Source organism: Spermophilus citellus (assembly GCF_964194105.1).
Source record: "Spermophilus citellus genome assembly, chromosome: 14".
NCBI classification, from domain to species: Eukaryota; Metazoa; Chordata; class Mammalia; order Rodentia; family Sciuridae; genus Spermophilus; species Spermophilus citellus.
In genome coordinates this window covers 56824186-57112543 of record NC_138194.1, presented here as the reverse complement: position 1 = coordinate 57112543, position 288358 = coordinate 56824186, and the positions used below count along the sequence as shown (strand labels likewise).

General features: G+C 35.9%; 1 protein-coding gene across 1 annotated transcript; it reads left to right on the top strand.

The window, feature by feature from the left end:
• Positions 1–137220: 137220 nt before the first annotated feature.
• CNGB3 (cyclic nucleotide gated channel subunit beta 3) lies at positions 137221–287231 on the top strand (the record flags this gene model as incomplete). Its single annotated transcript, XM_081265730.1, is given in 19 exon segments — positions 137221–137331; positions 140623–140704; positions 151446–151572; positions 202186–202340; positions 203153–203305; positions 204187–204395; positions 210871–210921; positions 213372–213458; positions 216409–216473; positions 217228–217350; positions 234227–234368; positions 240533–240692; positions 242611–242708; positions 257447–257530; positions 265131–265249; positions 282310–282456; positions 283127–283293; positions 283296–283321; positions 286950–287231. Coding segments are annotated over 19 exon segments (2388 nt in total).
• Between the last annotated feature and the right edge of the window lie 1127 nt (positions 287232–288358).

Below are 288358 nucleotides of genomic sequence, written 5' to 3'. Positions count from 1 at the left end.
CTTCACCCAAGCTTTAATGCTGCCCAAGAATCTATTCTTAGTATCTCTATTTTTATCTTCCCAGTTTATATCCTCTTGTTCATGTACCCATATTTTCAAATACCACAAACCCACTCAAGATTCTCAAATCAAACTCTCTAGCCCAGATCTCTAACATTACTCCACTAATGTATGTGTAAATATCACCTAGAAAAATCAAATTCAAGATAACAAAAACTCCACCTAAAATTCTTCCCCCACTTCACAAAGAAGAAAGAAATGTGATCCTGTCTTGCAATTTTCTTATCTGGAATAAGAAAATCCCTATCATTTATAACTCTATCACCTATCTCAGTATCTTAGTCTACTCTTTCCTCTTCAGGAACAATGAGCTATGAATAAATTAGATTCTGCCCTTCTGAGATATGTCCTGAATATCTCCTAAATGTGTCCTCTCCAATCAGAGCCTTCGCCATGAAGGAGTACACAGATGGATATCAGGATCTTGTTTAACATCCTCCTAGAGTATTTGGTACAATTGTAATAACATCTGAACTAGCCTCCCAAACTCTAGCTTCATTTCTAACCCATACTCCATGTGATGATAACAGTATTTTCTAAAATTCCAATGTGGTTGCATAAATTTTTGTTCAAAATACTATTAATCCTGGAGGACAGAAGATGGCGGCGGGAAGTGAGTAAGCCGCTCTGTGCCCCGCGCCGCCGCGTCTGAAAAGATGAGGTAAAGATCATTAAAGGAGATCTGTCAACAAAAACCCAGCACCGTGTCAAGAAAGGGGCCTAGGTGGAGTGAACCCGCCACTAATCCAGCCAAGGTGAAGGGAGTCCAGCACGAATTCAGCGCGAGCAGTAAGGACGCAGCCCGAGCTGCCCGGCTCCCTCGGCCCCTTCTCCCTCTCATCTCCGCCTCTCCGCCTTGCTTCTTTCTCCCCAGCTGTCTCTACTCCCAAGCTCAGTCTCTAAATTTAGATCTCAATTTCTTTCCCCCACCCCGCCCGCTCTCCTGCGTGTCCGGTACCGGACCGCGCGGCCCTGAGGCGCCGCCTCCCCTCCCCCAACCCGAACCCCCTCCCCGGGGGTCCCGAAGGCCGCCGCCGCCGCCTCCCGCGGAGCACCATAGAGCAGACGCTTCACTGCGCAATTGAGCTGCCGAATTATATGAAACAGCTGATAAGATGAGTGACAATTTAAAATCCAAGTGATCCGAGAACACGCACTGAGCTCTGACCCGCTGAATTCAAACTCCCGGTCACCTGCTTCCCGCAAACAAACAGCTATGACTCGGCATTAATTCGTCCGTCTGAAACAACTGGTCAGCCCTTCTCATCATACAAAGGTAAATGCCTACTGAGCCTTCATAAGTAGTGGCCACAGGTTTGAAACGGGGCTTGGGAGAGAAGGACCCACCTGTTGAATTGGTCGCCCGGCAAAGGGAAACGACGTCATCAGACTGCTTCAGAGGAGATAACTTCTTTGAAACAGGGGTGTGATCCCATAGCCTTCCCTCTCCACACATCAGGAAAACTCAAGGGCCCCTCCCAGCTCTCCCGTGAGTGCTACAGCCAGCCCGAGGGAATCAGAGGTGGTGCAGGTCCCGTGGAGCTAAACTACCGCTCCCACCAGGGCTGACTTCTGAGGTCTCTTGCACCAGCTACGGGGAAGTGGATACTGGAGGGCAAGTAAAATCCGCTGAGGATTCTCAGCCCCAAACGCTACAAGCTTAGGGTCTGAGGGAATGGCAAACTGGAAGAGTGTGCCCAGTCGTTCATGAAAACAGGGCTCCCGGGAGCAGCAGACTTGGCGTGTAGCCAGTATTGTGGTGAGAGGGGCCTGGCTAGAGAAAAAGTGGGAAGTGAATAGACACATGAGGAGGCCCTAGACACCCAGGATTGGAGACTCGCCCAGTCTTGGAGGAGCTGCTGCACAGTGATTGGTTCCCGCATATGGACAGGAGAAACTTGACCTGGTGGGCACAGCGCCATCTACTGGAAGAGAAGCTAATCAAACTCTAAGACTGCATTTATTAGGGTTTTTTTTTTCTTTTTTTTCTGATTTGGGTTTTTCTTTCATTTTCATTTTTTTTTCTTTCTTGTTGTTTTATTAATTTTTTTTACCAAATATTTTTTTTTATTTTTTTCTACTAATTTCAATTTAAATTTTTTTAACTATTATTATTATTTTATTTTTTATTTTTTTTATTTTTTTAATTGTTCTCTTTTCTAGTTCCTATTCTTTTTCTTCTTTAGTCTTTTCATTTTTCTTATCCCCCCTTTTTCCTTGAATTCTACCTGCCTACTCTCATTCTCTTTAGAGACTTCTTCCCTTCCCTTCAAATACCTTTCCTCCCAAGCATCAAATTAATTTATAGGAGTAAACTGTAACTCAGCAGTCAAACAGAACAAGAAGCAACATGAGCAGCTTCAAAAAACAAGGAAGAAAAGGAGTACAAACAATGCAGGACAGCCTAAATATTCAGGAGGACCTAGAGTCATCAGAAAAAGGGTCATATAAAGAACTCAAGGAACACCTAAGACAGATGGAATGGAACCTTAAAGAGGATACAAGACAGCAAATTCAAGCAGCGAAAGAACACATTGAGAATGCATTCCATAAACAGATAAAAGAAGAAGTTAAGCATCTTTATCAGGAGATAGAGATTATAAAAAATAATCAAACAATAATTCTAGAAATTAAGGAAATGATAAACCAAATTAAAATCTCAATTGAGAGTATCACTAACAGAGTGGAGCAAGTAGAAACCAGCACGTCAGATAATGAAGACAAAATATAACATCTTGAAAAGAGTCTAGCCAACTCAGAAAGGCTGGTAAAAAATCACGAGAAAAACATCCAAGAGTTATGCGATAACATGAAGAAACCAAACATACGAGTCATCGGGATAGAAGAAGGTACAGAGATTCAAACCAAGGGAATGAGAAAACTGCTGGATGAAATAATTACAGAAAACTTTCCAGAAATAAAAAAGGAAACACATATACAAATTGAAGATGCATACAGGACACCGAGCACACAAAATCACAGTAGACCAACGCCAAGACACATTGTTATGAAGATATCCAATATACAGAACAAAGAGAAAATATTAAAAGCTACAAGAGAAAGGAGACAGATTACATTTAGGGGTAAACCAATACGGTTAACCATGGATTTTTCATCACAGACACTGAAAGCAAGAAGGTCATGGAACAATGTATTTCAAACACTGAAAGACAATGGATGCGAACCAAGAATTCTGTATCCAGCAAAATTAAGCTTCAGGTATGACAACAAAATAAAAATCTTTCATGATAAACAAAAATTAAAAGAATTTGCAGCCAGAAAACCAGCATTGCAAAGCATTTTGAGCAAAACACTACAAGAAGAAGAAATGAAAAACAACAACCAAAACCATCAGTGGGAAGTGCCTCAGTAAGACAGAGGGCGAGGGGAAAAACAATCATGGAGAAACAAACTAAATTTTTTTTTAAAAAAGGATAAACAATCAAACATGGATGGAAGTTCAAACCACATATCAATAGTAACTCTGAATGTTAATGGCTTAAACTCTCCAATAAAGCGACATAGGCTGGTATCATGGATTAAAAAAACAAATCCAACAATATGCTGCCTCCAGGAGACACATCTGATTGGAAAAGACATACACAGGCTGAAGGTGAAAGGATGGGAAAAAATATACCACGCACACGGTCCTCGCAAGCAAGCAGGGGTGGCCATCCTCATATCAAATAAAATCGACTTCAAGACTAAGTTAATCAAAAGGGAAAAAGAAGGTCATTATATACTGTTAAAAGGAACCATTCACCAACAAGACATAACAATTATCAATATTTACGCACCAAATAATGGTGCTGCGACATTCATAAAACAAATTCTCCTCAAATTCAAGAATCAAATAGACCACAACACAATAATTATGGGAGACTTCAACACACCTCTCTCACCACTGGACAGATCCTCCAAACAAAAGTTAAATAAAGAAACTATAGAACTCAATACCACAATCAATAACCTAGACTTAACTGACTTATATAGAATATATCAACCATCATCAAATGGATATACTTTCTTCTCAGCAGCACATGGATCCTTCTCAAAAATAGACCATATATTATGCCATAGGGCAACCCTCAGTAAATATAAAGGGGTGGAGATAATACCATGCATTTTATCTGATCATAATGGAATGAAACTGGAAATCAATGATAAAAGAAGGAAGAAAAAACCCTACATCACATGGAAAATGAACAATATGTTACTGAATGATCAATGGGTTACAGAAGACATAAAGGAGGAAATCAAAAAATTCTTAGAGATAAATGAAAATACTGACACAACATATCAGAATCTATGGGACACAATGAAAGCAGTTTTAAGAGGAAAGTTCATCGCCTGGGGGTCATTCCTCAAAAAAAGAAGAAACCAACAAATAAATGAGCTCACACTTCATCTCAAAGCCCTAGATAAGGAAGAACAAAACAACAGCAAATGTAGCAGAAGGCAAGAAATAATTAAAATCAGAGCGGAAATCAATGAAATTGAAACAAAAGAAACTATTGAAAAAATTAACAAAACTAAAAGTTGGTTCTTCGAAAAAATAAATAAGATTGACAGACCTTTAGCCATGCTAACGAAGAGAAGAAGAGAGAGAACTCAAATTACTAACATACGGGATGAAAAAGGCAATATCACAACAGATGCTACAGAAATACAGAAAACAATTAGAAATTATTTTGAAAACCTATATTCCAATAAAATAGAAGATAGTGAAGACATCGATAAATTTCTTAAGTCATATGATTTTCCTAAACTGAGTCAGGAGGATACACACAATCTGAACAGACCAATATCAATGGATGAAATTGAAGAAGCCATCAAAAGACTACCAACCAAGAAAAGCCCAGGACCGGATGGGTATACAGCGGAGTTTTACAAAACCTTTAAAGAAGAATTAATACCAATACTTTTCAAGTTATTTCAGGAAATAGAAAAAGAGGGAGCTCTTCCAAATTCATTCTATGAGGCCAACATCACCCTGATCCCGAAACCAGACAAAGACACCTCAAAGAAAGAAAACTACAGACCAATATCTCTAAGGAACCTAGATGCAAACATCCTCAATAAAATTCTGGCGAATCGAATACAAAAACACATCAAAAAAATAGTGTACCATGATCAAGTAGGATTCATCCCTGGGATGCAAGGATGGTTCAACATACGGAAATCAATAAATGTTATTCACCACATAAATAGACTTAAATATAAGAACCATATGATCATCTAGATAGATGCAGAGAAAGCATTCAATAAAGTACAGCATGCCTTTATGTTCAAAACATTAGAAAAACTAGGGATAACAGGATCTTACCTTGACATTGTAAAAGCTATCTATGCCAAGCCTCAGGCTAGCATCATTCTGAATGGACAAAAGTTGAAGGCATTCCCTCTAAAATCCGGAACAAGACAGGGATGCCCCCTATCTCCACTTCTATTCAATATAGTTCTCGAAACACTGGCCAGAGCAATTAGACAGATGAAAGAAATTAAAGGCATAAAAATAGGAAAAGAAGAACTTAAATTATCACTATTTGCAGATGACATGATTCTATACCTAGAAGACCCAAAAGGGTCTACAAAGAAACTACTAGAACTAATAAATGAATTCAGCAAAGTGGCAGGATATAAAATCAACACGCATAAATCAAAGGCATTTCTGTATATCAGCGACAAAACTTCTGAAATGGAAATGAGGAAAAACACCCCATTCACAATATCCTCAAAAAAAATAAAATACTTGGGAATCAACCTAACAAAAGAGGTGAAAGATCTATACAATGAAAACTACAGAACCCTAAAGAGAGAAGTAGAAGAAGATCTTAGAAGATGGAAAAATATACCCTGTTCATGGATAGGCAGAACTAACATCATCAAAATGGCGATATTACCAAAAGTTCTCTATAGATTTAATGCAATGCCAATCAAAATCCCAACGGCATTTCTTGTAGAAATAGATAAAGCAATCATGAAATTCATATGGAAAAATAAAAGACCCAGAATAGCAAAAGCAATTCTAAGCAGAAAGTGTGAATCAGGCGGTATAGCGATACCAGATTTCAAACTATATTACAGAGCAATAGTGACAAAAACAGCATGGTACTGGTACCAAAACAGGCGGGTGGATCAATGGTATAAAATAGAGGACACAGAGACTAATCCACAAAGCTACAACTATCTTATATTTGATAAAGGGGCTATAAGCATGCAATGGAGGAAGGATAGCATCTTCAACAAATGGTGTTGGGAAAACTGGAAATCCATATGCAACAAAATGAAACTGAATCCCTTTCTCTCGCCATGCACAAAAGTTAACTCAAAATGGATCAAGGAGCTTGATATCAAATCAGAAACTCTGCGCCTGATAGAAGATAAAGTTGGCTCCGATCTACAGATTGTGGGGTCGGGCTCCAAATTCCTTAATAGAACACCCATAGCACAAGAGTTAACAACTAGAATCAACAAATGGGACTTAATTAAACTTAAAAGTTTTTTCTCAGCAAAAGAAACAATAAGAGAGGTAAATAGGGAGCCTACATCCTGGGAACAAATTTTTACGCCTCACACTTCAGATAGAGCCCTAATATCCAGAGTATACAAAGAACTCAAAAAATTAGACAATAAGATAACAAATAACCCAATCAACAAATGGGCCAAGGACCTGAACAGACACTTCTCAGAGGAGGATATACAATCAATCAACAAGTACATGAAAAAATGCTCACCATCTCTAGCAGTCAGAGAAATGCAAATCAAAACCACCCTAAGATACCATCTCACTCCAGTAAGATTGGCAGCCACTATGAAGTCAAACAACAACAAGTGCTGGCGAGGATGTAGAGAAAAGGGTACACTTGTACATTGCTGGTGGGACTGCAAATTGGTGCGGCCAATTTGGAAAGCAGTTTGGAGATTCCTGGGAAAGCTGGGAATGGAACCACCATTTGAACCTGCTATTGCCCTTCTCGGACTATTCCCTGAAGACCTTAAAAGAGCATGCTACAGGGACACTGCCACATCGATGTTCATAGCAGCACAATTCACAATAGCTAGACTGTGGAACCAACCCAGATGCCCTTCAATAGATGAATGGATAAAAAAAATGTGGCATCTATACACAATGGAGTACTATGCAGCAATAAAAAATGACAAAATCATAGAATTTGCAGGGAAATGGATGGCACTAGAGCAGATTATGCTAAGTGAAGCTAGCCAATCCCTAAAAAACAAACACCAAATGTCTTCTTTGATATAATGAGAGCAACTATAAACAGAGCAGGGAGGAAGAGTAGGAAGAAAAGATTAACATTAAACAGAGACTTGAGATGGGAGGGAAAGGGAGAGAAAAGGGAAATTGCATGGAAATGAAGGGAGACCCTCATTGCTAAACAAAATTACATATAAGAGGTGTGAGGGGAATGGGAAAATAAACAAAGAGAGAAATGAATTACAATAGATGGGGTAGAGAGAGAAGTTGGGAGGGGAGGGAGGGGAGGGGGGATAGTAGGGGATAGGAAAGGTAGCAGAATACAAAAATTACTATTAGGGCACTATGTAAAATTGTGGATATGTAACTGACGTGATTCTGCAATCTGCATTTGGGGTAAAATTGGGGGTTCATAACCCACTTCAATCTAATGTATGAAATATAATATGTCAAGAGCTTTGTAATGTTGTGAACAACCAATAAAAAAAATAAAAATAAAAAAAAATAAATTGAACTCCTCAAAAAATAAAAAATAAAAATAAAAATAAATAAATTAAACAAAGGTGTTGTGTCCAACTACAACTAAAAAATAAATATTTTTTTAAAAAAGTAAAAAAAAAATACTATTAATCCTCTATTAACCTATATGTTAAAGTATAAATACCCTGTATGGAATACTCTAACTTTTATAATTACACCCAAATTAACTTCTATGGCCTCATTGGATACCACCATCTCTGCTGCTACCCTTTTCTCCCCATCTTTATTTTTTTTAATTATTTGTGCATAATAGTGAGTCACACTATGATATACTTGCTCATAATATAATCAGGTTCATTCACCAGTACCTCCCTTTGTCCTCCTCTCCTTCCCCTTGGTCTTTCCTCTGTTTTACTGGTTTCCCTTCCATTTTTGTGGGTTCCTTCTTTTCCCCTTTTCTCCCCAGCCTCTATGTATGAGACAAAACATATGACCCTTAACTTTCTGAGTCTGACTTATTTCACTTAACATGATCTACTCCACTTCCATCCATCTATTTTTCTGCAAATCAAATAATTTTATTCTTCATACATGAATAAAACTCCATTGTATAGATCTGTCATATTTTATCTATTCAAAGGTTGATAGACACTTGGGCTGGTTCCATAATTTGGCTATTATGAATTATGCCAGGATAAACATGGGTACACATGAATCATTATAGTATACTGATTTTAATTCTTTTTGGATTAATATCTAAGAGTGGTATAATTGAATCATACAGTGGTTCCATTTCTAGTATTTTGAGAAACCTCCATGCTAATTTCTACAGTGCTATACTAATTTACATTCACATCAACAGTGTATAAAAATTTCTTTTCCCACCACATCCTCATCACCATTTTGTTAATTGTGTTCTTGATGATGAGTGTCAGTCTAACATGAGTGAATAGAAATCTCAGTGTAGTTTTGACATACATATATACATATATGTGTATGTGTTCAATATGTATATATGTATATGTTCAATAAGTCCATGTTCAATATATATATGAATATGTTCAATATATATGCATATGTTTTATTTCTTTAGCCATCAGGGAAATGCAAATCAAAATTACACTGAGATTTATTTTATTTTATTTTATTTTTGGTTCTTTATATACTCTGGATATTAATTCCTTCAGAAGAGCAGCTAGCAAAGACTTTTTTCCCATTCTGTAGGTCTCTCTCTTTTTTAAAGATAGAGAGAATTTTTTAATATTTATTTTTCAGTTTTCAGTGGACACAACATCTTTATTTTATTTTTACGTGGTGCTGAGGATCAAACCCAGGGCCCTGCGCATGCCAGGCAAGCATGCTACCGTTTGAGCCACATCCCCAGCCCCTGTAGATCTCTCTTAATGGTACTGTTTCCTTTGCTGTGCAGAAGGTTTTTAGCTGGTGCCATCCCATTTATTAATTCTTTGTATTATTTCCTCCTATGTTTTCTTCCAGCAGCTGAAAAATTAATGGACTATTTCTAGATATTTGATCAATTTTGAGTTGACTTTTGTGACAAGTAAGAGAGGGATCTAGTTTCATATTAGATATCCAGCTTTCCTAGCACCATTTGTCAAAAAAAAGGCTGTCTTTTCTCCAATGTATGTTTTTGGCTCTTTCATCAAGGCTCAGATGATTGTATCTGTGTGGGTTTTTCTCTGTGTCTTCTATTTCACTGACCTACATGCCTGTTTTTATGTCAGTACAATGTTGTTTGGGTATCTCTGTAATATAATTTGATATCGTATTGTGATGCCTCCAGCATTGCTCTTTTTACACAGAATTGCTTTGCTTTTCTGGGTCTTTGGTTCTTTCATATGAATTTTAGGACTGTTTGGTTTTTGTTCTTTTTGTTTGTTTTTTGTTTTGTTTTTCTTCCTAGTTCTGTGAAGAATGCCTTTGGTATTTTGGTGGGGATTGCCTTGAATCTGTAGATCACTGTATGTAATATGGACATTTTAACAATATTAATTCTGCCTACACATGAACCATGGTAGGTCTTTCCATCTTCTAGTGCCTTCTTTTATTTCTTTTTTTTTTCTTTTTTGACTGTTCTATATTTTTCACTGTGGAAGTCTATCACAAACTCTTTGGTTAGATTTATTCCTAGGTATTATCTTATGGACTATTGTGAACAGAATTATTTTCCTGACTTCTATCTCAACAAATGCATTATTGGTGTATAGGAGCATTTTCAATTTTCATTTGTAGGTTTTGTATCCTGATATTTTGCTGAATTTATATGTCAGCTCTAAAAGTCTTCTGGCAGAGCTTTGAAGGATCTCTAAGTATATGATCATATTACCATCAAACAGTGACAATTTAACATTTTTTTTCTTTTCAAATTGTATCATTTTTATTTCATTATCTTGCTAATTGCACTGGTTAAAATGTCAAGTTCTATATTGAATAATATGGTGACAGTGAACATCCTGGTCTTTTTTGTGATTTTAGAGGGAAAGATTTAACTTCGCCCTCATTGGGCATGATTCTCCATCTTTCGACAGCATTTTCTGGCTGCTTCATGAACATACCTTGTTTTTAAAACATCATGAAAGATCCAGGCTTACTTGCCTTACTTAGAATGGCAAGTTCTTAGAATATTGACAGAACAAGGGTCACCCTTGAGTTGATGACATACCTGGATTGCACGCCCAATCAAGGATCCCACTTATAGCCGGGCTTTTCTAGAATCAAGTTGTTGTGATAAGATAGAGAACAATATTAACTATCAATCAATACAGAAGCAACCAATCTCAGTTATTGCAAAGAAACAAATAGATGCCAAATAACTGCCCCCAAACCTTTGAAATGGACATGACGAGAGCACTAATTAGAGGCTTATTGTTTAGAGATGAGTACATAACAGGGTTGATGAGAAAATGTTAAAAGTTAGCATACAAAAAAATTCAGTCAATTTGCAGTACCACCATACTCCCCACTGCTATTTTTTCCTAACAAAATTATCTTCAAAAACTAATCATCATTCAATAATCCTTGCACCCATGTGTAACATACTCTGAAGGATAATATGAATATGATGAACTTATCAAATAATATGTATCAGAACAATTATGGCGGAAAGGTAAAAATCCTATGCTGCTCCCCTCCCCCATGCACAACACACATTATAGCTTTGATTACACTAAAACAAAATTACAAGGCATTAAGTATGATTAGGACAACAGAAAAAAATTTACATATTAAAAGACTATATTCAATCAAGAATAGAAAGATAAAATTAAGACAGAAATAAAATCCACTTTAGAAACAATAAACATGGCAAAGATGTAAGAAAATATAATCACTGACACAGGGTTACATACCCAAATAAGTAGGAAAAAAAGATGAATGAATGTGATAAATGAAGATAGGAGATGTTATCTATGAAAATTAATCCAGAGTGCTCACTTTGGCAGCACATATACTAAAATTGAAACAATAGAAGATTAGCATGGCCCCTGCAAATTCAAGAAGTGTTCCATATTTTTTTAGACAAAATCTAGATAGAACAAAGGTGGGGGAGGACAAGGGAGGGACATGGGGGTAAAAAAGTTGGTGGAATGAGATGGACATCATTACTCTAAATACATGTATGAAGACACGAATGGTGTGAATATACTGCTAGGAGCCACAACCAAATAATATGATGCATGGCACTTTTTGGTTGTAAGGTGACGCCAGCTAGCCATTGAGATGATATGATTATGTTAAGATTTACATTCATATGGAAATTGGACTCCTGCTGTTCACCTTGGCCTACTATGGGACTCATGTTACGGGACTCCTGGAGAGTTCCCATTGGTTGGGGAAGGATAGTAGGAGGGAATTCCGGGGGAGGTCCGGGGCCCCTGGTTCTGGTAGAGGCGATCCGCGTGGGTGGACCGGCTTGCTTGCCGGGCGCATACGGAGTGTTGGCGGCATTTTCAAAAATAAAGTTTTGTTCCTGCTTGAGTGGCTCGTGATTCTGTGCCCAGCTAGACTGCGGCAGTTGGTGGCCCGGACGGGGAACGCCTGAAGCTTAGAGGTGAGTAAAATTGCTCGCCCCTGAGGGAAGGCGACAGAATGGGTGACCATTTCAAAAAACAATGTGTTCTTGTTTTGATTTATTTTGTTTTTATTTCAAGCTCCCTAGCCCTAGAATTTTCTCAGGTGAACTAGGAAAAATGGTTGGCTCAAGGTTTGAAGTTATTCGGCCCTGAGAAAGAGAAAATTGATACAACCATTCTCTGCTCCGTTTTTGTTTCATTCTGTTTCGGCTTTGTTTTATCCTATCTTATTGGGTTACGTTACCTTTATAGTAGATTAGAATCTAGTAAGAAACAAACCGAAAGACTGTTAAGTAAATTGTTAGAGGTCCAGACTATGGTAAAAAAAACGTTAGGTCAAGCAAAAGAGAAGGTCTCTCAAGCTAGTCAGAGGAAAATTTAAAGAAAGAAAGCTTAGAGGAAAAACAGCCATCAGGTGGAGAATTACAACAGGAGGTTGCTACTAACTCCGTTCTATCACCAGAGGGTGTAATTCAACCAACAGCTCCATCTACAGCTGAGCGGCCCTCAACTCCCGTAGTTGATGGACGGAATTCTGAGGCAGGACCCCAAAGATTAGCATGCCCTGTACTTGAGCAGGCAGGAGGGCAATGAATTCACCGTGCTTTAGATTTCAAAACAGTAAAGCAATTAAAGGAGGCTGTAACAACCTATGGCCCTCAAGCTCCCTTCACAATAAGCATGGTCGAACCTGTTACCAACTTGGACATGACACCAGCAGATTGGGCTAACATGTGTCGATCTGTGCTAAATGGAGGACAATATTTGTTATGGAAGGTTGCCAATGAGGAATTTTGCATGGAGACAACAGGCTTTAGATGCCAGGCCAAAAACATGCTATAATTGTAATCAAACAGGACATTTTAAAAGGAGTTGCCCCATAAGAGGAGGGTTTAACAAAGCTGGGTATCAAAGGAATAGAATACCGGGTATTTGCCCACGATGCCATAGAGGGAAACATTGGGCTAATGAATGCCATTCTCAAACCACCATAGAGGGTATTCCGTTATCAAAAAACGGACAAGGACCAAGTGTTTACCCACGATATCATGGAGAAAGGTATCAGGCTCCATTGCCAAAAAACGGACTAGAGGGCCCAATGCCCCGGGGCCCAAAACCACAAATATACGGGGCAATGGAGGAACCCAGCAGCACCATCAAGGTAGTGCCCAGGACGCATTATCCATTAAATCCCTCATCAGACAAACGAGAAGGAGTGCAGGGTTGGACATCTGCGCCTCTGCCAGAGCAGTACTAACTCCAGAGATGGGAGTTCAAATCATTCCCACAGGAGTAAAAGGACCTCTTCCCCAGGGAACAGTAGGCTTATTATTGGGACGCAGTTCTTCTACACTAAAAGGACTTATGATAAGTCCTGGGGTAATTGATCCCGATTATGAGGGTGAAATAAAAATTATAGCTAGTTCTCCAAGAGGTATATCAGTAATTTCACCAGGAGATAGAATAGCACAGTTATTAATACCCAGCCTGCATGATAAATTTTCCAGTTGTAATGTAGAAAGAGGTTCCAAGGGATTAGGCTCCACAGGTGTAGATTGGGCTATGCTATCTTTAAATTTAGATTCTCGCCCAATGCGAAAATTAAATATTCAAGGTCATGACTTTAATGGGCTGCTGGACACAGGTGCTGACCTCAGCATCATATCTCGTCAAGAATGGCCAAAACATTGGCCATTACAACAAGCCACTCAAACGCTTCAAGGCCTAGGAGTGGCAATAAATCCCCATAGAAGTGCTATGGTATTAGATTGGAGGGATCCTGAAGGATGTGAAGGAACTATACAGCCCTATGTATTGGATCATCTTTCCGTAAATTTATGGGGACGAGATGTCCTAGATCAATTAGGATTGACATTAACAAATAACATCAATCCTAACGCGCCCGCTACTAGGGCTAGACAAGGCTTTAGGAAAGAAAAAAGATTAAGAGAACAAGAACAAAGTATGACAGCACCAATTCAAATAGATCAAGAAATAAATAGACATGGATTGTGTTTTCAGAAAGGGCCACTGAGACAATCAAAATTACTTGGAAATCAGAAAGACCAGTGTGGGTTCCTCAGTGGCCCCTGACTAAAGAAAAGATACAAGTAGCCCATGACTTGGTCAGACAACAATTAGCGGAAGGACATATACAACCTTCCGTATCCCCCCATAATACTCCCATTTTTGTCATTAAAAAGAAATCTGGTAAATGGAGGTTTTTACAAGATTTAAGAGCCATTAATAATGAGATGGTTATTATGGGACCTGCTCAATCAGGGATTCCTCAATTGTCTGCTTTACCAAAAACCTGGCATGTTTTAGCTATAGATATTAAAGATTGTTTCTTTTCAATTCCAATTCATCCCGAGGATAGTCCACATTTTGCATTTACTATCCCTGCACTGAATCATGAAGGTCCTGATCAGAGATATGAATGGAAAGTACTCCCTCAAGGGATGGCTAACAGCCCAACTATGTGTCAAATTTATGTTAATAAAGCAATCCAGTCACTTAGAAATCAAAATCCTGAACTACAAATATTTCACTATATGGATGATGTGTTATTGGCACATAAAGATAAAAACACATTGCTAGAATGTTATGCCACACTTACAAACTTATTGAAAAATTATAATCTAGAGATAGCAATAGATAAAGTACAATTAAATCTTCCAATTAATTATTTAGGAGTTCTATTATCCTCAACCATGGTCCGTCCACCAAAAATTCAAATACGAGTAGATCAACTCAAATCACTTAATTACTTTCAAAAGTTATTGGGAGACATAAATTGGATAAGGCCTTATCTAGGCATACCAACAGGAGAGTTGGGACCTTTATTTGATATTCTAAAAGGTCCATCAGATCCAAATTCACCCCGCATGTTAACGCCTGAAGCAAGAAAAGCATTTAAAATCATTGAGACATATATGGAAAATATGCATTTGGATAGAATTGATATAAGTTTGCCTTTATTATTTATTGTACTACCAACAAGAAATATTCCTACAGGAGTATTTTGGCAAGAAGGTCCATTATTGTGGATACATTTATCTTATTCTCCTAACACTATTCTTACTAGATATCCTGAGGCTGTAGGACAGTTAATACTCAAAGGAATAAAAGCAGCAAAGGGAGTGTTTGGGAATTCTCCCAGTAAAATTATTACTCCATATACTATGGATCAAATTGATGAGTTAGCTAATGAGTTAAATACTTGGGCAATAATCATGTGTAAAACTAGTGTTTCATTTGATAATCACTTACCATCTAATCCTTTGTTGTCTTTTTGGTCTAAGCATCCTGTAGTTTTTCCAAAAATGACAAGAAAAACCCCTATCATAAATGCTCCAAATATATTCACTGATGGGTCAAACAATGGTACAGCAGCAGTAGTTACTCCTGATCAAACTTTTACATTTTTAGTACCCAAACAATCAGCTCAAAAGATAGAGCTTAATGCAGTATTACAAGCTTTTATGATGTTTAAAGATTCTGTATTTAATTTATTTTCTGATAGTCAGTATGTAGTTAATGCTATAGTATCCCTTGAAGATGCTGGTAGGATTTCACCTTCTTCTACTGTTTTCTCTTTGTTTTCCACTATACAAAGTCTAATCTGGGACAGAAAAGATCCATTCTTTATAGGACATATCAGGGCACATACAGGATTGCCTGGAGCCCTTAGTATGGGCAATGAACTAGCAGATAAATCTACACATGACATACATATTTTCTCCACAATAGAAGAAGCTATAAATTTTCATAAAAGGTTCCATGTCAATGCTAATACTTTACAAAAGCGTTTTAAAATAACTAAAGAACAATCCAGACATATAATAAAACAATGTCAAAATTGTGTGACATTTTTACCACAAGTTAATCTTGGAGTCAATCCTAGAGGACTGATACCTAACCATATTTGGCAGATGGACGTCACACACTTGCCAGAATTTGGAAAATTAAAATATTTACATGTTATAGTTGATACTTCTTCCAGATTTTTGATGGGCTCCCTTCATGCCGGAGAAAAAACTAAAGATGTTATAGCTCATTGCTTACAAAATTTTGCCACTGTGGGCGTTCCAAAACAGTTAAAGACGGACAATGGTCCTGGTTATACTTCTACCTCTTTTAAACAATTTTGCTCATCATTTGACATTACTCACATAACAGGAATTCCATACAATCCACAAGGACAAGGCATAGTTGAAAGAGCTCATCAAACTATTAAAATGTACTTATTAAAACAAAAGGAGGGAATTGGAAAGGGGTATATATCCCCCAAAGATAAACTTAAAATAACCCTTTTTACTCTAAACTTTTTAAATTCGGATTCATCGGGACTTAGTGCTGCGGAAAGACATTTGTATCCAAAAAATGTACATAAGCCTAAGGTACTTTGGAAAGATATTCTAACAGGACAATGGAAAGGTCCGGATCCACTGATAGTCTGGAGTCGGGGCTCTGTCTGTGTTTTTCCACAGGAGGAACAGCAGCTGATTTCGATTCCAGAGAGATTAACCAAAACAATTTCTACAGAAAAAGAAGATGATTTGACTCAAATCCGTAACAGCCGATATCCAGAGCTCCAGCTTGGCTATTCTTACATCTGCGACAGTGATCAACCAGGATGCTTTTTTTCAATATCTATTTTATTATTGCTTTTTCCCACATCATAAAGTTCCATTTTATTTTTGAGCTCATACAGACATAAATTAATGTTTTTCTGATCAGTTTTATTTTTTGACTATGGAGTTTTTAAACATTGCAATGGAGATTTCACCTAGGTAAATCTACAAGGCCTTTACTATTGTCTTATATGTTGTATGTTACGTGTGTACATTTCTGTTTTATGTTGTATGTCTGTATGTGCGTATGTCCATATATCATATATGAGGAGCGCTCATAAAAATATGGATCCCAAATTTTTTTTTATTATTCACGTGATTTTAATGGTTTAATTTAATTTGGGTAAACAGCTGTTAAAGACTGTTTTAATATGTGTACAAATAAGCAGGTTAACAGATCTGTTTGTTTACTTTCACCTTTCCATTATATTTAATATTTCTGTTCAGGATAATGTAAATTGTTCTAAAAATTGTTTTCTTAATACCTGTTGAAATGTTACATTTTTTTCTTTTCTTAACATCATTGTCAATCCCTATTTTCATCCCAGTGCCGGTGAAGACAAAGATGAAACCAAACTACAACTTCTTCAATAATTATCACAACAAACTGTATAAACTGATGCATCAATGAATAATAACTCAACAAGTAATGCTCAATCACTGAGTCGATTTATTTTGGGAGGAAATGGACATATTGATAGATTCCTCCACTTTGAACTGCTTACAAAACTTGCCTGGACTATGTATCACTTGTATGAATTGTGCTCTATTTGTTGATACAGCGAACTATGGCAGTGCTGGAGTATCTTTGCTGATGTGTCACCAGTGATGCAATTTTTCCTAAAGAGCCGTCTATTGACTTGATGTCGTGGCATTTCTGTATCCTCCTCCCTTCTACTAGTGATGGTCTAATTTTGGGGGCCAATTGAGGTGAGGCAAAGAACCTCACCCCCCCACTGGTGCATAGGCCTATCCACAGGTATGGCTATATACTGGACTGGTAGTAAGTGACGGGTATGATTCAGTTGCAGTGGTATCAACCTAAGACAGGAGGCTGACGCCTAGAGGTCAGTTTTCCGATGACGGGTAAGAACCATATGTTGAATTGGACATACCTAACAGGCACGGTCCCTAGCCACATTGCCTGTTGCTTAATTAAACAGAAGGGGGCAGATGCTAGGAGCCACAACCAAATAATATGATGCATGGCACTTTTTGGTTGTAAGGTGATGCCAGCTAGCCATTGAGATGATATGATTATGTTAAGATTTACATTCATATGGAAATTGGACTCCTGCTGTTCACCTTGGCCTGCTATGGGACTCATGTTACGGGACTCCTGGAGAGTTCCCATTGGTTGGGGAAGGATAGTAGGAGGGAATTCCGGGGCCCCCGGTTCTGGTAGAGGCGATCCGCGTGGGTGGACCGGCTTGCTTGCCGGGCGCATACGGAGTGTTGGCGGCATTTTCAAAAATAAAGTTTTGTTCCTGCTTGAGTGGCTCGTGATTCTGTGCCCAGCTAGACTGCGGCAATATACTATGTATACAACCAGAGATATAAAAAGTTGTGCTCTATATGTGTAATATGAGTTGTAATGTATTCTGTGGTCATATATAACAAAGTAGAATAAAAAATAAACAAATAAATGAAAAGATTTAAAACATCACGAAAGATCCAGGCTTTGGAATCTATTCTTTGCTTTTAAATCTAAAGTGGTGCTACATGGAACAAGTTACTAAATTTGTGTAAGTCTCAATATTCTTTTATTTTAAAATAAAATGATCTATTATTTTTTAAAAAAGAAAGAAAGAAAATTAATCCAGAATAAGCAAACCAAAATAAATAATGGCAAAGGGGAAAACTTTTCTCATGTAAATATTTGCTTATGAGTAATTAAATATGATTTCATGACCTGGAAAGGGGAAGACGAATCATGATACAGGATTTACAAAGAGACTAGATGTTCTAGATGCTATTAGATTAGTAAATATACATACGTTACTATACTTCAAAGATAATTATTTTGCATTTAGCAAAAAGAGAAAGCATCCTACTCTTGTCAAAGTTCTGGCAAATAGTAAAGTAAGGGAGGAGAAAGATGACTCATAAATTTTATTTTCCAGTATACATAAAGTTAAGAGCTAGATACAAGAACTCAGAGAACATATGGGACCATGAGCCTTCTTTGACTAACTCTGTTTGAATATCAAATTTGCTTAGATCACTGAATGAAGAAATCATATAAACATATAACCTACCCAACACTAAATAGTATGGAAATTTATACTAATAAACTATACTAATAAATTCTGTACACCCAAATATAAATGGTAAATTCTTCATAGATTATAGTGGAAATAATAAATAAATACTTAAAAGTTTCAACAAAGAAAGTACAAACCTCACATACTAGATAATCAATTGTTACTTTTTAAAAAATTTTTAAATAATGGAAACTTAATGAGAACATTTCAAGAATAAATGTAATTAGTCCAAGGATTAAACATTAATATGATTAGTAGTCAAGATGTGAAGAGGGTCAGTTTTTTTCATTTCATACTAGGTTATAAGGATGCATTTTCTAAAGTTAATGAATCAAGCAATAGAGGTTTATATTTTGTATTCTAAATTCTATACCATTATAATTCACAAAGGAAAAAAATGCAAGTACCAATGGAAACAGAATAAACTCCACAATAACTTCCCTTCCTTATCACCCAAAAGTGAAGTAGAAAATGAATCACTAAGGATGTAGAAACTTAAAATAATTAATGAGGAATTTATTAGCCATGTATCATATTTTATTCTTAAAGAAATTATCTGATTCCAAGGATAAGACAAAGTACAAAATGAGCCTGGAAAATCTTCTTTTGACAAACAAGGAAAAGCTCAAACTAACTTGAAGAGTCTCCTTGTGGCCAAAGTGTGAACAATGAACACCAACACATGTGGTGATGGCAGTCAATTAAAAATTGAATAAAATAAAAAACCCTGTGCTTATTTTTTTAATATGCTTGATAAATATGATATTATATGCTTACAAAACACATATTAACTGCAAACATTTATAGCAAAGAAATTCTCCATATATCACCTTAATCAATTCATTAAAGTAAATATCAGCAATAGTGAAACAGGATGAAATCATGTGCCCCATGATAAGATGGAAGGAGAAAAACACAGGATCACTCCTGGGATATTGCTGCCAAAGATGTCTACCTGAAATCTAATCATGAGGAAACGTCAGACAAACCAACTTGCCAGATAGTCTGCAAAACAACTGTTTTTAATCTCTCAGTATCAGGGTCATGAACGTCAAGGAAAACTGAGGAACCATTTCAGACTGAAGGAGACTCAAGAGACAAAACAGAGAAGTGAAACATGAGATTCTAATTGGATTCTTTTACTGGAAAGAACATTATCAGAACAATTAGCCAAATTTGAATGTGTCTAAAGATTAGATTACAGTTCTGTATCAGTGTTACAGTTATCCATCAGCTTGGTGAATGCTTCTTTTTATGTAATAGAATATCTTTCAGAAATTCAAAAAAAAATATTGGGGATGATGGATTGTCAAATGAATCAAGAAAAATAAGTTTATACTGAACTTCCAAGACTTTCAAGATTGTGATGGTCTTAAAATTTAAAAATTCAGTATCTTTCACACATACTACTTTTATGGTTCAAAAAATAAGAAGTATAACATATATAATAGAAAAGGAAAAGGATAAAATACCTCTGGATAAATTTTATTTAGGATATAAAGAAAGTTGCATAAATTGAAAGTAAAAAGATTAATATTGTAAAGATACCAATTTTTGAATAGGAAGATTCAAAATAATAAAGCTGTTAATTTCCCATGTATTAAATATTAAATTTAACACATTTCCAATTACAATATCAAGATGTTTATTTTTTAAAAAAAATAAATATCCCTAAAGAAAAATAAACATGAGAAAGGGGCACACAAAATCTCTTTAAAAGGAGTAATCAATTGAGGTTAATCTTACTAGATATTGAAATATAATGCCTCAATAATGATAACGATTCAACATTGATACATAAATAGATGGTAAGTGGAAAAAGTAAATAATAGATTTCAAAAATAGATGCAAAAAGGCATACATTCAACATGTAATAAAAAAGTGGCATTTCAAATTAGCAGAAAATATAGGTTGCCAACAAAGGGTGTTAGAATAGTTGGTTGGTCAGTTGAAAAAATACTAAATTGTATTTTACGGTCTACACCATTGGCGTCCTACAACAATCTAGATGCATCTAATATTTAATGAGTATAATATTTTTTTAAAACTATATAAATACTAATCATGAGGGAGTTATTTTTAAACCTTGGCATGAAGAATGACTAAATAAGGACTTAAAAACTACAAGTTCTAAAATATTTGTATGATGCAAAAATCATTATGACAATAGAAGAATACAAACAGAATGGGAGAAAATCTTTACCACTTGCACATCAGAAAGAGCATTAATCTCCAGAATGTATAAAGAACTAAAAAAACTTAACTCCAAAAAATCAAATAACCCAGTCAATAAATGGGCTAAGGAACTGAACAGACACTTCTCAAAAGAAGATATACAACCAATCAACAAATATACAAAAAATTTTAACATCTCTAGCAATTAGAGAAATGCAAATCAAAACTAAGATTTCATCGCACTCTAGTCAGAATGGCAATTGTTAAGAATACAAGCAACAATAAGTATTGGCAAGGTTTGGGGCAAACATACACTCACACATGCTGGTAAGACTGAAAATTGTGAAATTCTGGAAAGCAGTATGGAGATACCTTAGAAAACTTGGAATAGAATCACCATTTGACCCACCTATCCCATTCCTTGGTTTATAGCCAAAGGACTTAAAATCAGCATACTACAGTGATGCAGCCAGATGAATGTTGATAGCAGCTCAATTCACAATATCTAAACTATGGAACCAACCTAGATGCCCATCAACAGATGAATGGATAAGGAAAATGTGTTATATATACACAATTGAATATTATTCAGCCTTAGAGAAGAATGAAATTATGGCATTGCAGGTAAATGGATGGAGTTGGAGAATATCATCCTAAGTGAAATAAGCCAACCCAAAAAAAAATCCAAAGGCCAAATATTTTCTCTGATATGCAGATGCTGATCCATCATTTGGGGTGGGTCTAGGGAAGAATGGAGGAACTCTGGATTGGGCAGAGGGAAGGAAGGGGAGAGGACGGGAGGGGAGAAAGTGTGAGGGTAGGAAAGATGGTGGAATGAGACAGACATGTATGATTGCATGAATGGTGTGACTCTGAATCCTGTACAGCCAGAGAAATGAGAAATTGTGCTTCATTTCTGTACAATGAATTGAAATGCACTCTGCTGTCATGTATAACTAATTAGAAAAAAAATTTAAAAATTTTATAAAAAACATGTGAAAGGCTTATTTCTTTTGTACATAAAGAGTTCTTTTAAATAAAGAGGAAAGTAAATTATAATAAATGGGCAAGGGATGTAAACAGTTCACATAAATATAGATGACCACCAATGTGTGAAAAAAACTCTAAATAACATTCATAAAAAATTCAAATTAGGGCTGGGGTTGTGGCTCAGTGGTAGAGTGCTCATCTAGCATGGGCGAGGTCCTGGATTTGATCCTCAACACCACAGTAAAAAAAAAAAAAAAAAAAAAAAAAAAAAACCTAATTAAATAAACTAATTAAAGATATCGTGTCCAACTACAACTAAAAAATAAATATTAAAAAAAGAAATGCAAATTGAAATATCAATAAAACTATTTTCAGCTGATTGGAAAAAAATTTATACAACATGAGTGAAAATATTGTGAAATATATACTTAAATATACCATTGATGATATGATACTAGAAATTAATATAACCCTTGTGGAAGAAAATTTGTCAATATTTATTAAAATTTAAAATGTACACATACTTTGGCTTTGTGGTTCTCTTATTACACTTGCTTACCAATGCAAAACAGTTATGCACGGGATGCTTGATTGACTTTAATAGAAATAAATTTCCATTGTAGAAGCCAGAATCAAGTAGACAAGAGACAAACCACAGGAGTTGTTTTAATTAAGAAAACTGATACAATGTTCTGTTAAACAGATATTCGAGGACTGAAGAGACACAAAGGGAACACCAAGTATCACCCAGGAAGAAACTACTAACATGATTTTCTTGGATGGCCCAGAGGGAAGAGATTGACTAAAACTCCATACATTTGGAACAAAGATCTATGAAGCTGGGATCCAACCTGCGCATGCAGGGCCTCGGCAGCTAGCGCTGGCTGTTGAAGTAAATACATACAATGAGACTATTTCCTGGAAGAGTGAAAAAAACTGCAAAGGGATTCAATTGCTGTTGCTGCTTCTGGAGCAAACTCCACTTCTTGGATGAACAACTGAGAAGACAGTGGCCAGAGAAGACACTTGCCATGAATAGTCACATGTGTCTATATATGCACATGTGTATAATCTTATTTTTGTATTTCTTTATGACTTTAAAAATAATTTTCTGTTTTTATTCTTACTTCAAAAATATTAATTGTGTATATATTTGGTGGTACATTGTAGCATTTTGATATATTGGAAAACTTAACTCAAGCTAATTAACATATCTCCTACTTCACCCTACCTATTATTTCTCATAAGAATATTTAAAATCTGTTAACAATTTTTACATATGCAATACATTATTACCAACTGTGGTCACCATGCTGTATAACGGATCTCAAAACCTTATTTCTCCTGCTTAAATGGAGTGTTGTCGCCTTTGATCGGCGCCTCTCCTCTCTTCCTCCCCTATCCCTTGCCTAGCCTCTGCTTTTATGAATCTGATATTTTTAGACTCTACATGTAAGTGAATTATACAGTATTTTGTTCTCCTGCACCCAGCTTATTTCACTTAGCATAAACATCCTCCAGGTTTATCCCTGTTATGGAAAAAATGATAAAACACCCTTACTTTCTCAGGAGTAAGAATATATCTGCTATGGATTGAAAATATTAAGTACAATGGGAAGGGGTAAAAAGAAGAGTTCAAAGACACAAAAGACACTTACTTCATCCTGCAGAAGCTAGGAGAGTCTCTACAGAGACAAAATAGTAGATAACTTTCAAGAATTAGAAATGATAGGAACAAATAGAGGAAGATAGAAAGGAACCATAAAGACAAGAAATGGGACCTAAATCGAGAGTATGGTGAAGATTATAAGGTAGAATTCAAGGAGCAATTTTCCCTTCAGCATAAGTCTCCACTCTTTTTCCTAGAGACTAGATTAATGTAGGGCCAACTGTATTGTTGGGCAACACTCTGTATGATAATAATAATCTCTTATTGGTGATTGCATCTGGGGTAGGAGGAACTATGGTTGACCTACAAAGACCTGAGAGGGAGCCACCAAAATGGGCTTCCCTGAGTACCTTGACTCTATAACTGAGAAGTTCCTTGAAGGAAAATCTGAAAACAGAAAAAATTCTTTTTTTTTCTTTTTTTATTGTTGGTCGTTCAAAACATTACATAGTTCTTGATATATCATATTTCACACTTTGATTCAAGTGGGTTATGAACTCCCATTTTTACCCCGTATACAGATTGCAGAATCACATCAGTTACACTTCCATTGATTTACATATTGCCATTCTAGTGTCTGTTGTATTCTGCTGCCTTTCCTATCCTCTACTATCCCCCCTCCCCTCCCCTCCCCTCCCCTCTACTCTCTCTACCCCCTCTACTGTAAATCTTTTCTTCCACTTGTATTCTTAAAGAATTGTTATAAAAGATATTAGCTTATGAGGCTTTTGAGCTTGAGTAGCTCATCATCTGTACCTATGTACCTCTCATTACCTTGAACTTGAGCTACCACCTAGGAGATCAAAAAGGGCTCTGCAGGCTACTGTCTAGGCAGCCTTGGAGACCAACACAGGAGAAAAAATCCCAAACACTGCTGTGCTGAAAGGTTGCAATTCTATCCCACATTTCTGAGCATGTGTGCAAAGAGTGATGATCTCAATGTTTAATTAAACCTAGGAATTAATCCCCGGTCGATATTGACAGATTAAGGAAAGATAACCAAAATAGTTTAGCTATAGTGGACCATTATGTGGATAGAAGTGCAAGATCTAGGATACGAGTGATAGCTTTTAACTAAATTATGAAAAAGTTAAGTGCAGATTGTGGAAAATGAATTGTAATCTAAGTTTCAGAGGAGAGTAGGACCCTAATAGCTTTTGAGTGAAGCATTAATATGATATTTTTTAATCATCCTATTAGACAAATAATCTTGTTCACAATGTATGTTGGAAGAAAAAGCATAGAACTGTTCAGTAAAGGGGATGGAAGACCTATCTAGACGGTTGAAGGATTGATAATGCAGTAGCAATGACAATAATTGAGTTCTAATTTCTGAGACTGAAGACAGAGCAGTAGCTTGAGACTGGGGGAAACTTAGCCTGCCACCTAGTGGACAGATCTGATTTGCATTGCAATTTACTTCATTTCCTGCTTCCATCCTGAACCCTCAGGCATAACTGAGCTCAAGTTTTAATTCCCATAATTTATAAAAGCCACACAAGATTTCTGACAAGATTTTGTCATTTTTTATTGGAGCAATTTTCAGGGAAATGGATGGCACTAGAGCAGATTATGCTTAGTGAAGCTAGCCAATCCCTAAAAACAAATACCAAATGACTTCTTTGATATAATGAGAGCAACTATGAACAGAGCAGGGAGGAAGAGTAGGAAGAAAAGATTAACATTAAACAGAGACATGAGATGGGAGGGAAAGGGAGAGAAAAGGGAAATTGCATGGAAATGAAGGGAGACCCTCATTGTTATACAAAATTACATATAAGAGGCTGTGAGGGGAATGGGAAAATAAACAAGGAGAGAAATGAATTACAGTAGATGGGGTAGAGAGAGAAGTTGGGAGGGGAGGGGAGGGGGGATAGTAGGGGATAGGAAAGGTAGCAGAATACAACAATTACTAATAGGGCATTATGTAAAATTGTGGATGTGTAACTGACGTGATTCTGCAATCTGCATTTGGGGTAAAATTGGGGGTTCATAACCCACTTCAATCTAATGTATGAAATATGATATGTCAAGAGCTTTGTAATGTTGTGAACAACCAATAAAAAAAATAGAAAAAAAAAGATTTCTGACAAGAATACAGGTACACTGAGATAGTTATAACAGTGGTTAAAAAAAAAACAAGAAACGTTTGGAGATTTGGGTTTTGTTTAGGTTTTGCCAGTGGAACAACCATTTTTTCTCCTTGGTATTAAAAATAAAAAGTGACTGTTACATGAAATATAAAGTTAATAATCTTCTAATGCTTTCTTCCATAATTTATCTGATGGGCCTTTATATATATTAACTATTATTGATTATTTAAGTACAGAAACATACACAAATATTCAACCATCTTTCTCGCTGTGTATTCCTTCTGGAGATTTCCATTCTTGTTTAACCTTGTTTATACATTACAGTCTGTTGCTCTATTTTTCTTCTCTACTGACAAGCCTTACTTTTTTACCTGCATTCTAAGGCTGTGAATGGTTTAAAACTTTAAAAATGGATGCAACATTCACTTTTCCAAATAAACACATATTTAGAAACTCCTTTAATCTTTATCTACTAAAGAACTAAAAAACTCTCAAATTACAGGAAATGCCCTTGAAGACTGAGGAATGATGACACAGTATTTCTAAGCTTTCCGTAAATATGCACCATAAAATGGAAAAGAGCAAAGAAAAAACATTCAGTTAAGAGCAGTGTGTCTAGATTCTTTGGAGTGTCTCTGGTCTTGAACACTTTTTTTCTCTTCTAAATTCTCATATGTTGGAATAAAATATATTTATAAGTGCTTTGTGAACTTAAAACACTTTTATTACTGGAAAAGCACAGAAGTTCTTCCAGGATCAACCACTAGCCAAATGTAAACCATATTTTAAAACTGTCCCTGTCTCAGTAGGATAAGCCTGATAAGTATGAAGTAAATAGAGGTGCAGCATATTACTCCAAGCAAAGGAAGCTTACTGGACCATACTCCTAATTATAAGCCAAATGGTGCAGGACAGCTTCCAGCCTCCAACAATTTTTTAAAATTATACAAAAAGAAACATATGTTTTTTTCTTCTTTTGTCTCTTTAAGAAATCAACTTATAATATTTATAATAGTGGATCATGTGTATACTTTGATCAGATATTACTTCACCCAGAAAATAAAACCATTATATGCTTTGTTAACTCACCCAGAATAAAAAGTGGCACGACTCTAGCATTTGAGAACATGGGTCCCTTCCCCAGGGTTAGCAAGATGTGAAAAATCCTGAGGCAGAAGTCAAAGAGACTGTAGAAGGAGAAGACTTGAAAGTTGCAAAGATCAGGGTAGTGGGGGGTCAGGGGGGCTGCAAGCACTAAACTGCCTTAAGAAGCTTAACTATTTGAAATGCCCGAGTCTGAAAATTCAATGAGAAAAATGGAGTCATGTTTGAAGATGTGTGATGTGTTGCCTCCTTTGAATCAAGAGCATGTGAGGAGATAAAATAGCAAAGTGCAATTAATGTCTACGCATAATTTAACTGATTAAAAGGGCAAGGGATTTCAGGGTAGTGGGTCCTTACAGACACCGAAGCCTCATTACTCTGAAATGTAAAATGGACCTTTATCAGCCTTTGGTTGTTCCTGTTACAAATTACCACAAACCTAGTGGCTTTAAAAGAATATGAATATGCCAGGAATGGTAGTATGCACCTGTAATCCTAGGAATCTAGGAGACTGAGGCAGCAGGATGGCGAGTTTGAGGCTAGCACAGGCAATTTAGAGAAACCCTGTCTCAAAATAAAATATAAAAAGGGCTGGGGATATAGCTCAGGGGTAGAGCATCCTAAGTTCAATTCCCAGTACAGAAAAAAAAAAAGGAGGAGGAGGAGGAGGAGGAGGAGGAAGAGGAGGAGGAGAGGAAGGAAGGAAGGAAGGAAGGAAGGAAGGAAGGAAAGAAGAAGGAAGGAAGAAGGAAGGAAGAAGGAAAATATTTTCTTATCCTTCTGGAGGTGGAAAGTCTGAAATGGGTCACTGGCTCATTCTGAGTTGTCAGCAGGACTGAGTGCCTTCAGGAGGTTCTATGGGAGAACTCATCTCCTTGCCTTTTATAGCTTCTAGCTGCCTGGATGCCTTAGTGCTTCCTTGGCTCACATCTCACTCGGTCTTCAGAGCCAGAAATAGCCTCATCTTTCTGACTCTGACTCCCTTCCTCCCTCTTTTATCAATAATCACCTCATGATTACAGTGGGCACTGGGTTCTCTCCCCATCTCAAGATGATCAGATTTAGCCACCTCAGTTCCCTATGTGGAAGACCTCCCGCTTGCTATGGAACAGAGCCTATGCACAGGTTCTGCAGAGTAGCACCTGGACACAATTCACTGGGGGCCATTCTCCTGCCTACCACAGACTTCATGAGGTTCTTGTGAGAACTAAATAAACAAAGCGTGCAAAAGTCTTACATGCTGCCAGTAGAAAGCACTCAATAATGTTATTCACCTCCAAATATTTACAGAGAATGTGGGTATGTCTAACTGAACTGGCCGAATTCAAAGTAAACAAGGATATGCAGAATGGCTGGGTTTTGTTTTTGTGGTTTTAGATATATAAACAAACATTCCTATCTAACCTACTGCACCTTGAATCATTCCCGCTATGATCTCCTCTATAATTCAGGTACAGTCATTCTACAGATTGAAAGTGTGCGCCACACAGTCTTCCATAGACCACTGTTTGAGCAGGGATATCAGAGCCCACAAGGGGAAACTGTGCACTTGCTAGAGTTAGCACAAAGACACAGCCGTTAAGCAAGCAGGACACGTCTCCAAAGAGAAGTCACAGGCATAGAACACCAAGTAGGAACCACTAAGGCTCTCCTGCTTTCCATTATGCTCTATTCAGTTCTGAGATCTAAATTGCTGCTGATTTTTCATCTTTTAATCACTTCACAGAAGTTAAGTGTCCTTGGGAGACACTACAGAGGGTAGCACGTATCTCATCCCATGGATTCTAAATTAATTTGATCTCTTAACTCCCAGCTACTGAGCTTCCGGGGCTGCTGAAAAAAAAAAAAAAAAAAAAAACAAAGAAAAAAAGAAAGAAAGGAGAATAGAAAGGAAAAAAAGCATCTTAGGGTGACTTTTTTTTTTCTTTCTCACAATAAAACCTGACAAAAGCTATGGGTTTTGGCAAAATTGCATTTAATTTTGTTTCTACTAGAAGAGAAATAGAATACTTCAATCACATACGTCAACTTTTTTCAATAATAATATAAATGTATAAATTAACAAATGTTGCAACTAATTTTAAGAATTGGGTCTAACACAATTAAAGCAATATACCTCCCTTCAAAGGGGATCAATCATGTCTGTGATATTTCTTCCCTAAGATTATGAGTATTGGTTATTAGTATTAATTAATTGTTATTGGTACATTATATAATGATTCATACTACTAGAATTCATTGTGACATGGTTGTATCTGCGCATAATATAATTTGGTAGCTTTCACTCCTCAAAACCTCCCCCATTCCTTTCTCTTCTCCCTTCCTGGATCTCTTACTCTACTCTCAATTAGTCTCACTTCTATTTCATGAGATTACCTCTTATTTTCCTTTAGGAGTATTTTTAAAAAGTTATCTGGAAGTTAACTCTCACTTCAAATCAATACCATAGATCTACCCAGTGAATAATAAAATACTAGAGTTAATGCTTTAGTGAAATTGGAAAGGATCATGAGCATTACCTTTGTTATCTAAAATTTATTTTTAAATTTAGTAAGTCTAGACCTATTACATGTTACTAGGCAATATGCTGATGTTCAAAGAATAGAGCTATGAACTGGATGGTTATAACAATTGTTTACATCTGGAGAAAATGTCCCGAGTTTAGATGAACTACATAGAATAAACACTGTTGATTATACACACTTCACGATATTGAATTCTATTTCTAGAATTCTTATGACACTGTAAGTCAAAGACCAGAAAATTAAAGTTAAGTGAAATGGGAAAAAAATTCACATTCTGAATAATGGGAATTGTCTTTTTTCCCCCTTTTAAATTTAAAACAAGCATTCTCCTAGTGAAAATTAAAAATTAATTATCCTTTGAGAGGCAGTAAGATCAACTCTGTGATGGGACTAGATTTGCCACAAACTGATACCTACTGGGCCATGTGACCTCCCTGAGCCTTTGTTTTCTCTACCCCTTTTAATATTTTAATGAATCTGAAGTTCTAAGAGCTCAAAAAGATCCTCATTTTATAAATTTAAAAAAAAAAAAAACATTGAATTGAAATAACTTCAACTAGGCAAAGCAGGATTTATACACGTATGTTCTTTCTATCCCACAAGGCCATTGGTCAGGTTCTCAATGTTCCTACCAATTCCTAAAACCTCTGGGAAAAAAATGACAAATAAATGAGACCCCTCCAATTAGCCCCCACTCACTTGGTAACTTGCGAAGTGGGGGAGGAGGCACATTGTCAATGGCTATCATGTGAGACAAAATAGCTGCTGGAAGAGAAGACAAGGGCATCTTGATGGATCAAAGGCAGCTGATCTTGAGAGGTAAAGGCAGAGGCTACTTGAGAAGTAAAGGATCACTCTTTCCCTTGGGGTGTCATAAGGCAGAACCCTCAAGATACTCTCTGATAGGCTGAGTCCTGCGGAATCTTCTTGCTCATGGTTCTGACACAGTGTTGGTGTCCAAGGGTGAAATCCAGGTGAGGAAAACTACATACCAGTCCAGTGGAATTAGGGGGACTGTGTGAGCTACACAGAGTGGGAGGAATAAAGAAGGAATGTGCAATACCCAAGGCAGATACAGCAGAGCCTGAGACCAGGTTAGAGGAGAGAATTCAGTCTATGGCCTCCACAATTCAGAGCCCTTTTTTGCCCACCACATCTATATTGGGACAAACCCTTTTTGTAGCTGCAGCAACAGGAATAGGATATTTATATTGCTGCTCATGGCTAAACAAATAAATCTCCCTCTATTCATCACAGATTCAATAAACTCACCCAAGCTTTATTTAACCATATTCTGTTGGAGAGTAGTATATGTTTTAGTTACTTTTTGCTGCTTCCCAACAAATTAAAGCTAATGACCAAAGCTAGGGTTTAGAATCCTAAAGTATGTATCTTTTGATTCAGTGTATTTTCTTTAGAGGTCTTTAAAGATATGTTTCTAGTGTCATAACTGGCAATGGATTATATACAAAAGGGTTGTGACTCTCCAATAACTGAGCTGGACCAGTAAAATGCTAACCCTTTTTCCAACCAAGTTCATGTAGATAACATGAATAACTAGAATTGAAAATATTCACTGTATTACAAAAGTAACAAATTTTCTTGCAACAGTCCCTATTAAATCGAATCTGCAAGGTAAACTTATTCCAGTGTAACTTTTCAATTGAATGTTTTTTCCCTGAACCCAGTGCTACAAACTCTGGACTCTGTTGACTCAAATTTGTTGAATCTCATCATTGTGCTTTTTGTATTTCTTCCACACTCGCCAGCTACCTCCACCTGCATTGACACCCCTCAGGATGAAACCTCGCCATCCCAAACACACCCCTTTGATAATGCCTAATGCCTTAATTCAGCAGGGTATCCCAGAATCATTATTTTCCCACTCTCATATTTAAAACTCAAAGAACCTCTTTATAAAAATTATTATTAAGTCTTCCTGCATTTTTCCTAGATGTTAAAGCAGATAGGGCTATATAAAATGTGTGATTGTTTCTTTTTTTTTTTTTTTTTTTTTGGTTTTCATTGGTGTTTTGTTTTTGCCTTTGACAAGCAGTTCTGATCAAATGAAATGTAAGAAAGAAATTTTAAGACCCTAAGATTATACTAATCAATTTCATCTCTGATTTCAACCAACAGTTATTTTTACTTATTGTCTTGTTATTTTCCTTCTTTTCCATATGTTCTCATTTTCTTTTCTATATTCCATATAATATTAATTCCACGTTAAACTAGACCTTGCTTGGAAACAATTTTTTAAAAAAGAAATAATAGAGGTAAAAATGCAAGTCAACAAGAACATTAATAAGGAAACAAACAAAATAGTTTATTTTTTTTCTAATTCTGTAATCTTCATAATTTGTGTATCTGTTTATATCTCTATGCATATGTACAGAAAAAAAATCCATTAGTTCAAAAATTCAATATCCCTGAAATATTCTTGATTAGTCCTTCAAATGTATTCTGAATCTTTTAAAAATTCATTCTAATAACAATAACCTAATCATGATTTATCTTTGATAGACAGATAATACTAAATTGTTTGATTATCAATACCTAGATATTCCTCGTAAATCAAAGCCCTTCTCAAACACGTGTTCGTAAAATTATCTTAGGAAAGTCACTTCATCTCCCTTAATTTTAACAATCTACTCCATTTAAAAGGAGTAATAATAATACCTCATACAAATGTCATTAAGATTAAATAAAATGGTAGAAATAAAGGTTCCTATACATAGTGCCTAACATGAATCATTGATTCTCATTTTTATTTGTACTACTATTATTATTGCTAAAGTAAATCTTGAGAAATTCAAATGGACAAGAAAAGATCAGGGAGAGCCAGAGGAAAGGTGGGAAGTTATAAGAGACAGGAATTTAGAAAAAGTAGAAATTATTGAGAGAGAATTTTTAGAAATTTTTGCAATGTAAAATGTAACTACTCCCCTCCATTCCTTTACAAGTACAGATTCTTAAAAAAAAAAAAAAAAAAAAAAAAAAACATTTCAGTTAGATTTAAGTTTTAGAGGGCATGCAAAGTACGTGTTAAAGTTTGCTTCAGGGAAGTTCTGTTAAGCTAATGAACTTCACCTGAGGTTACAGAGTCACCATTCACATTCAGAAGGTGCTTGAAGAAAACATTTTCAGAGCATAATCACATCTCAGAGTAGTTTTTAAATTTTTGATATCCTTGCTTTTAATAAAACCATGAAATTTCACGTGGACTTAGCCATAAAAATACAAATATATACTTGATAAAAATCTGAGATATTAAAGCAGAAAGTCTTCATACTTTGAGAATGTGCTTTAGAGTATTTGTAGTACTTGCTACCTAGAGTGGAATACAGTATAGAATACAGTATAGATAAAGAAGACCAGGTTTGAAGCTATACGTACCTGGGCCCAAACTGTCTAGGACAGCTCCCAACTGTGGTCTCTTGGCTAAGTTATTTAAATTAATGATGTCTCTGTTTATTTATTTATACAATTAGAGGAGTGAGAATAATTTCACAGGGTTACTGAAAGGACTGTAAATAATATCAGTAAAGCAACTACTTCATTATGACTTATGAAAATCAAATTACATAAGACATGCAAAATATTTAAGACATGGTTGGCATATAATAAGCTTACTCCAAATATTCCAGTTGCTTTCCTTTCTCTCTAATTAGAATATCAAGCTATGATATAAGAAAGTGGCCACCCGACCAAGGACTAGCACACACCAGAATGAGATGACGACTAGCTTGGCACAATAGAATGGATCAGCACTTGGCTCAGAAACTAGGAGACAAGAACAAAAAAATGATAACCAGGTTGGAGAAAATATACTAGGCTAAGGACTTCACCAACAATTGATGTAAATGTATGTACCATTGTTTTAGTCAGCTTTTTTGCTGCTGTGACTAAAAGACCGGACCAAAACAACTGTAGAAGAGGAAAAGTTTATTTGGAGGCTCACGGTTTCAGAGATCTCAGTCCATAGACAGCAGGCTCCGGTTCTTGGGGCTTTAGGTGAGGCAGAACAACATTGTGGTGGTGTGTGGTGGTGTGTGGTGGAGTGTGGTGGAGTGTGGTGGAGTGTGGTGGAGTGTGGTGGAGTGTGGTGGAGTGTGGTGGAGTGTGGTGGAGGAAAGCACTCACCTGACCATCAGGAAGCAGAGAGAGATTCTACTCGCCAGATACAAAATATATACCCTATAGCCACTCCCCCCAGTGAACCACTTTCTCCAGCCACACCCTACCTGCCTCCAGTTAACACTCAGTTAATCCCAGCAGGGATTAATTAACTAATTAGTTTGGGGCTATACCCAATAATTTCTCCTCCAAACCTTCTCTCATTATCTCACACTTGAGCTTTTGGGGACACCACATCTAAACCATAACAATCAGTGATACCAAACTCAACTGTGTTTCACAAACATGTTATTATCATGTGAAGAATCCAGGAGACACAAATTCAGATGTCAGAAGTTCATCTGAGAACTTGCATATCCTGGTAGTACTTTCTGTTAACATTTGCTGAAATGCCAGGTCTGTTCATTAAGAATCCATGTTTGCTTCTACTAATAGTATGCAGTGTCAAATTTTCATATAATCTGGAAAGCACAATAATCTTGAAGGTAGATATTATGATCCTGTTTTGGAGGTAAAAAAAAAAATAGGCTCTGCAAAGGAAGATTACAGAGTTCAAATATTGTAAAACTAAACTGTGAGCCCAAGTTTGCCTTTTTCACACTGATTTCTTAATTTAAAATGTGCAATTGTCTTTAAAGGAAATGATGTGTCCTGCATTTTCGTGTGGAAATTCTCCTCTGAATGGAAATAACATTTAGATGATGGTAGTCTTCTAAATAAGAAGTCCATGAGGTAGATTTAGAGATACATTCATTCAGTTATCTGCATTTTTAAGATTCCAAGTTCAGCAAATTGGAGACAGATGCTTAAGTTTGGAGAGACTTCTACATGTGCAGGAAGTAGATGCCCTCCATCTGAGGAAGTGACCACCCAGTCTGTTTCAGAGCTGGATACTGAGTGGAGCATAGGTTAAAGAAAACAAAGTGAAAGAGGTGGATTAGTTCAGGGGATGAGTTGTTCAGGAGAGTGATGGTGAAGGTTGAAATTAGAGCAGGGTACTACAGAAGAAAAAGAAGGAATGGTTGATGAGTGATGGAGGACAGAAAAAAGATTGAGGATTCCCAGGATTCTGCATTCTGTGTTGCAGTAGAGGCAGCTACAATAAATACAGGTCAAAGATATGATGGTGATGATGATGGTGGTGGTGGTGGTGGTATGGCCAGTCTTTGGGAGGCATCCCTTTTGTGCAAAGCATAAATTTAGATATTCCACGTCAATTTATCTTTCCCAACTCTATGAGGTATGCACAATTTATTATTTTATAGATGAGAAAACTGAGGTATGTACAGGGAATTAACTTGAGAAGATCATACGGGCCGAGGACGTCTTACTTTTAACCTATAGCGAAAGCACCAGAAGAGCCAGACTGAAAGTAGACCCCTGGGGATTCATAAAAAAACTGAGTGGAGTAGGAAAAGATAAGATTTAGGAAGCCTGCTCATCTCCCATCCCTCAAGATGATTAAACTAGATTTTATTTATGAATCTCAAAAATTGTTTTCTCTATGTCCTTCAGAAAATACTTATAAAATTTTGAGATCTCACATATAAGTAAAAATATTGTTTTAATGTATAAATCTCCAGAAAGATGAAGCCAGATCCAATGTGATTTTTAAAACTTACAGTATTTCTCAAAAGATATAATAAGACCAGACAAATGTTTTCATAAAGCGTACAAATAAACTATCTCTGTTTCTTAAATATTTCTTTGTAGTTTCAACCAACAGGATGAAAATAATGCTGTATACCAGTTCTTTTTGTAACAAAACAAAACAATAACCAAAAAAAAAAAAAAAAAATATATATATATATATATATATATATATATATATATATATATATTCAGTAGGAAAAGCAGAGTATATTAATACCAGAGGATGGCTGTTTAAAATGATCAAGATGTTATCAGCTGTAGATGATTGTAAATGAAAAACAACATTCAAATGAAATCAACTATTCAAGGGAATAATTAAACATTATAACAACGATGTAGTCTGAAAAACTACTGAGATCAAAAACCCTTGTCAGACTGATGGCATTAGCAATTCCCAGGCTGGTTTTTCAGAGAAAATTATTTGAAGAACATTCAATATATCTAAAAACTTTTAAAATATCTTCTCCTACTGACTTTAAATTCCTTCCCTTTATAGGCACTCACAAACAGATGGAATCTCCTTATTGAAGCTGGTTTTTTTCCTAAACAAAATAAAGAGTACAAAATGTTTACATTACAAAGAATTTTAACCGGGGTAGCACTGTAAGCCATTTATTTTACTAGATTCTGAAGTATGCTAGTATTTTAATATCTGTTCAAAATCCACTATGGAAGTCACACACCCATTTGTACTCCACTTATAACCTACCTCCGAGTTTATTTGATTAAAATTGACCTCATAACATGGTGAGAGGAGGCTAATTCAAAGCTTTTCTGTTTGAATTTCTATTCTCACAAGAGTAATAATAGAATAGCCAATAACATCTGTGGGCCATATTCTACTTGCCAAGCTAAGTAATTTCCATGCATTATCTCCTATCTAATTCGATCCTTGCAAAGGTCTATGAGGCAGAAACCGATACTGTTCCCATTTTGTCAATTTGGAAGCAAAGTCTTAGTGATGTTAAATAATTTCCCAGATCTTCCAGCCATTGAAACATAGCTTCAGGATTCAAACTTGGGCTGACTCTGCAGCCTGTTGGTCCAGCATTGGTTCAGACAAAGGCAAATGTGTTCAGCAATCATTTTCTCAGACCTGTTTTAAATGGCATTGACTGTTGTTAAGCAAGTCAGTGTTCTTACCAAGAGGCATTGCCTGATTGTTCTTGCCTGCTCTGAATACTGGCTGGCATGCATTCCTTAGATTCACAATCTATTTTCCTTAGATTCACAATCTATTTCCTCCCTCAACATTTCTCCAGATACATTACTTTGAATTCACAACATTTTTGTCTGCAGGTGCTCAAAATTCATTTAAATTTAAGAGTACAATATCTATTCATTTATACCCAGGAGGATGTGAACCATGTCTTCCTGGCCTAAAGGGAAAAAATGAATGTCCCTTTCTCTCTCGCTTCTTCCTCTCTTGTATTTTCTTTATGACTTAGATATTCTCAAAGATTCATTTGACCCTATTCACAACTGCCTGGAGAAGTGCCTTAGAAATGTCACCCAAGTGTGTATGTCACACAAGTTCTTGTCTAATCCTGCCCACTCCATACCCACCCTTCCTTGGTAGCTTGAGGAAGTTTATGGCCAGAAAGGAAAGATACAGATGTGCCATCATGCATACAGCTAAAGAACCACATGGGGTGTTTCCTCCTTCTTGGAGTGAATCTACTGAGCACCTTCTGTTTACAGAACAGAATGTCTGCCTTTTCAACTGGGCAGCAGGCAAAACAGGACTCATCACTTCATCCAACCGAGTGGATGAAGGTCACATAATGAACTAGTCAAGGAGTCATACTGAAGCCCAAATCACAAAACTTTTTCTGGCCACATTCTGTCTCCTGGTTAGTGTCCCTTCCCTCACTTATTTCAAGAGTGAATATTGTTTTCACCTAATCACTTGCATGCTTCTCAGTGAGTAGAATAAATGACTTTTAAGATGGTATCATTCTCATGCCATCAACCAAGCCACTTGTCATCCAGATTTTTTTTCCTAATGTAATCTCGTTGTCATTTAGATTTGACATTTTAGAGACTTAAACTTCAATGTACTATACTATTCGAAGTTGCCTGGAGACATTGCTGAGCTGTGCTTTTCCCCCATGATTCAAGGAAGGACATTATTCTTCTTTCTTTATTGCTCCAGTCTTCCACTCTACACTTCCACAAATCACTATAATTTGCACCACATCGTACACTATCTGCACGAGGTGTCCTGTAGCAACTTCTGAAATGACCTATAATATTATAAATCATTGTGCTATTTTGGTATAAAATGTTGCTTAGGTAAATATCCATTGTTGTGCATTTTTTCTCCAGAGAACTATTAGTCACATTTTATTGTTCAGAAAGAAAATATGTTACCAGTCATATTTTCTGTTGGTTATTTTCTTTTTCTTTTTTCTTCTTTTGGCGACTGCTGTTGTTTAAAACTATATTTTTATATGTTATAGACACAATTTCTTGGAATAAAGCATTCATATGTATTTATATGTTAGCAAACTGCAGATCACATGCCCGTGATAAAAGGTAGCTGATGTTAATGATGATTTTATTATATGATTCCTGCAACAACCAGATTTATAGGCAGTGACAAATGGCTTAGTTGAAACAAAGCAGGGACTTTTATTAGGTCAAATATAAGAGAGGGAAACTACCCAGAAAAATAGAGCTGAAATACAGCTGTGGGTCATATCAATTCAGATGCTTTATCTATTTTCCACAACATATCAAATTGTCCCTCAAAAGCATACCTGGTCTTCAGAGTTTGAAATTGTTTCCTCTTTCAACTGTATCAGTCGGGCTCTGATCAGAGAAGCAAAACCACCAGAGGATACATGGAATAAGGGATTTAAGCTGACACAATACAATTCACTTCCTCAAATCATTGCTCATCTCTTAAATTATCCAATGTCCATTTGTTTTCCCTAAACAGATTCCCTGAACATATTAGAGGAAACTGCCAAATCATCATCCAAGTTAAACTCAAAAGAACAGAGCAACAGCACAGTTCAAAATAATATGTGGATATCAACTTCAGTACAGTTCTTCCAAGTTCTTAGTAAACTAATGATGTTTGGAAAGACAAATTGTATAATATCAAAATTCAAGAGCGGTAGAAAACCTAATACCAAAATCTGAGAAAGCCCTGTGCAAATTTCAAAGCAAACAGAATAGGACTGATGAGAATCTATCCATTATGAACTGAACTATGTCCTCCAAGAAAGGTATATTGAGTTCTAACCCCCCACTGCCTCTTTTTGGTAACTAGGGTCTTTATAGAAATATTCAAGTTAAAATGAGTGTGGACCATAATCTCTAGGGTGAACCATAATCCAGTACCACTAGTGTTTATATTAAAAAGGGGATCTTTTAGAAAACATGGAATGAAACCACCATTTGACCCAGTTATCCCCACTCCTCAGCTTATATCCAAAGGATGTAAAATCAGCATACAACAGTGACATAGCCACATCAATGTTTATAGCCAAGTAATGGAACCAACCTAGGTGCCCTTCAACAGATGAATGGATAAAGAAAATGTGGTATATATATTACTCAGCCATAAAGAAGAATAAAATAATAGCATTTGCTAGTAAATGGAGACTATCATGCTAAGTGAAATAAGTCAATCCCCCCCTCCCAAAAAAAGGCCAAATGTTCTCTCTGATATGTGAATGCTAACCCATAACAAAAGATGGTAGGAAGAGAAAGTACAGAAGTCCAGTGAATTACAAAAAGGGGAATGAAGTGAAAGTAAGGGGTATGGGAATAAGGAAGACAGCAGAATGAATCCAACATAACTTTCCTATGCTCGTATATGAATACACAACCAGTATAACTCCACTTCATGAACAAACACAAGAATGGAATTTAAATTGGAATGGGTTGCATTCCATGTATGTACAATATATGTCAAATATGCTCAACTGTCATGTATATCTAAAAACAACAATTAAAAAAAAAGAATCAGAGGAGCTGAAATTCTTATCCTCAGAGGGGAATGAAGCAGAAATCATAATGTATATGGAAATCAGTTTTTGTGATAAGCGGTTTAGCCCTATTTTTATTCTTCAAACTGTGTGCAAGAATAATACTTAAAAAACTTTAAATAAACTTTAAGAAAATAAAAAATTAAAAAGGGGAATCTGTTAGAAAACATGGAATGAAACCACCATTTGACCCAGTTATCCCACTCATCCGCTTTGGATTTAAATATTCACCAAAGGAGGACCACATGAAGAAACACAGGGAGAAGATGACCTGGGCCAGGAGTGATGAATCTCCATGCCAAAGGTGTATCAAGGATTGCCAGCAAAGACCAGAAACTAGAAGGGGTAAGGAAGCACTCTCCCTTAGGCTGGCCCTACGGACACCTCAATTGTAGACTTCCAGCTCCCACAACTGAAAACAATACATTCTTGTTTTTTTTTTTCTTTTTTTTAATTGGTTGTTCAAAATATTACATAGTTCTTGATATATCATATTTCACACTTTGATTCAAGTGGGTTATGAACTCCCATTTTTACCCCGTATACAGATTGCAGAGTCACATCAGTTACACTTCCACTGATTTACATATTCACATACTCATGTCTGTTGTATTCTGCTGCCTTTCCTATCCTCTACTATCCCCCCTCCCCTCCCCTCCCTTCCCCTCTTCTCTCTCTACCCCCTCTACTGTAATTCATTTCTCCCCCTTGTATTCTTTTTCCCTTTCCCCTCACTTCCTCTTGTATGTAATTTTGATTAACCCTAAGGGTCTCCTTCCATTTCCAAGCAATTTCCCTTCTCTCTCCCTGTCCCTCCCACCTCTCATCCCTGTTTAATGTTAGTCATCTTCTCATGCTCTTCTTCCCTACTCTGTTCTTAGTTACTCTCCTTATATCAAAGAAGACATTTGGCATTTGTTTTTTAGGGATTGGCTAGCTTCACTTAGCATAATCTGTTCTAATGCCATCCATTTCCCTCCAAATTCTATAATTTTGTCATTTTTTAATGCAGAGTAATACTCCATTGTGTATAAATGCCACATTTTTTTATCCATTCGTCTATTGAAGGGCATCTAGGTTGCTTCCACAGTCTTGCTATTGTGAATTGTGCTGCTATGAACATGGATGTAGCAGTGTCCCTGTAGCATGCTGTTTTTAGGTCTTTAGGGAATAGACCCAGAAGGGGAAGAGCTGGATCAAATGGTGGTTCCATTCCCAGCTTTCCAAGAAATCTCCATACTGCTTTCCAAATTGGTTGCACCAATTTGCAGTCCCACCAACAATGTACAAGTGTACCCTTTTCCCCACATCCTCGCCAGCACTTGTTGTTGTTTGACTTCATAATGGCTGCCAATCTTACTGGAGTGAGATGATATCTTAGGGTGGTTTTGATTTGCATTTCTCTGACTGCTAGCGATGGTGAGCATTTTTTCATGTACTTGTTGATTGATTGTATGTCCTCCTCTGAGAAGTGTCTGTTTAGGTCCTTGGCCCATTTGTTGATTGGGTTATTTGTTATCTTATTGTCTAATTTTTTGAGTTCTTTATATACTCTGGATATTAGGGCTCTATCTGAAGTGTGAGGAGTAAAGATTTGTTCCCATGATATAGGCTTCCTATTTACCTCTCTTATTGTTTCTTTTGCTGAGAAAAAACTTTTTAATTTGAGCAAGTCCCATTTGTTGATTCTAGATATTAATTCTTGTGCTATGGGTGTCCTATTGAGGAATTTGGAGCCCGACCCCACAGTATGTAGGTCGTAGCCAACTTTTTCTTCTATCAGATGCCTTGTCTCTGGTTTGATATCAAGCTCCTTGATCCATTTTGAGTTAACTTTTGTGCATGGTGAGAGAAAGGGATTCAGTTTCATTTTGTTGCATATGGATTTCCAGTTTTCCCAGCACCATTTGTTGAAGATGCTATCCTTCCTCCATTGCATGCTTTTAGCCCCTTTATCAAATATAAGAAAGTTGTAGTTTTGTGGGTTGGTTTCTGTGTCCTCTATTCTGTACCATTGGTCCACCCGCCTGTTTTGGTACCAGTACCATGCTGTTTTTGTTACTATTGCTCTGTAGTATAGTTTGAAGTCTGGTATCGCTATACCACCTGATTCACACTTCCTGCTTAGCATTGTTTTTGCTATTCTGGGTCTTTTATTTTTCCATATGAATTTCATGATTGCTTTCTCTATTTCTACAAGAAATGCCATTGGGATTTTGATTGGCATTGCATTAAACCTATAGAGAACTTTTGGTAAATCGCCATTTTGATGATGTTAGTTCTGCCTATCCATGAACAGGGTATATTTTTCCATCTTCTAAGATCTTCTTCAATTTCTCTCTTTAGGGTTCTGTAGTTTTCATTGCATAAGTCTTTTACCTCTTTTGTTAGGTTGATTCCCAAGTATTTTATTTTTTTTGAGGATATTGTGAATGGAGTGTTTTTCCTCATTTCCATTTCAGAGGGTTTGTCGCTGATATACAGGAATGCCTTTGATTTATGCATGTTGATTTTATATCCTGCCACTTTGCTGAATTCATTTATTAGCTCTAATAGTTTCTTTGTAGACCCTTTTGGGTCTGCTAGGTATAGAATCATGTCATCCGCAAAGAGTGATAATTTAAGTTCTTCTTTTCCTATTTTTATGCCTTTAATTTCTTTCGTCTGTCTAATTGCTCTGGCCAGTGTTTCGAGAACTATGTTGAACAGAAGTAGTGAGAGAGGGCATCCCTGTCTTGTTCCAGATTTTAGAGGGAATGCCTTCAATTTTTCTCCATTCAGAATGATGCTAGCCTGGGGCTTAGCGTAGATTGCTTTTACAATGTTGAGGTATGTTCCTGTTATCCCTATTTTTTCGAGAGTTTTGAACAAAAAGGGATGCTGTACTTTGTCGAATGCTTTTTCCGCATCTATCGAGATGATCATATGGTTCTTATTTTTAAGTCTATTGATGTGGTGGATAACATTTATTGATTTCCGTATATTGAACCAGCCTTGCATCCCAGGGATGAATCCTACTTGATCATGGTGTACAATTTTTTTGATATGTTTTTGTATCCGATTCGCCAGAATTTTATTGAGGATTTTTGCGTCTAGGTTCATTAGAGATATAGGTCTGTAGTTTTCTTTCTTTGAAGTGTCTTTGTCTGGTTTAGGAATCAGGGTGATGTTGGCCTCATAGAATGAATTTGGAAGTTCTCCCTCTTTTTCTATTTCCTGAAATAGCTTGAAAAGTATTGGTATTAGTTCCTCTTTAAAGGTTTTGTAAAACTCTGCTGTATACCCATCCGGTCCTGGGCTTTTCTTAGTTGGTAATCTTTTGATGGTTTCTTCTATTTCCTCAATTGATATTGGTCTGTTTAGGTTGTCTATATCCTCCTGTCTCAATCTGGGCAGATCATATGACTTAAGAAATTTATCGATGCCTTCAGTATCTTCTATTTTATTGGAGTATAAGGATTCAAAATAATTTCTGATTATCTTCTGTATTTCTGAAGTGTCTGTTGTGATATTGCCTTTTTCATCCCATATGCTAGTAATTTGAGTTCTCTCTCTTCTTCTCTTCGTTAGCATGGCTAAGGGTCTGTCGATCTTATTTATTTTTTCAAAGAACCAACTTTTAGTTTTATCAATTTTTTCAATTGTTTCTTTTGTTTCGATTTCATTAATTTCAGCTCTGATTTTAATTATTTCTTGCCTTCTATTTCTTTTGCTGTTATTTTGCTCTTCTTTTTCTAGGATTTTGAGATGAAGTATGAGATCATTTATTTGTTGGTTTTTTCTTTTTTTAAGGAATGAACTCCATGCAATGAATTTTCCTCTTAGAACTGCTTTCAATGTGTCCCATAGATTCTGATGTGTTGTGTCTGTGTTTTCATTTATCTCTAAGAATTTTTTAATTTCCTCCTTAATGTCTTCTATAACCCATTGATCATTCAGTAACCTATTGTTCATTCTCCAAGTGATGCATGATTTTTCCTTCCTTCTTTTATCGTTGATTTTCAGTTTCATTCCATTATGGTCAGATAAGATGCATGGTATTATCTCTACTCCTTTATATTGTCTAAGAATTGCCCTGTGACATAATATATGATCTATTTTTGAGAAGGATCCATGTGCTGCTGAGAAGAAAGTGTAACTGCTTGATGTTGGGTGGTATATTCTATATATGTCAATTAAGTCTAGGTTGTTAATTGTGTTATTGAGTTCTATAGTTTCCTTATTCAACTTTTGTTTGGAAGATCTGTCCAGTGGTGAGAGAGGTGTGTTGAAGTCTCCCATGATTATTGTATGGTGGTCTATTAGACTCTTGAACTTGAGAAGAGTTTGTTTGATGAACATAGCTGCACCATTGTTTGGGGCATATATATTTATGATTGTTATGTCTTGTTGGTGTATGGTTCCCTTGAGCAGTATGTAGTGTCCCTCTTTATCCCTTTTGATTAACTTTGGCTTGAAATCTATTTTATTTGATATGAGTATGGACACTCCTGCTTGTTTCCGAAGTCCATATGAGTGATATGATTTTCCCAACCTTTCACCTTCAGTCTATGTATGTCTTTTCCTATCAAATGCGTCTCCTGTAGGCAGCATATTGTTGGGTCATGTTTTGTGATCCATTCTACTAGCCTGTGTCTCTTTATTGGTGAGTTTAAGCCATTAACATTTAGGGTTATTATTGAGATATGGGTTATCCTTCCAGCCATATTTGTTTATTTATGTTACTGAATATGGTTTGTTTTCCTCTTTGATTATTTTCCCCCCTTTACTGTCCTTCCTCCCACTGTTGGTTTTCATTGTTATTTTCCATTTCCTCTTCCTGTAATGTTTTGCTGAGGATTTTTTGGAGAGATGGTTTTCTAGCTGCAAATTCTTTTAACTTTTGTTTATTGTGGAAGGTTTTAATTTCATCTTCCATCTTGAAGCTTAATTTTGCTGGATACACAATTCTTGGTTGGAACCCATTTTTTTTCAGTGTTTGAAATATGTTATTCCAGGATCTTCTAGCTTTCAAAGTCTGTGGTTGAGAGATCAGCTGTTATCCTGATTGGTTTACCCCTAAATGTAATCTGCTTCCTTTCTCTTGTAGCTTTTAAAATTCTCTCCTTATTCTGTATGTTGGGCATCTTCATTATAATATGTCTAGGTGTGGATCTCTTATGATTATGCACATTCGGCGTCCTGTAGGCTTCTAGGATTTGGGATTCTGTCTCGTTCTTCAAGTCTGGGAAGTTTTCTCAAATTATTTTCATTGAATAGATTTCTCATTCCTTTGGTTTGGAGCTCTGTGCCTTCCTGTATCCCAATGACTCTTAAGTTTGGTCTTTTAATGTTATCCCATATTTCTTGGATGTTCTGCTCATGGTTTCTTAACAGTCTTGCTGAGCTGTCTATGTTCTTTTCAAGTTGAAATACTTTGTCTTCATTGTCTGATGTTCTATCTTCTAAGTGTTCTACTCTGCTGGTAGTATTCTCAATTGAGTTTTTAAGTTGGTTTATTGCTTCCTGCCTTTCTAGGATTTCTGTTTCTTTGTTTTTTATAACCTCTATCTCCCTGTATAGTTGATCTTTTGCTTCCTGGATTTCTTTATGTATTTCATTGTTGAAGAGATCTTTCATTGTCTGATTTTGCTGTCTAATATCTTCCTTGAGACTCCAGATCATCTGAAGCATGTATCTCCTGAATTCTTTATCTGACATTCCATCTGCTGCAGATATTACCTCTTCTAACATTGAGTTGACCTGCATTGCTTGTGGTCTTTTCTTTCCTTGTCTCTTCATACTGTTCGCATTTCTTTCTGCTTACTGAGACTGTTGTGTTGTTGAATTTTCCCCCTATATATTTGTATTACTCTTGTATAGTTGCAAAGTCTCCTGCGCAGGCGTGGGCAGGGGCTCTGCTCCTCCTCCAATTGGGGCACTGTGCCTACCACATCGGCAGGCCGCTGGGCCTGTTCTGCTGGTTGGTAGCAGGTGCGCCTACCTTGCAGGCGCGTGGGGCGGCTCTGCCACTCCCAGGTTGCTGGGCCTGACCTGCTGGTGGGTTGCAGGTCCGGCTACCTTGCAGGCGCGGGGGGAGGGCGCACACCTATTTGTATTTAGACAGTTACGCGAACTGGAGGACGTAATGCTTGGGATGAAAGTTGGGGGGAAGGGGAAGGTAGGTGTTCTTGAAAAGAAAGAAGGAGAGGGAGATAGATAGCATAGAGGAGAATGGAAAGAGCAGTAAAACTTGGAAGGGGAGAGAGAGAGGGAAAAGGGAGAGAAAAAATTAAAATGAAATAGGAAATATAATTAGGTCTTAGAGATCCATTTTCTTCTCTTCCCGTAGGCAAAGCTGTGCCCTCCGGGCTGAGTTTTGCCCTCACTGTGTCAACAGCAATCCCTGTAAGGCGGTTCCTGGGAGTCTCTCAATCCTGTTGGTCCAGAGCCGTTGCACTTCTACGGCCCCTCCTCCCCTTCCTCCTGCCAGCCAGCCAGGTCCTGCTCACCGGAGGCAGTTCCCCAAGGATTTGGTTACACTTTCAGCCCCACTGAGTGCTCTATTTCCCTAACTACTGAGCACTCTCGCTGTCATTCATCTAAGCCCCAGTGCTGTGGAGCTGTGGTCTGGGAGTCAATTGTTTAATTTTTCCAGACCCCTTTGGTGGGCACACCTTCGGAATCTGGCAGCTAAGACCATTGGTGTCTGGTGTCGCTGCTGGTGGTAATAGGAGTTGGGGGTCGAGGATCCCCTCTACTTCCCTCAGCCCCTACAGTCACAACCACACTGCTGACGGTAGGAGGAGTTGGGGGTCTGGAGTGTCCTCTGTTTCCCTCCGCCCCTACCGTCACACCCTCTCAGTTCGCGGTTGGGGGATTTGGGGGTGGGGAGTCTTCTCTGCTTCCCTCTGCCCCAACAGTCACGCCCTCGTCAATGGCAGTAGGGGGAGTTGGGGGTCGAGAGTCCTTTGGCCCTTACAGTCACGCCCACGGAGAGATTTTGAAGTTTCCCGGTTGTTTGTATCTGGTGTGGGTGGGAGTCACACACCTGCTAAAGTAGATTCCACTGGGAAGGAATCTCTTTGGCCGAACTTTGGTGACTTCCCCTCTCTGCTGTGGCGGGCCCCTGGCTCCTTGCCAGAGTGTCCGAAGGGAGGGGTGGAACTGGCTTGTCTCTGGTCTGACACAATCTCTGGTTTTAGTTCCCAGTTTGCTATTTCGTAAAGGGTTGGTTAGATTCCCTTCACGCTGTCTGGGGGGGGGGGAGCCGTTCGCCAGGTGGGCGGGGCTGTTGGTAGAACTGGGAGGGCACAGGCTGTCTGCTGGGCCAGGCGGGGACACTTCTCACTGCGCCGGGCCGCCGGGGGCTGCCTATAGAGCTGGGCAGCTGCGGCCGCATGGCTAGGATCCAGGACAGCGAGATGGCGGGTGCCGTCTGCGGGTTCGGGCGGGCTGCGCCGCTCGGGGCCGCCGGCCGCTTTCTGAAGCGGCTGGTGGCCGCGGGATTGTACCTCTGCACCCGCCGGGGGGCCGCCTGTAGAGCCAGGCAGCTGCGGCCACGTGGCTACGAGCCTGGCAGGCATGGTGGCCGTTCGCAGAGCGAGAGCAGGGCCTCCCCGGGACGGTGGGATGGCGGGTGCCGTCTGCGGGTTCGGGCGGGCCGCGCCGCTCTGGGCCGCTGGCCGCTTGCAGAAGCGGCAGGTGGCTGCGGGACTGGACCTCCGCGCCCGCGTGGCCGGCCAAGATCCACTTGTCTGGGACAAACTGACACTTCTAATAAACCTACCAATTCCCGGCAGGTCCCCTCTTAACGGAATTTTGCTAGAAGTTCCTCAGTAGGTAGACTGCCGCTGTTCCAATGGGTCTTTCTGATCCCGTTAATGTGGAGACATTGGAATCGCTGCTTCCTCGCCGGCGGCCATGTTGGATCCTCTACATTCTTGTTTTAAGGCATCTGGTTTGGGAAACTTTGTTAAAGAAGCCCTAGGAAACTAATATGTCATCCATGCTTCCTTTCATAGCATAATTCTTAATACAATCTTACGCAAGCACTTTTTAATGTATTCTACATTTTATTCCAGATTGGTATAAAAACTGCATTAGAAATGCCTATGAAAACCTTTCCTCTGCCTTGCAAATTCCTTCAGGTTTCCCTGATAGGAGTTGGCTATGAAAATCGTTGTTCATAATTTCTCTCACTGTCTCTCTTTTCCACCAAGTTGACTCTCACCCTTAATTTTGTCCCTTTTGCAAATAGCTCACTTCTAGATTCTCCAGCTCTCTGTCTTTTCTGACCTTTGTAAGGACATGCCACAGGATGTTTATCCATTGATTCTGTGCACCACAACCTAGAACACCACCACTTTTTGCTGCCCTTCACCTGGTCCACACCTAGAACAGAAAACAGTAAGGATAAAAAAAATACCCCAATATGGAATTTATTTTTCTGGATACTTGAACTTATCCTTTAAAGCACCAAAACATTTTTAGACTTTCATCAATTTAGATAGAAGTTTTTCTAAAATATTAAGAGAAGTTGCTGAACATGTTTTTGGCTTCATAATTCAGGATTACTGCCAAGAACGTCAATTATTATACTACAGTTGTATAATAGTACTTTAGGAAGCTAATAAGCTATGTAACACTGTTAGAATCTATTAAATGGACTCATTCCATAATTTGAGAAAATTCTTTCTGATTTTAAGAGAGAAATTTCAGTCAATGATTTCTAGTATCTGTTAATATGACAATTCTTCTGATTTCTTCTCATTCTTATTGTTCAAGATTATGAGCTTAAACTAGTTTATTAACACTGTGTTTATGGCCATGCAGAAGCACTGACAGAAGCCTCCTTCTGTGTTGCTTCAGATCAGGCTTAGTTAGGCTCAGTGAAAGCTGATCGCCAAGGGCACACCCTTCTCAGTACAACCATTGTCCATGCAGATTGACATGTGTATGTGCATGGACATAGAAATGTCATGCATGTGTGTGAGATATGAAACATCACTCCAGGTTGTCAGTTGCAAGTTGAGCAGAGTATTTGCTAAATGTCCCCAAATTTTACCAGGACTTTGCTGTGTTTCATTACACTTAATAAAACCTATTTTTCAAAGCATTACTATTACAAGTTCTGAACATACCATACTGTTTTTCTAGACTTATTAAAGTACTACATACCAGATTTTATTTGTAAGTTTTTAGTTGTTAGGAATTTTCATTGTAATGTATACATTCATATAAATGTGTTGTTTCTTGATTAAGAGTTAAGTTTACTTTTGATTTAATTGATAATTTTATTAAAAGAATTTCATCCCAATATGACTTCTGTATTGGGTGCTTCTTAACAAACTCAACTGATTTAAATAATTATCTACTGTGTCTTTCTAGCTGGTAACTAGCATTATGAGATTTCAAGTTGTAAAAACCAGAGTTATGAGGTAACCTAATCTTCCTTGGACAGTTAAAATGAATCATGTCCTGAAAACATGCTGTCTTCCTTTTAAGCCATATTGGCTCACACAGAATCAGGGAGACCTTTGGCATTCTTCAATATTATCTCATTGCAGGGTTCAACCTCAGCACCAAAAGTAAAAATATATGATCTTCTTGCAATGCAAATGCATTAAACAACCTACAACAATATTTTTATTAGATTGTCATCTGCTAGAGAGAGAGAGAGAGAGAGAGAGAGAGAGAGAGAGAGAGATCACTTACTCTTAAAGTTTCTACATAAAATGATGAGCATGGTGGTGCATGTGTATAATCTTAGTGAGCATAGGCGGATCAAACATTCAAGGCCAACCTGGGAAACTTAATGATACCCCACCTCAAAATAAAAATAAAAGGGCTGGGGATGTGGCTCAGTGGTAGAAGAGCTCCTCTGAGATTAATCATAAATACTACAAAAAAAAATTTAATTCTGTATACAGTGACAAGTACTTAGACCTTAAAATTTCTTAGGCATGATGATATGATGAGAATGATGGTCATAGTATTTTGAGAGCACTACACAGCAAAGAGAAAATAAGTGAACTAGTATTAGCATCAGTTTTGCTAAGAATGTATTGAGTACATGAATCATTTGAAAATCTTACAGAGAATCTCAATATTATACTTATATTAAATTATTCTTATTGGACTGAAATCAAATCTAAAACATGTTTTAAGTCCCAAATTTAGAATGGCATGTATATTTTTAAGTTTTAAACGCAGGTGTTCTGGGGAAAATCTAAAAAAATAAAATGTTCTTCAAAGAAAAAAAAAATACTCCAGTACTGTCTTGACAAAATATTGAAAGAGACTGTCAAGCTGAACAGCTGACTGATGATGACCCTAGTTGAGATGTCTGTTCCTAGCTATATTTTCAAAAGCATCAAAGTCATTCTGCAGTCTCCTGGTAAATTGTCAAATCTGTCTGGAGTTTGCTGTTAGTTTCCAGCCATATCTTTCTATTCATGAAAACTTAAAAAACAAAAAGCTACTGATAAACTGCAGCCTTTGAATTTGAGTTCTCCTCAAAGAGAAGTCACATTGTATTATTTTCTTCTTTCCTAAGGGCATTTGCCCTTTTAGTGAATTGTCTGAATTGTACTCACTACAGTAACAGAATGAGTTGAAAACATCAGAAAGCTTATCTGAAGCAAGTAAGGATCCAACTAATATATACTTATAAGAGAAATTATTGTATAGGACTTAAAGGTTGTAGAATTACCACTGTATCCAACTGATATAAAAGGCACTGCAATGCTTTTCAACACTAGCATAGCTTCAGAATCAAGATGTACCTAGGAAGTGCCTAATTTCAAATTTAAGCTATCTATCTAAAGGAGAAAAATACCCTGACAAGTGAAAGTATCATAACCAAGTTTGCACTGGTCTCTATGTACTTACATCCCAGGCCAACTGAGGTAGGTTCACACATTGACATGATTCCTGAGCCTTTGTATAATAGAAAATTGAAAAAAAATAATAATTATATGATACTATTACTACCTGCAAAATAAAGTAAAAGATCCCAAGAAAGTGATGGCTCTAATTACTTCTGGGTACCAATTATACCCTTCACTTTAAATATTTGTGCACCCTTCTTTCTGTTGTGTCTTAAACAAGGTTTTCAAGGTCCAGTTCTGTTCCTGGAAGGTGAACCAACCTATCTCCTATTCTAAACAACATTTGTCATGCATTTCACTATTATTCTAGAATAAAGTTGCTGGATGAGCATGGTGGTGCACATGTATAATCCTAGTGAATATAGGAGGGTAAAGATAAGGTAAAAAAGTTGCAGGGATGGTTAGGCATGTCCCCTATTCTGATAGTGCAAGTATTTCTCATACCAATTATTATATGATTGTTTTCACAGGTTAATAAAAATATAGGAAACACAAATAAACACCTAAATTTTCAAAATAATACAAATGAATAAAAGTGATGTAGTGTAACTTTTTACCATGAATAATACTGTTTCCTGCTAATATCTCTTTGTTTTTAAGTTATAATATTTACCTACTGTATTAGGGTTCTCTAGAGGAACAGAATCAATAGGAAATATAATTATAAAAAGATGACTTATTAGGTTGGCTTATGTGACCAGAAGCTGGACAGTCCACAATGGCTGTCGGAAAACTGGAGAGCTGGAAGAACCAGTAGCTGCGCAGTCCAAGAGGCTGGAGCCCCAGAACAAGAGGAATCAACAGTGATACCCTAGTCTGAGACCAAAGGCTTCTAGAAACCCCCTGGAGAAATACTGGCAGGGTCCACTTTGGAAGAGTGAAGAAGTGAGAGTCCTATATCCTCAGACCATCACAGCTGCAATAAAGAACCCTTTCAAAAAGAATAGAGCTTGCATCTGCTGCTGCTTCCTTGTTCTTCCAACTTTTACTTTATCCAAGCCATTATCCATTGAATGGTGCTGTCCATTCTTAGGGAGTGTTTCTACTTCAGTTGGCTATTCCACATGCCAATCATTCCTAGACATACCCTCATTGACACACCCAGAAACCTCTCAATCATCAGCATCTCAATCAAAAGAAGTTGACAATTCCAATTAACCATTACACCTACTTTTTACACAGCAAAATGATTTTTAGTCATCTTTTCATTGTTGTGACCAAAATATCTGACAAGGTATTTTTCCTCCCTTAGGGGAGGAAAGGTTTAGTTTGATTCATGGTTTTAGAGATTCAGTCCATCTTCACCTGATTCTATTCTAGAAACATTGCAGAAGAAGTGATGTGGGAGAGATGTTCAGATTATAGGAGTCAGGAAACAGAGAAGGTTTAAGGAGCTGGGGACAAGATATGATCCCCAATGATAGAGTCCCAGTGACCTCCATCCTCCAGACATGCCCTACCTGTCTTCACTGTCACCCAGTAGCTCATTCATCTATCAATGGAATAGTCCAGGAAATAGCCTCTGTCTTAGGCTGGTTCTGTCTGCAGTCAGCAGCTTTCCTCAGCTGGTGTTCCACATTACTGGCATCTCTTAATCTTAGGAATCTCCACTGTAGCTTTGGCTTCACTCACACAGTTTTAGACATGATATCCCATCAGGGGCTAACCACAAGGATTCCAACCCTGCTGCACTTGGCCTGGCCTCCTAGACCTTTCTTGGAAATCTCAGAAGAATCCTTGGTGACTTCCTAATTCTAGCATCCTCCATTCCTGCAGAACCAGCACCAAATGGATGATGTCAAAGACAGCCAACAGCTCAAGCAGTCATAAGTCCCCCTTGAAACAATGTTGCTGCAGCCTTTGAGTGTCTGACCAATCATGAATGGTGAAATGAATACTAGGAAAACAACTTTCTAGGCAGTGCCCCCATGATCTTTTTTCAAAAAAGGTTTTCATTGTTACACTATTGAGCCTGAGATAAGTATGGTCTTACTGATTCCTCTTATGCCTTCAAGGTGTCTTTCCTACTATCTCTTTGCAAAGTACTTAGCTCCTCTTTAGTGTCAGTAATTTCTTCACCGTTTATACCTGCATGGCCTCAACTTTACCTATGCTTCTATGGCCAAACTGCAAATTTTTCATGTCTTTTCTTTCTGCTTTTTGTTCCTGATTTTCAAAGTAAATCTCCTAAAAGTTGCCCGAAATACCATGCCACCTCCCAAATGCTGTGCTGCCTAGAAATTTTCTTCCAGATTAATCAGTCTATCACTTTTAAATTCTGCCTCATAGAAAGTCTGAGGACATGAACAAAATGTAGATAAATTATTTAACAAAATGTAACATGAATGACCTATAGTCCAATTCCCAATAGAGTCCTCATCCCCCTCTAAAGCCTCATGATCACAGTCTTTACTATCTGCATTCCTATTGGCATTTCTGGTCCTCTGAGCTTCCACCAGAATTGCCATTAAGCTATGCTTACAACATTCTGAAGCTTCTCCAAACAAATCTTTCTGAATTCTTCCCACAAATTAATTCCAAAGGCTTCTGAACCACATAGTCATGTTAGTCATAGCAATGTTCTCACTTCTTGGTACTAATTTCTGTATTAATCAGCTTCACATTACTGTGACCAAACTATTTGACAATAACAACTTAGAAAAGGAAAAGTTTATTTTGGCTCATGATTTCAAAGGTTTAGTCCCTGGTCACCTGACTCCATTGCAGAAGCAGTGCGGAAGAAGGGTATGACAGAGGAAACCTACTCAGCTCATGACAGCTGGGAAATGGAGACAGAAAGAGTGCATGACTCAACAGGCAAGGAGCCAGGGATAAGATATAATCCTCAAGGGCATAGCCCCAATGACCTATGCCTTCCAACTACACCTGCCTACAGTTAACAACTCGTTAGTGTATTTAGCTATCCTTGGATTAGTAAAGCAAATTGATTAATCCACTGATGAGATCAGAACCCTAATTGCCTTAAAGCTCCACCTCTGATCTCTACTGTCTAGGGGGTCATTCTTCCAAAATGTGAGATTTGCAAGGGACACTTCAAACCCAAATGATAACAATTAGGAAAATCAAATTGTGATTAAGTATTCAATAAACCATTACTCACTCTTCCTAAATGCATGAATGTGTATTATCCCGCACTTTCAATTGTCCTGTGGGTGATCTGACACTTTAGGTCAAGAATAAAACTGCTGAATTAAGTACCCCTACAAAAAAAAATGATAGTAAATGTGCAACCCTCTCAAATACTTAAAGATTACTAGCAAGGGTCAATCCCCAGGGTGACTAGGGTAAGACATAGTTGTAAAAGTCAGTTGTGGCATAAGTAAGAAAAAAAATGACTTCGTTGTTAATTGAAGTCAATCAATGACCAGACAAAAACACTGAGTGGATGCCAGACAGAATTTAAAAAACATATAAAGCCTAGGGGGAAAGCTAGTATTGGAGTAAACAAAGAAAGAAACCAAACCGGCTGACTTAACACCCAAAGAACCTAGTCAGATACCAAAAATGGGCTAGAAGAAAGGGTAGAACATTAGGTTATTTTCTGGAAGAGTGTCTGCTCTGAAATGATGAGAACAGATTACAGTCTTTATCTTCAGAAACCTCAACCTAGTTGAACAGATCTACTCTTCTCTGAAGACCCCTATGGAGCAAGACAATCATGTCCAATCCTAAAATTCAGTTAGGATAGCCTCATCTTGGCTAAACTCTTGAAGAACATCTTATTCATTGTTATAATCTAAGTTCCTCAAACAATATCTAGGACACGGACAGTTAAGAAATATTTTTGCTTAATTCACCTATAGATCAGAAGCATCTATGTCTTTAAGTGTTCAAAATTGTCAATAAGCTTTTATTAAATAGTACAGCAATACTATTTCACATGTAGATAGCACAACATTTACAAGCACTTCGACCATTTTCCAAATCTTCCCAACCATTCTGAAGTAAATGTTATTTAAATGTTCATTCAATTGTTGCAATTTCTACTCAAACACAGTCCACGTCTTCGTGATAATATCAAAAGCAATGCAGAGCACAAAAAAAGTGCTGGCCTAGTAAAAATTCAGTAGGTGGATTAATAATAGAATAGGAATATATGCATTTATTAAAGAGAAGCTAGGTAGGTGGCACACACCTGTAATCCCAGCGGCTCAGGAAGCTGAGGCAGGAGGATCATGAGTTCAAAGCTAGCCTCAGAACAAGTGAGGTTCTAAGCACTTCAGTGAGATCCTGTCTCTAATAAAATACAAAATAGGGTTGGAGATGTGGCTCAGTGGTCAAGTATCCCTAAGTTCAATCCCCAGCACCACCACCCCCCAAAAAAAGATGCAGAGAAAAGGTATTTTAAAGAGGAAAAGAAAGATATGAATTTTAATATCAAAAACAAGGTACAATGGTGTACTAATTTTTATGGACTTGATGTGTCCATAATTTATACATGTCCAAGTTCATATATTGAATCCAGTGTAGATATTTGGAAAAATAAAAGAATGAAAGTTAAATAAGGTCATGAGTGTGCAGCCTAATCTAACAAGATTAATGTTTTTATAAGAAAAGACACTAAAGAGCTTGCATTCTCCCCCTCCCTCACCCACTACCATGTAAAAATATAGAGAGAACTCAAGAAGACCATCTTCACTGGAAACAGACCAGAAATGTGATGAAATAAATTTCTGTTGTTTAAGCCATCCAGTTTATATTACTTTGTTATGGTGGCCCCAGCAGACAAATGCAGCATGTTTTTCAGAAAAAAAAAATAAGTTAGAGGGAGAAGAAAACAAAAAGTAATTTGTTTGCTTACCCAAGGAGGAGAAAATTTTTAGCCAAAAAAATCTTTTAATTTCTTGCTATTATATTCTTTGTTACAATATAACAAAAACAGAAGAACATCAGAAATGCCTTACTTTGAAAGAAATGAATTGTAAATAAAATTTTAAAGAGTATTTTGACCTGAAATTATTAAAATCCTAGATTCTCTCTTTTCTGATGTCAAGTTCAAAAAGAAGATAGCAGCAAAATACTATAAAGTTCCCAGAGAAGCATTTTAACAATCTATTTTAGAGTTACTTTTGTCTAATTAACCCTATAATACAGTTGGTGAAAATGTATTCTATTCCTCCATAAGTTAAAAAAGGAGGGGGGGATGTCTTTAGTCAAAACGGTAAAGTTCTAAACATCACTGCTCATCCACAAATGTAGGTTCAGTCCAGACCAATTCTCCCCTCTTGACATCTCCTCTATGTCATTGGTTGAAGTAGCACACTTAAACTATACATTGATCCATATTGCATCTGCTCAAGAGTTCGGTTTCTGCACAACTAAAATTCCAACTGGGGCACACTCACAGAACAGCAACCTTGAGTTAAACATTGCACCCATGAAACTCCCCATGGAAGTGAATGTGAAAACTAAGAGATACATCTCAGACAGTTTGTCCCAGAAGAACCCACTTCTCACAAAAGTGCCTTTTCCACTACTCCTATCCACAACGAGAGACTAATAATCTTTTCCTGGGTCTAGTGGCACTAGTACTTTTCTAACTTTTAGGCAAAGTAACAGCCTAATCTAAGAGTGCTAAACTCAAACAAAACTGATGAGTCTGGCCAAGCTAAAATTGCTTCTTATATTAGCAATAAATCACAGAGTGACCATTCATTGATGTATTTTTCTCTCCTTTAGACACCAAATCTTGATGTAAATTATTCCACACCATCCTCAGGGATGAGGTTTATTGCTTAGTAGCCATGTTATATGCATGCAACAGACTCTACAAGAGCAAAAGTAACAGTCAATACAACAATAACCACAAGGCTCATGTCCAAGGGTTTAATCCAATGTTTTCCATCATTAAGAATTTAGTTGTGTTCCTAGAGTACAAATGCAAGTAATCTGAAAACTTTTAGCATAACCCTTTTACCACTACCTCATCTAATTCCCTAGTTCTGAAGATGAGCAGCCAAACTCAATATGGTTATTATAACCAAAACCTTCAACTCTTAGTGGCAAACATCTGACTCTCTATATATCATTTATACTTATTTTATGTGCCTGTTTAAATGGGACTGAAAGTAATAAGTGCTTTGGTTAGACAAAACTCTCACATCTCAAAAGACAGAAAGTAAGCTTTTGCCGTATGTATTTATTAATAGTACCATTAGGATGAAGATAAGATTTATACTAGGGTGAAGCACAAGATTAATCCAGAAAAATTAACTAAGGGGAAAGACAGGCATTTAAGGAGAGAGACTTTTTCTGATTGCTTAGGAACATACTTAATTGGATCATTAGCCACATCATAATGACAACATGAAAACATCATCAATCAGTGCTTGCTAGATTCTACCCTTATGATCCAAAATAAGATATGTTGAAGACAGTGCAGAGAAATTAACCACACTTCATTCTGAGATATACCTCTGTGGCTCAAGTTTGCTGAAGACAGATGTAGAAAGGCTGGACATATGGAAGAAGTGTGTCCTCTTTATTTAAAAATAAAAAGCCTGGTGTGCTTAGTGTTTAAATTCTGTATTGCTCATAACAAATAATTCCGTTTACAGGTTGGGTAAGGTTCTGAGTTCTTACAGAAATCTGCAGAAATATCAGGATTTATTTACATTGCACAGAAGTTTCATTTTTCTCATGTAATATAGCCAAGGGAATATCCCAATTTGAATTCATAATTCAACTATGGATGAATAATATGGAGGGTAGGAATTCTTAAACACCAGTTAACTCAATATTTCAGTGTAAATTTCACACTGTTACTTATCAAACCATCTGTCCATTTAAAAACACTTATTACTGTAAGTATTTATCACTAAACTTTATATTGATGATATGCCTATTATTGGTGATATACCCATTATGATTATTCAACTTTATTCTCTAACCCCCTTGTACTTTTTTTTTTCAAGATGAAACCTAAGGGTCACCTCCCCTGCTTCAACATACTTATTTCCCTCCTTTTCATATTAGGTTATCTTCCATTACACTGTCCAAAACCCCAACACAAAGCTTCTTCTAGTTCATTCTTATATTTCTCTCCTTATTGCCAGACCGATTACTCCTTCAGGCAAATATGCTGCTGTCATCATTTATTGTTTACATAAACTTGTATCTAAATAGACTACCTGGTACATATTAAGTACTCACTAAATCTATACTGGAGGATTGATCAATTGAGTATTAGGAAGTAGGAATAAAATTAATTCAGCTGTTTTGAATTATATGTAATATTTTCATTGTCCATTTTCAGCTGATTTAAATAAATAATGGAGAAGAGACTGCCACAAAAATGCTGAAGAAAAAAGTCAGATCAAAGTAGTTAGATTTTTCTGCAAGGATTGTTTTACAGTGAAATTTGCTACTTTTCACTTTTCATAGAACCTGATTTATTTACTTATTCCTATTTACTCATTCCTCGACTCATATTCATGATATGACTCTTGTTCATGACTCATATTCTAAAAGCTTTTGGCGTAAACCATCCCTCTTACCACTACCTCATCTGGTTCACTATTTCTAAATAGGAGCAGCCATACTCAACATGGTTATTGTAATCAAAACCTTCAACTCATAAGTATGAGTCAATGAATAATACAACATTATATTGGCAATGTTTTTGGTTATATGCAACAGAATAAATCCTAATTTACAGAAAGGTAGCTTAAGGTCAGTGCATTAGGAGACACACAGAGTTGGCTAGAGGCTGGAAGATCACACTGAGGAGAGGGCAGAAGTCCAAAGCAGCAGAAGAGGAGGAAGACATCAAAGAATAAGCTAGAACATTTTTTTAAAAAGTAGGCAGAGTACTCAATTGCTGATCACATACCCTCACCATTCTAGCATTACTCACTTGGGTTTTAAAGTTTCCAGGTGTTCATTTAACTTGGCTTAGGTTCATGGGTCCATTAATGGGAGAAGAACAGCAGGTTCTCAATACTTTGGCTTTCCTGGTGGCAGGTCGTTGCCAGTAGTATCTCCCACCATGACTTAATATGGACAGAGGCAATTTTCCCTTCCTTCCTCAGGGGGAAGGGAAACTAGCATTATCCAAACAAAAAGTTTATGAATATCCTCTACAAATAGGTGCCATAACAAAGAAATTGTGTCAAAGATGAATTGGATGTAAATTCTGCTGGTAAGAAAACTTATAGTCTCACAGTAATTAGTTGCTTGAGAATCACATTACATCAATATATCCTGAAAAAAAATCAAGACAGTATAAGGTTGAGGTGTGTGTAATCCCTAAGAGTCAATCATTTTTCCTTATAAAAAGGCAATTTCACATGGCTCCATCTAAAATTTAGGCTAAGCAGGTAATAGACCATTAAATTATCAAGCCATGAGGGTTAATAGGCAGCTTATTGTCTGCTTTTCTTCACTCTGCAACTCTTCCCCAATTTATAATAGTTATGATAAACTAAAATGAATATGCAATGAGTATTTGTTAGCATCGACCTCTATTTACCCAAACTTCAAATTTATTTCTGCTTCCTCCGTAATAGAATTTCATTGATACCTACAGATTCAAAACAAAATAATTTAGTGGTGTGTTTCACATCTAATATTAAAATAATTACAATGTAAAAATAAACTTGAAGAATAAAGAATATGTTATTTGGCCAATGTTAGTAAACTCTGGATAAAAGCTTTTCAAAATCACTATATAAGTAAGTTGGATGACATCAATGGCAATTCTTATGGAAAGTGATTGTGCTGGATGCTCAAGTTAGAGTAATAACCAGAATGGTAACCAGGGCACTTTTCTTTTCACAAAAGAGAATATAATTATAAATAGGAGAGTAAATAAGAACCCAAAACAACAACAACAACAAAAAAAGTCTTGAGGTAGATCAGGGATCAGCAGGCTTCCAAAATATGTGCCAAAATTTCAAGCCCTACCCTTCTGGTTCTTCAGGATCATGGAGAGGGTGGTTACCATGCCAACTTATTGAAGCGATGTTTCCATGCCAACTCTAATTATCAATAGTAAAAAGATGTTATTTTTCAAATTCTCCCTTTAGGTAACTCTCTCAAGTGGTGAACACTGGACCTTATCAAGTGTGGCAAAGTAGAGTATTTAGTTCATTTCATGCTGTTAACACAGAATACCACAGACTGAGACATTTGTAATGAACAGAAATTTATTGGCTCACAGTTGTGGAGGCTGGGAAGTCTAAGATGGAGGAAGGGACTTCTTGCTGCATGCATCATCCTATTGCAAGAGGGAAAAAAGAGCTGAACTCAACCTTCCATAAGGAACCTGCCGCAGTCTTGGCTGGGCACAGAATCACGAGCCACCACACAGCTTTGTAGATTCAAACAGCAATTCTTTATTCCCGAACTCACACCGGCCTCCACACACGCTCTGGGGCAATTCCAGTTCTCCTCCGCCTAATTCACCTACTCCACGAGGCTTTCTTCCCAAAATGCTCTCTGAATCTCACGAGAGTTCAACGGGAGCTCAGGTAGCAGGAACGCCCTATTTCCAGCAGCAATAATCCTCAACATCGAACTTCCCTAAAATCCAAGGTCTTAAACTGGGAACGCCCTTAACCCAAGGAGCGGGATACTCCTCAAACTGCAGGACACACCCTAATCCTGGATCCACCCTCGTCCTTGAGTAGGGTCATCTTTCTCAAACACACATGCAAGGTCACAGCAAATTTAACATGGGGTACGCTGGCAAGGAAATCGATGCGTCATTCCTACTTGGTAATGGCCCTCAGCATCTCCCCCCTTCTGATTAATTAAACAACACTTTAGAGACAACAAACTTTAGAGACAACAAACCCACTTGAATAATAACAGCATTAATCCACTCACTGCATCCTCCTGTCCACACTCCACCTCTCCTGAAGCCCTGCTCCCCAAAACTGTTGCATTGGGGGTTCAGTTTCCAGCATGTGTTGGAATGCATCCCCTGCCTTCAGGAAAACATTCAAACCACAGCACAGTGCTTGACAGTGCCAATCCCAAAACTTCAGTCGCTAAGGCCTGATCAGTTTGACTCTAAATGAGCCAAATGGGTATATTTGATGTTGTAAAATAATCTGATGGGACTCAATGACAGATTCACTGACTGACTGAGTATCCTTTTGTCTTGAAAGAGTTAAGGCAACTTTCCCATATACTCAAATGTATTCTCAGAAACTTCCAAATATTAAAAAAAAAAAACAAAGGGAGAAAGGACTTCTTTCTGAATTTTTTATGTATTTATGCATTGGATTATAAGCATTTTAAAGTAATTGATTTCTTCTTTTCAATATTTAAAGGATGAATTTGGGGTCTGCATCAGGATTCCCCTAGCAAATTTATACCAATTAAAATTCAGCAAAGGGAAAAAGGATAAGGGGGAAAAACAAACACAAGCTTACAAGGGTCTTCTCTCAATGGAGTTGTATAGATGCACTTGATTCTCTCAGAAATCTTTGACAACTTGGGCTCAATGTTGGCAAAGATGGAAGCTCACCCAAGCCTTGGTGTCCAGAGGTTTTTGTTTGTTTGTTTTGTTTTGGTACCAGGGATTGAACCCAGGGGTGCTTTACCACTGAGTCACAGCCCTAGTCTTTTTTATTTTTTATTTTGAAACAGAGTTTTCTAAATTTCTGAGAGAATCGTTAAGTTGCTGAGGCTGGTTTTGAACTTGTGATGTTCCTATCTCAACATTCTGAACCACTGGGATTACAGGCATGTGCCACTGCACTTGACTGCCCAGAGATTTTATAGGGATCAGTAACATAAGGACTCAGGGCTTGCATAACTATCCTCAGCTACTCAGACTCTAGACCCCCACAAAGAAAATTAATATGTCTTGCATCAAATTGGTATCTCATGGCTGAAGGCCTCAAGCACACAAAAATACACAGTTAGTTGAATATTCAAGGGCTTAGAGCTCATCTCCTAAAATCTAACCAGGTATCTATCTTAAAGACAAGCCCTTCTCAGAATGTACAAAATTTGAGCCATTCTGTCCTGCTGAGGTAACCTTTGCCTGTTCTGAGTCTGTCTCTATATAGTCATTTTAAAAAAAAAAAAAACTAATTTTTTGCAACTAGAGTTTATTAGCTCCTTTATCTTGTGAAGTAACCATCACTTAATATATAAAGAACTTCTGAAACTCAACAAGAATGAGTCAGGTACCTCAGAAGAAAAAGTGTTTGCAAATTGCTAATTCTTCTATAAAATCTATCTCCTCTTCTCATATGGTAAATTTTAGCTGAGCACATAGCAAGATGATTAGAAACATTTCCTATCCTCCTTAAAGCTAATTGTGACTTTGTGACTCAGTTCTCTGAGAAATGAGTGAGAGATGTATAAAAATTCCACTGCACTGCTTAAAAAGAAATTGTTCTCCCTGAAATTTTTTTTCCTCCTTCTAGTAGGAATGAAGATGCACTGGCAAACCAGCTTCAACCATTTGTCAGGGACATATCCTATTTTATGCCTGAACACTAAGATGAAATGAAAATATATTCCTGAACAGCCCTGTAGGGCAGAGCCACCACACCGCGTTGACCAGTAAGACTTATAGTTGAGAGAGAAATAAACTCACATCCTCACTAGTAACACATAGAGTTCCTTCGTCCTTACATTTCCATAATAATTGACATTCTTGCATAAAATTAAGGATAGGAATAACCAACACTCAGAAATTATATATCTGATAATTTATGCCAAGAAAATCTTACCCAGGTCCTGAAGAGACAGATGCAAAAATGTTCAGCAAGAACTGTTTGAAGTAGCAGGGAGTTGTAGCCAATCTAGTTGTCTGTTGCTGGAACAACAGATACTCAAAATGTGGTGGATTTCTAGGAGCCAGGGGTGATACACAACACATGGAACAAATTTTATGATATGGTCCCCAAGCAATCAAAATGAACACCAGCCTTGGCATGGGAGTAGGGTTCGAGACACCACCCATCTATCCTCCAACAAAAGAAAAAAGTGGCATGGGTATTGCTGGCAATTTTTAGTTGAGTTTATTGTGATAATCAAGAACAGAAAGAAAAGCAGAAAGATTTGAGAAAATTGCAGTTTGACCAGAAAACTGAGTAAAACTGGGGCCAAGAAGACATTGCAGCCACTAAAGAAACACTCATGACTTTGCTCAGTGACAATAGAAAAGATGGCTTGAGGGGATCTCAGGAACTGTCAAGATCACACCCATCTCAGGCTGAAAGAAGTAAAAGTAAAACTTCCTTGGAAGGGAGACCAGTAGGGCACTCTGCTTGCATAAGAGGACCTAGGAAGTTGTTTTACCATGCTCGGCCACCCAGACACTCAGAGGCTACTGCAGTCATGGTCTGTGGAGGCTTGACTATTGCTCAAGATAACAGCAGACCTTGATGGCAATCGCTTGGTGCTGAGTCTGCAGTCTGCAGGAATGCAGGATGCTGGAGCTAGGGGGTCATGGAGGGCTTCCACTGATATTTCAAAGGAAGGCCTGGGAGGCCAGACAAAGGGCAGCAGGGTCAGAGTTCCTGTGGGCAGCCCCTGAGTGGATAATGCATGAAGAGGTGAGGAGGAAGCTAAAGCTGCAGTGGAGACCCCAAGATTAAGAAATGCCAGTACCCTGGGATGTCTGCTGAGGAAAGCTGCAGGAAGGGAGCACAGAAAAGCAAAGGGGCTACATGGGCTGCAATCAGCAAAGCCACTGGGGTGGAGCTACTCAAGCCCTCTGGAGATAATGTCATGATACCGTGTGCTCCAGATACTGGACATGGAGCACAGGACTTGTTTGCCCAGCTGGATTTCAGTCTTGCTTTTTGCTCCCATCCCTTCTTTCTGTGTCCCTATTCCTTCACATGGAAATATTTACAATGTGCCTTTATATATTGGACTTATGTAACTTGATTTTAATTTTTAGGGGAGCTCAGACTGAGAGTTTGCCTTGAGTCTCAGAGGAGATGTTGGACTTGGACTTTTGAACAATGCTTGAATTATAAGACTATGAGAACTTGAAATGAACTGAATGTACTTTGCATTGTGAGATAAACATGAGCTTCCAGGGGCCAAGGACAGAATATTATGGTTTAGGTATGTGGTATTCCCCTATAGCTCATGTGGGAGACAATGAAAGAAAGTTTAGAGATGAAATGGTTGGGTTATGAGAGTCTTTACCAAATCAGTGTGTTAATCCCCTGATAGGGATTAACTGGGTGGTAACTGTAGGCAAGTAGGTTGTGTACATCCCTTTGGGATAGATATATATATATATATATATATATATATATATATATATATATATCACCTTAAAAGTGGAGCTGTCTCTGCTTCTTGGTGGCACATCCCCAGCTGCTTTCCTCTACCACACTATTCCACCATGATGTCCTGCCTCGCTTGGAGCCCCAAGGAATGGAACTGGCTGTCTATGGGCTGAGATCTCTGAAACCATGAGTTCCAAAATAAATTTTGGTTTTCTAAAATTGTAAAATTGTTCATCAGGTCTTTTGGTCACAGCACTATAAAAGTTGACTAGAACACCATGTGAAGTCAATTCTATATGTGAATGGCTATTTGTATACATATATGTCAACTGCAAAACAGCCCTTTGTTGAGTACTAGGCATTGGCAAGAATAACTGAACTAAATGTTCACATGACAGCGTGGAAGAAAATATAGGAAATATCCTAAGAAGTAAAGAAGAAATCTATTTAGCTTAAATAGATCTGCACATGAGCACCAATACACATTTTAGAAGAACACATAACTAAAGGATATACTCTATTTGCACTCATTATTTGAGAAGAGGAAAATGGTGAAAAGGAATGGGAATGAAAGGGAGTAAACAAGAGAGGGCCTTGTGTAGATCAATGATGATAATGTGTTCCAAAAAAAATTCCATTTACAATCAATTTTTTCTTAGTTCTGCCAAGTGTAGTCAGCCTTTCTCTACAATTTTTTTTGTGTTAATGGACTTCTACAGAAGAAAATAACTAGATCACAAGCAAACTTTTGCCCAGATAGCTTGTCTCTGCAAAGAAAAACACTTTTCAAACTCAGTTCATAGGAGAGAGATGATTTATCAGGGAATTAGGAAAGGCATTATAGAGAAGATGAGATTTAGGCTGAGCCCTCAATAATACATAGGATTTCTGCTGGCAAAGATAGGAGCAGATAGGCTTCCTGATAAAGAAAGGTACATACACACAAGCATAGAGCTGGTGGCAAAGAATGAATAGTATGAGAAGCTGGCACAGGGAAGCATGGAGAAGAAAAGTCAGGGATATGACCTAAGAATAGTTTGAGGTTAGAATTTGAAGAGATGTGAATGTTAAATAAAGAAATGCAGAAGAAAATAAGAAGCAAGTGGATTTTGTTATTGTTATTATTATTATTAACCTAGAGACTACACATTCAAGCTGTGTTTTAGGAGGATTGATCCCGCAGCTCTGTTTAGAAGGGATTTAAGGGATATGTTCTAAAAAGAAAACAGTGAGGAGGCAATTGCAATAATCCAGATAAGAGGCAATGAAAGTTTCCTCTTGGGCAGCAAGATTAAAAATATGAGGATAAGTATGGAAAAAATTATAGACAAAGATCTATAGACTATGTGAGTGAGTGGAAGTGAACCTTGAAGGTGAAGAAAGAATTTAAATGACTCAGTTTTAATATCTCAGTGATAGAAAACTTGTTTCCCCAAGAAATAAGAAATCAGAGGAAACAGCAATTCTGGTAGCAAAGGAAGAGAGAGGAAGATGGGGGATTTTAATTGTTGATAGTAGAAGAAAAATCCTTACGGGAAGAAATTTTGAGATATGTATTGCATGAGAAATATTTATAGTAGGTCAGGTACAAGGGAATAACTAATGAAGAAAATTCAAGAAGGCAACATTTTAGTATAAGATCCTAAAGGAAAAGTGACAGGAAATCATAAACTTCGTAAGTAGTGAAATGGCTCCCAGTCTTGTTAGATGACTATATAAAGAAACACTTTCATTATTTTGTTTTGGAAATATCTCTGGCTTCTTAGAAGAAATTTTTTTTTAATCTGCCTGCAACCTGGAAACAAGGTCATAGCCTAAACCCACCATTATTTGCAAATTGTGAATTGTTAGAATTTAGAGGTGAATTTGGGGAGGACTGAGTCAGGAATTATTTTTTAATTTTTTAATGCTATTTGCATTTATTTGTTTATTTTCTGAATAGAGCTAGGGATTGAACCCAATATTTCAGGCATACTAGCAGGTACTCTATCACAGAGCTATGTCCCCCAACCAGGAATATTGCAGTTTCTATTATACATCAGTTACATGCAATCCTAAGAGCTTCTTTTACCCTTTGTTGAATGACTGCTCAGCTTGAGTCCAGAGGGAGTCAGGTATTCCTTGCAAGCAATGATAATTCGCAACATTATTTGAATCCGGATAACAGTTAGTGAACTTTATTATCTTTTAATGGTTGTTTACTCACTAAAAATGCCTGCAATATTTTCTTGCAATATTTTCCTGATAAACAGCAATATAGTAATGGACATGCAGACATTTGCAAGTGAGAAATGAAATTGTATTTGCCATTGTAATTCAGAGGCATTTTTCACTTTTAAAACAAATAAATTATTCGACATAGCTGGGGGATACATTGTGAAGGCATAAGTAGTACCACATGAAGATTTGCAACTAAGATTCCGAGACATGTTAAATCTTTTATTTCTCTCAGGTCCAAAAGTGATTTTATAATAGAAAACAGTATTTCCCAAAGTGGTTCACAATAAAAGGTGATTTACTCAAAAGCTACTTTCAAAGGGAATTTTCTACAAACAATTCACAAAATGATTATTTTAAGTTCCTTTCCATTCCTTCCTATTAGGCACCTATACTTTAGTGACATTTGGAAAATCCAAAACAATATATTTGTTTGTTATTTTGTTTTGTTTCAACCTGATATCATACTCTTCAGGAATAAGTAATAAAGATTGTTTAATGTGCTCAGGTTCCCTCTGTGCCCTAAAATCATTCTAAAATTCATTCAACTGAACAATTATTTTTTTTCCTTCTAATTGCCCCAAAGTCATAATTCTGAGTCAAACTGAGCATTTATTATTTTTCAGGCATTATGCTTCATTAATGATTGTAGTTTTGTAGGTAAGAAATTATCTCATGTTTTTTTTTTTTTTTTTTTTTGCAGAGGGCGTGTTAGGAAGAGAATATCAATTTATTTTCATACTTGATGGATATTGCTTCTATCTGTTACCTCCTTTCTAGGCCACATTTCCACATGACTCCCATAATTCAAGTTCATCCTTTATATATCAATCCTATTCCTGAAATATAAATTTAATTATTCTTTTTTTCCTAGCTTGATGCTCATCAGAGCTTCTTTTCATCATAAGGAATGAGGTTCAAATTATGGTTTTCTTTACAAGTTTATCTTTCATTCTTTTCTAACTTTTAAAACAACCAGTTTCCAGGTTTTACAGTTGCTCTAACCTTCAGTGCTCTTTATGCCTCTATATCTTCTGATCCAGTTCCTCTGCTCAGAATCTTGACCCTAGACCTGTCTGGATCCCTGGCCAGCATTGCCTCTCATTCCATCCATCCTCTACCTTCAGTTGGTCTGGGAATGATCTATTTACCTTTAAAAATTCATTCCAAGCTTCTATCACCTGAATATTTTTATTTCAGAAAATATCAGTCTCCTCTCCAAATATTATCCCTTATATTCTTATACATATGAACACCTAAAGTCTTTGTCTTTTTATTCTGAATAAATCTCTTACAGCATCTATGATATTCAATCACACTCATTTGTTTTAATGTCTCTCTATCAGACTACAACCTCTTTGAAAAGAGTGATATCTTGTGCAGAGGTCCTGGGATATATTTATGTTTAGTAAATGTTAATTAAATGAATATTCAGTATTAACTCTTATCTTCAGGGGCCTGCCCTTTTTAGGGTCTAATCTTTATGCTTAAAAATAGAATGAGTTGACCTTTTTGTCCTGGTTTAATAAGATCTGGATTAGTGATATACTTATTACACAAAAAGAAACTATTGAAAGAGCAGTAAGTTTAGTGATTTGGAGCTAGAATTCTATAGTCTTATGAACTTACCTTTGAATCCCAGCTCACTCATTTTCTGGCTATAAAACATTGACCAGTTTCTATAATCTGAAAGTGTTTTTCAACATTCATCTGTTTAAATTTAATCACAAGTGCAATAATAGTAAGAGGTAGAACCTTTAGAAAGTAACTCAGTCACAAAAGTGGAACTTTTGTGAGTGGGATTAGCATCCTTATAAAAGAAGTTAAAGGAAACACCCTTAGCTATTTTTTGCCCTTCTGCCATGTGAAGATACAGCATCCACGGTGCCATCTTTAAAGCTGATACTAGGTCTTCTCAGATAGAATTTGCCAATTGGACCTTGAACTTCCTACTTCCAGAACTGTGAGAAATAAATTATTATTGTATATAAATTATCCAGCTTATGGTTTTGTCATATATTTGTCATATATTTGTCATATATTTTCCTTTAAGTGATAATTATAAAATCACCATCCTCAAAGATTTGCCATAAGGATTAAATAAGTGGATACACCTAAAGGTGGACATTGAAGCTTCAACAGAGAATGAACTAGCCAGTTTTAGCTATAATCACATATTATCACTACTATAAAAATGTCATGGTCCATTTTCTGTTGCAATAACAAAATACCTAAAACCAGGTGATTTATAAAGAATAGATATTTATTTGATTCTTACTCTGGGGGGCTGGAAGTTCAAGGTCATGGTGCCAGCATCTACTCAGCATCTGGGCCTTCTTGCTGTGTCATAACATGACAGAGGACATCACATGGCAAGACAAAGTAAGCTGCCAGTTCAGGTTTCTCTCTTCCTTATAAAGCTGCTAATGCCATCTTAGAGAATCCACCATCATGACCTTGTCTAATTCCAATTACTTCTCAAAGGCCTCATTTCCAAATATTATTAACATATAATGTGGGAATTAAGTTTCCAATACATGAACTTTTGGAGGACCATTTAAAACATAGCAGAGAGAGATATGCAATGGGATCTAATTTGAACTTTCCAATTTTTAGCCTATTCATATGATTTATTAATCTAGTATGACTATAGACTCCCTCCTTTCTACCACCTTTAGTTGCTTTCAAATAGTTGCCCACAGTGTCTAGAATACTTTGATATATTGTTCAGTAAGAACATAACAACAACTACTGTGTTATGGACAAGGCACAAAAATCATTTCATCAATCTTCCTCAAAAAGTAGTAATTCTAGAACCAGTCACTACATTCCGTGACAATGCTCTCTATAATATAGGTTACAAGACTGAAAGGACTCCAACTTTCTATGTTGAGCCATACACCTGATTATAACTGACCTACCTCCACATAATCCCCCCCACAAAAAATATGTTTGCCTGGAAATTAAAGAGAAAAAGTGGATTTAATTTCTATTTTATTACAATCATTTTCCAATAACCCTGCATTAGAGTTGATAATAGACTTGATTAAAATTATTTTTAATCAAAATATATTCAATTCAAAAATAGTTTTTCATGAAATTAAGAAAGTCAAAGTGTGATTAGAGCTTCTCATTTCATTAAGACTATTTCTATTTCTGTGTACCTGGATGTGATGCTTTTTTAGGACTGGTCTTGGTTATAGGAAAGTTGTCAAAGTAATAAATGAAAGTAGTCAATGTAATAAATATAAGGTTAAAACCCTCATATGTGCCAACTGAATGTCTAAAGTAAAACTTAATGAAGCTCCAAAGTCTCAAAAGTATTTCATGTTCAGTAGCACTACAAAACTCTACAAAGTATAAAGGTGACATGTATACCGTCAGTACATTTTTTATTCCATAATTCAATATACAAGTAGAGTGGTTTAAAAGATTAATTATTTCTGTGCCATTTTATATGTGCAATTTCTCTCTTTATGATTATGTTCAATTATTTTGTGGCAGCAAGTCCATATACAATTGGTTCAAAAGACCATCAAAAAGATGTCAAAATTAGATGTTTTTAATATGAACAATTGTATTTTTCATTCTATCCCTGACTACTAAACTATATAACTTCAAAATTTTATTACAGTACATAAAAGCATTCTTTCAACTTCAGTGAAGGTATAAAGCAGCATGGGGCCTAGTTTGTAACAGATGTTCAACAAGGGTGTATTAAATTGGACCTAAGTTTTCAAATATTTAGTTTTGAATGAAAATAACTAAATCAGATGTGAGTTAACTCTCCTAATGCCAAGTTTAAAAAAAAAACACAACCCCAGACAAGTTGCTCTGCTTTAAATTTCTCTACTGTATGATTGCCTTATCGCATGCTAGAGGAAAAATCAGTAGAATTATTCAAGCTCCCTTTTGCCTCCTGATTAAAAATATATATATGGGGGCTGGGGTTGTAGCTCAGTGGGTTCAATCCTCAGCACCACATAAAATAAATAAATAAATAAAGGTATTGTGTCCATCTACAACTAAAAATAAACAAACAGATGGATAGATTTTAAAAATGGAAGGACTTTCTGACTTCAATGGTACATTGGTCAGCATTTCATTACTATGACCAAAATACCCAATAAGAACAATTTAGATGGGCTGGGGATGTGGCTCAAGCGGTAGCGAGCTCGCCTGGCATGCGTGCGGCCTGGGTTTGATCCTTAGCACCACATACCAACAAAGATGTTGTGTCCGCCGAGAACTAAAAAATAAATATTAAAAATTCTCTCTCTCTCTCTCTCTCTCTCTCTTTAAAAAAAAAAGAACAACTTAGAGAAGGAAACATTTGTTTTGACTCACAGTTTGAGAGGTTCAGTACATGATCACCTGACTCCATTGCTCTGGGGCCAAGGTGGCACAAAACATCACAGCAGAAGGGCATAACAGAGAAGTGCTGTTCCATTCAGTGCAGCCAGGTATCAGAGAAAGAAGGGAAGGAGCCACAGGGAAGATAAGCCTCTCCAGGACATACCCCCAGTGACCTATCTTCTCCAGCCACACCCCACCTGCCTAAAGTAGCCACCCAGTTAATTCATTCAAGGTAGGGAGGACTGATTAGGTTACAACTCTCATAATTTAATCATTTCAGTTCTGATTATTTCTGTACTTACAAAGTAGCTTTAAGGGGATATCTCCTATTCAAATCATAACCAATGGTGTAGCAAAAAATTCCACTTTCCTCATTAGCTATGTAGGTAACCCCTATTCCCAAGAAATAACACATGAAACTCAGTAACAAATACAAAGAAAAAATTAATGGAGGCTGAGGTAGAACTCCAAGCAGTCAAAAATCTTTTAACACCTTACTAAATTTTGTTATTTCCACACATTTTTCATCCAACTTTTCACATTTTCAAACTCTGTGCCCCTCAGGCATAAGCATGTGGCCTAAGGTTTGCCAATTCACATGGAGTTGAATTCCCAATTGAGCAATGTAAGACTGGGGCTTGGCCCTGGGGAACTGATTTACTGGCAAGTGAGACAGGAAAGGCATTTTGTTCCTGGGAGCAACAGTAGCATATACTCCTGTGTCTGTTCCCAATTGCCACCTACAATGAGCAGCAGCAGCAGAAACAGAGTTTTATTGTAGAAGCCTGTGGGAGTGACAGGGCAGTCATGACCACTGAACTTCCAGGCTCTTTGCGACCATCCTAGAGATTCTGTGAGCTACATAAGCTCCATTAATAAACTCCTTTCCTACTTAATCCACTCAAAATTGATTTTGTCTCTTTCCACTTTTATTCAAAATAGCAGATCCAACATATCTAAAATCTTTGTTCCAGTCTTGGCACTGACACTTACTGGTTATGTGATTAAAGATAGTAATTACCTTCTCTGGGCTTTGTTTTCCTCATCAATGAATTAGTGGTGGGAAACAAATTTAAGATGTAACAAAGATTTAAACTTCAAAAACTGTTAATGTTTTATAGAAGATGTGTGAGTGCATTATTTAGTTTTGATGAGTAATAACTTCTAAGCCTAAGACATAACCCATAAACAAAAATGCATATGACAAATCATTCCAATTATAGAAAATTTAAAAGATTTTATGGCAAATAAATACCTTAACCAGTGACAAAATGGATGAAAGTGTAAAATATACATGATGGACCAAAGAGCCAGTTTCTAATTTCAAAAAGGCTCCTATTAATAAAAAGAAAAAATAATACAAATGGATATTCACCACCCCTCCACCAACGAAATGAAATTTTTAAATGTCAATAAGCTCATGGTACAATGCTCAACCTGACTCAAATATCAAGAAATTGAAATCAAAAAAACAATAAGTTGGATGTTACCAAATACAGATGAAAGTGAGAGAAACAAGGCGCTCTCATTTTCTACCAATGAACATGTGAGTTAGCACAGCCTTTGGGAAGGCAATTTTGGATTTGAGATGAAATTTCTGCTTCTGTTGATGGGAGGAGTCTGTGTAAACTTCAGGCCTCTGCAGCCCAGAAAGCTCCTGTTAGTGTTAGTGGCTAATCACAGCAGGGGATGCCTACCTGGTGTCAGCTCCAAGATTAGAGCCAGCAAAGCCCAATTCTTTTCCACTACCTTTAAGTGGCACATGGCAGCGCTCAGAGTTGCAGCTCTAAATGGCAGGTTATGCCCTCCAGGATTGCAAAAGATTCCAACAGCTCACCACCAACTTCTTTCTGGATTTCTGTGTCACAAATCCAAAGAATGAAGTCCATGGGACAACAGAAGGCAAGAGTGAAAGGAGGAGGATTTATTCAAGTGTGAAAAATAGAAGTAGAATTTTCTAGGAGCAAGAGGGCACTCACAGGGATGAGCCAGTCTAGGAGGTTATATAACCCTTGGGTCAAAGCTATTGCTCCAAATTTTTGCTAATCAGGGTTTAAAAAAGTACTGATGCTATTGGTTAGATAGCCTTTGACTCTAAACTTCTGTTTTCTCTAGTCAGTAGCTGGAGGTTGAAGTGGGTGGATCCCGGATGTTGGAACAGTAGGGGTTTTCAGGGCTGCAGCACTGTGTGGAGCCAACATCTGCACCAGGCCAGATGGGCTGTCACGGCAGTACAGGTTGGCATTCCCAGTTTTCCTCTGGTGTGGCTCTTCTCACCTTAGGCCTGACATCAGGCCAGTGACACCTCAGCCTACTCAGGTCATCTCTCTGCAGCTCCAGGACAAGGGCTTGGCTTCACCAACACAAATTGACTCATCAATTACTTTTCTAAGGACCTACTCCAAGGATAATCTTGTAAGTCTGCAAAAATATCTAAAAAGATCACAATGTTGTCTCTAATAGCAAAAAAAAAAAAAAAAAAAATTGCAAAAAACTAAATATCCATCAGAATGAATGTAATTTAAAATAATGATAGATTTATGCAATTCAATGCCCTGAAAGAATTCAGGAAAAAAAAAAATGAAGCTTTCATTTCTCATTTTATACCTTTTGTACTAACTGAAATATCTAGCAAAATTCACCAATTGATTGTTTGTTTGTTTTCCATATCAACACGGGTCACCAAAGTGGTGAGATGGGATTTTTTTAATACCCAACCACCCCCATATAATCCATAAGTCATTCCTTCTTAAATGTAAAGTTTATTGAGTACTTTCATTCTGAGTTATTTCATACTTACTATTTTTCTTCTAATTCTCACATAAAGTCCGGTAATTAGTAAATATCATCCCCATGTTATACAGTAGAAAAATGAAGCTGACTACTGTTAAGAAATTTGCCAATATGAGCCCTAAAATCCGCTATTGCATTTAACCCTCAAGACAATCTTATGAAGCTGGTATTGTTGCCCCCACTTTGCAGAGGAGGAGACTCAGGCTAATGATGTTTAAGTGACTTGTCTAAGGTTATGTACAAGCACCTAGACTGACAGAAAATTATTTATTCCAAGTAACATAGAGTGAACTGAACTCCAGTGTGATTATACCAGACTTTTTGTTCTAATAGTTGGTAGCCCTTACTGACTGCTGACAATGTTGCAAACCCTGTTCTGAGTGCTTTATGCATATTAACTCATTTAATCTCCAAACTACCACGTGAGGTAGGAAATGGTTATTCCTTCCCTCATTTTAAGATGGTAGAACTAAATTCCAGAGAGGTTATGTACCTTGGTCTCACATACTGATGACTGGCCATGTAAAGGTTTGGACTAAGGCAATCTGGCCCTCAAATCCATTCTATTCAAGTCCTGTCCAACCAGGCAGTAGAGTCTGCAGGAAGATGTGTTGCCAATGTGCGGTGGTGACTCTGATGAGGTAATGGACTACTTTCTCTCTTAAATAAATGCTTGCTTTAAATGTAAAAGAAAAAGAAAAGAAAAAAGAAAAGAGAGAAAGAAAGAGAAGAACAAGAAAAAGAAAATTGTCAAAAGCCAAAACAAGTAAGTGTCATGGTTGGTTTTCAAGTTGAAGTCTGTCCAATATGGAAGTCCATGCTCATAACTGCCTACCACCAATAAACCAAGTAGTTGTCCAACTTACACTTGAGTATTCTACCTAGAATAAGGATAAACCTTCCAGCCCTTCTTTGTATTGAACCAAAAAAAAAAAAAAGAAAGAAAGAAAATTGGTTCTATAAATTCATCCTATTGAGAAAAATTACTTTCTTTCTGACTTGGCTGAATAAGCAAATTCCTCACCCAGCTACTAGTTTTTGAAATATTTGAAGACAGGTATCCTGGCCACTTCCATGAGCCTTCTCCATCATCACCATAGCCATGATCATAGGTAAACACATACAAACACAATCTTTCCCTGGACCAATCCTTCTCCAGTGTCTTTCCATCCAATGGAATCAAGTCCACCAAGCTTTCCTTAAAGCCTCATTATTTCCATTTCCTCACCATCATGATCCCATTATCCTGTACCTTCTCGCTCTCTTAAAAAGTGTAAATGTTCAGACACAACGCTGCCAACTAGTTGAGTGCAGGAAGTCTGACCACCTCTTTTCTTTTCTTCTCTCTCTCTCTTTTTTTATTTTTGGTACCTGGGATTGAACTCAGGGGCACTCTACCACTGAGCCACATCCCCAGCCCATTTTTCTCTTTTTTAGAAACAGGGCCTCACTGAGTTGCTTAGTGCCTTGCCATTGCTGAGTCTGGCTTTGAACTCTGCCTCAGCCTCCTGAGCTGCTGGGATTACAGGTATGTACCAATGCACCAAGCTGACCACCACTTTTTTGTGAGTCAATATTCTTCATCAGACACACACAATAACTTACAGTGATATTTTTGTGTGTTTATTCAAGTACAAATGAATGGACAGGTAGATAGATAAAATGGATAAGGACTTGTATAGCCTACTAATATAATATTAATAGCTTTGGATAAGGCATCTACTATGGAAAACTAAATGGAATATTTCCATCCAGAGACTAAAAACTCAGCACGCTTATAAACGTGATAGAATAAATAACAACTGAGATATTCTAAGTGTTGTGACAGACACTCAAAGAAACAGTTTATCTAAATCAGTCTGTACTTGGTGGTGAGTTGGAAACAATTCATGGCTAAGTGACATATGCCCAGTTTAGAATTATGCTTTTCTCTTCCAGGAAGAAGAAAATAACAACATTTAGCCAAACATTGGCATGACTATACAAGAAGACATGGTAAGCATTGCACAGAAATTTTTTACCATGCCCATTATCAGAGTCAATGTAAAAATGGGAAAACTGAACAAATGTCAATAGAAGCAACAACATACTGGCTCTGGATTGAGAAAGGATTGGTGTGGGAAAGAGTATTTATCAGATAACATCCACCATAGTTCTCATTCACCTGAGACACAGATAATAGAGCCCCACAGGACCCTTCCTCTGACCTCCACCCCTTTCTCCAAAAACGCACTCATTTCCCACATACACTCCATACTCTCTTATAGACTCACATTATATATGGCATGAGAATTTTACCTATTAATCTACAACCATTCATGTAATTCCTAAATAGAGTCTTCTTTCTATTTAATAATAATAATGGCTACAATTTGTATTGTGCCCTGGGAGAAAATTAGTCAATGAAGGAACCAGGTGGCCCCACTGAATTTTTACTTCTTTCTCTACTTATCTTTCATTCATTGTCTATGGTCTGGGGTCACATCCAATCCATAATATCCAGAATGTTTTCTTAAAACTTCCTCCTTTAAACAGGATTCTATTTGGAGATTCTGTCCTCCAGCACCCCTCAATTGTCCCCCTACCAGACCATAAGTCCTCATTAAGTCCAACATCATTTTCATTTCTTCCTTGATCATATTCTAAGCATCCTTGCCAAAACGTTGTTATTCTACTTTAGTTTGTGATGCATTGGTTATAATAAAAAAATTATTTAAAAATAGTTTATTAGTGTGTGCCATAAAGAGTAATGTTCCTACTCTAATTGATACTGCAGGGATTTTTCACTTCTATTAATTTAAAATATGACTTTTTAAACTGAAATATTCTGTGACTGTAGGCAGAAAAACTGTGTTCCTTTATCTCCTGAAAAGTGTCCAAAGCATACCTCATTTCCTAGCCAAGTTCTTGAAAGAGTTGTGTTTCATGAAAACATTTTCCTGTAGTTGGTGATAATTAATAGCTTCCTTACGTAAAGCACTGTGAGTTTTTGCACATTATCCTGGAGTTACACAAGCTTCATAAAAGCTCAGACCATATGTGAAACTGACTTGCACACACTGACTCATTTACTTGGTCTTATTCTGACTCACCACATGTCATTGTTTGCGTCAAAGTTCATAAATCTTGCACCATTTTGGAAAAAATGATTCATACAGGACACTCAACTGATTGAATTAAAAATAAGTTTGTATACAATATAGTGGAGAACAAAAATTCATGTTATCTTGAAATATATGTCTTTCTTGCTAGTAATAAACTACTACAAACAGCTTTTTATGTTTTGACCTAATAAATTCCAGTAATTCATTATTGTGTAAATTAAGAGAAGGCCACTGTGAAATAGCTATTAAAATGACACTATGAAACAGTCACATGCTTCCTTTTTTATGTTAATAAAGATACAGTCTAATAATACCTGCTAAGAAATAAATTTATTTCTTAAATGGAATATTTGAAATGTAAAACATTTAAAATGTGAAAAATTATTTCTTGGTGGAATATACTGTCACATAAAATATACAGAAACTGTGTCTACTAACCATGTTAGTCAGTTAAATATACTGATTAGAAAGAATAATTAACCTATATTTTAAAATTTTATAGTTGCATATAACAATACAATTTTTTGATATAATTACACAAGCATGAAATGTGTCTTATTCTAATAAATATCCATTCTTATGGATGTACACAATGATGGAATTCACCATTATATATTCATATAAGAACAAGAAAAATTATTTCAGATTCATTCTACTATCTTTTCTTTTTCTATCCCTATTCCCTTCCCTTTATTCCCCTTTGCCTAGTCCACTGAATAACTATTTTCCCCTTTCTCCCCTTATTATGGGTTAGCTTTCACATATCAGCAAAAACATTCAACAGTCACGTATATATGAAACCCCATTGGATGCGTTGAGTTAATATTTAAAAGACTAATGTTAGCCCACCCTTAACCTTAAAATCAGAACTGGATTTTAGCTGTTTTCAGTAAGATGTCCAATAAATAAGAAAAACAAAATCAATTAATATATATTGAGCATGTGCTATGAAAAAGACACTCATGCAGAACTTCTAATTATGATCTAATCAAGCTGTTTAGATGAACCAGAAAATTTTTGTCTCATGAACAATTAGTATTACACACTTTGGCTATGATTTCAGTTTCATCTGTTTGACACCATGAAGTTTCCATTTCTACAGAACTCTCAGTAAATGAAATACAGATGATCCCTGAGTTATAATGGTTCAGTTTAGGATTCCTTGATGACCATGTTGCAAAACCCAGACACATTCACTGGCACTTTTATTTTGAATTTTGAATGTCGATCTTTTCCTGAGCTAACAATATGCTGTATGATATTCTCTCATCATGCTGGGCAAGCAACTGCTCCCATATGACCATGAAGTGAAACAAACAACAGTCCACAATGGACTACGCAGTAAGCTATGATGTTTGGTGGGTTCGGTGTATTAAATACATTTTCAACTCATATGTTCAACTTATATTGAGTTTATGAGGACATAACACCATTGTAAGTCTAGAAACATCTATAATGTTGATAACAGAATACCATAAATTAGATTGACTTTTCCAATTTGAGGAGTACATAATCAGTGTCAACTATACAAAATTCTGTATTGAATTTGTGGAAAAAATTTTTAAAAAATGAAGAAGAAGAAATTTAACTCCATTACAGTGAGGGCACAGAATTAAGGAAAACAGGAAGTTTCAGTACAGATGAAAACATATGTGACAATACTGGACAGATGTTTGAATATTACCCTGCTTCCTTGAGCAGATGCATTACATAATTCACTGTTCTATTTCAGTAAGCAGGCAACATCATAATGAAATAAACAGACACATTTGGCAACAGGAGCTCATCATTTTTATGAATTAAATTTTTGAAGATGAAACATTTCAAAGGATTTTGCTAGAGTATATCATTGTGTACCTGGTGTAGATTTATTATATGCCTTTTTCCCCAAAAATTGACTAAATCAAATCAAATTTCAATGAGATGAAGTGAACTGATGAAAAGCTGTTTCTGAATCTTTGAAGTGATTTGGGTTTTTTTTTTTTGATCAAGTCAAATCTGTCTTGTAGCATGTTAATGTAAATTATAGTAGTGAATGTCATATCTCCATCTGCTCCAACAATCTGTTAAAACATGCAACTCTTTTCTAGGGAAAAGAGTTCATAATCTTTTAAAATATTATTGGTACCCTTCTTTTCAATAAACAATGTCTTAGCAAAATTCATTCTCCACCAATAACCTAATTCCCTTCCCTGGCAGGGTGACATCCCCAAATGCTTTTAAATGTCTTTTCTATTCCTGGGAAGGGCTTCATCAGCTCTTGAGAACATCCTCTGTCCTGTGTGCATCCAGCCACATCAGTGCAGCAGACACTGCATTTAGAAATCACCATGGGAGCCAGAAGTTATTCACCACAGCATATTCACTTTGGAAAAGAGAAAAAAGAAGTCAGAGGGAAAATGAAGCTTTCAATCACAGCTAGGGAAAATCTACAGTACCCTCAGGGCTTAGTTTCCAAAGCTTCATCCTTGGTTTGATGGAAAGAACCCATCTGCTTTCCACAGAGGAAGCTTGTACAAGTTACTTAACATTCAAAGCCCCACTTAATAATAACATCCACATTGATGAGCAAATGAAATCATTTTTGTGAAAGTAACTCATGAAGCACTATAAAGCAGTTAATTATTTAACATGACACAACAATGCTTCTCTTTTTTATAAACATTAGCAAATACAAATTTGTATATTGTTTTCACATTCATTCTTTTTAATTTATTTGCATTTTAATCCCCAATTTAAATTTAACAAAATATACAAAAGCAGTAACTAGAATCCTAGAGTATTAAACTGGAAGACATTTTATAGATTATTTAGATCACCTCATATTAGTGGGCTTTTAAAATGTGACAACTGATCATAGTGCATGTTGATGTGACTTCATTCAAGTATCTTGAATAAATGGTGCAGTGACACCATTTGCATCAGTAATTATTTAAAACTGAGCTAAAAGTGGCTTATTATAAGCCCATATCAAGGTCAGAATGTAAGTATTTCTTGAGACAATGTGTTAGGGGCTACTCAGTGCAGTAGTGAAAAGATGACATTGGAGTTTCTGTTCTCAAGGAGCTGCCATCTATCAGGGAAAGAAAACAAACAGAACTATAAGCCATGAGCACTGGCAAGCACAATAATAAATACATAAAATATCACAAAGTTTACACAAAGAGAAACATGTCACATCCTAATCTATTGCTTTGCACTTATTGTTAGTAACTGTTGCCGACACATTTCCTTGTCAATTCATGAAGATTTTCTGTCTCCTCTCTCATGGACACAAGTAGCATTTTATTAGATTTTAAATTATTATAACTACATAACTAAGGAACAATTCTTCCTATCAAGCTCCTTGTAACTCTTCCAGGTAGAGATTACTTGTACCATGCTGCTATTATAACACTTGTGAATTGCAGTCTATGACAACCATTGCTTTATGCTCGTCTCCCCTCTATGCTCTGAAATGCATAAAAAAGGACAAAAATTGCCTTTTCAACTTGGAATTTGCTTATGCTATCATTCCCTTCCTTGCTCCTTTCTTGTATAGATGGAGTTTTTAACATGGAAAGACTCAAAAAAAATTTTTTTTTGTACAACCAACATGAATGCTTTAAAGTAACAGTGAAACAAAGTGGTTTAGGTATTGTTGACTATAAAAAGCAAAGTTTAGTCATGCAACTGGTCAAAGATGCTTTTGTGGGAAAACAGTTTTGACTACACTGATCAATGTCTATAGTAACCCCCAAGATTTGAATGCCCTCCAACATTTCTAGGAACAATGCCATGAGCAGAACACAACATAAGTAAAAACGAAGCCAAGAAACCCAACAATGCAAATTTAGGGTGAGGGATGAGGGTTTGTCTTGTTTGGAGCAATGAAGTAGGTAGTTTTTTCTTTCCATGGTGACTTAACTTAATAAGCCCACAGTGCCACTCTCTATTTTAGGTTGCACATCTGTTCATTCTTTGTTGCATGCCAAAAGAAACCTTAACTTACTTCTCTATTTAGACTTATTCCATGATCATTTTTTAAAATAATAAACAATTATTCAAAGGTACTTTATTCTATCACTTCTCTTAATATAAATTTTAAACATACTGTAATTCCAAGCTTTGAAAATATGCATTTTGGGGAACGTGCTTACTATTCATTCAAAGGAAATTTTAAAGTCTATTTGCCCACAAATGTGCATTATGCTTCAAGAGTAAGAGCTAACTTGTAACATAAATATTGAAGATTCAAAAAAAATGCATTCTACAAGAAAAATTACAACCATTAGACATAAGCCACTGTGAGCTGTCAGGAAGACATATATATGGTTTTAGATGCATTATGAAAGCAAGGTTTCACTCAGAAAACATGATAGATACTCCTGGGCTACTGAGAACTGGTATGTCAATGAGCATTAGAAGACACTCTTAGAGATTTGCTGCACAACAAAGCACGTAAGTGCACATTCAGGAGAAAAAAGATGACTGGCAAGGCATTATAAATCCTTTCTGAGAGTTTTGATGTTTTCAAAAAAGTAATGCTTTTTGATCTTTATCCAAAAAAAACATTTTGAATCTTATGCCCCCAAACCCACCAGACCTACATAAGAAGACTCCACCAATTGGTAGAAAGCAAAAGGAAACGCATTCTTGGAGCTTAGAAAAGCTACAACACTCTTTTTCCTAGTTATTTTGTGTTATATATTTTCATGTAAAAATTAAATTTACTCATCCAAATCTGATATTGAGGATTTTTCTTAAAATGTTCATCAAGGCCTTTGGTTAAACTGAATGCAAACTTCATTTTATTCATTCACTGATAAAAGCTCAAGAAAAATCAAAAATTAAAATAGTGAAGTTGAAATCCCAGATTAGTAACACATTTTTAATCTCCCTCACTGAATCACAATGTAAATAGATAGATGGTACATAGATGACTAATAGATATATAGAAGTAGACATAGTGTTTTCTTTCATGTTCAGAAGGTCATTGAGGGATATTTTATCTGATGTAAGAGAACATTTGAAAGCTGTGGCCCAACCACAGAAAACCTGTCTTTATGCTTCCTAAAATGTCAATCTTAGCTATTAACTACATGGATCCTGATCATTGCTGTTTTTATCCGTGTGGAGGAAAAGAGGAATGACACTTTGAGCAGACCACATCAGCATAGTTAAAACATGAAGTTAGGGTTTGTGTTGTTAGTGGTAACTAATATTTAGGAGTTCAAGCTATGCTCACCATACATAACTCAGACCCCAAATTCTTTACATCACATATATATATACAAATTTACAGAATCAAAATGATGTAAGGGAGGGCTGGGGATGTGGCTCAAGCGGTAGCACGCTCGCCTGGCATGCGTGCGGCCCGGGTTCGATCCTCAGCACCACATACAAACAAAGATGTTGTGTCCGCCAAAAACCAAAATAAATAAATATTTTTAAAAAAATGATGTAAGGGAATCTGAACAGACTGTATTCCTTAAAAAAAAAGATAGATAGATAGATACATGTTTCATTACAGTGGTGTAGAAGTGACCCAAATTATTTTGTATGGCCTTTGGGAAAAGTTGGTAACAATTGGATCACCTGTGTAAAAATGTTCTAAATGTGCTCCCTAAGGTATATTCCTATTCCAAAATTCTCAACATGCCTGATTAACAGAAGCTAAAAATGTCAGTCAAAATATACTAAAATTTTCTTTCCAAAAATATGAACAGTGAACTGTTTTCTTGTTGAATGATCAAAACATAAGCACTAAAAGACAATAGTTTAGATAGGCGACAGAGATTGATAGATAAATAGATATATACAGCATTCATTAATTTTTTTAATATTTAAACATCAATAAACAAATTCAATATATTGACATTCAGCTTGTTTTAATATGAAAGCTTAATCATTTTAGTTTTTCTTCGGTTTTCTACCTTGCAATAATAGAGTATAATTATATTCCCTTAACTCCTGATAGGTCTGAAAGATTTTTGTTATTCTTGACCTCTAGTTTTTTTCATTTACTAATAACTTGAGCTTGCTGGATCTTCAGTATCTACTACAGGTGGGAAGAGGACTGGAAGGGTTGGTTGGACAAGGAATGGGGTAATAATAGTGATCAAAAGGATGCAGGGCATAGAATCTGAAGGGTGAATCATCAAGAACTGGGTTTACCAAATGGAGGCCTGTAAGCCAGAGAACTCATTCCAGAGAAGATATCCAAAGAAAGAAAACTGCCAAATACCAGGAAGATTCTAATTAGAACCATAAAAAATTAAAAAAAAAAAAACACCCTATTTCAGTGGCTCAGTCCTTACTGGTTACGTGCTTGGAGTTCACTCATTTGAAACCTCTCCTACATCCTGCACACAGAGAATCTAGACCATGTTATCCAATTACCAGTGCTAGCAAGGACTTCTCTGTATCCACAGGCAGCTCCAGACTTCTTGGTTGCCCACTGGGGTGACACTGCTCATGACAAACTTTACTTGGGTCTGGTCTAATCATGCCCTATAGCCAGCCTCTACATTGCCCTGAAGCAATTAAAGGTTGCAAAGGTTCTGGAAATTCAAACAAGTCTCTACACGGGTATCAGAAGGTGCTCAACTCATAAAACCCAGTTTACACTGGGATGTAGTTAAAGTTGCTACCTTTACGTGTATTGGAGTGATAACTAAATTGAGTGTCCTTTAAACATTCCTTGATGAGTTAAATAACACTTCGAACCTTCCTGTGTCAGAGATCAAACAAAACTTCCACAAATGTATTCTGACCATTTAGGTCAGTGTATTGTGCTCTGTAGCACAAAATGCTTCCCTGGAATGATGAAAGAGAACAAACACACTTGAGGATGTTATGTAACACAAGACAGTTTACCAAGAGTTAAATGACCAACCCAGAAAAGGGATATCAAATTTGGAGAGTTTGGCAGACGAGGGACTCTTGAGAAAATGATGAAATTTGAACTGTGCTTTTGAGAATAGACAGTGTCTGAGGAGGTCAGGAGAAAAGTAGACATTACTAGAAGAGGTTAGGGAAATGGCAAGAATAAAGTTGATTGCTGATGAATCTGGATTGCACACTATGGAAAATAATCTCTAATAAAGGCTTCAGGTTGACCATCATATGGCTTCAAATGACAATCATGAATGAATTATAATAGTCATGACCATCTACGGTGGGTAGAAATTCAATGAGGACCCTGATTTTTGCTAAGTACTGTGCTTACACCAGGATACAACTGTGAACAAAAATAGCCATGTTTCCACCATTGGCAATATTAAGGGCAGCAGATTTTAATCAAAGATACCTACAGATTCATGTGAGACTGAGAAAAATTAATAACCTGTCACATCACCAACGAACAGAACAGAAAGCATATTAATTCTGGACTAGGTGACCCAAAGCTCATGTTCACTGCTCAGGAATGTCTCATGTGGCAGAGGAAAAGTAACTGCACTTAATTTGACAAAGGAGGAAAATATCAGTTCCAAAGATTTAAGAAATAAGGGCACAAATTTTAGTCCAGTTAATTTCCATGACAATTATAAATGCCCCAAATTAGACTGGCCTCCTTTACAGAAGAAAACTTAAACAAACAATGAACTACAGCCTTCTTGGAGTATTGTAAGGAGAATTCTTGCCCTGGATGGCCTTTAAAGTTACTTTCAAATTTTAATCAGTTAATACATGATTTTATTCTATAGGTATTAATATTCCTGAACTAACAATAAACATTGATGATCCTTGCACAAGGAGAACTACAGTAAGATCATCTCAAAAACACCCTGTACTTGCTGGGATGTTCATCTGTATCATTTTTTCCCATTGATTATTTTATTTCTAAAGTCTTCTTAACCAATCTTACCTGAAAGCTCTTTTGTTTATTATTTCACATCTATGTTATAAAATCAAGGGGAAATCTGAAACGTTTGGTTTTTGTAAGCATCTTTTAAATATTCAACATATTCTATATCAAATTAGTATTCAACATAATTTCTTCAAAGTCTTAAATTAAGACTTGATTTTAATTACCTCTCAATTATATCTTATACCACTCCTGTGAGCCTGCTAATTTAAAGGAAGTATAGTTGCTAGGAAGAATTAGATTTTAAAATGCAATATGACAACTTTAGATTTAACTTCTGCTGCAATTATGAAATAGTTCTCCCAAACAAGCCACTTTTATATAATTTGTTTTCTTTTTTCTTTCTTTTTTCTTATTACTTCTCACTTGTTGCCTCAAATTTCCACATGTACAATGTCATTTCAAAACTAATATAGAAAACAATAAGGAAGCATTGATTGTCAGATACAAGCACAAGTAGAACTAGAATAAACTGAAATACAAAGACCTCCGAATATGTTTATGTGTGGTTGCAAAAGTCTTAAATAGCTTGAAAAAGATTTATTGATGTTACCCATTTCTAATTTGATGGAGTTATATATTTTTTGATATATAACTTCTGGACTGGTTTCCAGAGTTTTCACAGTGCACAGAGGTTCCTTTTAGTATTTAAATTCATTCATAATGAAGCAAACATAGAAAAGTGAAAATGGTGATGATGGTGGTGGTAATAACAGCTACAGTTATTAATTATCTAGTATGTTGCAGGCACAGTTATAGACATTCTATATGTATTAGTTAATTAAATTTCAACAACACCACTAGGAGAAAGGTTCTATTGTTTTTTGTTGGTTGGTTGGTTGGTTAGTCTTGGTTGATCTGTTTTGTTTTGTCATATAGATGAGGAAACAAAGGCACATAGATCACATAGTTAGTGAGAAATAAGGCTTCAGTTTCCAATTCTGATGCTGGGGCCTCAAAACCTTTATTTTCAGCTAGTATTCTATCGCTAATATCATTTATTTCTGCTTCTGTCTTAGAAATAAACAGATGGGGAAAAAAGAAATAAAAAAAGATGACTCCCTTATTCCACTTCTCCAACTTTGAATAAAAAGGATTAATGACTTTAAAATACAACACTGTGCACACATGGATGGATTAATACATGCAGACAACTAATCAAGGCACCATATGTATAAAAAATAAAGCAAGAGATGTAGATGAGAATGACCCAGCGTGGACATGGAACTTCTGATTTTGAAACAGTGCCAATCTCTTCTAGTCCCAATTACTCAAATACAAGGAGGAAAAAAAACCTGAAAGACAACCTCTTCTGTCTGAAAGTAGGAAATATCAAGGGGCTAACAAGAACAGAACACAGAGGACAGCTGTGGAGGCATCTCCAAAATGGCTTGTCATTAAAGAGAAGCCAGAAGCAGAGGCAGGTGAGGAATCACAGAGACAGACCAGCCGTATTTTCAGAAGTCTGTTGGTGAGACAGGTTTAAGGAGACAATTATGGATAGCCCTGGAGCTGCCAATCTGAGATGGCTGGGTAGAAGTAGAGCATAAAATGCCTCGCTCACATTCACCTAATGTTATAACCAGTCTCTATCAGCCTAAAAGACTTCCTTGGCTCCCCTGATAGGAATCCCTGTAAAATATGTAGTCCAGTTAGTATTCCCCTCTTTAAACAAGATGAGTAATGATTTGCAAGGGTTTTTGTACCAAAAGAAAACAAAAGGAGTAGAAGAAAAAGAAAAATGAATAACTCCTTAGAAAACTATTAAGAAGGTGAAAGTGAAAAGTATGGCAATAAATATCTCCATAAATTTTATAAATGTAGTAAATAAATACTTCAAAATATAAAAATTCAAAACAGAGAGATATGAACTCTAGGGAGAAATAGTGAGAAAATAGAAAAATGGAAAATACGCATGGCAGAGCTTAGAAAAGTGAGTTGCGGGGGGGCGGGGGGAGGAGGGCAGGGAGAAGCAATGTCATTGTAGGACTGAGGTCCATGTGGGAAGCAATCAAAAATAGTAAATACTGTCACAAACACGGTAAAGGACTTAGATGGCAGGATTGGGAATAGGAAGCAAAATGATATGAAAATCAACAGAGTTAAAACAATTAGAGAAAATTATCTATGTGGAAGAGAAATGAGATTCCAATATGTACAAAATCATTAGTGATGAAAACAAAATCTAATAGAGAAAAATTAAAATATTTAATTTAGGAAATTATAAGGAAATTTTAAAAGACTTAAAATTATGGATTCATAGATTATGGATATCTCAGGGGTGGAAAGTATATACAAAATGTCCAATGCCAAGCCTTTCTGAATTAATCTTATTTTCATAACTTTTTAGCTATGAATAGGGGATTAAAAGTCATTTAAAATTGATAAGCCTAGTATTTATACTTGAAGTCTGAAAGTAATGAAAGGGATATACTTAAAAACTAAGACAATATTGTTAGATAGAAAATCAGTGTAGAAAGAAAGAGCTAAGGTAGGAAAATGTAGAAATATAATTATTTATCATTTATTACAGTAAGAAGGCAGTAGACACTCTGAAGAGAGAATTAAGTGTATTATATAAATTCACAGTTAGTAATAAAACCATTAGGAAAAAATCACAATAATTGCAAATAAATAATTAAAGATTAATGATAAATGATACAAAAATAAGAATGCAGTAAAATAAATTCAAGTCATATCAAGTTTTAGAAAGAAAATTTACAATAATATAATAAAAATAACAACAAAATATATTTCGTATCAGTAATCATTAGAAAAGCAAACATAAAAAGATGAAGAAATGCTAGGCATGGTGGCACACACCTGTAATCTCAGTGACTTGGGAGGCTGAACCAGGAGGATAACAAGTTAGAGACCAATCTCAGCAACTTAGCGAGACCCTAAGGACTTAGTAGGACCCTGTCTCAAAATGAAACATAAAAAAGTTGTGTGTGGGGGGGGGGGCGTTTTCTGGGGATGTGGCTCAGTGGTTAATCAGCCTTGGGATCAATCCTTGGTATAACAACATAAAAGATGAAGAAATATATAAAAGGTAAATGCAAACAAAAAGAAAAATAGATGATGTGGTCATTCTTATTTGAAATACAAACATAAAAAAGCATACATGATACAAAAAACATCCTGGATAACAACATTTATACAATATACAATGTAAAATTATAGTTAGGATTAAATAGCATAGCAACAATAGTCACAAAATAAGGAACACAAGATTTATAAGGAGAAATATTCAAATGCATTAGTAGTAAGGAATATGAGTTTACCTCTCATTCTTGATATATCTAGTTAAAAAATATTAAATGAAAATACAGGAATCCAAAATATTATTATTAATAATGTAGCATTGGTGTAGGGGGTGTTGCTCATGGTAGAGTGCTTGCTTGGCAAGTAGGAGGCCCTGTGTTTGATTCCTAGTATTACAAAGAATATAATAATACACATATACACACATGTATACATATAGATAAGTAAAAATGAAATAAGGTAGCATGAAATCACTGTGTTTTCAGCCCTTGTATCATGAAAAGAGAGATTATACCTACTTTTATGTATCCATAAAACAATAAAATAATACTTGCATTTATTGAGCAAGAAAAACTCAAATTCTGAAGAGTGAAATGGAAAAGACAGTGTGCTTTAGATCATAAAACTAGAAATAAATAACAAGGAAAAGACAAACATATCATTTGAATAAAAAAAAACTCTCAAGTCAAAATGGAAATAAAAAAGTAAACTACAAGACATCTAGAAAATAACACTAAAGATAACTTATACTATTAACTAATGAGAAAGATAAAGTAGTGCCTTCTTCACTTTTTAAAGTAAGAATGAATCTTCTCCCCAGAAGCATGGAGAAGTGTATAATTATCCAAGTGCTATCATAATACCCTATAACTAATGCTATTCTACTTTGCACCTTATATTTACAACTGTATCTGTCTGCCCTCCTAAACTCATCATCGGGAACAGGAGTCATATCTTAACTGATTCACCAGTTCCTGGGTCATCAGAAATACATTCTAAATATTTTAAATGATTGTACAAATTAATGAGAACTTTTGAAAATGACATGTATTTGGTGGCTAGTTTAGCAGTAAATCTCATTCAACTTTAATGTTTATGTATATACAATTTCTTATGAAGATTATTATAGAATTATTTTTCTTCTGTCTCTGAAGAATAGAAAACCAAAACTAATCTTTAGAAGATGTAGCAACAGACCAAAACAAAGAAAAATATTGCACTATAATGCAAAAAAGTAAGAAAATGCACACTCTTTAAATTATTTTTACACAAAAAAATAAAAACAATAATTATTCATGTTAATGGATTTTCATGGGATGTTTTGGTATATGTATTTGTTGTGCAATGTTTAAATCAGGTTAACTGTATCAGTATCTTCAAACATTTAATCTCTTTATGGTTAAAATTTCAAAATCCTTTCTTCCAGCTTTTTGAAATACATAGTACATTATTAACTATGTCAACCTAATGTGCCATAGGTAGCACATCAGAACTTGGTACTCATTGATCAATCATTCCCCCATTCCCCTTCCACAATACTCTCCCTGGCCTCTAGTAAAACACCATTCTACTATTAACTTTATTTATTTATTTATTTATTTATTTATTTATTTATTTATTTATTTATTTATTTATTTTTATGACACCAGAATGCATTACAATTCTTATTACACATATGGAACACAATTTTTCATATATCTGACTGAATACACAGTATATTCACACCAATTCTTGTCTTCATACATGTACTTTGGATAATAATGGTCATCACATTCCACCATCATTTCTAACTTCATGCCCCCTCCTTTCCCCTCCAATCCCTCTGCCCTCTCTAGAGTTTGTCTATTCCTCCCATGCTCCCATCCCTTCTTATATCAAGCCTTCTTATATCAAGGAAAACATTCAGCATTTGGTTTTTTGGGATTGGCTAACTTCACTTAGCATCTACTATTAACTTCTATGAGATCAAAATTTTGGATACCACATATGAGTGAGATGATGCAGTGCTTATCTTTTTGTGCCTAGCTTATTTCACTTAATGTCATGACCTCCAGTTTCATCCATGTTGGTGCAAATGATAGGCTTTTATTATTTCTATGGCTGAATAGTATTCCATTGTATATATGTACCACATTATCTTTATTCATACCTCAGTTGATGGACACAGATTGTTTCCATTTCTTGCTATTTTGAATACTGCAACAAAAAGATATGAGCATACAGGTGTCTCTTTTGTCTCTTTGCTAGATCACAGGGGTATTCTATTTTTAATTTTTTTGAGAAACCTCCATACTCTTCTCCATAATGGCTATACTAATTTTCATTTTCACCACAATATTCAAGGATTCCTATTTTTATACATTTTTACTAATACATGGTGTCTTTAATAATTTTTTATAATAGCCATTCTAATTAGGGGTGAAGTGATGCCTTGTAGTTTTGATTCGCATTGCTCTGTTGATTAGCAATGTTAAACATTTTCTCATGTACCTGTTGGTCATTTGTATGTCTTTTTTTTTTTTGAGAAATGTCTATTTAGATTTATTACCAATTTTTGATCAGGTTATTTAGTTTTATTTTGCTATTGACTTTTTATAGGTTCTGTAGATATTTTGTATATTCACCCCTTATTAGATGTATAGTTTGCAAATATTTTCTTTTATTCTGTGGGTGATCTTTTCATTCTGATAATTGTTTCCTTTACTGAGAAGCTTTTTAGTTTGATGTAATCCTGTTTGTCTGTTTTTGCTTCATTTCCTGTACTTTTGTGTGTTGGCCAAAAAAATCTTGCCCATTCCAATGTTCTCATAAGAATACACAATTATTCTTAATGCTTACCATTGGCAAAATAGAGCATTTTGCTATTTAAAATGGATAATGGGAAATAGCAAATTTATCTCTTAATTCCAAATTAACCAAAGAGGGGAGGGGAAAGGAACTCATTTCATCTCTTAGATGAGCCATTACTTAATATGTTCACATATATTGTACAATTTTTTGGCTTCAAATTTCACCACACCATCGAGGGACTGGAAGAAAAAAAATTCAAAAAATATCTCACTATAATCAGTTTTCAAAAAAAATATTTAGAAATTATTGAAGATTTATTTTTAAACCTTACAGAAATTTAGCATTCACTGCTTAAGAATGATCATAATTGTTGATGACCATAGATATTTCTTTAACTTGTTTTTCCATCACTCAAGAAAATGTTCTTCTCTCCAGTGAAGAGAACTCAGGAGAAAATCAACATTGGTACCTGTGTAACTATTTTCTACCTATATAGTTTAAGTTTTTAATAGGATATAGGATCTTCCTATTATGTCTTTAGTGCCATATTGTATAGTAGATTCCACCAGTACTTGGTGATGAACTCTGCTTCCTTGAATGTTGAAGTATAACATTAGAGAAGCCTGAGGAGGCAAACATATAAAGCAGGTTTTATTTAAAATATTAATAACACAGGCTTCTCCCAGAAGGGAGAAGGAGGTCATAGCTGCTATCATGGTATCCCAAGAAGTGACAGCATTCTGCCTCTTTTGTACATTTTAGACTTTCTTTGTTCTCCTGCCTTCTTCCCACTTCTCTCTCTCCTTCCTGCTGAATAGGCCCAGGGGATGTTGGGGTGGCCAAAAGATGAGAAATGAGTGGGCAGGAGGGGCCAAGGTGGAGTGATCCAGGTAGGAAGGAAGCAGCAGCCTAGGGGACATTAATTAGTAGCTTGCTGTCTGTTGTGGGGTGCCTTATTAACAACCTCTGGGAGGGGCAGGTAATCATGGTAATCAAAACGCTCTGGAGACATGAACATTTTGGTTTTCCAACAGTAGTCTCCAACTTCTGGGAGCCAAATTGGCCTCCACTTTCTCTATCCGACCTGATTACCTATCCACACTGACTGACTGTCTTTATTCTTGGTTCATAGTTACAGCTCATTATTTAATAGGTTATTGACCCTAATTTCATTCTTTGATTTATTGTCTTTGATTACTTCCAGGTTTATTCCAAATAAATTATTTGATTTATTCCAGGTTTATTGTTTTTGATTACTTTGATGGGCTCATATTTGAGTTCAATTTTAATGTTTTGTAGAAAATCCTCAGAGGCAAAATAAAAATAGTTAATCATCATGCTAGCTATAGGGATAGTTTACATATAGAAATTATAAATTTTATTCAAAAATACGACAACATGGAGTCTAATTAAAATCTTCAATTGTTCCATAGTGAGTTTGGTGATGAATTAATTTTCATGTACCTTATCAGAATTGATTTGCCTTTTTATTTTTATTTTTGCTTTTGTTTTTGATCTTGGATTTGGCTTTTTTCAATGAAGCTTTAGCCTTGAGCACAATCTCACTGAAATCATCAACATTAGAATGCTTGCTCTTTAATTTTAGTGGGTTTGGAAAATGTATGATTTTTATTATTTAAAAAGTAGAAAGAGGGCTGGGGATGTGGCTCAAGTGGTAGCGCGCTTGCCTGGCATGCGTGCGGCCCGGGTTCGATTCTCAGCACCACATACAAAGATGTTGTGCCCGCCGAAAACTAAAAAATAAAGATTAAAAAATTCTCTCTCTCTCTCTCTCTCTCTCTCTCTCTCTCTCTCTCTCTCTCTCTCTCTGTCTCTCACTCTCTCTTTAAAAAAAATAGAAAGAAAGAAATGTCCTGCTGAATATTTGTCCTCATCTGCTTTCTAAGAACTTACACCAAAAAAAGAAAAAATTACTTTCACTTGCATAATGGTATACAAATAATATACCATTATTGTGTCCTTACTTTAAGAACATCAAATGTCTCAAAACAAAAATGTCCATAATTTCCTTGCTAATCATAATAAAGGTCTTAAAAAGACCTTTGTAAAAATTACATAAGCTTTTTTGAAATGAGTCTGTTTAATTATGGGTACATCAAACCAAGGCTGAAACACTTAGTTTGCAGAATTGTCATTGTAATAAGATGCAAGGGGAACATGGAAAATCAAAAAAGCCATGTGCTTTCTTGTGCCTAGTTATGCCCATTTACCTCAAAAAGCTAGATCTTACCAACAGCTTTAGCATTTTCTTTAAAATAATTGTTTAGTTAAATAATCATTTTTCAGGTGCTATCAGCTTTTTATTCTCTATTTTCTCCAGTATTCTTATTTCCATTACCTATATTGATTTTGCATTTTTTAAAAAAGTTACAAAATAAATAAAGTTAATGTTCCTTAGTCATCCAAGATGAATTGAAACATAACAGAGATTATTAAATAGAACTAAACATAAAACTACATAAAGTAACTTTAAAATTATAATTTCATGTGCAATACAATGAAGAAAGAATAAACAGATGTTTCATACAGCAGCTATGTTCTTCTCAAACAATTTTTTAGAAGTTAAAATTTCTTCCTTAAAGGATGTAATAAAACAATTCATTTTTAAAGTGCCTATAAAGTTGGTTTGCAATTCTTCAAGATGTGGCCTTTGTAACTATCATAAATTTGAAGAAATGCTCACATTGTTTGAAGTACCTCAAACTGTAAAAACAAGCTAACATTCCCATGGGCAAAACAAGTAATGAAGCAAAAGTTTATAAAAAATTTTTGCACACATAAACTGATTTATATCCAAATAAGAAAAAAAAAATACCTTACAAGATAGGCTCTGAAAATCAGCTCTTATAATCCTTTTTTAAAATACATGTGAAGAAAATATTCTCATAACTTCTTTTTGTAGTATTGTATATATATATATATATATATATATATATATATATATATAACAGAAAGTCTTAGACAAAAAACAAAATTTTTAAAACAATCTATGTTTACAAAACCTGAAGAAATGTGTAAAAGAATTTTTTAAGCAATCTAATTAGAAATAAACTGTTTTGAGAAATTCTTCAAATGTGTTCATGTTAGTTGTAGAAACAGACTTTGATTATACTTGCAATATAGCATTACCATCCAAAATAAATCAATGTTATATGGTTAAAAATACATGCTGCTTTCAAAATGATATATTTAGAGATAAATAAGGATATTGCCATCTTTGGGTAGATTATAATATGAAATATATAATATTGAACCACAGAAGTTTTCAATATATTAAAACTACATTCAAGAAATAACATCCAGTTAATATATGATTTAAAAAAATATGTAAATATTCTTCCAATCAGAAGAAATCAACCATTCTGAATGTAAGCTTTCAAAAACTCTAACAACCAGGGCTGGGGTTGTGGCTCAGTGTCAGAGCACTTACCTCGAACATGTGAGGCACTGGGTTCAATCCTCAGCACCACATAAAAAATAAACAAATGAAATAAAGATATTTTTTAAAACTTTAACAATTAAAAATAAATATATAATCACACTGATAACGCTAAGTAACTATACTAGAGAGGGGCCACGGTGAAGTGATCCAGGTAGGAAGGTTCACCCTTTGATGAGTGTAAAGATAACAAGCACAACCAGTAGATAAAATAGTAAAGTAAGTTTTATTACCTGCAGCAAGTGAGGAGAACATGATGGCTACATTCAAAGAAGTGTCTTCCCAAACAGAAACAAGGGCTTTTATTGTGGAAACTTATATATATATATACTCATAAAATGTTATAGTTCAAATATGAGGTGTCCCCAAAATGTTCATGTGTGAGACAATGCAATGATGCTCAGAAGTGAAATGATTAGATTATAAGAGCTGTAACCTAATGAGTGGTTACTGCACTGGGTAGTGACTATATGCAGGTGGGATGTGGATGGAGAAAGAAGGGTCACTGGGGACATGCCCTTAAGGTTTATATTTCATTCCTGGCAAATGTAGCTCTGTCTACTTCCTGGCTGTCATGAATTGAGCAGTTTCCCTTCACCAGCCCTTCCACCATGATATTCTGCCTTACTTGGGCCCAGAGCAATGGAGTCAGCAGACCATGAACTAAACCTCTGAGACTGTTAACCCAAACAAACTTTTCCTCCCCTTAAGTTGTTCTTGTTGGGTATGTTGGTCACAGCAACATAAAGGTGACCACCACATATTGGAAAGACATCATAATGTGCAGAGATGCATATATTCTTGATATATTTCATATCCAAAAAACGGTGGAGAGAAAAACTGGGTAGAGAATTTAGTATTATAATGAGCAAACTTTACTCTAAGTCACCCAAAAAGAGTGAGACAAAATGACTCAGCAATCTTGGCTTGTTCCTCATAAGTTTCTCCAGAAGGCCTTATCTGAAACAAACAAAATCTTTCAAGAAATGTTAACAGTTATTTAAAGGGGCAGCAGCTTCACCTCCTCTCTTCCTCCCACAAGCATAGGTAAATATCCCTGAAAGTATCTGCCTAGTAGCTAACATAACTGCAGTGTTGGTAAAGTGGATAAAGAGAAGATCTACTAAGATTTTCAAGTGAATGATAAAAATCACCCTATATAATTTATGTTTTGTTTTTAAAAACTGAGTACTTTCAATTTAGACTAATGATAGCCAAAAAGGGTGTGATCTGTGTCTACAAAATCATAACGGGGAGAGTTAGGGTGATTGTGAACTTTCTTATCAAATTCTTACCTACTCCAACTCTGGCAACCACTCCTTTCAACTCCCAACCTCCACCCCAAGACTAGAAGAGCTTTGTGAAAAAACAAGTGTCACATTGAAGAATCCGTTTCTAACAAAATTTGATAGAAGCTCAATTTGTTCAATAAGAATTCAGAGGTTAAATCTTTGTGGATTATTAAGAATGAGCTAGAAGTGTTTGAAGTGACATTTTTTACCTTCATATTGATTTTAAAAAGAAAGAAAAAGATCCTCTGCAACAGTCTAGTAACAAATATCTCTCTCCTTTTAATATCTTTTCTCCTTCTCTAAATCAGCCTTCATAAAAGATCAAACCAACTCAGGCATGGTGGCACACAGTTGCAATTCCAGCTACTTGGAAAATGAGGCAAGAGAATATCAAGTTTGGGGCTGACCTAGGCAATTTAATACCTAGGTTAAAAAATGAAAAAAGGTGGAGTGCGGTGGGATGTAGCTTAGTGGTCGAGCGCCCCTGGATTCAATTTCTAATACCAAAAATTAAAAAAAAGATTAAATCAAAACACAATCACTCGTCACTACATAGTTTTACCAGGATTGTTAAGTAAGGTTTACAATTTAGAAAATGTCACTTAAAATAAACATTTCAAATGAAAGTATTTAAAGGTTAGGGATCATTTACTTGGCACCAGAGAAAGAGCTGAAATCTGATTATTAAAGATTTGACAAAACGACAGTCCCATTTCCCCACACCAAACATCTAGACTTTAGAAAAAATAAATTCTGTACAGAATTTATAAACTCTATACTGAGTCTATTTTCTAAAATATCTTTATATTCTGGAATAAAAATATTTTATGTAAATCAATCTTCTTTTATAGTATGCTAAAAGAAGAAAATTGGATTCTGTTCACATAATTTTTTTTCAGAATGTTCTTCCAAGAAGGGTATCCCCAGAATATACCCTTTCCCTCATCAGTTGTGATGTAGTCAGACAAGAGAGTATTACGGTTACCTCATTTGGGTTTATATTTTCCTTTCTGTTTTTGTAATCCATCTTTGGTAACAGTGTATGGACTTACTGCATTACAGAATATTTTTGTTTCCATGATTCTTTTAACAGAAAATCTACTATTTAGAAACCACTTATTAATTGAATCTCAGTCATCTAAATTAATATATTTCTAATGGCCTGAAGATTTACATCTAGATTTTTCCTGCTGTTTATCTGTCTCTCCCTCACTCTCCCTCCCTCTCCACCCCCATCTTTCTCATTCCTTCACTGAGATCCTTTGCAATGTGACATATTGACAAAAGCAATCATCCTTTTCCTCCATGCAGTGCACACACACACACACACACACACACACACACACACACACACACACACAAACACTGTTATCAGTCAAGGTCTTGGCAGAAAACACAAGACATGTTTAGAGAATGTAAATACTAAGGGACTATTTCACAATGTAGATGCAGACTTAAGGGAACCCATGCACCCATAACAGAAGAAAGCCATTAACTTCCCTAATCCTTTAGGGCAAAATGAGAACTGATTTTATGTGAATTCCATGAGATCTGTTACTATAGAAATGAGACCAACAGGAGCTCTGTTCCTAAATAAAGGAAGGCATCCACAGCCCACACAGTGTCCTTGCAGGAAGAGAGGGATAGGGAGGATGTCAATATTCCATCCTCACTCCTCCCTGTCTTCCATCTCCAGCAATGGGAGGCCATTTTAACTAAACAAATAAAATCTAGAAGGTAAAGGACCTAATGCAGCAGACTGGAGAATCACTAGGGGAAAAAGGGGAGGATCAAATGGAGAAACACTGTTGCCTACAGAAACACAAGTCAACTCACATGTCCCCATCCAGCTCCCAGAGTTCATACAGTGCAGGAATGCATGGATGACCCACTTTGGTGGAGTCACCGAAATGGCTAAGTATTTAAGAAAGAGAAGGTAAGGAGAGTTCCAGTTGTAGTTTCAATAGGGTGTTTTCATCAAGTTCCATTTCCATGGATTTTGTTCATAATCCAGAAATGTGACATATTACTTCTCACACAGAGATGATTTATGCTGCAAAAAAGGATTTTGTTTAATGATTTAAAAAACATCATTCCACATCAATGTTTTAACTCATTATACCTCATTGTCCTATAGATAAGACACCTATAAAACTTAAATTGAGCAATTTTACAAGTGTCCTATGAATTTTTATAGATTTTTGAAGATGCCCTATATGTAGGATGATGGGACAAAATGAGTTAATATCCCCATATCCCAGAAAATGTCAAATTTTAACTGGTTATTCTTCCTATCAGTGCTGTTGCTGTGGTAATCACTAGAGCTTATTGAATCCCCTCTTGCCCAAGGAGCATATTTGTGAATTTGCATGTGTTATATAATACTTAAAATAGTTCTGTGAAGAAATGAGTAGGAAGTTTTAGGAGATCTTTTGTAGGAAAAAAAAAAATCTTCAGGAAAGAATCGACATTCAGAAGTTAAGAATTCCTCCAAGGACGTTGTGCTAATAATGGTGGAACCGGGGATTTGAATTCCAACCCTCTCTTTCCCAATGTCTGTTTCTTACCATGCTGTATTGCCTCGCTTTGGATCCCAGCCCACACAGTGTCCAAGTTATCTTCTCAGTTTATGTCTCTATAAGAGGCCTACCACCCATCTAAATAACTCTACGGGGACATGTCCTTAACATTGATGCCTTTAGTCAGAAAAGTAATTTTTAATAATAATAAACAATTTTACATATAGACTTACACAGAAAATCATTCATTCCATATCCCTCACTTAGCATGTTAGTATAACATATTTGACTTATTTTACTATAGCATTCTTTCCCACAAGTCATAGTTATTCTTGGCAACTCATTATTAATGCTACTTATTTTACTTTTGCAAGTCCTATTAGCAGTTATGATAATAAGATCCACTTATATTAATGCTAAGTGGCAAATGATTATACCACAAAGAAAAAGAAAAAACCTGGTATGGAAGGCAACTGTAAAAGCCTTAGTAAGAGGGATACTGGGAATTACAACAGAAGGGAAAAAGTGGACCCGTGCAGTATTAGTGTGCCCAGTGCAAAGAGCAGGAAAAAGAAAAGTGTCATTGAAGATACTAAAATATTAGAATGTTTGCTTCCATAGTTTCTCTCCGCGATGGTAGTGGTGTTTTGTGTTTGCTATATGCCATATCACATGCATTTAATCCTTATAATATTTCTGCAAGTTAGATAAACTCTGATTATTCCAAATTTATAGATGATAAGGCTGGGGCCTTTGCCTTTGTCAAAAGACTGAAGCTTGGTCAGATGAAGTCAATGCTTCTAATAGCCATTAAGTGAATCTTGCCTCTCTTCAGGAACATTCTCTTTTAAACATGTTTGCCCTACATGGTACCACTTAATATCACTCTCTTCAGGAGAATCATAACTTATTCAGGAGAAGCTGACTTATTCAAAGTAAAGGATAAAGATATTGAAAGTAGTATATGTAGGTAAGGCAGGCGATGCATATGTAATTTTAGTATAAGCTTGGTACATTTTTGTTTTCTTACAAAGCAGTTCTTAATAATAAAGAAATGGGTCTCACAAGCAGAATACTTCACAGTTGAAAAAACCCCAGCTTATCTAACCACACACTCAAATGAAGCTTATTTGAAAAGGGAGTTGTTTTTGAAGTTAATGAAAATATTCAGGTCAGCATGACAAGTATAAGTCTATCCTAAAGTTCAGTGACTACAGTCTAAACTATCAGATTAAAAACACTGCCAATTAATTACTTAAATTAATTAATGCTAAATTAACAGGGAACTTCTACGTTTTCTGCATCAATGGTTACAAATCTTGAACTCCATTACCCAACCCATTGATAGAGAGCAATTTGTTCCTTCATGGCAGATGGATTGGATAGCAGGAGGATTGAGATAAAAGTGTCTCCCTCTTAGGCAGCCATTTCTAAAATCACTTCAAAGAGTACAGTAACAGCAGTGAACAGAGACTGTCCTAGCCAACAGGTATAACATTGTGTCCATGATGTTTTCCTAGTTCCATAGCTGTAACATCATTCCACTGTAACCTAAGCCATTCTAAAAGCTGGATAAAAAATCCAAAAGGCATAAACAAAACTCTGGAAACTTTTCATCCCTTTTACTTTATGTTTTTATTTTCTTAATAACAATGATGATGATGATGTTAAGAGTGAGAATTTACCAAACACCTATTAGATTTTAGATACTGTGTATTTCATTATCTCATATAATTTATATAACAATATCATATGTATATATAATTATTTTGCTGTGAAGATTGGGAACTGAGTCTTAGAGAGGGTAGGTAAAGTTTTCCAAAGTAGTGGAATAAAAGAGAATGAAGGCAGAGTTGACAAAGTAGATCTTTTTAAGCTAGGAACCATCCTAGCAAATTTGAATTCTCACACCTCAGTCTCCAGAATTTAGTACTGCTGTTCTCTCTGCCTAAATGCTTTCCAGCCAGATTTTCCCCAAAATTAGTCTTTCTCATTGTTTGTAAATGTCTTTCCAGAAATGTATTTCCTGACCTATGATGACCCCTTCTGTTTATCTAATCATCTAGTTTATTGTGTACAGTATAAGGACAGACATCAATTTATTACAGTTCAGCTTCAATTTTCACATCATGATGATACAAAATCCAGACACATTGATTGAAAATTACACCTCAAATTTTAAATTTTGGCCTTTTCCCAGGCTAGCAACTTACAGTGGGATAGTCTTAGGATGCTATCCAGGGGCAGCAAGCCACAGCTCCCACTCAGCCATGTGATCATGAAAGACCAATAAGCTAGAATACTTGGTAGTCTAGGTGTATTCAATGTATTTTGGACTTACAATATTTTCAACATACATTGGGTTTTATTAAGATGTAACTCATAGCAAACGGACAAAAGCTGTATTTATCAGTCTGTGACTATCTTATTTAGTTTTTGTGTTTTTATTAAATATCTATCTCTTCTCCTTGAATAAATTCTTCATGAAGACAAGACCTTTCCCTTTTGTTTTTTCCCCTCTGTTGTAATCCTAGAAGTATATTTGTGTGTGTGTGTGTGTGTGTGTGTGTGTACACACACATATATATGATATGTTCAGTAGGTATTCATTAAGTATTGAATACTGAAGCTAAAGAAAAATACCTGCAAGTTCGTGGCTATAAGAACAAGATAAGAAGCACTCAACCTAGGATGTCCAATTCTTGGGTTACTCACACAAGTTCAAACACACAGAATGAAGAGTTGGGTTTTGTTAGGCTCCCTAATAAAGTAATTTAACTTATAGAAGCCCATCTCCTGAAATCTAGACAATCAGATAAAAAAAATAAGCCGTTAATTATTTTTGATTAATTAATTATAAACTTACAGAGTCCTGCTAAATTTTTTTCTACCCATTGTGGCAAGTCTTGAGCCCATAGTAGAATGCACTAGCCATGTGAACATGAAAAGTGAGGAGCCTCAGAGATCTCCTGGCAGAAGGAAGATTTGTTCCTTGCATGAATATATTTTCCTAAATGCAGCTCCCACATCCAGACACTTAGCTGTTGGACAGGCAAGTAGATGATAGGTAGTAAGTAGAAATTCTCCTGCTCCCCAAAAGCTCGAGTTACCCATATTTGGTCTCCTAGTCACAAGCCTCATTAAACCTATTTGAGCAATTTCCCAGGTAGTTCAATTCAGGAGCAGTATTATATTAAAACTACAATCTAAGCAGGCAGATATTAATTAATAAAGCAAAGTCTCAGTCTTTATTCATGTCTCTCAAAAGTCATTAGGGAATACAGGTCAAATACCTAATACTTTTTGTTTCCCTTTTTTGTGTTTAGTACTGGGGATTAAACCCTGGGCACTTAACCACTAAGCCATATCCACAGCACTTTTTAGGGTCTCATTTAAGTTTCTTAGGGCCTCGATAAGTTGCTGAGGCTGACTTTGAACTGGGATCTTCCTGCCTTAGCCTCCCAAGTTTCTGGGATTGCAGGTAAGCACCACTACCCCCACACACACATTTTTTTAACCCTTTGTCATCTACCTAGACTTCTTCAGTGTTTCCAAATACCATGTCCCCCACCTGTTACTGACAATGCAAGCAAGCCAAGGCCATATACTGTGATCAAATACAACAATAAATTTTATTCTGTTGTACCAATAAATGTCCAATTTTTCCTATAAAAACAAAAATAGAAGGATATTATTTTTATTTTCTTTACCATTTATAGATAACTATTATTCATAAGGGTACTCTATTATCATTTTTGTGACTCATTTGCTAAATCCTTTAGGAAATTATATTTTCTCTGGGAAATAAATCCATATTTAGCTTTCATATGTTGATAGCATTGAAATGAGTATATCTGTAAATATTTGCAAAGAGGTGTAATGATCAGTGGCAGGAAAACATCATCATTATTTCCACTAAAGACACTTTATTTTCCCTCAAGTAACTGTTGTTTTTTATTTGTTACCATAAAGATTTTTGAGGTGTGTGTCATATTTAGGTAACTATCACTGATACAAGCAAAGAAAAATCATATACCTGCAAGGAAGACTGATAAATTATTTTAAGCTCTGATTCCAAAGTTCTATAGTCTCTCCCAAAAGCAAATAGAAGCATTTAAAAAATGATTTGCATTCCTCACACTTTCCTTTCAAAAATGAAACTCTCTTAAGCAGAAATATCTCCCTAAGGTGGATTTTTGTCAGCATATAGCCAGATCATTTTTTATTTGAAGAATTTTTTTTCAATGGCCCAAATACCATGTTCACTCCTCTAGGATATTCTGATGAATAATTCCTCAAATTGTACTTCTTCAGAAAATCAGAATGACTTTATGCATATAAGAGTTACATACCAAAATCGTCAGACTAATAAATAAATAAAGGATCCAGCAGGATTTTTATTATTGGAATAAAAAATAATTGGTGAAAACAAAGAAATTTAAAATTGTGAAAATTGTTTTGTATTGGATTGTCTCTGCTTGTGAACAAATTTTATCAGCTGGAGATAAATTAATGGACATGTATCCTTTGCTTCATGATTTTCTCAGGCCACAGAATGTGATCGAGTTTATTTGTGTCAAAGTTATGTCTTCTGCCTGGAGGTTCTACTCAATCAAAATGCATTTATACTTACTACAGTGTTCTTTACTGCCAAATAAACAGGAAGAAATGCCATGATACTTTCTCTTCAGCTGCATAAAATCTAGCAGAGGAAATAATAGTAATATGTATAAAAATATTAAGCAAAATAAGGCTGTGAAAGGATGAGTCGCTCCCTCTTTCTCACCCACCTGTCTCTTATTAGGCAATGAAGTAAGTAGCAATCTCTCTGGAAGATTGTGGTAGTGGCAAGTTTTTCCCAGGGAAAGAGGAATAAACCCACACAGAGTGTGGGTAGCAGGGGAGGGGTTTGGAAAAAAAGATCACCAGAATGGTTTCTGTGAGCAGAGACACCCCCTCACAGTTGATAAAACCTTGCATGGGGAAAAGCTAGGATTAATATGGCTGAGTCACTGTATATTCTGATTTTAAATCCTCAGGATATATATCAAGGAATAGAATAGTTGGGTCAAATGGTAGTTCTATTCCTAGTTTTCTAAGGAATTTCCCTACCACTTTCCAGAGTGGTTACACCAGTTTGCAGTATCACTGGCAATGGATGAGTGTACCTTTTTCCTCACATCCTTTGCCAACATTTATTGTTACTTGTTCATAGCAGCTCAATTCACAATAGCTATGCTACAAAACCAACCTAGGTGCCCTTCAACAGATGAATGGATAAAGAAAATGTGGTATACCTACACAATGAAGTATTACTCAGACATAAAGAAGATCAAGTAAATGCATAGATTTGGAGACTATCATTCTAAGTGAAATAAGCCAATCTCCAAAAGTCAAAAGTCAAGTGATTTTGCTATTATGTGGAAGCTAATCCTCTATAAGGGGGGTAGAGGAAAAGAATGATATTCAGTAGATTAGCCAAAGGGGAATGAAGGGCAGGGAGAGGGGACAGGAAAATGAAGCAGTGAAATGAATCCAAAATAATTCACCTGTGTTCTTACATGCATACACCATAGTGAATCCCACCTTCATGTGCATTCATAAGAATGGGGTCCTAATAGAATATGATATATTCTATGTTTGTATAATTATATCACAAAGAGATTCACTGTCATATATAACTAAAAAGAACCAATAATTAGAAAAAAAGCTAGGCATGAAAATTGAAACATGTCTAAAGTCTGAGAAAGTCCAATGATTGCAAAATATTAGAAATGACTTCAATTAGGACTTAGGAAGCCTAGCTTTAGATTCATTTCTGCTACCAATCTGGTTTTTGTTTTTTTGTTGTTGTTGTTGTTATCACACACCATTTCACTCCACTGAACCTCCAAATTATTACTTATAAAATTATGGCCTGGGTTTGATTATCCCTAGAATCCAGTCCAGCTCTCACATTTAGGCATTGGAACAAAAATCAATCAAGGGAATTAAGGTAGGGAACATATTTTTGCCTTTCTTTCCAATATTTTCTAGACATTCCAATAATTTTCCTAGGCATCTAGCAATGTTGCAATTTCCTCTATGTGGAGATTTTTAAAGCCTAAATAGATGTTTCAATTTTCATACATTATATTTTCAATATTTGAAGTGTCATATGTAATCCAGGGGAATAGAGAATGAATTATTTCCATGCATCCAAGGCAAAATCATCATGAGCCACTTCATTTGAATTGGAGTGAAACTCTCTCACTGCTACACCTTTTAAATGCACAGAAATCAACAAAGGCATCTTCCACAGCTCTCCAAGAGCTCTACGAGGGGATAAGGATTAACTCTATCTTCTTATAAGAAATATAAACATACCCTTATCTTTGCATATACAGCCATCTAAATTTGGACTCTCTCATGAATATTTAAGTAATCAGTAAGTAGTAGTAATCATTCCCATTTTATAATTAAAGTGGATGTCTTATTTTTAATTTAGGGCAAGATGATTTTTTTTTCTTCTCTGTTAGGTAATCACAGCAATTCTTGATGAATGTATGATTTATGTGGTAAGAAACATCTACCAAAATAAAAAGTCACTCTCCTTTGGGAAAAAAAATTAGTGGATTAAATCAGGCAAAATTTTTTGGCTGGTATAATTAAAATGATATTTAATTTTTTAAAATTCCTAAACTACAGATATACAAGGCAAAATATATAATAGTAACATACACACCTGCATGAATTAAATGCAGTACAAAATAGAAATATGAAATTGCTTTGCATTCATGAAGGAACACTATTCCTAAATCCAAGTTCACCTTTAGCCATATTTACCACTCATTCCAGTGCCTATTCTTGGATACTATCCTACACATCATACATTCAAATAAAAATGTATATTTTTATGTGCATCCATTTTTACCTATAATAAGAAAGACAAAAAGACTTACATTTATTTACCTTTACTTTAAGAAATAGTTGGGCAGATTAATTTAATAACAAATTTTTCTGTGCTTGGAACAGGATGAGCCAACTCTAATAGCAATGACGCAATGACCTCTGGAGCAAGCTGCGCTTTACTTTTGGAAGAAGGCAATTGGTAGAAGGAACCCAAGTCCTTCCTTTTCCTCAATTCTGTTCCTGTTAGGTTGGTGTCAAGGGAATCGTTTTCCAACACCATCCTAGGATGAAGAGCATCCTAGGACCAAGTTCCATCATTTGCTGATTCTGGAATTCAACAGTTCTTGTAACCTAGGCCTGACTGTTCCACAGGGTAATAATTCCCTGAGGATAGAAGCCATGCTAACACATGTTTGTCTCCTCAATCCTAGTGTAGCTCATTTTTCATAGTAGTGTTCCAGAATGAATAACTCTTCTTCATCAACGCAAAATTGCTTAAAATTTGGCTCAAAATAAACCACCCCATCTGCCACTGCTTTTTCTCTGCTTCTCTGAATTTCTCACACAAACCATTTAAAACGGCATTTGTCAAGTTCCCGAGGCACATAACATAAATTAGTTTTTGTTTTTTATTTCCACATGATTAATAGTTGTTGGATGCTGTGGAACATTGATGTTCGAGAGTTAAGATAGGTAGGGATGAAAAGGTATATTGGGGTTAATACAAGTTAAAAATTTTAAAGAAGACTACCCTATCCCTTTATTGGTTATGCAAGTGGCTGACTTAAAATACGTTGTGGGATTTATTTGTTTTGGTCAATTATTTCACCCATTCTTCCAGTATCATAACTATATTTTAAATGAGAAATGACATAATAAAATATCAAGGGTTTCAGAGTCCCAAATGCCTTAAAGCAACTTCATTTCAGCCATTTACATCCATCCATTAAATACATCTTTCTGACCATCTGGTAGGAGTTTGGCCCTAGGATAGTCATCAGGCAAACAGTGATTGTTAGGACATGATTACTGTTTTCAAAAAGTTTAAAATCTTGAGGTAGTGAAATAAGTACAAAAATGTAGCACATAAATGCTACAATAAGGTAAAACATAGGATATTATAGAAAACATATAAGAATTGAGCTTAAATCTTGAGACATCCAATGATGAGTTTTGGATATCAAGGTATACAACATGCTTTGTGAATTGAAAGCTCATACAAAGATAAGTTGTTTTAGTTAACAAAGAACAGAAAGTGGGGTCGCCAGATGAATACGAGGATGATACAGGTGTCCTCCTTTGAAGAAGTGATTATTTGTATCCAAGTAATTCTGAAGAGTATTTTTCTACTTCTTTGTGTTGAAGCATTGTCTGCCAATGCTTCTTTGACAAGGAAATCTCCCTCAACTTTATTTTGGAAACTAACAACAGAGTATTAACTGACAACTATTAATATCGAGTATTAATTATTAAATAATTGATTTGATTTACCCATTTTAAAAACCCAAATGATATACTTTTAAGTTCTATTTGATACTCATTTCTTTGTTCATTTTCTGAAAAAAAAAATTTAAATATCTTGTGGAAGAAAACATCACAAAACACATATCAAATAAAATATTCTTCCTGAGAAAATGTGTGTGTGGCAATCAGAATTCAGTTCAGGAAACAGCAGCCAGTCTAGATGGTTCACATAGAAAAAAATTAATAAAGTTTGATAATGGCTTAGAAAAACAGTTGCAGGGTGGGCCAGCAGAGGTCAAGGAAAGCCCTACCTGTATTCAAGACATGAGGGCATACAGGCTGTCAGGCCTCTGCCATCATTGAGCTCAGCTGCCTGAAGCCTCCAAGTGGTTGATGCCCAGAGGATGCTGGGAAACTCCTGGCAGGCTTTCACATATGCCCATCTGTCGAAGCCTATGAACCTGCTTGCAGGAGCAATAATGGCTTCTGTTGCTCTTCTGCCTTCCAAATCTTGCACAAGAGCCTCTCATGGGTGGAATCTAATCCAGAACCCTGCTGGCACAGATTTGGGGAAAATATTATTATCAAGAATTCAGGAGAAACCTCAGAGAGGGAAAATGGTGCTGAGTTTCCATCAGACCATCTGCCACATACCTCTTTAAATTCAACACTCTCCGTTATTAAGAAAAACCTCATCTCATATTTGTAGGGATTTATAAAATTAGCCTTTGTCATATTTCTCATCCTGTGACACTTATGAAGTTGACACTCACAGGTGGCTCCGTACTTTTATCTCTCTCTGGACTTATTGGGGAAAAGTAGTCACACTGAAAGTACATTTCTAGTGAATATACCTGAACAAAAAAAAAATATTTAGCAACATGACCTCCACAGATTAATAAATGCTCAGTAAATTTTCTCTCCTCCATAATTTTACCCAGGAACTCCTAATAAAACTTTCAAAGATGTTAAGTTCATAAAAATAAATAATTTGTTACCCTGTCTAGAGAAGCTGCCAAATTTTAAAAATTAATCACATACTGTAGTGAATTCATTTTTAACATCCTACAGTAATAATAATAAAAAATAAAGTTGCAATCTGAGATTACACATGGAAAAGTGTTGGCTCCAAGAGTCACATTTTCTGCCTAACTTACTGATTGTGTGAGTTTGGCAAGTTACTTGGCCTTTCCATTCTTCCATCTTATCTGCAGACACTGTAAGGTTGAAACAAGTTAATATATAGTTACAGTTGTTAAAACAGTGCCAGGCTCATGGAAAATGCTTGAAAAATATTTCTATTGTAATTCATACAAATTTGGCATGTCTTTACTTTCATCTAATAAATATTTAGTGAGCATCTTCTATATACCAGACACAGTTCTAGACCCTTGTAATAAAATAGTATTAAATTCAAAGACCTTGAATTCATGTGCTTTCATTCTACTAGAAAAAAAGAAAACAAATAGATGTAATAGCATGGCAAGAGCAATAAGCCCTGAGAGGAAAAAAAAAATCCAACAGGGTAAAAATATAAAATTTGATCAAGGTTGCTACTTCAAATAGAATCATCAGGAAGGCTTGAGAGAAAGTGAAATTTGACATAGATTTAAATGAAATAAGGAATTACATCACGCAGATATCTAGGGGACGATGTCCCAGTGCCCTGAAGCAATAAGAATTTCAAAATCAGGAGTGTGCTGGGTATGCCTGGCTGCTTGGTAATCAACATGCTGGCCACGGTGGATAGAACAGAGTGAACTCACGGGAAGGAGTAGAAAATGAGATCAGGAACAGTCTCACAGGGCTGGATCTGGGATAGGGAGGGGAATCTGCTGTCCAACCCTAAGAGTAATGGCTCCTTAAACTTTTCCTGCCAGATGCCTCCCTCAACTTATCCCAGGGAGGCCAGATCATGCAGAACCTTCTAGATCATCATTAAAGTTTTTGAAGTTTATAAGCCTTGAGGGGGAAGCAATACAATCTGAATTACATTTTAAAGAATTAATGGCATAGGCAGAATATGGTCACCAAAGATGCCCGTGCCCTAATCCAGTGAATATGTCTTCCTCCATGATAAAATTGTTAGTTTATTTTAAAATCAGTAGATTATCCTTGATTATGCAGTTATGTCTAATATAACAATTAAAATTGGAAGAGGAGGCAGAAGAGGAGATCAAAGTGACTTGATATAAGGATTCCACCCACCACTGCTAGTCTTGAAGATAAAAGAAGGGGGCCATGAGCCAAGGAATGCAGAGAGCCGCTAGAATCTAGAAGATGCAAACAAATTTATTCTTCTCCCTTAGAACCACCAGAGAAAAACACAACCCTGCTATCATTATCTTGATTTTAGTCCAATAAGATCTACTTCTAAACTGTGAAGCTATAAGATAATAAACTTGTGTTTTCTAAGCTACTAAGTTTGTAGTGACTTGTTAGAGCAGGAAGAGAAAACTCATAACATTAATATGGCTGCTTTGTGGAGAGTAGGCTGGGTGGTTGTGAGGCCATAGAATTGGCAAGAACGGAGCAGGATGACCAGCTGCAGTCCAACTGGCTGAGACATATGGTGGCTTAACCCCTCCCTGCTGTACTCATGGAGATGGTGACAAAGGTGTTCAACAAATGCTGTGCTAAGTGGGAACTGAAAAATAAGGGAGCTGAAAAGAAAGCAGAAGGTCAGAGAAGAGTTGTTTGTTCAAGTGGAAGATATCTGTATGTCAACAGCAATCATCCATTAGAGAGGGAAAACTGGTATGACTGGTATGTTGAAAGACTCAAAGCTGTTACCTGACCTGGCATTCACTCCTGACCTGGCCCCTGTTTTTCTTATACCACTGTTCTTTGCTTATTCCATCACAGTCACCTGGCTTTCTTGCAGATCCTCAGATACACCGAGCACCCTCTCAACTGCAGTTGCCATTTCTCCTCTATGAAGAGAGCCACAGAGTTCACTCCTTCTCTTTGCTCAGGTCTTGGTTCAAGTGTTACCTGAAGAGAAGTCTTCAGGCCATAACATCTATGCTGCAGTAGACATTGCCCAATTACACTCTCTCTTCCTCTCTCAGCTCTATTTTCCCCATACCACTTACCATCATCTAATAATACATCATATTTTTAATTTATCATCTGACTTTCCCTTAAGCCCCAGCGTTAATTCCTTAAATGGTGAAACTTGATCTGATTTGTCCCCTGTGATTTCCACAGCGCCCAGTATTTCCCTGTCATTTAGCAAGAGCATGTTGTTGAATGAGTTCGTTAATGAGAGAAAGAAGAGCTAATTGACTATGTTGAAGTATAAGATAACTAATCTGGCTGGAATCACTAATAAATATTTTTTAGAATTAACAAGCACAGACAACAATTTGTTGCATCACCCAATCTATTAGATTGATTGAATATTAAAGATTTCAGGTAAGATGTAATCTTAGACTTTTAGATTGAGGTTAGAAAATGGTCCCTTACAAAACTAAAGTCAATAATGAACTATATACATGTGATAATATTAGACATACAAAAAGTAATTAGTCTTTCTTACTCCATCCTCACCCACTCCCCAAAAGACATGTGCAGACCTGCAGATCTTGTTATTTGGACTGGAAAACAAATAGCATGCTGGAGAGAGCAATCTTTGCAGTTGGAAGATCTAGAATTGAACTTGAACTCTGCCTTTTCCTACCTCTGTGATATGCTTTTCCTCTTTCTCCATTTTCTTTTTTTTTCTTTCCTTCCTTCACTCGACTCATATGTGCTTATTTTAATATATTTTTATTTTTAATTGACACAGTAATTTAACATAATTATGTGATACAGTATGACATTTGAATACATGTATATAGTATATAATGACTAAATAAAGGGTATTAGCGTATCTATCATCTAAAACAGATTATTCTGAGGTGAGAAATAAGCCAGTTCTATGACACATATGATATGTGTTGGGAATATTCAAACCCCCAATTATGTATTTATAACACATTTTCTTTTATCCATTCATTCACCTGTAGATTCCTAGTTGATTCCATAGGCTATTCTGAGTACTGCTGCAAGAAGCATGAAAATGCAGATGTCTCTTTGACATTTGGATTTCAATTTCTTTAATACATACCCAGTAGTGAGATACGAAATGGGGGAAAATATTTGAAAACCACATGTGTTAGAAGGAGTTTACATACAGACCATATTTTTTTAAACTCCAACAAATCAATAGCAAAAATAAAAATAATGATGCCCCCCAAAAGGTAAAGGCTTTCATATATATGTATATCCCAAATGAAAATAGCCAATAAAGACATTAAAATATGATCATCACTAATGAACAGGGAAATACAAGTCAAACCACAATGGGATATTACATAGCAACTGTTAGAAAAGATGTTATCAAAAAATAACAATAACAAAAGTTACAAAGGTATAGAGAAATTTAAACTCTTGTGAACTGTTGGTAGTAAAGTGAAATGGTATAGTGATATGGAAAACAGTACAGTGGTTCCTGAAAAAAATTAAAAATAGAAGCATAATATGGCTGAACATTCTTATTTCTTAATATTTCTTCAAAAGAATTGAAATCAACATCTGACAAAGATAGTTTAATTCCAGGGTTTATTGCAGCATTATTTCTCAATAACCAAGAGGTAGAAATAGCCTGAATGCCTATCAACAGGCAAATGGGTAAAGAAATGTCATACATAGAGTGGAATGCTATGCACCCTTAAAAAGGGAAATCTTATAATGTGTATAACATAGATGAACTTTGAGCTCATTAAAATAAGTTAAGTAAGTCAGTGATAGAAAGACAAAGACTACTTGACCCACTGATATAAAGTGTCAGAAGCAATTGAATTCAGAATCAGAGTAGAATGGTAGCTGACAGGGACTAGGTGAAAGGAGGAGAAGAGTTGCTAGTCAATGAATCTAGAAATTCAGTTTTGCAAGATGAAACATTTCTAAACATCTGTATGTAATACAACAATGCATATCAGTGAACATTACTATATACTATACACTTAAATATGGTTAAAATATTAATTTTTATGTTGTGTGTTTCTGGTCATAATGAAAAATGAAGTATCTTGTGGGTTATCTAAAAAGGCTATGTTTTAGCAGTATGGAGATTTCTTAGAAAACTTGGAATGAAACCACCATTTGACCTAGTTATCCCACTCCTCTGAATACACCCAAAAGACTTAAAATCAGCATCAATATTCACAGCAGCTCAATTCACAACAGCTAAGCTATGGAACCAACCTAGGTGCCCTTCAATAGATGAATGGATAAAGAAATTGTGGTATATATACACAATGGAATATTATTCAGCCATAAAGAAGAATGAAATTTTGGCATTTGCTGGTAAATGTATGGAACTGGAGACAATCATGCTAAGTGAAATAAACCAATTCCCAAAAACCAAAGGCCAAATGTTCTCTCTGATATGCAAATTGCTGATTCACAATAGGCAGGCAGAAGCTGGGTAGAGAGGATTGGAGTTTCACTGGATTGAATGGGGTTGGGGAATGAGAGGAAGGGAGTGGGTATGGGAATTAATTGGACATAACTTTCCCTTATTCATATATGAATACATGACCAGTGTAACAACACATCATGTGTAACCACAAAAATGGGAAGTTGTACTCCATGTATGTGTGATAGGTCAAAATACATTCTATTGTCATGTATAGCTAAAAAGAACAAATAAAAAATAAAAAAGTCTACATTTTGTCTTTCTTTTTTCCAATTCATTATTTTTATCCCTGTTAGCTTTTTGTTTATATATATTTTCATAATTGTCTTGAAATCTCCACTTTTTTGTATTATTTCTTATACAACATTACAATCATTTATGACTAGGAATCTTAATACAAACTTAGCTTTGGCCATTATAGCATTAGAGCTAATATGATTTTTTGGAATTGTACTTAGTAACTACTTTGTCTGTCAAAGCACATTGCAAAAATGTCAAAACAGTTGTCTTTTTGCTTAACTTTTTAAAAATTAATTTCTAGTTGACTCAATTGTAATCTGTAACAATGATCAACATAAGATGTCCCTTTGGAATTTATTGATATTATTAGTGAAAACAAGGTCATACTGGATTGAGGTGGGCCCTAAATCTAATGACTTGCATTCTTATAAGAAGGCCAAAAAAAAAAAAAAAACAGTGATGAAGAAATAGCTTCTGTGATAATGAAGGCAGAGATGGGAATGATGTGTCTGTCAGCCAAGGAATGGGGAGGACGTCGGCAGTCACCTAAAGCTCGGAAAGTATGGAAAAGGTCCTCCCTTGAGGCCTCCTATAGAAGCCCAACCTGCTAACACCTTGATCTGGGACAATGGTTTGGACATTGATCTCATGGGCTATGATAGCATCAATGCCTATTGTTTTAAGTCACACAGTTTGTGGTAATTAGTTAGGCCATACCTAGAAAGCTAATATAGCACCTAATCACAGGATCTGCAAATAATGACACATACATCCCTTTCCTGCTAATCCTTATAACTCTTTATTTTTTTTAATTAATGGCATTTTCAGAATATCAAGTATTGCCAAAACAGTGACAGAGAGAGTAGCAATTCCTGTTTTATCCCATATCTTAAAAAGAATGTCTGGTGGGTTTTTTTTTTCATTAATTATGTATGACTGCTAAAAACCTAGAATAAATGGATACATTTCTAGACAAATATGCTCTGCCAAAACTGAAATCAAAAGGACACAGAAAACCTCAACAGATCAATTACTTGTAATGATATACAAGTAGTAATAAAAAGCCTTCCAACAAAGAAAAGCCCAGGACCAGATGGATTCTCAGTTGAATTCTATCAAATTTTCAAAGAACTATTGCCAATACCCTTCAAATCATTCCATTAAATAGAAAGGGATGCATAGTTCGAAATTCATTTTATGAAGTCAGTATCATAGTCATAGCAAAACCAGACAATGATACATCAAGGAAAGAAAACTGCAGACCAATAGCCCAAACTTAGATGCAAAAATACTTAATAAAATAAAATTTAAATTTAAAAAACACATAATATTCAACAACATATTAAGAAGAGGTTGCAAGGATAGTTAATATACACAAATCAATAAATGTGATTCATTGCATTAACAGAATTAAGGACAAAAATCACTTAGTAATCTTAGTACATGCAGAGAAGGCCTTTGATAAAATTCAACACCCATTCATGATTTTTTAAAAAACTGAAGAAACTAGAGATAGAAGGAATCTAGACCATCATAAATGCTACATATGAGATCTCAAAGCCAACCTCATAGTATATAAAAAGAGAAAACAATGAAAGCGTTTCCTTTAAAATATGAGACAAGACAAGGATATCCACTCTTACCACACCTATTTAATATAGTGCTAGAAATTCTAGCCACAGAAATTAGGCAAGAGAAGGAAATAAAAAGGATAAAAATAAAAAAGGAAGAAGTCAAAGTATCAGTGTTTTCAAATGTTATGATTATATACTGAGAAAATCAAAAAATCTTCACCAAAAGATTGTTAGAGCTAATAAGTTTGATAAAGTAGCAGGTTACAAATAAACATATAAAAATCAATCGCTTTCTTATATATCAACAACAAATCTTCTGAGAAAGAAATCAGGAAAATAATCCCATTCACAATAGCCTCAAAAAAATTTATGAATAAATCTAACAAAGGAGGTACAATACCTCTACAATGATATCTATAAAACATTGAAGAAAAAAAAAACTGAATGGAAATGTCTCCCACATTCATGGGTAGGCAGAACTAATATTGTTAAAATGGCCATACTCTCAAAAGTGATGTATAGATTCAATGCAATCCCCATCAATATACCAATGACATTCTTCACAGAACTAGAAAAAAACAGTCCTAAAATTCATTTGGAAAAATAAAAGACCCAGAAGAGCCAAAGCAATTTTAAGTCAAAAAAAAAAAAAAAAAAGCAATGCTGGAGGTATCACAATACCTGGCTTCAAATTATACTACAGAACTATAGTTTTAAAAAATACTGCATGGTACTGTCATAAAAACAGACATATAGACTAATGTACAGAATAAAAGACATAGGGACAAACCCACACAGATAACAGACATCTGATCCTTGACAAAGGTGCCAAAAACATGCATTGAAGAAAAGACAGACAACCTTTGAACAAATGGTGCTGGGATCACTGGTTATACAGATGCAAAAGAATGAGAATAGATCCTTCTCTCTCATCTTTCTCAAAAATCAACTCAAAATGAGTCAAAGACCTAGAAATTAGACCAGAAACTATGCAATTCACAGAAGAAAACACAGGGTCAACACTCCAACATATTGACACAGGCAGTGACTTTCTCAATAGGATCCCTAAAGCTCAGGAAATAATGCCAAGAATTAATTAATGAGACAGCATCAAATTAAAAACCTCGTGTACAGCAAAGGAAACAATTATAAATGTGAAGAGAGACCCCGCAGAATGAGAGAAACTTGCCAGCTACTCTTCTGACAGAGGATTAATAACCTAGAATATATAAAAAGAGCTCAAAGAATTTTACACCAAAAAATCAAATAACCCAATCAATAAATAGGCAAATGAACTAATGACACTTCTCAAAAGAAGAAATACAGATGGCCAACGAATAGATGAAAAAAAATGTTCAACATCATTAGCAATTAGGGAAATGCAAATCAAAATTACTCTGAGATTTCATCTCACACCAGTTAGAATGGCAGTCATCAAAAATACAAATAATAATAAATGCTAGAGAGGATGTGGAGAAACAGAAACTCTTTTCCCCTGTTGTTGAGACTGTAAATTAGTACAGCCACTATGGAAATCAGTATGGAGTCTCCCAAAAGACAAGGCATGGAACCACCATAGAACCCAGCTTCACCATTTCTCAGTATTTTTACCCAAAGAATTAAAGGCATCTTACTACAGTGATATATGAATACCCACGTTTATAGCAGCATAGTTCACAATAGCCAAAGTATGGAACAATATATATATGGATTTTTAGTCAACCATAAAGAAAAATTAAATGATGGTATTTGTGGGAAAATGGTGGAACTAGAGACCATCATGTTAAGTGAAATATGTCCAACTGAGAAGGTTAAGGATCATATGTTTTCTCTCATATGCAGAAACTAGAAAGTAAAAAAGAAAACAAAGGTGGGGGTGGATCTTCTAAAAAATCAAAGGGAGATCAATAGAGGAAAGGGACCAAGGGGTGGGACACAGGGAGGGAAGGAGAAAATGCTGGAGAGCCGTATTAGCCAAATTATATTGCTACATTGTGTGCATGAACGAATATATAGCAACAAATCCCATCACTATACACAACGATACTGCACCAATAAAAACATTACAAATAAAAAATGTGTTTGCTAATAAAATTCAGCATATAGCATCTTAAAATTTTTATAAGTTTGTGTCATGTGGGCATAATAATATAATTTATCAATTTTTTTGCAACTAAAATTACTATGGTTTATTTAACTTTAGTCAATTAATGGGCAAATTCAGTTCTTACAGTTTTAATATTTTAAAAGATGTGCATGCATACATAAAGTATTTTTCACAATAAATTATTTTTGATACACTTGAATTTTGTTGGCTGATATTTTTTATTAAGGACTTTCACATCCATGTTTGTAAGTAATGTGGGCATCTTTTCTTGTGTTATCTTTACCTAGTTTAAAAATCAAGCTTAATCCAACTACATAAAATATCTTGGCAGGATTTTCATTTTCTGGAAGGATTTTTACAAGTCTGGAATAACAACTTCTTGGAACTGGGCTAGAATTTTGGCTCAGGACTTTCAGAAAAGGGGAGTCTTTATGGCCTCAATATATGTGTCCCTTTATTATTTTCTTCAGTTTTTCATTTCCTTCAATTTTGTGAATTTTTATCTATTTAATATATGTATGAAAGTATGTCCATATTTCATGGGAGATGTTAAATGGATGAGTTTTCTTAATATTTTATTTTTAATCTCTACTGCGATTATAATTTTTCACTTTTTCATTCTGTATCTAACCTGTTTGCGTGTCATTTTCTTTATGATTTTTCTCTTTTAGCAATGTTGCCAGAGGTCTCTATATCTCATTAATCATCTCAAAAACTTTGTTTGGGGTTTAGTTAATCTTCTCCACTCTTGTTGTTGGTGTTACTTTTGCAATGTATTTCATACATCTCTGCCCTTTATTGTTTCTTGCTTGCTTGCTTATTCAGGTTTTCTCAATGCACTATTTCTAACTTTGTACATTTGAACATTTAGCTGACTTGTTTTTAATCTTTCTCATTCCCTGATTAAATTTTTAAACCTATAAATCACCACCATCACCTGCTTCCTAGCATCTCTGTAGCTCTTTTGTAGAGAGAGGAAAAAGAACGTTGTAATGCATCTTCATATCCATCTTGCCTCTAGGCAGAGAATGAGCCAGTCCGTGTCTGAGGTTATGCAAGCTATTTCCCAACCTCATCATGAACAGTCAAATACCATTAATGCAAGGTGAGAAAAAAACGTGTAGTAGAGAATGGGAAAGGAAGAAATGACTACTTTCACCCATCTATGCTGACAGGTAAAAGGAGAAAAAGGCTGGAGGTGACACAGACACTGGCCTGACTTTTAGATCATAGAAATGTGGTCAGTAGGGCCCCTCACTTGGTGGGATAGGTCCTCTTGTTACTATACCCCAGTGAAAATGTTTCACTGCTCTGCCTACTTTCTTTTTCTCCCATTCTTTGGTCACCAAACATCTGCTGAGTCCCAATCAGATTCATCAAGTCTGTACTATGTGCCAGACACTGTGCTATGCCTAGGAAATCACGTGAAAGATAATAAGCAGAGCTCCTGCCTCAAAGTATGAAATGTATAAATTCTCACCTAGAATACCAGCTTTATCTAAACTTATTTCTAAGAAAACATTTGGATTCTTGCTATTTTTCCTGTATTAAAAAAGACTTCATCTGTGCTTAATAGGCACCATAGGCTTCATAGCTACATTGAGTAGGATTTGGTAACTTGCAACTTAAGAGAACTGTTGGAAGTTTGCTCAGAATGAGAAGTAGAAATTTCTAATTTTTTCACTTGGGTAGTAGGTGGATCAGGGTGCCAGTCACTGACATAAAAAATATATAAAGGGGAGTGATTTGAAGAAAGAAAACTAGTTCAGGCTTTTACACGTGAGTTTAGGTTTTCTTTTTGAAATCCAAGTGGACATGTATAGTTATAAATCATCGGTTATATTGGCTTAGACTTTTGGAGAAAGATTTGGCCCAGAAAACAACATTTGAAAATCATACTCCAATAGATGTGCATTAAAGATATGGGAATGGATGATATCATCCAGAAAAAGTACCCAGAGAAGAGCACAGGAATCTGCATTCCCCTAAGCTAATATAAAGTTCTCATTTTATATCTCTACAGATCTGATGCATAAGTAACCACTACTTATTTATTCTGTTTCATCTCTTACTGTGCTGTCCTCCACATCAGGCTGAATAAACTAATGTGCAGAAGCATCATCTATGTTCTATTTATCCCCAATTCCATTGACTATACTGTCCAACCTCTTTTGAGTATCCAGACTAAGTATCCCCTGTTGGATTCCCCCAAACCACAATGCACTGGTTATTGTTATTTATCTTTACAATGAACATTTATTGAGTAAATACTATGTGCTTAGCACTGTCCTAGGTATTGGGAATACAGCATCAAAAGAAAGTCACTTTCCTAGCAGAATTTACATGTCCTAATTTTCTGATCTATCCTCCATTTAGTCTCTGAGTTTGCTTCTTTATCTAAATTGAGGTATAACCACATACATTTTTTCTAATAATTCCTATTGCCAAGCCAATTATCTCCACATATTCTGAAATTTTCCTATGTCTTAACCTTGTTTCAATCTCTGGACTAAAATCAAGGAGGAGTAATTAATTCTTCATAGCATTTCACTCCTTATAAGACAATGAATATTATTATCTTAGTTTGAGCTTCTCTGACAAAGAATCACAAAATGGGAGGTTTATAAATAACAGGAGTACACTTCTCACAGATTTGGAGATGTGGAAGTCCAAGAGAAGAATACCAACATGGACAGGTTCTCTCATAAGAGTCCTCATCCAGGTTGCAGACTGCTCAGTTTTTGTATCCTCACATGACAGAAAATAAATGAGGTCATTCTTCAGACTCTTCTTATTAGGGCATTAATCCCATTCATGAAAGCTCCACCCATATTACCTAGATTCCTACCATAGGTCCTACCTCAAATACCATCACGCTGAGGATTAGAGATCAGAAAAAAAATTTTGAGAGGCAAAAAAAACATAAAGTTCATGACCATTATACTCCCTATTTTAGAAATTAAGAAAATGAGGCTTAAAGGGGTATAGGAATTTTCCTGAGTTAACACATGGTACAAGGAAAAGTCAATATGAAGCAAGATAATTCTGGCTCCAATATCAGCATTCATATGATTCTTCCATGGTAAATAAACTTCCTCTACAAGATATCAAATTTGGAACACCTAAACAGAAAGCATTAACTCCTCCCTTTGAAAATATTCTCCTATGAATATCAGTCATTCTCATACCTTCCCCTTCTACACACTATATCAATATAATCATAACATTTAAAAATATTCTACAGACTTGTATCTGTTTCCTCTTTCTGATTCCACTGACACTGACCTATCTCATGCCTTCATAATCCCGCTCAATGCCACATTCGCCTGGTCAACACCATCATTGTTCTCTGTGGGCAATGATACAAATTTTGTTACCCTTTCCCTAGCTATAATGTGTGTGTGTGTGTGTGTGTGTGTGTGTGTGTGTTTAATCCAAAGATGTATTTCTAACATAACTCACTTTAAGAAATATTTGTTGACCAATATCCCAGGTGCTGGGACTTACATGCTATCATTGAAATTTATTAAATGTTTATTTTGACACAAATCTTATCCCACTAATAGCCCTCAAAAACCTCTAAGATAATATAATGTAGTATTTTTCTATTTAGATGAAGAAACTTAAGGAGTTAACATGTTCAAAACAGAGAAAAACATAAACTTAAATCTAGACTATCTGAACCCAATGTCCTCATGTTTAATCATATTGTATTAGGGTTCTCCAGAAAAATAGAACCAATAGTGTGAGCATTTATGTATAACACATAATATGTATGATTTATTATGAAAAGTTACCTTATAAAAGTATGGAGACTGAGAAGTCCCATAATCTGCCATGAAAGGTGATAGTATAGGTCAAGTCCATATCCAAAAACCTAAGAATCAACGTTAGTTGATCAGGTTAAGTCCCAGTGCTAATCCAAAGGATCAGAACCATGAGTGCTAAATTCTGAGGATTGTAGAAAATGGATGTCCTGGTTCAAGTAAAAAAAAAAATTCACTTTTCCTCTACCTTCATGTTCTGTCCAAGCCCTCAAATGGATTGGATGATGCCCACCTAAATTGTGAAGGTGGATCTTCTTTATTTAACCTAGTGATTCAAATACTAATCTCTTTCAGAAATGCCCTCACAGGCATACCCAGAAATAATGTTTTATCAGCTATGTGGGCATCTCTTAGCCAAAACAAGTGGACATACAAAATTAATCATAAGTTCACCCCTTGAAAACTCAGCATTTTATAAATATACAAGGTCCAACTGCTTAAAGTTTTTGGGTTTGGTTTTGGCTTTTAATTATTCCAGTTCTGCTTTCTCAAGTATTTGATTGAAGTTCCATTTGGAACTAACTAATGTGATTTTCACAGTGGTAAGCTTTCAACATTCATGGGAAAATAGAATAGAAACCTTAGTATCGATGTATAATAAGGAAGTACTGGGGAAGTGCATCAGGCAGGAGGGATTTAAGGAATTCATCTCTTTGATATTGTGTCACATTAAGAGTTCCAAGGAGTTTGGGGCTACTAAAGGTAAATGCAGGCAACCAGTACCTTATTTTTACTCTCTACTAAAAAAGAATAAATTCTTTTTCTTTCTTTGATGTGTGAGAGCTTTGAGGTTCAGAGACTTCTGTCCACAAAATGGATGTGTTTCTCTCCCACTGATTCCCCCAGTAATTGCTTATTCTAAGTATAAAAATATCTGAAGACAAAAACAAAGTATCAAGGATTATACATTCAATTTAGTAAAACATTAAAAATTAAATCTAGTATACATTACATGGCTTGCCTTTCAGCATGAATATTATCCTAAAGATTTTTAAAGACATACTAAAGTTCAAAAGGATACATTTCCCATCAATGCATAACCTCAGGTCAAATTTTCCCAGAAATACTTCAGAATTTCAATGAACAAGACATATGGGAACACAGAAGAAAAAAAATGACTGTATGAAAATTAAATGTGGAGGCATTTAAGATCTGCAAGTTTTCATGTGGATGAACTTGGACTGTCTTATGTCGAATATTCCAACTTTTCATGCTTCAACTACATGACAGCCCAAAATCACTTGAGAATTTATTGAGAAAACAAGGTAGAATGAGCAAACCAGCAATTCTGGACTAGACTGGATGCACATCCCTATTTTACACAAATACAGTTAATTTGACCAGATTTTTACATCTGTCCTTACACTCTGAGCCATGCTATGGGAGACTAGTGACTATACCTGAGTGAATTCATGGCAATGCAAATGTAAGAAATGTAAGAAAGCCAATTAAATATATGTTCCCACAAGAGAGAAGTTGGCAATGGGGTTGAGAATATATTCCTAAACTTTAAATCAGAAATACAAATCTCAACCCCATTGCCTTAGCCTTTCTTGCAGGACAAAAGTGAAGCAGCAAAGAGTAGGGAAAATACTACTATCTAAGAACATAATTACCATATATTTTATTCATTCTTATAGCATATACTTTTCATGATCAATTAAATATCTCAGAATCTGAGATACATCATTTTACAGTCACTATTGTCTGAGGATTGTGACCAATGGTATTCATATTGTTCATGTTGTGTTGCTTCAACTGAATCATGTTCAATATTGATACTAGGAGTAATTATCATTTAAAACATCTTCAAAAAAGATATTACCATTCCTCATTGGAACTAAATTATTATATAGGCCAAAAGATATAAAAAAAATAGAAGAAGGAGGGAAATGACTAAGTAAATGATTAGTCATTGTTGGAGAAATTATCACAAATCCAAATTTCCTTGCAAAGAAGTTACCTAGAACATTATAGTAATTAATAAAGGAAAAGCCAGGCTTGGTGGCACATGCCTGTAATCCCAGTGGCTAGGGAGGCTGAGCCAGGAGTATCTCGAGTTCAAAGCCAAGATAAGCGAGGCACTAAGCAACTCAGTGAGACCCTGTCTCTAAATAAAATGTAAAATAGGGCTGGGGATGGGGCTCAGTGGTCGAGTGCCCCTGAATACAATCCCTGGTCCCCCCCCAAAAATAAATTAAAGAAAGAAAGAGTCACACAAGCAGAAAGGGCTGTGATGCTTCAGGAACATGCCTCTAATTTAAATCACCTGGAAGTTTTCTTAAACATGCAGATTCTGATTCAGTAAATCTGGGGTGAGGCCAGAGATTCTGCGTTCAAAGGAGCTTCTAATGATGTAGGTCATGCCAATGTTACAAGGTGGTGAAGAATTTCCACTCCATGTCAAGCATTGCCACTGAAGATGCAACTGACTCCAAATATATGGGGGAAAAAAATCGAAGCACTGAGAGGCTGGTGTGATCCAGTCATAAGGTGGGTAGGGCTACAGTTAGCCAGAAACTTCCCACTGTCATGGAAGAGAAGTCTTACCTTCCAGCCTCCTGTGATTCAGTAAAGGAAATGAAGCATAAGCGTTAGTAGTCAAATAGAAATGTACCAGCATCAGAATTTGTAAAATGCTCATAGGTTGAGCACCTTTCAGATAAGCACAACCTCATCAATGCTTTTGATGGTGCTGATGGAGATATTGTGTTGGAAACACACCTGCCTATGTCTCTAGGTTAAAAAATGATGCAGAAGAATAGAACATTGTATGTGCAGACATCGAAGAAAAACTTTAGTCAATTTATGCTTCTTATTTGTATGTACAGACAAAAAAAGATATATGGCTTTTTAAAATCTGTGTCTGAGAGTCAAAGAGTGCTCTTTCTATAAAGCAAAATAGAAAACCTATGCCAAAATACTGTGTCATAACAGGTAGAGGGTTTTGTTTTCTCTTAACATTATAGTACTTTTTTTCTCATAAATAATGTTTTCCTAGCTTTGATCAAACACCAAGGAATGACAGCCAAATGTCTTACCTCCTCTCCTACAAGGAATCCCACACCACACTTTGAAAATAAAATGAAAGCATGAAAAGTATGCATGTAATAACCAAGAATGGTTTTCTCTACAATAAATAAATAAATAAATAAGTTGTCTCCCCTTAAAACAATACCCTAGGCTGGGCTCGGTGGCACACGCCTGTAATCTCAGAGACTCAGGAGGCTGAGGCAGGAAGATTGGGAATTCAAAGCCAGCGTCAGCAATTTAGCATGGCACTTAGCATCTCAGCGAGACCCTTTCTCTAAATAAAATACAAAACAGGACAGGGGGACTGCGGGTTGTGGCACAATGGTAGAGCACTTGCCTAGCATGTGTGAGGCACTGGGTTCAATTCTCAGCACCACATAAAAATATATAAAATAAAGGTCCATTGACAACCAAAAAAGAAACTAAAAAAAAAAAAAAAAAAAAAAACAGGACTGGGGATGTTTCTCAGTGGTTAAGCACCCCTGGGTTCAATCCCCAGTACCAAAAATAAGCAAATAATATATATGTGTTTATATGTATGTGTGATCCAGGGAAGGGCATGTTCTGATCCCAGAAATAAGTATCCAATTCCTCTTACATGTACACCCCAGGTGAACACAGATATGACACATGATCATCCAGCTTATTCTGCCTGGGCCAACTCCATGCTCACCATGCAATAATCTTCTGATTATAACTTGTCATTTTTGTAGTTTTGCTGAAGGAACGAGAATTCACTCATACCAAGAAAAATATTCTACTTTACCTGAAAGCTCAATATTTAACATGGTGAATTAATAAGTTAGAGCTCTGGACAACACACCAGTCTCTTAGGGATTTGGTTTGGTAAGATTGCCCAGAGGATGTCACTTCAGGGCAAGCTTGAAAAATTAATTTCTGGACCTGCAGAGCTGAAAACCAGACCCAGAATCATGATGACCTTATCAAATAATGATTCTGACCTTGTCTAAACCACCAGCTGGCTTCCCAAGAGTGTATTCCCTTAACAGCAACAATTACTACAATTCACACAACCAAAAATAAAAAAATCAGAAAAGTAACAGACTAGATGTTCGATACCACTTTTTCACTTCTAACTTGTTCCCCCAGGAGGTATAGCTTTCTTAATCAAAAAGCTATTTTGTTTTCCTGCATTTTGTGTTCATTAATCTAAATATTATGAGGTCATTGGTGGATGAGAAATTATTCACAATCCCCATTTGAGTCTCATTGAGGAAAAATGCAGCATAAATTTTACTATGCAGTCCTACCTATATGAAACCCATCAGTATAGGCTTCGAGGGACATAGTGAAAACTTATCTAATAATGTGGCACATTAGATGAGAAAAATAGAGAAATAAATTAAAAGGCAAACACACTAGCTTTCTAAAGGAGAAAAATAAGATTTTTAGAAAATCTGGTATTTAACATCAGTGACTTCAAAATAATACTTTCTTATACATGTGAGTCATGGTAATAGTCAGACAAGAGGTCCTCATTTTGGCATGCATTAGAATTAGATAGAGGGCATATCAAAATACAAGATTGCTGGACTCCATTCCAGAGCTGCAATTTAAGGGCCTGGAGTAGGGCCAGAGAATTTATATCAGATGCTGCTCATCTTGAATGTCCATACTTTAGGAGCCACTATTTTTAACCAAGGGAATTTTAAGTTTATATGTTATAAAAAAAGTTTTAAGACAATATTAACACTAACTGCACTTTGGAATTACCTGGGAGTTTAGAAAACCAGATTTCCTAGGATGTGCCCAAAACTAATTAAATGAGGTGACATACTTTTGAAACTTTATTAATAAAAGTCAGTGTATATTTTGAGTGAAAGTGATGGGCCTCCCTCAACGTGACCATATAATGCATCATTGAACACCGCTTTGATAAATGACTTTGAGGCTCTTGGCTTCCTGATGTGGATGCATGAATCTCACTTATTATATCATGGTGGTGAGAAAGATGGACTCTGAAGCCACCTTCAGATGCCACTTCAACCTCTCTGGGCCATGGGTGTGTCTCATATGTAAAATAGAAATAATAATAGCATCTATCCCCTAAAGCAGGGTGGATGGGTCCCTGACATGTGGAATATACAAAGTAAACATGTGTTGTTATTATCATTTCAATCATATAACATTCAAGAAGCCCAAGACTTCAGCCCCCATCCAAGTACCTTCCACTGATCTCTGAATGTCCCTAATATGGTATGTCATAAGCAAGCTGTCAGCAGAAGTCATTCACCCTACTTTCTCCTTATAGTTATCCTTTACTATGGATCCCCCTCGTCTATGCACACTGTCCACAAGAGGTGTTTATAAAAGCCTCCTCCCTCTGAGGCTTTTACATCACAATTCATAGCTTCATTGTCCTCACCTCAGATATAAATGGACTTTGGATTCTCAGGGTGAGAGAATTCACGTGTGAACTCATGCTGACTTTTTCCCAGTGCCCCAGCATAGCCCCATTTGGGATAGAGTCTAGCAGATCCTCTTGCACAGAATACATTCTGTCCAATAGTTGAATGGTTGCAGGAGCCAACTACAAGGGATGGGATGTATGGATTCAGCTTGACATGACTACAGGCCATCTTGACTCATAATCATCACAATTGCCACAGGGTAATCCTACTTGTTTCTTCCTGCATATTTCCCGGCAAACTATAAATAGACAAAACCAACAGAGTAATATGTAGAGCTTTACAATTAGACCCTGGCACCAGAAAAGTGCCTGATTCTTAAAATAGCTTAAAATTAAACCAGGTACAATCTGGCTTGGATGAAGTCATTTTTGTACTGACCAGTATATATTCCCTCCTTCTAACCTAAATTTGGGTCTTATTGCCGTCTAAGACCACACCTCTGTCAGTCCCCCATCAATTGCATTCTCTGCAATCCTCAATCTGCCTAGTTTCTTTGGTCTCACAACACCTTGGGGCTGGGTTCTTTTGAAACATTTATTATTTATAGTTACCATTTAGCCTTCTATTTTCAAGCATTTTTGAAATTATAGTATTCTAACACAAATATATTGCTTAACCTAGTATCAAGAGATTTAACTTTGGAAGGAGCATACAATACAGAAGGCATGTTTATCACCTTCATGCAGAGGATGAAACCATGGCTCATATGAGTTGTGAGTTGCTGATTTGCACATAGTTATTTCATTCTGGTACTGGCCCTTCAATCCACATATTCTACTATCCAAATGCTACATTTTCCCCACTAAGTCAAGTTGCCTGTTTCTAATGACTCATGACGATGCCTTGATTATAAATAAAAATATATCAAAATGCTGAGAAGAGAAAGTAAATTTGTTAGATTTTCAAAATCATACAAACAGCTTTCCTCTGGAATTCTGCCTATAGACAAAGAAATGGACTAGTTGGCATTCATGAACACTTTAGTTACAGTAATTATGTGAAATCAAAACTAGAGCCAGGCTGGTTGCTCACACCTGGAATCCCAGCAACTCAGGAGGCTAACACAGGAGGATTGCAAGTTTGAGGCCAGCCTGAGCAACTTAGGGAGGCCCTATGCCACTTAGTGAAACCCCTCAAAATAAAAAACAAAAAGACTGGGGTTGTGACTCAGCGGTTAAGCATCCCTGAGTTCTATCCCCAGTGCTAAAAATTTTTAAAATGGACCTAATAAAAACTTTAACCTAACTAAAATTAAAAACTGATAGTGCTCTACAGAAAGAATGAGGAGGGAGAATTTAGAAAACATCTTATAAATTAAAAGTAGCAATTTATCTTAGGTAATGTAGGCCTCATGAGAAGATTAATTTAATAATTTATTTTACACATTTACTACTAGCCATCAAATTTTTTTGCATTTATATGCCTATGCAAATTGAGTCTGCAACACCAATAAAAGTCTCAATTGTGTTAAAAATACTTAAAGTGTCAAATATAGACTACTTTCACTAAATATTCAAATGAAAATGTACTTCATGTTGAAATGAATTTGCAAAAGTTAAGTATGATTAAGTAACTGATTAGGACTTTTTAACCTCTTTTCATCAATACGTTTATTTATTAAATAGGACTAATGTGGCGCTTATGTACAAAAAGGCACTATATGGGCTCAAAATGGTTGAGCTTTATTCCCTGCATCTAGATGGTCACACTCTTCATCTGCATGCCTGTGTCCTTCACTAAGGTGTGAGTTTTTGAAGAACAGTAAGTCCCAATTTCTATATTTCTGGTGCTCAAAATACACATTCTCAAAAGAAATATATTGGAAGGATCCCAAGATAGAGAAATAGAGGGAGGCTGTATTCCTTGAGGCTCCATGACTTGGAATTCAAGCAGAGGAAATACTGTTTTTCTGTAAGACAGTCCTCACTGTCCACCGATCCCCTGCTCTTTGCCCCCCCAATTTGTCCCCCATGATCACTAGCCCTTTTTCTGATATTATGTCATTGAAAAGATTTTTCATTCCTTCAGTTTGTATCTCCATGCCTTCATCTATTCTGATAAATATTAAATTTGGTCTTTTTGTGTTATCTCTTTTTCTTGGATGTTCTGTTTCTTATCATCTTCTCTGTATGGTCAACTTTATTTTCAAGAGTTTGTATTTTGTTTTTATAGCCTGAGCATCTGTCTTCCAAGTGGTCTAGTCTGTTGGTGATACTCGCCATTGAATCTTATTGTTTCTTTCATTTCTAGGATTTCTGTTTGATTCCTTTTTATAATCTCTGCCTGTTTATTGAAGTGATCTTTCACTTCCTGTATTTTCTCTCTGATACCATCTTTTGTTTCAAAGATCAGTCTAACGCTGTACCTTCTAAACTCCTTCCTGACATTCAACAAATGGTTGAAAAACTGGAAACCCATATGTAACAATATTAAACCTCTATCCCTCATGCTACACAAAAATCAATTCAAAATGTATAAAAGTAGGCACTAAAACAGAGACCCTGTGCATAATAAAAGAAAAAGTAGGACCAAATCTCCACCATGTCAGCTTAGGAACTGACTTCCTTAACAAGACTCCTAAAGTTCAAGAAGTAAAACCAAGAATCAAGAAATGAAATGGAGGTTGTGAGGGGGATGGGAAAATTAACAAGGAGAGAAATGAATTACAGTAGATGGGGTAGAGAGAGAAGATGTCAGGGAAGGGGAGGGGGGATAGTAGGGGATAGGAAAGGTAGCAGAATACAACAATTACTAATAGGGCATTATGTAAAATTGTGGATGTGTAACCGACATGATTCTGCAATCTGCATTTGGGGTAAAATTGGGAGTTCATAACCTACTTCAATCTAATGTATGAAATATGATATGTCAAGAGCTTTGTAATGTTGTGAACAACCAATAAAAAAATAAAAATAAATAAATAAAAATAAAAAATAAATGAAATCATATCAAACTAAAAAGCTTCTTCTCAGCAAAGGAAACAATCGAGAATGTGTAGAGAGAGCCTATAGAATGAGAGATAACCTTTACCACAGGCACCTCAAATAAAGTTCTAATCTTCAGCATACGTAAAGAACTCCAAAAACTTAACACCAAAGAAAACAAATAACCCAATCAATAAATGAGCAAAAGAACTAAACAGACACTTCACAGAAGAAGAAATAAAAATCAATCAACAAACATGAAAAAATGTTCATCATCTCTAGCAATTAGAGAAATGCAAATCAAAACTATTCTAAGATTTCATCTAACTCCAGTCAGAATGACAGCTATTAAGAACAAAAAAAAAAACAATAAGTGTTGTCGAGGATGTGGGAAAAAAGGCACACTCATATATTATTGGTGGGACTGTAAATTGTGCAACCACTCTGGAAAGCAGTATGGAGATTCCTCAGAAAACTTGGAATGGAACCATCATTTGACTCACTTAGGTTTATACCCAAAGGACTTAAAAATCAGCAAAATACAGTGATGGAGCCAAATCAATGTTTATAGCAGCTCAATTCAAAATAACTAAACTACAGAATCAAACCTAGATACCCTTCAGCAGATGAATGCATAAAGAAAATGTGGTATATATACACAATAGAATATTACTCCACATTAAAAAAGAATGAAATTATGGCATTTGCTGGTAAATGAATGGAGCTAGAGAATATCATGCTAAGTGAAATAAGCCAATTCCATAAAACCAAAGGCCGAATGTTTTCTCTGATAAGCAGATGCTAATCCATAATGCTGGGGTGGGGGAAAGATGAAGGAACTTTGGATTGTGCAGAGGTGAGTGAGGGGAGGGGAGGAGGTGTGTAGATGCAAAGGATTATGGAATGAGACAGACATTATTACCCTACATACATGTATTACACTACAGGTGCAACTCTGCACCATGTTCAGCCAGAGGAAGAAGTTGTGCTCCATTTGTGTACAATGTGTCAAAATTCATTCTGCTATCATCTATAACTAATTAGAACAAATTTAAAAATTAAATTTAAAAAAATTTTAAAGGAGTACAGATTTGGTGCCAGAGTCCTAGCTTCACTGTTTATTAGCTATATAACTTTGGGAAAAATTACTTAATCCTTCAAATTTCATTTTTCGTACCTGAATACCGAGAGTTATAATAAAAATCTCTCTGATAACGTATTGTGAACATTGAGTAAATAATACATGTAATATGGCCAGGCTTCAATGCTTTTGACTGGTATGCTTATTGAATCATATAATTACTGAATAGATGAATCCATGAATTACAAATGGGTGAACATAAAAAACGATGTGTAGTATATGATAATAACACATAAGTAACAAAAGCAGTATTTGAAAATGACCTACCAACCAATGGAGCATTAGAAAGACAATGTAGAACCTGACACTCTGGAAAACTTAATTATAATTTTTAGAAATATTAATTTGAGAATAAAATAGTTGGTGTCATCCTATAGAAAGAAAGGCTGCTTGTCTTTAGAAACTGTCAAGGTCAAGAAATACAGGGAAAGACAAAGAATCCAGTCCAGATGGAAAGAGACTGGAGATCCATGGAAATTAAATGCAATACATGATCTTGTATTAGATACTGCACCAGAAAGAAAAGCTGTAAATTTTTTAAGACAGTTGGTAAAATTTAAAATCTGTGGATTGATTGGTAGTGTTATATTAATTTCCTGGCTTTGAAGTTTAAAGTGTGATCAATGGGCCACTGTCCTTCCTTAGGGAAACACACATGTGAATACTTAACAGTACAGCAATGTTGTTGCAACTTGCTCTCAAATCATTCAGGAAAAGACTAATGATAATTAGTACATACATACTAATATGGAGAAAGAGAGAGCAAAAATATAATGATGAAAAATGTTATTCAACTGGAAAATCATCATGAAGCAGATACTGATTTCTTTGTTGTGTTCTGGTACCTTTTCAGTAAATTTGAAATTACTTTAAAATAAATTATTTTAAAATTTCTAACAAGTGCATTGAGAGATTCAACATGAGATATTTATGTCAGCTTCAGATCTTGTATCAACCAAACCAGTGGCTTCTTTGGTATTGCAGAAAATTATGGACAACATTGCTGAAATAAAAGCTCTGCTGGGCTCATTGACTCCGGGGGGTGGGTTTGCTCCTCTTCTCACACACAGGCTAGCCATCTAGGCTTCAGAAAAATTGTTTTTTACTTCATCTGACCAACCTAAAAGTTATTACAGAATAAAATAATTTCTAAATGCTTAGATGTGGTGGTGAAAAGAAGGATAAAGGAGAAGGAATAAGGAGAAGTTTTATTAAGAATGAAACAAAGAAATTGCAATTTTTATGTAATAAAGATAAGGAAAGAAATTAAATGAACTATAGTGCCATTAAAAATGAGGAATAAGGAAAAAAATGCTACATTCAAATAAAGAAGACAAATGTGTTTTTAAGCGGGTTGATAATAAAGTGATTAGGAAATATTTCACATTAAACATTCTGCATACTGAAGGAACCATAAACTGGAAACTCAAGGATGAAGTGGATTCTAGAATTTATTTATTTATTTATTTATTTATTTATTTATTTATTTATTTATTTATTTATTTATTTTAGTGAGACATAGCAGTAGAATGCATTTTGACATATTATACATACATGGGATATAAATTATTCTAATTAGGATCCCATTCTTGTGATTGTACATGATTCGGAGATATGGAGTTACACTGGTCGAATATTCATATATGAACATAGGAAAGTTATGTCTGATTCATTTTACTCTTTCCTACTCCCATCCTTCCTTCCTTCCTTCCCTTCATCCCCCTTTGTCTAATCCAATGAACTTGTCTTCTTCCCTCCCCAGCCCTTATTTTGTGTTAGCATCTGCTTATCACAGAGAATATTTGGCCTTTGTTTTTTTTTTTTTTTTTGAGATTGGCTTATTTCACTTAGCATGAGAGTCTCCAGATACATCCATTTACTGGCAAATGAAATAATTTCATTCTTCTTTAAGTCTGAGTAATATTTCCATTGGGTGTATATACCATATTTTCCTTATCCATTCATCTGTCGAAGGGCGCCTAGGTTGGTTCCACAATTTAGCTAATGTAAATTGAGCTGCTGTAAACATTGATGTGGCTGTGTCACTGTAGTAGGCTAATTTTAAATCCTTTGGGTATAAGCTGAGTAGTGGGATAATTGGGTCAAATGGTGGTTCCATTCCAAGTTTTCTGAAGAATTTCTATACTGCTTTCCAGAATGGTTGCAATAATTTGCATTCCCACCAGAAATGTATGAGTACACCTTTTTTCCCACATCCTTGCCAGCATTTGTTGTTACCTGTATTCTTGATAATTGCCATTCTGACTGGAGATGAAATCTCAGTGTATTCTTAATTTGCATTTCTCTAATTGCTAGAGATGTTGAACATTTTTTCATATATTTGTTGACTGATCATATTGCTTCTTCTGTGAAGAGCCTATTCAGTTCCTTTGCCCATTTATTGATTGGGTTATTTGGGTTTTTGGTTTGTTTGCTTGTTTGTTTGTTTGTTTTGGTGCTAAGTTTTTTGAGTTCTTTATATATCCTGGAGATAAATGCTCGGAGGTGCAAATGGCAAATATCTTCTCCCATTCCGTAAACTATCTAGGTTCTTGATTGTTTCCTTTTCTGTAAAGAACCTTTTTAGTTTGATACAATCTTGTTTGTTGATTCTTGATTTTACTTCTTGCACTTCAGGAGTCTTTTTGAGGAATTTAGTTCCTAAGCTGACATGACGGAGATTTGAGCCTACTTTTTCTTCTAGTAGGCACAGGGTCTCTGGTCTAGGTCCTTGATCCTTGAATTGAGTTTTGTGCAGAGTGAGATATAGGGGTCTAATTTCATTTTATTACACATGGATTTCCAATTTTCCCAGCACCATTTGTTGAAGAGGCTTTCTTTTCTCCAATGGATGTTTATGGCACCTTTGTCTAGTATGAGATAACTGTATTTATTTGGGTTTGTGTCTGTGTCCTCTATTCTATACCATTGGTCTTCACGTTTGTTTTGGTGCCTATACCATGCTGTTTAGGGCTCTGTAGTAATAATTTAAGGTCTGTTATTGTGATGCCTCCTGCTTCACTTTTCTCACTGAAGATTGCTTTGGGTATTCTAGGCCTCTTATTTTTTCAAATGAATTTCATGACCCATTTTTCTATTTCTATGAAGAATGTCATTAGAATTTCGCTGGATTCTAAGAAATAAGAGTCATTCTTAGAAAATTTTCAAATCACTACATATTATATCCATCTCTCAGTTTTAAAAATTTAATAAAGTTTTACCATTGATAAATTTGAGTATTGAAAAGTGATATTCTCACGGATTAACACCTTATGCTTTATAAATAATAGCTTTTATCATTAAAATAACCAACAGCTATTATTAATAAACTAACATCCACTTTCATGAGCAGTTGGATATGTATTTTATTAGAATAAACAATGTCCTGATTTTACTCAGAAATTCCTAAGACATTAGAGTCAGATTATTGATAAATTTAGAACATAGAAAACAAAAGACGAAGTTGAAAGCAGCTTAGTCAGGAAGCTAATTGTGGGGAGACAATCTTCTTTGGGAATTGTAATATTAATCTTCTTATAACATTAGATCATGATGTTCAATTAACTGAAATGCTTTCAGTGAGCTCACTAGATGATAAAAAATAAATAAATGAGCAATATTAGTCCATAATTGGAACCCAATATTGAAGCAAGCTAATCAGCTTTGTAAAAAAAAAAAAAGAGAGAGAGAGAAAACTTTGCAGATACTCATCCATACTCAGAACAAATCCATCACAACCTGATTAATGTTTATAAAATACTAACATAAGGATTTTTTTTCAAAAAATTTATTCTATTAGTCACAGTCTAAACCAATATAGCATTCATTAGTCACAGATGCCACTAGTTATTAACAATTTCCTGCAGGCATTTTTACCCTTAATATCTGTTACATTTGCTGCTCATGCATTTTAATTATAAATTAAAAGCAATGCAAATATTATAATCAAAGAAACTTGATGAATTACTGTATTTAAAATCACTTTCGCTTTAGAAACTCTTCATATCAGCTGAGTTGCTACATATAGTCACTACATCTCCAGGTAACCAAAGAAAAAAATCTAAATATTGTAAATTTGTCATCACACAAAATCACCCTGGCAAATATTTCTAAATAGTGTTATACATATTTTGTGATGGAAAACTTCCTTTAAGGATCAGTTGCTAAAAATCCACTTTCTAAGATCATTAAATATTTGATGTCATCAATTTAAGAAAAATAAACACATTCATAAGTTTTCTTTGAATATGTATTTTGAATTTAAAGTTAGAATTTTGCTAATTCTACAAAAACTTCAAAAATAAAAAAGAACATGAAATTGGTGTCTTCTGTCCCTTTTGAAAATGGTGTAGTCTATAGCTTTTCTTTACATAATGCAAAGAGCATTATGTATGCATTTCATATTTATTATTAATATTCACAGTAGTTTAACAAATCTTTGGGTCACTGAGAAAGATGTGCAGGCCATAGAAACTGCTACTTACTGTAATACCTTAATTAACTGGATGCTCTTTCTAACATCTGTAATCCCCTACCTTTCCCCATATGCTCAGAGAATTCCTCAGCCTTCCAAAACCTATCACGAGCAATAAATCCTCAGCACAGCTTTATTCTCCATTTTAAAGTCCACTCACACAGAGACACCCTGGGTCACCTGCTCTTCTATACTAATAATAGGACTGCTCACGGTCTTCCTTGTGGTTGTATTGTGATTGTTTATTTCCTCTTTCTCTCCTTCTCCCTCAACCCCTTCCCTCCCTCTCTTTCTCTCTCTCCTGTGCCCAATCCAGGCATCGTGTTCCAGTCATCTCTATATATCCCATAGAAATCAACATTCAGTCAAGCACCTGAATTCAACTCAGGAAGAACTCAAATGTTGACAGCTGAGTAAAATCACATGCTTTAGTAAATACAGTATCTTAAACTTTAGAAACACATTCTATTTCACTCAATTAATTAACAAGTGTTTGTTGAGCACTGAATTTATACCAGATAATGTTTCTGTGTCATCTTATTCATTAACTTGTCCAAACCCTTCAGAGCTTATTATTCTAGCTTCCATTTTACAGATAAGGGTTAAAACCTGGTTCACAGGAGATCTGACAACAGAAGTAAGTGCTTTTACTTCTAGAGTCTTAGAATTTAAAAAAACTTATAATTTAGTCATATATATTCCTGCCTTAGTAAGTATAACGTATTCAGTGGAGTGAATTTTTCAGGAATATTATTAGTTTATTATCTTCTCCTAAAAATAGACAACCACAACAGTCAAGGGCTGGCTATGCAGGGGGGTGGTTCTGGTATTTCCCTTCAAGTTCATGCTTGGGGTCATCCATTGGCAACCCAGTTGTTCCCTTTGGACTCAGTGGTTTCTCTTCTCATTGAAATAATATTTATATTATTTGAACTTAGTCCAGAGGGATCTCATAGAATTGCTTGTTGCTTTCTAGGATATAGAGGGAAATATAATTTTAGTTAGTTTCATTACTTTAGTTTGTTTCCAATAGTCTACCAAAAAAAAAAAAAGAAGAAGAAGAAGAAGAAGAAGAAATATTCCACTCATGCCCACTCCCAGAAGCAGTCCTCCTGTGACTTTAGGAAGTAAAGTTCTTCTCACCCCAAATCACCCTGCAAGGGGAACGTCTAAAATCCCATCAGTAAAAAATTCCTTCAAAAAACAGCATTTGTCAAACCTGACTCCATTTAAATAAATACTTTATTATTATTCCTCTGGCATTGATTTCATAGGAATGGTATTTAAGTATGTTGAAACCTGGAACATATATAGAAACCTCGTTTGATTACAATTTTATAGCACTATAAAGCTGACACCTATTTATAAATTTAATATAAAACTTCAAAATAAATAATATTAATACAATATAAATATAATGCATAGTTCTGTGCTGAAACTAAATAACTTGTCAGAATAAAAATATAGTATTCTTCACTAAAGGTTGTAATTCTTTTTATTTTATCATAGCTTTAGTACCTTCTGATTTGTATTTTCTATATCATATGACTATGTGCTATTTTTGTATCATTTAATGGTATCTAATACACCATTTCTTGTGAAACACAGCAATATTTGAAGTAAGCTTCTCTCAGCCTACCCCAAACTTAGCCCAAGACAAAGTCTTTCCAGCAATGACTACTAAAAAAAGACAATGAGGACATAGCACCTGTGTTCCTTCTACATTTTCTCTAGTTCTTACACCCTGCATCTGTCATAGAGAACTCTATTCTTGATCCATAGTTGAGAGATACTCTAAACCAGCATCCTCTGATCATTCACTCAACAAACATTCCAGAGTATCCAGAATAAGCGGATTTGGGCCAAGCACAAGGGATCTGAAGGTGAACAGAGCACAGCCTCCCCCTGAAGAAGCTTACACTCTGGGAGGAAAAAGAGGTCTGCAAATGGTTGTCAAATGAGAAATGAGGAAATAGAGGTCTCTGTGTGGCACAATGATAATAAGGAAAACAAGGAAAGGATGGTACATCCGCTTGTCAATGGTAAAGGAGACAGGAGAAGGAAACACCTAGCTTGATCCAGACAGACACGAACAAAATTTTAAGCAAGGGAATTGTACATATGAGCCAAGACACAGATAGAAGTAAGCAAAAGCAGTGTAGGTCAAGTTGCCTTACGGTAGATGCCCAGAGTTCAAGATAGGGATCACATATGAATCCAGAGAGTTGGGCAAGAGTCAATGGTAACAGCCCAGAATGTCCTTACAAACTGTTTAGACATTATGCCCTAGGGCATGAGGAAAGGCTAGGGTTTTGTTTGTTTGTTTGTTTGTTTGTTTGTTTTTGTTTTAAGGTATGTGGTCAATTTTGCTTTGAAAATAACCGCATTTATTCATGTTGGCATACACTACTTCTCCAATGGAGCAACTTGTACAAAAATGTAGATTGCTGGGCTGGGGCGGTAGCTCAGTGGCAGAGTGGTTACCTTGCACAAGTGAGGCACTGGGTTCGATCCTCAGCACCACATAAAAATGAACAAATAAAATAGAGGCACGCTGTCCATCTACAACTGCAATAAAATGGTTTTTTAAAAAAAGTAGATTGCTATGGTTGAAAATCCAGAAAGCCACTTCACCCAGATCAAGCATCCCCTCTTCCTCTCCCTTGTGTCCTTGCTGGATGGTGAACTCCTCTGCAGAACAAAAGCGCAGCATTCCCAGAAGAAACTTAAATATTATTTTGTCATTTCCAGATTAAAGCAAGACTCCTGCCTCAGTTCACACATCTACTACAGCGAACAGGAATGACCAAAATGCATGTCCTTCATTTTAGGATTCTTTACAATCACCTATTTTCTGAGCTTTGAGAAACCTTACCTAAATAAAGTGAAAGTACTCATCTATAATTCTAATGCCAATATTAGTACACTCTGCTGACAAAAAAAAAAAATCAGGTTGTTGGTGGCATTGAAAGTCATTTCAAGAGATGCTTAAATAAATATCTTCATCACTTTTATTCTGACCTGTGATAATTCTAAGGGTTGAATTATCAAAACAGACTCCCGAATCATAGGTCTGCCTTAGCACCAAACTTCATTAACGATTCCATGAATACAGGTCACCATCAGGCAAAGACAAAACATCCTCATTAGGAAAAAACCCAAAACTCTCAGACACCGCATCCAAAACCATTCATTTTCTCCTGTATTCGGGCATATGTTTAGTTTCAGATTTACGTAGAGTTTTCAAGTATTTCTCAAAAAAAAGTTCTGTTTGGGGATATCTCCATTTCATAACCCTTACAAAGCTTACCTACTATATTCTCCAGCCAGTCACAGCCAGATAAATCCACACACAGAGACTTACTTATAATAAACAATCTAGACAGACCAGAACTGTCCTGGTAAATGCATCTTATAGATAGGGACTCCCTGGTGTATTTCTACCCGGTAAGTACAATGAGAAGGTTTATAAGAGGGTCTGGTGAGGTCATTTCTTCTATTGGGAGTCCCAGACACAGAGAGAATTAGCCAGAAGCCTGACGTTAACAGCTTCCTTTCTCATAACTTGGCTTTGATGTTTACTTCTTAAATTCAAAATGCAATCAACTTGAGGATTAGGGGATTATCCGACAAGTTCCTAAAACGATCTCATATGTATTTGATATTTTATTCAGAATTCCTTTCAAAGGAATAATAAAACTAAAAAGAAATTTCTGGCTTTTGAAACAAAGAGAACTCTCTAAAAAAAAAAAAAAAAAAAAGATAAACAAGGGCTGGGGTTGTGGTTCAGTGTTAGAGCACTTGCCTAGCATGTGTGAGGCACTGGGTTCAATTCTCAGCACCGCATATAAATAAATTAATAAATAAAATAAAGGTCCATCAACAATCTAAAAAATATTTTTTTAAAAAAAGGTAAGCAAAAGTAAGTAGTGTTGTGTTTCCAGGACATATAAATTAAACCCCATAGTCAATCAAGTTAATTATTAGATAAAATGGCTACATCTAAAATCAAAACTTTTAATATGTTTTTAAAATCGATAAGGGACATGTGATTTTATTAATTTTGAAAACCAAATGAAAATTATTCCTTCACAAGTACCTCATTTTTCTGAGGTATGAACTGTAACAAGTTTGCAATGCATAACTGTTATCTAAAACAAAACACCATATGGCAAAATACAGAGGGCAAGAAGCATCTGAATTGTCGCAGGCTGCCCTGGATGTGGGGGATGTGGAGAGTGGTCTTATTGCTTAAAGGTTTTGTTTTAATTTAAAAGTGCACAAGAGAAGTGATTTCATTAAGGGTGGGGGGGAGTTCATCTTGATAGACTATAAAACAAAAAAGAGTCAAAGAGCACAGAACATCAATAAATTTTGGGGCTCTAAGTAGAAAGAAAAGATTCTCTTAATAATTCCTGATCCTGTTCCTGTGCCTCTCAGAGTTTTAAGGTCCAAATTGGTACACACATACACAAGAGTAGAATGAGCAGGGTTGTCAGCAACATGAAAACCACCAGAATAGGGGGGAAAAATGTTTAAGACAGTTACCTCGTGGTGCAGGACTAGAGGTGAGCTCTAGGGAAGTGGTCCGTATTAGAACCTCATGCACGGCCTGTTTTTGAATCATTTGCATGCATTACTTTGTTTAAAATTAGATGGAGCTAGCTAGGTGAGTAATAAGAAAGAAAGAAAACAAACCAATGGGCAACATGATCACATTTAAACAACTCAAATCAACTATGAAGTTTTGTTTAATCCTCCACTTATAAATTATTCACAGGGGCATTTTGATTCTAGAAAGTTCATAAACAGAGTGCAAATCACCCAAGCAGAAGTAATTTGCTGCTTTTAAGCCGAAGCTCTGAGAAGCGAGGGAGTTGCCTATAGGAATTAACCAGAACAAAATCCTGATTAAACAACTAATTGGCTTGTCTACTAATGAAAAGAAAAACAAAGTACATTTCTCTACCTCAAGACACAGGGTCATAAAAACAGAGGGTTTTCCAGTACCACTTCAGAGAAGATGTTTAAGTCACTGAGAATAAAATTCAACAAGGTACAGCCCACCGAAGAGAACCATGAGAAAGGGCATGGTTCTCATCCGAGCCATCAGGCCCAGCAATCCCCAGGACAGGTATGTTCTTTACATTCCTGAGTTTGTCTTGATTCTCCCCACTTCTTGTCTGGTAACAGAAGTTAACAAATGCTGTGATAGATAAGATTATTAACAGTTTTACTTGTACTGTCCAAGTTGTTGGCTATTTGGAGCATGTACTCAGTAATTTATGGATTCCATAAATATTGGCTTAAAATAGAATAATAAACACTTAAGAGATCATATTAGGATTTGGGAAAGCCAAGTATGACTTCCCATTAACAAGTTTCACTTCTACCATTATCATAGTAAATCATTTCTCAAATATTGAAATATGGCTGTATGATTTAGTTTCAACAAAGAATGTCTAGCATGTGATCTTAAAAAAATAAACTCATTTTATGAATAAATTCTCCAGAACATTTGTTCTCAATAAGGAACAATGTTGCTACTCAGAGGACTTTTGATAGTGTCTTGGGATATTTTCGGTTGTCACATTTTAGGAGTGGGAATGTTACTAGCATCCAGCAGATAAAGTCCAGAAGTGCTACTAAACACCCCAGGATGTACAGAACAGCCCCCCACAACATGGAATTCTCTGGTGCAAAATTTCCATCCTTCTATAGACTATTTTTTTTAATTCTAAGACTATCTGTAAATAGAGATAATAATAACTGCTTATTAGCCTCCTTAGAAGAAACAGAGACGGTATACACAAAATATACAGTAGGTATTTTCTGAGGTGTAATTATAATTATCATTATTAATAATTTGAGGTTTGATGACAGTTTTAAATTCAAAGTGACAACTATAAGAGCAATGTTTGCTCAAAACTATCTCTGGAATCAATTTCCTGATTTACTTTAAAGTTACCTAAGATCTTTATACCAATAATTTACCATCTCAAAAAGCTGGATCAGAGATGTCAAGCACAAGCAGGGGTGTACCTCAGGGAATGAATGTGGAGCAGGGACAACATTGTGTTACTTAACATTGGCCTTGAATAGTTGCCTTCCTTAGCTGATTACCTTGACTCTCCTTGCAGTGGAGAGAAGTGTTAGCATTGCTTCATGAGAGTGCCCGGGCTTCTTTCTAATTCTTATGTCAAAAAAAATAATCCTACAATGCAAAATTACTTGCATGTTTATAGACTCATGGAGTGTTGCAAATATTGAGCTGGGTATATATTTCTTCGGGTAGTCTTGCTGTGTTTTGCTCTAGGATATTCACTGTATTCATGTTTAATCCTTGCCTATCACAATTATTTCCCCACAGAGCATGCAGAAATAATGAATATATTATTCTCTTAGACAACATGACAGCTAAAAGCAATTACTATGTGCCAAGTGATGTGCTAAGCCCTTTCCAAGCATGATTGTATGTAGTCCTCACAAAAGCCTTGGGTCCATTTTGATTCACTGCTTATAAAAAGCTGAAAAATGGCAGAGCCTGGCCAGGAGTCCTGTTCTTCCTGACATTAGTACTTGAAAGCTAAATCACCAGGCTACTGCCTCAGAACAGAGGATGTCAGAGGAGCCTTTCCAGATACTCTGACTACAGGAGCAAGAGGTGTTAGAGAGAAGGTAAAATGAGCAGAAACTTTCTAAAGAGTGGTCCTTCCTTTAGGAACAGTAATGCTGAAGTTCTTAAACGAGGCTCAGGTAGAACAATTCTTAAGTAGATATATCCCCTGCCATCCTGACTGCCATAATTTCAGGGTGTTAATCATAAAGACTACTGGCATCACATTTTATCCGAAGCCATATTTGGAAATTATGTGCATCAGTTCTTTCAAAGACCATGTGGGTATAGGAAAAATAGGTTTTTTTCCATTTTAAGTATGCTAAATGTTACAAATGACAGAAAGTTAGAACCCTATTTTTTTCCCATAAAATATAACCTTTTAAAATGGCATTTAAACAATAAGTCTCAAATAAATAGATTATTTGACTCATTTAAGGAGATATCTAAGAATAAATAAATCAATTATACTGTTTTTAAAGTGTCAGGTAAAAAGTTCATTCATAAACCAAAAGATCATAAGTAATTCCTACTTACCAATAACCAATAATAAAAGAACTGCAAATGAGAGACTAATACAAACTCTCTTACTTAATAAAAAGCCAATTTTCACATAAATCTACATTTATACAACATATAAAAACTATGACAGAATTGTTTTTGAATAACATCCTAACATGGTGCAAAAGTACTTGATTGAAGTCAAAAGGTTTTGTCATTATTCATAAGTTCTCCTGGATTCTTGCCTTCTAGCCACATTCATATGAACTAGCCATTCAGTTTTCTATTGAAAACCATCATAATAACAATGGCTGTCTTGACTACTACATATGGTTACTGTGAGACTTAAATCATTTGATTAATTTACTTTTCAGCTTAAAATATTTTTTATGACAAGTATCCATAAATAATATCAAGAACTACATATCAGCATACAAGAATATCAGGATCCTTGTCCCTGCTGACTTTCTAACCCCAAACTCTCACACTTTTCCTAGTTGAAGCACTTCCACTATAATATCTCTCCACCCTCTACATTAACAACACATCTACCTAAAATATGTGTGTTCCATGTCTTGTCCACCTGAAAAAAAAAACTCATCTTCATAAAATCAGTGACTACTTAACTTTCTGCTTCCTTACCCTTTTACTCCATTAGAATTGACCACTCTATTTTTTTATGCATTTCTGTCCTCATCGGATATCATCTTATCACCTACATTTTATTGCACTTTCCTGTTTTTGTTTTCCCCTACCAGGCAACACATAGTTTGAGATATCTAACCTTTCTGTGCTTTGAGTTGATATTTCACTCTGTTCCTCAGACAAATATGACCATATTCAGTGTGACCTAACAACAGTTCAAAGAAAAATCTTAGATGCTCAGACAAATGTTGAGGTAGAGGCAAAATGAAGTAATAAAGGGAAGACAGAGAGTTATAAATGAAGGGATGAAACCAGCTTCTTCTCTCCACCATTTTAAACTCTACCACTAAAGACCTTAACTGGGACCAACACTAGGGTTGTGTGAAGTGAAGACCAGGATTGGGAGGAACATGAGCCAGGTTGACACTGACAAAAATCAGAGTTTCCAAGCCAAAAACACTGTGGGGGTCAAAGTTGATTACTCAAAACTCAGGCCAAGCATGTCCATTTAAGTGCAAGAAACATTACTTTTAGTATGTTATAAGCAAATGCTAAATTTTAAAGAGTGAATTGATAATCGAGAGAAGAAAGTGTTACATCTTACATTCAACTTCATTTTTATGTAAATTATTCACATTATAATCTCTATTTTGTTTCTTAAAGGAAGAAAACAAAAGTGAAGAAATGTCTCTGAAAACTAAGAGGACTCCAATCACATCTGAAGAGCCACACACCAAAACACAAGGTCAGAATGCAATCTATAGGGGAAAAAAAAAAACAGTGAAATGCATATTTTCCTGAAACGAGTTGTGATGAAACATTTGTCCTTGACCAGGTGAATTATCTAGGGTTGAAGAGCTAAATAGTCACAAAATTGTTATTTCTTCATTCAGTCACTCATCCATGCATTCACTGGATGCTTTTTTATGGCCTAGCGAGAAAAGGTGCCATTCCATTCACTGGTGATGTGGTGGTGTATAATATAGATCAAGTCTGTGCTAACATGGAACTTGTATTCTAGAGAAAATGAAATTGATCATAGACAAGCAAGCACATCATAAACAATGTAATTTCAGGCAATGATAAGGGTTATAAAGACATTAAAGCAGATGTGGGTTGTGCATGTTGAAAGGTTCAGTGCTCACACTTCTGCTCCTATCACTCATCAGTTCTCTATGTTAGAAATCTCATCTCTACGTGAATAATTCTGAATTCATATCAGAGCAATTTTTTTTAAAACCTAGTCCAATATTTTCCATAAATACCTCTATGGTCCTAAAGAAAGCATATTTAAAATTGAATTCCTTATCTTCTCATTCAAATAAGCTCCCTCTCCTGGTTTACTTCCTTTTCTGGTACTAATATTTTTAAAATCTTCCACTCTCACTCATGTTCCATTCTTCTACCTAGGAGTCTTGTAAGGGGAATAGTCACCAAATCGCCTTTCATAATGACCGTCAAATCCACTTGCTTCCTTAGCAATCCCATCCTGGTTTAGGCCTTACACGCCTACACCACTCCTAGGCTAACTGGTCATTTCTACTTAGGACTTTATTTCACCCAATGTCTCCCCTTTTTATCCAGCCCAGTACTGGATAAATAGTATACATTATTTATATATTACTTCCCATTAGCCAGGAGTTTGACCCCATACCTCCACTCGAGAACCTTAAGTGCCTCCATGCTGTATATAAGACAAAGTCTAAATCCTTTTACCTGACTATATAAGTCCTAATGCAAACTAATCTCAGCACTTCTTTCTAGCCCTTTCTCCTCCTCTCACATGTAAATATTGTACATTCTAACTAAGAAAACCCCAAAATGATAGAATCACTAGAACAGAAAATGCCATTGAGAAATGTGAAGACATAAAACTATTGCCATAAAACTAGAACAAATGTTTTGTTTTTCATCCACTAGACAACTCCTGTGTATAGTGGTTTTTAATGACTTTCTATTTGTGCTTAAAACAAATATTTGAACTAAAGCATAATTCAGTTTTTATTAGTCAAAACTTCTCATCTCTAAGAAGGAAAAAATAAGAAATACATAAAATTACAAGCAAGATTGTAAATAAAGAAATGAATCACAAGACAGGGGCTGTAGCTCTGTGGTAGAGCACTTGCCTGGCATGAACAATGCCCTGGGTTCAACCTCCAGCACCACTAAATAAGTAGATAAACATAGAAATACATTTTAAAAGAAAAAAAGGAACAAATCACAAGAAAGGTTGTAAATAAGTTAATTCCTGCCAAGGAATATCCCCTCAATCCAAAGCAGTACTCTGAAAAAAAACGGCCCCACTAAATTAAATGTAACTGTTCCTATTTCAGAGAAAATAATGTATATGAAGAAAACAACCAAATTTGACAGATAAATGGTAAACTTAAATCATTGAAAGGAAATAAGATATTCCCAGTAGGAACATCTTTATAACATTATAAAGATATTGATTTTTTTTTCAAATTAATTTTTACAACTCATCTTTGTCTACATTTAGCAATATACTTTTTAAACAAAATAACGAAGGAAAAAAAGTTCACTTTAGTTTCCTTGAGTTTATTTATTTATATACTTCTTTTGATGTTCTGTATTATTATGCAGATTAGAATATAAAGAATACTTTCTTGTTCCTCTACAGATTAGATATTTTTATACTAACTTTCTTCTATACTTTCATCTCAGCCAAAAAAAAAAACAGGAAGGCAGTATCTCATAATAATAGTTAGCATTCATTTACCTGAGAAGGAAATTTAAGTTTAAAAAATGAAATGCTGTATTATGCTTTTCAATATGAATGCAATGTCAAATTACTTCCTTATTGATGGCTTAACTGTGGCTGTTGAATTGTTAGATGATCTGATTTAAAATATTTAGTATGTAGTGTCAATGAAAGAGGAAAGCATGTAAGAATCATAAGCTCCATCTCTGTTAAAAAAAAAAAAAACACATAAAGTAACTCCTCAAATAGTAAGAGGGTAGAGTGAACGTGTGGATTTGCTTTTCTTTATCAACAACGAAAGACAATGCATTCTTCAATTCTCAAAATATTTTCAAAGGGGATGAAGACCCTTCTGTAGATCACACAACATTCTTCATTACATACACTGAAATGCGATTGACAAACAGAAATATTGAGGAAAAAACACTACAGATCTGAGTCAAGGGAAGCAAAAAAAAAAAAAAAACACACATACACACAGAATTATTGAGATAATTAAACTACAATTCTGGTTTATTGTGAGTTAATAAAAGTGATGCTTTCAAAATTACAGTTCTTCACACAGAAAAATACAAAATGGCTTAAGACTAAGGATCACATCTCTGGGATGACAAGTTTATTCTGATCCTTGTTACACTTTTTCAAAGTGTGTTTGTAAGCTTAAATTTTTCATAGCTGGTAATAAAATCTCTTTTGTGAAAGTTTCATTTGACAGAGGAGCTATTTGAGTGAGAAGGGAAAAATCATTTTTTTTTCTTTTTAATCTGCAGACTTAGCATATCCTGAAAGACTGTAAGAGGAATAAGTTATATTTAAGATATTTTGTCTTGAAAAAGCAAAATTATTAGTGTTTAAAGATAGCTTCTGATATATTTCTTGGTATTTTTATGTTCTTCACTTCAAAACATGCAGGTGCAATGTCACAAAATCTGCAGATGTGGATTTCTGATTATAGAACTCTTATCTTCTTCAGAGCATGGTTAATTTATATCTGCCATGGAAATGAAGAACGCAACACATTTTGGATTCAAATACAGATAACTTACTAATGTCCTCTTTGGATTGCAATTATCTTTCTTAGGCTTCTACTTCATGTATATTACCTTAAATGCTTCTTTAAACAAACATTTTGGTACCCTTTAAGAATATATAAATGATTTACCTAATAAAGATCTATAATGTGTTAAAGTGAACTTATTCATGTGAAAAGGGGGCAAAGTTGAGAGCTTATACAAGTGTGCTGTGGTAGACTTACTAATAGCCACCCAAAAACCACATTCTAATCCCCCAAACCTATTAATCTGTTACTTTGGATGGAAATTTTTTCTTATGTTATTAAGGTTCCTGAGATGGGAAGATTATCCTGGGTTTTCAAGGTATCCCAGTGTAATCAAGTCTCCTTATGAAAGAAAAACAAGAGGGCCAGAGGCAGAAGAAAGAGATGGAACAATGAAAGCATGGGTTGGATCCATGCATTCTAGGGGTGAAAGAAAGGGCTACAAATGGAGCAAGACAAGTAACCTCTAGAAGCCAGAAAAGATAGAGAAATGGAATCTCTCCTGAAGTTTCTAGAAGGAACACAGGGTGCATTTTGGACTTCTGACTTTCAGAGCTAAAAGAAAAGAAAGTTGTGTTATTTTAAGCCATTAAATGTGTGGAAATTTGTTACAGCAGCAGTAGAAGTCTAATACATACAGCTTTAGAATAGCCCAATTTTAAATATAAAAAGAAAAAAATTAAAAAGCAAAATTGAGATTTACTACAAGCAATTATGAAAATTTATAGTAAAGGATATACATATATATATATATATATATGTATATCCTTTATAGATTATATATACCAGATATAGATATAGATATATAAACCAGAAAGAGCATTTGAGAGTTTGCCATCCTGAATTCAAATCCTAATTCTGCTACTTCCTAACTTTCTAGTCAAGGTATTTAATATATCTTGAGTCTCAGTTTGCTCATGCATAAAATAAGAATGATATCACCATCACTAGGTTATGAATGAGAGTTAAATTAGGTAATATATTAAAAGCACTTAGCATTGAAGTAAGTAAATTCCAATGTTGACACAGGACAGATAAAGAACATAAATGAGCATCATCCATGCTCTGTCTAAACAGGTCACTCAGCACCTATCACTACCACGTGGGGATGATGGTCAAGGGCTGCTTGATGTCCAGAGATACTATAAATACAAACTGTAATTTGAATTTCTCAGTTTTTGAATGTTCATTTTTTAATGTTTAGACATTACTATTTTTTTAATCATTAAGAAAAAAAACCTGAATTCTAGTCCAATGTAGTTCAAAAGATCATTTTGTGACCTCTAACGAACCACCTAATAGATATTCAATGTTTTTATGCACATGAACATTAACTTCCCTGAACAAAATTCCAAGTCTGGCATTGTTTTTAGTAATACTCTTTCTCTTCCTCTCCTCATTTCTCATGGTATCCTCCCTACACTTTGTTTTGCAAACAGATTGAGAGTGGGTAAACATTGCTGGGCCTCCTGTGTCAAACAGTTCTCCATAGCCAAAACCTCTGGGCTCCAAGTGTAGTTCATTCCCAGGCTTACAGAGGTATCCCAGGGCTCCCCCAGTTCCTGACCTCTGATCCAAACTGACTTAACTTGTGTCTCAGCCAGTTCTCAGTTTAAATAGCAATCTTCAATGTTCAATGCTCTAGAGCTAAAACAACTATATATATTTAATATTTATATAATATTTATAATATATATATATTTAATATTTATATTATGATATTTTATTTTAAAAAGCAAATAGTAGGTCAGAAAAAGGGAAGAAATTCTGTTCAGTCCCTGGCAGTAACAATTAGAAAATACAATCTAATTTGTCTATGTAGACTTGGAAAATGTCTATACTGAAATTTAATTACAAGAATCTATACAAGTTTCCCTAAGACCAACCAACTTGATTGATGTACATGGGAGGTGCTACTATGGCTAATTTTAGTAGTATAGTCCACCCCCCGCCTAACTATCAGTTCTATTCATCAGCCAAAAGATAAGATGAGAATATATTTTTTAAATATGAAATTTTTTAATCAAAACTACTTAGGAATTTCTCTGCTTCATTCAAATAGAAATAGTCTTACATAGTAAACAATTAGATTTGTAAAACTTAACAAGAAGTGTACTTGCAAAATGATGACCAACATAATGATAATAAAAGAATTGAGAAATGAATAAACTTGGATGTGAAATCTTAGTTGGGAAAAAAAGATGAATAAAAATGTGTTTTCTAGTTTGAAACGATGAGGAAAATTCCTGTGATGGTTTGGCAAGGGACAGAGACATAATCAGGGCACCTTCAATGAGTGGCAGGAGCTTCTTGTAGGAAATTTGTGAATAAATGAAACTGAAAAGACATTCAGGGGACAGAGGCAGCTCTAAGAGCTAATTACATTCTCTGCCTCTCACTCCCAGCGAACATGGCTTCATTTCCCATGACCTCTGTGTTTCTCTGCATATCTACCCTGCACTGCTCTCATTTCCACTACTTATTTCCTAGTCCAAATTCCAGAGAAAGCAGTCTGACCGACTTAGATAATAGTTACTGTTCCCATTGGGCAGAGCCCTTCATAGCATCATCAGGGTCACCAGCCAGCTATGGACAAGCCACACTCTCTAGGTCAGGTGCCTGCAGTGTGCACCATCAGCAGCCATCCCTGAATGTAGCACAGAGAGAGCAGCCTCACAGATGAGGGAGAAGCAGAGAAGAGCTTCACCAGCTAAAAGGAGAAGCTAGACGTAGAAAACCTATCCCAGTTTATATACCTAATAGAAGACCAGATTGACTGATGAAATTACTATTATTACTGTGTTTTTCTTTACATATTTTTAGTTGTAGATGGACACAATACCTTTATTCTGTTTATTTTTAGTGTGATGCTGAGGATCAAACCCAGTGTCTCACACATGCTAGACAAGCACTCTACCACTGAGCCACAACCCCAGCCCCCTATTATTACCTTTTTATACACTAAAACCTTAGGAGAGAGAGTCTAATAAACATGAATGGGCTATGGGCTTTTTCTTTTTAAAAAGAAAACATAAGTGCTATGTTTTTGTAGTTTGCAAGATTTAAATATATTTGCATAATTCAATTAAACTGTGCTTTTAGGCTTCTTTCTGATAAGAATAACACTGATTTGTGGGAAATTACATATGTTTTCCTGGTCCCTGGAACTCTCTTAAGTAAATGGAAGCTCTTGCATGCCCCTCATACAATAGTACTTTGCATCCCTGAAAGAGTTAATATATTCTTTAAAAAGAAGAGAGGGGACAATTTACCCAGTCTGCCAGTCTGGCTGGTGGAACACTTTGTGTTTATATTGCATTTTTCTCGAATGGAGTCTTTATCTAATCCTCACAGAAATCCCCATGACAAAAGTGTTTCTCATTTTATGGATGAGGAAACTGCTATAAAAAAGCGACTTGCCCAGAGTCACCCAGAGAATTAGTGATGTAAGGATTAGAGCTCCCTATTCAGTATCCAGCATTGGTAACTCCCCACATTCCTTAACATCTGTACATAAAATGTGTTTTCTATATGAACTAATCTCAATTTAAAACGTCCCTGAAACCAAGCATGACATTGACAAAGGACAGGATCCCTTGATCCTCCCATGGTACCCAGGCTACCTATTCTTTTTTTGTTTATTGATTTGTTCATTTCTTTACTTTGAAATGATGTGTCCTAAAATCCAAAACCATCCTAAATATCCCTTTGAGACTTTATAGTACTTTAAAGGCCACCTAAGCTCTGATCCCATTCTGCCTCTCTCAGTGCAGGTTCTAGCTTCTTTCTGAATAGCTCCAGTCAACAAAGCAATGTGTTTTGTTGTCAGACAGGTTGTTACAATGTTTTGAAGGATTATTGTTTGTTTTATAAATTCCACTGATAGGTCTTCCTTCTGCCTACTACAATGTAAAAAATAAATCTATTGTCTTTTCTATGTTACAGCCTTCAAAGAATTTGAAATGACTCTTATGTCACTAGCACATCTTCAGTACCTTAACTAAAGAACTTATGTGCCTTAAGCCATTCCTCAGATGGGTTGGTTTCCAGAAATCTCATCTACTCTGAGTACCTCCTCTGGATTTTTAATAGATTACACATTTCTTTATATAAAATACTCCTTTTTCTTTTCCTTGTGAATGACATTTTAGGGCACTCTTCACATTCCATTTCATGTGCGTTGTTGTGTTGCTAACTTCCTCCATGACAGTTGACAATCTACAGATATATAATTTTAAGTGTGATCAAGGTATTAAAAGTAAAATTATTCTAAGGACATTATACATCTAGCAATTCTGAAGTTAACCACAAGCCGAATAAAAACTACAGTCTTGGTACCTGAAAATAATTACTAGTTATCTAGTTGTTAAAACTGTGTTATTCATTACATTAACTCCCAATATTCATTCATTAAGATACAAATGATATTATCATTTATGTATCTAATAAAAGTGTTAAGACTCAGTCTCTATTAATTCATCCAACATTTAATTACTCAAGCACTGATGGTTCTTAATGAAAGAAGATTTATTTTTGAGACGGGGAACTACAATGCATTTGATGATTGAGGGATTAGAAATGATACCATCTCCCAGAACACACATTCCAACCAATGAAAGTCTTTTGAGTTTTCTCCTTTTCACATGCATCCAAAAAAAAAAAAAAAAAAAAAAAGCCAGTTAAGCACTTTTCTCATTCACAGCCTTATTCCAAATTAGGTTCTTTCCTTGATCAACCCTTTTCCAGCATTTATTTAATGCCCCTGATAAAACGTGGAAGGTCAATGTGTTTCCACATCACTTATTTCCTCTCTTGAAGAGGGAAGCAGATGTTTCACACCTGATGCAGTCGCCATGATGTGTTGCTTCCAGGGGCCAAACAGACTGGAAGTGTATTACACAGGCCCAGTGTGATGTGCTGCCAGACTGGAGACAGACTTGGCCAGGTGTGTGAAGGGCAAACTCAATTGAATTCATTTCTGCACATTCAGTCAAAGCAACCATCTCAGGACCCTTTGATCCCAGTTTTCACTGTCTGCCATGGGCACACGTTCCAGGGCAGAATTGGACCAAAGGTACTGATGAGATCTGGCAATTGCTATACAACATGCAAAGAACACGACTGGCAGAAAGAAACTATTCATTGGGTGGCTACAAAAGAGGGAATCCTGCTGTCCATGTGTGAAGCTAGGAAGTACAATGTGTGGTTGACAAAACTTCACCCAAATGCCAAAGCAAGATTTTGCCTCGTATTTTAGATTTCTCTTTCATGAGGATGATGCAAACACTCTGACCATCTGTTCCCTCAAATAACATGCTGTGTGGATAAAAAGACACCCACACTGAACTACAGTTGATAGGGATCCTTTTATTTTAAAGTCCTCTTGGGTTTTTTGAAGTTTTGGTTCTACTGTGATCCCAAGAATAAGCCATAACTAGTTCCTCATCTTAATCAACGAGGTATTAAGTACTCATTTTGGAATTAACACCTAATCCACAAGTCAAAATAGACTGTGATTAATTCCTAAATACCCAAGACCTGTCACCATAGAGGAAGTGTCATTTTAGCAGGGCTTAGAATGTCTCTGCAAAACTGAGTAAGGGCTTGGATCTACATAGAGTTAATTCAATCCAAATATATGATGATAAACTAAAATTTATCATAAATATGGAAGAAAAGAACTTTTTGCAGAATAGTCAGTTATTTCACTGGTACTGCAGAAAAATATATTGCAAATGTAATGCACATCCTGTAGTTTGAATGAACAATGAAGGAATGGGATGCAGCTTTTCTCATGTGGTTTTATAAGAAAGTCAATAAAACCTTATAAGAAACATTGTTTTATAGATTCTCCTTATTTTAAATTCAATATTTTTCTGATTTTTTAACTCATATGTAATGATCTATTTTAATCACAAATTTCTTTTAGGGCTGGTTGCTTCTACAAAAATATATGAACACAATAGTCCATCATGAGTTTTTGGTTCAGACTTCTTTGAGGCATCCATGTTAACTCTAGATCTTTATGTTTAAAGAAAATGTGTATGCAATATACAGTCTCCAGGGTTCCAGTCCATAAATGCACTAAACATCTGTATCCAGACATTAAGAATTCTGCTTTGAAATATCTAACAGTAATTGTCTTAGTATTTGTGGATACTGAGAAAGGAGAGGATGCCACTTTCTTCATTAGCAGTATAGCATGGTATCACATCACAGATATGAAAAATGACTTTTTTTTTCCCTGTTGGGAAAAGAAAAACAAAAAAAATAATAATGCAAAACCCAAACACATAGGGAACATAGACTCTTTCTCATGTTTCTGTTAAATACCTCTTTTCTACCAAACAACATAGTGAAGGTGTTAGTTTTTTACTCTGAAAGCTACTGCATACTGATAATACTCATTATTGCACCTCATGTCTATATAGAAAGAACTCTATCTTATGATTTTCATACACATGGAAGCATTTCACCTGAAATGTGGTCCTTACACACAAACTTTAAAGAGGTGATTATGGTGAGGCTCTTTGGTCCCTCAAAAGATTTGGGAGTTTGGAGAGTTTTTCTCTAACAATAATGAAACATATTTAGTGATGTTTTCTATCTTCTAGCCCGAAATATTATAATTTCAAAATAAAAATAGAGTATCCCTAAGATATCCGGGGGTTTGTGCTCTCCTATTCATAAGGTGTTTAAAATTATAAGTAGTGACTAAATTTTACGATTCCTTTTATCCCTGAAACATATTCCTGGAATAGCACATTGAAATATTTAGATGGATCACTGAAAATTTTATACTAAAGGGTTTTTATGATGAAAACTTGTAAAGTGATCATGTACTGATTGAACATTTTTCGCAAGTCCAAATTGTCAATATTGCATTTGCTTAAATTTTAAAACTGTAATATTATAATACAATAAGATTGATGATTCATGCCTTGGTTTCAATTTTCTAAGTACAGTACATCCAATTAAAAATAAATTAGAAACTGGCTAATGAGTAATCATTTAATTGTATTCTTTTTCCCTTTTACCTTCTATATTTTCTTTTAATCTTAAGTAATTTACTTTTATTAAAGACTTCTCTCTAATCCAAATATTTACCAGTGACTTGATTCTTCTCTGGGTAAATTACAATTTAAGCTATATTAATTGAAAATGGTATTTTTAGATTTGATAGGAAAAATTTAATTTCTGAATGAAAATAAATCTAGTATGTGCTAGTCTGTGTTACTTCTTCAGAAAGGGTGTCATAGCTAAAGATGATCAAATCAAAATCAAAGATTTGATCTCATAAAAATTAGAATGCAAGTTCTAAAATAATGATATCATTTCTGCCCATTTTGCTTTGCAGATTTTATGATGCATCAACTTTAGTGATAAATTATGAATATTTAGCAAAACCAAAAATACCTTCTGGATGATGAATGCTCATGTTCAGCTTTGCTAATATCAAAAAGAAATATATAACATGTAAAATTTCTATTACATGACATACCAATTTTAAGTGTATTTTTTATTGGTCTGAAGGTCTACAGGTTAACTCCTTCTGCACAAGGTCCTGGCTTAGCAGGAATCCTTGGGGAGGCCTTCCTTGAAGACTATTCCAGAAGACAAACAGAATCTCCATAGTTTTTGTGTCAAATATAACTGTGACAAGAGTGGTGTGTATTCTCCTATCTATATACTACTTCTTTGCCATAGATAAAGACTCCGAGAAAAATTCCCCCAGAGATTTGACCACAAAGCCTGACCCTCAAAGTTCAATGGAACCAACCAGAACAAAATCAGAGCAGAAGGAAATGGGGACTGAGAATGAAGAAGCAATCAGGTGAGAATTTAATAAAACATATGATGCATGTTGGAGATAGTGCTGGGTCCTGCACACACACAAAAATAATTCTAACACCTAATTCCTCTTTAGCTGAACAAAAGAGCAAGAAAACCACAACAGTCACATAAGGCAAAGCAATGGGCAAGAACTAAAAGATAGGTTCAGGTCCAGTTCATTTCGCCTTAACAGCCAGGCATGGCCACTAACCAAGAGCTCCACACAGGCGCACGGCTGTAGGCCAAATCACCCCCACAGAAACATTGCAGTAACACGTGTGAGTCACTGTATCAATATAGAAACAGCCCACATATTTATTAGGCATAAATTTTAAAAGGAAATAATTAAAGAAAAATTTCCCCAAGTTCACAAAGAAATGGCTATTTCAATTCTGTAAATATTTTATTGTTCCAGAAGATTATGATTTCTTCCCATCAACCAAAGAAAGTGTGGCATAAAAACCAAAGGTTACTACAGAAGTGGGCAATTTTTTATGCCACTGAAAGAACAAAGTTTTATAAATACTTCCCATAAAATTATTGGGAATATCACAGAAGAGGTGCCAATTTAAATGTGAATCCACAATAAAATCCAAGTAGGAGTCCCTTTATCTTCTTGGCATGACGTTATGGGCCTGCTGATCCAATTTGAATTGCTTCATTATATTTGATATAATTACAATGGACTTATGAAATAATAAGGAAATATTCTTCATCTTTAGCAGGCAAGAGGAGTTAGCCTTTCAAAAAACAGGTAAAAATAACTATTCTTCCACTCCACCCCACTCTACCCCTCCTTCTCTCTCGGCAGCTCTTTACTCTTTTAAACCATCTGCTGTCAGTACGAATTAATGTGATTACCTAGGATCCAGGGTATTGCTGATTGAACAATAGGCATCAGTAAGAGGGAGCGCATTTTCAATGAACACAAATTTGGCTATATATGAAAATAAACACAAGCTCTCTCTTAACACATACATACACAATGCTATCGTGCTATCTGACAAAAATAAAACCTGATGTATCATTTAGGCAAAGAGAAGATGTTTAAACTCTGAGGTGAGGACTAGAATGTTACAACAGGATAAGTAATTATTTATGTTATTTATATAATTATTGGTGCTTGCAGAATGCTTTGCACTCCTATTAGTAGGTCATCATTATCTTCCCTCCACAGATAAGCAACCAAGGCACAGAGAGGTTAATTAGTTTGCCTATAGTAATAGGGTTAGCTCAGATAAGATTAGACTGCAGAAGACTAGAATTCCTGAGTGGAACTTTTTCCTCTCTCTTGCCAATATACTCCCCTTTAACCAATAGCTTAACCTTCTGAATTAATCTCTCTTTCTAGCATTTATTTTAACACATATAAGTTTTTGCAATAAGTAGTAGTAATAGGCTTTGAAGGAACTGAAGTTGAATCCATAACTAATATTTTGGGAGATATATTCCTCTTAACCCATATTTATTCCTACTAGAGTACTTTCGCTTTTCTGAAAATGTAAAAAATATTGAAAGTTTTCAATTGCCCAGAAAGTAGGTCAAACAGTACAGTTCAATACTATGAAACTCCTTAATATGTCCTCTGAGAATCTGCCTGGTCTATCTCCTCCCTGTTTTTCCTTTGCCATCTCCCAACACATCTCCTTACTACCCACTTTCCTTTTGCAGCCACACCTCTCCTGCACATATTTCAGTCTCTTGTACTCATCACATTCCCTGCTGACATCAACTCTTCAGATTGCATTCTGACCATTCCCTCCTTTGAAAGGCCTTTCATGCTCTTTGTAACTAGGTCATATGCCCCTGTAATAAGAGCTTTTGCATGGTGTATATTCCTGTTGCAATTCATATGATTCTCTGATTAAAGTCCGTAGGTCTCACCTCTTGGTTGTGTGCTTCTTTATGACAGGGGTCATGGTATCTGTATTATTGATGACTGGTATCCCCATTGCCTAGCTCTGTACCTGGTACATGATAAACTTAAAAAAAAAACTACTGATCAAATGAACTAATGGGTGAATCTCAACCTACTGGATTTATCTCTCTGGAACTTCTAAATTTTCAAAATTGTATAGTGTCTACAAGAGGAGATAGCAAAACATGAGTGGTACCCAAGCCTTTCCATTCCAGCTTGGAATCCTTGGTAAGAGCAAGGGTGGCAGGTGGCACATTATAAAGAGAATGAGGAAACAACCTTAGGCTCTAAAGTCTCTGTTTGGGATAGGGATGTAGCTTAGTGGTGGAGCATTTGCCTGGCATGTGTGAGGCCCTTGGTTCCATCCCCAACACCACAAAAATAAATTAATTAATTAAGAATAAGTCTTAATTCCTTATTCTCTTCTTGGCTTTGCATCACTCTCATTTTCCTGAGCTGGCAAAATTGTTTGCATCCAGATCATTTTTTTTGATATTTTCCTGACAACACTTTCTGCAACATAGATAGTCGTGCCGCTAGAGAATCATTGATGAGCTAAGTAGGCCCAAGTTAGCTGAAAGCTCTTGCTTTGCTACAGGAAGAATTTCTGCATCTTTTCTGAGGACCAATGAAAACCACAAGCATTGAAAGAACAGCTTAAAACGAGCTAGTTCTAGTGTCACCTTTGACTAAAGTTAATGGAAATCTTAATCTTCCAGGACCACATAAGACTTATCAAAACTTTCTGTTTTAACCACATGGGCAACAATGCTACCACACCTAGAATCCTAAACAGCATGATTTTATATGTGATTACATAAGATCAATGATAAAATAATTGTCTATTGAAAATACCATTTCATAGTGCCCTCAATGAGTAAAGCTCATTTTGGTACATTTAGTTATTAAAAATCAGCATCTTCAACTTTAAGCAAGGTTAAGTTTTAAAAAGCTTTTTCTCCTAGAAAAAGCATTAAGGATTTGATTGATTATAGGCACTAAATATAGATATGTGACTGACTAGTCCTCACCTCAATTATTTTAAATTTGGAAAAAGTTAGGTTATTAATAAACAAAATTTAAAAGTAGGTTTCTTATTCTAAGTGCATTTACCTTATCCTGTGGCCTAAGCCCTGGACTGAATAGGGATTAATGTGTCTGGGCTGATCAACAAGTAGTGGGGAGAATGCAGATTGGGAATTTTGCTGTCTCTGTGTGAAAACTGCAGTGTGATATTGTTGATTACATCTATAGTTTCTGTTATGCTCAGAAAATGCACAGGGGTAGAGACCATGAGGAATATAAGCATAAAGGTTACCATTTATATCAGTCAAGGTTCTCCCGAGAAGCAGAACTGATAGGATATACACATATACAAATTCTTATCATTAAGAAATGGCTAAGGACATTATGGAGGCTGAAAATTCCTAAAATCTATAATCACCACGCTGTAGACTCAAGAGAACCAATAGTGTTTTTCCAACTCCAGTCTGAGAACCAAAGGAGCCAAAGGTATAAGTTCCAGTCCAGAAGCTGGCAGACCCAGGACTCAAAACGAATCAGTGGTTCAGTTTTCTGTCTGAAGACAAGAAAAAGCAAGTATCCAAGCTTAAAAAGAGCAGAAGGACTCTCCTCTTACTCTCAGGAGATCAGCCTCCTTGTTCAATACAGGTCTCCAACTGACTAAATGAGATGCACATTAAGAAAGACACCCTGCTTTACTCGTGCTACTGATTTAAATGTTCATCCTATCCAAAATGCTTTCACATCTAGTATAATGTTTGCCCAAAGATCAGAGCACCCTGTGGCCCAATCAAGTTGACACATAAAGTTAATTATCACACCATCTCCATTATGCACATAAAGGAATTAAAACCGTATGGATTCTGTTTTTTCTGTGGCTAAAGTACAGTGTCTTCTTACCATTTCACCCTGTTCTTGCCTTATTGAACCCAGGCTTACTCAAAACTTGTTAACTTAGAGCCTCCGTACTCTTGAGCATACAGAGCAAAGATCTTCAGCTTGCCAAAAAACAAAGTCTAATGTTAGCTGTTTATAAAATTGAGCATCCAGTTGATAAAATGTTCCTTTTACCCTTGTCTCAAATATTGTTCTGTAATAATAAAAGAATATTGGTATGTATTATCAATTTGACTTTTTATATAAACAGAAAGAAGTGAGTTTTACATTATTACAAAGAAAGTTTACATTATTATAAAGATGTGATTTTTTTCATAAAACAAAAATCACTCTGACATTTTTTATCCAACCCTCAACAAGATTCTAAATACTGTCTAAAACTAATTTCCTCACCAAAGTAATACCACTTATCTCAAATACATGTCAGCCAAGGAAGAGATCTTCTTTGAAAATATTCCAGTATTATATGTCCACGTTTCTGACTGGAATTCACTTGAATTAAACTAGATTTCTTTCTTTCCTTCTTTTTTATATCCTTTCACAACATTTTCTAAATTCTCCATCTGAGAAAAAGAAATTCTCTGCTGATCTTCCCCCCCAAAAAACCAATCAATTTGTTATCTTGTCAGATGAATCATTTGTCTTTTAAAAGACACGAGGTTCACCTCTGGAAAGACCCATTGATATCATTTGTCAATTACCAAGGAAAACAGCCTGTTTCTGGCATTCTATGCAGCACATCCTTAATTTTTTTTAATATAAAAATATATATTTTGATGGACACTAATGAATAGCAAGCGAAAGAAGATGTGTTTTGCCTGGAAACATCAAATAGCTACTTCTGGAAAAAGAGACAGAGTTGAATGGCTGATAGGTTAAGTGGTTAAATGATGAACAAGCAAGGGAGTAAAACATTCAGTGCCTGTGACTGGGGTGTGCTTCCAGACTGACTTACAGTATAGTACATGACTTTCCATCACCGTTGCTACCCATGACGCTGAAAAGGAAGGTTATTTCTATGAATAGTCTTTGTTCATAATAGCAATCAGTCTCTATTTGGGTGGTTTTAAAATAGGCAATCATTTCGCAGCAGGAACAATGAGAGCAGAATAGAATTCAGAATCTTATCAGCCCTCATAAACACTGACATTTATTGTCTTGTAACTAGAAAAAGCAAGAATCACTGCAGGAAAGATGCTTAAAAATCCATATGTGCCTTTAGAGTTGGAATAGAAAAGGAATGTCACCTATCAAGTTTACAAAAATAAAATGCAATTTATACTTCAATAATTTACAAGCTTTTAATAAGAAACAAAAAGGAAATCAGCTATATGTTTACCAAATTTCTGGGGTACTTAGTGAAAATTATGCACTATTACTTTTAGCCCAAAATTGAAAATTTTCCTCTATGATAAGAATACTTGTAGAATTAAGCATTATGAATGCTTTGAACAACAGATTGTCCATTTACTTCTAATAATGACTGCTAACTTCTATTTTTAACAATATAGCAGATTTAAATGTTTTTAGAAAATTCTTTGGGGATAATATAATATAAAATACTGGATAAAAATATAAAATCATACCTTTTCATGCATGACTGAATTTCTGGAAAGCAAATGCAGAATGTAATTAAAATAAAAAATTAGGAAGTTTAAAAATTGTAATAAGAGGTAGAAGAGCAAAGTTAAGCAGTGGAGATTGTAACCAGATATGAAGAAAGTAAAAAAAAGTAGCTACCCCTTAACTCCTAATGTACATTATGGAATTTGGATGACAATGATGTGTCAATGTATGTTTAATTGTCAAAAATGTACAACTCTGTTGGAGGATATTGCAAATAGGGGAGGTTATGTATGGTGGGAGCAGAGGAGTATAGGAAATCTACTTCTTTAGTTTAATTTTGCTATGAACCTAAAACTGCTGAAATAGCAAGCAAACTGCTATTTCTTAAATAAGATAAAATTAAAATATTTCCTATAAAGAGGGACAATTGAGAACTAAAAGACATAAGTCTGATTAATTTTAAAATATCTTAATTGAACATGCATATTAAAATATCTTTGAAATGTGATATTAATTAAAACAGAATTTTTAACTTCCATATACTAAATTTATGGTCTTATAAGATGACAAGTAAGAGGCAGTGCATGCAATTGTTTCAATTATTAAATGAAACTGGTGAACCCACTCTCCTAGTGTGGGTAACTGTAAAATAATTCTCTTTGTTTTTGAATAGACAAGTATTTAAAGTTATCAAAGATAGTGCACATTGGTATGCCACAATTAGCAAATTGGATCCAAAGAACACTGAAAAAACTCATGTCTAGTACCTGCTCAAGCTTAATTAGAACAAATACAAAAATCAACCTTATACTATGCTTTAGACCTTGTAACATCTGCTCAAGAGCTCTTCAAAAACACAAATATTTGCATTTTACCCTCCAGCACTACTGATTTATTTGGTCTGTAGTGGGTAAGAAACATGACTAATTCTAAAAATCTTCTTAGAAAAGTCTAGTGTACATGTAGGAAGGAGAACCATTTCTCTAGAACATAAAGTAGATCTAAGAAAGTTTTAAAGATTTTATGTCATATAGAATATATTCTCTAACCACTTTGCCATAAAATTTCATGTTAATTTTTTAAAGCTAAACTTTTCAGAAATCTCACACAATTAAGAACACACTTTTAAGTAGTCCTGAGGTCAAAAGAATAAATCATAAGGAAAAATACTTAGAAAGAATCACCAGTGAATATGCTGCACTTCAAACTTGGAGAATAATTTTAAAAATCTACCAGTTATTTGTTTTTGCTCTTCTCTCTTTATTTTTATTTTTTGTTTTTCTTATATTAACTAGTTGATTTTAAATACAAGTTGAATATAAAATTCATTTGGAAGAACAAAAAAACAAAAATAGGAAAAGGATGAGAAATAAGACTAATGAATGTGGTTTTAGTCCTACAAAATATTAAAACCTACTTAGTCTTCTACAATTCAAAAAGTGTGATATTGGCATATGAATAGAAAAATCAATAATATATATATAATGTGTGTATATATATATATACAGAAATAAATCTAACTACATATAGAAATATAGTATATTATAAGGATGGCATCTAAAATCAGTAGGGAAAGATAGACTTAAATAAGCAGTATTAAAGAAACTAGATAGACATTAATAAAAAAAAAAACTAAAATTGGATTTATTCTTCATGCCACACACTATATAATTTCCCAATAGGCCAAAGATTTAAATATAAAAATAGTAAAAACATATAAGTACTAGGGAAATATAAACAAATTCCTTTATTTGTAGAAACACATACTAAGTCCTAACATTCAAAATTCAGAAGCAATACAAGAAATGCTAGATAAATTTTACTACAAAAAAGATTTAGTATTACTGAAAAAAATATTATAAGCAAAATAAAAAAGAATCAGCAAAAATATACATATGAAAACTCTCATTACTACTTTCTCTGGAGACTCAGCATTTTATTTTTGAGACTGATAATACATTTAAGCTTTGTTTTGCATTAAGATACTTTAAAATTGTTAATGATTTAATCAACCTGATGTCTTTGTGATATGTTGCCACCACTATTTCATTTTTCCTTTTCTTAAGATTAAATAGCAGAAATTCAGTGTACTTTATTAATTAATTTTGGCTATTAATTAGCCAAAAGTAAACCAATATATCATGTAATCCCAGGAGTAAAACAGTGATCCTAGCATTCAATATAGTATAGTCAGATTATCCACTCTAACTTCAACAAAGTAATTTTATTAGTAGTATATAACTAAGTGTATATTAGGTATAAAATAATATTCATATACTATGATATACATATATATATATATATATATATAAAATATGGTAGTGAATATCCTCTAGAGTGTCTGTTCCTGCTTTCTGTACTCTTAAAAGTCATTAGTAATGTTGTGAGAAATTGGATACGATGTACCAAGATAAAGCAGGCTAGTATCGGAAATAGCAATAGTGTTGTACTGGTAGGTGGTTGACATGAGTCAGCAGACAAAAGATAAAAATGTTATGAGTATGTGTAGTGGCCCTGAGAGAGGACCAGCCTACAGACACAGTTTGTGGTCCTATCTTAAATAGCTTCACTCTTTATCATGGAGAGATGACAGCTCGGTTGCTTGTTGCCATAGAAAACCAGAGCACACAGAAATTCTGTGTCTGTTTTCTTCCTCTTGGCATAAAAAAAAAGGAAATTAGACAATTTTTATATTGTTTTATAGTGATTAAATTATGACTTTCAGAATATGGTCTTCTTGTGTATTATGATTGACTGATGTATATTGACTGGAAATTTTGAAAATTATACAAGAGAATAAATTCAGATTACTATGAGGCAGGCAAATAATACTCCTGAATAAAGCCTCCAGAGGAGATGGAAAACAACAGAGCAATCCTGATGACACAATAGACCGTAGGTAGGAGGGAATGCTGAATGTTTCCTACGTTGAGTTCAAGAAAAGGTCTCCTTCCTTTCATGAAGTCAACCCAGCTGAGAGTGATTCACATCATCTGATTTTTTCTAAATTCTTTTTTTTTAAATCTAGAAGTCCATACTTTTGAATTCTCTGAAAAGAAAATTGAAGTTCTTTTAAACAATAGGCCAAATACAACTACAAGTCATCAGTTTACCATCTCTGCCTTGAAAGAAGAGATGAATTCTAAATAAGTTTACTGTCAAAAAAATATAATTCCATTATACACTTAGAGATGTGGTCTATCAGAAAAAAAATATTCATGAATGTTGTTCCTCATAAATCATTTCTAGGACACAGAGTCAAAACTATAGGAATTGTTTGTATGTTTTAATTAACATTATCACATTTCCTTCCAATTTAATTTTATTTTTGCTTTTAAGGTTTTAGCTTATATGGTAATTTTTAGACATATTTGCAGTTTGAGATAAATTTTGTCTGACAGTATTTAATAAGAAGTCTTGTATGATAAATAAGAGATTTTTATAATCGGCTTCTTTAATGGTATTCTTTTGTTTAATATTTTTTTAGTTGTCAGTGGACCTTAATTTCATTTATTTATATGCAGCGCCGAGAATCGAACCCAGTGCTTCACACATACTAGACAAGCACTGTACCAATTAGCCACAGCCACAGCCCCTTTAATGGCATTCCTAATAGTCCAAATATATATTAGTAACAAGAGCCTAGAAAAGAGGCTTGGTTGATTCTATTTTAAAGTTAATTGATTCATGGAAGCAGGAAGATCTGGTCAAAATAGGTGAAATGGAAACTCTCCATTCTGAAAAAAAAAATAATAAATGTATGGCTCACTGTGTTTCTTACAGTCCTTGTCCCCTTGGGAGGAGGACTTGATGAGTTTACCAAGGACTGGCTTCAGCAGGAGAGGGGAGTAGAGATGTGGAGGGTGAGGGGATACCTCCCTACCTGGAATAGCAGACTGGAGTCAGATAAGAAAGAAAACGGATTTCCACCCAGTGAGAGGTAATTTCTGGCACAGGAAATGGCAGACCTAATATACTGCTTTAAAGCACATAGATTTTGAGGAAGCAGCAAACATGCCACACAGATTATCTAAGAGAAGCAACCTAGGAATAAGCTGGCCACGGGATTCAGTGCAAAGATGGCAGCCTTTTAAGACATCTCCATCTTCTGCTCTCCCTTCTGAGCTAGGAAGGCACCTGAACACTCCAGCAGGTGAGCAAGCAAAGTCATGGGGAATAACTCAGCTGATAATGTGAGGCAAGTACCAGTTAGAGTGACCCTTCCATCTCAGATGTTTAGCACAGGATCTGACATTTAGAACATATAGTAGAAGTTCTCCAGTTCATGAATAAAATGTGTGTTTTACTCTGCTAGATTGCTAGAAGGGGAATTACACAGTGAAAGAATATATATATACACATATATGTATATGTGTGTGTGTGTGTATATATATATATATATATATATATATACACACACATATATGTATATGTGTGTGTATATATATATATATATTAAGAATATATAATATATATGTTTTTAAGTTTCTGATAAGAACTTTTATAAGTATAGTTTTAGATTTAAATATTGTTCTCATTTTAAACATAGAAATGTTTTCATATATGGTTGTTTTCACTGCTCATGAAATGTCTTGGCTGCTTTTCCTCATATGGAAGGCAATGTTTTTATTTGTTTTTACATTTTTACATGATTTCAGCATCCCATAATACCTGGACAGTTTGTTATATAATGTGGTAAAACATAAAACTAAGAGCTCAAATGTCTAATTATTCTATATCAATAGAAATTCACTCTAACTTGCTGAGACAGTAATATTCCAGCATGCAGCCTATGTCCCAACCATCATCTAGGTAAACTGCCTGCTAGGTAAACTGGCCTAATGATTCATTTCATTGCAACTGTAGCTCATATGCAGACATTCAACAGTGCCCTGATGTGGGCACCAACTCACAGAACTTGTTATTGTAAAACACTGACAGACAATGGAATAACAGCTATGCTACTCTGTGGTATAAGAAAAAGCAGTAAATGGACAATTGGAGCAATCAGAGGAAAAGTTCTGCATGCTCCCATCACCAATTTGTGTCTGTGCCAGGGCCCATTTCATCAGTTTTTCTTCCTATTACGCAGGAAAACTGCGTCTAAGCTCTCTTCAGTGAACTAATCCCCTCTCTCTGACTCACAGACATCACTCTGGTAATTTTTCCCTTCTCTCCAACAACGCCTAATTATTTTTCTCTCTGATGGATAGTATCTACAAGCATATAGACATGTTATAGCATTTCCCATACTAAAAAAAAAGGTAACAAAACACCTCTCTTCCTCTCTTAGTTCCAAGTGAGCTACAGTTATTGCCTACTTTTCCTCTCGCCTATCACAGCAAATTGACTCAAACCAGCTACCTATATTCACTTTTACTACTACCTCTCTGCCCATGCTCTCTGGAACCTGTTACAATCAGGATCTTATTCCTTCATTTGACCTTGTATGAAAGCTTTTATTGGATTTATTCCAGTTTTATCAACATCAATAATGCCTCAAACCTGTCAGAGTTGATGGCCAATCCCGGGTTCTGTGGTTTTTGTTTTTGTTTTTGTTTTTGTTTTACCTATCAGCACCTATTTATAGTTAATCCTTCATGTCCTCCTTGAAGCACTATCTTTATTTGGCTCCCCAGATACCACTGTATTGGGCTATTGATTTACCTGACTGGCCTCTCTTCCTCACTGCTCATGGATGGTTCCTCCTCTTCCCAACCTCTAAACCTTAAGGGCTCAAGCACCATTCTCACTCCTTCTTTATTCTCCCTACATTCTAAAAATAGATGATTTTTCAGCTCCATGGCCTTAAGAGACATTAACACCTGCTGACTCCCAAATTTGTATTTTCTTTCTGGATCTGTACCAATCGCCTATGCAGTATCTATCCTTCCAAGTCTGTTAGACATATCAAAATGTGCATATCCAGAACCAGTTTTTCTCACCTCTTCCAAATTTGCCCCTCTCAAGTCTTTCTCTGATGTACAAAGGTACCTTCATTCCTCTCTTTGATCAGGCCCAAAATTCACCCTTCTCTTTCTCTCATACTCTATATTCAAAGCAATAGTGAATTCTTTTGGTTATTCCTTTGGGATACATCCAGAATTTTATCACATGCTACTTAAGTCTTATCCCTACCCATCTTCTCCCATAGGGCTATTGCAGTAATCTCCTAAGTGGTCACCTGTCTTTCCCTCTTTGTCCTCTCTGGGTCCTCTCAATGGAGTGGACTGGATGATCCTTTGACATGCAAATTATCCAATTCTCCTCCAGATTCTCCTGTGGCTTCTCATCTAATGCTGAGAAAACCTGAAGTCTTTATGACAAAGACCCATATTATCTGCCTCCAAGCCCCCAATCCTGCTGCTTTCTTGACTTAAACTCCCATATTTTAACCCTCTAATACTGGAACAATCTTCCCCTCAGATACCTATAAAACTTCCTCATTTGCTTCTTTCAAAATCTGCTCAAATTTCATCCTATTGGAAGGGCATTCACTGACCACTCTATAAAAAATAGCAGTAAGTTTCAGTCTCCATCTTCCTTACCTTGATTGGCCTTTCGTCTTTGCATTTTATCATTGCCTGACATATTCTGTGTTTTTTCAATGTCTGTATTGTCCCTTTCTCCCTACTTTAAAGTAAAGTGTTTGAGGATAGAATTTTGTTATGTTTGCCTCTATATTCTCAACTCCCAAAGACTCTGGCATATAGTAGGCCCTATGGTAAGTAAATGCTGAATGACTGTATGGATGAGGAAATGAGATCCCCAAATTATATAATTTTGAAGGGAAGAAAATATTTTCCTCATAAAACTGTGACTATTTTTTAATCCTTAAATTTAAAATATTATCAAGTTAATTTCTCTTAAGTAACTCTGCACATATTCCATGAATATATTTGATCAAGCCCCATGTCTGATTTAATAGCATTTTTATCACGAATGCTACCAAGTCTTTTCTAATGGCTCCTAGCAAATTAACATCTTAAATGTACTTTTAAGCTATTTGGGGTCAAGAATAAAATTGAGCCCTCATGCTTTAACTGATTCCACAAGTACAAGAAGTAGAAGTTATGCATTCGATTTCCTCTCTACAATTGTTGGTTTCAACTGCAATTATTCTAATGACTCATGTGATAACCAGGTTTGGAAAAAGCACTGTAATCAGAGGGTGATTGCACTAGGTGTTCACCTCCAGAGTCTAGGACATGATTCAAGACTTAAATGAAAGAAAAGTGATGGTTTAAATCTGGAGTTCGGTAGGCATCAGTCCATGTAACTAAAGCATCGGGCTCTGGGACACAGTAAGCCTTCTATTGAGGGCAGAGCTAATTGAAGAAGGCTTTGCTTCCCCCCAGGATTAAGATACAAGTGGTAGCCACATGAAAGAGTCCTCAAGGCTTCTGCACTTTTACCTACTTGGAACTCAATGAAGTGTTTTTCTCACACTAATGAGCAATGCATTTACTCACATGCATTTAAAATTAGAAGCAGAAGGTATTTTTTAGAGTAATGAATGCTTTGCTTAAACCATACCAACATGTGTTTTGAAAGGAACTGAAAATGTAGCATATGGTTCACGTAGACTTAAATAGGCCTTGTTCAGACATTAATCCGAGGGGAAAGGGGGCTACTCGCCTCATCCACCTCCTTAGGCAAAGCGATCTTTACTGAATCATCAATCTGTTCCTTTTAGGTCAGAGATTTTGTTTTAGCAGGACATAAAAAAGAATTTCATTCCCAACTTTAAAGACATTTTTAAAAAAATATTCACTGAAGTATAAACCACAATTTAAAAAAAGCAACTGTGTTCTGTTTATCAACAAGTTATTTATTTAAGTAAATACAATTAACTTGTCATACTTAGCTCACTGTCAGTGTGGGGCCTCATAAAGAAAATGATGAAGCTAACAAGTGTACATCATCAATGACTTGGTGAAAATCCAACCAAGTATAACAAGAGCAACAAAACCTTTTTCTTTCTGCCAGTATCGGGTTCCACATCACCCGCCATTCCTGTTCTTTGTCTGACTGTGATCCACATCGTTTGGATCAACTCTATGTTTTTGAGGAAAATACAAATTCAGCAGGCCTATCAACTCACCATCTCACCTCTCACCTAACACTTCTGGTGCCATATATAAACCATTTGCAACTCCACCCCAAAAGGATGTAATAGTAGATGCAACTCCTCTCTGAACCCTCATACTCCTGCAAACTGTATCCCTAAAATACAACCTGTCATTGGTAGTCAGCTTTGACAGTTTTTCATACAACATCTTTTCTGCTGGCAGGTTTTCTGCTTTTTAAGGATTTGCATCCTTAGATTGGACCCAGCCAGATCATCCAGGATAATCTATTGATTTTAAACTCTGTAACCCACAGATTCCTTTTGCTATGTAAATATTCACAGGTTGCAGAGCTGAGAACATGAACATTTTGAAGGGGACCATTCTGCCAGCACCTTTTATTTTTCCTCACACCTGAGATGTATCTGCTCTGCAGAATTCAGTTTACTGCCCATAGTATAATTTGGCTGGTAAACATGATGAAAGACTGAACAAAACTTAAACAATGAAAATAAGAAATTTCCAAGACCGTAGGTTTAATTGGCCAAGGAAGAAAGCTGCCTCCTTGCTAACAGTTATACATAGGAGAATTCCACTCAAAGTGAAATATTGGCAAAGGATTTCAGTAGATAATTAGAAATCCTAGACAATTTGCTTCTTCCAAGATGCTTTTGGGGAGGTGTGGAGAGGAGTTTATTGCCTGTGGACAGCTTTAATACTTGGACATGAGCTAGTTTACACTAATTTCAAATCTTTACTTGAAGTGGCTAATACCACATTTCTAGTTCCTGTGTTGTGACTCCTACTGAAGGTGACCTACCACCTCTTGGTCATTTGCTCATACAAGTAATACCTTAAAAATGAAAACAAACAAACATAAAATATGGTGTTTTGAAAGTCACTGGTTCTTTGAAACCTCCAGTGCATTTTTCCATGGTAACAATGTTAAAATTGACAGTCAGATGCCAAGGTAGGCCTACAAAATTCAATTTAGATTATGGTTTTCTTAAGACTAGAGAGGCACAGAATGAACTCTAAAACTAATCGCTGAATAACTGTATTCTGAGTTCCAGTTCAGAGCACATCACGCTAGAATGCCCCTGACATAGAGAGCCCTGTCTCACTTAGCTCCTCTCACTGGAGGGGGGTGCCAGCCTGCTAGAGAGAGTCCCTGGTGTGGCTCCTGCAGCCGAGGCCCAGAGTCTTTCAGAGCAATTCCACTGGGGAAGTAGCAAGAGCTACAGAGCTTTCAGGGGTGTGGAGCCACAGGAGGCAGAACTTACACCCAGCCAGCCTCAAGGAAGCCTAGTTTCTATGGATTTGTTTTCCTTTTCGACCCAACTAACACTTGCCAGAGACTTCATTTCCATTACAACTAAGTCTTCACCGTATCTGGTTAACAGTATAGAAAAATACAACCTAACTGATTTTTTTCCTTCCCTTCTTTCCCTATCAGAAGTACAAATCTTTAATAATTTGCAATTAATAATCTTACTTCTAGACACAATAAGAATTTTAATATAGCATTTATTTTTCTTTCTCATAGTGTAATTTGCATGTGCCCACTGTAGAAAATTTGAAAAATAGCATAAAATAAAAGCAAAAATGGTTTATAATGCCAGTGCTCAAATATAGCACCATAGCTACTCATTCTTTGATGAAAAATACAAATGAATGAATGAATATGTTCAGAGCATTAAGACTCAACAAGGCTGTCCTTGGTGGTACAAGCTTTCTGGCAATAGTCAATCGTCTTCCGGGCACCGGCTCCTACTGAGCAGTGGGCTGCTGAACCAAAGCATGGATTAAGTTAAAAGAGGCACAGTAGCAATCAGTCACCACAAAGCTGGAGCTCTGTTCAGAACTGTCTGAACAGCATGGAGTTTGCACCCATTAACATGCACTTCCACTGCCCTCTAGTGCCCATCCACCTGAGCTCATGCAGCTGCTCACAATCAGAATAATTGGAAAGCTGAGATCAAAGAAAACGGCGACTAAGGGGTAGAAGGAAAAGATTAGAAAAGGAATTAGATTGTGTGCACTCAGAGAATTCCTATTCTGGGAAAAATAATTTATCATAAATCTTCCATTTTCCTTTCTTTCTCTCCACTTCCCCCTCTCCTAATCAGCACAACACCAAAGTCTTTTTTCTTCTTCTTTTTCATTCCAACCATGCCCATAAGTATAAGGGAAAGGATCCCTACAATAAAGCTGTGAATAAAGAATAATGTGTTATTTATAAACATATGGGAGAGAAGGGTTAATCTTTATAAAACAGGAATCTAAAAGAAAAAATAAACACATTAAAGGAAAATGAAAATCACACCTTAAGTCTGGAGAAAATGAAAGATTATTAAAAATATCTTGTTAGGTGGTAAACCATATGGAAGAGGAGGAATATCTAGCACCTCACATCATACCAAAGAGCCAAATAGATTTCAGATGGAGGAAGTTAAAAGCAAAATCAATTTGTTTTAATTACATGAAAATTAAAGTGAATCTTCATCAAATATATGATGAACTTTCTAAACTGGAATAAAAAATGACAAAAACAAATGTGGATAATTAGATGGCCTCAAAATAAAAACTTCTCAATGTTAAAAAACAGAGCAGGGAAATAATAAACAGATAAAATGTTTAACACCTATGAAATGTGTATCACAAAGAGAAGAGAAAAAAGAATGACTTCAAAACCAGCAATTAACAAGTGAGAAAAGAATGACTTATAAGTAAATGTACAGGCTTTCACCTCTAGAGTAACCAAGAATTGCTCAACCAAATTACAAGCCAGAAAGTCCTTATGAGCCCATCCCCTCACACTAGTCTGTTGTGGGAGACTGCTTGCACAATTCAAGGTTTTCAGGGGTGGAGTTCAGAAAGGGAGGTGCAGCCTTTTACCATCGCAGTTCATCTAAGTGGATCTTCAAGACTAGAACCCAGCTTTTTGCAATGAACCAATAAACACCACCTCCTGCTGAGAATATCTGAACAAATACTGACAAGACTGAAGAGTAAACAAAATAGGATCAGGGGAAGTTGGGGTTCTGTTAAGTAAGGTGATCTAATGGAGGTTGAAGCACTTCAGGGACATTCAGGGAGCAGTATGAATTGACATAAGGCAGATAAGTAACAATGGTGTGGATGCTTGGGAACCCACTGGCTCCAACTGTTCAGAAATTCAGCATGTCCAGAAAAAAAGAACAATTCTGGAAGATTCTGGGATGAAGAGACTAGAGAGGGACAGTAGCTTATAGGGCAAGGGGCTCTTGAGAGTGCAGCCAACATCAGTTATAAGAGAAAAAGAGCTGTTGGAACAGATCTTGCATCTTGCAAAGAAAGCTGATATGAAAGAAATAGTTTTAAGGGAGTGTGGATAACTGAATCTCTGACTAGTTGTGGAGAAGACAGATGAATATTATGTGAAGAGCTGGAACTTCAAATCCAGGAAACACCATGACTGTTATGTAAGTTATCTGCATCTGTAGAGTTGGTGTGATCTTGATGGTCTTGGAGTTTTGTCTTGAGGTTTCAGGAAGCAGATAAAGGTTTCTATAAATTGTAGAGTATTATGCAAATGTTACTTTTTATTCTAACAAGGGCGGAATAATGAAAAGACTCCTTCAGGAATTCCTTGGGATTTTGTCTGTTTTTCTGCCCTTTTTTTTTTTTTTTTTTGATACTACAGGCAGTGTGGGTAACAAGATGGCAGATGGTTTCTATTTCCACAGGTACCTAGTACAGATATGCAAATGAGATACTGTGGCCAAGGCAGCCAATGAAATGCTGAACATAGTAGGGAAAGAATTTTGTAAACAAAATACATACTCCCAGACTATGAATTATCACCAGAATGCTGCATATGATTCTGGTCTCAAGGAAAAAGCAGAGCTAAAGTTTTAAGGAGGGAAATGAAAAACTATTAAGGAGTAACAACAGACTTTGTGTGGATTCTAAACATTAATTGATCAGTCTATAACTATTAATCCTGTGGTACTAGAACTATGTTTCACAAAGTCTCTCTTGAAGGAGAGAATTTTATAATTAATAATATAGCACCACTTTAAACAGAAATAAATGTACAAAGCTATAAATATGTGTAAAATACTTGGGAATATTTCTAACAATGTCCATCTGGGTAAGATTTTCCCCTGATCACTCATCAACAAAACCAAAAACAAAGTAATCCTGTGACTGTAGAAAAAAAATACTGTCCATATTATTTGTATTTCTCAGTATTTGTTTATGAAATCCATTTTGAAATTAAACATTGAATATTTATAGTGACCCATACTATTAATTATAACAGCAAAAGACTTAAAACAGTAGTAGCATATTTAAGTAAATAATGATATAGCCAAAATTTAAAAACATTATATAATTTTAAAACTTAATCTATGTTTATTGACCAGGAAAAACAGTATTGGTAGAGGGAAGTCAACAAATCTAGAACACATTTTGGAAATAAAGGAGATAAATTTTGTGATAGATTAGCAATGGAAAAAAAATATGTGCTCAGAATCAAGTACTTATAAATATCTTTTCATGCCCAACTAAGCATCATTATAATTAATGTAATAATATAATGAATGTTACATATGCATCTTTCTATATTTATCCTTTAAAATTTGTGCTTTTATTTCCATAAAAATTGATTTTTTACTTGCAGCGGCTTAGTCAAAGAATTCACACATTTAAAGTTTCAAGATGTACTGTCAGACTATTATCTTTAAAAATCAAAATAATTTGTATTCAGCTATATATGTTTCTGCATACTCAACACAGGATATAATTGATTTTCACAGTTTTTGCCAATCTGATAAGTTAAAATGGATCTGTCCATGTGAAATTTACCATTCATTTCCAGGAATTTGGGAGCTCATCAAATTTCAGTGTCTTCATATAAAATTCTCCTTTGAAACCATGTTACCTTCTTTTATGTCATTTGTTCTCACCTAGCCATATCAACTGAATTTCTGCTTCCATTTTCACATTCCTTTCTGTCACTTTTCTTCTCCCTTATAAGGATCCTTGTAATGAATTATTCCAGGCCCACTCAGATAATCCAGGATATTCTCCCCGGACCCCCAAGATCCTCAATTAAATCACATTTGCAAAAATCCCTTTATTTTTAAAAAGAAGGTAACATTGACAGGAGATTCGAATATAGATATCTTCAGGGACCCTTATTCAGAGTAACCCAATATTTGCACGTTCATTAAGTGGAGATCAATGTTCCCTAAACCCCAAGAACTGGCTGAACTTAGTGATTAACTTACAACAAGAATAAAGAGGTGATCTTACAGGGAAGAAACTAGCAAATGCTGCCTTAGCCAGGTGGTCCTGGTTAGTATCATCAGTTGTGAGACATTACATCCCCAGCATGATGTGATGATAGGAACAGTTTACCTCCATGGTATTTCTCCCCCAAATCTTCATCCCAATCTAGTCTAATCATGGAAAAAAAACAGCAAAACCAAAATTAAAAGATGTTCTATAAATTATCTAATCTGTATAACTCAAAACTGTCGAGACCATGAAAAACATAGAAAGACTGAAATACTGTTACAAGCTAGAGGAAAGGGAGGAGACTTAGTTGATGACAAAAAGCAATGTTCTGACAAATTGGATTCAGGAATGGAGAATAGACATTAGTGGAAAAACCACTGAAATCTGAATAGTCTCAAATTTAATTAATAATGATGTACCACTGTTACTTCCTCATCTTGGACAAATGCACTATGGCTATGCATGCTCTACCAGCTTGAGAAAATAAATGGGAGAGGGTGGCCTTCTCTGTGTTATCCTTGTACCTTTACACTAAATCTAAAATTATTTCAAAAATTTAGGTTGACTTAACTTATCAAAATAAAATAGTACATGCCTATTTTGGTCTAGCAAATTAGCAGAAATGCTTTTAAAAGAATACCCAATGTTGGAAAGAGATAGATAAAATAAACCCTCTCAAATGTTATGGTACTTCTTTAGAAGAATCACGGGCAGTTACCAGGATACTTAGAAATGTTCAAACCCAAAAATATTCAATGCTACCATTTTAGAGAATACAGTCTAAGAAAATATTCTGAATGTATAAAATCTTCATGGTCAAAGAGACAACAAATGCTGCAAAATATATAACAATATAATATTTGTATCTATAATACAAAATGTGTATGCATCTTAAAGGCCCAACAATAGAATAATGTAGTGAAGACTTAAGAAGAATAGCCCCCCCCGGGGGGGGGGGACTTCGCCACATACAGAATCTCGTCCTCTTAGTCTTCAAAGGTGACAACAGGGTCTGTTTGAGCAGCCAGAGCCCCAGGAACATTGCCTCTGGCCTCAGTACTTTTATCTGTTCACCTCAGAGTGCATTAAAAATAGTTACTCTCCAGTGTTCCTAATATGAAAAAAGTGAAGAAATATTTTATGGTGTATGCATTAAATATGGTTATTACACAGTCATTAAAATGTTGACAAAGAAATTCTCATAACAAAACTGTCAGAGTGTTTATAATAAAAAGGAGAATACAGAGAGTTCTATATAATATCTAACTCAAATGTTTTCAAAGCTATTTATACAACAAAGATTTAAAGAATATGTACCAAAATGTTAATAGTATTTTCTTTGAATAATGGACCTAAAATATATTTTCTGTATTTTCCAAGTCCTCAGTCATTACTATGAATTTTCAAAAATTAAAGATAAATTTTAAAATCTTTAATGGTAAAACCCATATTATGGTTTGAATATAAGGAGTGCCCCACAAAGTTTCTATGTTAATGCAGCAAGGTTCAGGGGTGAAATGATTAGATTATGAGAGTTGTAACTTGATCAGTCCATCCCAGTTTGAAAGGACTGACTGGGTGGTAACTGTAGGCAGGAGGTGCATAGTTGGAAAAGGTGGGTCACTGGAAGGGTTCTGTTTTCCTGTGGTCCCTTCACCACTCCCCACACACACACTTCTCCCCCACCATCAACACCCCCCACCCCTTCCTGGCTGCCATGAGGGGATCAGCTTCCCACCTCCATGAGTTTTCCCCATGATGTCCTGCCTCATCTCAGACCAGAGCAATGGAGTCAGCTGCCTATGAACTGCTATCTCTGATACAGTGAATCAAAATAAACTGTTCACCCTCTGTGTTGTTCTTGTCAGGTACTTTGGTCACAATGGCCCAAAAGCTAGCTAAAACAACCCATCAAAAAAAGAGAGAGAGAGAACAAAAATACTACAGGGGCATGATCATTTCCAAGTGGTTATCTATTGAATGATTGTTTAAAGTAAATCTGCCATGACAAGATAGAATAGTGATTGTCAAGTACATTATTACACTGTGATCTGCCTACTTTACTAATCTTTTAAACTTCTTCATCAGTCTACAGAGGGCTCATCTTCAAAGACTGGGTGGTTATCTCACTAAATATGATTAAACAAGATTCCTACAAAAGAAGAATTGAATTAGAAGACTTCTGAGATGTCCCTCAAAACTTATCTTCTGTGCTCCAATATAAAAATTATGGATTATTGTTACTATTATAGCTCCATCTGTATTTCAGGAAATAATTCAACACCAAAAGTAATTATGTCCCATTAATTCTGCAGTATTACCAATGTTTACCTATTTTGCCATTTTAGACTTAAAAATTTGAAGTTCCATTCTATATTTTCTATCCTTCTGTTGGCCAAAGAGATTTTGCTATAATCAAGGAACAGCTGAATCTAAAAGAAGAGAGGGATAGGTGCTACATTCAAAAATTTCAATTTAGATAATGATGAGCTCATACCTATCAAAATAGAAAAAGTTTCTTTTTATACATTTCAAAGTATTTTAAAATGAAGCATTTACTCTGGGCTGGGAATACAAAGATTTTAGTGAAACTAGAATTCAATAATTGCAATACTTTTTGTATTTTAAGCTTTATTTAGCAAAATCATCCAGAACTAATGAACAGGATTGAGAATTATTCAAACATTCTGGTTTAGTTACCTTTTCACCATGTGACCCAAATAACTGACAAGAAGAAGTTAGAGAAGGAAAAACTTATTTGGGCTCTGTCTATGGTGGGCCAACTCCATTGATCTAGGCCAGAGGTGAAACAGAACATCATGGCAGAAGGGTGTGTCGGAGGAAAGCTGCTCAGCTCATGACAGCTAGTGAGTAGAGTGAAGGAGTGAGATGGGATGGGGCCAGGGACAGATGTAGTCCCCAACAGCACTTCCCCAGGGACCTACTTTCTCAGGTCACATTCCACCTGCCTTTAGTCACAATCTAGTAGTTCACTCAATTTATTAATCCATCAAATGGATTGATCTCTTGATGAGGCTACAGTCCTTACGATCCAGTCATTTCACCTCTGAACATTACTGCATTGCCTACCACGTAAGCTTCTCGGGGGAATCAAATCTTAACACACTCCTTCCCTCTAGTCTACCAGTTTACTTAGTGCCTCTGTTTTTGATTCACTCCATAACCTGATGGTATTGGAGATAAGGGGAGAAAAGAAGTTAGAATTTAAATACTTTAATCATAACTGAGAGATTTTTGTAGAGAAATAAAGCCTACTCTAAGAAAACCTTGAAGAGTTTTTACTATAACTTCTATGTAAATACAACTAGCTAAAAATAGTCATTATGGAAATAGCAATTTCCAAGTATTTAAAAAGTACTGAGCATGTAAGTGTTTAAAAATAAAAGGCAATATATTTTAATAATTTCTGAGATGTATAAATGCCTCAGAGTAGCATTTATTGCCAACAAACAGAAACAACAACAAAGATATATGTATTAGTTAAATGAAATAAACCAATAAAAAATATTGCTTCTCTTAGGATGTTGCTCTTAGGCTGAAGTAATTCACTTTGGAAGTGCCAGGACCTCCTTTTTGTGAAGGTGTAATGAAACATTTATAGCAATTTCGTGTCTTCATACTACTGAAACAAGAAACTGAACATTGAAAATTTTGTAGGAGTTTTGCCACTTTACTTGGCTTGACTTGACTGAAAGAGAAGAGTGAGGGAAGAGAGAGGCTGAGAGATAGAGAGGGTAGAGCACAGAAGGGAGGGCAGGAGATGAAGAATAAAAGTCAGAAAAGAGATAAACTATATTTTTGGTTCCAATTGATATTCCTCCTAGGAAACCTATGAGGAAAGATTAAAGGATTCACCACCTGATGAGACTGGAAGATTATGAGCATTGTTCAAGAAAAATATTCTGACAACCCCATAAATTTAGAAAAAGGATTGAAAATATAGGAAATTAAATTTCTATCCAAACTAACTGCAGCTTTCAGACAATGAAAGACTTGATAGTGCTTAGCAGTTTTTCCTTTTATTGGTTATAGTTAGTAGCAGGACTTTGTCCTAGGCCAGCATCATATATAATATTCACTAATAATACATAAGTATTAACAAATGGTTCTTTGAAAATGGCATGTGTGTAAAATATGTTAACATCCAATAGAATTAATTTTAGTGTTTATATGTTAAAAAATAAGTTAAATCATCTATATTTTAATTATGAATCATTACAGCAATATAAGAAAATAATGAAGACGCTTTTAAAATTGTTATAATTCTCAATATGTAAGGTACAATAGGGCAGGTAAGAAAAATGGTTAAGATTTTAGGGGACTTAAGGCTTAATTTTTCAGAAGAAAAAAATCAAATGGTAGGTGTATTTCATTTTACTAACCTTCAAAATGCAAAGATGAACTCAAATGATCACTCCCTCTGTCATTGATTACTCACTGTAAGAAAACTGTAATTAGCTAAGAAAAGTGAATACAGCACCCAGAATAGTAAATTATACACCTAAGTAGGTGGAGGGCCTCAGACTCACCATCTGCCTTTCAGGATCTTTTTATACTAATGCTCACAATAAATAAGAGGGGTAAGTGGATGGAAGCACCCCAAACATAAAAGTACAATAAATGAAGTAAAGTAAGAAAGAAAAAAAATATTTTCCCACATACAGGCTATCTTCATTACCTTAACTGTAAATTTGATGTGGCTTAAAATAATCCAGTGTTCCACTGAAAAGGAGTCAAAATTTATTTCCATGGACCTCAGAGTCCCTTGATTTCATCATCTAAAAATGTTTTTTCCTTATTTTCAACACCTTCATTTCTCTCAGACTGAAAATCCCAACTTCATACTCCAATATCCTACCCCTTTCCTACTGCCTCCCTCCACTCCATCATCTAAATCTGCTTCAGGAAAGAAAACAACCTTGCTAATTTTCATCTTAATATACGTTATATGATAACTCTCCAAAAACCAAGTTAAGCCTAATTCTACTTGTGAATTAAAAGCATTCCCCTATGAAGAAATTTTAAATGTCATCAAATATATGGGAGATGCTCATAGGGAATGGAACAAGGAATCAAACTCCAAAGGCAACTGTTCAAAATATTTGATCACTTGACTGAAGATTGAAAGTGAGCCACAAGGAAAAGACTCAGTTGAGAAGAGTGACTCTATATGAGACAACATCAAGATTCCATCTAAAATACAAACAGTAATAATCATGCAATTGCAGAATATATAATGCCACCGTTAGCTGTGTTACTCAAACTTACCTGTAGTATTCTGTTTGCTTCTTAGCATCACTTCCTAAAAGAAACTCTGACAAATGGGAGTGTTCCAAAGAAAGGCACCAGTGATGATGGTGTAAGGGATAATGGGCGTGTGAAAGCATCCTTGGAAACCTAAGGCTCATCATGGGAAAGAAATGATTGTCTTTGGATAATTTCTGCTCATTATATGGAAGGGAGGCTAGACTTGTGCTGTGTAGTAGTTTCACAAATTGAAGATCAATACCAAATTTTAGAGTGTCTTACTTTAGGTTCAAAAGACTTTCCAATTAAGAAGATGAAGAAAAATACATCACCCAAAACATTTCTCTCCTGATCCTCCTGAGAGATCCTATCTCCAGGCCTGTTTGAATCTCCAGACTGCTGTTCACTCTCGCCCTCATAGCACATGCCCTAAGTGAACCCACCTACCTTCCACAGCAATCTCAGGCCTCTTTGTCTTTTTGAAGTAAATCACTCCCAATTCCACAACTATGTTACCATACATAGGGATTGCTTTCATTTTGATAATTACTTAAAAACAGGTAATGTAACTTATCTTCTTAGCATATTCAGATACTTATTTCACCTTGGAATTTAAGATACTATAGTGTGATGTCCTGTGATATGGCAAGCTTCTTGGGGGCAAGGTCTTCTGTCATTTTATATCTACCTCCTGGTCAAAAGCCTGATATACATCAATGAATGTACATTAAGTGAGTGGATGATAGTGGATTTTTAAAAACATTTGAGAAGAAATTCATATCACAAAAAAATCATTCATTTTTAAGGTGAACAATTTAGTAGATTTTAGTGGGCTCACAATGTAGTGTAAACACCACCTCTATTTCCAAAATATTTATATCACTCTAAAGTACAAGGCTTTTTTTAATCAATTTAGTGGTTTCTCCCCATTATCTGCCCTTCACAATTCCTGGTTTTCACCAATATACATTCTATTTCCATGGATTTACCTATTCTGTATATTCATATAAATGGAATCATATGGCATGTGACCTTTTGTGTCTATCTCATCAGTTAGCATAATGTACTCAAGGTTCAACCACTTTATAGCCTATATCAGTGCTTCATCCTTTTTTATGGCTGAATGATATCTCATTGTCTGTACATACTACAGTCTGCTTATCCATTTATTCATCAGTGGACATTTGAGGAGTTTCCAACTTCTGGCTATTGTGAATAGTGCTATTATGTATGTAGACGTATTTAAGTATCTGTTTTCTAATTTTCTGCATATATACCTAAGAGTAGAATTTCAGATCATATAATAATTTAATAGTTAACTTTTTGAGAAACTGCCAAAATATTTTCCATAGTGAGTGAACTATCTTATATCCCAACAATGAATTAGGAAGGACAAGGCTTCCAATTTCTCCACATCCTTGCCAACTCTTCTTTTCCCTCTTTTTTTATTTTTTTTATTATAGCCATCCTAATGAGTGCAAAGTGGTACCTCTCAATGATGGAATTTTAAATATTGACCCATTTTTAACACATCTTTAACACCTACAGAAGCAACTTTACTGCAAGCTAATAAAGCTCAAGTTTCAGAGTTCCTGGCAGAAGACCTTGCATTCATTAATTTTCTAACCTTTTTTTAAAAAGAAGTATCTAAAAGTTATATAAATTTCTAGCACTTCAAACTTGAATTACCCCCCCACACACAAGCAAATAAATGTATCTACTGTTCGTGAGTATAATAGCAAGATACCTGCATCAGCTACAATGCTGTGATCTTTGGCCTCCAGTCTCACCATGCTCACACTTAAAGCCTTTCTGACCACCAATATTTTACCACCTAAGTAAGATGTGTAAGAACCTGCTACTGCAAGAAACATGGAAAGAACCAATTAATCCCAGTCTCTTATCAATTGCAGAACCCCCTGTGTTATGTTTTTGCTGGAATGCCAAGTGTAAACTTTGATTTCCAAAAGGATTCATGTACAATTCTGCTGACGATTACCTCTTCTTCTGAAATATCAAATTAAAAAGAACAGAGCCATAGGGTGTCTGCAATACTCTAAGGATATAATCTCTTTTACATTGCTTTTGCAGTTTGCTTGTGGCCAATAGAATGATTCTGTCATATTTCTGTCACATTCACTAAGAGGAATCAAGTTGCAGATGCAAATTTATATGACTATAGATGTCCCCGATTTACATAAAAATCTGCAGTGCACATCCAAGATCTGCACTGACTACAAATAGATCAAATGGTGAGCTCCCTCAACCATGCCCAAATGATTTATGAGTAAGTTTTACAGCTATGTGCCATTATGCCCTTCAGAAACTAGAGTATTTGAATTGAATATTCAGTGTAATACAGTATGTGACAGACTATACAAATTATTTGCACAAGACATGGTAAGTAATTTTGACTATAAAATTTGATGATAATGTTCATCAGGAGAGTGGTCTGCCTCTCTGAAAAAATCTTCAAAATTTTTGTTACAGTCTCATATGATGTTCTTAGGTTCCCTATTTTCCTCTTAAAGATTCAAAAGTATTTCCCTATAGTTTATCATATAATTCTCCTCAGCAAAATATCAGCTTTGCCTTACATAAAAGAAAAATACAATGAAGTTAGTGTCATTCACCTTAAATATTCAACTCACCTTCGAGCGTGTATTACTAAAATAGAACCTGAATAATTAACTATATTCTCATTTACTTGTGTTCCATATATTTTGAATGTTCTCTACTTTATTAAATTTTTAGTTATAGGTGGACACAACATCTTTATTTTATTTTTATGTGGTGCTGAGGATTGAATCCAGTGCCTCATGCATGCTAGGTGAGCACTCTCTGAGCCACAACTCCAGCCCAACTTTTTCTTTTTTTCCCCAGTACTGAGGATTGGACTCAGGAAGCTTTACCATTGAGCTATATCCCCAGGACTTTTTTACTTTTTATTTTGAGACAGAACTTCGCTAGGTGAGGCTGGCCTCAAATTTGTGATTCTCCTGCCTCAGCCTTCTAAGTCTGTGGGATTCCAGACATGAGCCATTGTACCCAGCTTTTCTCTACTTCTTAAGAGAAAATAATTGTTATAAACTATTTTGACAACTGAGTATCCAAATATTCACCTTCAAATGTGAGCAAACATTAAAGTCTAGTTCTTTTCATTTCTTTTCTAGCTTTGTTAAAATTTGTTTTTTATCTTTTTATCAACTATTTGTATGTCTAGCCTTTCAATCATGTAGACTGGACATCAGTTTCTCTGAAAAGTACATAATAAAGCCCATCTCACTGAGTTTTGTAAGAACTATGTGTCATATTGACATAGCTAATATTTCAGAAAAATCAGGATTTTTTCTACCATTCCCTTAAGAAAGAGAAACAGTGCTTAAGCTTAGAAAAAAAAGTAGAGCTCCTGTCGGCACTTTAGGTATTTAAACTTACAAGACTACTCCTGTCAACAATATTTCTCAAACTTTAATGTGCACACAAATCATCTGAGGAGCTTCTAACATGTAGATTCTGATTCAATAGGTCTGGGTTGGTGGCCTAACAAGCTCCCGGAGGATGCCAGTGCTACATGTCCATGGACCACTTTGAGTTTCAGACATAGAACTCCATATTTTTACCTAAGGATGTTAGACATAACTAAGTCAGTAGCCTGCCATTGGGTTAGTGATGCCTTTTTTTCAGTTAAACATTTAAATTGTATATAATTATAGATTGACATGCCCTCATAGGAAATAATATGAAAAGATTCCATATATCCTTTATCTGATTCCCCCTACCATGGTAACATCTTGAAAACTATAGTATTAGATATTGACATTGAGAATCTACCAATCTTATTCAAGTTTCCCCAGTTATACTCATTTATAGGCATGTAATTGTGTGTGTGAATAGTTATATGCAAGTTCTCAAATTCACTGCCACGATCAAGATACATAACAGTTCCATCACTGCAATGTTCCCTTATATTGCCCTCTGATATTCAAACCCATCTCCCTCCCTACCTCTACACTGTACCCCAACCCTAATCCCAGACAATCACTAATCTATTTTCCATCTCCGACAATTTTGTCATTTCAAAATGGTATATGAATAAAATCACATCAAATGTAACCCTTTGAGATTAGCTTTTAACCAGAATAATTCCCCAAAGATTCAGCAAAGTTGTGTGTGCATCTATAGTTCATTCATTTCATTCATTCATTCATTCATTTTAATTTGTTCTAATAAATTATACATAATTGCAGAATGCTCTTCAATTCGTTGTACACTAATGGAGCACAATTTTTCACTTCTCTGATTGTACACAAAATAGGGTCACACCATTCATGCAATCATACATGTACCTAAGGTAATGTTGACTGTCTCATTCTATCATCTTTCCTACCCCCATTCTCCCTCCCTACCCCTCCCTCCCCTTTGTCCAACCCAAAATTCCTCCACTTGTCCCATGCCCTCCACAACACTTCATTTCTTTTGCTTGTTTTGTGGTACATGTCATGAATGTACCATAGTTTGTTTAACTATTCACCTGTTGAAAGACATCTGGGTTGTTTCAGTTTAGGGTTATTACAAATAAAGCACTTGTGAATATTTGTGCATGGTTTTTTGTGCAAACATGGGTTTTTATTTCTCTGGGACAAATGCCTAAGAGTGCAATTGTAGTCATGTGATAATTGGATGTTTGGTTTTGTAATAAACTGCCAAAGAAAAAATCTAAGTGATCCAACATGGCGGCGGACGCGGAGAGATCAAGTCTCTAACCCCTTCAGCTGCGCGAGCATAGGGAGAAGTAAACTGTCAAAATACTGTTCGCTCAGGACCATTAGGCACTATTGAGCTGAAGGGGATCCCGGGCGAACAGTCTGCCCCTCTCAGAACACACCGAGCCCGGATTGGCTGCATTCTTCGCCTGCTTCTCGTGACTCAGCACTAATGATCCTGCTGAAATAACTAGTCAGCCCACCTGAACTCACAGAGGTAAAAGCCAACTGAGCACGATAGTCAGACCCAGGGAATCAGAAGTGACGTGGGACTAGCAGCGAAGAACTCCCAGCTATCACTCCCACCAGTGCGGACAACAGAGGTCCCTTGCACCAGCTACCAGGGGAGTTGCTACCTGAGGGCAAACAAATTCGCTGGGGGTCCTCGGCCCCAAGCCCTACAAACTTAGGGTCTGAGGGAGGCAAACAGAAAGGGTGTGCACAGGCATCCATAAAAACAGGGCTCCCAGGAGCAGCAGACCTGGCGTGTAGCCACTATTGTGGTGAGCATCACAGGTGAGCGGGGCCCGGCTTGAGGAACCACAAGAGAAGGCCCTAGGCACTCAGGATTGGACACCCGCACAGTCTGGGAAGAAGAGCTGCTGCACAGTGATTGGATCCCACCTATCAAGAAGAGAAGCCTGGCCCAGTGGGCATAGCTCCACCTACTGAAAGAGAAGTTAATCGAGCTCTATGACTGCATTTATTATTATTTTTTAATGATTATTATTAGTATTTTTTTAATATTATTTTCACTTTTTGTTGTTGATGTTGTTGTTCTTTAACTTTCGTATTACTGGTTTCAATTTTCTTTTTTTAAAATTATTTTTATTCTATTATTATTACTATTATTTTTTAAACTTTAATTTCCATTTTTTATTATCATTATGATTTTGGGGGGGGTTAAATTTTTATTTTTTCGTTTTTTCTTTCTTTCTTTTCACTTTTTTTATTTTGTCTTTTCATTTCTTTTCAATTTTCTTATTCCCCCTTTCTTGAATTCTACCTGCCTACACTCATTCTCTTTAGTGACTTCTTCCCTTCCCTTCTAATATGTCTCCTCCCAAGCATCAAATAAATTTACAAGAGTAAACAGTAACTCATCAGTCAAACACAACAAGAAGTAACATGAGCATAAAAAAGCAAGGAAGAAAAGGAGTACAAACAATGAAGGACAGCCTAAATATTCAGGAGGACCTAGAGTCATCAGAAAAATGGCCATATAAAGAACTCAAGGAATACCTTAGACAGATGGAAAGGAACCTTAAAGATCACATTGAAAATGAATTACATAAACAGATAAAAGAAGAAGTTAAGCATCTTTATCAGGAGATAGAGATTATAAAAAAAAATCAAACAATAATTCTAGAAATGAAGGAAACGATAAACCAAATTAAAAACTCAATCGAGAGTATCACTAACAGAGTGGAGCAAGTAGAAGCCAGAACGTCAGATAAAGAAGACAAAATATATCATCTTGAAAAGAGTCTAGCCAACTCAGATAGGCTGGTAAAAAATCACGAGAAAAACATCCAAGAGATTTGGGATAACATAAAAAAACCAAACTTAGGAGTCATCGGGATAGAGGAAGGTACAGAGATTCATACCAAGGGAATGAGTAACCTGCTGAATGAAATAATTACAGAAAACTTTCCAGAAATAAAAAAGGAAACAGATATACAAATTGTAGATGCATACAGGACACCGAGCACACAAAATCACAGTAGACCAACGCCAAGACACATTGTTATGAAGATATCCAATATACAGAACAAAGAGAAAATATTAAAAGCTACAAGAGAAAGGAGGCAGATTACATTTAGGGGTAAACCAATACGGTTAACAATGGACTTTTCATCACAGACGCTGAAAGCGAGAAGATCCTGGAACAAATGTATTTCAAACACTGAAAGACAATGGATGCCAACCAAGAATACTGTATCCAGCAAAATTAAGCTTCAGGTATGACAACGAAATAAAAATCTTTCATGATAAACAAAAGCTAAAAGAATTTGTAGCCAGAAAACCAGCATTGCAAAGCGTCTTGAGCAAAACACTACACGAGGAAGAAATCAAAAACAATAACCAAAACCATCAGTGGGAAGTGCCTCAGTAAAGACAGAGGATGGGGGGAAAGCTAATCATGGAGAAACAACTAAATTAGAAAAAAAGAAAGAAAAATAATCAAACATGGCAGGAAGTACAAACCATATATCAATAGTAACTCTAAACGTTAATGGCTTAAACTCTCCAATAAAGCGACATAGGCTGGTAACATGGATTAAAAAAACAAATCCAACAATATGCTGCCTCCAGGAGACACATCTGATTGGAAAAGACATACACAGGCTGAAGGTGAAAGGTTGGGAAAAAATATACCACGCACACGGTCCTCATAAGCAAGCAGGGGTGGCCATTCTCATATCGAATAAAATCGACTTCGAGACTAAGTTAATCAAAAGGGATAAGAAAGGACATTATATACTGTTAAAAGGAACCATTCACCAACAAGACATAACAATTATCAATATTTATGCACCAAATAATGGTGCTGCGACGTTCATAAAACAAACTCTCCTCAAGTTCAAGAATCAAATAGACCACAACACAATAATTATGGGTGACTTTAACACACCTCTCTCACCATTGGACAGATCCTCCAAACAAAAGTTGAATAAAGAAACTATAGAACTCAATATCACAATCAATAACCTAGACTTAACTGACATATATAGAATATATCAGCCATCATCAAGTGGATATACTTTTTTCTCAGCAGCACATGGATCCTTCTCAAAAATAGACCATATATTATGCCATAGGGCAACCCTCAGTAAATATAAAGGGGTGGAGATAATACCATGCATTTTATCTGATCATAATGGAATGAAACTGGAAATCCATGATAAAAGAAGGAAGGAAAAATCCTACATCATATGGAAAATGAACAATATGTTACTGAATGATCAATGGGTTACAGAAGACATAAAGGAGGAAATCAAAAAATTCTTAGAGATAAATGAAAATACAGACACAACATATCGGAATCTATGGGACACAATGAAAGCAGTTTTAAGAGGGAAATTCATCGCCTGGAGGTCATTCCTCAAAAAAAGGAAAAACCAACCAATAAATGAGCTCACACTTCATCTCAAAGCCCTAGAAAAGGAAGAGCAAAACAACAGCAAATGTAGCAGAAGGCAAGAAATAATTAAAATCAGAGCAGAAATCAATGAAATTGAAACAAAAGAAACTATTGAAAAAATTAACAAAACTAAAAGTTGGTTCTTTGAAAAAATAAATAAGATCGACAGACCTTTAGCCATGCTAACGAAGAGAAGAAGAGAGAGAACTCAAATTACTAACATACGGGATGAAAAAGGCAATATCACAACAGATGCTACAGAAATACAGAAGACAATTAGAAATTATTTTGAAAACCTATATTCCAATAAAATAGAAGATAGTGAAGACATTGATAAATTTCTTAGGTCATATGATTTGCCCAGACTGAGTCAGGAGGATACACACAACTTAAACAGACCAATATCAGTGGATGAAACAGAAGAAGCAATCAAAAGACTACCAACCAAGAAAAGCCCAGGACCGGATGGGTACACAGCGGAGTTTTACAAAACCTTTAAAGAAGAATTAATACCAATACTTTTCAAGTTATTTCAGGAAATAGAAAAAGAGGGAGCTCCGCCAAATTCATTCTATGAGGCCAACATCACCCTGATTCTGAAACCAGACAAAGACACCTCAAAGAAAGAAAACTACAGACCAATATCTCTGATGAACCTAGATGCAAAAATCCTCAATAAAATTCTGGCGAATCGGATACAAAGGCACATTAAAAAAATTGTGCACCATGATCAAGTAGGATTCATCCCTGGGATGCAAGGATGGTTCAATATACGGAAATCAATAAATGTTATTCACCACATCAATAGACTTAAAGAGAAGAACCATATGATCATCTCGATAGACGCAGAGAAAGCATTCGACAAAGTACAGCATCCCTTTATGTTCAAAACATTAGAAAAACTAGGGATAACAGGAACTTACCTTGACATTGTAAAAGCTATCTATGCTAAGCCTCTGGCTAGCATCATTCTGAATGGAGAAAAATTGAAGGCAGTCCCTCTAAAATCCGGAACAAGACAGCGATGCCCCCTATCACCACTTCTATTCAATATAGTTCTCGAAACACTGGCCAGAGCAATTAGACAGACGAAAGAAATTAAAGGCATAAAAATAGGAAAAGAAGAACTTAAATTATCACTATTTGCGGATGACATGATTCTATACCTAGAAGACCCAAAAGGGTCTACAAAAAAACTACTAGAACTAATAAATGAATTCAGCAAAGTGGCAGGATATAAAATCAACACACATAAATCAAAGGCATTTCTGTATATCAGCGACAAAACTTCTGAAACAGAAATGAGGAAAAACACTCCATTCACAATATCCTCAAAAAAATAAAATAAAATACTTGAGAATCAACCTAACAAAAGAGGTGAAAGACTTATACAATGAAAACTACAGAACCCTAAAGAGAGAAATAGAAGAAGATCTTAGAACATGGAAAAATATACCCTGTTCATGGATACGCAGAACTAACATTACCAAAATGGCGATATTACCAAAAGTTCTCTATAGGTTTAATGCAATACCTATCAAAATCCCAATGGCATTTCTTGTAGAAATAGATAAAGCAATCATGAAATTCATATGGAAAAATAAAAGACCCAGAATAGCAAAAACAATTCTAATCAGGAAGTGTGAATCAGGTGGTATAGCGATACCAGATTTCAAACTATATTACAGAGCGATAGTAACAAAAACAGCATGGTACTGGTACCAAAACAGGCGGGTGGACCAATGGTACAGAATAGAGGACACAGAGACTAATCCACAAAGCTACAACTATCTTATATTTGATAAAGGAGCTAAAAACATGCAATGCAGGAAGGATAGCATCTTCAACAAATGGTGTTGGGAAAACTGGAAATCCATATGCAACAAAATGAAACTGAATCCCCTCCTCTCGCCATGCACAAAAGTTAACTCAAAATGGATCAAGGAGCTAGATATCAAATCAGAGACTCTGCGTCTGATAGAAGAAAAAGTTGGCTCAGATCTACATATTGTGGGGTCGGGCTCCAAATTCCTTAATAGGACACCCATAGCACAAGAGTTAATAACAAGAATCAACAAATGGGACTTACTCAAACTAAAAAGTTTTTTCTCAGCAAGAGAAACAATAAGAGAGGTAAATAGGGAGCCTACATCATGGGAACAAATTTTTACTCCTCACACTTCAGATAGAGCCCTAATATCCAGAGTATACAAAGAACTCAAAAAATTAGACAATAAGAAAACAAATAACCCAATCAACAAATGGGCCAAGGACATGAACAAACACTTCACAGAGGAGGATATACAATCAATCAACAAGTACATGAAAAAATGTTCACCATCTCTAGCAGTCAGAGAAATGCAAATCAAAACCACCCTAAGATACCATCTCACCCCAGTAAGATTGGCAGCCATTATGAAGTCAAACAACAACGAGTGCTGGTGAGGATGTGGGGAAAAGGGTACTCTTGTACATTGCTGGTGGGACTGCAAACAGGTGCGGCCAATTTGGAAAGCAGTATGGAGATTCCTGGGAAAGCTGGGAATGGAAGCACCATTTGACCCAGCTATTGCCCTTCTCGGACTATTCCCTGAAGACCTTAAAAGAGCGCACTACAGGGATACTGCCACATCGATGTTCATAGCAGCACAATTCACAATTGCTAGACTGTGGAATCAACCCAGATGCCCTTCAATAGATGAATGGATAAAAAAAATGTGGCATTTATATACCATGGAGTATTACGCAGCACTAAAAAATGACAAAATCATGGAATTTGCAGGGAAATGGATGGCACTAGAGCAGATTATGCTCAGTGAAGCTAGCCAATCCCTAAAAAACAAATACCAAATGTCTTCTTTGATATAATGAGAGCAACTCAGAACACAGCAGGGAGGAAGAGCAGGAAGAAAAGATTAACATTAAACAGAGACATGAGGTGGGAGGGAAAGGGAGAAAAAAGGGAAATTGCATGGAAATGGAGGGAGACCCTCATTGTTATACAAAATTACATATAAGAGGTTATGAGGGGAATGGGATAATAAACAAGGAGGGAAATGAATTACAGTAGATGGGGTAGAGAGAGAAGATGGGAGGAGAGGGGAGGGGGGATAGTAGAGGATAGGAAAGGTAGCAGAATACAACAGTCACTAATATGGCAGTATGTAAAAATGTGATGTGTAACCGATGTGATTCTGCAGTCTGTATTTGGGGTAAAAATGGGAGTTCATAACCCACTTGATTCTAATGTTTGAAATATGATATGTCAAGAGCTTTGTAATGTTGTGAACAATCAATAAAAAATATATATATAAAAACTACAAAAAAAAGAAACTGCCAAACTGTTTATAGAAGAATTGTGCCATTTTACATTTCAACCAACAGTGCATGAGTGACCCAGTTTTGGTAGACTTGTGAACATTTGATGTTGTCATTATTTTTTTTATTTTAGCCACTCTGAGAGATATGTAATGTTATCTCATTGTGGATTTAATTTGCATTTCCTAATAGGTAATGATGCTGAACATCTTTTCATGTGCTTATTTGCCATCTGTTTATCCTCTTCTGTGAAATATCTGTTCATGTCTTTTGCTCATTTTATGAGCTTATTGTCTGTTTTTTACTGTTGAATTTTGAGAATACTTTATAACCTCTAGTTACTAGACCTTTTTCAGATATGTAGTTAGCAAATATTTTCTCCCAGTCCATAGCTTGTCTTTTTATCCTATTAATAGAATCTTTTACAAAGCAAAATTTTTAAAATTTTGATCAGGTACAGTTTATCAATTTTTCCTTTTATGTGCTGGGCTTTTGATGTCAAATTTAAGAACATTTTGCCAGCCTAGGTCTGTAAGATTTTCTCCTATTTTTTCTGAAATTTTATACTTTTATATTTTCCACCTAAGTCTGTGATCCATTTTTGAGTTAATTTTGTATAAAGTGTGAGGTTTAAATTGAAATTTACTCTTTTGCCTATGAATGTCCAGTTGGTTCAGCATGATTTGTTTAAAAGTCCTCCTTCTTTGAATTACTTTGCACCTTTGTAAAATATCAGTTGGTGGCTTTTTAATGGTGGCATGAATGTCCTGCAGGTCTGTCCTCAGCAGCAGATAACTGACAGCAATCATGAGGATGGCAGTGACCTAGTCAGTACAAACTTCTTTATGGAAATATAGTTACTAAAAAAAGAAGGAAAGTCATTACCAGCTGCTTATATCTCATGGGAAGTTTCAATATAGAGCCAGACTACCAGTACAGTTTTCTCACTGAGTTTCAGCAGTTATCAGAAACTTATTTAATTTCATCTTGCTCTTTATTAATCTACTTCTATAATAGAAGTTAGACACTTTGTCCTTTCACTTAGTGACTTGAAAGTCAAACACTATTTAAATTTTACTCACATGCCCAGCCACCTTTTTCAATATGTGTAGTTTGCTTCTTGTGTTTCAGATCAACTCCTTGTCTCTTCCTGGCTCTTTATTTGAAAGAAGTAAAAGAAGCAGTCATTAATTTGGTACTCAGAGTATCCTTTAAATACATGCACTACTCTCTTCTCTAGTTCAATATCAAACTAGAAGTTCATTCTCTGTTCTCTTTTATTAGGTGCTGTTAATACTTGACCTAGAATATAAATGTTGTCTATGTTTTCAGGGGAAAGAAACGGGGCAAATATTTTCCATGTCAGAAAGTGTATCTCTGATGATCATTTGCCACCCCATCTCCCTTAAAAAAGAACCTATCTGAGAACTTGTCTCAGCCAGTCCAATCTCCTAATTTCTAGATGGTCAAGGAGGGCTTGGTACTCCAGGACTCCATAAACTGGTCACAGCCACACATCAACGTTTAGACATCGGTCGGTCCTGCAGCCCTATATCCCAACATGCAGACTCATGACCTTTTCTGTAGGTCTGATTATCAACTTCCCCACTTCTTCTCCCTTCCTTAGCCTAATTTCCTTCTGTGCTATTTCTGGTTTCTCTAAGGCTTACGTGTGATTTTGCCTCATTGATTCAGGCAGTCTTGTTTTCGCACTTTACAAATTGCCTTCATTTGCATTTAGATTATTGAATTGCTCTGAAGAGAACCCATTCCTGCCAGGACTTTCCACACACATATCCATTGGTATCCCTAAGAACTAAGCCCATCTCTGAATCTTGAACTCCCGCTCCCATCTCCAGACCTTAGCCACACATCCTACTGCCACGGCAAAGACAAATCTGCCTCAGAGTAATTGACATTTTGCTTTAGGGAGTTGAAATAGTTCTATACTCCCTGTCCCTGTTGGACCTGCGTCTTGCTGTTCTCTCTCAATCCAATTTACTCACAGTGGGAGAAGTTGGGTCAGAATCCAAGATATCCATCCACCATGTTTTAGTAGGGGTTGGAATTATTGTGCTTTGATGACAGAAAATTGGCCTCAGTTTTTTCCTCTTCCATACAGTAAATTCACCTGGACATGGATTACTCATTAGGAGGGATCTCACTCGAGATGGATAGGTAGGTAGGAAAACCAATAGCCTCACCTGCTTATAACATATTCTTCTTCCTCATGGAAGAGTTTCCCAATAAAGCTTTCACCAGAGCTCCTCATCCTGTTTTGACAAAAACCCCAACTCCTTCATCAGCTTCTTCTTCTTTCTAAGCCTTTTACCTCTTCAATTTTATTCCTAGTGTCAAAAAAAAAATGGGCTACCATTCAACAGGTGACATAAAAGCTGAATTTGCTGCTTGCTAAGCAAGGGAGAGCTTTGCTTGAAAGTTAAAATCTCCATGAGAAAAGCAGAGAGAATCTTACAGAGAGTGTTGGCAGCATGGAGTTCAAGGAAAAAAATCACTTTCCTCTAGCCATAATGAGATTCTATTTCATTAGCTTCTAGTGTCCGTGTTGGCAGTGACAAATCTGATGTTGAGCTAATGTTTATTTATTTATGGGGTTGTTATTTCTGTTTTTACCTCTGAATGCTTTTAAGATTTTTATATTTAATATTGGAGTTCTCAGATTTATGACAGTGTGCTAAATTAGAGTGCTCTGTCAGTCATTTCACTCACCTTTGTGAATCTGAAAACTTGCACATTTTTTCAGCTCTGAATAAAGTTTCTCTATGGTGTCTTTGGATAATTTATCAATTCTGGTTTCTTTAAGATCTCCTTTGAGAAACTATATTGGTGTTGGAATGTCTAGATCTATCCTCCATGCCCTTCTTACCTTTTCTTGCCTTCTTTACACTTATTGTCCTTTTTGGGCTACTTTCTGGGACAATTCTTCAGCTTACTAATTTTCTCTCCAGCCATGTTTGTTCATTCTGCCATTTGCCTAATTTCACATCTTATTTTGTTTCTATTATTATTTTATTTTAGCTTTTAGGTAGTCAAATTTTTTATCTCCAATTCACCAGTCGATTCCCTTTCACAATAGTCCATGCCAATTAACATAAAAGACAATCTCTCTTATGTCTAAGAAGATATAATTCTTTTCTGAAATTATAATTGATTTTGTTAAATCTGTTCCCTGGGATATTAGTTTTTCTCTTTGTTTTCTTTAGGATTGTAATCAATCTTCATAGTATTGATTTTGTATAATTTCTGGCAATTTTGGGCTGTGTGATCAGCTTTGTACTTGAAATTCTACATAATTTGTATAGAATCAGTAGCATACCAAGAGGGAGCAGGAGATTTTGTCATTGACATTGTTTAATTATTAATACATAGGGATAATAGAAAGCAGGTTAGCTTCGTTATTTTTAGGTTTTTGTTTTGCTTTGTTTTATCACCTATATCTGGGGGGAGATCACTCCTACCAAACTCCCTCTCACTCTAACTCCCTACCCTACCCCACTGTGTGGTATGGAATTTCTCTAAATGCTGTTTTGTTTATTATATTCGTCCTACAATGATCGTGGGATTAAACATTGCCAAGGAGAATATAGCACTTACTCTTTGTCTTGGCATAGAGCTCCCCATTCCTTCTGATTTTAAGCATCTACATTGTTCATTCTGCAATCTGTCTCTCAAATTCAGATTCTCTCTCACGGCCCAGGGTCAGTTGTTTCTGCTCCCATTCATTTGACACAAGTTTGGGGCTGGAGAAAACTACATCACAATTCTGAATGTGGTTGATCATGGCTCCTTCTGGCTCCTTGTCTTCACTCCCTCCAATGGTAGAATACTTCCAGAAACCTCTGACTTTGTGATAAACATCTCTTAGGAGTATTGTGGGTAGTGATTTTCTTCATTGATGACAAAAACCACACTGTTCTGAGCACTGCACAATTTGGAAGCACTGCATGAGTTAAGAACCCATGTACTCTCTGCTTTTTCTAATCTTCTCAGATTTCCTGGTTTATTGGTAATAATATCTTGTTTTCCAACATTGTAGATTTTTATAAAATATATTTGCTAACATTTATAGGCCTTTATGGCATTTACCCTATTATCTTCATCCACTTCTTAAGATAACTTTACCCCTTTTTATGGACACATATGTGTTCCACATCAGTCTGCTAGTGCTGCCATAACAATATACCACCGACTGAGTGGATTAAACAGCAGAAATTTATTTTCTCATCACTCTGGAAATAGGAAGTCTGAGATCAAACATTGCTAGGATTAGTTTCCTATGAAGCCTGTTTCTGGCTTGTCAATGGCCACCTTCTTGCTATTGTTCAACGTGGTCTTTCTTCTGTGTGTTTGCAGAGAGAAAGACCCCTCTGGCATCTGCTATAAGGTCACTATCAGAATAGGGCCCCACTCTTATAACCTCATTTAAGCCTCTTAAGAACTCCTATCTCCAACACAGTCACAAGGAGAGTAAAGGCTTCAACTCATGAATTTGGGGAGGGTCATGGGTTTTTTTTTTTACCATAGCATATCCTAACAGAACAGTTTTAAATAAAGGAAACATTAATTTATTTAGAATAAGTTATTGAATAGGAAAAGATGTTAGGATGTAGATAAAATGAAAGGAATTAACTAAAGGATCTTCAAAGGGAATATAGAATATATTATCTTTCCTGATTCAATGTAAGTGTACAATGAATATCTGTTGAATAAATATATGAGATGCTTAAAGCGTACCTCAAAACTTCCCCAAGAAAAGTTTTCAGGAACATTTGTAAATATTTTCTTTGACTCTTCCAGGCTGCTAGTAGACACAAACACACTGACAAAATGGAAAATGTGATATCCTACTGTTGCTTAACTACTGAAAACAACCCTGAAACTATTAAGAAATTTTAAATGTTTATTGAAAGGAAATATATTAGTATTATGAATATTATATGTTTATATTGATGTGTTTACTCATTCTTTTTTTAATTGGGTTAAGATTTGGAAAAAAATCACTGTTTCTTATGTGTGTTAGTGTGTACACATACATGCATCTATGTGTTCAGCTATGTGGGTTGTGGGAATATAATGCACAATCTGTGGGACAATATTTTTATAACTTTTTTCATTAATTTAGCCTTAAAATAGCTACCTAAATTTTAAGAGGATTAGGTACAACCACATTTATGGGCCAGTAGAATTTGATTTGTTAACAATAAAAATAAACATCATGAAAATAATCTCCAGTATTTACATATTAATAGAAGAAAGTTTCTAGAAAGTAGACTGCTGACAGGGTGTAAGGAAACCAGCCTGGAGCCATAATGCATTGTGGCATGTTGCAGACAGATCAAGAATATTGTAGGTTAGGAAATTGTACATCATAATATCCATATGTATATTACCACAGGTACAAATTAATGTGTATGACACCATATGCATAAGTGAAAAGTGATAAATAACCAAAAATCTTCATAGTATTTAAAGGTGAATGTGAGAAAGAATTGGTTGAGTTGTATCTGTACTCATCAAATTTTACTAAAGTAAAGTATTTGTGGTAGACAGCCAGATATTTGGGAAAAAATGAGAATTTTTGTGCTATTTTTAATTATTCTCATTCAGAAATACATGTCCCCCAAATATTTACCTATTCAAATCAGATTACCAGGGATTGAATCCAGGGACACTTAACTCTTGAACCACATACCCAGCCCTCTTTTTTTCCTAATTAATTATACATGACATTGGAATGCACTTTGACACATCATACATAAATGGAGTATAATTTCTCAATCTTCTGGTTGTATATGATGCAGAATAACACTAGTCATGTAGTCATATCTGTACATAGAGTAATAATGTCTGATTCACTCTACTACCCTTCCTTTCCCCTCCCCTCCCCTCCCTTATACCTAATCTAAAGTAACTCTGTTCTTCCCTAGCACCACCCCGCTTATTGTGAATTAGCATCCACATATCAGAGAAAACATTCAGCCTTTAGTTCTTTGGAATTGGCTGATTTCACTTAGCATGATAGTCTCCAGCTCCATCCATTTACCTGCAAATGCCATAATTTCAATTCTTCTTTAAGGCTGACTAATATTCCCTTGTGTATATATACCACATTTTCCTAATCCATTCATATGTAGAAGAACACCTAGGTTGGTTCCATAGTTGGCTATTGTGAATCGAGCTGCTATAAACATTGATGTGGCTGCATCACTATCATATGCTTATTTTAAGTCCTTTGCGTATATATCAAGTAGTGTGATAACTGGGTCATATGGTGTTTTCATGCCAAGTTTTCTGAGGAATCTTCATACTGCTTTCCACAGTGGTTGCACCAATTTACAGTCCCACCAGCAATGTATGAGTATACCTTTTTCCCCACATCCTAACCAAAATTTATTGTTACTTGTACTCTTGATAATTGCCACTCTGACTGGAGTGAGTTTAAATCTTAGAGGAGTTTTAATTCGCATTTCTCTAATTGTTAGAGATGTTGAACATGTTTTCAATTTGTTGACCAATCATATTTCTTCTCTGTGAAGTGTCTGTTCAGTTCCTTAGCCTATTTGTTGATTGGGGTATTTAGTTGTTATTTTGGTGTTAAGTTTATTTAGTTCTTTATATATCCTGGAGATTAACGCTCTATCTGAGGTACACGTGGTAAAGATTTTCTCCAGTTCTATAGGCTTTCTCTTTCTTTACCTTATTGAAACGTTTCCTTTTCTGAGAAGAAGCTTTTTAGTTTGAATCCATCCCACTTATTGATTCTTGATTTTACTTCTTGCACTTCTTGTTAAGGAAGTCAGATCCTAGGACAACATGGTGAAGATTTGGGCCTACTTTTTCTTTTATTAGGCCAGGGTCTCTCTTCTAGTGCCTGAGTCTTTAATCAACAGTGAATTGAGTTTTGTGCAGGGTGAGAGATAAGGGTTTAATTTCATTTTGTTACATGTGGATTTCCAATTTTCCTAGCACCATTTGTTGAATAGGCTACCTTTTTTTCCAGTGAATGTTTTTGGCACCTTTGTCTAGTATGAGATAACTGTATTTATGTGGGTTTGTCTCTGTGTCTTCTATTCTGTACCATTGGTCTACATATCTGTTTTGGTACAATACCATGCCATTTTTGTTGCTATGGCTCTATAGTAGAGATTAAGTTCTGGTATTGTGATACCTCCTGCTTCATTCTTCTTGCTAAGGATTGCTTTGGTTATTCTGGGTCTCTTATTTTTTAAGTGAATTTTGTGATTGCTTTTTCTAGTTCTATGAAGAATGTCATTGGGATTTTAATAGGAATTGCATTATATCTGTATAACACTTTTGGTAATATGACCATTTTGACAATATTAATTCTACCTATCCAGAAGCATGGGAGGTCTTCCATCTTCTAAGGTCTTTTTCAATTTGTTTCTTTAGTGTTCTGTAGTTTTCATTATATAGGTCTTTCACCTCTTTTGTTCCCAGATATATTTTTTAAGCTATTGTGAATGGGGTAGTTTTACTAATTCTCTTTCCGTAGATTCATCACTAATGAATAGGAAAGTGTTTGATTCATGTTTGTTGATTTTATATCCTTCTAATTTGATGAATTCATTTATTAGTTCTGGAAGTTTTCTGGTGGGTTTGGCTCTTCAAAATATAGAATCATGTCATTGGAAAATAGTGATAGTTTGAGTTCCTCTTTTTCTATTTGTATCTCTTTAATTCTTTCCTCCTGTCTAATTGCCCTGCCCAGCCCTTTTTATGTTTTATTTAGAAATATTATTTCTCTGAGTTGCTTAGGGCCTTGCTAAGTTGCTGAGGTTGGCTTTGAACTCACTCATCCTCCTGCCTTAGCCTCCTGAGACGTTGGGATTACAGACATAGGACACCACACCTGGCCCCAGTTACTTTTTTCTAAATGTAAATTTTGAAAGTAGTCATCTGAATTTATCACTAATAATTGCCAAAACATAGCAAAAGAAAAAAAATACCTGCTCCTCCCTTTCCCCCCAATTTCCCAAATTTGAATATAATACTCCTTGCCTAATTTCTGTGTTATTCAACAAGATAGAAGTGGCGTTTAAAAGCACTTTTTAAAAAGAAAATTTTTAAGTGTAGATGGACACAATACCTTTATTTTGTTCATTTATTTTTATGTTGTGCTGAGGACTGAACCAGTGCCTCACATGTGCTAGGCAAGTGCCCTACCACGGAGCCACAACCTCAGCCCCTTAAAAGAACTTCAACAGGAATTTTTGAAAAATTAGTTAACATTGGTTAAAAAGAAAATGACTCCTAATTAAGAATTAAAAGAAATCTAGTAAAATTTACCCAAGCCAAAGTGATTCAAGACTTTATTAGAGGAAATAAATACTACTTTTAAATGAGTTTGGAAAATAATAAATGGAAATCCAAATAGTATTTAGAGAAAAAAAGGCAGATTCTACATAGCTTTTTTACAAAATACTTAATGATGCGGAGAAAATGACAAAATTCAATGGCATTGCACATTTTCTTAACCAATTTTCTTAAAGAATACCCATGAAATCTTGCTTTCTAAAATTAAAGCCCTCCTCTAGCCCTCATCCTATTCACTTTGTGTGCGGCATGAGACACCACTGACCTCCTTTTTCAAACTGTTTCTGTCCCTGATTTTTGTGACATTTTTCTCTCTTAGATCTGCCTAATTGCTACTTCTCAGTTCCTTCTTTTAATGCTACTCCTTAAATGTCAGCAAATTCCTGGGTTGTGAACTCCCAATCTTTTCTTGTTCTATGCAGGCTCTTAGTGGTAATCTCCTCCACAGAATGTCCACCATCTCCTCGAGAGAGGTGAGGGAGTCCTGGCTCAACAGCTCTAGCTCAGCCCTCCCTTCCGGTCTCAAGACCCAACTTCTCAACTGCCCGCTGTACTGAATGTATTTAAAGAGACTTTAATTTTGAAATCACACCTCGAGTTTAACATGTACTGAACTTCACAGAGGTATTTAAATTTCTCTTATGATGCCATCTGAATCGCCCATGTGCTCTCACAATTGTCCATGTCGTTTCCTTAGATTCATTTCCTAGGGCTGCCGTAACAAATCACCACAAACTGAATGGCTTTCAATAACAGAAATTTACTCTCACAGTTCTGGAGGCTAGAAGCCCAAAATCGAGGTGTCTCCAGAAAGCACAGGGGGTGACTCTGTTCTATGCCTCTCCTATAGCTTCCAGTGATTGCCCAAGCTCTGCCTCTGTTGTCACATGGTACTCTTACTATGTGCTTTCTCCATGTCTTCATTCCCACTCATCTTTATTATTTCTTTCAAGACAGGGTTTCACTGAGCTGCTGAGGGTCTGGCTAATTTGCTGAGGCTAGTCCTACTTCAGCCTCCTGAGTCCCTGGGATTACAAGTGTGCACCACTGTGCCCAGCCATGTGGCCTTCTTATAAGGAATCTAGTCGCTAGACTAAGGGGTCTACCCTGTTCCAGTATAAATTAAACTTAAATACACATACTCTTTAATTTATGGTAAAGTTACATCCTAATAAGCCCATCGTTAAATTGAAAATATCATAAAGTCAAAAATGCATTTAAGGGCTTCGGATATAGCTCAGTGGTAGATTGTCTGCCTTGCATGCATGAGGCCCTGGTTTCAATCCCCAAAGCTCCCCCCCAAAAAACATATTTAATATACCTAACTTACCAAACATCATAGTCTAGCAACACAGCACTCCATAATTGTTTGCCCTCACAGTGGTATGGCTGATTGGGCCACTGCTGCTGCCCAGCATCACAAGAGTTATCATACTGGGTATCATTAGCCCAGAAAAAAAAGATCAAAATTCCAAGTTCAAAGTGAAGTTACTACTGAGTGCTTCTCACATTTGCCCCATCATGAAGTCAAAAACATCATAAGCTGAACAATGTTAAGCCAGGAACCATCCATAATTAAATATGCAAATAACTTATTTCTAAATATGCTGAGGTTCCAGGTGGACATGAATCTTGGCAGATACTATTCAATGCAGTACACTGACCAAACTTGAAATTTCATACTTTTCTGTTAACCCACATAATTTAAATTGATTATCTCTCTTGTCCAAGTCATATTCCCTTCTCTCCACAGCTATCTTCTTTGTATTTCCAGTTACTTTTCTAAAACATATTTAATCCTCTCTCTCTTCTGCTTGAAGTTCAACTGTGCTTCCCTGTCAGTTTCAGCTGACCTTTAAAGGCAAATTCTAGGTGATCCATTTGGGATTGTATGTTAAAATGTGTAAGACTTTAAGGTTTAATATCTCTGTGTACTCATCCTATCATATCGTCCCCATCAAAATTTTTCATCTTAAAGAAAATGTGGTATTGTTCCACCATAAAAAGAGATGAAATTCTGTCATTTGTGGTAACAGGGATGAAACTGAAGGGCATTATGTTAAGTGAAATAAGCCAGGCACAGAAAGACAATGTTCTCATTTATATGCAGAAGCCAATAAAAGGCAATCTCAGAGAAATAAAAGTAGATTAGTGATCACTAGAGGATAGAAAGAGGAAGTGAGAGAGGGATAGAGAAAGGTTGAACGATGGGTACCAAAATACTGTTAGAGATAAGTGCCAGTGTTCTACAGCATAGTAGCAACTATACTTCACAGCAGTTTGAAATATATTTAAAAAAAAAACTAGAAGAGAGAACAGAGAAGTTCAAAACTTCCTGACACAAAGGAATGGCAAATACTGAAAGAGATAAAAATGGTAATTATCCTGATTTGATCATTACACATGGCATACATGTATCTAATTCACAATGTATCCCATAAATTCATTATTATGTGTCAAATCAAAATAAAAAATAAATGCAAAGAAAGAAATTTTTAAACTAGTCATCCTTTCATATTATGCTAAAATAGCCATCTTAAACTAGAGAACATGTCTCTTCTGAATTTTAAAAGAATTTTAACATTTATATCTTTAAGGTTTACTCTTTCTTAAAACTGATATTAATGAGTACACCTAGAAGCCATGAGCTTTTCTTTCCTATCTCTCCTTTCACGATGACTTTTTCCCACTTTACAAAAAAGGAAGGCCTGTTTCTCACCCGAGCAAAAGCTTCTGTGAATCCCAACAGAGACCATTGTCAGTTACACAATGTTTTTCTGCCTGTACCACTGGTTGAATTGTAAGAAATGAGGAACACTGGTGTAATCCTACTTTTTCATCAATTTTAATGAGATTTTTATGTACTCTTATTTTTAAAGTCACAAAAATTCATTTTAACAATAACTAACTCATTCTTCTTTCTTTCACACAGGTACATAAATCAATTTTAGAAATCTCATACATACTTCTCAATAAGAGATTATTCAATACGATCTTCCTTCCAAATATGAAAACTTTTTTCCAAAATCTGTGTATCTAAATTTGTAAAATAATTTTCCTGCCTACCAATTCTTTCATCATCTAGTTATGAGAAGTGATTCTTTAAAAACCATACAATGTGAACTAGAAATATCAAATGCAGTTCAAATAAAATAGTTAAAGCAAATCAGTTGGTTTCCTCTTCTACCCACACTTTGTTCTTTATGTCGTGAAATATGTCTTTCTTCATCTCTATCTGTTACAAAATAACCTGAAGAAAAATATATACATAGCTTCTATGTGTATGCAATTAGAGGTAAAGACCAGTGAGGATTATCTAGGAAAGAAGTCAACAAAAAAGAAGAGAAGATGAACTACAATAGCATATTAATGTTCCAGCTAACACAGAAATAAAAATTTATAGTAGTTGAAATATAGACATGTATTTGAAATACTTCGTTTCTAATATTATTTTCAGCATTTTAAATGTGAGGAACATTTATACAATACAAACTGGTATGATTAAGAGGCAAGTATAGGGTCAATTAGGGCTTATAGATAATTCAAGAAATGAAGAAATATTCTCTTCAGGTTTTAGGGCTTGAATCAGACATTTGACAGTTTGAATACCGGACTTTATAGTTAATGATCCACTAACCCTTAACTTTGCTTTTAATAGATTTTTTTAAAGCATTGCAGAAGATCAAATAAGGTCAAGCAAAAGGTTAGAAGTAGCAGGTTTATTTAACAAGCAATTATTTAAAAATCTACCTTGTCCTAGGGCTTGTGAAGTACAAAGAAAATATTTAATTCTGACCTTGAGAACCTCACAGTGTACGATGACATCATCCCCACATTGCTTCAAATATCCCATGTGGACTGATATCCATCTCTGCACAACTGTATTTGTGAATGTCTCCTTAGTCACACAAAAAAGTACCTATCACACAAGGTCTTACAAATACTGTGAACTGAGTCTACACACACATAAACAAAAAGAAATCATTTTTTGTGTGTACCCGCTACACAGAAATACCTGACTTCCAGATTTCTATTTATATTCATGTCATCATCATGAACCTAGTCTCTTGTAATAAAAATTTGGAAGTCATTCCCGATTCTTTTTTTGAGTTACCCCAAACTCCATAAAATTCACCGAATCCTGTGAATTCTTGTAAAGTGTTTCTTTAACCTCTCTTCCCCTTTAGTCAGTTCTAATGTCACCTATTAGAATAACTGTGTTCTTTATCTACATGCTTTCATGATGCCCCTCTTCCACCCATCCTCTTATTATTGCTAATTCTCCAAAATACAAATCTATCTGCCTCTGTTCCTCATTTCCATAATAGTCCGCCCTAACTCTTCTCTACAGCTTCAAGTCCAAACTCTGAAATATAAAACCAGCAAAACTTCTCTCTACTCATCATGCGCTTCCAGACCCAAACACCATCATTCTTGCCACACTCTGAACCTGTCCCCATCCACATATATGCACCAAAATATTTGCTGAATATATCATGTTCTTTCATGTCTTTATACTGCTCTCCAGGCTTAGAAGTCCAGTACTTCACTTCTGTCAAAGGTCTGTTAATCCCTTAAGATTTAACAAACTTCCAGTCCTTAACCGCCCAGCCCAAGTTCAATCTAAGCATAGTACTATGTTCACATATCCTTATGTTTTGATTTGAATATAAGGTCTCCCCCAAAAGTTCATGGGTGAGACAGTGCAAGAAGGTTTAGAGGTGAACTGATTGGGTTATGAGAACCTTAACCCAATCTGAGAATTAATCCCCTGATAGGAATTAACTGAGTGGTAACTATAGGCTGGTACTGTGTGGCTGGAGGAGGTGGGTCCCTGGGGGTATGCCTTTGGGATATATATTTTGTCTTTGATAAATGGACCACTCTCTCTCTGCTTCTTATTGTGATATCTTTGGCCACTTTTCTCCACCACACTTTTCCACCATGATGTTCTGCCTTATGTTATGCCCCAAGGAATGGATCCAGCTGTCTATGGACTGAGACTTCTGAAACCGTGAGCCCCCATATAAATTTTTCCTCCTCTAAAATTGTTCGTGTCAGATGCTCTGTCACAGTAGTGAAAAAAGTTGATTAAATCACCTTATTACTTATTGTTCGGTATTTATTTAGATTCTTCTATGAATATTCATAGGACCAGTCTCTAACTCATCCATACTTGCTATACATAAAGAAGAAGCTTAATAACTGCTTGGTAGCATACTATATTTTAAGATAAAATCAAAGCATTCATTAAAACATCATATGATATTCCATAAATATGTATAATTTTATGTTTTTATGTATCAGAAATATGTGTTTTTAATTATTAGAAAAATGAATCAATAGGATGAAATCTATGCTGATTCTTATCATAAAAGGTTATTCTGGCTTTATAGACCTAGAGTCCATCCATTTCTGTATTTTTTTAAGATGCATCTAATTTTCTTCCACTGTAATTCAGTCTTCACCATTCTTATATAGACTTATAAATTTCTTATCTAAGTGAAGACTCTTGATACTGAGACAGGATACTTGACCCTTGAAACAGGCATAAATTAGGAGAATAAAAAAATAAAGAGATAAAAACACCAATAGTCTTAGAATCTGTAAACAGTCATATATGTGACACATTCTTGGACCAGGTAGAGAATGGGAAGGAGCTCATTAACAAATACAAGTAGTATTCTCTTAAATGAAATCTGCAAGTTACACAGGTCCAATGTGAAAATCCATGTATTCCAGTTTAGAAGTGAGAAGGAAAGGAAATGTATGAATGTGAGGAGACAAAAATGGATAAAAATGGATACAACCGGGGCTGGGGATATGGCTCAAGCGGTAGCGCGCTCACCTGGCATGCGTGCGGCCCAGGTTCGATCCTCAGCACCACATACAAAAACAAAGATGTTGTGTCCGCCAATAACTAAAAAATAAATATTAAAAAAAATGGATACAGCCAACATGGACCAATGTAGACCAAGTGTTGGACAGTGGAAGAAAAGGAGTAGATCTCTAGAAGAAATGTGAAAAAAAATTCAGATCTTTACTAGTCTATATCCAATACTCTATCAGTCTGTTTGTGTGTTTTCTGGGAAAGGGAGTTTATTAAAGACACACCAGCTATATTTAATACAAATTACCTCAAACTTAGTGGTTTAACACTTATTCATTAGTACACAGTTCCATAGAGCAGAAGTATGGGTGGTCTTGGCTGGGATCTCTACTTAAAGTTTCATGAGGCTGAAATCAACGTGCCAGGCCTCGCAAATCTCTCATTTGGAGGCTTTAGAGAAGATTTACCTTCTAACACATTGAAGTTATTGACAAAAAGCAGTTCCTTGTGGTTGTATAAGTAAGGTCCCTGTTTTCTACTTATAAACTAGCCAAGATCTCTCTAAGCCTATTAATTCTTATCCAGTGATGTCTTCACTAGAAGTCAACAATGCAGGCTTTCTCTCAGTTAACAACCATCTTGTGCTTCAAGTTATCTTGTGACTTCCTGCGCTGTCACCAGCTGAAGAAACTGTACCTAAAGGACTCATGTGATTAGATCAGATCCACCTGTATAATCTCATTATTTTGAAGAGAACTATACCATATAAACACACTAAACAGGGGAGCAAATCCCATATTTGTTGTACCCAGGATGATGCAGGATGTGGATACCAATCCACAGGAAATCTTGGGACCATCTTAGATTTCTGACAACTGTGAAAGCTACACTTTTATTCTCCTAGTGATAGAATTCAATGATGGAATCACAGTCATTAAGATCTGATATTTTAAAAAATTAACATTTGCTGTTTGTGGATTTTAATTTTTCTGTGACAAATCTACATTCCACCAAACTATTCCCATCAAATGTTAATGTTTGGATTATTCTATTCAGTTGCAAAAGGGGGAAAATAATAATATTGAATATATAAGGAAAATGAAAATACTTAATCTCTCCCCTGTGGGTATCTTCTCCTGGGCCCATCTCTATTTTTTTTTCTTCCTTTTTAAGTCCAAAGAGCAAACCACCTGGAGCCCCTGTCATAAATGAATATGCTGATGCTCAGCTACACAACCTGGTGCAAAGGATGCGACAAAGAACAGCCCTATACAAGAAAAAGTTGATAGATGGAGAATTATCCTCACCTGAAGCCAGCCCACAAAAGGGTAAGCATGGTCCCCTTAAAGTACCAGGAAGAAGGAAGTCATAAGGAGATATGATTTGCAAAATGCAAATCATGCAATTTGGATCCCCCACATAGATCCTGAAACAAATGATTTAGGTAAAAATAGTTTATTTTGAGAGTGATCCATACATGTGTGTGGGTCTGAGAATGTATGCATACACACATGTACCTAAGAGATTTTGGAAAGTTTGTTTAATAACAGATAAATATGAATCAAATTGTTAATTACATAGGATAGAGTTGAAGATTTCCTTATAGTTCTATAAGGAAGATTGAGTTTTCAAAAGGACCTATGTGTTATATGTTTATTTTTAAAGAGGTGAGGCTTAAATAAAACAGTCTTTATAGTTTGACAAAGACGTACTGAAAATACTATTTTGAGCTTTGTTTACCCATGATTTGAAGGATATGTGTGAAAGATATATACTTAAGCACCAAACTAAAACCTGGAGGATGGTGTGCATTTGTTTTGTAATACCTATGTGGTACTTTATTACTGATTTTTAAACTTGCCACGCATTTCTCAAATTACAATGTTTCCCTTACTTGGGTAATTGTTATCGTTTTATTTTACTTTATTTTTTAAGTATACATTTAAAGTGTGAAACATGCTGTTTTGATATAGATACAATGAGATGTCACTATTTTAATCCTGAGAGTTTTGCCTCATCTCCCTGTATTGAGAGAAGAAGAGTTTCAAATGTTCTGGATTCATGAAATCTAGATTTTGGTGGATTAAGCCAAGTTTCACTAACCTATTTAAAATATCGTTTCTTTTTTTCCCCTATAAAGCAAAGCCCACAGCTGTAGCACCAACACAAGAAAGTGATTCTAAGCTAAAAAAAGAAGATTACCAAGGCATGTTGTGTTGGAAATTCCAGAAGGCTCCTCTGAGAGAGTACCTGAAAAAAATTAGACTTCCAGGAAGCATAGATTCACACACAGGTACCACAAGCAACCCACTGGGAGGGCTGGCTATCACCAAGAACCCCTGTGACCCAAAGTCACAGGGACCATCTGTTTTCCCCAACCGTGTTCTGAATGTTTCCAGAAAGTATAAAGTATTAGCTACATAATCTGCAAAGGATTATTGGCCCCTCTCTAGTGGAGAGAAGAAATAATAGATTCCTGACTATTTTTAAAAGGTGGCCTGTCTTACACATAATTACCTTTGAAAAGAAGGCCCCAAACCACTCAGCAATATGTACACACACACACACACACACACACACACACACACACACACACACACACACATTCATAAAGCACCCATCTTCTTCCAGGGCTTCACACTGTTAATTATCCTAATTAAACAATTTCCTCCTATGGTCTCCCTTGGGCAAAGGAAGGCCATAGGTGAAGGGATGCAGACGGCCTTAATGGGCACATAGTCTGCTGTCCCCGAGAAACAAGCCCTGGCAGGATTTGGCCTTGCTCTGGGCAGGCCTGCAGCTCAACCAAGGAGCAGCAGAGACCTGTTCCTCCGTGGCTGAGCTGCAGGGGAGGCCTGAGCAGGGTCTCTCTGACTTCTTGGGTTTCCACTTTCCTGACTCCATATAGTGTGGTTACCCACTGGGATAGAGTCAGTGTGGCCATGAGACAGGAAAGAGATTGCCCACTGCTGAGTTAATAAGTTCAGTTTACCTTCCTCCTACCGTACAATGCTTCCCACTTTAGCAGCAGAATTGTATTGAATGTTTAATAGAGGCCTTAATGCAAATTGCTTGTCTCCAAAAGCTAGTGTCTCCATTTGATCAAACTAAGCAAGAGAATTATTTTACAATCTTTGTTCCATGACATTTGGATGACTCCGATTGTTTTTCTAGATCGACTCTATCTTCTGTGGCTCTTACTTGTCACCATTGCTTATAACTGGAACTGCTGGTTTATCCCCCTGCGTCTCTTCTTTCCATATCAAACACCAGACAACACACTCTACTGGCTTATTATGGACATCATATGTGACATCATCTACGTTTCCGATATGCTGTTTATCCAGCCCAGAATCCAGTTTGTAAAAGGAGGAGACATAATAGTAAGTGGAGTTTCAGAAAAGAAACTAACAAATGAACAATATCTAATCAGTCTACAAAAAAATAAACTAGCAATGTGATCTTATTTAATGTTCAATTGGCTATGTCTGCATGGAGGGGTCCTTAACCATAGGACACCATCAGTAAGAATAAGAATAATGATAGAATCAAAAATAAAAAAAACAGTTGAGTGTGCACTCTGTACTGAAGAGCATGCATGTGGCTGTGCCTTAATTTCCTCTTCTTTTAAATAGGGATACAAATGGTACGCTGATAGAAAGGTTAAATAAATTGATGTATGCCAAGTGCCTAATGCTGTGCCTAGTGCCTAGTGGGGAGTATTAAATGTTAGCTACGTTATTATTTTAACTATTCACTTATTATGTTTCACGCCTTTCAAGGACACCACGAAAAGGGGTGTTAACAGTCCCATTTGGAGATGAATAAACTGAGGTTTGGAGATTGTGAATGATTTGTTCAATGCACAAAAGCTAGAAAGTGTCAGAGCCAGGATTCAAATGCTGATTTAAGTTGGCAAGTTTTCCAGAATTTGTTAATACTTGAGGATACAAACCTAGTGCGAAGTCTGAAATGACAAAACTATACACGTACTTTACCTAGGTAATGTTTTTTAAATGTATAAATTGTCCATGTAAAAAAGAAAAACAATATACATTGCTCTAGTAACAAAGCTTCAAACAGCATGCAAAGCAATTTTTTATCACATTGTAGTCTGCTGTTCACATCAGTAATTTTAAAATAAGGTGGACATTACTTCACTCATTAAAGTCTACTCTACCTTCTAAGAAACAGCATGGTGTTGAGAGAATATACTGGACTCTATTTTTTTAGGACACTGACTGTGTCTTGTGTATCATTATATAATCAGCACCAAGCATTGTGCCTGCACATAATACAGAAATCAAGTCAAGGTTTTAGACCTGGTCATGTTGGGAAGACTTAAAAAGCAAAAATGTTGTGATGCTTTTTAATCAGTGTCAATTCACTGTATTCCCCAATAGAGTGGCCACCAGGCACAAGTGCCTACTCAAATTGTAATCTTAATTGATTATAATTAAATAGCATTTAAAAAATCTAGGTTTTTTTCAGCCACCCTATTCATATTTCTGGTGCTCAACAACCTCATGTGGCTAACAGCTACCATAAGGGACTGCAAAGAAGATTTGCAAAATATGCTATTTGTAAAATATGCTATTGGAAAGTGCTGTAAGGGACTTCGAGAGCAGTAAGCCTTTAATATCCCCACCCAGAAAGCCATGCCACAAAGAGGAACCACACACCTGGCTGCCATGGGCAAATTACAAGCACACCACAGCACAGTTATCTTGTATTTTTAACTGACTAGGATATCTTCTTTTCCAAATTCATTACTTCCCATTTCTTATGATCAAGTGGCCTGCCTCAGGAATTAGCATTGTCATCCTTAGGAAAAAGCACCTTCTCCTGGATTTATTCTCATGTTGGAATTTCATAGTCAACCCCATTAATCCAAAACAGAAACAGAAAAATATGTTTTCACAAGCATATACCCAACTCTTGGCCCTTTCCCTGCATAGCCAGCAGAATGCTTCCTTTTTGACTGATGTCCACTGCGACCTCTTTCTCACAAATCACATCAAGGGCTTCACAGAACATGTCCTCCAACATCATAGCAGGAAGAGCAGACAGCCACGTGTATAGCAATGTAGGCTCGTTTATATCTTTGGAAAAGATAGACATGTTCCCTAGTCTTCTGAATATTTTCTTGAGTCTCCAGAAGATCTTATATTATCAAAAGGCTGAAAGTAGTCATTTTGCTTATTTTTTTTCTTTTAAAAAAATTTTTCTGGAAAACATCCCCTGTATTCAAAATCTTCCCTCAAAAGAAATTCTAAAGGTAAGAGCCAAAGCTGTTGCAAAAAAATCTACTGAAAATAGTCCTTGTGCAGACTTGGGAGCATTAGTTAACTCACCAGCACCATCCCATGAGCTCATGGCAGCTTGATGAATGATGATGATGGTGTACAAATAAGAAGTAAACAGCACCAAAAAACAGCACTAATTTCAACCTCCATTAGATGCACAAAGGGGAAGAAAATCAATGTTTGACAAATGGAAAATGACAAAATCAGTAAGGGAAGACTTTTATTTTCAATTTTCTAAGAGGCCTTTTGCACACAATGGAGTGTTAAAACCAAGAAAAATAACCAATAAAAACACACTCAACGAGCTCTATTTAAAATGCATTATCACAAGCTACAAATATAGAGCAGGAAGTAATTGCTTTGTTTGTTCAAAAGAAGTTTAATGGTTTCTTTAATTTAGAGTAGGTAGTTTTAGCCTTTGAAACTTGATTACATTTTGGAACAAAGTATGCACACAGTGTCCCCCACCTGAAGGTCTCACTACATTTATTCCGACTGTGCTACCTTTGGTGTACAACACCAAATTATTCATTCATTTAATCAACAAACGTTTTAAATACTTACAGTTGCCAAGTAGGTTTAGCTACCTACTTTGTTGTTTAATACTTGTTGCACTAGGGTTGGAAGATAGAAACGTTAATTCTCCAAGGCCTTGAGAGGAAAAAAGGAACAGAGCAGACTGAGATGCTAACAGCCACCTTAGATGGAATCAGGAAAGTTTAAAAGTTTTCCACAATATTTATTTACAGTTCTTTCGTCTGAAAGTGGTACTAAACAAAGGACAGAATTTTGAACCCAAGACCAACAAAAATGACTCTTGCATGTAATTTCCCATACATATGGAAGGGCTCAAGTTGAAAATGATAGTGGGGATTATTTTACATATGAGACACTCACATCCACAACCCCTGGTAGATAAATCTACCAATGACAAGGATGTAGGGAAATGTTCAATGTCACTCAGGCCCTTTGTTACAGTCAACTGCTTTTAGTACTTAATCCTCGAAATTACTGCTTTAAACTGACCTGAAGCAGATTAAACATTCCCTTCTCTGTATTCCATATTCTTTACTCATATTTCTGTGACTTGATTTTGTTATATGAAAATTAGCCTAATTATGATAGAGTAGAAGCAAACAGATCAGGGTTCTCAAATTTACTAACCACATCATTTGAAGAAAATAAATTTAATTTTTCACTGAAAACTTTCTTTTCCACCAGTAAAATGGGAATTGTGCCTACCTTATAAATCCATCAAAAAGATTAAATAAGATAGCATGCACACCTGGCATGCAGAAGATGCATAATAAATTGTTGAATTAATTAAATGATTAGATGGTCACACAGGTAAATTTTGCTGCCTATGCCTATTTTTATATGTAGCTCTCTTTCTTTTTTTAATGCAAATATTTATAATTTTACAATATATGGTAACATGCATTTATAAATGTAAACATTAAAGTATAAAGATATTTGTAGATATAAAGATATATTTATAATGCAAATTTGTATATTTCATAAATGTAAAAAGGCTTTATGTTCTAGGACAATAGTAAGTGGGTATAGATAGATGTAAAAAAATGATAGGAGTTTTTTATTTTGAGGTTCTGGAATCATTCATAATCATTTTAGAAGCATATTACTTTGTGGCCCGTTTTAGGGTATATTCATATCATATTTCTGACATTTGGTATTATCATAAGTAGTTTGTAGTTTTGTTCCATTGGTTTTATATCTGGTTTTCTTTTTCTTTTTCTTTTTCATTTGGTTTTTGTACCTGATAGTAAGTTTCTTAAAAGTAGGAACGTGTTCAGTTTATTTCCCTCTACCCTGAAGAGACCTGAAGAATAAATACACTCAAGTTACACTTGTAGGACTGAGTGAACAGCAATGTTGGTTCAAGCATTTTCTTTCCTTAAATAATTATTTGATCTGGGTTACAGTTGTTTGAAATGGTATTCTTGTTGAAATACTTCTTTTATTCACTCCATATAAAATTACAGAATTGTTTATTGGAAGAAGTAAATAGTAAGTAAATATACTAACATCGGAGTAGAGCTTCTTCAAAAACTGTTAAAAAAGGATTTAGGTGCAATTAGCATATCTTCCTAAAGTAAGCCTCCCCTGAAGAAATGTTGCCTGCATAATGGGGAGGCTTAAAAGACAGAGAGAATTAAATAGGGTGACATTTTAAAAATAAGTGCCTGATTGTTACTGGTAAGCATGCTGATCCTCATAAGGCTAATGATGCCAAATTTATTTAGTGCTCTAAAGAAGAGGGATTTTAAAATCGCTAGATGGTACTTTCATTTAATCTAGCAAGATTTAGTTGCATTTACATTTATTCAACTCTGAAAATAAAGGGATAAATGTGCTAAAAACATCCTTCCTGGATGGAGGGGGGATGTAGTAGTTTAACTTAACAGCTTAGTCCTTGAACTGTGTCTGTCTGTCCCATATAAACTTTGAAAGAGCTGAGTGATTTTATTCAAGCTTGTTACATAATTTATAAGGCAGACAACGTAAACCTGTCTATATCTACCTGTGGCTTAGTAAGCCGTTTTATTTCACAGTACAAATCATTAAGTCAGCATGTCGTGTATGTGTTGTAATATGTTTCTATAAAATTTAGCTTTTGTCTGTGAATAAAAAACTATAGTCAAAAAAGGGGAAAGGGGACCAGAATTGAGGAGCTGACTAATCAATCTTTGACATTACTTGGCAGTGGTTTAAAGCTGAACTTTAACAACATCGATGATAATTATTAGACAATGCTGCTTCCATAGATCAAAGTTTCAATACTTCAACTTATTAATAGTACAAAGAAATTTTTTCCTACATATTACTGAAACATAAATATAAATCTAATATGTATGAAGCGGTAATTCTTTCAGGTATGAATATTAATGCTTCCCTATTCATCCTTCATGTATTGTACATTTATTGAGCACCTACTACATGTCAGACATTATTATGAACTAAGGAAACAGAGGCCACAGATATGCACCCTATTTTATTACATAGCTCAGTTATGAAGGACAGACAAACAAAAGAAAAATGTTGGAATCTTATATTGTAAGAACTGACAAAGATGACCCCGGGTTGCTATAAGGGTCAGAGAAAACTGTGTGAAAGAGGAGACACTTGGTCCAAATCTTGATATATGAGTTGAAGTTATCTTCACGCTGCTGCCCCTGAAAAGTAAAGAACATGTGTCCTAATCTCTGGGAAGAGCATGGGAAAAGACGTCGAGGTGAGAAACTCTGGGGCATTTGAATAACTGCTTCACAGAATGTGTCCTTGATGCTGCAGGAGGCAAATGAGCCAGAGAAATCAGATCCTGGTGCCATGAAAGGGACTTGGATTTTTTTTTCTCTCACTCTTTCTCTTAAAATCATGTAGTCAGAGAATTTGACATACATAGGAGTTATTAAATATTCTGATTTATAAATATTCTGCCATTAAAGAATGGACAGAGAGGAGCAAAGACTCAGGCAGAAAGTCATGGCCAAAAAGAGAGAAGGAACCCGAGAACATTTTAGGAAGAATCTGTTGAACTCAGATGCTGATTGGACAAGGGAGAAAGAGCAGTCTAGGGTCACTAACTGGTATAGATAAGGATGCTCCTGGGATACATAATAGCAGGAAGAGGAGGATCACAACTGGGCTTAAGGGGGGTGCAGAATGATGATGAATTCAGGTTTGGAGCAAATGGCTCAATAAAGTGATATTAGGTGGAGGTAGAGATTTGATGGGTTCAGTATAAATGCCAGTCTTTGAAAATATAAAAGTGGATGAGATTTCCCAAGAAGTAAGTATGAAGAGAAAAAGAGATGAGAATCAAATCTTGGGGAACTTTGACCTGTAAATGGCTAGTCCAAGAATCCAAGGACACCAAAAAGTTGCAAGTAAAGAATAAAAGTAAACCAAAAACAGTACTGAATCCTTGGAAAGAGAAAGTTCCAAGGACAAAATTTTTCCAAAAAATATCAAATTCTTCAAATATTTTTATTCATTTCTTCATTCCTATATATTCTTCCACTGAATGTTTATTGGGCACTTAGTTTATTCCAGGCTTTGGTTATACACAATTGCTAAACAAATCAATCCTGTCCTCAGATAGAGCACCACTTAATCAAGTAAATCAATTTTAAACAGATAAGCCCAAAAATATGTGTATTGTTTCAAAATATGGTGAGTTCCATAACAGGATGCTAAGAATTACAAAGAGTTTCCCGGGAGTGGTCATGGGGACATTACTGGTGGTCTTTACACTGTTAAGTCTTGATGGGTTGAAAAAAGTGAGAAGCAGCCACCACATTGCCTTGGTTTAAGGATAAACATGAGGGAATTATAGAGAACAAGCAGGCACTCTCTAGAAAATCAGAAGATAAAAGCCAAGGAATGTGTTTTGTTCTAAACTGTGAGAGAATGGAGTATGTATATACACTGAAGGAAACAGTAGAGACAAATAGCTATAAATATAAAGAAAAAAGTGAAAGAACAATTAATAAAATTAGCTAAAATTAACTGAAATATAAATATATTTCAGGTGGAACCAAATGAGCTAAAGAAACACTACAAGAGTTCTATTAAATATCAGGTAGGTGGCTTACAAATAATTTCAAAACTGTTCAATAATCCATTACCATTTTGACTTTAAGTCCCATTTCTACAATTGTCTTCCTTTGTAACAAAGCAGGTTTTATTAGACAATGGCAGAACTAAAGTTTTTGATTTGCCATAATTTCATGATACATTCCCTTACATATGCAAATGGGTAATTCAACATATGGTTTTTTTATTAAGCAGATCAAACTAAGTAAAAATTCCCACATTTGAATTTGAATTAAAGGTCAATTAAAGAGAATGGGATATACTTTGTTTTGTCTACAAAGGTCTAGTCCTCAATTCATATACCATGTTGGTGTGAAATTCTGCAAAAGTAATGTTTCTTTTTTGTTCAGATATGCAAAACAACAACGTGGGAAAAGAAGCAATTATTTAGATAACATGGTATCTTCCTCTCTCAAAAAATGTGTTTTACCACTTATAATTATTTACAAAGTCTTATCATTTATTTTTCCTCCTAACTCTGAGATATAAGCAAAGATTTGGGGTTATCTAAAATCACCCAGTCTGTATATGTGAACTCTAGTATCCCACTTCAAGGACAATTTTAATCACCTCAAATTTTGTTAAAAAACACAAATCTGGGTTTAGGGCCCAAATTGTTCCTAATAGGTATTGATGCTGATTAAAATCCCATTCAATTTGTTTTTAACTCCCACTAATTTTCTTTGTAAAAAAAAAAAAAATCACCACATACTTGAACCTATTCATAAAAGATCTACACTATTTCAATGAATTCTCAGGGATGACTGCTTTGTAAAAACCTCAAAGCTTATTCCAAAATCTTAATACTTGTTGGCATTTCAATAAGGGCCAAAATAATTCATGTTTTTAAATTGCATTTATAAATATAAAATTTTACATTTATTTAACTTTGTTCACTCCTCCTTTCTGAATTCCCTTAGCATATCTTTTCTGTCTTATGGCTTGCTAATACAATTATTGTTGTATTGGTTATTCTATTACTATATTGTTAACTTCTCACAGACAGAAATAATATCTTATTCCTATTTCAATCCCAACATGCTTTACAAAGTGCCTTGTACAGAGTTTAGTGTCTGTCAGTACTTACTTAATTCAATTTTCTATAATTCAATGAGAAATAAATCATTCTCCATCTACATAAATTCATGTCAGTGGCTAAAAAATGACCAATGACAATCTGCACAGAGGTTGAGTGTGGAGTTTTGCAGCTGGGTAGAAAGCAACTAAAAAGATTTTTATGATTTGAATAAGAAACCATAGATTCTGGGGTAGCATTAGAAAAGTCAACAGCCCCATGCCCCCTGCTTCCTTTTCAATAAGGCATTATTTTAGTAATTTTCTATACACTTCTCAAGAATCAATATACATAAGATAAAATCAGTGAGGTCTATGACACAATGCAATTTCTGACCCAACCCCTTTAGTAAGTAATTCGTTTATACTAGCTCATCTGGTTAATTCAATCTATGTACAAGTTCCATTCCTGTTCGATAGCGGTAGTCTTCAAAATTCTTACACACAATTAATTACCTCAACTCTACTTCACATGAGTGGACTTATAACTTGCTCTTAACTGCTCCTAATTGTCTTAAGATATCTTAAATTATTTTAAATGGACCCTGTATTTCAAGACCATGCATGCACAATTTGATGAAGAAAATAATTATTTCACATAAAAAAATTTTTATTGTTCTTACACTCAGAAAAGTGTGCAAATGTGTTGTTGTTATTTCATAAATACCAAGTTAAGAGAGAGACAGAATAATGTAAACACATAACAAGTAATAAAAGTATACATTTTAACTATAAGAGTATAGCACTGCCAATATCTTCTCTCAGCAGACTTGGTGATTAACTAACTGTAAACAGAACTGATTTATTTCTTCTCTTCTCTCTTACCTTGTAAAATCTCTGATAGATACTTTTGCAAAATTTAATTGGTAGCAAATGTTCCAAAGTACACAGTAGTGAAAAGCATTGAAGGACCTAGATGAACCTCAGCAATACAACCCACTGTGAACATTGAAGAATTGACCAAAACAAAAATATATTACTACAATGATGTTCAATGGCCTCAAACAAAATCAAGAATGGACTTGATTTTTTCATTTTTAAAAGACTATTAAAAATGTATTTTAACATTAGCATCCATGCCACCACTGAAGTATATATAACAACTCAACAACAACCACAGCAAATGCAGCACCTAAGGAGAGATGAGATGCAGGAAGGTGTAATGAAATGCACTGAAAGTAGACAACAAAATATTGTCGTGTTCACATGGTGCTAACATGCATATTTGACTGAAAGCAATTTTGCATTAAACAACAAATAATTTATTGTGACTGGCCAATTTTCGCATATGTGTCTATAAATCCATTTATGCCCAATAAAGCATGCAAACATGAAATAATTGTGAATGTTCTCTTCCAACAGTTGGATGTTGCATCAGTAATCCCATTTGATATTCTCTACTTCTTCTTTGGGTTTAATCCAGTATTTAGAACAAACAGGGTATTAAAGGTAAGATGACTGCTTTATCCTTACAATAATGGAAACCTTGAAGTAATTTAAAATATGCTACAATTACCAATATTCTCAATTTTTTCTCCAAACTGTCTTCCTTTTTCTGCCCTCATCAATGCTATAAAAAATTTTAACTAAATAATAGAAAAGTGCAATTGCTTATACCACTGGAAATTGCTACATGTTATTTTTATTACATATCTCACAACAGGTATTATTGTAACTTAAAATAAGTATAATTTGTACTTCTAAATAAAACTATACTTACAAATGAATCTTTTATATTTTTTCTATTTGTTCTTTTTTTAATGTTACTGACTGTCTGAAATATGGGCTTTAATATGAATTAGATTAGATTACCTCTAAGTTATCTTACTCATCTAAAATTCTATTATTCTACAATAAATGCAAGCATACTTTTGCATTACAAAATTATATACATACTTGGGTACAACTAAAATGTTCATCAAGAGGGAAGTACTTAAAAACCCTGAGGTACATCTACATAATAGACTACATTGTAGCTTTAAAATAAAAGGGGATTTTCCATGCGCTACTATGGAAATACCTCTAGGATAAATTGCTAAGTTAAATGGGAAAAAAAAAAACTAGATCCATAACAATTTTTATAACAATGCTAACTTCTGTTTAGCACAAAGGAAATAACCAGTAAACGTGATTACCTCAGGTGAGAAGGAAAACAGGAAGGAAAAACAGGATAGACAGGGGCAAGAGTAAGAGCAAGACTTTTGAAGGTATATATTTCATGTTAATTTTGAACTATTTAAATATATTAGCTATTCAGAAAGATTCTAAGACATATATATTTCATAACTCTTGCTTTTCTGGGCACCTGAAAAGAACTGAAGAGAGTCAGAGTTTGAAATTTCAGATAAATCTTTAAGAACAGCAATAATAACTTGTATCTCCCTCTTAAAAGGACCACAAAAGAGCATATAAATTTTAGTGAATTGTCTTTATTGCATCTTGGGCAGACGAGATAGCATAACCAGGTGACACAAGTTAACCCTAACAGCAACAATAACAGCAGCAGGTGTCATTTGTTGTCATTCGGGGCTGCAGACTTTGCTAAAACTTTGTATCCATTATCTCATTGATATGTCCCACCACACCGTCCTTTTAGAGATGAAAAAAATAAAAATTGGCATGGTGAAAACAATCTGTATGGACATACTCTGCTGAAAGGCCAGATCTGGATACTATCAGTACTTAACTGAATCTAAATTCTTCATTTAATCAGATTGGCAGATAAATATCAGGCAGAAAGAACTTTCTTTTTATGCTCATAGTCTTTCAAGTTAAATGGTCCTTACCCCATATTTCCATACACTGAAACAGTTCCTGAAGCATCTGGTTTGACTGTGGATATGAGTATAAATTAAGGCAGCACACAATGTTCCAAGAAGCCTAGCGTTCGGTCATCCCTCATCAAATTTCTAGTTCCTCATTCAAGTTTCAGAAGGCACTTGCTCAAAGGTAACCAGTTTTCAAAAAGACTCAGGTTCCTACGGATTGAGGAGTTTGTTTCACCTTATAATAAAAGCTTATAAAAGGCCAACTCCTCCTACTCCCATCTCTGTATCCTTAAAATGTTTGAAAGCCTTCTATATCCTGAAGTATTTGTAAAATATAGGAAGATTATATGAGATTATAAAAGTCAACATTGATCTTCTTTTCCTAGCCTTATAGTCCTCATCTATAATGATGAATGGAAATTTCTCTAGGATAAATACTTGTCATCTATCTGTCTCTAAGCTATAAAATAAGAAAACAAATTAAGAATATAAATTTTTCTCTATTATGAACACCTAAGCTAAATTTTAAAACATTGCTCCTTTGTGCAAAGTTCCATTAAGAGCACTTTAAACAGGTTATCACAAAATGAAATTATCATAATCAGAATGTTTGAGGGATGTTTTCCTAAATTATGGCAAAACAAATCATTTGTCTGTATTTCTAATTAAAATTTATTGCTATTGTATATTATTTTTAATTTGAAATGTTTTACTGCAGTCATATCTGTATTGGGTGATGTTTTGAACTAAGTCATTTTAATCTCTAAGGCCTCTCCTGTCTGTAAAAGTCTGCCAGTCTACATATATTAAATATATTAATGGATATCTGCACACAACATTTCCATGAGGCATGTTGTCTTATTGTATCCGTTTTACAGATGAAGAAACAAAGTACACAAAGAGTAAGAGATTTTTCCAAAGTCACATGATTAGTATGTAACAGAGAAAAGGACTAGAATTTGGCTCTGAGATTCCTACTCTCAGCCCTGAGTTTTGCTGCTATAGTAATGAAAGGAGAAAGGGAACAGAGGAATAGGAATGCAGAATGGCAGTCAGAGCTGAGATACAAACAGAAGGAAGCAGAAAAGAACCTTGGGGAAAATAGCAACTCTGTTCGGATTAGATCACATAAACTCATTGTACCTTTGGATAACATCAAGAAAGCTGGCTAATGCGAATACTTACTGGATTTAACTTTTGTTGAAACAAATATACATTTAATACACCTTGCTTAAAAATAATTCTCGTGTTGAGCAAATGGTATTACTTTATACTTTTCCTCTTTCACTTAAGGTTTTGAAGAGTATGACTTTAATTATTGTGAAAGAGAGTTATAGTATATGCTTTAAAAAGAAAAGACATGATTGATTTTCAACAAGCCTTACAAATAAGACTAATAACTAGAGGGTAGAAATAAAATACAGCAAGAAGCTCTGGAAGTTTGGCATCATGCTAAAATGTACTGCCCAGGGGAAAATACCACGAAACAGGGTCTATATTTTTTTTAAAAAAGACACACAAATAAAGTTATTTTCAGTAATAAATAATACCTGTTTTGCATAGTTTTATCTAAATAGCTGTGTAAAAGACTAATATATTTTTTGTATTTCTTTTGCCTGTTTTCTACACAGTACACTTCATTTTTTGAGTTTAATCATCACCTAGAGTCTATAATGGAGAAAGCCTATATCTACAGGTAACGAATAATCCATACACTTGGGGAAAGTAAAGAACTCAATGATGCAACATTTATAATGGCCTTTGGGAGAAATATGACCACCCTGTTCAAGACGGGGAGATAATTTCAGGTTTGGGCTCTGTGACATATGTATTCTACAACATATTTGGATATTTCATGTGAGATAAAAGAATGAATATCATATCATAGTTTAGAAGAATGCTAAACTAAAAAATAGGATTTATTACCTACTTCAGTCAAAACAAGGACAAATAAATGTGCTCTTTTGCAAGCCAACCCTCCTTTCTCTCAGGACAATTGATTCTTAATCTAAATTTCACTCATTTGCTGTTCTAAACTTCACTTGCTCAGAGACTTCTAGTCACAACAGTTCATCGTAGCATAAAGTCCCATGAGCTTTTCGGGGATTTCCAGTTAAATCAGCTTAGCGTATTTTATGAGACTCAAAATGGAGAGGTGACCCTGGAGGCATGTCTTTCACAGAGTTGACTTGTACCATCTGTGAAAAGAGAGGGAGTTTTTGTTTTGGATTTTTTTTTTAACACTCTGTCAGTCCCAGTCAAGACACTGCAGTTTTTTTAAAAAAACCATGCAATGGCACCATCACTTTCTACTGTACTAATGAGAGTTAACAGTTGGCAAATATAAAGCAAGGAGGTTCAGTAGAGACTTGGAGGAAAGGAAAATGTTAAAATAGGCTGCGTTCCAGAAACAATATGAATCCTTACTTTGCCTTTATTGTCTCTGACAGAGTCATTCGAACAACTGGGTACTTGTTATTCATTCTGCACATTAATGCCTGTATTTATTACTGGGCTTCAAGCTATGAAGGAATTGGCACAACGAGATGGGTATATAATGGTGAAGGAAACAAGTAAGTTCTGATTTTGAAACTTTTATTGATGTTTCTTTATTTTTGATTGAGTGTATGCATTTTATTAAGTTGGTGGGGTTTTTTTAATTGTCATTCATAACCTACTCATGGGCAGTAAAACCTGTTTAGCAGGTCACTCACTATGTTTTTAAGTGAAAAAGAGCACAGGTAGATTCTTCTTCACCGTGCGAGTGACCCGCCAAGCAAAATGGATCAGCTGATGAGTGACAATTTAAAATCTAAGTGATCCAACATGGCGGCGGACGCGGAGAGATCAAGTCTCTAACCCCTTCAGCTGCGCGGGCATAGGGAGAAGCAAACTATCAAAATGCTGTTTGCTCAGGACCACTAGGCAATGTTGAGCTGACGTGGATCCCGGGCGAACAGTCTGGCCTTCTCAGAACACACCAAGCCCGGATGGGCAGCATTCTAGCTCCGGTTTGCCTGCTCGTCGTGACTCAGCACTAACGATCCCACTGAAATAACTAGTCGGCCTGCCTGAACTCACAGAGGTAAAAGCCAACCGAGCACGATAGCCAGACCGAGGGAATCAGGAGTGACGCGGGACTAGCGGCGCAGAACTCCCGGCAACCACTCCCACCAGTGCTAACAACTGAGGTCCCTTGCACCAGCTACCAGGGGAGTTGCTACCAGAGGGCAAACAAATTCGCTGGGGGTTCTCAGCCCCAAGCTCTACAAACTTAGGGTATGAGGGAGGCAAACAGGGAGAGTGTGCCCAGGCATCCATAAAAACAGGGCTCCCAGGAGCAGCAGACCTGGCGTGTAGCCAGTATTGTGGTGAGCATCACAGGTGAGCGGGGCCTGGCTTGAGGAAACACAAGAGAAGGCCCTAGGCACTCAGGGTTGGAGACCCGCACAGTCTGGGAGGAAGACCTGCTGCACAGTGATTGGATCCCACCTATCAAGGAGAGAAGCTTGGCCCAGTGGGCACAGCTCCACCTACTGGAAGAGAAGTTAATCGAGCTCTATGACTGCATTTATTATTTTTTTTTATGATTATTATTTTTTTTAATTTTATTTTCATTTTTTTGTTGTTGATATTGTTGTTCTTTAACTTTTTTATTAATGGTTTCAATTTTTAATTATTTTTAGTTATTATTATTACTATTATTTTTTAAACTTTAATTTCCATTTTTTTATTATCATTATAAATTTTTTTTCGTTTTTTCTTTCTTTCTTCCTTTTCACTTTTTTTCTTTTGTCTTTTCATTTCTTTTCAATTTTTTTATTCCCCCTTCCTTGAAATCTACCTGCCTACACTCATTCTCCTTAGTGACTTCTTCCCTTCCCTTCTAATATCTCTCCTCCCAAGCATCAAATAAATTTAGAAGAGTAAACAGTAACTCATCAGTCAAACACAACAAGAAGTAACATGAGCATAAAAAAGCAAGGAAGAAAAGGAGTACAAACAATGAAGGACAGCCTAAATATTCAGGAGGACCTAGAGTCATCAGAAAAATGGCCATATAAAGAACTCAAGGAATACCTTAGACAGATGGAAAGGAACCTTAAAGAGGATACGAGACAGCAAATCCAAACAGCGAAAGATCACATTGAAAATGAATTACATAAACAGATAAAAGAAGAAGTTAAGCATCATTATCAGGAGATAGAGATTATAAAAAAATGAAACAATAATTCTAGAAATGAAGGAAACAATAAACCAAATTAAAAACTCAATCAAGAGTATCACTAACAGAGTAGAGCAAGTAGAAGCCAGAACGTCAGATAATGAAGACAAAATATATCATCTTGAAAAGAGTCTAGCCAACTCAGATAGGCTGGTAAAAAAATCACAGAAAAACATCCAAGAGATATGGGATAACATAAAAAAACCAAACTTACGAGTCATCGGGATAGAGGAAGGTACAGAGATTCATACCAAGGGAATGAGTAACCTGCTGAATGAAATAATTACAGAAAACATTCCAGAAATAAAAAAAGGAAACAGATATACAAATTGTAGATGCATACAGGACACTGAGCACACAAAATCACAGTAGACCAACACCAAGACACATTGTTATGAAGATATCCAATATACAGAACAAAGAGAAGATATTAAAAGCTACAAGAGAAAGGAGGCAGATTACATTTAGGGGTAAACCAATAAGGTTAACAACGGATTTTTCATCACAGACGCTGAAAGCTATCTATGCTAAGCCTCAAGCTAGCATCATTCTGAATGGAGAAAAATTGAAGGCATTCCCTCTAAAATCTGGAACAAGACAGCGATGCCCTCTATCACCACTTCTATTCAATATAGTTCTCGAAACACTGGCCAGAGCAATTAGACAGACGAAAGAAATTAAAGGCATAAAAATAGGAAAAGAAGAACTTAAATTATCACTATTTGCGGATGACATGATTCTATACCTAGAAGACCCAAAAGGGTCTACAAAAAAACTACTAGAACTAATAAATGAATTCAGCAAAGTGGATATAAAATCAACACACATAAATCAAAGGCATTTCTGTATATCAGCGACAAAACTTCTGAAACAGAAATGAGGAAAAACACTCCATTCACAATATCCTCAAAAAAATAAAATAAAATACTTGAGAATCAACCTAACAAAAGAGGTGAAAGACTTATACAATGAAAACTACAGAACCCTAAAGATAGAAATAGAAGAAGATCTTAGAACATGGAAAACTATACCCTGTTCATGGATACGCAGAACTAACATTACCAAAATGGCGATATTACCAAAAGTTCTCTATAGGTTTAATGCAATACCTATCAAAATCCCAATGGCATTTCTTGTAGAAATAGATAAAGCAATCATGAAATTCATATGGAAAAATAAAAGACCCAGAATAGCAAAAACAATTCTAATCAGGAAGTGTGAATCAGGTGGTATAGCGATACCAGATTTCAAACTATATTACAGAGCGATAGTAACAAAAACAGCATGGTACTGGTACCAGAACAGGCGGGTGGACCAATGGTACAGAATAGAGGACACAGAGACTAATCCACAAAGCTACAACTATCTTATATTTGATAAAGGAGCTAAAAGCATGCAATGGAGGAAGGATAGCATCTTCAACAAATGGTGTTGGGAAAACTGGAAATCCATATGCAACAAAATGAAACTGAATCCCCTCCTCTCGCCATGCACAAAAGTTAACTCAAAGTGGATCAAGGAGCTAGATATCAAATCAGAGACTCTGCGTCTGATAGAAGAAAAAGTTGGCTCCGATCTACATATTGTGGGGTCAGGCTCCAAATTCCTTAATAGGACACCCATAGCACAAGAGTTAATAACAAGAATCAACAAATTGGACTTTCTTAAACTGAAAAGTTTTTTCTCAGCAAGAGAAACAATAAGAGAGGTAAATAGGGAGCCTACATCATGGGAACAAATTTTTACTCCTCACACTTCAGATAGAGCCCTAATATCCAGAGTATACAAAGAACTCAAAAAATTAGACAATAAGATAACAAATAACTCAATCAACAAATGGGCCAAGGACATGAACAAACACTTCACAGAGGAGGACATACAATCAATCAACAAGTACATGAAAAAATTCTCACCATCTCTAGCAATCAAGGAAATGCAAATCAAAACCACCCTAAGATACCATCTCACCCCAGTAAGATTGTCAGCCATTATGAAGTCAAACAACAACGAGTGCTGGCGAGGATGTGGGGAAAAGGGTACTCTTATACATTGCTGGTGGGACTGCAAACGGGTGCGGCCAATTTGGAAAGCAGTATGGAGATTCCTGGGAAAGCTGGGAATGGAAGCACCATTTGACCCAGCTATTGCCCTTCTCGGACTATTCCCTGAAGACCTTAAATGAGCACACTACAGGGATACTGCCACATCGATGTTCATAGCAGCACAATTCACAATTGCTAGACTGTGGAATCAACCCAGATGCCCTTCAATAGATGAATGGATAAAAAAAAAATGTGGCATTTATACACCATGGAGTATTACGCAGCACTAAAAAATGACAAATCATGGAATTTGCAGGGAAATGGATGGCACTAGAGCAGAATATGCTTAGTGAAGCTAGCCAATCCCTAAAAAACAATTACCAAATGTCGTCTTTGATATAATGAGAGCAACTCAGAACAGAGCAGGAAGAGCAGGAAGAAAAGATTAACATTAAACAGAGACATGAGGTGGGAGGGAAAGGGAGAAAAAAGGGAAATTGCATGGAAATGGAGGGAGACCCTCATTGCTATACAAAATTACATATAAGAGGTTGTGAGGGGAATGGGATAATAAACAAGGAGGGAAATGAATTACAGTAGATGGGGTAGAGAGAGAAGATGGGAGGAGAGGGGAGGGGGGATAGTAGAGGATAGGAAAGGCAGCAGAATACAACAGTCACTAATATGGCAGTATGTAAAAATGTGATGTGTAACCGATGTGATTCTGCAATCTGTATTTGGGGTAAAAATGAGAGTTCATAACCCACTTGATTCTAATGTATGAAATATGATATGTCAAGAGCTTTGTAATGTTGTGAACAACCAATAAAAAAATAAAGTTAAAAAAAAAGAGCACAGGAGAATACAGTAGAAAATATCAGCATCTGTCAAATAGAGAGGTGTGTGTATGTGTGTGTGTGTCTGTGTGTGTGTGTGCATGAGGATGCACACATGTGTGTGGGGTGTCCTGGCTTGGCCTATGAAATGCATTTCCTCCATGGGATCATGATTTTTTTTAAAAAAAAAAAGTCTTTTAAAGAAGCCTCTGTTTTAGACAACTGCTTTAGGTAACTTTTAATAACTTCAGTGCTGATTGTTAGTAAAGAACAATGCTAATTATTCAGAGGACAGGTGCATTGGCTAATTAGTTTACCACTGGAGGGTTTTATGGGTTTGTGAGTCAACTATAACCACTAACTCAATTAAATACTTAGAAAATAACAAGGATCATAAATTAAGCTTGACAATTAGGTATGCAAGTGTCCCAGGAATGAAAAACATCATTTGAAAAATTTTGTGTGGTAGAATCAGGACTCAATAATGGCAACTGGTTATTTAATAGCCAATTTTCCTTTGGGAATATACAAGACCCTGGTATAATACTCCACTAACTTTCTCCTTCAATGATATGACATTGGCATACTATAAGGTAATGTTCTTAATGGAAAAAGTAGGTCCCAGTACTCATATATTTTTTATACTATACACTACCCAGAGTGAGTTGAATATGTATAATATGTATAACAACATTATTTCCATTTTTACTGAGAATTATTTTTTAAAACTTAAAGTCAAAGGCTCACTGATTGTGAAAACATATATACACATGCACAGGTGCACTAATTGTGAAAACATATACACATCACACATACACACATACACACACACACACCCACACACACATACAGGAAATCTGTTTCTGAAAAATTTATAGCCAAAACTGTAAACTTATACCCAAAACTGATTAATAAATAATTTTTTAATTTACATAATATAAATAAGTCTTACAAAAATTAAGATACCAACTATATTAAATATGTATTCACAACAGTGTCTAAAATTTGAAGTATTGACAATACCAAGTGATGGGATGACTGAAAATATCAATTGGTAGAATAAATTAGAGCTACTTAATCTCTTATATAATTTTGGCAGGAATTTAAAATGGTAAAACCATTTTTGAAAAAGATCAGACAGGTTTTTTTTTAATTAAACATATACCTACCTTACCACTAAAAACTCCCAAGCCTAGATATTTACCCAAAGAAATGAAAACATATCCAGAGAAGAAACTTACAAAAGAATATGCATAGACTGGAACCAGCATTTGACCCAGTCACCCCACTCCTAGATTTATGCCCAAAGAACTCAAAATTAGCATACTACAGTGACACAGCCATATCAGTGTTTATAGTAGCTAAATTCACAATAGCTAAACTATGGAACCAACCTAGATACCTTTTAACAGATGAATGGATAAAGAAACTGTGATATATATACACAATGGAATATTATTCAGCCTTAAAGAAGAATGAAATTATGGCATTTGATGGTAAATGGATGGAACTGGAAAATATCATGCTAAGCGAAATAAGCCAATCCCAAAGAACCAAAGGACAAATGTTTTCTCTGATATGCAGATAATAATTCACAGTAAGGCAGGGGTAAAATATAGGTACTTTGGATTAGACAGATGGGAGTAAAGGGAAAGGAGAAGGGATGGGGGTAGGAATGATAGTAGAAATAATCAGACATTATTACCTTGTGTGCACATGTGATTATATGTATATTATCATGTACAACCAGAAAAATGAGAAGTTATACTCCATTTATGTATGATATGTCAAAATGCATTCTACTGTCATGTATAACTAATTAGAATAAATTTAAAAATTTGTAAATATATTCATAGAACCTCTATTCATAATAGCCAAAAACTTGAGAGGGCCTAGTTAGTCATCCAGAGATGAAAAGACAAACCATGGTATATATGTATAATGTATGCTACTCAACAATACAGAGGAATAAAATTACTGACAGACAAAAGATGACTAATGCTTATGAGTGAAAGATACCTCACGCAAAAACATACATACATACTGTGTGATTTCATTCATGTGAAATTCTAAAAAAAGCAAAACATATCTATAGCGGAAAAAGTTAAAACACAAGTTGTCTCTGAAGTTCTTGGGACAAGAACTGACTAAAAAGAACCAAAAAAAAAATTGTGGAGCAATTGATAAAAATATTCTGTGCTTGATAAATGTTTGAATTACACAAATATATGTATATGTCAAATATTTGTCAAATGATACAAAAATAATTAGCATTTCTACACTGACAATGAATGATCTAAAACGAAAATTAAGAAAATAATCCCATTTATTACAGCATCAAATCAAAAGGAATAAAATACTAGGAGGTTTAAGACTTATGCACCAAAAACTATAAAACACAAATGAAAGAAACTGAAGCTGACACAAATAAATGGTGCCCATGTTCATGAACTGGAAAAACTTAAATTGGTAAAATATTCAAACTATCCAAAGCAATATACAGATTCAGTGCAAACCCTACCAAAATTCCAATGGTGTTTTTCTCCAGAAATGTACAAAACAACCCCAAAATTCATATGAAGCCACAAAAGTCTACAAATAGCTAATGCAGTTTTGAGCAGAAGGAAAAAAGCTAAAATCATCACACTTCCTAATTTCAAAGTGTATTGCAAAGCTACAGTAATCAAAATAGCATGACACTGGCATTAACAACAGACATATAGATGAATGGAACAGAATAGAGAGCTACACACACACACACACACATGCACACACATAAAATCTTTGGCAAGGGTGCCAGGAATAGAGAATGGCAAGATAGTCTCTTCAATAAGTGGTGTTGGGCATGTATGAGTTTGTCAGGATGAATCCAACTATTATGTGTAACCATAAAGCTCTAATAATAAATACATAAATATTAAAATGCCAAAAAAAGTGATGTTAGGAAAACTAGTATTCACATGCAAGAGAACAAAATTAGAACCGTATACTATACACAAAAACCACCTCAGAATGGAATAAAGACCCTATAGGCAGGACCTACCACCATGGAAGAGCCATGATGGCCACAGAGACAGCTTCAGGGCCAAGGACAAGGCTCTGTTGGCCAGTGTCCCTGCCAATCTGAGGGCCAGCCCCAAGAGGAGAAACATCCACCTCGGGTATGTGAGGACTCCATGGGCTCGGGCTGAGAGGCAGCTGATTGTGGCCCTGGCTTCACTACAGCTGGTATAAATCTGCTGCCTATCACCTGGGAGCTGATCCAGCCATTAGTGAGCCAGCTCTCTTGTGCAGACCAACATACTGTGCACTGTGTGTGGTTGTGAGAAAGTCCTTCCTAAGAGCCCAGTGCTCAATATGCACCTGGACAACAGCCACTGTCTACAAGATGGCATAGTAAATCTAACAATAAGATTTGAAAACTGAACGGAAATTCTTTTGTTGTCCAATTGAAGTATGCTCTAGAGGGACCTAGAGATTATTTTCTCAGTTATCTCTCCTAAAACAGCACTTTATAAAAATGCATGCCAAGAAGCATAAATAGAATAAGTACAGCAATTCATATGGCACTGAATGGGACTTGAAAAGGCACACAGAGGTGTGTGGAAAGAACTTCCAGTGCAAGTGCAGCTGTTCCTCTGCCAGCAGAATGGCATTACAGTCTCACATATACCACACTGGCCATGAAATCCTGCACAGCACAGGGATTCATCTAGTAAAAAAAGAAAATGGAATACCTCCTGCAAAACCAGAGTTATATAATATGACCATTGAAAAATGGAGCAAACCAACCAAAACCTTCACCAGACATTCAAGACCTAGAAGCTTCAAAGACTCTTGGAGCTCTAATGCCAAAAAAGAAGTGTCATACCTCTGAAATATCTTCCAAAATATCCCAAAGTGGCTCTGGTTAAACTTCCAGTGATGGAGGTTTTTTCCTGTTCATTTCTTTGTACCTACAGCTGCATGTTAGTCAGCTTTTCATCACTGTGATCAAAAGACCTGACAAGACCAGCTTAGAGAAGGAAAATTTTACTTGGGACTCACAGTTTCAGAGGTTCAGTCCATGATCAGCCAACTTCATTGCCCTGGGCCTGAGGTGAGGCAGAATATCATGATGGAAAGACTTGGGGGTAGGGGGGAAGCTGCTCGGCTCATGGCAGCCAAGAAATAGAGAGAGAAAGGAACCACAGATAGAGCTGAAGCCATGCCCCCACTGGTCTACTTCCTCCAGTCATGCCCTACCTCTCTATAGTTACTACCCAGTAGTCCATTCCAATTATTAATCCATCAAATGGATTAATCCACTGATGAGTTACAGCTCTCATAATCCAATCATTCCATCCCAAAACATTCCTTCCATTGTTTAATTCATAATATTTTTAGGGTACATTAAAGATATGAACCACAATAAGCTGATAATTTCTTCAGGTTATGGTGTCAAGTGTCAATAGCTCCATTGTAGGTGCTATTCACTTAGTGTCCTTGTCAGTAGAAAACCCAATCCTTAGACTAGATTTAAAGGCTTACTCTCTTAAGGGGAACCTCATCTTTCAAAAATTTTTAGACTTATAAATTAAGATTATAAGTTATAAATTATAAAATTATAAATTATTGAGTCAATGAATACAGTTGTTAAATAAACTTGTGTAAAAGTCTACATAATCCTTTACAAGAATTAGGTAACACATGTCAAAAGAACAGAATTTCTTCAAACAATGTAAAAACAAATGTGTCCGAGGGCTGGGGATAAAGTTCAGTTGGTAGAGTGCTTGCCTTGCATGCACAAGCCCTGGGCTCAATCCCCAGCACCACAAAAAAAAAAAAAAAAAAATATATATATATATATATATATATATGTGTGTGTGTGTGTGTGTGTGTGTGTGTGTGTCATATACTTCTGTACTGTAGGTTGTCCCTGATTCCTTCATGTCATCTTGTTTTCAGACTGATCTGTTGTTTGATTCTTAAGTGTCCTTCTCATTAGTTTCACACCCAGACTTTTCTGCTCAGCTCTTAGTAACTTCATCCAGAACTGCTCAGGCTGATGCATTTATGGACAGCTGGTTCCAGCCAGGTAGGAAATTCAGAGAAACACAAACCAGTGGGTTGCAAAGTTCCCCCCACCACACACACATAAACACTCAACCGTGTGTTGCCTGCAAGAAAAATACCTCATGGCAAGATAATGAAGTTGTGAAAGAATGAAAAATATTTCATGCAAGTGGAATATAAAAGCAAGCAGAAGTAGCTATGCTTATATTCAACAGAAATGACTTTGAAACAAACTTAGTCAGAAGCCACAAAGAAAGAAGGTGACTACATATTGCTAAAGAAAACAATACAACAAGAAGATAGAAAGATCATCATAAATATACATGCACCCAAAGTGAATGCACTCAAGTTCATAAAACAAATACTATTCAACATAGAGGGACAGATAGGCCCTAACACAATAATAGTGGGTTACTCTAATACCCCACTCTCACAAATAGATACATCAAGCAGACAAAAAAATTGAAAAAGAAATACCAGAGTTAAACTATACTGTAGATCAAATGAACTTATCAGACATCTACAGACTATCCCATCCAATAACAGAATACATATTCTTTTCATCAGCTCATGGAACTTTCTCCAAAACAGATTATATCTTAAGTCATAATGCAAGTCTTAACAAATACAAAAATAAAATAATTTTTTGCATCCTATCAGATCAAAATAAAATAAAACTAGAGATTAACGGCAAGAGAAACTGTACAAATGCTGGAGATTGAACAATACAATTTTGGGTGATCACTGGATCATAGAAGAAACCAATGGGTAAATTTTTAAATTTCTTTAATCGAATGAAAATGGAAAAACATACCAAAATCTGTGGGGTACAGTGAAGTCAGTTGTAAGAGGGAAATTTACATCTCTGGGTGCCTTTATTAAAAAGAAAAACACTTCAAGACATAGGCACAGGCAATGATTCCTGAATAGGACTCTAATAGCTCAGGAAATAATAGTGAGAATTAACAAATGAGACTTCATCAAATAGAAAAGCTTTTTCACAGCAAAGGAAACAGTAAAGAAAAAGCCCATAAAATGGAAGAAAATGGTGGCTAGCTACTCTTCTGACATAGCATTAATATTCAAAACATATTTTTTAAAACTCAAAAAATTTAACACCAAAAACAAACTATCCAATCAATTAAGTGAACAAATAAACTGAACAGACCTTTCTCAAAAGAAGTATGAATGGCCAATAATTTTAAAACATTCAATAACTTTATCCATCAGGGAAATTCAAATCAAAACTACACTGAGATTTCATCTCACCATAGTTAGAGTGGCAATCATCAAGAATATAAAATCACAAATCCTGGAAAGGATTTGGGGGGATGGAACCCTTATACATTGTTAGTGGGAATGTAAATTAGTACCATACTATGGCAATCAGTATGGAAGTTCTTCAAAATACTGAAAACAGAAGTATCATAAGATCCAGTGGTATCACACCTTAGAATATGCCAGAAGGAAAAAAATATCAGCATACTCTAGAGATACCTGGATACCCACATTTATTGTAGCAGAATTTACAATATCCAAGTTACAGAATCTGCCTAGGTCCCCATAAATACATGTACCAATACAGAAAATGTGGTATATATATACAATGGAGTTTTATGCAGCCATAAAGAATGAAATAGTATCATTTGCAGGAAAATGGATGGATAGAATATTAAGTGAAATAAACAAGACACAAAAAAGACTAGCTTTACAAGTTTTCCCTAATGTGGATTCAAGGAGCGGGTGGCAGGACATGAAAGTAGCAGGAAGACTACTAGAGGAAAGGAATCAGGGGAGTGGGAGAGGATGATAGAGGAGAGTAGCAGCGCAGGTATGATCAAAGTATATTATTTGCATGTATGCCATAATGAAACCCATTATTCTATATAATTAAAATGCACTAACAAAAATGGAAAAGGGATTTAAGCATCTTTTCTGTGTTGACTTTATGCTAAGTGAAGCTAGCCAAGCCCTAAAAAACAAATGCCAAATGTCTTCTTTGATATAAAGAGAGCAAATAAGAACAGAACAGGAAGGAAGAGCATGAGGAAAAGACTACAGTAAACAAAGACGAATGGGGGGAGAGAAAGGGAGAGAGAAGGGAAAGCATATGGAAATGGTAGGAGACCTTCAGATACACAAAATTATAAGAGGTTATGAGGGGCAAGGGGGAGGGGGGAAAAAAGGGGAGAGAATTGAACAACAGCAGAGGAGATAGAGAGGGAAGATGGGAGGGGAGGGGAGGGGGGATAGTAGGGGATAGGAAAGGTAGCAGAATACAACAGTCACTAATATGCCATTATGTAATAATGTGAGTATGTAACAGTTGTGATTCTGCAATCTGTATTTGGGGTAAAAATGGGAGTTCAAAACCCAATTGAGTCTAATGTATGAAAGATGATATATCATGAGCTCTGTAATGTTTTGAACAATCAATAAAAAAATAAATTAATTAAAAAATTAAAAAAAAATGGAAAAGGGTGGGAGACCTAAAAATATAAAATTACTAGAAAAAAGCACAGTGATAAATCTCCATGACCTTGGTCTGGTTTGTAATACTTTGGATATAACAAAAAAAAATATGCAACAAAAGCAAAAATAGACAGGCACAGTGGCACACACCTGTAATCCCAGCAGCTCAGGAGGCTGAGACAGGAAGATCAAGAGGATAGGAAAGGCAGCAGAATACAACAGACACTAGTATAGCAATATGTAAAACAGTGGATGTGTAACTGATGTGAGGCTGCAATCTGTATACGGGGTAAAAATGGGAGTTCATAACCCACTTGAATCAAAATGTGAAATATGATATGTCAAGAACTATGTAATGTTTTGAACAACCAACAATAGAAAAAAAAAAGAAAACAACTATAAAAAAAAGCTGGGAAGGATACGGTATAGGAGGATAAGAGAGGTAAGATGACAAGTATTTAAGATGCAGTTAAACTGAAGGATTAATTGTGGTGTTCTATAACACAGTAGAATGACTATAGTCTACAGCAACTTATGATATATTACAAAATAACTCAGAGTTACCAACACGTAGAAATGATGAATGTCTGAGGAAGTAGAAATGCTGATCCCTTTTATTTGATCATTATATATATGTGTATGTAGTGAAATATTGTTATGGATCCCATAAGCTTGTACAAATATTATGTGTCAATAAAACAAAAATAAAATTGTAAAAAAAATTTTAAAAAATTCTTTAGAAATATCACTAAGAGGAAAAAAGCAAGCCACAAATGGGGAGAAGATATTTTCAATATACATTTTTTATAAGGATGCACTTACATTGGATTTTTAATTTTAGTGACAATAGTTTTTATTCCTAAGAGTATTTTGTTCTCAAATGTGTTTTATAATTGTCTTATTTTTAAATAAAATTTGTAATCCAATGAACACCCAAAACCATGCTGATAAAACAGTTTCATAAGTTAATAAGTGTTAGGAAGTTGGGAGAGAGGCCTAGGTCACAGGAGGAGTGGACAGACCATCTTTTTATACAGGTGCTGTGTGGCACTTCTATATTGAGGAAGCATGGCCCATGCTGTATGGATGTACATTTATTAATGAGTGACAGTACAAAGTCTAAGTTTGAAAATAAGATTTTTTTCTAAAAGCACATTTTTGGCACAGATTTAAAAAGTGTATATCAGGGAAATTTGACTTTTTAAAGTTATTATATAAAAATATGTTATATATTTATATATTCACATATTTGAGTTCTTCATATCCCACCAAGAAATAAAATCCTTCTGTTTGTTCTTGAAAAAAAAAAGAGTTCAAAGCCAGCCTCTGCAATGGTGAGGTGCTAAGCAACTCAGTGAGACCCTGTCTCTAAATAAAATACAAAATAGGGCTGGGGATGTGGCTCAGTGGTCAAATGCCCCTGAGTTGAATCCCCAGTACCGCCCCCCAAAAAAAGCAAAATTGACAAATATGTTTATATCACTTTTAAATGTTTCTACACAGCCAAGGAAACAACAAAATAAGAGGGCAAAAGACCCAATAGGAGAAAATACTTGCAAAGCAAATATCTGATAATGGATTAATATCCAAAATATGTAAGAATTCCTACAACTTAAAAAAAAATAAAAGCCAAAGGACCTAAAAGACATTTTCAAAAGAAAAGATACAAATAGCCATAGAGTATATGAAAAGGTGCTCAACATCATTAACCACCAGGGAAATGCAAATCAAAACCTCAATGAGATATCTCACCCTAATTAAAATGGCTATTATCAAAAAGACAAAAAAAAAATACTGGCAATGATGTAGAGAAAGAGGAATTCTCATACGCTGTTGGTGGAATTTTTAGTTCATACAGCCACCATGGAAAACAACCGTCTTTTTTTTATAGCCATCCTAACTGGAATGAGATAATATCTCGCTGTGGCTTTGATTTGCATTTCCCCAATAATTAATGATTTTGAGTGGTTCTTCATATACTTTTATCTATTTATATATCTTCTTTTGAGAAATATCTACTCAGCTTCTTTGTTTCTTATTTTTGCTGTTGAGGTTTTTTTTTTCAGTTCCTTATATATTCACAGAAGAAAAATTCCTATTTTCACATTGAATGTTTTAAGTTTATGTCAAATTCTGTCTTATTGCTTTAACTGGAGCTGTGTGTGTGGTGTGGTGTGGTGTGTGTGTGTGTGTGTATGTGTGTGTGTGTGTGTGTGTGTTTCAAGTATTGTATAGTTCACAGCTAGATAGTTCAGGTTTTAAATCAGCCAGATAGAATCTCCTTGAGAAGATCTATCTGCCTGGGGTGTAGATATTAGAGATGGACACACTTGACTAATTAAGCTAATCCTAGAAAATCGATATGATGCCATCTAATTAAATTACAAATCTTACCTTTGGTCGTGCATGTCTGGGCATAAGACCTGACTGAACAAAGAATCCCAAAATAAACCACAAAGCATCAAGGCAAAAAAACTTCCAATTAACATAGCAGACTATTTAATAAAAAAAAATTGTTTAAGACTAGCCCTTGAGATTTGTAAAATCAATACCAAAGTTTCACATTTGACTTCTGTTTTTTTACATCCATAAATAAGAAACTGAAAGAAAATAATTCATGTGTTTTTTTTCCTGTTAAAACCATAATGGCTTTGGAGGGGGCAGAAATGCCAACACTTAGGATGGAATCAACCATGTAAGGAGAGAATCTAGTCCCTTCCCACTCTGGGACAGTATTAAGTTTAATAAATTTCTTTAATTTAAAGAGACCCACAGGTTCAGGACCTGTGACCAAAATAAATTAGGTAACAGGAAATTATAAATTGGAACTTGAAAAGTTAAAATGCAATCTATAAAATGACTTCCATACTTCTTCAAGGTGGTTCTCTTTGACATCAAGTTCACTATACTATTAGTAAGTCCAAGGAAGACTGCTAGGAAAAAAATTACACAGTGGTAATATTTTTATTCTCTTGGCACAGTAGTTTTAAACCCTATCAAAGAGTTAATTATTTTTTCTGTTCCTATAACCATGAAGTTTTAAGAAAAAAAAGCCCATGTCCTTCAAAAGGTATTGAATTTCAAATAGAAGGATTTCTTTATAAACCTATTTTGATCTGAATATTGACTTCAACATCAGTTTATTTCATTCTTTGTAAACCCAACTTCTTAGTATTTAAAGATCTGCAAACCCCATAAACTATTTTCACAAGAAAAAACATTATGCTATTCAAAGTCTAATACACAATTATCTAAAGTGCTGTTATAGTGGCCCAACAGAACACGAAATAAAACCTTAAGATAGAATCGTGATACAAATGCTGTTTTTCTATGTCAATCCTGGACAACAAAATAGCTTTTTGGTATTCATTAAATCCAAATACCTCTCTACAAAATATCTTGAGTTTTTCTTTATGTACAAGACTTTAAGTATTCAGTGTGGATACCTCACCTAGACAATATCAAAACTATATGGAATATACCAAATGGTATGCCTAATCATGCACAAAAACTACAGTCTATGGTTATAATTATACAGGGGTGCTGTAATACTAACTTCCACTTCCACCTCACTGTGGACTCCATGAAATCCACAACTATATGTAGCTATATGAATATTATATGTTCTCTTCTAATCTTTATCATATTCTTGTCTGATTCTCTTCCTATTTAGGTTATAATGACCTTAGTAGCCTCTCCATTTTTCAATTGCTCAAGTTGAGTACAAAATCTTTATCAAGCATATTCCTGATAATTTTTGGTTTTCTTAAATACTAAATTTCTATATAAATTATCTATTACATCCAAAATAGAGCTCCATCTCCTCCATCTTTGTCATGGTTTGCATATTAAGTAGCATAATAAAATGTGAGTGGAATATATAGAGAAGGTATTTACCAGTTCTATTTTCCTGTAGTAGAAACAATCATATATAAACTGTAAAAGATTCTCCCATTTACATAAATATACTTCATCTCTATAATATCCCCCACAGGTCACTGGTATGGTAATTTGAAGATGGCCTCAAATTCTTTCCTGTTTCTTTCATTGATAGATGAATTCAAACTTCTCTTTCCTTGAATCTGAACTAGCCTTAGTGATTTTCTTGATAAATATAATGTGACAAGAAATTATGATGTTATAGGACTTCTGGGTTATAGGAAACCTTTCAGCTACCATTTGGGTTGCTTTGCTCTGGGGGAACCAGCTGCCTTATAAGAAGTCCACATCTACCCTGAGACTGCCATGTGATGAGGAAGCCCAAAGTAATCACAATGAGAGGCTAAATGGAAAGAGAAAGATAACTCAGCCTGTCCCAGTTATTCCAACCATCTTAGCTCAGGCTCAGACATGTGAGAGAAGAAACTACCTTTTCCAATCCACGCAGGCGTGGCATAGGGAAGAACAGAAGAACCCAACCAACAGTAAAAATCAAGAATCTGGCTTCAATCACCGGAGATCTCCAGCCATTCAACTCACCCCAGCTGGAAAATCTCTGCTGAGCCTTGCACAAATTTCTGACCTACCAAGCTAAGAACCTAATAATACAGTGGTTGTTTTACTCTATTACATTTCATGAATAGCTGGTGAACACTCTCCTTGGGCTTAATTGCTAAGTCATTTCACAGTATTTACTGAAAAGCTTACAAAGGCATACACAGTATTTGCCAGCACTGCCTATTGAAAGAGAATTTTAATTAGGAAGAAATTTGTAATTATTTGGTGATAATCTATATAGTGAAGCAAAATAGTAATGTAATATAATGAAATGGTAATATAATAATATAATAAAAGGGAAATGTATACTTTTTTGTCACAGATATCTGAGATGTTATTATTGGGCAGTTCGAACTTTAATTACCATTGGAGGCCTCCCAGAGCCACAAACTACATTTGAAATTATTTTCCAACTTTTGAATTTTTTTTCTGGAGTGTTTGTGTTCTCTAGCTTAATTGGTCAGGTAAGTTGAATATGTACACCTAAATACATAGTGTTTTCATTTTTGAAAGGTTAACAAGTGTTTACAAATTTTATGGAGGAAAGATTAAAAATTATATAGTGGTTATTCTTTGTCTTCTCCTCCTCTTCTAACTCCTCTACTTCTTTCACTAACTTTCATCTATTTTAATGACATGGAGGGGGACGTGATTGGGTCAACTCACACAATATATCCATGAATGTCCAGGGTCTGCTATATTCCAAAGGAGTTTGGAAGCTATCAGAAAAGAGAAGCTTCCTGGGAGGTTTATGGAGCAGGATGCATTTGAAACATCTTCAACAAACAGGTAGTATTCAGTAAACACAGACAGGTATTTCAACTGATCAGAAACAGTATGTGGAAAAGATGTCACAGAGACAGTGTGGGGGAAAAATGATAAAGCATGAGACAACTTCAAGAAAATAGAAGCAGTTTCAGTTCTAAACCATTAAATCCATCAGAAGAGCTACCATAAAAGTCCATTTTTCAAGAAAAGATACTTCTTTGTCAACTTCTTACTTGAAGCTTCCTTAAAGCTTTCTTATTTCCTTAAAATTCAAATGTTATCATAAAATCATTGGGTTAAAATCAACCCAATTAAACTACAAACTAAAAAATACATCTTAAATAACTAATAAATCATTGTTTTACAGATGTTTGCTATGGCATTCTGTCCCTCTTCTCAAGAGATTACAAAATAGTAAGAAAATAAAACAAGTGCATAAATAGATACATTGCAAGTTGAAAGAGACCAAAATCTCTGTGAATTCCCAGAATCACCATTAATGAAAAGTTCAACAGCAGAGCATCTTTAGAACTTTTACTTCCTCAGAAGATCCTTTATATATCACATGCTAAAAAGCAAAAATAAAGCCATGTCGAGGCATGGGCACTAGGTTAGATTACATCACACAATGATTACTCCAACTAGAGAAACTGGGTTCCCACTCACCACGGTCACAGTAGTATGACTGAAACTCATTCTTTAACAAAATTTAGCAATAAAAAATTATTCATTATGATATCTGACACTATTCAAAAGCAGTGAAAACTTACTCGTCAATGTCCACGTTCTGCTATACATAGCAAGCTCCAGAGGAGTTTGGGAGCTATCAGTTCAGAAAAAAAGGAAGCTTCCCAGGAGGTTTTGTGGAGTAGGATGCATCTGAAGCATCTTCAAAAACCAGGTAGTATTCAGTAATCATAGACAGGTAGTTCAATTGATCAGAAACAGTGTGTGGAAAAGATGTCACAGAGAGAGTGCAGGAAAAGATGATAAAATGTGAGACAACTTCAAGAAAATGGAAACAGTTCCAGAACAACTGGAGAGAACATGTGTAACTAAGAGCTATATGTAAAGATATTTTAAGGGCTCCGGATGTTAAAGATGTTGAACTCTTATCTTGAAGGCAATAGAAGCCAGACAAGAGATGATTTTTTTTAAGAGAGAGAGAGAGAGAGAGAAAGAGAGAGAGAGAGAGAGATAATTTTTTTAATATTTATTTTTTAGTTTTTGGCTGACACAACATCTTTGTTGGTATGTGGTGCTGAGGATCGAACCCAGGCCGCACGGATGCCAGGCGAGCGCGCTACCGCTTGAGCCACATTCCCAGCCCCAAGAGATGATTTTGAACAAAGATTCAAGGAAAGTCAGTTAAAATATAATGAATTGGAAATTGGGATACTACTTTAAAACAGAGGTTTTATTATTATTTAGTTATGGTAAGACTCACAATTTATGGTATATGGTAGTTGGTTATACTCATAGGGCTCAGGAGGAGGGAGCCGGTCATACCGTGGTGGGGAGGATAAACAAAATGGGAAAGCACAGCTGGGGAACAGGAGAGGCAGGATAAGCAGGGTTAGTGTTGGCTTGTTTGAATAATTTCCGCATGCTCTGAGGTGTAGGACTGTCTGTATTTATCTGGTATCCCGCACTGTTGAATGGGACTGTGGGTAGAGGCCTAAGTGTGAGACAGTTGGAAATATGGGATCTGGTTCAGTTACTTTGCATATGAGACACTCTTGGTAGAGGTGATCACTATCTCTGGGAATTAACTAACCCTGGGAGGTGCAAGCAAGGCCCCAGACAGCAGCATATTAAAATACGGAGAATTAAAATATGTTTAATGCAGATACACAGAGGTACGGCAATTCCAGCCTAAACACATCAATGGTCTGGAGAGAGAGGTTGTAAAGGAAACTCCATTAAGAAAATATTTAGGGGGCTGGAGATGTGGCTCAAGTGGTAGCATGCTTGCCTAGCATGCGTGTGGCCCGGGTTCGATCCTCAACACCACATACAAACGAAGATGTTGTGTCCGCCGAAAACTAAAAAATAAATATTAAAAAATTCTTCTCTCTCTCTCTCTCTCTCTCTCTCTCTCTCTCTCTCTCTCTCTCTCTCTCTCTTTTAAAAAAAAGAAAATATTTAGGTACTGGAAGTTAGATATTAAGCAGTTAAAAACTATAAGTATAGGGCTGGAGATATAGCTCAGTTGGTAGAGTGCTTGCACAAGGTCCTGGTTCAATCCCCAGCACCACAAAAATAAAAACAACTGTAAGTATAAAATATCATAATCTTAGTGGCTGGAGAAATTGTATTAATGGTTGAAATATGAAGCTGGTTGGAGAGAAAATTTAAATCAACTTGAATATAAATAGCAAAAATCACATTTCATAATTTTTCATAAAATCAATATGAGATAGTCATATCCCATTCATTGTTTTCTCTGTTTTACAGAGGCAGAAACTCCACTTTAAAGATTTTTAAGATGCACCCCATAATTCATACATGTAATCCATACAGGTATATGATAGAGGCATATATAATAATAGTAAAATCTAACACATATTGAGCACTTACCAAGTCCAAGGCAGTTTTCACAACAAGACTAAGAAACAATGTCTATCTGGTACCAGTTCAATTCTCTTGCTGCTCTAAGTGTAGCCTTTAGAAAAGCAGCAGCAGCAGCACTTGAAAAATTCAGAACTCAGGTCCTGCTTCAGACCTACTGAGTCAGAACGTGCATTTTAACAAGAATTTCACATGATTCTTAAGCAAATGAAAGTAAAAAAGTGCTGTTTTATATACCACACCATACCATGCCTGTCTTTAAATTGAATTCCAGGTTCCAACAGGAACAGAAGGAAATATCAAGTCATTGAATATATTGCACCAGAGCACAAGAGAAAGATTAAACTTGGAGGTATAGATTTGTACCTTAAACTCTCATCTTGAATAAAAATACTTAGAAACTAAAGTAAGAGAGCTTGAGACAAAATCTACATTTACTCAAATTCCCACAGATAGTCATATCAGTGACTAAACTCTGAAACTAATCATTACTTTTTAACCACAATATTCTATTCCCTGATGCAACTTATAGAGCCTGAGATTTTCTAACTCTCCTATCCTCAAGTGTTTCCCTAGGCTGGGACCCATCATGGAATACAACAAGACTTCTTTAACTCCTACACCAGCAAAACCCAACATTGCTGAAGAATACCACACAAAACACTCAGATTCCATTCACTACAAATTCGTGGGCCCTCAATACCCAGCCAGTGTTTTTGTAGCTCAGTGGTAAAACACTTGCCTAGCATGTATTGAGGTCCTGGGTTCAATCCCCAGCACCACAAAGAAAAAAAAGGAAGGTAGGGAAGGAGGTGGGGAAGGGGGGTAGAAGGGGGAAAAAAAGGAATAAGAAATGTCTTAAATAGTCCTGACTTCCCAACTAACACCCTATTAAATCTCACAACTCAATCCCTACAATCCTTAATATTCCAAGTCTTCCATCCTTAGGTAATTACATAATGTTTGTCATCTACAAAGAAATGCATGGAAAACTGAGATCTAGAAATTGAGATTATGAAAAAAATATTTGGAAGAGTCATTGAGAAGTAAGAGACTCAGAAAGATGGACACAGTTGGATAATCTGCCTGGCTCCTCAATAAACATTTTTTTTAATTTTTATTGTTGGTTGTTCAAAACATTACATAGTTCTTGATATATCATATTTCACACTTTGATTCAAGTGGGTTATGAACTCCCAAACATTTTTGAGAAGTAGAAGACCTTATTGACTCTTAAAACTGGAAACTGACAAAGGCATCATTTGAGCTAGAATTCAAAGAATGAGTAGGATTTTTTTTTTTTTTGTAAACATTAAATGCTCAGCAGCTACTAGAATGAATGAGCAAAGTCTTAGTGTGAAAGTGAGGCCCTGGTTTTCTTCCCTGTTATAAACCCACAGTCAAAGCAAATTTACAACCACTTGCTTCCTTCTATGCGAGAGGAAGAGTTGAGCAATATATCTTTTTTTGTGCTGAGACCTTAAAGATCAGCTTTTAACCTAGAGTGGATTTTTATGGCTGAGTTATAAACATCCAAGAACTAAAACCTGACAGTTCCTTAAGTATTGTCACAGCAGTAGATGATGCTTCAGTAATTTTAGCACATTTCAACTTCTGCTGAATACTATGCCTAAAGCATAATGAGATTTGATTTTTATCTGTCTAAACAACACAAAGGGAAGTACAAAGGTTGCAATTCCATGATGAATTGAGTCTACATAGCCATCTACATGGATAATCTATGAAGGATGCTTTCAAAGTAAGACTGACCCAAATGGACTAGCCATTCTGTCAGATAATTGCTAATTTCCATTGCACATTCCTTGTATACACACAAGCTGTATGATTTTTTTAAATAACAACTAACATTTCATAACAATATACAAGTACACAAAGAGGATTCTTTTTGTTTGTTTTAGTTATACATGACAGTAGAAAGCATTTATGCACTTTGATACATAGTTGGGATATAATTTCTCATTTTTCTGATTATACATGTTTCAGAATCATATTGGTCATGCAGTCACATATATACATACAGTAATAATGTCTGTTTCATTCTACTATATTTCCTATCCCCACATTCTCTCCCCTCCCCTCCCATCACCTCCCTCTACCTAATCTAAGGTAACACTATTCTTCCATAGTGCCTCCCATCCCCTTCACCCCCCCCCCCGAACCCCATGCCTTACTGCGAATTAGCATTTGCATATTAGAGAAAACATTCAGCCTTTGGTTTTGTGGAACTGGCTTATTTCACTTAGCATGATATTCTCCAACTCCAACCATTTACTGGTAAATGCCGTAATTTTACTCTTCTTTAAAGCTGATTAATGTTTCATTAAGTATATATACACCACATTTTCTTTATACATTCATCAATTGACGGACACTTAGGTTGGTTCCATAATCTAGCTATTGTGAATTGAGCTTCTATAAACATTGATGTGACTGTGTCACTATAGTACACTGATTTTAAGTCCTTTGGGTATAAACCAAGGAGTGGGATAGCTGGGTCAAATGGTAGATTCCATTCCCCATTTTCTGAGGAATCTCCATACTGCTTTCCATAGTGGTTGCACCAATTTGCAATCCCACCAGCAATGAATGAGTGTACCTTTTTCACCACATCCTCACCAACATTTATTGTTGTCTGTATTCTTGGTGATTGCCATTCTGATAGGAGTAAGATGAAATCTTAGAGTAGTTTTGATTTGCATTTCTCTAATTGCTAGAGATGTTGAACACTTTTCATATATTTGTTGATCAATTGTATTTCTCCTTCTATGAAGTGTCTGTTCAGTTCCTGAGCCCATTTATTGATTGGGTTATTTGGTTTTTTGTTTTTTTTTGAAAGGTGTTAAGTTTTTTCAGTTCTTTATATATCCTAGACATTAATGCTTTATCAGAGGTGCATGTGGTAAAGATTTTCTCCCAATCTGTAGGCTCTCTCCTCACATTATTGTTTCCTTTGCTGAGAAAAAGCTTTTTAATTTGAATCCATCCCATTTATTGATTCAGTCACATGCCTTATGTGACAGAATCCTCTCAAAAATCTCACATGGATGGTTAAGATGACAGGTCTTGTTATTGTCCTCTTTGGTCAGAGAGAGGATGTGATTTGCCCAATATTTTATGGAAATGGATGAAGTTAGCACCCAATATCAGTGTGTTTCAAATCAAGTCAGGTCATCAGAAGAGAATGTATAAGAACACTTAATCAACTGGACTTTTAGTAACTCCAACAGTTCCTCTACTGGGTGTGGAGTGACTATGTTTGTTGTTTTAGATGAGAGATGTAATCGGGGCAGCTACAGCCAATCAAAACAACTTCCGTGCCAGCATGGATAACACCACTGCCTACATGAACACTTACTCCATTCCTCAAATTGTGCAGACTCGAGTTCGGACTTGGTTTGAATATACATGGGACTCTCAAAGAATGTTAGGTAAGCATGACAAATTTCTGATTAAATTCCTGCAAACCTTGTCACATAATAAAAATTAGGTAAGATAGAAGGAGAGATGAATTGGATTTAAACACAAGATTGAAAAGCAATTAAATGATCTTTAAAGCATTAATTTAGTATCATGGGATTTTTTTTTCTTTTCTTAAATATGGACCCCTATCTTGTTGGTAAAGCAAATCTTGAAAGAGAATGCTTGGATTTTATTCAGTGCCTACTGGAAGCTAAGAATTACACATTTTGCCTCATATCACCAAAAAAGAAAATCAGGAAAATTGTTATCAACCGCTTTTAAGAGACAGGGAAACAGCAGAGGCACTAACCAAGAAATGTGGCCAAGGACACAGCCAAGAAGTGGCCAACTGGAACTCAGATCTGTTTCTATTCTCCAAACCCTGGCTTTTTCTGTGATATCACCCTTTTTCCTGGGAGCAGAGTACTCAGGGTAATAGCAAATTTTTAGGTCATCCCTATCCTGTGGCAAGCACACAGTTCCTTCTAAGAGACCCTTAATAACTAACATTGACAACTAATAATACTATAATACTGGAGTTAAAATAATGTATATTAAAGGGTAATAAAATAAGATGAAGATAATATGCTGACTGACAATAATCAAATTCAATTTTTAGTTTTTCTATAAAGATAAGAATTGATGCCACTGAGAAGTCAAAAATATAATAATAAAGCTACTGACTCCAGTGCAAAAATGAGATTCCCAAATCACAAATGTGCCTAAGAGGAGAAAGGACCCATTGGTTATTGGGAGCAGGAACTTTTCACCTTTCTGCCACTCTTAAGAGAGTCGAGCCTCATGTTTGGAACCTCTTTCTGAGTGACCAGGAACATGCCTTTCTCTTGAGCATCTACAGATATTTCTGAGGGCATTTCAAGTGGGAAAGAAGCAAGAGAAGGAGCAATGTCTCTTCCATTGTCCCTTTTAGCAGCTTCAGATACTGATCCAGAGCCTTGGCTTCAGAGGTAACTAGATACAAACAGCCCTCAGAAACTAGAAACTATGTTTTATGCAGAAGATGTTCAGATTTAGAATCTATACTGACATCAACATAGGGATATAATATAGCTATTTTTCTCTTTCTAAATAGATATAAAGAAACATCAAAATAATCAGTTCTCATAAACCTTGGGCATACTAAACATTAAGAATAGACATTTTTGTTTATGAAACATTTTGTCAGCCTGAAGGCCCATCATCTAATTCGTGTGTAGAAAAATCTATAATGTATTCACATTCTTTATTGAGTTAATAAGTAAATAACAATAATTTGAATTTACTCACTTAGCACATTTCTTCTTCAGTTTCCATTCCCAGCTGAGCCTACCTATTAATTATGCTCAATCCAGCAAGTCACTTACAGCCTCTGTGGGTTTCAGTTCTTTTTGTTTTTCTTCTTTCTGCAAAGTAGGAATGAGAACACTTACCCTTAGGGTTGTCATAAGGGTCAAATACGATAATGGGTATGACAGAGCTCTGTACACATTCAAACACCACCTGGCACTCATTATTATCTGCCATCCCTGAGACATTAGCCTGCAAATAATAGAAGCAGAAAACAAGAGCTTCATCCTTTTCCCAGCTCAGCTTGTACACTAGCCTTTGTCTCATGATCATTAAATTTCATATCTACGATTTCAGCAAACACGAAGTTTGGGGATTATTCAATATGTCATCCATTGTAAAATACCTCTTTCCTCCCATGAGCATAATAGTCGTGTTGTGTTAGGTACATAGGTCCAATGGATATAATGAAAATATAGAATGTGATACATGCATTTATCTATAAAACTTTGCATTTTATTTTCTTAATTTTTTTAATTTTCTACTTGTACTTTCATTAATTTTTCTGTTTAATGGGTCAATGTGTTTGTCTTTACAAAGATGAGTCTGATTTGCTTGAGACCCTGCCGGGTACAATGCAGTTATCCCTCGCCATTGATATGAACTTCAGCATCATCAGCAAAGTAGAATTGTTCAAGGCAAGTGCTTTACAATTAATATAAAGGTACCGTATTTGTTTCCCTGCAATGTCTAAGCTCTTGCTTTAAATGGTATTTATGATTTTTTTCCTTATGTTTTAACAAAGTCAAAATAACTTGGAGAATTTATGAGAGTCAAATAAATTACAGGTCTCTCCCCAACAGACGACTTACTCTTTAGAAGCCTCTCTCTTCTAATTGGTGTAAAAGAAGAAGAGTTCTTCAGACTTTTCTTGCCCTTAATTTAAATATAATTATACTCTACAGTTCTGTCTTTGCTAGTATGTGCACCTCCTTCCATTTATGAAGATACCTTGGAAATGTATAAGAATCAGGCCTTTACAGGTTAGCTCTAAACCTTGGGCATACTAATACTAAACATTAAGAATAGACATTTTTGTTTATGAAACATTTTGTCAGCCTGAAGGCCTAGATTGGCCTGACAGAGAATCATGTCTAATCTAGTTTCCTGTTACAAATGCTTTGGATTTAGACTTTTTAAATGGCCAAATTTAAATTTAAATTTAAAGACTTTTATTTTTCAAGAAAGGAAAAAAAAGAAGAAGAATTTTTGTCTTAATTTTTCTCTCTCTCTTTTTTTTTTTGTTTGTTTTTGTTTTTGGTAGGGGCGGGGATTGAACTCAAGGACACTCAATCACTGAGCCACATCCTCCACCTATTTTGTGTTTTATTTAGAGACAGGGTCTCACTGAGTTGCTTAGCACCTCACCTGTTGAGAGCCACGGCCAGGTCAAGATGGCGCCTGGCATTTTGCCACCTGCTGCCTCATGTGCCCGCTATTTTTGAGTTCTCGCGGAGTTCCTAGAGAGTTGGCGGTGGGTTGGTTGAGCTAGTGCGGAGTTCCTCCAGGGTCACGTGGGTGGCATTCGCAGTGAGTTCGAAAATAAAGTTCGTTCCTGCTTGAATCTACAAGTGGCTCGACCTCACGGTTATTTGTGCCCAGCCAGACTGCGGCACTCACCATTGTTGTTTCCTTTCTTCATGTATTATACTACATATAAATTTATTTCTCCTTAGATTTAAATCTGTGTGTGTGGCATTCCCTGATTCATCTATTCAATTAGCTCATTCAAGAAATATTTACTAAGTTCCTACTCTGTTCTAGTCACCATTTCAGCCAGTGGGCATACAACAGTTGAAAACATATATAAATTATATATATATATATATATATATATTAAATTTCAGGAAAAAAGAGAATGCAAAATAATATATTACATGAGGAGGTGATAATGCCATGAACAAAATTAAACAGGTTAAGGAAGATGAGGGTGGTACTACTCAGGAAAGGCTTCTGGGATGAAATGCTTTTGAGGATTTGAAGAGAGGACTGAAGGAGGCAAAAGAGTGACATGTGCAGATATGGAAAGGAGAGAAAGGGCCGGGGCAGGGGAATAGCACAGGAGAATGGACAAGAGGAACTCTAAGCTAGGAACAAGGCAAGGAAACCAGAAGGGCCAAGGCCAAGTTAGGATGATGGAAAGCAAGAGAAGCCTGAGAGAAGTACTAAATGGGAGGATGTGGAAGGGGTCAAGTTCATGGAGGGCCTGGGAGCTGCATTGTAGATTTTGGATAGACTGTACTCTGACTTTCAAGGCACTGAGGATCTTGAGCAGAAAATAATATGACACTAGTTGCAAAAGGGCAATTTTCCTGCTGGCTGGGGACCTCAAGAAGCAGGTGTGGAAGGCAAAGAGATCAAATGGAAGTCATTGTAACTACCTACAGAAGAGATGACAGCGATGGGACCTGGGGTAGTAGACTCATCACTGAGAAGGGGCCGAATATTAGTTGTGTTCCAAAGAGCCTGCAGTTCTTACTGTTTGTTGGTATAAACACAGTTAGAAACAAGAAAGGACCCAGGGGGACTCCAAGGAACAGGAAGAACAAAGATATTACTTTTAAAATAGGAAATTTTAGAGTAAGTATAGGCTGAGGTGGGTAGAAAACAACCTTGTTAGGGCTTGAATAATGTCCTTTCCAAAATTTCTGTTGAAATTCGATCCCCAGAGCAATGGTCTTCCAAACGTCATATAGCCTTAGGGTGGTGGTGAAGTCATAAGGAGTGTGCCTTAAGCGATTAGCACCCTTATAAAAAGGCTCAAGGTTAAATCAAGCAAGGCAGTGCAGACCTGTAATCCCAGCAGTTTGGGAGGCTGAGGCAAGAGGATCCTGAGTTCAAAGGCAGCTTTTTCAACTTATCAAGGCTCTAGCAACTCAAGGAGACCCTGCCTCTAAATAAGGGGCCAGGCATGGTGGCACAAACCTGTAATCCCAGCAGCTCAAGTGCCTAAGGCAGGAAAAACATGAGTTCAAAAAATAAAATACAAAATAGGGCTGGGTGTGTAGCTCAATGGTTGAATGCCCCTGAGTTCAATCTCGGGTACCTCCCCACCCACCCCCCAAAAAAAAGGCTGGGGATGTGACTTAGTGGTTAAGTGCACCTGGTTTCAATCCTTGGCAAAAAAAAAAAAAAAGGCTCAAGGTTAAAGGTATGCTTTTCTGCCATATGAGTGCACCACATTCTCCCCTCCAGAGGACATAGTGACAAATTCCACCATGGAAGAGAGAGCAGCCTTCAGCAGACAACAAGCCTGCTGACACCTTGACATTGGACTTCTCAGCTGTCAAAACTATGAAAAAGTTCTATTATTTATCAACTATACAGTATATGGTATTTTGTTATAGCAACACAAACAGACTAAGATAGACTTGTTCATTTGAGGTGACTGTTAAGAGTCCCAGATAGAAATGTCAGGTGGGCTGTTTGATTTATTATTCTGAGTTCATGATAGAAGTCCAAACTGGAACAATAAATTTAGACCTATCAGCATTTTGATGTCTTTCAAGCTATGGTACTCAATGTGATCACTTAAAATGTGAATGTAGACAGAAAAGAAAATGTAATCTACACAAAAGCATATGCCTTGAAAATACATAATCACTACCATACCACTGGAGACAAAACAAAGAAGAAACTATACGACAGAATGGTTAAGCAGAGTTACTCCCAAAGTTAGGTTAACAGATGACTCTGTAGGATACCAGAATTAGGTCAATATCCTAGGACTCTTGTTCATCAAATCCTCGTCTAGATTTCCATCAAGATTTTGATGAAGATATAAAAGGTGTGATATTCAAATTGGCAGATGACACAAAGTAGAAAGGAATAGTTTAAAATGTGTTAATTACAAAATTGAAATCAACTGAATACTTAACACTATGAGCAAAGCCAACAATATTAAACTGCAACAGCAAAAAAAGTAAAATTCTAAACTGAGGTCCAAATTAAAATATTACAAATGCAAAAAAAGAAGCAATAGTTTTATAACAATTCATTTCAGACCTAGGAGTTTTACCTGACTTCAAATTCTATGAGTCAACAGAGTTATGTATGAGATTCTCTGACATTTCGACATCATATTGGTTTTCCTGATTATTTCAACTACATCGGCACTAACATCATATTGCCAACAACCAATTTTAAGAAGGATGCAGATGAATTTAAGTCTCTTTGGCTAAGGGTATGAGTAGAGGTTGAGTTTTGGGCCACAGAAATCATGAAAGAATGATCTTATAAAATTATTCTTCCATAGCAAAAATCAGATCAATGTTTATTTCTAGTGGGGAGTAGAAATGGGGATATTGATTAGGAAGAAGTATGACAGAAATTTGGGGGTGAAGGAGTATTGTTTCTTTCTAGTTAAGGTATACAAGTATATGCCTTTGTCAAAATTTATCCAGCTGTCCCTTTACAGTGTATATTTCACCGTATGTAAATTATACTTCCATTTTTAAGGAAGAAGAATGGCCTCCAAAAATATTGTGTAGATAATGAAGAAACTGTGGGAGAAAATCCATTCGAGGACAGTGGAAGTTCTATATACTTAAGTTTTTTTACAAAAATGAGACTTTCTCTATAATGTTTAGCAAACTAGTACTCAGCTATATACTCCTTTTTTCTTTTTTACTTCCATATTTATTTTTTATTGGGGGAGTGGGTAACCAGGAATTGAACTCAGGGGCACTCAACCACTGAGTCACATCCCCAGCCGTATTCTATATTTTATTTAGAGACAGGGTCTCACTGAGTTACTTAGTGCCTTGCTTTTGCTGAACCTGACTTTGAACTTGTATTCCTCCTGTCTCAGCCTCAGGAGCTGCTGGGATTACAGGCATGTGCCCCAGCCCCCAGTTTCTCCCATATTTCTACTGGTACATTACATTTGGACATAACAGTGGGATATGATGTTACATATTTGTGCATGCAGTCAATATAAGAATGATTGGCCAATATCACTCCCCAGTATTTCTCCCTTTCCTCCTCTCCTCTCTCTCCCTGGTCCCTTTCCTCTACTGATCTTCCTTGGATTTTCATGTGATCCCCTTACCACTTTTCTTTTCATTTACCTCTCTAGCTTCCACATATGAGAGAAAACATACAACCCTTGGCCTTCTCATGTAAACGCCTAAAGTGCAGACACCTAAAGTAGAGTAAAACTTCCTGGGAAAACCAAGTTTGGTTCTGTCTCTGTATCTGCTACACAGTGCAATTTCTGACACAGAGCAGTGGCTTACTAAAAGCCTTAGAGAGGCAGAGAGTGCAGGAGGGAGAGAGGATGCACTGGTATCAATTCTTGAAGATTATGGAAAGTAATTTCCAGTTTCTGAGGGGAGCTCTCCCACAATGGATGCTCCAGGAAAAGTAGAAGCATCGGGAAAAGTTTTCTGGTCTTCTGTCAGGTAGCCTATGAAAGGGATTCTACATTGGTTATCAGGTCCCTGTAGATAAATGATTTTCACACTGTAGTTTATCATCTGTTGGGGGTTAATGAATCCAATTAATGGGTCACAACCAGCATATAAAATGGAAGAGAAAATATCAGAATGCATCATGCTAAGAAAGGGTAGGTATTTCTAGGTTCAATGAAATTGTATGTCTTTTGAGTTTTTTTTTTTTTAGATATCTTTTTTTAATACTAGGTATTAACTCCAGGAAAGGCACTCTACCACTGAGTCACATCCCTGTCCCTTTTTATTTTTTATCTTGAGACAGGGTCTCCTTAAATTGCCCAGCCTGACCTCAAACTTCCTGCCTCAGCTTTCTGAGTAGTTGAAATGATAAGTGTTCACCACCCTACCCAGCAAGATTGTCTTACTGTGCATTGTGGTCAAAAGTGTATGAACACCACTAGATTAAATTGATAGTGTTTTAAAATGTAAGATTTAAAACCTTAATGTCTCTAAAATCTCAAAACCTTAATGTCTAGATCAATTGCGAGTAAGTGATAACACTTTGCTTTTTTCCTAAAGATGAAAAATAAGACTTTAAATACCAATAATTTTTATAGGATTTTCTCCAATTTGGGAAGTTACCAATTTTTCTAATAGTTTCTCCTTTGCATTTACATATATATTTGAAAATCCATCAAATCACTGCCTCTGATTGAGAAAAAAAATGGTTAAATGTTCACATTTTGCTAACATTGCATATAAACTTAAATTCTTTCATGGCATTTCCATTAAAGACGAAAGCACCCATTTCCATTTATATTTCTGCTCAAAGAAAGAAATTGGTTTGGTTTTGTTTTTTCCTAAAGTCAAGTGAAGTAGGAAATAAGTAGGAATCTTTCCAAACTTAGTTTCATGGCATTTTTTTACAAATTGGTTACTTTTTAAGAAGGAAATAGGTTGAATAGTGATCCCACACCCTGTGTCTCAATACCCTTGCATTGCTTCAGAAGCAGTCCACTTCATTCACTGAGAGCTGCCTTTGTACCCAGGGAGCCAAGTGTACAAAGGAGGGAACATTAGAGATGTGAGCACAGAGGACACTTAGAAACCTGTGGAATGAGAAAGTAAGGGTGTCTGGAGGCTCACATGTATGTAAAAATATAAACCGCTTCACTAAAAGAGAAGACTTGGGGAGCTAGAGTGTGGGATGCTAACCAAAAGGGAATCTAGAAAGATTAATTGAAGCCAGGCTGTGTAACATGGGCCCAATTCCTATAGTCAAAGGAGAAAACTGACAAGATAGATTTGTTTTACAAAGAAAAAGTGGTGCTGCATTGAAGAGACCAGAATATCCAGGGATATAATGAAGGGTGACTGTCAGCCATATCTTGAATTCTCCCTGAAAAATAATCTTCCATATCTCCGAATGGCAGGCAGGAAGAGAGACAGAGAGACTTACAGATCCAGCACCAAGATTGGAGATTGGCAGTCTGGCTTTACATCCTTCTGTTCTTCAGGAGAGAGTTAACAAAAGATACTGAAAGTTTTTAAATGCATAAATATCTCTTTTAGAATGCCCGAAGAGATGTTTTAGTTTGTCTTTAGCCTTCAGCCAAAATTTTTCAGAACTTTCCTACATTTTGTAAATTTGAGAATGAATACAGATCTTGTGAAATTTGTAAGCACCAGAGAATGATACTGAGTGAAATAAACCTGCTTCAGTTTCACAGAAGACTTAAGTCTCTTGCTTTAATTTTACATTATATTTGAATTAATCCTGGTAGTGCAAATGTGCTTAGATGTTTTTCCTTTAGGACTTGTAAAATTTTTTTCTATATTAGTGAGTATCACGATGCCCTTTGGCAACAGTAATGTAAATAATACCAATGATAACACAGTATCATAAATTATCTTAAAGGCAATGTTCCATGAAGGTCCTCCATGTTGTCCATAATCCTTCAATTCCAACAAAACTGTCACCTTACACTTCATATACCCAATTCCTACATGCCCCGAGTACTGTCAAAGCTGTGTGGATGAAATTAAGCCAACTGTTGTTGACCCTGAAGTTTAAAATAAATACATGTGTCTTCACAAAAAGAATAATACTTGCTGCTTGTGGAGAGCATGCTGTGTACCACACTGCCTAGTTGCTTCATCACCTTCTTTCACTTAATTCTTTCAGTTGATTCTCACCTAAACTCTTGTTATAGGCTGGATTGTGTCCTCCTCCAAACTTAAAATGTTGAAACTCTAGCCCCCTGAACCTCAGAATATCACTGCATTTGGAGATAAAATCTTTAAAGATTAAAATGAGGACATTAGGTGGGTCTTTATGCAATTTGACTGGTATCCTCATAAGAGAAGGAAATTTGGACATGCAGAGAGGCACCAAAGAAGTGTATACAGCTGATGGATCATTTGAGGACACTGTGAGAAGGCAGCCATCTACAAACTGAGAGAATCTAGACCTGCCCACTCCTTGATCTCAGACTTTTAGCCTCCAAAACTATGAGAAAATTATTTTTGTTGTTAATACACTTCTTACAAAAGCTTTGTTACCATCCCTGTTTTACAGAGAAAGCAAACAGCTTACCTGACTGAGGTCACCGAGCTCTATGCAACAGCATAGAGTTAGTTTGATCACAGGTTTTCTTACACCACAGTCTGTGAATTTAACCACTGCTTGATGTTACATTTCAGTTCCCTACCATCTCTATCTAGATAACAGGTAAGATAGATGTGTATATAAGTCAGCCTTCTGTTACTATGAAATACCTGACATAATCAACTTAGAAGGAGGAAAGGTTTATTTGGGCTCGTAGGTCCAGAGGTTACAGTCCATGGTCTCCTGGCCCTGTGGCTTTGGGCCTGTGGCAGCACAGTACACCATTGCCAGAACCTTGTAGTAGAGAAGACCCATTCACTTCATGGTGGCCAAGAAGCAAAAAGACAGAGAAAGGAAGAGCCAGGATCCCAATGTCCCCTACAAGGGCATGCCCTCAGTGACTTAACTTCCCCAATAGCTCCATAGGCTGGGAACAAGCCCTTAACATGTGGAGCTTAGGGAGGAAATCCAGATCCAAACTAAAGCAATGAGGAACCAGAAGAGGCTTCACAAAAGTCAAAAATTCAGCCTAAAGTGAGCCTTTTTTGGCCATTTTCATAGACTTATACTTGACACATCATGTAGAGATCTAAATTCACATACAGAGATCTAAATTCCTACACACCTTTCTATTCTTCCACTAAAAAAGACCCTGAATCGCATGTGTTCTTTCCCCCTTAATCAAGGCAGGTAGAATTAGAGTCACAAATTTGCACTGAAGCTTTGCTTCAATCAGTTGTGGTTAATTAGTAAGGTGTGCTGCTTCCACATAGGGTGATCAGAGTTTTCAAATAGCTTCAAGATGAAGAGCCACATTATAATTTTTTTTAAATTTTTCACAAAATGGCTTCTCCTCCAAGCAGATTTTATGTCATTCCAGAGGCTCAGCACAAGTATTAAACTAATAAGGAGCAATTCATTTCTATAACATTGGGCAATTTTCCCTCCTTTCTGATGACTTATTATTCAGATTTTGATTTTTAAATGTATTTTATCACACTTTGTCTCTGCCACTAAATTACCAGAAATAGGAGAAAATTTAATAAAAGTTCTGTTGCGCCACCTCGTGGTTAAAGATTAAAATTGCATACTTGCAGGGTTGTGGGTAGATGGCAAGCCCACTCAACAGAAGGAAACCAGGGTCCCAGATAAACCAAAATTGGAATGTTGGTACTTACCACCAGTCTGGAAGGTACAATGTGTCTATTTTGCTGCTCTGGTAAGAATTCAGACCCATCCCAAACAGCATGCCTTACTGGAACCTGTGAAACATTTTTTATTATGTGCAAATAGTACCTGGAAAAGCTCTAGCTTCTACAGTAGAAAGATGAAAAGGAAACATTTGCATGTGAGTGACAGTCTGAGCCAAGAATAGAACGGGAATGGGAAAATGATTTCTATCACTCACCTTCCTGAGCAGTTATATCCTACCAAGATAATGCCATCACCCATTACTCAACCAGGGCCTAAAATCAGAGCCATTATAGTGAAACTATGTACCATTTTTACCAAGTGTCATTTTTTACCATGATGGTATCAGTAATAAAAGATTATTGCTAGGCTTTTCAAAGTATTTTGAACAGGAAGCTTATAACTTAGATGAACTTCATTCAACTACACAACCTGAGTAGTTTCTCTGTGTAAGGGACTGAGCTGAGCAGTGGGGGGGTGGGGGGGAACCACTGAATCTATACTGAATCTATACTGTCTTTTCTCTTCAGGGCCTCCCAATACGGTGAGGAAATTCTAAATAAGCATAAGATAACAATTTAGTTGTTTCGTGATTATTAAGTGATTCAAACATAGAAAGTGCTGCTATTAGTATCCAGTACATAGAAAGTTATGGTTATTACTATTACAAACTGAGAAAGAAAACATGCAGTCACAAGAGAGTTGCCACACAAGTAAAATAAAGTTCTTCATGTGACCTTACTTGATCATTCCAGGATGGATTAGATTTATCCTCAGGTTTCCATCCAGTTTATGACTTCCTACTTTGTCTCTGTACTGCTCCTGGGAAAATGAAATTATTGTCAGTTCTCAAGGAAATATCTTCTGATGTCTAAAAACATTGGGTGTAGGGTTAGGTCTAATACAATTCAAAACTCTAAATTGATAATCTATGACATTGCGGTACCTGGAAAATTACTGACCATCTTAGACTCTGCTGCTCTCGACAGCTCCCAATTGGTAGCATCACTGGCATACTCAATGACAAAGCAATTGAATTCAAAATTCCTTGCCCTAGACACATAACTCCACATTTGCTTGTTGGAGGGGAATAGAGTTTAAGATAAAACAAAGCATTCCCTTTTACAATAAACAAAGCTGAGTTGGAAAAAGCCCTGAAGACCATTGAATATACTTGAGGGTGACTTAAATTCACAGTGAGATTGCTGATAATATCTTAAGTTCTGTTTTAAAGAAAGTAAAAATTAACCTAGACATAGATAAATCCTATAAGACTAAAAGGTAATCATTCCAAAGATAAGTTTTACTAATTTTACTGTTGTGTTCAGAGTTTGTCATTATTAAAGAAGAATCTCCTAGGTACAGAAACTACTACTTAACCTATAGATTATGTTTTGAATAAAAACAGGATTTCCTCCAGCTCCATTCAAATCTTTGGAATCTTTACTCAAGTATGCAACACACAGTTTTTAATTGTCCAAAATGAAATAATTTCTAACAGTATTATTCTGTACATCAGCCCATATTTATTTAGTATTTTACATGTCCCAAGCTCTCCTGAGACACTGGGGATGCAGCAGTGAATGATACAAACATCTTAACCTCAAGTTACTCAGGATGTAAATAAAAACTTCCTCTGACACTCTGGAAAGTCAATGGACCTCCAAGAGACTTTGATCCTTCATCTAAAAACCAGGACTGATGAGAATGCATTCCTTAATGCCAAGCACCATACAGAGGTTGCAAGAAGTAAACAGGTTAAGTTAGCAAAATAGTAAACTTAATGGAAACATCATTCAATAATGTGTTAATGTTGATGCCTAAACCGGTACTCTTACTTTACAGAAAACAGGACATTTGCAAAATAATGGCTGTGCTCTGATTTTCTGCAAATCAGAAAAATTCCTAATGATTTCTATCAAAGAAATGCAGCTAAGTCAAAAGGAAAATCAAAACGAAACAAACAAACAAACAAAAAAACCCACCCAACCCCAAGATATAGTTCTTTTTAATTATATACAAATGGGGCAAAGTATATCAAGAAAATAAAGATTTTTGTGGAGAAAAAAGAAAAAGATAATAGTTTTCTAACACATCATAAAATGGAAGAATATCATAATGCAAACTTCATTTCACTAAGCGTAAATCCAGATGAGAAGGATTTAGTCTTAAAGCACAGCTGCCCAAAGCCAGTGGCACCTTTCAATAAAGCAATAATTAGGAGATAGAGTCACTTAATTGGTGAAACAAATTCCAAATTTTTACTACATCCTTTTGCTATGTTCAGTTTGCATGATTTATCCATGTTCTATCCAATTATGTTAACAAAAAAGCCATGTTTAGAATAGTTCAATGATTTTCTCTCAGAAAATCCAAACTATGAGCTTAAAAACCATTGAGGTAAGTGCTGTGTGTTCCTACTGAGCAGAGCACTAATTGTGTGTTTAGCTATTTTAGGGCTTATCTCCTCAGCTGGTCTAACACTTTCCATTGATTTGGTATCATTTATTAGTCCTTTCTTCCAGTGAGCTTGCCTGAAGGACAGAAGAGAAAAAATGAAATGTGTTTCTCCATGGAGAAAGAGAAATTTTTATTTTCATTTCCATTAAAATTTTAAAAGAATAAAAATTAAATTGAAGTCTCATCAGTTCTCCCCAGATCCACTTTCCATCCTCCCTCTCCAGAGGCAGCCACTAAAATGATTTTTAAGGTTGTCTTTTCAATTCTTATTTTTATAATTTTATTTTTTTATCTGTATAAACATAAACAGCAGGAAGTATTTTGTGTGGTAATTTTTGTGATTTTGTAATATTGAATATATTACATTCAGACAACTTCATTGAGTTTCATTAGGTATATCAATATAAATATTTGATTTATTTTAACCTCTTTACAATATTCTCATCTACAAATATTTTAGCCAGTATACTCAAATTTTATTATTTAATCTACCTATACATTGACAATTTCTTCAATTTAGAAGACCCTCTTTATCCATAAGGGATACATTCTACGATCCCCGGTGGATGCCAAAAACCAATAATTATGCCTTTTCAATCTTATCTAAGCACCTATCATACACAGTAGCTGTAACTTTTGCGATTTGAGGTACAACAAACCAGCATGAAGGAGTTTTTTTTTTCTTACTCACAATTTCATGGAAAAAGATTTGTTCTTACCATATATCTCAGTAACCTCAGCATACAATGAATTTTTTTTTCCTTACATTGAGAATTTTCACCTTTTCACTTAAAGGAAGTGTTTTATGGCTTCTTATTGGCATTACCAAATGGCCTATATCACTAGTCTTGCACTTTGGGGCCATTATTAACTACAATAAGTATTAACTTGAACAGAAACACTGAGACACCACAACAGTCAATCCGATAGCTGAGATGCTCCTAAAAGAATCATGGTGGGTTGCACATATAGCAGGTATATGCTGGGCAAAGGGCTGATTCATGTTCTGGGAGAGACAGAGCTGGAGAGCCTAATATTTCATTATACTACTCAGAATGATGGGCAATTTAAAATTTATGAATTGTTTATTTCTGGAATTTTCCATTTAGTAGTTTTATCCACAAATTTTAATTACAAATAAAATCAAATATGAAAATAAATATAAGTAGGTTTTTTGAGATCTTCTATTTCTGATCATTTATAATGCACATCTGCTCCATGGGTATGAGCTATTTCCATTACAATAACATCTCATACATGTATAGTCATCTCTGTTATCTGTGGATTCTACATCTGCAGATTCAAACAAACTTGGATCAAAAATATTAGGGGAAAAAATGTGTTTCTACAAAACATATACAAACCTTTTTGATTGTAATGATTTGCTAAACAATGCAAGAACTACTTACATAGTATTTACATTGCATTAGGTATTATAAGTAACCTAGAAATAGTTTAAAGTACACAGAAAGATGTCTGTAAGTTATATGCAAACATTGTGCCATTTCCTAATGAGGAACTGTGACATCCACAGATGGTGTCTACAAGGGATCCTTGAACCAATTACCACAGATATTGAGGGAGGGATGACTGTATATGTTTAAGAACCTGAAAGCATATTTTTAATAGATTTTCTTTAAAATGTTAAAGATGCTAACTTTCCTTAGTGGAGAAGATCTAAAAAGCAAGTTTGCATTTTTTTTCTAAGTGAGTTTTGACTGATAAGAATGCTAATTTCTGAAATAAAACAATTCTGAAATGATGACAGCATATAAAGAAATTGGGCAAATGAGTCATTTTGAGAATTTTTACTAAAAACAACTTTTTTTACTAAAAACACTTTTTTGAAAAAAAATTGTCTTTGACCTGCTTTAGCAAAAAATAATAGCTTGTAAGACATCTATTTGCTGTAGTACTTAAAATTTTAGCCAGAGCCATCAGTCTAAAGAGAAAGAAATAAGAGGGATACAAATAGAAAAGGTGGGAATCAAATTATTCATCTGACAGAGGATTAATATCTAAAATACCTAAAGAACTCAAAAACAGGTAACAACAAATAACAAATAATCCAATTAATGCAGAGGCAAATGATCTGAACAGACAGTTTGCAAAAGAAGAAGTGTAAATGGCCAAGAAACACATGAGGAAATGTTCAACATTTTTAGCTGTCAAGGAAATGCAAATCCAAACTTCATTAAGATTCTACCTCTCTATAGTCAGAATGGCAATTATAAAATAAATAAATAAATAAATAAATAAATAAACGTTGGCAAGGATGTGAAGCAAAACCCTTATATTCTGTTAGTGAGAATGTAAATTAGTACAGCCACTACGGAGATCAGTATGGAAGTTCCTCAAAAACTCTTAAAATAGATTTATCCTAAGACCCAGCTACGCCACTCCTGGGGGACTGAGGCAGGCAGGAAGAGGGAGGGTGAATTCAATCCAAACCCAACATACATGTGAATGGAAATGTCACCGTGAAATCCATTAATTGGTACAATTAATATGTTTGAACGACTATAATTTCTTTTTTTTAACAAAAGGTATTCCTCCTGGCCTTGGTCTTTTTTCTTTTTTTTTTTTTTTTTTCGGTCTTTTTTCCATTCTGGAGAACCAGAAGCTATCCTTTCTCAAATGAATTTTTAAAATTCTAACACCAAGTTTTTCCGACTGTTTTTCACCAATGGCTACTTGAAGATACTTCAGTCATAAATGATTAACTTTCTTTATCGGCCAAGCAACCCTGAGGTCTAAATTTCATATGGATCTAGGTCAAGTGTCTGCTACAGAAACCATTACTGAAAACCAGTGATTACTAAAGGAAGGATCAGTCAATCCACAAATTGGGGGCAGGCCCTCTGCTTCTCCTCCTCCTTCCTCCACTACCTACTTTATGATTATTCCCCTACAAAATCATAATTCCCCTAAGGGGTGAGCAGGGCCAACTACAAAAGGAAAATTGCTACATGTGAGCAGTTCTGGGAGAAAAGATAAAAATATTAGGTGAAAGCAAAAGGTGCAAAGCCACTATGTAAAATGGGATTATTGAAATACTCATAAGTTCTTCTTCAGTTCATCATATAAATTATAATTAATTTAGACCCAATGCACACAGAGACATTTATTTTAACAAATAAAATTTGTTTCTTATACTATTAAGGTGACTATACTCATTCACTCAGCAGATATTTCTTTCATACCAATTTATTACGAATATTTTCCCTGCCTCTAAGAAAATGATAATCAAGTTGGGGAAGAAAGACATGTAAGTTTGCAAAGTTAAATAATATCTAGCAATGGTATAAAAGGATGATATTTTTAAAAAATCTGCAAAGAGTGTGATCTATTTGAGTACTATTATACTAATAATCACAATCATTAATAGCTATCATTGATTAAGAACCATGCTAAGTTTAACTTATAAGATAAGCACCATTTCTATAACCATCTTACAAATTAGGAAACTGAGGGCATGAGAGATTGCAAAATAATAGGTAGTAGAGACAGAATTCTCACCAGACCTACCTGATCAAGTTGCAAAGTCTTGTCATTATACTTTAGGTATCTTTTTTCCCAAATTTTGGGTCAAATCCATATCCACTGGCAACTAATATTTTAGTTGCTAATACAGACAGCATCCATTACTTCCATTGTGTTTTTAATTCATTTGGGATATTGGAATTTTGCTGGGTCTGTAAGAATTATTTTTCTCTTTATATAGAATTGTGACAACCAGATGATTTATGACATGTTGCTAAGATTGAAATCCACTATCTATTTACCTGGTGACTTTGTCTGCAAAAAGGTGAGTGCATACTATTTTCAGATGCACAACTGATAAGCACATTTGCAGAATTCAGACATAGGTTGTGAGCACAGTTGAGACAAAATCTGTCCAGGGTGAATTCCATAGTATAGAAGTAGTTATGATATTTGGTGCTGTAAAACAATAAGCTCCTCTTAGACTTCAAAATGAAAGAAGACAATGCAGATTTCATCACATTTATTATATAATAGAAACCTCAATAATCAGAAAATGTGCTTTATATCAATGTAAATTACCAATCACCACACCCCATTAACCTTAAATATTTTAGGTGGAGGAATAAGTTACAGAAGCAATAGGTATTTCTTCCCTATGTCTTCAGCAAATCATCATTTACCTATGCTTTGCTCAGCTAGTTAGTGGTAATCAATGCCATATTTTTTAAACTTTACTGTGTATTTGATGATTACAAAAGTAATTGATAGTCATTATTTGTAAAATAGAAAATACATAAAACACAAAGACAAAAATTCCACCACCATAATATGAAGTAATCATTATACATATATTTGCTCTATCATTCTATAAAGGTTGATAGCTAGATAGAGCTTGTTTTATGAAATCAATATTATACCATATATATGTTTTGAAACTTGCCATGTGACAGTATATCATATTAACATTTTACATATTATTATATAATCTTTTATAACCTGATTTTTTTTTCTTTATGATACTAGGGATTAAACTCAGGGGCACTTAACCACTGAGCCTCATCCCCAGCCCTATTTTGTATTTTATTTAGAGACAGGATCTCACTGAGTTGCTTAGCACCTTGCCATTGCTGAGGCTGCCTTTGAACTCGTGATCCTCCTGCCTCAGCCTCCCAAACCCCTGAGATTACAGGCATGTGCCACCATGCCTGGCTTAACTGATTTTTTTAAGCTGCACAATATTCTGGTCTATGGATATATCATGATAAGATTCCAAATGATTGTTGTTATAAGTAACTCTAAAACAAACATTCCCCTGGATAAATAGTTTTGCACATCTCTGATCACTAGCTTTGATCAGAGAAGGATGACCCTGGTTTTCATATCTGGAGAGGCTAACTCAAAGCTGAAATCAATAATCAAAATTTAAAAAAAAAAAATAGAAGAACATAAACAGTTCAAAGAAATGGAAGTGGATCCAAGACCGTGGAAGTTCAGAAACCAGTGAGGATAAGAAGCACTTACTTCATTCCAAAGTAACACTGAAGTAAGTACAAGGTGTCATAGGACATAAAGAAATGGCACTTGTCCCTCCTGGCTATTGGCAAGATTTCCTGAAGATGTTCACACTAAGTCTTGAAAGATAAGTTGGAATGAACCAAGTCAAAAAGGAAGTAGGTGTTCTGGGAGACGAAAGAACTGGCATGAGCTAAGGCAGACAGGAAGGAACAGAGTCTTCGGCAGGAGTGCAGAAGACGACAAGAAGGTAAATATTAGTACAGTTTTAGAATTATTTATTTAGCAAAACTCAACCAATCTTTTTGAATACCTTGGGGCAGGCTCTATGCTAAGTACTGAGAGAAAAAAGCTGGTCTTGTCCTCCAGGGGCTTACAGTCTAGCACTATGGATTCGATTCACAGTGTACATCAGAATCACCTGAATATAAAAGTCTTGACTCCACACCGAGGGAGATGGAGCCTCCACACTGGCATTTAGTAAAAGCTCCCATATGACTCTAAAATGTAGCCAAGGTTAAGAAACACTGGCCTAGGGAAGAGAAAATCGACAATATAAATGAAATTAAATAAATGCCTTACTCCAGAATGTATCATATAAAGGGGAAATTAAAGTTGCCAGGAAAGTATGCAAAGGCATGTAGTTTACATCGGAGGTTGGGAGAGAGGGAAATTATCATTTTCTCAGGCATGACCTTTGTAAAATCGAAGGAATTAAAACAGTTCTTTAATAAAAATTTTAAAAGCTAACAGACAAAAAGCCAGTGTACAAGATAGCATTTTTGATGAGAAGATGGTGGACCAGTGGGCAAAACAGAGCTTCAAATATCCAAGGAATGGAGGAAGCATGTGAGTGATTGAACTAGTGAAAAAAGGCAAGTCAAATGGACTGTAAACTACTGAAAGTATCAGACTGGAGGCACCAGGTGACAGGTGGAAATCAGTCTGATGATAGGTGGTTGATGACAAATGTTTGGGCACTGCCGAACAGTGGAAGCTGACTTCAAAAGCAAGTCGAGAAAAAGGTAAGACAAAGAAGGCTAAAGCTGTAACTTTGAAGAACATGAAGGTCAGTGAAGAACATGAAGGAGATCAATGAAGAATACTCAGAGAAGGCAGTTGAGGAGGAACTGTCAGAAATAAAAGAAGGGAAACCAAGAAGAGATTGTGGTATAAAGGAAACCAAGAACACACAATCCCACACAAACTTGTCCCAGTTAAAAGTAGGCAGACTAAGCCAGGCACTGTGTCACATGCCTGTATTCACAGCCACTAGGGAGGCTAAGGCAAAAGAATTGCATGTTCCAGGCCAGCCTAGGCAACTTTGCAAGACCCTATCTCAAAATAAAAATTAAAAAGGGCTGGGTTTGAAGCTCAGGGGTAGAATGTTGCCTAGCATTTGGTTTGATCTTCAATTCTTAAAAAAAAAAAAAAAAAAGGTAGGTAAATCAGTAAAATCATTTCATTAGAATGGGAAATATAAACCACAGTGCAATTTAAGGACCCCTTGGGGCAGTGATGCATTGAAATGATATGGTCTTAATGTACCAAAATGGCCTTTCAATTTGTTCCAATAGCAGCAGGGACTGGAAATTGAGATGACTCATAGAAACTTTAGCACTTGGGCCCCTAAGCAGTAAAAATTTGCTTAACGAAGTGTGAAATGCAGTGTAGAGATATAGCCTTCTCATTTCTAATGTTTTCATCATGCCACATTCATCACCCAATAATAAAAACAGATCAGTGAACAACGCCGAGGGAAGGAAAGGTAGAAAGGAGGCCACATGAGAACTATAAGTCACATTTCTTTTTGACAGAGAAAAAGGGCTGTTACTTGTCCAGACTTTAGACAGCTAGTTCACACTGGTTTTTGCTTATCATTTCCAAAAAACACTATAGGAATGAAGGTGAAAAAAAAATCAGGTTCAATTTCAGGTTACCAAAATAATTGAAGAAATGGCAGGGTTTAGGATTGAGTTTGCTAAAGGGTCAAGTCCTCAAAATAGTCTCTAAAGTTACTGAGTGGGTTGTTTGGACTGCTTTGAGACTATTTGGGAATTTCTTCAGGATGTTCTACAACAATGTAGAAATTACCCAGAAATCTTTTTTTTTTTTTTTCTTGGTACTGGGATTGAGCCCAGGGGCACTTAACCACTGAGCCACATTCCCAGTTCATTTTTTTTTTTATGTTTTTTATTTTGAGACAGGGTCTCGCTAAATTGCTTAGAGCTTCACTCAGTCACTGAGGCTGGCTTTGAACTTGCTCCTCCCTCAGCCTCCAAAAACACTCCGATCACAAGTGTGCACCATTGTGCATGGGGTGCCAGAGATCTTAAAACTCCCAGGATTTCATTCCCTGAGATTCTGATTTAATATTTCTGAAGCAGGCCTGAGAACTTGCACCTCTAAAAAAGCTCTTAAGTGATGCTGATGATCCAGTAACCACACTGTGAGTAGCACTGCTATTTCCTGATAGGGTCCACTTGAGTTTCATAATGCCCCCACCAGCCTTGGAATAGCCTTCTACTAGGAACCCTGAAATTCCAACTTGGATCTCACTAAAGGCTGTACACCCTTCATGAAGCACTTGCACTTCTGCCACTTTCTTGGAATCAGTTCATACACCAGCCTCAGAGCTTGGTTCCATTTTATTTTGCACAGCTCTCAGCCCTTATTCTCTGAGGGATGCCTACTTCATTTGAATGCTAATTAAACTTGCAGGAAAGGTTTAAATTAGCCTAGAAATATGCAAGAAATAGTGGAAGTTTTGGTTCGTTGATTATGCCAGATCTCCTTGGAAAATTATTGAAATGATCATTAAGAAATAATTAAAAGTGCTGAACTATATTTAAGCACCCATTATGTACTTCTACCTCCAGTCGGTTGTAATAACTGCCTTTAAAAAATCATTCCAGTTCCTTGAGAACTACTTCATGCAAAAAACACAGAATGTGACCCTGTTCTGATCATTACTTCCTGGAGTACCCCTTGGAAAACTAATTTTCAGATGTTTTGCCTTACTTTTAAAATCATTCCCCAGGCACTATGTCATATGCCTATAATCCCAGTGAATCAGAAAGCTGAGATAAGAAGATCACATTTGAGGCCAGCCTCAGTAACTCAGTAAGACCTTGTCTCAAAACAAAAAAACAGAAAGGATGTAACTCAGTGGTAAAGCACCCCTATGTTCAATCCCTAGTATGCCAAAATTAATAAATTAAATGATTTATATCTATTTTATTCATGTTTAAGAGAGGAATCTTGGATGTTGGATCCAATGTTGGATATGGTCATCTGCATGCGAGGCATGTGAGGTGACATAGATGTTGCCAGTTCTAGTGCTGTCACCAGCCGATCTTTTAACTTTGTGCAAGACACTTATCTTTCTAAACCTCTACTACGAATTTTTAAATAAGAGTAATGATACCTTCCCTATTTGATCTCACTGGGATTTTTGCAAGAATTAAGCAAGTTCATGTCTATGAAATGCTTTCCAATATAAAACAGCACATTCTTATAGAACAAATGCAGGAAATAAAATAAGAAGCTATGCAATCCAGGCATGGTGGCACATGCCTATAATGGCAGCACTCAGAAGGCTGAGGCAAGAAGATAGCAAGTTCAAAGCCAGCCCCAGCAACTTAGCAAGACCCTGTCTCAAAATAAAATATAAAAAGGGCTGGAGGTATGGCCTAGTGGTTCAATCCCTGGTATCAAGAAAAAAAAACTACACAAATATCAAATGTACTCATTATTTTTTTGTTTTTTTAGTTGTTGATGGATCTTTAGTTTATTCGTTTATTTATATGTGGTACTGAGAATTGAACCCAGTGCCTCACACATGTCAGGCAAATGCTCTGCCACTGAGCCACAACTCCAGCCCCTCATTATTTTTAAAAGTACTATGCAAAGGCAAACCATTAGTAGAGGTATTGATATTATATAAATAACTATAATAAAACTCTTATATATTGAAATTTCTACTTTGATCCATATACAATTTTAAATAAATGCTTAATATGTTACACAATATAAAAGTTAAACATACCTCTTTCACTGCTCAGTTAGGAAATGTGGGTTCTCAGCTTCTTTTTGTTTCTAATTACCAAGTCATAGAATATTGACTACTCAGCTAAGTCAATCTGTGCCTTTGTTTTCTTTGGGGGAGGTGGGGGGGACGGGTGATACTGGGGATTGAACTCAGGGGCACTCGACCACTAAGCTACATCCCCAGCCCTATCTTGTATTTTATTTAGAAGACAGGGTCTCACTGAGTTGCTTAGCATCTTGCTTTTGCTGAGGCTGGCTTTGAACTCACAATCCTTTTGCCTCAGCCTCCAGAGCTGCTGAGATTACAGGTGTGCACCATCACACCTGGCTTTCTTTTTGGTAGAGTAGAAATGACAGTTCCTATTCTATGTTCCTCGTGAAGGTAATGGGGAGATAAAATGAGAATTTCCATTTCCCAGATATCAACCAAAAGGTACAATCTGACAACTTTAAACTCAGCCTAATAATTATAATACACTTAATGTTGAGGAATATGACTGTAGGTATCAAAGGACTTCAAAACTTCCCAGATACAATTGTATTTCCCTTATTCATAAAAGAGTGCCTACTATATATCAAGCCTTGTGCTCAGCACTGGAACAAAGTAGACATTGTCTCAGCCATCTCAGACATAAACCATAATTAATATTGCTTAATCTTGAATTGATTTTAATGTATTTTATCTAATCCTCTGGAAGTATAAATAATAAGAATGTTTGTTTGATTAATTCAATCTAATCCCTTACTAAACCAAGTAAGTAAATTTATCATAATCCTGCTACTTGTTTATGGTCTGTTTTCTGTTGTATAACTGAATACCACAGACAGAGTAATTTACAATGAATAAAGGTTTATTTATCTCACAGTTCTATAGACTGAAAAGTCCCAGCACATAGCACCAGCATCTGCTCAGCATCTGGGGAGGCCCTTCTTGCTGCACTAGTATATGGCAGAGGACATCACATGGCAAGCTCACCACAGAAAGCTGCTTTTATGACAACCACCACTCTGGTGATAATCCACTGATCCATAAATGGTCCATTCAAGAATGCAGAGCCCCCTAGGACCTAATCACCTTGAAAAGATCCCACCTCCAACTCCATTAACATATGAAGTTAATGACTAAGTTGCCAACAAAAAAATTTGAAGGACACATTCAGACCACAGAAAGAGCTCAGACAGATGAAGACCTTACTTAATATGAATGAAGGGATGGACCTACCTAAATAACTTGTCTACTATTACGCAAATTGGATTTTGGGAATTTAACAGCTTCTCTTGACCTAAATTTCACTAAGATGGACACATTTATTCTTTCTGGAAGTTGATATGTGTCCAAGGACCCCATAATTACCCACTACTTCAGTGATTTACAATAAGGATTCACATAATTCAACAAAAAGTTATATTCATAGCTTAAAGATTTATTACAGTAAAGGATCGTCAGGAACAATTAGAAAAAGATGTACAGGAGTAAAGACTAGAGAAATCAGTCACAGGCATTCTAGGCCCTACTTCTATAAAGGCCACATGTATATGCATTTTTCTCTGTATTGTACCACAGGGCCATGAGCAAAATATGTGCACTTGGAGAAATCTGAGTATTGAGTCCAGAGTACTTAAATAAGGCTAGGCATTTAACTAAATGACAATCATGATCCAAGCTCAAAACCACGTACAAGGGCCACATCAAAAATCATGTGTTTACATTAAAGAATGCTGATAGCTGCCACACTGCCTCAGACATGCAGAATAACACCATTGACTTGGGACCATGTGAATATCCCAAGAGACAAAATCTAGGGACTCGATTATAGGTCATTGCCCTGGTTCCCAGGAGTTTCCAAAGATAAAAAAGAACTGAGTAAGATAACTTGGTGCATTAGCATCTCTCAATATGGAGCAAAATTAATAGCTTAAAGGTCTCCTGTGCCTTGATTCCCAAAATCAGACTCAGTGGCATAAGCAGAAAGACAGAATTTACCTTGGAATGGCTATAGTCCATGCTTTTTGGATGGATCAAGTACCTTCTTCAGAGGATAACTTTGGTCACCAAAACCAGAGTACATCATTCATCCAATCAGTTATTTTCTCTACTCATGCCCATTCCTCAGGCAGTATGCTGACTGTGTCCAGTGTTGGCTTACAGTGCTCAAGTGTTGCAAAGTATTTTCTTTCCAATCATTTCCTTTCACATAACAGTTTCTGTAACAGAGGTCTTAAGAAAACTGCTTTTACAGTCATGTTCTGTGATTCCTTCATTTGTATTTGCTCCTCTAGAAGAGTTTATATTTATTAATTTGAGGTATAATTGTTAAGTGTACAATGACTAAGATTTCCTCTTTATATTTGGCATACAGGGAGAAATTGGTAAAGAAATGTATATCATTAAGCATGGAGAAGTCCAAGTCCTTGGAGGCCCTGATGGTACTAAAGTTCTGGTTACCCTGAAAGCTGGAGCAGTGTTTGGAGAAATCAGGTATCTAGAAGACACCTCATAAATATTGAAATCCACCCCTTGTCATAAAAGAACAATCTTAGGTTATAAAATAAGTAAACTCCCTGCTTGAGTTTATCAAAAGTTTGATTGTGCTAAGAGCATTGGTAAAATAAGGATGTTCATGTTTCCAACCATCCTTTCCCTTACCTCAGAAGACCAGAAGAAGGATACTAGGTTATTTAGCTGTATAGTCCTAGGACCTAGGTCAGTGACCTGCAGAAGGTAGATAAACATTCAATGTGCATCGAATGAATAAATGAATGAACTAGTCAATGAATGAGGTTAGTGAGAGAAGAGGTTGGGAGAGTTGGCTGTTACCAGATTGTTAAAAACTTGAATGCTAGGTTAACAAAGGGCATTTGAGTAAGTTAAAGATAAGATCATAGCTGTGGGACTAAATTGCTTGAGTCTATATCCTAGTTTTCCCACTTACTAGCTTTGTTCCTCTGTTACTTGGCTGTCTGTTCTCTAGTCTAGTCATCTTAATAATTAGAATAATAACAGTATATATTTAGAGGGTTGGTAAATGAGGTAATTCATTAAAAGCACTTAGAACAGTGTCCCATATATACTTGAAACTCATAAGTATTAACTATTATTATCATTTATTTCCTATTGGTCAAGAGAAGTTTATCCCAGAACAAGTCCCCAAGAAGAAGAATGTAAGAGCAAATTAAAGCATTTTGTGGGCTCAACGCTTCCATATGCATAATCACCTTTAAATGCATTCATTATTCATCCAAAAAATATAAACTCATTGAGTACCTAGTACGTACTAAGATTGTCAAGTATTATTCTAAATTCTGGGAATGCTCAGTAAAAAACAGTAGATAAAACATTGTTTCTTGGACTGGGTAGAGTGCTTGCCTCGCATGGACTAGGCCCTGGGTTCAATCCACAGCACTACAAGGAAAAAAAAATTGTTTCTCACAGAGCTGACAGTCTTGTGTGTGGGGGGGAATTATAATAAATAGTTAAACAATTAACTAGACAAGATAAATTCACATTGTGATAATTGCTGTGCATAAAAAAAATGTTAGAAATTGGCAGAGGATGCTACTTTAAATACGGTAGTCAGGGATGACCTCTCTGAACAGAAGTTATTTGACCTAAGACTTGAAGGAGTAAATAAAAGAGCCATTCAGAAATGGGGAAGATGGTTGAACAGCCAAGGCCCAGAGGTAAAGCAGCCTTGTCTGGTCAAGGGGTGGAAAAGTCAGTATGGCTGGAGCCCAGTGAACAAGGATACTATGGCAAGATGAGGCCGGGTAGGGGAGCAAGGGCCAGATTATGCAAGGTCATGAAGGCCATGGTAAGGAGTTTGTGCTTTATTCTAAACACAACAGATTCCCGTAGAAGATTTTAGGCAAAAGAATAACACAAACTGAATAGCAATTTAAAAGACCACTCCAAGAGCTATATGAAAAAGACATAGTACCTGAGCAGGCATGAAATAGAGGAGACTCATTGGAAGTCAGTAGCAGTGATTTGAGTGAAAGATGAGCTTCTTGAACCAGGAGGCTGGTTCTTAAGGTAAAAAGAAGAGTCTACTGTCTGGGCAATTATTAATCATTCCATAATTGAAAGTATTGCTATTCTGAGGTGCCCAGTATCTTGCCAGGATTAAGAGCTCCTGACTGAGGGAGACAACGCTCAAACCCAAGTGTTCATGGGTCAGGGTCCAGTGACTTTTCCACCACCACAAATGAAAGTCATTTGTCCAATCACTGGCTTCAAAGCCGCTAAGAAGTTGTCTCTGAGTTCCAGAGAAATAGATGATTTCAGATCATCTATAGAGTAATGTGGGTTTCCTTAGAATGTTGAAGCATACTACTTTTCTTTTAATAATATTGTTTCTGTTTGTAATTTTTCCCCTTGCTTAACAGCTGGGTGGACACTCCTCTGAGGGTCCTGCTCTGAGGCAGTGGTGAAAAGTCCTTCTTAGAATATCCAAGTTCTTTGACTGTTTTCTATTACTTCCTTACTGGGACTCCTTACAAAAGTGATTTCATATTTTTACAGCTTAATAATCACTGTTATCTTCAAAGTCATAAAACACACAACAGTCTAATCTGAAACATTGCCGAAATTAATTAGCTGACCTCTCCCAAGGGTTGGATATTCCCTAAAGAATAAAGCTTTACAAATACAAGTATATTAATTGCTGATATTACCCTCACAGGAGGAAATATCCTAGGAATAGAATCCAGGTGCTGCTAGGCTGCAACTGAAAGTAATCCTAGATTCCTGACAGCAGCTTCTTCAATAAATCTCCTCTTATCCATTTGGTTTCTAAAGCCAAAATAAAACCTGTGGACCAGACAGGCTTTAAACTTGCTCAATAGTCTGGCTGATTTGAGCAAAAGAGAGAGTTTTGCCTTGATTCTCTTCCTGGCTGTGGCTGAGGAGAAACAGGATGCATCTGCCTCTTCCAGATGCCCACAGGCTTCCCAGGCCCACAGCTGTCCTACACCCGTGGAGTTCCAGTCATTTATTCCAGATGGAGGCATGGCTGCCAAACACTCAGACACTGGAAAGATCTAGTAATAGTGTTTACTACTCAGAAATGCCGTGAACTTTGCTGAAATGAGCTAAATACAGCACTATCATGTAGCTTTTTAAAGAAGGTTTTCTCCCCCCTTAGGAAAAAAATAAGAAAGAAAAGAATTGAGGGCTTTCAAGGACATTATATATTAATCCAAAAGAGCAAATTCCTGACTAAAATATAGATTTACAGCCTGCCATGGAAAAAAAACCAGACCACATTTCTAATCAACATCCAAAGAGTGCAGGCACCCCATTTTTAAAAAGAAAGACCCAGAATCTGCTGAGGGATGGCCTCATGGTGGTTCTGCCTCCATCGTTAGCCTTACATGTACATTTAGTATCAAGTCTTATTCCCTCAATATAATTAACCACTTCTTTATCTGCCTTCTGCATCTGTTAAAAAAAAAAAGAAAAAAGAAAGAAAGAAAAGAAAATCCCATTATTCTTGAAATGACTGAATTTTCACTCTTGTATTGCTATTATGGTTCCAATAGAATTCCCAACCAGTTCCATCTCACTTTGGAATATTCTCCCCCTGGAAAATTTCTGCTCACTCATCCTTCAAGAACCGATTTATATGTCATCTCTTGGAAGTCATTTCTAACTATCCCCAAAACAAATAGCAGCTCCCTGTTCTTTGCCCCCATAATATTTCATGTGTGCATTTATTATAGTAACTACTACTGATTTATAGGTAATTTATTCAGATGGGTCTTTCCAACAGACTGAGCTATTAAAATATAAGAATTTATATGTTACCAGCAGCTACATGAAAACTAGACAATATGTGGTGGTTTTTATTTATAGCCTGGCTCCATTAAAAATTGTGCATCAGCCATTTAGTAATCTTGAATTAATTAAGTAGTTAATTGTGGGCTGAGGCGATAGTTCAGTTGGTGGACTGCTTGTATAACTTGCATAAAGCCCTGGGTTCCATCTCCAGCACCACACACACACACACACACACAGAGAGAGAGAGAGAGAGAGAGAGAGAGAGAGAGAGAGAGAGTTAACTGTGGTTTGATAGAAACAAAAAAAAAATTTCAGGACCACTTATAGTCTAATGTGAAGTGCCTCAAAGAAGGTCATAGAATCCCTTCTTTTCTAGGCACAGTGCCAACCATGAGGATGCAAAGGTGAATACATTTGTTTCCCTCAATGCCTTACAAACAAGTGAGTTAAGTAAATGAGGGACTTCAATGCCAGGTGATTAAATGCATGGATTACATCTGACGATGAGAGTATGCACAGGACACTCTGGAACACAGAGGCTTCCCAAGGACCAGTATGCCTTTCAGACTTGGTAATTACTTGAAGTTATTTGGGATGTTCATCAGCTTCCCATCATCATAACAGACACCAAACATAGTCAACTCAGAAAAAGGAAATTATTACAATTTCTTTTGGTTCATTGTTTCAGAGGATTGAGACCATGATCAGTTGGCCCACTGTGTTTAGGCCTGTGGTAAGGCAGTATCATGGCGGGAACATGTGGCAGAGTAACCACTCACCTTATTGCCAGGAAAAAAAGAGAGAGAGAGAGAGAGAGAGAAAGAAAGGAAGAGGCAGAGATCTCACCGTCCTCTTCAAGGGTACACACCCAATGACCCAAAGACCTCTTACTAGGCCTCACCTCTTAAAGTGTCCACCAATAGCATCACCCTGGGACCAAGTTTAACACATGAACTTTCAGGGGACACTTATGATCTAAACTAGCACTTGGAAATGGAGGACAAACCCTTCAGTGCTCCTCAAATGATATATGGAGACAATGATGTGCGCACATAGCTAAGTTCTGGTAGCCCCTACCACAGCATATGTAAAGGTCATTTGGGGCATTCATCATAATGCACATTATGTCTATAGTGAGGTAAAGAGTGACCCCAACAAAGATATGTCCATATCCTAAACTTCGAACATGTAAATATGACCTTATTTGGAAAAAGGGTCTCTGTAGATATCATTAAGATAAGAACCTCAAGATAATATGATCCTGGATTATCTGAATGGGTCCCAAATCAAAAAACACTTGTCCTTATAAGAAACAGAAGAGGCATTTATGTGAAGATAAGAAGCAGCACAGGCAAGCAATGCCTGGGGCCACCAGAAGTTGTCAGATGCAAGAAAAGATTTTTCTTTGGAGTCATGAAAAGGAACACAGTTCTGCTGACACCTTGAGTTTGTGTAGCCTCCAGAACTATGAAAGAATACATTTTTGCAGCTGTAGGATACTTATTTTATGGTAATTTATTACAGGAACCCTAGGAAACTAATACTATCCAAAAGACTTGAATTGTTAACCTATGAAATATTAGTGGGGAAAAAAGAGGAATTTTCTTGATACTTCCCTCTATTTCACCTACATGCCCCGTCTATCTCCAAGACCAGCTGATCTCACCCTCCTATGTGTGTTTCAAATCACTGGCATCTTACCTTCTCCACTACTACCCCTTTAGTCCAAACCACTTCCACCTCTTACAGGACATCTGCAGTGACCTACTGCAAGTGGCCAAGCAATCCTTTGGAAGGACAGATCTGATCATGTCACTCTCCTTCTATCTAAAATCAGTCAATGCTTTCATGCCATTCTTAGAAATAAGTGCAAAATTCTTAACCTGACTTAAAAATCCTGCAGAATCTAGCCCTGCTGACCTCTCTACTTCAGGTCATACCTTCAGTCCAGATATCCTGCTGCTCTCCTTCAGCTCTTTGAATGTGCCATCCTCCATCCAAATATAGGAAGTCTTGTGCACATGCTGCTACCTCAGTCTGGATATCCCCCACCACCTCCTCTATCTGGATCTCCGCTTCTTTCAGGTTTTACTTCCTTCTCCCACTCTAGAGACCTCTACAGGTCATTTGGGGTGTTCATCATAATGCACATGATACCTCGCTATACGCTCTTCTTGAACTATATTGCCTTGTTTGGGAGCACTTATCTTTGTAGCTATAAACTCACTGGTGCATTTATTTCTTCAATGTATTTCTTTCCTTCCTAAATTGGAAGAGCCAGAGCTACCTTGTGTTGCTGTGCCAACTGCATTCTCTGAACCAGGATGTCCAGTGATGGGTTAGGAGGGCTGGAGTCCAACCCACATTCTACTCTTGAACCAAGAGTCCTGGCTGCTGTTCTCTCCCTCGTGCAAAGGTGCTTATTACATTGCAAAAGGAGGAATTCTTCAGGCAAGCTTTGCACCTATGGGGACTACACATGCCCAGAGAAGCCACATTTTTCTACTTTGCACAATGTCACTGAGCAGGCTGCAAGAAATCCTGATGGACATCATGTGTCATTCATTCTGCATTCTATTCCTAGCCCTTAGAACAGGCCTTGGCCCACATAAATGCCTAATAAATAATTATTTAATAAATCAGTGAATGTAATTATCTTCCTATCTTTGTGAATGTACAAATACACATTCATTTTTGTCATGAATATGCATATTCAGCCTTGTGTGCTTTTTGTCAGTTTTTTTATTATTAAGAATAGCATACTATATTTATCTTTGTAAAATTACTTTTTCTTTAAGTTATGCCTTTGAGGTTTATTCCCAAAAGTAGAATAAGTAGGTCAAAAGGTAAAAACATTTCTATAACTCTTTTAATATATGAGCAAATTATTTTCCAGAAAAAGACTGAACCAATTTACAATGCAAACAGAAATGTATAGCTATTTTTCCTCAGCATTGCTGGTATTACTTTATTTTTCTCATTGGTTTTACATTTTAATAGGTTGTTTTTAATTTGCATTTGCCGAAATGATGCCTAGAAAACAAAACATCTTGATAAATATTCCCTAAGTGAATGAATTTCCAATGGGCCTATTTATTTTCATGAATGTGATCATTTTCTGTCTGTACATCTTTCTTTGTTTACCATCCCTTTTTCAACATATATTGTTATGTGGGTAGTTATTGAGTAGAATTTAAGTATTGACATATTTTTATGTGTTTTAGATAATCTGGTTTTCATTCAAAATTTTTTTGTCTTTTCACGTTATCTTTATCAAATAGCCCATTCTGAGGATTTTGTTTTGATATTTATTGATATTTATCATTGTGAAAAGCCCAAATATTTTGAAAACTAATTCTGTCTCTGTTTTTCTCTTCAAGCTATTTTGCCTATATTGCCTGGAGATTTTTTAAAATATGGGTGCCAGGGAGATGTGTAGACTGTTTTAATTCAATATCCTTACTCTTCATCAAAATAACTCTATTATCTTTTTTCTTCTTCCTTTCCTAAAAAAGCTGAAATAATAGATACAGATATGAGCAAGGGTGGGCATATTTGATTGATTAATATTGGGGAGAAAGCTCTTCATTTCCATTTTTTTCCTATTTTAAAACTGTGAATGATATCTATTTAAAAATATGCATTTATATTTTCTCTAGTTTGGAATTTAGACTCTGGTTATGTAGCACCTTTTTGTTTAGAGTAAAAAACATAACTCATGTTAAGTCCCAAATATTACTCTGAACAAATATACTATCAGTATCATTTTTTAAACGTATGTTTAAATACTCTCAGAATCCCTCCTGAAGTGACTTGGTGAAATGCGAAATTAAGGCTCTTGTACCACCATTTGGAAAAGTAGAGAGGGAGCAGAGATTCATAACTTTACATAATTTATAGCACCAGCCTGATGGACTGATTCCCTTGTTTACTTTTCCTAAAGTCCATTGGCAAGTCTGTATCATTAGAATCAACCACACACTGGGCGTGGTGGCACCTATCTGTAATCCAGCAACTCTGGACACTGAGACAGGAGGATCATAAGTTTAAAACCAGTGCAGGCAACTTACTGAGACCCTGTCTCAAGATTAAAAAAAAAATTAAAAGGTTAAGAGTTAGAGATGTAGCTCAGTAGTTGAACACCCCAGAGTTCAATTTCTAATAACTTAAAAAAATTACTTCTTTGGAGTTACAAAATTGTGGTTTAAGGAAGCTGACTCTTGACTTGAAGTTAGCTCTCATCTTAGGTTTCAATATCAATGATAAAACTCTGAATTATTTGCTCTTGAACAATTCACCTGATTCTGGACTTTAGTTTCAATGTCTGTAATTATATGCAGAAACCTACTTTACCAAATTGGTTTGGTTGTTAAGTCAGAAGATACAGGGGATTCATGAGGAAAAAACATGTCAAAAAACTATAAGCTTTTCACAAATACATGACATTGCTAGCTGTTTTGACTCCCAACAAGCATTTACCTGGGCTAACATATTAGCTCATTTGATATATAGTGTTTTCTAGCCAAACTATCATAGTAAAATATTTCTGTGGGCATTTGAAGGGAGATAAGTAAGTAGGTCATGAAGTACAGAGTACATATTATTATTTTTCTACTCACTCCTTCCTTAAAATTTTTACCAGGATTCTTCATTATTTAATTAATTCTCGAAAACCAATTCAACTCTGAAATCAAGACCTGGTCAAGAAAAGGGGACCAGGTGTTTTATATCCATGACATCTTAACTCTCCAACTTTGTTAAAAATACATGTGTGCAGATGCTCCTCAAAAAATATATAAATATATATCTAGGCTAACATGTGTTTGCCATTCAGTACATAGTTTTATGAATATCAAAGTATCTGCAAAGATCAAGAAGCCCAGCAGAGGTGACCCTAGAACATCCTGTGATATTTGCTAACCCACAAAAGTTTTGTTAGAATTTATTCTTAGTAAAATTGTAAAATTACCAAGGAACAAAGTGTTCCCCCAATAACACTGACAAAAATAAAAGAATATTTCAGAAAAAATCTACACAGGTGATCTAACCTTATGTCCCCCAAATATGACGCAGTTGGAAATTTGCTTAATGGGAACAAATGTTTGAAGTTTTAGCCCTTGACTCAGCATTGGATGTGATGTTTTTTTCCACTGATAGCATTTAGAGTTAGTTTTATTTCTATTCTGGGAAATAATTCTACATGAGAAAAGGCATTTAAGATTAAAATTGTCTTTATTTTAGGAGATATTCCCATTTCTTTTAGTTATCAAAACATCAAACATTCTAAATTGGGTGTATCTTTCTAAGAGGAATACCTGACTAGGTTTGTGTCTCAATGCTATGATATAGGAGCTGTGAGACTCTGGGAAAGTTACTCCACTGAGACTTCTTTCTTCATCAGTCAAATGGAGTCACAATAACATATAACTATCCGATAGGATTGAAAAGCATTAATTGTGTTAATAAAAAGACCTTAGAAAACTATCTGATTCATAGTAAGTACTCAGTAATATAAACTATGAATGTTACCATTATGGATATTATTCTTGTTGTTGTTGTTGTTGTTGTTGTTATTATTATTATTATTATTATTATTATTATTAGCTAATCTGGATGTCTTGACATGCACTCACACCCTTCCTAGATTACGAACAGCTTGAGGGCAAATGTTAATCATCAGCCTGTTGTGGAACTATACATTTCAATATAGTCTTAATTTATGTCTAATTTATTTTTTTCCTTTTCCTTTTATTTATACAGTGAACTCTTTATCCTTCCCTGCATGATTGACCTCCAAAGCACAATAATCTGTGCAATCTCGAACTCATACAAAAAAACTTCTTATCAAAGTCCAGTGAGTTGGGGGTGTACCTCAGTAGTAAAACCCTTGTCTAGTATGCACCAGGCCCTGGGTTCCACCCCACAACACCAGAAAATAGATCAATAAATAAGCCCATCTGAGAAAGACAATATTTAAGTATTATTTGTTTCTCCGAATATTCTAAATGGTGCTGTGAATCATTTCCAGAGCAACAAAGAGATAGTTGGGTATATGAAATGCACTGTACTAACCTACCCCACACCATCCACAGAATTACTCTTACTGAATTAGAGAATGAAACACAGCCTTTAATGAAGAGCCTATTAAAATAATCCTAGCAAATTCACTGTTGTGTCTGTTGTGGGAATAAAAAGTTTTCCATCATTTTACAGAGTAGCCTCTTGATTAAAAACTTGGGAGATTATTTCTATCTTAAAACCAAGAATTGATCGATTTTTATCATATAACTGGCTTAAAACTAAATCTGAAACACTCCTGTGGCTAAATTTGGCTTTTAAAATAAATCCTATTTTATGTCCTCATTTTCATTTTTATTTTACTTCCACAATTGGTTCATATTATTTTAGGAGATATTCCCATTTCTTTTAGTTATCAAAACATCAAGCACACAATTTCTTTCTTTTTTCTAATTTCTTTCTTTCTTTTTCTTTCTTTCTTTCTTTTCTTCCTTTCTTTGTTTCTTTCTTTCTTCCTTTTTGTAGATCAGATTTTTATTTTGATACAAATGTTTTGTTACATAAAAGTTTAAAATACAGTGAATTGTACAATACACCTGTCACCCATCATTTCATCATTTTGTTCTTCTTTATGGCTAAATTAAACTCCTTTGTGTAGATATGAGCAAGTTACTCAACTGAGACTTCTTTCTTCATCAGTCAAATGAAGTCACAATAACATGTAACTATCCTATAGGATTGAAAAAGCCTTAATTGAGTTAATAAAAAGACCTTAGAAAACTGATTCATAGTAAGTACTCAATAATATAAGCTATAAATGTTACATTATGGATATTATTATTGTTGTTGTTGTTGTTGTTATTTGCTAATCTTTTACCCATTCATCCATTGATGGACATCTAGGCTAGATCCATAGTTTGCTATTGTGAATTGTGATGTTATAAATATGGATATGCACGTATCACTATAGTAAGATCACCAACTCTTTAGGGTAATATCAAAGAGCTGGGTCATATGGTGATTTCATTCCTAGTCTTTTAAGAAGCCTCCTTATTGATTTCCAGAGTGATTATACTGATATGCAAGCTATCAACTGTGTAAAAGTGCTGCTTTTTCTCCACATCCTCTCTGGCATTTATTATTGTTTGTATTCTTTTTTTTTTCAATGTCATCTTTTTAAAATTTGTTCCAATTAGTTATACATGACAGCAGAATGCATTTCAACTCTTTGTACACAAATAGAACACAACCTCTCATTTCTCTGGCTGTACATGATACAGTTACATTGTTCATGCAATTATACATGTACATAAAGTAACAATGTCCATCTCATTCCACCATCCTTCCCACTCCCACACCACATTCGCTCTCCTCCCCTCACTCCCCTCTGCCCAACCCAAAAGTTCCTCCATTCTTCCCCAACAACCCCCCAATATGGATCAGCATTCACATATCAGAGAAAACATTTGGTCTTTGGTCTTTGGGGATTGATTTATTCCACTTAGCATGATATTCTCCAACTCCATCCATTTACCTGCAAATGCCATAATTTCATTCTTCTTTAAGGCTGAGTAAATATTCCATTGTGTATAGATACACCGTATTTCCATTCATCTGTTGAAGGGTATCTAGGTTGATTCCATAATTCAGCTATTATGAATTGAGCTACTATACACATTGATGTAGTGCATCACTGTAGTATGCTGATTTTAAGTTTTGGGGGGAATAAACTGAGAAGTGGGATAGCTAGATCAAATGGTAGTTACATTCCAAGTTTTCTGAGGAATCTCCATACTGCTTTCCAAATGGGTTGCACTAATTTGTAGTCTCACCAGCAATGTGTGAGTGTACCTCTTTACCCACATCCTCACCAACACTTATTATTGCTTGTATTCTTGATAATTGCCATTCTGACTGGAGTGAGATAAAATCTTAGAGTAGTTTTAATTTGCATTTCTCTAATTGCTAGAGATATTGAACATTTTTTTCATACATTTGTTGGCCACTTGAATTTCTTCTTTTGAGAAGTGTCTGTTTAGTTTATTTATTAATTGGGGGGCTGGGGGCATAATTTTTTTTTAGTTCTTTATATATTATGGATATTAATCCTCCATCACAACAGTAGCTGGCAAAGATTTTCTCCCATTCTGTAAGTTCTCTCTTCATATTCTTTGTTTCCTTTGCTGTACCGAAGCTTTTTAATTTGATGTCATCCCAATTACTAACTCTTGGCATTATTTCCTGAGCTTTAGAGATCCTACTGAGAAAGTGTTGTCTGTGCCAATATGTTGGAGTGTTGATCCTTTGTTTTCTTTTAGAAGTTGCATGGTTTCTGGTCTAACTCCTAAGTCTTTGTCCCATTTTGAGTTGACTTTTGGACAGGATGAGCAATAAGGATCTAGTCTCATTCTTCTACATATGGATAACCAATTTCCCCAGCACCATTTGTTAAAAGGCTATCTTTTCTCCAACATATGTTTTCGGCTCCTTTGTCAAGGAAATGACCATACATGTGTGGGTTTGTCTCTGTGTCTTCTATTCTGTACCACTGGTCTATATGTCTATTTTTGTACTAGTATCATGAAGTTTTAATTACAATAATTCTGTAGTATAATTTGGAGTTGGATATTGTGATGCCTCCAGCATTGCTTTTTTGCTTAGAACAGCAAATTATTTCCTTTCCTGTTTAATTTCTCCTTTATTTTTCTTAATAATAAGCAAAACTTTCCCCAAAAAAACACAGCATATGAATGGCAAAATTACCATATTTATCGAATTTCTTTACTAACATACTATTAGACTTTTAAAATACAATATTTTAGAAATATATAAATTCAATTATTTTGCATTCATGTGAAATTTCAAAACAGTACTGGAATATTGTTCTTTCTAACTGGCAGCACATAAAAGGCCATGTGTGGCAGCCTTGAATAAAAGCTTGGAATTAGTGAATGACTAGAGATTATATGAATTTTTCTAGCTCTTTCTGAAAAACAATACACACACATATGCCTATATATTATATATGCTATTTATGCATGTGTGTTAGTCCATTTTCTGCTGCTATAACAAAATACCTGAAATTAGGTAATTCATAAAGAATAGAAGTTTATGTGGCTCACAGTTCTGGGATGTGCTTCCCCAGTAGGCAAATACAAGTAGGCATCAGCATCTTCTCCGTATCTGGAAAGGGCCCTCTGGCTACATCATAACTTGGCAGAGGTATCCCATGGCCAGATAGAGCAAGCATGCAGGCTCTTCTTATTAAGCTGCTTATGCCATCATGAGGGCCCCATCTGTATGACCTCATCTCATTCTAATTAGCTGCCCAAATCCCCCACCTCCAAATATCATTAACATATGACTTTTAGAAACATGTTTCTATACATGAACTTTGGAAAGCACTTTCAAATTGTAGGTGTGTGTGTGTGTGTGTGTGTGTGTGTGTGTGTAGGGGTGTGTCCAAGTGCTGTTTGTTGCCCACATTTACACATACAGGTTCTCTCACATAGACTTTGCATATGCTCTCTCTCTGTGACATGCACACAACCATTTTGGTTCACTCACCCAAATTTAGCACACTATTCCAAAATAAGTAGCCTGATGTCTAGCTGCACACCACACAGTAGGGTTTAAAACTGCTCAGACAGAATTTTTATCTAATTGTAGCTTCTTCATAATTCAAAGTCAGCATTCTGCAAATAGCTAGTTCTTCTGGAAGATAATCAGATCCTATAACAGTTATTAAAGATGGCTTTCTTTCCATGGGAGAGATTAGTAACCTGTTCATAGATACACCTTAATAAATAGTATTATTTGGAATGGTAGAGTTATTTGATTCTAAAGCCTGCATTCTTTTCACAAACTCATTCCATGCTTTAATAATTCTCCCCTTTCCCTCCTTCACCTCACTATGTTGAATACACAGTAGAGACTTAATCAGTACTTGAAATGATTAAATTGAAGATTCAAAAGTCCTTGAGTTACTGTCTAAGGTCACAGCAAACAGAGATGGGTCTAGGATTAGAATCAATTCCTTTGTTTCCCTGGTCCATTGCTCTATTCACACTTTTTTTTAACCTGGGGACTTTTCACATTAACCTCCTATTTGTCCTCCAGCATGGACTCTTTGAGAAACTCTATGTGGGGTTGGGAATATTTAGGGACCTCCTTACTAAGCAATTTAATGAGTGAAACTTTCCATTGGTGGAATGCTAGAGAAGCATTTTGTGGACAAGAGTGGGGAAAGATGCTATTTTAAACATTGCTGAGAGAGTTTGGGCAAAATCCATCTGGCAGACAGACTATTTCCTCCGTTCAAAAACTCATCAAGCACTCCAAACGTGTAACCTGTAGGCAAGTTTAATTAAAGCTTGAGAAATCTCAAAATAACCTGACATTTAAATATGTTATTTCCGTTCTCCTCTTTTAGTCTGACATACTCACAGAGGCATGGTCAGGTTCAAATTAAGCTCCCTAATGCCATCCAGCACTGCCTAACTACTGGAACACCCTGTGTTCAAGGCTTCAGGAAAATGAATGAAATCAATTTATCTAATTGTTGTCCTTTGAATATTAATATCAGAGATATGTAGCAAAGGAGATAGGAATTCAAGTAAATAAATGTGAAAAAAATGATTATGATGGCAGATGATAGATAATAGAATGATACATAGATATAGAGATAGAAGGGGTAAATTTTGATTTATCTTGTCTTTTTCTGGTTTGAAAAGAACCTTAGGAAAGGACTAAAGTAGTGGTTTTTGCCATGTAGCAAAATAATTGAAAGGTAAAATCAGTGAGCAAAATTAGTAGGCATTAATATAGTCACGATTTAGGATTCAAGAGTATATCTTCTGTCTTAAAGAAGTCATTTCATTCTTAAGGGGTCTGGAGATTCCTGGACTACCCTCCCCAATCCCATCCTCAGTGTCAGGTTCAGATAAGTGGCCAACTCTGATGCCCTAAGGTGGCCTTACATTAGGTTTCTCACCTCTCTTTTCTTTCCTTCCTGCTGTGGTTTTAATTGAACATTTTATGTGATTCCGTTTTCTTTCCCCTCTTAACATACAAATTATACTTATTTCTTAAGTTAAATAGCTGCCCTAAAGTTTTCAATGTACATTTTCAGCTAATTTAAGCCTATCTTCAATAACACGAAAATACTTCACATGTAGAACTGTTACATTAGGACAGAGCATTTCCAGTCCATCCCTCCATCCCTTATGACATTATCACTCATTTTATTTACCCATATGCTAATATTACCACATACACTGCTACTCTGTTGAATAATTATCTTTTCGATATCTTAATGAGAAAAATAAAATATTTCATTTGTTTTTGTCAGCTTTTTTCACTGCTGCTACCAAAAGACCTGATGAAAACAATTTTAGAGAAGGAAATGTTTATTTGACAATCACAGTTTCAAAGGTCTCAATCCACAGACAGCTAGCTCCATTGCTCTTGAGCCCTAAGTGAGGCAGAACACCATGATTAAAGAGTGTGGTGGAGGAAAATGGCTCAGGAAATGACACTAGGAAGCAAAGTGACTCCAGTCACCAGGTACAAAAATATATACTCCAAAGGCATGCCCCCCAATGACCCACCTCCTCCAGCCACACCCCACATTCCCAGTTAATCCCTATGAGCAGATTAATGCACTTATTGGGAAAAGGCTGTCATAACCCAGTCATTTCACCTCTAAGCCCTCTTGCATTGTCTCACATGTTTTGAGGGGACACCTCACATCTAAATCATAACATTATTTTACCTTCATTTCCTCCTTTTCCACTGTTCTCCCTTTCTTTGCATAGAACAGAGTTCCTCATCTATATGATTTTCCTTCTCCCTGAAAACTTTACCATTTCCTGCCAGACAGATCTCCCTCATTTTTTCTTATTCTGGGAAAAATCTTTGTTTCTTATTTACTTTTGAAGGATAATTTCATTGGATATAAAATTCTAAATTAGTAGTTTTTTTCTTTGGACATTTTAAATATTTCACTCCACTCTCTGGTTTGCATGATTCCTGATGAGAAATCTTCTGTAATTTTCATCATTGTCTCTCTGCAGCTTAGACATTTTCCTCCCTCTGGAGTCTTTCCATATTTTCTCTTTTTGTCTTTGGTTTCCTGTGGTTTGAATATGATATGCCCGGGAATAGTTCCTTTGTTTGGAAAATTTCTGGGCCATTATTATTTCAAATATGTCTTTTGTTCTTCTTAGGGCGCTTCAATTATGTGTACATTTCAGCTTTCAAAATTATCTCACAGTTCTTTATTTTCAGTTCTGTTTAATCTTCCACATTTCAGCCTGGAAAGTTTCTATAAATATATCTTTAAGCTCCCTGTTATGGTTTAGATATGAGGTGTCCCTCAAAAGCTCATTTGTGAGACAGTGCAAGGTTTAGAGGTGAAATGTTTGGGTTATAAGAGCCTTAACCCAATGAGTGAGCAGTAACTGAAGACAGGTAGGGTGTGACTGGTGAAGGTAGGTCATTGGGGGCATGCCTTTGAGACATGTATTTTGTCCCTAGTGAAGTAAGTCAGTCTCTCTCTCTCTCTCTCTCTCTCTCTCTCTCTCTCTCTCTCCCTCCCTCCCTCCCTCCCTTCCTCTCTCTCCTTCTCGGTGGCCATGTCCTGACCTGCTCTCCTCTGCCACATTATTCCACCATGATGTTCTGCCTCACCTTGGGCCCCCAGGAATAGAGCAAGCTGTCAATGGACTGAACCCTTTGAAATCATGAGTCCCCAAATAAACTTTTCCTCCTCTAATTGTTTTTGTCAGGTTTTTTGATTACAGTAATGAAAAAGCTGACTAAAACTCTCACGGATTCTTTCTTGGACCAGTCTACTGATATGTCTGTCAGAAGCATTCTTCATTTCTGCTACAGTTATTTTTAAATCTATCATTTCCTTTGGATTCTGTCATTTCATTTTCACCTGTCTGCTTGCACTTCTCACCTGTTCTTGCATGTCATCTACTTTTCCCATTAGATTTTTTAACATATTAACCATGGTTTTTGTTGTTGTTATTTTCACTGCCTAGGAGTTCTGGCAGCTGTGCAATCTCAACCTGTTTCTAATGCTAGCTTTGTTTCGTCAGACTGCATTTTTTTTCTTGCCCTCTAACATTCCCTGTAATCATTGTTGAAAGCAGAAATGATGTGCCAGATCATAGAAATGAAGGTAGAATTCGCCTTTTGTGTGAACTTTTATGCTAATCTGACCAGGAGTTGGGCTACGTTAATGTTTGCTATAGCATAGATGTCAGAAGATTCAAATTCCTCTTATGTCCCTGTTTTTGTCTTCTTAAGAAAGCAAAAGGAATACTTGGCTTTCTTAAGTATTCCTCATCAGAGGGAGTTTGCATCTTGAAGCTGCTTCAGCTATAACTCACCATTATTATATAGGTGTCCTGCTGTTGTGGGGAAGGCAACGTGTAAGGGAGAGAAGACAACCTAAAGTCTTGTAAGCATCAGTCTTTAGGGGTATGTGTCCTTGTGCTGTGATCTTCCAGGTGTTTCTTAGCTTTCCATCTCCTTTAGATAAAACAGGAGGGTTTGAGGGATTGCATTAGGGAAAATACTTTCACTTGGGTGGGATAAGTATTTTCACCTGAATATGAGGCCAATGTTATGGACAACAAATGTACTGAATAATAATTGTTATTTATTTTTCAAAAGGTCTCCACGAGGTAAGAGTGAAACTGGTGGCCAAGACTCATTTTTCTCTCTTACAGCCTTCTGGCATCAGGAGGAGGAAACCGTCGAACTGCCAATGTGGTGGCCCATGGGTTTGCCAATCTTCTAACTCTGGACAAAAAGACCCTCCAAGAAATTCTAGTACATTATCCAGATTCTGAAAAGCTCCTCATGAAGAAAGCTAGGTAAACCTTTAAAAACCCAATAGAGGAACCAGGCATGGTGATGTGCACCTATAATCCCAGTGGCTCAGGAGGCTGAGGCAGGAGGATGGCAAGTTCAAAGCCAGCCTTAGCAATTTAGCAAGGCCTTAAGGAAGATCCTGTGTCAAAATAAAACAGGCTAGGGATGTGGCTTAGTGGTTAAATGTCCCTGGGTTCAATCCCTGCCTCCCCCCACCCAAAAAAAGAACAAAGACAATAGAGGTAGGGACCCATAATCCCGGAAACTCAGAAGGCTGATTCAGGACAATCACAAGTTCAAGGTCAGTGTCAGAAATTTAGGGAGACCCCCCCCCAGCAACTTAGTGAGACTCTTTCTCAAAATAAAAAATAAAAAGAGATTAAAATGTATCTCAGTGGTAAATCACCCTGGGTTCAAACCTCAGTATAAAAAACAAAAAAATAAAACGCCCAATAGAGTTTGACACAGTTGGTTTTACTGTATAAAATCTAAGCTGAGGATAAATTTGGCATGATTGCTATCAACTCTCTTCATGAGATATGCTTAAGTACAGCTGTTAATGCTAGAACCCATTGAAAGCTGACAGGTAGAAAAAATTACATATTTTATGGTAGATTTTGTCAGAAAACTCTCACAGAGCTACCTAAAACTGTTTTCCTCTCCTGACTACAGAGTGCTTCTAAAGCAGAAGGGTGCAAACAAAGAAGCAACCCCTCCAAGAAAAGGCCTTGCCTTTCTCTTTCAACCAAAAGAAAAGACACCAAAAATGTTTAGAGCTCTCCTGGGAGGGACAGGAGATATTGGAAGACTGCTCAAACTGAAGAGAGAACAAGAAGCTCAGGTAACAAGCAGAATCAATTGAGGGAAGTAATAACAGAGCTCCCACTCTAATTCCACTTCAGCTGGTAGGATAATTTGGGAGAATCTAATACTAATGATTACTCCTTTGTATATAGCATTTATTATTCTTTGAACTGTGTCCCTACATACCATCACATGTAGTACTCCTCGGTTCATTGTATTTAAATACAGTTGGTCCTCATCATTTATGGATTCTATTTGTGAATCTGCCTTCTCATTATAATTTATTTCTGGCCCCAAATCAATACTCATGAGGCTTTTGTGGTCATTTGCAGACAAGTGCACATGCAGAGTGGCAATAAACTCGAGTTGCCTGCTACATACACTTCCCTCCAAGGTCAAACAAGGAGACACTCTACCTTCTTGTTTCAGCCCTTAAAACACTATAAATTAGTAACATTTATGCAATCTATTTGGTGCCATATTTTTTTGAATTGTGTAGTACTTGTGGGTGGGGCGGTAAGAGTGAGAAAAAGAGAGATATTTTGCTTTTTAAAATGGTTCCCAAGTGTAGTGCTGGCATCTAAAGCTCCTAAATGCAAAAATGCCTTACAGAGAAAATATATGTGTTAAGTAAGTTTCATTTAGTCACTAGTGTTTTTTTGTCCATGAGTTCAATGTAATGAATTCATCAAATTAATACATTAGATAAGGTATCTCTAAGCCAAGCATGGTGGTACATGACTGTAATCCCAGCAACTTAGGAGGCTGAGGCAGGAGGATGGCAAGTTCAAAGCCAGCCTGGGAAACTTGGGGAGCCACTGTCTCAATAAAAAGGCTGGAGTTGTAGTTCAGTGGTAGAGCATCTCTGGGTACAATCCTCAGAATGAATGAATGAATAAATAAATAAATAAGCCCTAAACAGAAACATATATGAAGCAGTTATGTACTGATCAGTTGACAAAAATGGTGTGGCCCTAGGCATATAGGAACCTCACCCTAGGAGCGATGTTCAGCATTAGTTCACATGTTCATGGCGACTTTATAAAACAAAACTTTGATGAGCAATGAGAATCAACAGTACACACACACACACACACACATATATATAGGTATATAAGCATATATATATATAAATATACAAGCCATTATATATATAAATATATATAATATAAATATACAAGCCATTTTACCAACCTGCCAATAAAATTTTTAATAAACAATCAATATATATTAAAAATATTTCAAGTCAAAAATTACAGATTTAATCCAAGTCCTTCATGTTAAAGAAAAAACCAAGACCCTGTTAGACCAGGACACAAGAAAAGACCACTGACTCTGTAAAGGTAAAATTTCTAAGCTGATTCCAAGCTGCAAAAGCTTGAGTTAAAGTGTAAAAGACTAGGTATTGTTAAAATTCCTCTGCTACCCCCGGAACCTGTAATCTCTGTGAGTTGTTAGGACAATGCGGGAACTGCCCAGTAAATATCTCCATTGATTCCCTGGTTGTTTAATAGCTAAGGGCTCCAGGTAGCATGGCACGTAAGCATCTAGGCTCCAAAACCAATCCGTTTAAATTTGTACCCCGCTTATAAATGACCAATCACCCCTGCCCTGATTGTTCCCGCCAATGAATGTACTAATCCTGACTCAGAGTTGTTGTTCAATTTTCCCGTGCCTCATGATGATTTGTTCTGATGTATGCAAAGCCCCCCACCCTCTCCAAAAAGTGTACTTAAGCTCCGCTTGACCTCTGCTCTGGGCTCTGGGCTGCTCTCCCTTCTTGAGTGAGCACGAAGCCCCAGCGCGCTGGAATGGATCCCCAATAAATCCCCCCTTGCCAATTGCATGAAGTCAGTCTCTTGTGTGGTCTCTTTCTCCGGACCCTTACAACTCCAATTAAAATCAAATTAAAACAAGTTTATTATTTCGACCAGCTGGGCTGCTTCTCCCACCCAAAACCGAGGGAACAAGACAGCACCCGCAGCTTTCCTGCAGCCCAGCTTTATAGCCCAAAAAGTTACACAAAGGGGGGTTACAGATAACAGAACTCTGACGAGCATAACACAAATGATAGTTTACATTTTTGCTGGCCCCGACATCAGAATTTATGAAGGTCATTAGAGCCTCAGAGAGGGTCGTTATCTGGCCAGGGAAGGCCAAGATTTGTGAGGCGTCACTAAAGTTTCAGAGAGGGCTGCTATCTGGTCAGAGAGCCAGGCATGGGTGAGTTCAAGGCATGGGCAGGCATTCCAAGCAGGTTCAGAATTTGCAGTAATTTATAGTAAAGCCGAAATTATCTTTTCATGGCTTTGTGACGAGGTGGCTCCCAATTTTAAGAAAATATCAGGTTGGCTCTATCAACCCAGATTAAGAAATTTGGATAAGATCACAATTAGTTGTAGGGTGAAAATCTACTACTCTACTACTCAGTGTTCAGACTTTACCACTTCTGCTTCTAATTCCCAGAAATGTAAAGTCATTCAAATGTTGTTTTTCTCTCCTTTTTTTAAATTTTTGTTTCTATATTTATTTGATTCTCATAATAAATCTATGAAAGCAGATATTGAGAAACAGAATGGGAATTCAGGTTTTCTACATCTAGTCATTTATATTATCTCTAAAACTACTAGAAATGGGCAGCTGTGGACCTTTCAGAAATGAGTGAAACAAATATCACAAAATCAAGCACTGTCAAAAAACTAAAACTTACCTCTTACTTTTCCACATACACAACACTGTGGTAAAAATAGGGGTGTTGTATAAATCAAATGCCTCATTTATATCAATACTGAAATAATAATTTTCACAAAGAACATATAAGGATAGAGAAATATATAACTAAATTTCTTAAAATTCTCAACTTTGGCCAGGTTTGGTGGCACTTGCCTGTAATCTCAGCAACCCTGGAGGCTGAGCTAGGAGGATCACAAGTTCAAGGCCAGCCCTGGCCACTTAGTGAAACCCTGTCTCAAAATAAATGGTACAGTACCCCTGGTTCAATCCTGAGAACCAAGTGGGGGGGCACCTCAAAGATTCTCAACTTCACCTGTGCACATTTACATCTTGAGAAGGCCTCTTTTAAGTTTATCCCAAGCATCACCAGTAAGGAACTTAGTAGAATTTTTACCATGAAATTTCTATAGATAACACTAAATATAAAAGGTTCAAAAATGATAACTTAAGCACTCATGAGACAAATGGAGAAAATTGTGCTAGGAAGAAATATGAGTTTCTCCAAGAGGGTCTCCCTTGAGCTTCTGCAGAAGGAAAAAATACACGTTCTATAGTATTTTTACATAACATTTGGTTAATACTATGTTTTATTAAAATATAAATATTTAAAATTTCAACTTCATAAAATAAGTGAAATAAGTAAAAACTCAAAAACCAAAAGCAAAGAGTCCTTGAGCATTGAGACTAATAAATCTAAGTGTATGAGGACCAGTCAGAAGAGAATTCTTTGTCAGGGACAGAAAATGAAATCTAGACTAACCCTGTAAACCAAATGCAACAACTCAGCTTCATTCTACAGCAGAACGTTTAGTGAGTGATAGAAGCAAGTCAGACATGATTTCCATATTCAGTCAATTCTGATAGCCTTTGTCTTGGCAGGAACCATTGTATGCTAATCAAGATTCCAATGTCCTTGCTTATGATTTCAATACCAATTCTTTGTAACTGCTTCTTCCAGGAAAAATGTGAATCCCCCAAAGAAGAAGAGGATAAAGGAAAAGAAAATGAAGATAAAGGAAAAGAAAATGAAGATAAAGGAAGGGAGCCAGCTGAAAAAACACCGGACAAATCCAAATGTAAAGAAAGTTCTATTGCAGGAGAGGAAATGCCCCCCTCAGTTGAAAGGGCAGTTTTACCCAGAGGAACTTCTAATCAATCACTCATCATCAGCATGGCTCCTTCTGCAGAGGCCGGGGAGGAGGTCCTGACTATTGAAGTCAAAGAAAAGGCTGAGCAATAGATGTTTGATTATCTTTAGATGTAATCTAGCTAGTTCCCAGGATTTTAGCTTAAATTAATGACAGGAAATGACCTTGCTATGCCCCTTGAGAAAACCACAGGCAAATCCCTAGCTTAGTTTTTAAGACTTATCAGAGAGTGTGATTTTATGTAGTGGCATTAAGATTTTTTTAATTTCTATTCTCCAATGTTGTTAGTTTTGTGCAATTGCCATTTCTTCTAAGCATATGTAGTATGCTCCCTTCACCCCTTATGTTTTATTCTGGTAATGTTTCTTCTTCCTTCCATTTTGATTAGCTTGGTCATGGCTCTGAGGTGATTCGTTATCCTTTGTCTTGTACATTTCTTGGTGTGTAATTTCTGGTAGAGCAATTCTATTCTTGGCTAACTATTCTATGTATAGAGGGGTATAGGATCTTAATAAACTAGGTTAAAAGTCAGATGATTTCCACTCAAACAAGGATGAGGAGTCATTAAAATATCAAATCAACCCCAGAGAGAAAGCGGAGACCATAGAGCCTTCTGAATGAGACACCGGGTTTTCAGACCAGTCCACTGAAGATCAGTGATTGTCAGGAGGACTAACAAACTGACTGGCAAAATCACATTGTAGAAACATGTTAGAAAAAATTATTCCCTTTTCCAAATACACAAACTTTAATAGTTTCCCTTGTACCAACTTCATTCATCATCTACCTAACTCTTCTGGGCCAACAGTCAGACTGGAGAAACCAGACTGGACAATAAAGGGGGATTCCAACATGGCGGCGGGCACAGAGAGATCAAGTCTCTGACCTCTTCAGCTGTGCAGGCATAGGGAGTCGTAAACAACCTAAATCTGTTTGCTCAGGATCACTAGGCAATGCTGAGCTGACATGGATCTGGGGCAAACAGTCTGGGCCTCTCAGAACACACAGTGAGCCTGGATCGGCTGAACTCAAGTTCCCGTTCACCTGCTTCCCAAACAGCTGTGACTCAGCACTAATCCATCCTGCTGAAACAACTGGTTGCCCCTTCTGATCCTACGGAGGTAAATGCCTACCGAGCCTTAATAGGTAATGGCCACAGGTTTGAAACAGGGCTTGGGAGAGACAGTAAGGACCCACCCGTTACATTGGTCGCCTGGCA